The following is a 288358-nucleotide window of genomic DNA, read 5'->3' as shown; positions in this document are numbered from 1 at the left end:
GAAAGTACTGTACGTTAAATATCCAAACTTTTTCTTGTAACTGTCTTTATGTGGCTCTTCTGAGATTAAAAAAATAATAAATTTGGTAAAAGTGGCTCCAGGCAAAAAAGGTTGCCGACCCCTGGCCTAAGGTGTGTCGTCTCCACAGCAAGTATGTGTCCTAATAATATCTATCTTAGCGACTAGGATAGTGAAATGATTTCACTAGCTAGTGTTAATTTTGTCACCTATTTTTAATTTAGTCTTAGTCTTAGTCTTGTGACGAAATGTCCTTTTTAGTCTTTGTCATATTTAGTCATTCAAATATCATTTTTGTTAGTCAAGTTTTAGTCGACTAAAAGTCTCGTAATTTTAGTCTAGTTTTAGTCAAAAGAAAACTAAAGGTATCTTAGTCAGTTTTAGTCAACACATTTTAGTCCTTTTTTTATAACAAATTATTTCTGATTACCATTTGAGTCAAATAGTGTTTCACACATCTCAATTTTCCAACAATATTGTGTGTCCACAGGGCTACTCGTCTGTTATAATTACTCATTCTGATTTTTTGTCTGTCAGTATGTTCACATGCACAGGTAAGTTGAGCTACAGTTATAGCTCGGCTGGGATTTGACCATAGACAGTAAAAGATTTGACTGGACCACTGTCATATTAAGAGACCGGTGTTTCTCAAAGTGTGGTCCGGGGATCACTGGTGGTCCATAAAGTTATCCCAAGTAGTCCATGAGCAGGCGTGGTAAAATATAATATAGATGAGTTGTTTGCAATATTGAACCAACTTGTATGTAAAAACAGTTCTGCAACACTGTCTATGTAAGATATGCCAGTTTAAATCATACAGGATGAATCCACACAATAAGCAAAGTGCAAAGACAATAAGCAAGGTGGTTCAGTGAGTAGGCCTATTGTGTAGACTAATTATAGGCTACTGTTGAAGTAGGTCTAATCTTTTTTTTTTTTTTTTAGCTAGGGTTAGTTAAGGGTCCTGAAACTGAAAAAGTTTGAGAAACACTGTCATAGGCCAAAGTATTAATGTTTTACTCCGCCTAAGCTAGATGGCGATATCGTAAACACAACACATTCCCCAAACAGACTCTCCATCTTAGCCATAGCTAACTTGCTAGCGAACTTTCCATATTAGCTTACTTGCTAGCAAACTTTGCATCATCAGTCTAACTAGTTAAATAGTTGACATTACATAATGAACATTTTCGTATGGACATTCTGGGGGATATTAATTTGTATGAGAGAAGCTTCAACTTCTGGGTATGTAGCATTGTGGTATAAAGCTTAGGTAGTTAGCTTGCTAACTCTGGCAGAAATCTCCAGTGTTCTTGTTCCATGTAGTTTCGTGTTGCAGCCACAGGGTTGCAGCAACAGCACGTAGACTAGCCTACAGGAAAGCTGTTGCATATGAACTCATTCGGAATATTTTGAAAACGTAACAGCTAGATATTCTGTCTTCTCATTTTGTAGACGAAAATGAACAGAGATTTTATCTTAGTTTTTAATTTATGCAAAACATTTTAGTCTCGTCTTTTTTCGTCAACAATAATGCATCTTAAGATAGTCTTAGTCAGTGTTTCAGGACATTACTGCCGTCTCGTCATTGTCTCGTCTTAGTCATGAAAAAAAAAGGTCGTTGACGAACATATTTCCTCTCATCTCGTCTGACGAAATTAACACTATCACTAGCTATACATTTATTAATTTTGCAAAACTGTAAAACACAATTAAAGTTTCTTTCAGCTTATCCATGCTTTTTTTGAACGTGTAAATCGCATAGAATATGTAGGCCTAAATAGACCGTAGGCCTACACACTTGATCGCTATCACATAGCTGAAACAACGCTACGGTTCTTACAGTAACTGACTCACGTTCACGTTGATCTCTATAACTGTTAATTTTTAGTAGCCTATATTCGAACCTATCCATAACCCTTTTTTGCTATTTGACTCATCATTTCACATACAAAAATATAAATAATGTCAGACAGCGAATTAGTAATTATTTAAATATATATATAATATTTTTAAAAAATCTATCTCCTGCCAGCAGGGGGTGCTGCAGCACCCTCAGCACCCCCCTTCCCGCGCCCTTGTTAAGAGCGTGTCTCCGTCGTTCTATCGGGAAACTGGGCCCTGGCACCCAAAATGGAACCTCTAATTGAACCTCTGGAGTCTCTGCACGTGAGCACCGACATTTAGGTCAATAGACAACAACAGAGGATTTTAGGACATTAAAAAAATATTTCTTCTCATCCCATTTTTGTTTTGTTTGCAGTCTCGAGATGGTCATATACTTATAAAAATAATAATTTGTGTTTCGTGTAACTGACGAGCAAAAATTTAGGAGTACTCAGAGCCTTTGGTACTATGAACCTATCAAAAACTCGTATTAGAGGGATATTCCACCATTTGGGGAAATACACTCGTTTTCCACCTCCCCTTGAGTTAAACAAATGAGTTTTACCTTTCCCCAGTTCATCCAGCCGTTCTCTGAGTCTGACAGTAACACTTTTAGCTCCAGCTCATTGAATCAGATTAGACCGTTAGCTTATAGGAGAGATGCTAACGGTCTAATCTGATTCAATGAGCTGGAGCTAAAAGTGCTACTGTCAGACTCAGAGAACGGCTGTATGAACTGGGGAAATATAAAACTCAATTGTTTAACTCAAGGGGAGGTGGAAAACAAGTTTATTTCCCCAAATGGTGGAATATCCCTTTAACGTCACCTGACATCTGACGTGGGCCCACCGTCTAATTCTATGTTCGATTGCAATAGATTCCATACTTTTTTTAATATGCCCACTGTTTTGTATGATTGCAATAAAGTAGCTGCAGTGTGTGTGTGTGTGTGTGTGTGTGACAGCTGGCTGGATTTGAGGAGCTGCAGCTCCACTGGACTAATTTCCTGAAAAGGGCTCGGAGATCAGAGAGATGCTCTCATCTTGCCCACACAAAAGGACAAGGGACAAGACTCCCTTCCCTATCTCATTCTCTCTCTCACACACACACACACACCCTCTAGCTCTGTATTCCCCCCAGCCCTTTGGGTTGGTGGGAGAGTGGAGTCTGGTCAGAGGCAGAATGGCTTCCAGATGTAAGAGGGTGACTTTGAGATGTGGCGGCCTGAGGGTTTCAGGGGTGTCCTCCTCTGTCCTTTCTGACATCCGAGTCCCACCAAAATCAAATGAAGTCTCTTGGAGTTCCTAAAATCCCAGAACCACACAGCGCAATGACCCCTGAGCCATGTGACATGCCTTTGTCTGTCCTGTTCTTTCTTTTGTCCTGTCTTATATGTTGTGTTATGTCTTATATGTTGTGTTGTTTCTTATATGTCACTATGCCTATAAATGTGTTTTTTGCACAGAAAATAAATAGCCTACTGTCATACTGTCAGTTTATTGGCTACAGTGCAGTGAAGAGTTTGGAGAGTGAAGTTATGATAGGGCAACTTTGAGGTTTATGAAAATAATTTACAAACCAGAACATGGGCCATGTCGTGCTCTCACGACAATCACGCCGTTAACTTTCTAGAGGTTAACATCTCTAAGTTTGCCTTCAAGCAAGCAAAACTATTATTTGAAGACATCTGTTTCGTTGGAAGGACAAGGGGGTAGCAACAGGGCAACACAGAGACAGGCCCGATGGCAGGGCTAATGTTATGAGAGTATTAAAATATGGGATATTCTACGGCAGTGGTTCTCAACCATTTTTAAGCAAACGCCCCCCTGACCTTACTTTGATCCCTCTGGCCCCAAACACACACACACACACACACAATTAAAAAAAAACAACAAAAAAAACTACACCCCTGGGTAGGCTATAGGCCACTCACACTCATGGTATATTGCTTAAATAAAAAAACGAGCCCATTTCTGTGCTGTTTTGGTTTCTTCTGGAATTATAAGAAAATGTCCCTATGAGCCTATTTTATTATTAAGCAGATTTAGCCCACTGTTAGAAGCAATAGGAGACTGGTTGGGTAAAAAAAAAAAACATGTAAAAATTGATGTAATTTGCATTGTACTGTCGGCACTTTTTCTTGCTATCCGCCATGTTTGTTTGTGTTGTTTTATTAAACATGAAGACGTCACAGTGAATTGTGTACATTTTTATTGGTTATTGAACTGTTAAGCCGCAAATTTGGGTTATGTTTATCGGCGTTACTATAGAGATGACGATAGCTGGGGCTGGGGGACATGAGTCCGGGCGTGTGCAGGCCCGAACTGCACTGTATGACCACTGAGCATAGATAAACAGTAAAATGTAGCTTGGAATGAAATTATGAACGAAAATAGCCTATTTATTTCAGATAGCCTATTTTTGCACCAAAAATATGTGAAAACCATGAAAGTTTAAAAAAAAAAAAAAAAAAAAAAAAAAAAAAAGCGCTCCCCGTTGAGAAACCCTATTCTACGGGAAAATATTAAAACGGCAAGACAGCTGGGGGAGGGGGGGTCATGCAACTTTTGACTGAAGCACTCAAAATCCCTCCGGTGGCCCCTTCAATAAATAAGGAACAGTCCCTTACTTACATGCAGGGGCGGCCAGAGGGGTGGCTCGGGGTAGCACAGGCCACACTTGAAATTCGATTGGCCACCCCAGGTGCCACCCCAAAATCCTAGTCTATGGTTGGCCATTATGACGGTCTAAGGTGGGACCTTTCTTGATGCACTTGCAGCGCTAGTTTGAAGTGTCAGACAGACGTCGGAAAGTGGCAAACACCCTTGCCATTATAAATGACTTATTGTTTTTAGCATGTGAGTTTAGGCCTACAGGCTATTGCTTGTACTAACACGGCAAAGATATCTATTTACCTATCGCATCTGCCAGTGCCTATTTATCTAATCACACACACAAGTTGCGTCTGTTGAATCACATCATCCTAGACTAATTTTTCTACCTGCTTATTTTACCTAGCCTACCCAGCCAACATTTGCCAGGTCATTAAGTGTTAAAAATTAACTGGGGGCCTAAAAGCGTTTAATGATAATACTGTCCTAATCAAGGTTTGAAAATCGAGGTTCTGAGCGACCTTGATGCCCCTTTCAATATTCTTTGCATCCGACTAATAGCGATTTTCATTTAACCTATGGCCTGTCAAAATAATCTTAGCATTCACAGCGCAAATTAATTTAGTCTTTTACGCAGTGGAGAAAGTGACAGCGCACGGCAAGAAAGAAAGAGCGTCCAAATTCTTCTCTGTTGAACTACCGTACTCACGAAGTAGCCTTCATCACACAGACATTACATGTATCGCATCACATGAAATAACTTTTTCTCAGCTTTTAAACGCTGTTAGCCACTAGTTGCTGTGGTAAACGCTTCGCGAGAAAAGTAACTTTAATTTAATCATATTATTATACAGTTCTGCGCCCATCTCCCTACCCAATCATCTCGGTGGAATGCTTTGCAAACTCTTCCCATATACAAACAATACATACAAAGCATATCAGAATAAACAGCGGACCTTACCCAACACAAAGGTGTAAAGCATCCCCCTGTACAGATAGCCATTCCAGAGTAATCCGGTTTTGAATTTGCAGCAAATTTCTACATGTCTCCAACCTTGGGCTTTACATTTCATAGCAGGCTAATTAAAACATAAATGTTAAATAGCCTAGATATTCGTAAATATTAAAATCAGATGATTTACAGTTCTGTGTAATATGTCATGTTTCATGATTTTGTCATGTTTCGTACAGTGATGCAGGTCTACTGTACTGTTCATCAAGCTCACTCATAAACACTCGTCGCATAGGCTAGGCTACAGGTAGCGATATGAATTCTGGTGACCAGGCCCGTCGCTAGAAGGCAAGCAAACCAAGCAATTGCTTGGGGCCCCGAGCTGGCCAGGGGCCCCAAGACAACGACTGGTTAAGAATAAAATGCAACGACAAACTGTGAGTGCCCCTTTGATAGTCAATGCAGTAAAGTGCAACGACACTGTTACCAGCAATACCGGGATCCCCCTCAAGGGGGCCCATCTCAGTAGTCGCTGACAGCAGCCAGCCAGCCAGGTTTGTGATCTCTGCTGCCGGCAAAATATAAAACCTAAAAAAGTCCGGAAGCCAGAAGAGAAAGGAAGAGGATGACAAGAAAAAACAAGATAGTGGTAAGTGATAAATTACACTGGATAAAATAGCTGTACTTGTCTTGTACAAATAGTGTAATGTCGCAGCATGAAGGCTAGCCTAGCAAAAAATGTTTATGTTAACTAGCTGCCTGACGCCCCATGCTGCTTGTAACAAACTAGAACAGTTAGCGCAACTTTTTTTTTGTATTTTTTGTATTTAATGACATAACATTGCTATAGCTTTGTAATAGGTTTTGATGAAAGTGGCATAGCTTCTCTGCTATACTAACTATTCGACCGTGATAATCTATTTACCAAATGGGGGTTAGGAAAACCACACGATAAATTCTGTGCATCAAAGCAGACTGGAACATTCATGTCTAGTAGTATTCATGCATGCCAGACGTTTACTGTATATAAAGCACCAGATGCGTCTGTCTAATTCTCCCTCAAGGTGCTTTGCTTAAATTTCTCAGCCCTCAGGCTCTTCCTAAGGATACCTCCACTGATGAAGATGGCCTGAAAGGTTAATCTTATGTGTGTGTGTGTACTTGTATTTATGTTGGATTTTTAAATTGCTATACAACCTGCACTCTTTATAGTTTGAACAATGCATCCTTTTTCTGCATAAGATGGCAGTGTTTTATTTTCTCACTTTGTGAGAACTGAAAAATGTTAATGTGAGTGTGTGTGTGTGTGTGTGTTTAAGTATGTTGAATTTAGTTATTGTGCACTTTTTTAAATGTATATTGGATTTTATGGTTGTGAGAGAGAGGCTTTGCAACCCCCAACTCACATTTAAGGGATGGGCGTGTCCAGAAAACTCCAGTGGTTGAAGGGTTGGCAGACAACAAATAGCTCTCGAGATTTAAGTGATAAAGGTGCAGGTTTATTTACAGTGCGCAGGTGCAATATATGAAATAACAAACAAACAAAAATACTTTGAAAAATAAAACAAAACCGGCCATCATAGGCGTTCCAAACTCACTGTATACAGCCTCACAGCAAGCTGACGCAGTACTCTGCCATTTCAAACAACTTTCCATTCCACTCTCTCTTTCTCCCTTAAATAGGCCTACCAATCAAAAGTGAATTGGTAGAGCTCACTATCCAACAGGGTGTAATACATGAGGTCTGACTATGGACCTTTTCCATACAGATACATAACCTATGACATAACACATAATTTTACCATACAAAGTACATAACGCCAAACAACCCACTTTCCACTGTCCCGGGACAGCGAATAAGGAACTGGCTCCAATGCGGTTCGTGTTTCCCCAGGGGACCAGTATTCGGACGCACCCAACAGAAAGTCGGCCAACAAGATGTGTGAGTGTTGTGTATGTTTCAAAAGTGAGTTTATTGCTACTACGGAATGAACAATGGAGCTGAATCAGTGGGTACCTCACTTTGCACGCTTTGTATGTTGATAAATAAATGTAGTAGACTGAACTGACATGCATTGTGGTTGTTTTAAATGTAATGTTTGTAGCGGTCGCTAGCACGCTAGGCTTTGAAACGCGGTTAGGTGTATGTGATGCACGTCGGGAACTGTATGCGTTTATCAGTGTAAATGCTATGTGGGAGCTGCGTGTAGGGAATTAAGGCTCACTAACGGTGAGACCCGTGAAAGCGAGACCTTCGCTTTTCACATTTCCTCCCCCCTCGGAAGGCTCGTCACTAGGGTGACGAGACAGGAAGTCTGCAACAGGGTTCTGTTTCCCTGCCCTGTACTGAACCTGAAATCTGAATGGCTGCATGGACAAAAACCATCGGGTTATGCGTGCATTTGAGTCTTTCATTTTTCCCAACCACTGCAATGCCCTATGGTCAGTTTCAAGTATAAAGTCTCTACCCAACAGGTAATCCTTAAAAGTGTCCAAGGCCCATTTCACTGCCAGGCACTCCAGCTCCACCACAGAGTACCTGGTCTCACGGGGAAAGAGCTTACGGCTTATGTAAGCCACAGGCTTTTGCTGCTCCGCCTCCCCTGTAGAAGAACTGCCCCCAGTCCGACTCCAGAGGCATCCGTCTGCACAGGAAACTGTCTCTCAAAGTCCGGACTCTGCAGCACGGGCTCACTGAGCAATGTCCTTTTTAAGTCCTGGAAAGCCCGTTCATGCACCTCCTCCCAACGGACCTGTACCGCACCCGCCTTCCGGGTCAGATCGGTGAGAGGTGCTGCTCGGGTAGCAAAGTTCGGGATGAACCTCCGGTACCACCCGGCAAGCCCCAAGAACGACCTTATGTCCTTTTTGGTCTGGGGTCGCGGACAGTCCCGGACAGCTTCGACCTTATCCTTTTGAGGCCTTATCACCCCACCTCCAAGAATGTGTCCAAGATACCTGACCTCCTGTTGAGCCAGGGCACATTTTTTTGGCTGGATTGTCAGCCCTGCATTGTGAATGCGCCGCAGCACCTCTGCCAAATGTTCCAGGTGCTCCTGCCAGGTGGCGCTATACACGACTATGTCGTCCAGATATGCCGCTGCAAAGGTACCAGTGCCCTCCAAGACCCGGTCCATTAGTCTTTGGAAGGTGGCGGGCGCCCCCTGCAGGCCAAAAAGCATAACCTTAAACTGGTACAGGCCTTGTGGGGTACGGAAGGCAGTGTATGGCTTAGCTCCCTCAGCCAACGGGACCTGCCAATAACCCTTACAAAGGTCCAAGGTAGAGATGAAGTGAGCCCTTCCAAGGCGCTCTATGAGGTCCTCAAGCCTCGGCATTGGGTATGCATCAAAATTTGACTGAGCATTGACCTGCCTGAAGTCAATGCAAAACCGAATGCTCCCATCTTTCTTTGGCACTAGGACTACTGGGCTGCTCCACCCACTGTAGGAGCGCTCAATGACCCCAAGCTGCTTCATCACCTCCAACTCCTCCTGGAGTGCAGGCAACAAAGCTCAGGGATTCTGTACATCCTCTGTCTCACCGGCCGGGAGTCTTTCAAGAGGATGTCATGCTCCACCACCGAGGTACACCCCGGCTGCTCTGAAAACAGGCCCTCAGGCATGATGGCCTGCAATTCCAACACCTGCTCAGCAGTCAGGTGTGAGAGGTCCAACTCAGTGGCGGCGACACCCGAAGGGAAAAACTGCTCCGGAGTTTCCTCCTCCTCCACCACTGCTTGCACCATCAGCTGGTGGCTGAGCGGCAACTCCCGTTCATGCCACTCCTTGAGGAGATTGACGTGGAAGGCTTTGTTTGTCTTCCGCCTCTCTGGCATCTTCAACTCGTAGGTCACCGGCCCCAGCTGACGTGTAATCCGATAGGGCCCCTGCCATCGGGCCAGAAGCTTGTTCTCCGACGTTGGCAAAAGCAAAAGAACCTGCTGTCCTGTCTTGAAGGTCCTCTGCCTTGCTGACTTGTCGTACCAGCGAGCTTGGGTCTGCTGGGCCTGCTGCATGTTCTCCTCCACAAGACTTGCCATCTCCTCCATTTTGTCCCGCATTCTGAGGACATAGGTGAGCAAGCTGTGGGTCTTGGCAGGCCTTGGCCTCACCCAGGCCTCCCCGGTAAATCCAGAGGGCCCCTCACCTGGCCTCGCACAAGAGTTCAAAGGGCGAGAACCCAGTAGAGGCTTGGGGCACCTCCCTGTAGGCGAAGAGGAGGTCTGGAAGCCATTGGTCCCAGTCTTTGCCGTTGGCTGCAACAAATTTCCTCAGCATACTCTTCAACGTCCGGTTATACCTCTCCACCAGCCCATCAGTCTGAGGGTGGTAGGGAGTGGTCCGTATTCCCCTTATCCCCAGTAAACTGTACACTTGTCTGAGTGTTTTGGATTGGAATGCCGTGCCCTGGTCTGTGATGATCTCCTCTGGATGAACCAGGATGAATCTGTGACCTGACTGCGTTCTCTCCAAGGGCCCTACTATGTCCATCACTATTCGGCTGAATGGAATTCCAATAATGGGAAGTGATTGCAGAGGGGAAGGCTTAACCTTATGGCTGCTGGTTAGCTGACAGGTGGGACACGATTTACAGTACTTTTGTACCTCACTGTATAGCCCTGGCCAATAGAACCGCCCAGCTATTCTCTCCAGGGTTTTAACATTACCCAAGTGTCCTGCCCATGGGATATCATGGCCTAAGGCCAGCACATTGTCTCTGAGACCTTTTGGGACTACCAGCTGCTCAACACCGCCCCCTTCAGGTTGGTGGTACAATAGGCCCTCCCGGATAAAATAGTGCTCCCCGGATAAAGCTGTGGCTAGACCTGTCTTCTTGCCCTCTACCTCAGTCACTTTACTGAAAGGCTCAGTTAAAGACTCATCATCTTTCTGCAGGTCACCAAAGTTACTGGGAAGCTCTGACCAGTCTTTTCCTGTAACCTCTGGGACTGGCCCCTGCTCTCCCATCTGCTGCACTGTTCCCTGCAGTTTTTCTTGTCGCCTCTGTCTGCGACTCTTATGCATCTTGGCACACTCAGGGGGGCTAATGTCAGCAAGGCTATATGGCATGTCTAGTAGAGTGGTACTTTCAGGGGTCTTCTCTGCCTCAGCCTGTGCTTGGGACCGTGTTACCACCATGCTAACTGGCTTTGAGGAATGCACCAGCTCCGGTAGTATCAGCACATCCTGTCCCAACACTACAGGATGGCTTAACCCCTTCACCACACCATCCGTTAGACAATAGGCCTGTCCTCTGACCTCAAGATAAATCTCTGCCACAGGATACACATGCTCGTCTCCATTGACACAGCAAACCCTTAGTTGCCCATTCCCCAGCTCATCTGACCTCTCTATCAGATGAGGCTGAACTAAGGTCTGTGTGCTGCCTGTGTCTAGGAGTGCCACTGTAGCTTGGCCATTCACCCTAACGGGGGTAGTTTGGACTCTTCCCACATACTGTCCAGCTTCCTTACCAGGTCTAGGTACACTGCACATGCTTGCTCCCTTGGCTTTTCGGATGGGGCAGTCCCTAATCATGTGCCCTGCCTGATTACAGAAGTGACATATGACACTGGCTCTATTTAGGGGGATTGTATGTGCTGGGGCCTGTCTAGGCTGTGAAGTGGAGGGAGCGGGGTAGGTTTGCCTAGGATGTGTGGTAGAGGGGAAAATGTAGGTCTGTGTGTCAGGTGTCCTACCCTGCCCAAAACCCTTAGGACCAACTCCCCCACTGAATCCCCCAGACTTACCTCCGGCTGCAGGCCGGCTGAAGCTCTGGAACCAGAAGGTCTTTGGTCCTCGACGAGCACCCTGGAATGCCTCCACCAGCTCTGCAGCTTTCTGGCCTGTAGTCGGGTTGTGCTCCTTCACCCAAACACGCACCTCCGGAACCAGGGAACGCAGGTACTGCTCCAGGATGAAGACTTCTCCTATCTCCTCCACAGTCTTCCCTGCTGGTTTAATCCACTTTCGGTAGAGGTCCTTCAGGCGGTTGTATAACTTCCTAGGGGTCTCCCCTGGTCGGACTTCGGGATCTCGGAACCGTTGCCTGTAGATCTCCTCGTTGATCTCATACTTTGCTAGTATGGCCTCCTTAACATTATCATAGTCCATGGCCTCTACCATGTCCATAGCCACATAAGCAGCCCGAGCCTGCCCTGTGAGATAAGGCACCAGGTACACGGCCCAGTCAGCTCTCGGCCACCTGTAGGCCATGGCCAGTCTCTCAAAGGTGGTGAGATATTGTTCAATGTCATCTCCTTCCTCTAGCCTAGGCACTGCTGCCCTGGTCCAAGCTGCTGGAGTCGGTGCGGCTGGGTCGGGTGCTGGATACTGTGGGGCTGCTGGAGGTGCCGCTGGAATCTGTGGATCTGCTGGTGGGAACCAAGCATTGTCTGGCACCGGCTGCCTATGTCCATCATCGTCGCCCCTCCGTTCAGCCTCCAGCTCGTCTCTAAAGCTGTTCAGCTGGACTTGGACACTCCGCCACCTCTGCTCCTTCTTGAAGGCCTCGCGCTCCTGGGTCTGTAGGGACTTTGTGATGAGCTTATACAAAGAACCTAGGTCAAACGCCTCTGGACCTCCTTCTGCTCCCTTCCCAGCTCCTGGCTCTCCTCCTTCGGTTCCGTCCTCACCATCATCACCGGATGGCTTCTCTTGCAGGCCCTCCTGGGCCAGCCGTCTGAACGACATTGCCTGCCTCGTCAGGTATCGTCTCTGGACTCCCTTCTTCTTCAGCTTCCCGGAGGGCGCCACGATCCCACCGCTGCCACCAATTGTGAGAGAGAGGCTTTGCAACCCCCAACTTACATTTAAGGGATGGGCGTGTCCAGAAAACTCCAGTGGTTGAAGGGTTGGCAGACAACAAATAGCTCTCGAGATTTAAGTGATAAAGGTGCAGGTTTATTTACAGTGCGCAGGTGCAATATATGAAATAACAAACAAACAAAATACTTTGAAAAAGAAACAAACCGCCATCATAGGCGTTCCAAACTCACTGTATACAGCCTCACAGCAAGCTGACGCAGTACTCTGCCATTTTAAACAACTTCCCATTCCACTCTCTCTCTCCCTTAACCCTCTAGGCGCCACAGTCGACTATAGTCGACAAGATGCGGTACTGAATAAAACGGCCGATTTAGTCAAATAGGGTGTCATATTTCGCTTCGACTTCCACTCCACTAGATGGCAGACATGTCATACGCCATCCCCGAAGTCGAAAAAGGGCACGCTTTAAACAAAACTTTCGAGCTACAGCGCATTGAATCAGTGCGTGAAATACCGGAGCTAGTGTGCGGTGAGCCACTTTGTCAGAGCGATATTGTCAACGCCAGCGAAGTATTTGCATTAGATTATCGCCTAATGGCATGAAAAAAGTTTACCTGAAATGAAGTGTTGGGTCTTCTATTCAAGGACCCTGATTTTGAAGGGGAATATCTGCCTTCAGAAAAATGACGGTGATTCGTTTAGTGAGGGCTTCAGATCGTCCCCTGCCTTGCAATGATGCAGCTGGACAAAGTGAGAGTTTACTCCATAGTTTAGCTTACACCAAGCACAAACGTTGAATCGCTTTGCCCAATGTCACTGGTGGGAATAATGTTTCACGGGTTCGGAGTGTTCATCGGAAGTTAGCAGGGTGATAGTGGTGTGGCTTAACCCAGGCTGGAGGTAGCATAATGTCCATAGCGCTAGCTTCTGTCTTATGAACGTGTGCCTCTCCACAATCAAGGGCGACAGTAACGTGGTGGAGCCTTTGTCTAATGCCACTGGGTATGTTAGACGAGGTCGGTGCTCATAGGACAGTTAGGGGGGAACGAGTGGCAGTGTGGGAGTCGAATGAAATGACAGTAGGCCTAGTCCGAAGCCAAGCGCATTCTCCCACTGGCGCCACAGGAGGCAGATCTGGCCATGCTGCTCGCATGGTGGAGGTGGTGACACGCTCTCTCCTCTCCTCTCCCACACACACACACACACACATTAGGTCATGCATAGTCTATCACAAGATGATGGGAATGCCGGCCCTGTATGGATAGGGATATTCATTATCATTATCTCTACAGCAAAAGGCCTGCTACATAAAAAAAAAATGTCAGCCATTTATTAATGATTTACACTGTTGATTTGCTATCTACTTCCCTGATCATTTAAAAAACAAAAAACAAAAAACAAAAAAACATCAACAAAAACAACAAAAAGAAAAAAAATACTAACATTGTCTCTTGTCTTGTCTCGTCATCTCACTCCTGATCTGTGCCTTTGCCGTGGCAAATGAGCTTTGAACAAACAGGTCTTGTCTACTTGTGTTTGTGTGTCATCTGAATAATGTATATATGTGCCCCATACATGGAATCAGAGTGCCTACTGTATGTAGTAAATGGAAAATCTCTACAGCAAAAGGCCAGTCTACCGCTACATGCATTTGGTTTGTTTCTGCCATTTCTTAGTAATGATTTACACAGTTTGTTCACTACTTACTATTTACCTGAGCATTCAGTATTGTGCAATATAGCATACAGAAGGTGAGGGACATTTTGGGGGGAAAGAAGTGGTGCATTTTATCATTCAAACATGCGACTTTTCTCTACATAAACTTTGGGTCATCCTTAATATTTCTCTAATTTACAGAAAGTCTCTATCTCTTATCACTTTTAAGATATAGCCTTTTGAAATGAAGATGTCAAAATTGATCAATCAAAAGTGAATTGGTAGAGCTCACTATCCAACAGGGTGTAATACATGAGGTATGACTATGGACCTTTTCCATACAGATACATAACCTATGGCATAACATAATTTTACCATACAAAGTACATAAATGGCCACACATATACTTTACATACAGACAGGGACTTTACATGCAACAATCAACAAATAATAACAAACTAATTAAACACACGCCAACTCACCACCCCCGCGCCAAACAACCCACTTTCCACTGTCCTGGGACAGTGAATAAGGAACTGGCTCCAATGGTTCGTGTTTCCCCAGGGGACCAGTATTCGGACGCACCCAACAGAAAGTTGGCCAACAAGATGCGTGAGTGTTGTGTATGTTTCAAAAGTGAGTTTATTGCTACTACGTACGGTAGGCTTTGAAACACCGCGGGTCGGTGTATGTGATGCACGTCGGTATGCATTTATCAGTGTAAATGCTATGTGGGAGCTGCGTGTAGGGAATTAAGGCTCACTAACGGTGAGACCCGTGAAAGCGAGACCTTCGCTTTTCACAATGGTACAGTGATGTTTTTGCAAATGTTAAAAATGTTCAAAACTAATGCACAGTATATATATTATAGAGCCTTAGGGTCTGTAGCATTATGAATGTAACATTATGTTTAGATTAAGGTTAGTCTTTAATTGGTGTTTTTTTCATTCATGTTTAATACAAAAGTATTTTAACCATTTAGTTGAGAGGTGTTTGTTGATTTTGGATAACTTTGTTATAGCTCTTTGCCAGCTCAGACAAAAAAGCAGGTCAAATTATTTTAACAGCTACAAAAATAGATGGCCATATAATATAATAGAATATATTTTAAGTCCCCATGATGGAATTTGTTTTAGCACAGCATAACCCATTGATAGACAACTTAGATTGAATATGTTTGTTTATTATTTTATTCAAATACAAAGACATTTTATGTGAGAGTATGGTTTTTGCCCTTCAATTGATGAGTAGGCATGGTGTTTGGTGCATGGTTTTCCTAATGTATTTGTGCTAATTTAACATCTTGAGCCTGTTTCTGTTTGTCTGGATGTTTTGCCTCATGCCACCCTGGAATTGATCAGTGCCCCACTAGGGCCACCCTTGTTAAAAATGTCTAGAATCGCCACTGCTTACAGGAAGTAGCATTAATCAATATGAGGGGCACAGGGGGATAAATGTTGTCCCCCCCTGGTGATGAAAATAATTAAGCAGAGGGGAGGATATCAAGACCAGAGGGGGGGGGCTAAATCCCCCCCACCCCCCCGACAAATCGCACCCTGCATGCACTAGTCACACACCAGTCAAACACTGACCTCACACACACCTGCAAAAGAGCAGCTCTGAGTGGTCAGGCATGAGGCCTGCTGAAGATACTCACCTCACACACCTGCAAAAAAGACACTGTGAGTGGTTAGGCCTGAAGCATGCGGAAGATACACGTGATTAAGTGTTCAATGCAAACTCAGAATGACTCCTTTAACAACAACAAACAAAATCCATTGTTAAGCTAAAATGCATAATAATGAAGGCCATCATGTGCCTGTGGGAGAGGACTCTGAGATAAGCTCTGGGGTAGTCTATACAGACTTTTTTCTCTCTCTGAGACCATGGGAGAGGTGTGTGGCGTGCTTATGAGAGGCTGGCGTCTGCATCAATATTTGCAAGTCACTTTACTTTTTCAGCAGACTGTCAACTATACATCTTAATCTGAGTGCTCTTAAAAAGGCCGCTTTTCAACCAGAAACATGATTGCACTTATAAATTCAATTCAATGGAGGAAAAAAAACATTCTTGAGCACAAAAGCTGCTTTTTGATGAAACGTCTTATGCGATGACAGCAGGACCAGTAGGGTGATACAATTAATGGTGATTTTCTCCATTGAGATATGAGAGACAGAATAGACACTGATTTTTTACGGTGCATTCAAGATCAGAGAGAGAGAGGAAAAGCAGAGCTCTACCGGGGTCCAACCATTGGTCTGGAGCTTTTTGATCCTGCAAACTGAAAAGGGATTGCTGGGTCTGCCCCCACTTACTTACAGTAAGAGCTCTGATAAGGGCTTATTTAAGCAATAAGCCCCTAGAGGCCGTAGGTTACACTGAATTTACAACAGCTAAGGGGCGTTGTTAGGCACGCTAGCGGTGGCTTTATATTTTTGAGGCTATATTTTGAGGGTTGATTTTAAGGGGGAAATAGCACTTCCTCTTGCTCCCTAAAGTAATGGGACATCCTAGCCCTACACGTGTACGCGCAAAAACGAGGTTTAGGGCAAAAATCTAGGGGTAGGGGAGGTATTGGGACGGGCCCATGGTGAAATTTACAACGGCATCGAACACAATTCAGCCAATCACAATCAAGGACCGGAACTATCAGTTTTAGAAATTACTCCTCAACCACTGTGTCCCTCCAAGGAACATTGTCTGGCTCTGCCACCACTACAAACATGGCAATCCAGACTATTTTCTGTTCCCTGATGATGGAATCACCTACCAAGTGCCACCAGCGCAGAGATGTCCCTCTCTATCTTCAAGAATCTTGTGAAGACCCAAATCCTCTGAAAGTACGTCCTCTCCTAACACATCTAACAACCCTAACACACCTAACATGCTCTTACCATGCGCTTACCATGCACTTACCATGCACTTACCATGTACTTACCATGGGCTTACCATGCACTTCCTTTCTGCCTTCGCTCTACTTCATTCTACCTCTTTCTCCTTCTACCCCTATCTCCCTTTACGACACACTAGTTTTTTAAACTCTGCTTCTCTCATCCTTGGGCAATCTCATGGTGTTTGTGGAGTAGTATTTATTGTTACCTAAGGTCTCATGATGTTTGTAGAGTAGTATATTGTTTCCTGTAGGTCTCATGGTGTTTATGGAGTAGTATTTATTGTTACCTAATGTGGTAGGGCTGACTCAAGGTGCCGGCATGCAGATCCAGGTGCACACACCCTTTCAGGGGTGGTAACATTATACGTAGCTTCCAGAGGTGGAAAGTATTTATTTTGTGGAGTAGTATTTATTGTTACATAAGGTCTCATGGTGTTTGTGGAGTAGTATTTATTGTTACATAAGGTCTCATGGTGTTTGTGGAGTAGTATTTATTGTTACCTAAGGTCTCATGGTGTTTGTGGAGTAGTATTTATTGTTACCTATGGTCTCATGATGTTTGTAGAGTAGTATTTATTGTTTCAAGGACTCCTTTGCAGTGTAGCTTGAATGTTAATCTGCATTTTGTAAATCGCTTTGGATTAAAGATCTGCTTTTTGATGACACATCTTAATGGAGGAGTGGAGGACTGCATGTGATCTTAATAGAGGAGAGGAGGACTGCATATGGTGACAGCAGGACAATTAGTGTGATCAAGTTAATGCTGATTTTCTCAGAGATGAAAGAGAGAAGAGAGAGGCCGAGTCTCAGACGGACTATGAAATGACCAGCCGTTTCAGACATTATGTGCGCCTTAACATGGTTTTGTCAGACTGTACATGGATGAAAGCGCATTTTGCCTGCCACAGGAACACAGAATGGTCAATCTCACTTTTCCTGCTCATGCATTTGCATTTGTGGGAAGGCCAAGAGCAAAGTGGTATTACACAAACATTTTGGGAGGGGAAGTGTTAATAGTGATTGATTAAGTATCCTGGCATGTGTATGAAAGCCCACATCTATTCGGGATTAGTGTGTGTTTCACCTCACTCACTGTGTGTTCACTGTGTGCTGAGTGTGTTTCACTAATTCACGGATTGGGATAAATGCAGAGACCAAATTTTCCTCACGGGATCAAAAGAGTATATATACTTATAGTTATACTTTTACTAAATGTTCTTGTATATATATATGTATATATATATATATACTTACTGTATACTTTTACTGAGTGCCTTCAAGAGAGAGAAAGAGAGAGACAGACAGAGAGAGAAGGTAGCGAAAGACTGGAGAGTTTTACAGACAACAGTTTAGACCCTACAGGGGTCCACAGATTGGAATAAAGCCTTTTAACCTTGAGACCTGAACCTGCATGCTGGAGACTGTAAGCCTGTCAAGTTTTAATGTGTGTAAGCCTTTCACCAGCTTGCATCATTATTACCACATGAACCATAATGATAGCATTAGTGGATATGAAAGCCTATAAGTCAAACACAGCTATTTGTCAGATTCTATGGTGTTCTAGTGGTTCATCTGTGTAGGTGGTCACAGGCATTATAGTTTATTCTGTACACTTAATGTGCTGTTTGAACCCAGACTCCATGCTTCTCACATTGTAAAGGCTTACTGTAGGTGTGCCACCAGAGTGATACGCATACTGCTTCCCTCTCACACACACTGTTAATCATTTTTATTATGTACCATTCTTATCAATATTTTACAGACTACACCAGAACATGGTGGCTCAGACTGCAGTGACCCCCCCCGCACCCTTTGGGTGGATTAAGATAAAATATGTCTTTTAATACTGCATGATGTCTGACCTTTAAGGAGCTGATGGAGCTCATTACACCCTGCCCTCAGTGGACCTAAGCACTGTGAGCTCTGGCCTATTCGCCATGGTGATGCGGTGACACACCCGTCGGCATGGTGACACACCCGGCTGCCACAGTCCTCTACACCCTCAGGGCTGAGCACGGGCTCTTCCTCTGGTTCGGTCACTTCTTTCTGTCATTCCATGTGTGTGTGTGTGTGTGTGTGTGTGTGTGTGTGTGTGAGAGACAGAGGAGGAGTAAAAAGAAAAACTCCAGAAAGATTCATTTCAAGTCAAACTTCCGATTAAATAACGCAGAAGGAAAGAGTCACTTTGAACATTTACATACTGACATTTTAACGTGACATTTCACTCTCGGTCAGGATCATCCACCAGCACAAAACTTGATGGAAACAGTCTGAATGCTACACAATCAGCTGCCTGACAAATGGGATGAATAGTTGCTCACAGATAGCAGGCGTCTCTGGGCCAGAACCTGACCACATCCGGGCCACATATGGCCCCAGTCTGGCTTAGATCCGGTGGACTTCAGAGTGTAATACATTCTGGGCAGGATTTCACCCTTTTTAATTTTTTCAACTTCTGCCGCCTGTCTGAGTAGCAGCCTGGTCTGGGGCTTTCTCAAAGTTGACTGGGCTTTTGGTGAATATGCAATCAGTGTATGTGGGCAAGTCTGGATTAGGGGAGACATCTGAAATGGCAACATTTAAATGAGAATAGAATACTGCACAAGTAGAGAGAGAGAGAGAGAGAGAGAGAGAGAAGGGTATCCTAGGCTTAAGATGAGTCTTCATTAAAACAGAACATTTCAAATTCAAAACAGTTGACAGAGACACAGACAAGTCAGAGAAGGAAAGTTTCAAATTGTGAAGTACTTTTGCCAAGTATAGGCTATATCATGAGTTTTAAAAACACGTATTGCACACTAAGATATTATATCATATAGTGAGAGTTGGTGAATGTTTCACATAGTAAACTGAAAGTTTGTCAAGCTCATCTGGACTAAAGATAAGCTTCCAAAAATAATGAATATTCTTTTTAGATTATGAAGTCTTGAAGTGCTGAACGTGTGGGAAAGCATTGGAAACATTTATCCCCAACCAAATAAGGAAACATATTCCCAACCACACAAAGTTAATCAAACACACACACACGCACGCACACACACACACACACACACACTCACACACACACACACACACACACACACACACATTGCAATTTGATCATGTGCATCTCGAGCTTAATGTCACCAACTAGAGATTACATTAGACACCTTTATATACATATGGGATAGATATCTGCTTCATAATGGGATAATGGCCGCCGAGGACACCTTGAAGGCAGTTATCCTGCTTATCACCCAGTTGCAGAGGTGACAAATATTCTTATTGGATTATATGAAGTCTTGAAGTGCTGAATGTGCATGAAAGCAGAGGTGTAAAAGGTGCAGAGGTGTAAAAGTCCGGCTTCAGAAAGCTAAACTCCAGCTACATTTTTGTTTGAACCATTCTTTTAATCAGCTGATTCTAATTAGCACAACTCTTAAGCCAGGTAAGATCAGCTAGCTAGATTAGTGAAATTACCTTTGTTAAGTGCACAGGTAGAACCAATACATGGCAGGACTTTTACATTCTGAAGCTGGACTTTTACATCTCTGCCCGGTTGCCACTATAGGCAATAGTCATGCCTTTATTAGCACGCAAAGAAAACAAGCGGCTCCGTTTAAAAAGAAGCCAAATTGTTCAGTTTGTTGTACAACTTTCTTTGGCCCTAACAGCGATAGCATGGACAGTTAGCTTGTTTACAGTTGTTGCGAAGCCTGCTTCATCCTACTATGGTTGTTATAGTTACCATTCATAAACATTGATATGAAAAGGTGACTAAACTTTGTTTTACCAGATCTACTTCATAGGTGTCCCATTATTCAGAATTAATAGCCACCCCACCAGCCAATCAGAAAAGAGTCTCCGGGTGATAATAGAACTTATCCCCCGGAGAGAAGAAATACTCTTTTCTGATTGGCTGGCGGGGTGGCTATTAATTCTGAATAACACCTGAAGTAGATCTGGAACCCTTTTCATATCAATGATTATGAATGGTAACTATAACAACCATAGTAGGACGCGGCACGTCGGGGAGTTCTTTGCCCCTCGCCCTCGTACAAAACATAGGAATGAGCTTCTCCGTCACAATAGTCCTTTGTTGTGAGAACATCAGAGAGAGAGGTCCTCTGATAAGCTGCCATTTGGCCCTTTGGTCAGACTTTGAAAGTCTAGATTTGATCATCTTCAGAGTGCATTCCGCCTATCAACCTTCTGCAGCCACCACTCCCACAGGCACAAACAGAAACATGCATAACCATGACATCTGCCACATCACAATGAAACATGCATGACCATGACAACACTCCCTTCACAAAGGCAGTTAGAGAAAGAAAGAAAGAAAAAAAGAAAGAGTGATTTAAGAGAGAGTTAAATATCTACCCATGCAAACGTGTGAGTGAGTGGCCAATCATGGATCCATTCCACTCTGTCTGGTAGCTGCCGCGTGTTCTGTCTGGAGGTGATGAGACTTCTGATTAATCTCCTACCCCTGGGGTAATAACACGGGGAAGTGTTATTGGAGTGGAAGGGGGAAAAGATGAGGTAAAAGCAGAAAGAGAGAGAAACAGAAAGGGAAGTTATGGCTCCAGGATCTGGAGATGGGGGAACACTGCAGGTAGGGGAGAAGGGGAGAGGAAGGTGAGCTAGGCAGGGTGGAGACGGAGACGGGGGCTTTAGATATCACCTGCAGGAGAGCAACAACAGGAAAGGAATCGCCTGCAACAAAGATGTCCGCCTCCCCCTTTGTGTACCCATACAGATGTAAATGACTGTGTGTGTTTGTGTGTCTGTGTGCATCTGTGTGTGTGTACCTGTTCGCGTGTGTGTGTGTGTGTGTGTGTGTGTGTGTGTGTGTGTGCTGAAGGTGGGGTGAGTAGGTGGATCGGTACAAGGCAGAGGCACCTGTAGTCAGAGATAACCTGCGCAGCCCTTTGAAGTCCCCTGCCGTGATTGGACACTTCGGTAGATGGGTTCCCTGGTGGCCACATTAACGTGGAGTGATTGCCCCTTTATGAGGTCAGTGCCTCTGAGGCAACACGGTGTCTCATATTTCATGCCATGGAGATGAGGCGGCTTGTCAATCTCACCGTCATTACCCAATCAGCGGGAGGGTAAACACGCCACGCTGAATCTGTCCTCACCTCTGTACACACCAGCACACACACACACACAGGAAAACATACACACACATACACACACACATATACACATACACAGACACACACAGACACACAGACACAGGAACACACCCCACACACACACACACACACACATTTTCACATGCAGGAACTTTTTTCATATCAATTTAAAGTTTGATATGCAGCTAGAAGGGCACTTGTAGAGTGAAAACCTCAATGCCAAATGCTGTATCTCACAGAGTTAGCCAGTTCTCTTTTTGTGTGGCAGCCGCTGACAATCGGACAGGGCTCCTCCTACGCCCATGCTCACTATTGGAATAATAATAATAATATTAATAATAATAATAATAATAGTAAGCTTTATTTGTATAGCAACTCTCAAACACAGAATGCAGCTCAAGGCGCTTTACATTTGGATTATATAATAATAATAAATAAAAATACTAATACAAAAAACAAACAAACAAAATGATGAAAACATCAGAGATTTAGAATTAAGTAAAAATGAGAATTTATAAGATGGAGATAGAAACGACAACACACAGCTTCTTTGCTTTGCTTGTGGAGCACTTTGGGCACAATTAAAAGATTAGCATTGGAAGATAAGTATCCTTATAAGATATAGCTTTTAATATCTTATAAGGAGACTTATCTTCCAATGCTAATCTTTTAATTGCAGTGCAAGCTGCAGTGGCCGGTTGCACAAAGCACCTTAAGTTAAGTTTTTCCTTTAAAATCTGATTTAAGGGTCCCTTAAATAAAAACGCTTGCACAAACAAGCGTTTAAGTTTTCTCCTTAAGGTTTCCTTAACATTTCCCCTTAAGTATTTAAGGTTTTGTCCTTATCTTGTAAGAAATCCCTTAAACTGTTGCACAAACGACCTTAGTAGTCTAACTAAGGGGAAAAACCTAAGGGACATCTGACTCTACCTTAACAATATTTAATAACAATAATAGAATTGATGCTGATAAATGAAGTTTATTAACTACTTTTGACAATTCAAAATAAAACCTCTCTGTTAATACGCTTCCTCTGTCAAATAGGCCTATCAGAAACATGCCGTATTATTATTGTGTGGTTTATGTAGACTAACGTTAATGTGGATGTCTTGTTAGCCTATGAGCTTCGGTTCGGTTCGCTAGGCAAAACATTGGTGCACTGATGACAGTCAGGATCATCTCTAACTTGCCAACTAGTATTGTTCAGTTCATGTATATAACATGCTTTACTTGCTACCTGGATAATTTCTGTGAATATTATTAAGGTAAGATGAATGATAAGATCATTAAGCTTTACTGTGTTCGGTGGGTTAACTAACGGCATCGCGGCAAAGGCAGTTAGCTGTTGGCTACAGCTGTTGAACAATCTCCGTGGAAACTATAGAATGTTCGTGCTGGAAAATCCCGTTCAGTGTAAATCCCTTAACGTTTCTCCTTAACTAAAGAAACATTTTAAGGTATTCTGTGCAACACCCTTAAGTAAATCCCTTACCTATGGAGAAATTAAGTCTTAAGGGTCATACTTAAGGGAAAAAACGTAAGGTGCTTTGTGCTACACCTCCTCCTCCGCCCATGCTACACCTCCCATGATACACCTCCTCCTCCGCCCATGCTATACCTCCCATGCTACACCTCCTCCTCCGCCATGCTACACCTCCCATGATACACCTCCTCCTACGCCCATGCTATACCTCCTACTCTGCCCGTGCTACACCTCCCATCAGGTTTCATGAGCATCGGGCCAGTTTTTGTGCAATCCTGCACACAGACAAGACAGTGTCCACAGTGAAAACAACTTTGTTGGTGGAGGCAGTAATAAAGGAAATGGGAGCATCACAGTAACTTTCTCCAAGCCGAGCCAGTCATCAGTAGACCTATGAAGAGAAAAACAGAGAAAGAGAGAGCAGGAGAGATGATGTTAGTAAGTGGGAGATGTAATTCCATCTGTTGCCAATTATTTATGCTCTTATTGCGTGCAGCATAAATTTATCAGAGCGCATTCTGAGGGCTTTCATGTAAGTGTCGTTGACAGAGTATCTTGACAGAGCGGGGCGTGTTTGTGAAGGTGCACTGTGACAGCTCAGGGAGTGAGTCTCGTCAGGAGGCAGAATACCTCTCCACAAGCCCAGCTGTGTGGGTGGGGAAGGGAGGCCAAATAACACTCACTTAGGTAATTAGGCCTGTCATATTTAACACTTTCTCTTCCTTCCATGACAACGTGGAAGTGTGTGTGTGTGTGTGTGTGTGAAGACACCCACATTTGTGAACATTTTGTACAAGGGTTTTGTACAATGTTTTGTACAAGGGTTTGTGTCTGGGAACCGTGTGTATGTGTGTAGGTGTTTCAGAGCAGTGGCTGATTGATCTGTTCTCACAGAGGGAGATGGCCCAGTGGGAGGCTACACTCCACCAACCACACATGTGTAAAAAGTACCTTACAAAATACAAAATGTTTCATAAAATGTTTTACAAAACACACCCCCAGTGTTTCCCATACATTGACTAATCTGTGGCGGGGCGCCACGAAATAAAAATCGGCCGCCAGAGATTAATATTCTGTTTAATTTAATTTAATTTAAATTAAATATAAGGTCAAATCCTTGCACTGCCATTGAGCTGCGCTTTTTACACACGCAGCCTTTCCTTGCTCCGCCCCGCTCTCTCTCGTAGCCCGCTGCAACTCCTCTGCATGTGTATTTAACAAAATGTTCACGATTGTTGAAGGATTGTTGTTGCCACATAAGCATTGCATAGAAGACGGCTAAATTGCTATTAAATCCGCTTAGCATCGTGACCATGCTGCGCAAATTTGTTCAAAACTGCTGCATTGAAGTGAACTCTGCTAAGGTCTTATCACAACATAGTAGGCTACATTGTCCCCCGTTGTCCAAGTCAGCTACCGCCACAAATTGAATCCAATTCTGTGGGAAACACTGCACCCCTCAACTATAACAGCATCATTTTTAATTCTACAGTTCCATTTTGCCTAGTAATCTTAAAGGTGCTATAAGCGATGTAGTGTGGTTTCTAATCTATAACATTTTTTGTCACATACAGCTAACATCACCTCACCATCCGCTAGCTGCCTGCCCCGAATACACTGTAAAAAACATGCTCTCCTCCTCCAGCCTAGCAGCCTAGGCTCCAAAAATGGCCACAAAACAACTTGGGCCAACCTTGCCCATAAAAACTGTTCCTGCAAATCACCGATGAGATGCGTGTTTGGGAGAGTTTCAATTGCACAGGGGGGAGGGAGGAGCAAGCTAGCTCTGTTTTGTTTGAACGTCAATAGAAGTGACGTTACACTGCATCGCTTATAGCACCTGTAATTCTCCTCCCATGCTATTCATGCAGTGGACTGAGTTTATTCAGGCAGTTTCCACATGTTCCTCACAATGTGATACAGGCAGGGACATTCCACTGAAACACTACAAAGGACGCAATGAAGGACACAATTGTGCAAAATAGAAAATAACATGTCAGGAAAAAACACACTTGGTTTCTGCTAATTTAGTATTCAGCACTAACTAGATGTTCACCTCCACACCTCTGCACTTCTCCAAATGCACTCTCATTAGGGGTGGGGGATGGTTGAGAGGGGATGGCAGAATTGGCAGTGTTTTTTTTGTCATTTCACTAAAAAACAGAGTGAGGCTATGCATGTCTGTGAGCATCTTTCAAGAGTATGTGTTTGTGTGTGTATGCTCTTGCGTGTAAGATTCCTTAAATCAAAATTGATTTGACTATTTAAACCTACATGGATGTGCAGGTGTCGTGGAGCAGTCTGAGAATCATGCCCACATCCACGGCTGAAGTGCCCTTGAGCAAGGCACCTAACCCCTCACTGCTCCCCGAGTGCCGCTGTAGCAGGCAACTCACTGCTCTGGGTTAGTGTGTGCTTCACCTCACTGTGTGTTCACTGTGTGCTGTGTGTGTTTCGCTAATTCACGGATGGGATAAATGCAGAGACTAAATTTCCCTCACGGGATCAAAAGAGTATCTAAAAGAAAATAAAAGGGAAAAAATCCTCTGTTATGAGTCTGTGTTGCTTTGGATAAAAGCATCACATAAATACCAGTCAAGTTTAACTTTAACTTTAAATCAAACTGTGAGTGCAAGAATCACTCAGCCTAGGAGAACATTGGGATGGATTTGGGAGCTGGTGCAGTACCTCTGCCCCTGCCCTCGGTTATACTCTGTGTTCTGGTCAATGGCTTGTGATACTGATCTGAAAATAACAGCACATGGCTGTGGCCGCCCTTGCACCGAGTCAGTGAGTGCAGTCTGTACCCATGTTCCAATTGTCCATCCTTATCTCTTTTCCATTTGAATCGATGCAATTCACAAGGCCGTGATAGGCAGTGCAATACAAGCTATGATTCACCAGTGAAACGTCTGGGGCCAAAACAGATCTAAGCCTGATATGATGTTCCTTTATGCCCCTTGTCCACCATCTAACTCACTTAACAAAATGACATGGGTTGTCCATTTTAACACTAGTAACTTTATAACTCAAAAGTTACCCTACCAGAACGCCAGGATAATTCAGTTTAAGTCGCTGTTTTCAGGATTGCAGCTTGTAAATCATTTGCTTCAGTAAAGCGGGTGTATGTGTGAATCATAGGGCATAAATTGGGCCGTTCATGTCATGAGATACGGGGAAGGAACATGCCAAACCTATCAGCTCTGTAGGTCGGCCTATGCTGTGCACAGTGAGGGCCTTTCTCTATCCTCTCTGTCTTTTTAATCGGTATGTCTGATAACACTGCTTACCCTTACACATACACTCATATATTGTGTACTCTTTGTATCGATATGTCTACTAAACACCGCTTACATACACTTACATATTTTCCAATCTCCGGAAGGTCATGATTTTGAAGAAGCTTCATGGATACTCGTATTGCATCCCGCCCTTTTTGGTGACTCTTTGGATCATTTCAAATGTCACAAAGAAAAAGTGAAAGGTTCTTTTTTTCTTAATTAATTCCTAATTATTTTTTTTCCCTCTGACAGCAAGTTAAAGTAAATAATAAAGAGAGTAAAAGAATGCAATAACCCGAGTGTTGACTTCTCACACTGACACATCCATTTTTCATCCACTGCTGGCCATCATAGAGACTCTCTCTATCTCTTGCTGTTCTCTATGATTGACACGTGGCAGAGCTGCCATCATAGTCACCGTTATAATCACCACCATCACTCACTACCCTCTTTGGTCTTCTTCATCACGGAGACTCCATCTTCCTCTCAGGACCTGTCCTGGTGTTAAGCGCTGAGCAGGAGGAGTGACATGTGGCAGCCCTGTCATCACAGAGAGGCGCTGAGCGGGAGGAGTGGAACGCCACGCCCACCGCTGCTGTGTCACAGATCTCACTTGACTCTCAGCCCCTCTTCTCTTCTCTTCTCTTGTCTTCTGGGATTAGAGAGGCTATTCCTCACACATTAAAAGGTCCCTCGTCTCGACCCACATGCGCATCAGTGGCATGGCACCATGCGGCAAAATGCAGGACACTGAGGCCGATATCAGCATTCACCAAGCGACGTGTCATTATGGCTTCAAATTTAATCTTCGGACACAGTCGTCGTTAAACCATGGCTATGGCGTAGATTAAATTATTCTGAGGAAGTTGATACACTTGGTGTGCTTCACGAATAGCAATAACGGACTTTTAAATGTTAAGAGCCAAGATAAGGGAGCAAACATTAATCTCTCCTTAGTCGTCGCCTGGCATTAAGGATTTCTTGACTTTTTAAGTATGCATGAAGGAGCATCATCCCATAACGAATTCAGATGACTTTGTAACATATGACATATTCCTAATGACTGCATGACAGAGCGCCTATCACTCTGTGTGTCTCTAGCCTAATAGTGCAGATGCTGCTACTGAGAAGTGGGAGTGAAATTAAAAAAGGATGCTTTGGTTTGGAACATACAGGTAAATGAGCCATGTCATAACAACTTTCAGGTGCCAATCCAGTCTTTGCACCAATGCTACATTCTTGAATATGCTTTTCATTGTGTAAATACAAAGAAGCGCAGTAAAACTCACCACTAATTAAATGGTCTTTTTAAATACCTTTAAGCCTAACTCTATCTCTAACCCATGGTGTATGTAATTATAAAGTATTAGTGCAATGTATAGACAACCCCAAGTCAGATAAAAAAGTTGGGATGTTGTGCAAATAAAAACAGAATGTGAAAATCTACAAATCTCAAAAACCCATATTTAGCTGCAAAAAGAACGTAGACATACAAAATGAACATATAAAATGTTGAAAATGACAAATTTGACTATTTCATGGAAAATATATGTCCATTTTGAATTTGATGCCAGCAATGTTTCAAAACAAGTTGGGACAGGAGTATATTTACCACTGTGCGGCTTCACCTCTTCATTTAACAAAATTCTGTAAATGTTTAGGAACTGAGGAGACCAGTTGCTAGAGTTCTGAGAATGAAATGTTGTACCATTCCTGTCCGATATAGGTTCAGTTGCTCAACAGTATGGGGTTTGTTTGTCATTCCATTATGAACCTAATTTGACAGGTCTGGACTGTGCACAGGCTATTTTAGCACCTGGACTCTTCCTCTATTATGGATAAATACTATTTAAATATGTGCAGAATTCATTTTGCCATTTTTTTCCTGAAATATTCAAGGTCTTCCCTGGAAAACACATTGCCTGGATGGCAGTATAAGTTGCTCTAACCCTGTATACATCATTCAGAATTGATTGTGCTTTGCCAGATGTGCAAGATGCCCATGCTGTAGGCACTAATGCACCTCCACACCATCATAGATGTTGGGTTTCGAACTGAGCACTAAAACAAGTTGGATAGGTTGGATACTTGGATAGACCCTCTCCTCTTTAGCCCAGATGAGTGCATGATTTCCAAAAAGAATTGCAAATTTCGATTGGTCTAACCACAGGACCTTTTTCCACTTTTCCGTCCATTTTAAACAAGCTCCGGCCCAGATAAGACAGTGGTATTTTCTGTATCATGTCTAAATAAAATGTTTCAAAATATATAAAGAGTTTGGTTCCAAAACGCTATATCCGCCATTTTAATGAATTTTCATCAATCATTTTTTAAAATTTGGTTTCCAAGTAATTTCAGTAGAAATGTTATTGGGTATTGTTATTTAAACTCTTAAACTTAAACTTAAACCGTTTTGGAAGCAAACTCTTCATATATTTTCCATGAAATAGTCAAATTTGTCATTTTCAACATTTGATACATATATGTTGCCTGTGTCCTTTTTGCAGAGTTTACGAGATTTGCAGATTATTACATTTTGGTTTTATTCGCATTTTACACAACATCCCAAATGGTTTATATATACACGTATATGGTGGTGCTTTTTCAATCGTGTTTTCCTATGTCTTAGCACAATCTTTTCAGAAGAGCATCACATCTTGAGGTAAGTGTCTCACGTTTGTTGCATCGTGAAAGGAGGTGAAACCTTTTTGATTTGACCAACACTGGTTCCGACCAGCCATTATAGTCCATTATGCTTCTGAAAGTCAATTGATTTGAAAAAGGCCACCTGTCCTCTGTCCATCTTACAAATTATAGGCTGACAGCTCTAAAGCCGCAGTGTGCTTACAGTGAAGAGGGTGACACATAGACAAAAGAACAGCACACACACACACACCGACATCCACATCAACTGAAACTCTCTCTCTCTCTCACTCACTCACACACACACACAAACACAAACACACACACACAGTGATATCCACAAACTGAAACTTTATCTCTCTTACTCTCTCTCTCACACACACACTGACTGGTCAAATTATGGTGAATATAAGCGTTGGTCATATTTTACTTTTTTGTAAGAGACTGGGTTAACAAAGCTAGCCTACTGTGAAGTTTCCAGGTTATTTAAAAGGTATCACGCTAGCATAACGTTAGTTAGCTCACCGTCAATCTTATATCAAAGCCAAGGAACTTTTCAGTTAAAAGTTAGCATTCGCCCCCACCATCACTAAGTTAATTTGAAGTTCGTGTTGTCAATACAGGTAAATATATAACCGCTGGTCAAGTTTTAACTTGCCGTTTGCACGAAGGTTTTTTTTTTTAAATGTGTTAACGTCTCCTATTTTTTTTAATTTATTTTTTAAGGATATCAAGAAAGAAGTTGTGGACTGGATGAAGCTGGATGATGGACTCTTCTAATCAGGATTTCTGGAGCACCAAAAAAAAATATGTGGATGTGCATGAGTATCCAGAGAAGCTTATTTGATCGATTGGATGCCTATTTTGTGTTTATTTATATGTGAAAACTGTATTTTTTCCTGCGTTGCCTCAAGGCAACACTGTGCAGTTAGTCCAAATTTATTCCGGCCATATAATGCATTGGTATGTATAAGTCTGGAGATGTTTATGTATGGTTAAATGACCATAATCAATGTTTTTTTAATTAAAATTCCAATGTATTATATTATGCAATGTAAATATTAATATTATTAATATAAATATTAATATTATTAATAAAAATATTAATATTATCAATATAAATATTAATATTTAATAATGTGTTAATATTTAATAAATAATAATGACAGTGATGACAGTGAGCTTGAGAGTGACAGTGAGGACGACCAGGAGGAATTCGTCAATGAGTCAGGTTTAAGGGACACTTTTTAACTCAGGGGTCAGTAAGGGGTCATTTGGAAAAGTGTGTTTGTGTGTGTGTGTGTGTGCACACGTGTGTGCGCATGGGCGTGCGTGTGTGTGTGCTTGTGTATGGGTGTCTGTGCATGTATATGGGTAAGTGCAGAATTGTGTGTTTCTAATATGTACTTCCTTTTCTTTTGTTCAGAAGAAAATCAGCCTCAATACGAGTCGAAAAGGGGCGATGCAGGGTACCAGGGTGTATCTGAAAAGGGCGATGCAGGGTACCAGGGTGTAATGGTACACCAAAAGCTATGTGTCGGAAATGCAATGTCCATCTATGCTTTACTACCAATCGCAACTGCTTCCTGAAGTTCCACACAGAATAAACAAGTCAGATCTCTGAATCAGGTGCGTAAGATACTTAAAAAGTTCAGGGGTCAATTGTATGTTCATATACTGTACGTATGTGTGTATAAAAGCAAATATAACTGTTTGTATCAATGTAAGTGGTTAAAATTATGTTTCCTTATTCCTCTGTTAAGGAAATAGATATATTATAGATTTATTATGGCTATTTTTAATGTTGGCCAGTTGTTCTCTAATAGTCAATATGTTTGTAATGTGTTATTTGTTCACTGGATTGATTAAAATTGTTAAAAAAATTAATAACATTGTGTAGTTTCCTTGTTTGACTAATATTACTTATTCTAGAAAACCTTGACATTTCTTTACCTTTAACACAGTGTTGCCTCAAAGCAATATACCAATATCTGATTAGGGGGGGTGGGGGGTCAAATTTTATTGTTGATCTATTATCAGGGACCCCAAAGCTCCCCTAAAATAGGGTGTAAATTTGTTTTCTCCCAAAAACAAAAAGTCATGCAGTAGAGGGTTATTATTTCAAATTACCTTGTTTTGACTTGTTTCTTTTGTCTGTCATGGTGATGATTGTAGGTGCTGCAGGACTTCCAGCTACTGTTTGGAGAAGATATTTCCTCTCAATTTATGGAAGTGGGGAATTTTTCTGAAGCCAGAAATCATCGAAGGATCCAAGAACCTCACCAAGACACCCATGTTGGACTCTTGATTCCCAGACACCACTTTATGATACACCAAAGTCCTTTAGGCAAGTCCCTTCACTCTGCGGCCATATTGCAACGCATTTTGGGCCCTTATCGGGCATCTATTTCGGGCAGAACTGCGCGTGTGCAAGGCTTCACAACACCGACCTCGCTCCAGCGGCGAGATCACAACACATGATTGGTACCGTGTATTCACAACACATCACATGATTGCCACGGTGTATTCACATGTCGTCTTTTGGCCACGGAAGGTGCTGAGATGTGGATACACTACCCCAGAGCACTGTAGACAATCACACAATTACGCCAGTCCAGTACGTATACATGTTTTTATATTTTGCCAGAACTTCCTGATGTTTAGACATGATTGTTACAATCATGAATGGATTTTTTTTTAAATAATGAGGAACAAATGTAATGCCTTTAGTATATTGCTTTTTATGAATGTCAGCTGTATTGTTTCAAACTAGATTGTGGATTTTATCCAAACATTGTAATGCTTTTTTGATACTGTCTTGACAGGTTTGAAATAAAATATGTTGAACCGTGAATTGTTGTCTAAATCTATTGGTGTAAAATTATTTCTAAATGAGTTAATATTGTTTTGTAGTCATAGGTATTATATGTTATTTTGGTGAGCGTACAAACCTGTTGCATAATTTATGCATAAGAGTAAGTTGTACTCTCAAAATCTGTATTTCTTTATATTTTGGATATAAATATTATCTTTAAAGTGGTACTTTTTACTTTATCAGGTGCTGAAAGGACACTGAATCAGAGTTTTCATTTTATTATTTCAATGTTGCAGAAGTTACTATTACAGGTGTTGAAGTTACTCAAAGTAGTGTCAAATGATGCCTCTGAAAGAGTGCATTTGAACACTTGTGGTGTTAGAAATTTAACTCTGTGATAGTGTTAATATTTTAACTCTGGTGTCCAGTGTTGGAGAGAGTGTTGGGAGAACACTGAACACTTGGACCCATATATACACCGAAACGGGTGTAAAATGTACTCCTATAGAGTAGGGTGGGTAAAAAATTTGGGGTAAAAATTTTTTTTGGGAAATGTTCAACTCTCACCCCCTAAATGTGTTAGGATATCAATAAAAACACACTGTGCAAAATTTTGAATTGTTCCTACAATATCTAGAGGTAGCTCAAGGCCTTATATTTCCGGAATCGCAAATTTTTGCAGACATTGTACCATTTAAGAACGCACAACAAAATAAAATGCAATATTATTTGTTGGTCAGACTATAATAAGGAGAATAGCAATAATAAACTATGTCAATTAAACCAATAGCCTAATGAAATAAATAATGAAAATGAGGGGGGGAAGCAATAATAAACAATAATGTCCATTCAATCAATAATATAAAAACAATAACATGGTAAGACTACATTAAAGAAAATATCAATAGTAAACAACAATGTCAAAATAATCAACAGCCTAATGGAAATAAAACAATATTTTACAAACCATAACTCATAAGAAGCGCTTAATGAACTAAGTGCATGTTGAACAGATATGCCTTTAGACCCCTCTTAAATGACCCAAAACTATCACTGGGCAACTCATTCCACCAACATGGAACCACTGAGGAAAAGTCTTGAATTTGACCTAGCATTTATGACTAGTCGACACAACAGGCACTCATCAGAAGACCGCAGTGGGCGGTTGGGGATGTATATCTTGATGATTGAATTAAAATAACAAGGAGCAGATCCAGTCAGTGTCCAAGGCCAAAGGCCAAAGCGAGGGATTTAAATTGTATCATCATATTGTAGAGTTGTACACCCGGGACGTCCTTTTTCTCTTTGGGCCAGAGAAAAGTCTCCATCTTCTGGATTCTTGAGAAGAATGAGTGCATCTTGATGTGCAATATCAAACAGGTCTCCCAACTGGTCTATGAAGGCCTCTAAATTGCACTGCTGAGTCTCAGAAGTTCTCTTGGCATTTTTCCTCAGCTTCTGCCACTTGTAGTGTTTCCAGTTGTTTTATGGCATGTTGGGGACGAACGGGAATCCTAGCCTTGTCCTAGAATACCAAGACTTCTTTGATCACCGCTGTTGTACTTTCATGAAGTTTTTTTTCAATGTTTTATGGTGATATTACAACAAACATAAAACCTGCTTCTTGAAGGGTAACTTTGTTCCAGTTATTTCAGTCTCTTCTGATCCAAGTAACCATAGAGCGGATTTGCTTCATGTTGCTTCAGCCATTGTCTCAGTGTATATTGTCTATTGTGCTTCATTCACATTGATGCCTTGATAGACATATCACAACTAAAACAGGAGTTGCTATGAATTGCTCACAACAGCATATTATTGGGAAATACCGGAATCAGCAGATGAGATCAGCAAATCAGCATTGCAAATTTGCATGGACAATATGGAATTCCCATTTTAATGTGGTCACCAATTATCAATACACATCGTCATTGACTGCATGGTCAAATAAGTCCATTGCTGCCATAAGCATATATTATTAAACAATTATACATGCTAGCACAATGTATCACATAATACGCAAATAATCCTGAATATGCACACAGCACAGTATGTGTTAAACTTCAAAGGTCTTGAGCAACCTCTAAATATTGATTAATATTGATACAATTTTGCCCAATTATTTTTTTATATATAGTAGGGTGGTGCCGTTTAAGTAGTATACTATAGACTATACTACTTAAACGGCACCGAAAATCAAAAAATCCAGTGGAAACTAGATGGCAGAAGTGTGTAGGCCAATCTGCCCAGCAGCTTTTTCTACTTTGTTACCTACAGCAGCGGTCCCCAACCACCGGGCCTAGCCTGACATGAGTTAAAAAAAAAAAAAAAAAAATGCAAACCAAATAAACTCAATTTCATTCACAATAATGTCAAGTTTTTACATGGCATAGGCCTATATGCAGTTGTTTGATTGCACGCATGTTTGCATTTCGCAAGGTCTTTTTTCTTACGTCTGTCTGTCCCGCCTTCAACACTATATATTCCCTTCAGCATTGCGTCAGCTCACTTCACTTGATCAGTTCTTCGCAAACGGTAGTGTCACACGAAGTTAGCTAAACTGCTAGAATGAGCAACAAAAAACAACAATCTTTAGAGCATTTCTTTGGAAGGGGTAGTGGGGAAAAAAGACCCACTGATGATGGTAGTGAGCCAGATACCTCAAAGAAAAAGAAAGGGTCATTCAATAGGAAATATGGCGAGTCATATTTAAAATACTCGTGACTCGCATGCACCAAGTCCTTTATGTGTGGTATGTGGCGATAAGTTGTCAAACGAAGCAATGAAACCATCAAAGCTAATTCGACATCTAGAGTCTAAGCATCCTACACTGAAAGACAAACCCCTTGAGTTCTTTAAGCGTAAGAAACGCGAGCAAGAAGGACAAAAACTAGTGCTTAAAGCAACCACATCGGTGAACGTGGCTGCGCTAAAAGCCTCATACTTAGTGGCTAGTCGGATTGCTAAAGCTAAGAAGCCGTTTACTATTGGGGAAGAGTTAATTCTGCCTGCTGCTAAATGCATGTGGAATGAACTCCTTGGGGAGGCTGCAGCTAAAAAAATAGCTCGGGTACCGCTTTCTGCAAGCACTGTCCATTGACGAATTGATGATATATCAGAGGATATTGAGGCACAGTTGTTAGAGAGGGTGAATGGGTCACCGTGGTACGCTATCCAAGTTGATGAGTCAACTGATGTTGAAAATAAGGCAATGCTGCTGGTGTTTGTCCGGTACATATTTGAGGAGGATGTTCAGGAGGATTTGTTGTGTGTGCTGTCACTTCCAACGAACACCACAGCTGCAGAACTGCTCCGGGCTTTGGATGGTTATGTGTCTGGAAAATTAGACTGGTCTTTTTGTATTGCCGTATGCACTGATGGGGCTGCAGCCATGACCGGACGGCTGTCCGGTTTCACTGCAAGGGTTAGAGAGGTTGCCCCTGACTGCGAGCCCACACACTGTATCATTCATAGGGAAATGCTGGCTAGCCGAAAACTGTCGCCCGAGTTGAATGGGGTATTAACTGATGTAGTTAAAATGATCAACAACATTAAAGCACACGCACTCAACTCTCGCTTATTTGAGCAGCTCTGTGAAGAAATGGATGCAGAGCACAAACACCTTCTCTTGCACACAGAGGTCAGATGGCTGTCAAGGGGCAGGCCACTGGCCAGAGTGTTTGAGTTGCGAGAGCCGCTACAGAGATTTCTTACAGAAAAAAAAGTCACCGTTAGCTGCACATTTTAGTGATGAGAACTGGGTGTCAAAACTCGCTTACCTGTGTGACATATTCGGGTTGCTTAATGACCTCAACCTGTCACTCCAGGGGAGAATGACGACTGTCTTTAAACTGGCAGATAAAGTCGCCACATTTAAAGCCAAGCTTGATTTGTGGGGACGATGAGTGGACCGGGGTGTATTTGATATGTTGCAAACAGTAGTGGGGGTTTTGGGAGAGACTGAGGCAGGGCCCTTTCCCTCACCTTGTTGCGCTTTCAAATGAGTTTGAGCGTTACTTCCCATCCTCCAAAGATCCACGGCAAACCAATGAGTGGGTCCGCAACCCATTTGTCAATATCCCGAATAGTCCTAACATGTCAGCGCAGGAGGAAGAGCAGTTGATCAAAATTGCAAATGACGGTGGTCTTAAAAGTGTGTTTGAGCAAACCTCTCTGGCGGGTTTTTGGATTAAAACCAAAGCAGAATATCCAGAGATAGCCGTAAAAGCGCTGAAAACGTTGCTACCATTTCCCACCACGCACCTATCTTTGAGGCCGGTTTTTCGCAATGACTGCAACTAAGACCAAATTGCGCAATCGACTGGACATTTCGAACACACTGAGGGTGTCACTGTCTTCCATTACCCCCAGATGGAACCTTGCAGGGAAACAAGCACAGGGCTCCCACTAATTATTCGTAATGCACGTTTAGTTCCCATGTTTTGTTCCCATGTTCCCAGGGCGAACCGGACCCCGACGCGCAGCGGAGGGGTCTTGTTCCACCCTGAAGGGACCTATCTCCCGACAATGACCGGCGTTCTATACATGTCACATGGCTAGCATAGTTAGCATGCTAATTAGCATAGTTAGCATAACTGTTAAAAATGATTAGCTAAGTCACATGGTTAGCATAGTTAGCATGTTAGTTAGCATAGTTAACATAACTGCTAACAATGATTAGCTAGGTTAACTAAGTCACATGGTTAACATAGTTAGCATGTTAAAATTGTTAGCATGCTAGTTAACATAGTTAGCATAACTACTAAAAATGATAGGGAAAGTCACATAGTTAACATAGTTAGCGTGTTAGCATATTAACATAACTGCTAACTGTTTCAAAATAAAAGTCTCCACTACAATAATTCCCTATTAAATAATTTAACCATTTAAACTATCCAACTATTCCAACTGTCAGTTATCATCAACTATGCCTCTAGCCTACTATATTAAACCACCACCTACCTAACCTGACCCTAGCCAGATGAATGTCGTTCCGCTTAGCTCCGCCTAGCTTCACTCACATCCATCTGGGACCTCTTCCATTGAGAGTGATTTCTCCAACCAACTTTATGGTTTAGCCAATCAGGGGCCTTGGGGCGGAGTTTCATAGATGTGACATAAGCGTAGAAGCGACTGTGAGTCTGTTATTAAGCGTCCACGGGTTGGCTTCGATGTGAGTGGTTGAAGTAGCACGTCAATAGATGACGGACAAGTGGCTTATTCAATCATATGCAAGCATTTTTTGATTAGGCCCAGCCTTCTGAAGCAACACTTCAATGGATCGGTTCCAGATGGATGAGTGGAGCTAGGCGGAGCGAAATTCATCTGGCTACTGCCAGGTTACCACCTACCTAGCAACCATTGAAATTAAGGATGTATGTCAGTTTCCATAGCAACCAAGATGATTATACTAGCAAACCACTGTAGTAACTCTTTTATTTCTGATAGTAGCCACCATGAACACCCTAGCAACAACCTAGCAACGACTTCAAGTACCCTAGCAACAGCCTAGCAACCACATTCACAGTTAAAACCTAGCAACCAGCATAGCAACCACCATAACTACTCTAGCAACAGTCAGTTGTCATTAACTTTGACTCCCGTCAACTGTTTCCTCTCCCCACAACTGTTTCAAAATAAAAGTCTTCACTGCTATAATCCCCTATTAAATTATTTAACCATTTAAACTAGCCAACGTTTTAACTGTTCAACTATTCCAACCAGGGGGTCAAGAGCGTGCAGATTAGCTTTGGCATGTTAGCATACGCCATTTTCAAATATGGCGCTGCATGGAGCATTTGGAACCAGCTCCATGCACGAAAATCCATGTTGGGCACGAGCTCTCATTGCTCTCGTACATGTTGGTGGGCGGGTACCTATCCGGCGGCTACAGCCAAACATTATTCAGTGTGTATTTCTTGAGGAGCCTATGAGAAGACGTGCATATTATGGTTGTTTATCAAAGTCAAAGTCAAAGTCAAAGTCAGCTTTATTGTCAATTTCTTCACATGTTCCAGACATACAAAGAGATCGAAATTACGTTTCTCACTATCCCACGGTGAAGACAAGACATATTTTACCAATTTAGGTCCACAGACAAACATAACATTCAAGTAAACAAAAAAGTAAGTAAATAAGTAAATAAGAGGGCACATATAATAATGAAAAAATAAGAGCAGCAAAATGTGGTTGAAATTGTGCATAGACAGTCAATAAAAATACTAGTGCAAATTCAGGCCAATAAAAGGCTTGGGTAGTTCTGTTTGACCTAAGTAAGAAGAAAGTGGCATAGTGGTGCAATTTATGTAAGAGCAGCAGAAGTGTTGTGTTTCAGGACAACAACACCAGTTGTAAAGTGTACAAGTGTGCAAGTGGAGTAGTGCAGGCGGCCATTTTGGGTCCAATGTCCAGGATGTTATGTAGCTGAGGGTGGAGGGGGGGAGAGGAGGGAGAGAGTTCAGCATCCCACGGCTTGGTGTATGAAGCTGTTGGTGAGTCTGGTAGTGCGGGGGCTTGGGCTTCTGTACCTCTTCCCAGAGGGCAGTAGATCAAACAGATTGTGGCCCGGGTGACTTGCATCACTCACAATTTTGGTCGCCTTTAGCGGGTGAGGTGGGTGGTGTAAATGTCCTTCAGGGAGGGGAGTGAAGCACCAATAATCCTTCCAGCTGTGTTCACTATGCGCTGCAGGGCTTTCCTGTTGTATTCAGTGCAGCTTCCGCCCCACACAGCGATACAGCTGGAGAGGATGCTCTCGATGGTGCCTCGGTAGAATGTGGTCATGATGGCTGGTGGAGCACTTGCTCGCCTGAGTTTCAAGAGGAAGTACAGGCGGGCGCTGAGCTCTCTTAGCCAGTGATGCAGTGTTGGTGGTCCAGGAGAGGTCTTCACTGATGTGCACCCCAGGAATTTGGTGCTGCTCGCTCTCTCCACCACAGCACCGTCGATGGTCAGTGGCAGGTGTTGGGTGTGACCTCTCCGGAAGTCAACAACAATCTCTTTGGTCTTGCTGACGCTCAGCAGGAGGTTGTTGTCCCTGCACCACGTGGTCAGATGGTCGACCTCCAACCTGTATTGAGTCTCGCCCCTTGGTGATGAGACCCACCAGAGTTGTGTCGTCAGCAAATTTCACTATGTGATTGTTGCTGTAGGTTGCAGTGCAGTCATCGTCAGCAGGGTGAAGAGCAGCGGACTGAGCACGCAGCCTTGGGGGCCCCTGTGCTCAGTGTGATGCTGCTTGAGGTATTGTTGCCAACACGCACTACTTGGGGCCTCTGACAGAGGAAGTCCAGTAGCCAGTTGCAGAGGTAGGTACTGAGTCCCAGTTTGTCAAGTTTGCAGATGAGTTGTTGTGGTATTATGGTGTTGAATGCAGAACTGAAGTCTATAAACAGCAATCTCACATATGAGTCTCTTTTTTCCAGGTGGGTGAGGGCTGGGTGGAGGGCAGAGCAGATTGCATCCTCTGTAGACCGCTTGGCTCGGTATGCAAACTGGAAGGGGTCCAGGGTGGGGGAGAATGGCTTTGATATGTGACATGACAAGCCGCTCAAAGCACTTCATGATGATGGGTGTCAGTGCCACAGGGCGGTAGTCATTGAAGCAGGATGGAGCAGTTTTCTTTGGCACAGGTATGATGGGTGGCAGCTTTGAAACATGATGGGGACGATGGCTTGCTTCAGTGAAGTGTTAAAGATGTCTGTGAAGACATCCTTAAGCTCCCCTGCACAGTCCTTCAGCGTCACGACCTGGGATGTTGTCTGGACCTGTTGCCTTCACGGTGTTGATGGCAGCAAGTGTCCTCTTCACGCTGTCGGCAGAGAGGCACAGGGGCTGCTCATGTAGAGGGGGATGGGTCTTCTGTGGGCAGGTGCTGTTTTTGTGCTTCAAAAAGCGAGCAAAGAAGCGGTTCAGGTTGTTGAGCAGAGGGATGTTGCTCTCACAGCTCTGTGGCGCTGGCTTGTAGTCCGTGAGGGGGCCTGAATGCCCTGCCATAGGCTTTGTGCGCTCCTGCTGTCTTTGAAGTGGGTGGTTATCTTGTGAGTGTATTCCTTTTTGCTTCCTTGATGCCACGGGACAGGTTGGCTCTCGCTGTTTTCATGCCAGCTTCATCCCCAGCTCTGTAGGCTTTGTCTCTGGCCCTCAGCAGCCTGAGGACATCCCCTGTCAGCCATGGCTTCCAGTTAGCCCGAGTGATGATGTCTTTTGTGTGGGTCACATCATCGATGCACTTGGTGATGTAAGAGGTTACAGTGTCTGTATACTCCTCTATGTCTGTCCGGTTGTTGTAAGTGGCTGCCTGCTTAAACATTTCCCAGTCTGTTGTGTCAAAGCAGTCTTGAAGAGCATCGGAGGCTCCCTCAGGCCACACTTTTACCTGCTTACAAACCGGTTTGTTCGCTTTTACCCTTTGTCTGTATGCGGGCATTAGCATAACAGTGATATGGTCTGAAAGTCCAATGTGGGGGAGGGGGGTGGCTTTGTATGCTCCTTTGTGTGCAGTGTAGACCAGGTCCAGGATGTTATCTCCTCTTGTTGGAAAAATCAACATGCTGGTGTAGCTTTGGAAGTACAGTTTTGAGATCAGCATGGTTAAAATCTCCAGTGAAGATGGTGAAACCGTCTGGGTGTGCCGTCTGTTGTTCACTGACAGCCTGGTACAGTTCACTAAGAGCCGCGTTCTTATCGCTGTTGTTGTTGGTAGGCGGGATGTATACTGCGACTAGCAGAATCGCAGTAATTTCCCTTGGCAGGTAAAAAGGACGGCACTTTATGATCATAAACTCTGCCAGTGGTGAGCAGTGTTTGCATACTACTACAGTGTCCCGGCACCATTAGTCACGGATGTAAACACAGATTCCTCCTCCTCGTGATTTACCTCCCTTTACAATGGCCCTGTCTGCTCGATAGCATGCTAGCTGCTCCAGTTGTACAGCAGAGTCCGGAATGTTGTCATTTAACCAAGTCTCAGTGAAGACGAGCACACAGCAGTTACTTACTGTCCGGTTCGTTGATCTCAGCAGTCGGATGTGATCCATTTTGTTGTCCAGTGATCGTACATTTGCCAGGAGAATGGATGGTATTGCTGGGCGAAGTTGGGCTAGCCGCTAGCCTGGCCCCGACGCCTCAGCGCTTGCCCCTCTTCTGCTTCCTCGCACACCGCTTCCGGCGCTTTCTTTCCGGGAGGAGTAGCAGGCGAGTCGGTGTTGTTGCAGGCGAGAGTAGTCCGAAGTTCCTTTAAGCGTCTCTGTTGCAAAGTCCAGAACGCTGCAAAACTTGCTTTTGCAGATGTCAATTAAAACTGCCTGCTGTACTTGTAGTACGACGTAGTAAGGCGAGGCGAACCACGTAAAACTTTCGGACAAACACTTTTAAGCGAACAAAACACCGTCTGGTTGGGACAGAGAGAGGTAAACTATGTATTAATGCGCGCGCCATCTTGGATTCATCATATGACATCCATCATATGACAAATAAAGATAAAGTTTGTCCCGAACAAACATAGCCTAAACATGATTATTAGAATTCTATGGCAGGTGTTCAGGCCACCTGGATCAACTGCCAGTCTCAGGCTTTAAGCATACAAACTGGCCCTATTAAGACTACACATCCTGTTCAACTGCTTCCTCTGCCAAAAACTGTTTCAAAATAAAAGTCCTCACTACAATATTTCACTGTTAAACAATTTAACCCTTTAAACTACTGAACTTTTTAACTTTTCAGCCATTGTAATTGTTACTTGTCATCAACTATGACTCCTACCCACTGTAGCTAGTTAGCATGGTTAGCATGTTAACATTGCTAACATTGTTAGCATTGTTAGCAAAACTGCTAAAAATTATTAGCTAAGTTAGCTAAGTAACATGGTTAGCATAGTTAGCATGCTAGTTAGCATTTTTAGCAAAACTGCTAAAATGATTAGCTAAGTAACATGGTTAGCATAGTTAGCATGCTAGCATGCTAGTTAGCATAACTGCTCAAAATGATTAGCTAAGTTAGCTAAGTAACATGGTTAACATAGTTAGCATGCTAGTTAGCATTTTTAGCAAAACTGCTAAAAATGATTAGCTAAGTTAGCTAAGTAACATGGTTAGCATAGTTAGCATGCTAGCTTGCTAGTTAGCATAACTGCTAAAAATGAAAACATTAGCTAAGTTAAGTAACTTAGTTAACAATATTATCTTTGATAACATAGTTAGCATAACTGCTAGCAAACATTAGAGCCATTCCAACTGTCAGTTATCGTCAATTATCTACCTAAATAATTTAATCATTTAAATTATCCACCTATTTAACCGTTCAATCATTCCAACTATATTAAACCTTATCTACCAAGCAAATCATTTAACTATATAAACTATCCACCTATTTAACTGTTCAGTCATTCCAACTATATTAAACCTCATCTACCTAGCAACCAATATAGTTTGTTTTTACTCTGTATGATATTTTACATCATATTTTTTGGATTTTCATGCACTGTATTTCCTTCAGGAAATGCTTTTCTAGTTATTATTACAGTGCATGAAAATGCACTGTACTGTTCTTCCTAGGCTTCTTATTCTTCCTTCTAACGCAGTTAATGCAGCTTCAACCGTTTAACGTAGAAACTTCATTCAAACTTTGTCACGTAGATCTTACTTAGGACACCCGGACAATGTATTTTTCAACTTTGTAACTTTTATACTTTTTAAACTATTAATTAAAAACTACTCAAAATTTCCCCATAGACTTAACATGGGCTGATGACATCACAATAGAGCCGTTAAGCAATTAGAATCCTATGCCAGGTGGTCAGGCCACCTGGATCAACTGCCAGTCTCAGGCTTTAACTCTTTCCCGACAGGGCCAAAATAGGCCAAAAATGACTCCTTTGATATTTCATTCTGCTGTGGGTGACCTAAGCATATCTCAAAGGAACTATCCATTTTCTCTTGAAGCCAGATAGTTAGGCTACACAAATATATATATGTTTGACATGACAATTATGTATTATTTATATATGCTAATTAGCATAAATCAGCATAACATTTGCATATTCCGGCCACATTTTTTGAGTTTGTGAAGCTCTACAGCTTCAACACAACATGTTATAAAAAAGTGAAATAGCAGAAAGTTGCATTTACCTGTTGGCTAAATAAATACCAAGTTTGGTAGCAATTGGGTGAAAGGAACTCTAAATAACTAATTTTGAAAATATGTATACAGACGAGCCTAAATAACCATTATATAGTTTTATTATCAAAATTAGTTGCAATATCAATACAATCACATTTGTATCAAAAAATAACTTACAATTTCATCTCATACATATTATTTTGGTTAATAATCATGTTTTTTTTTGGTCAATGTGTAATAATCATGTTTTTTTTTTGGTCAATGTGTAATAATCATGTTAACACAGTTTAGATTGTTAAAACAGATGAACAGTCAAAATGACCCAACAGAGTCAGTGTTGCTGAAAATTACCCAACAGATTCAGATACCTCCCACACAGAGTTACACTACAGATTTGGCCCCTACCATCTCACAACACACATATGTACTGTTAAAAACAGATGAACAGTTGCAGTGACCCAACAGATTCAGTGTTGGTAGTCCTTGCTATGAAAAATCGCAAAACAGTTCCTTTCCCTTGTCAGATGAAGATACCTCCCACACTGAGGTGCACTGCAGTAAGAGTACACCTGCTTTTGCCCCCTGCCCTCTCTGTAACACACCACACAGTTTTGTTTTATGTCATTAGAAAACATGGGCATATGTACTGTCTCATATTGATCCGGAGGGGGGAAGGGGTGCTGTACTTATAAGAAGGGGGCTCATCATACTCCACTAAACCACAGAGTTGCCGTACTAGCTCCTCTCTAAAGTCCACTAGACTGTACTTTGAACATCTCTGTAACTCCTCAATGTTAGGATGATCGGTCTGCTGCTGTTTGAAGAGCAAGTAACTGTTTACCACAGCAATGTCAATTATATGGAAGAATAGGGTCTTCCACCAACGTGTACATTTACGCAGAACATTATGTGTTGCTAGAATCTGATCTGACCGATCGACACCATTCATGTACATGTTATACCTTTTTATTGCCTGTGGTTGTGCCACAGTTATAGCTGCCCACTTGTCATTTGTCTTTGATTTCCTTTGTACTTCCAAAACATTGTTGGCATGGTCTATTGTCGTTAGAAGAGACACAACTTTATTGTCCTTCCACTGAAGTGTAAGAACAGGACCATCCCTTTCCCAGCGCATAGCTCCTCGAGACACTCTCTGACCCCACTTTTTTCCATTTGTCAGACATTTAGGAAACCCTTTTCTTCTGTCATTGACAGTTCCAGTGCTTGGCACACCCAGAGCAAATAAGTCCTTCACAAGTTGAAATGATGTGTAGAAATTATCAAAATAAAGGAAATATCCTTGGTTAATAAAAGGTTGAATCAGTTTCATTACAACATCATACCCAAGTCCATGTTGACTAATCTCTACCTCTGCTGCTTTTCCGATGTAAATATCAAAGTCTAACGTGTACCCATTACAGCTATCTGCTAAAACCCATAATTTTATTCCCCATTTAGTTGGTTTGTCTTTGATGTATTGCCTTATACCTGAACGGTGCCTGGATTTAACCATTCTTTCATCAATTGCAAGATTTTTACTAGGCTGATACAAACTGAGACATCTGCATTTAAAATCATTGACAAAAGAATGTACTTTTCTGAGCTTATTGCCAGGTGTTTCAGTGTTTGGATCCACAATGTGTAGCAAAGCCATAAGGGCCTTGAAGCGTGTTCGTTGCATCATACTCCGTGCCCAAAGGCCATGATACAAAGATTTGATACTCCAGTATTTCACACTATCTGAGGTAACTCTTACCAGACCAAAATAAATTAGTAATCCAATGAGTCTGTACATTTCCTCAGGGGTTGTCTCTTGCCAGCTGCCACCAGGGCCTGTGTAGGTGTGGTGTGATCCCCCCACAATGTGAGTGTACGCATATGCATATTTATGTGTGTGCAGATGTCCACAACCATTTTCAGAGTGAAAAACAACTTAAAATATTCTACAGCAGTGGTCATCAAATGTCTGAGGTGAAATCCCCCGATATGAGCACCAGGCTGGGAGTGAAAGGAGGCAGAAGATTTCTGACATCAGGGTCATTGTAAGTCTGAGTTCTGACCCAGACCAGCTTCAAGAGCGCCACAAGCCCTTTGTCCACGTCCACGCATACCTCCATGTCCTCGTCCGCGCATACCTCCATGTCCTCATCCGCGCATACCTCCACGTCCTCGTCCACGCACACCGCCACGTCCCCTCCACGTCCTCGCCCAGCAGGAGCTTCCTGACGAAATTAATTTTCAGTTGTAGCATCACCAATCATTGTCACAGTCTCACTATCATCAGGGTCACCGGAAGGATCTTCATCTTCAGCACTAGAAGGGTCTTCATCACTACACCAGAAAAAAAAAATGATGGTTATAACATGTCTGCAATAACAAAAAGCTGTAATCTTATCATAATGTAGTCAAGCATTTCATCAGTGTCTGAGTTGCTGTAACCAGCTCTCAGAAGCAAACAAACAGATAACGTACATGTTTATTGTGCCAAAGAAAATAAGACAGCTAGAGCAATGCAGTATTATCATTATTATTACTATTATTATTATTATTATTATTATTATTATTATCATTATCATCATCATCTTGAGAAAGATTTGCGGGTTCACCTCACCAACATGACTAGTGTTCGTTTTGCTTTAGCTCAGAGCTGATGTTTGTGAGCTAGGTGTAGCCTACATCCCCACACAAATCTACACGTTTCTCGTTGTTCATGTAGTGCATTCAAACACACGTCCTAATATATTTGCAGATAAATATTATGTTTGTTGGGAAATATCTGAGGTTTCAAGATGCTTATCAAAGACAAAATGAGGACAAACTTCGTTTTACGTTACAGACACAACTGAAGTTCTTTCTAGCTCTGAGCTGAGCTGAGAGTTTTGCGCGATAGGTCTACTTACAGATATGGTATTTACGTACATGGTAATGGTATCTCGCTGTCTAGGTTCATAAGCACGAAGACACAAGTTCACATTTATTTCATAATGAATAATTTGTTTGTTGTGAACTATTTGCAGTTTCAAAATGACTAGCGAACAAGCTGTTTTCACTTGTCGAGACGGCTCACGTTCGTTTCACTTCACACACGTTCTAGCAAAAAACTTTCTCATGAAGATGTGTCGTAGCTGGCGTTTCATTTCACTCACCTTGATTGCTCCAAAAGTTGATGATCAAGATCACTTTCTTCATCACTTGACATCCCCAGATGTGCATTTCCTTCATCATCGTCGTCCGAGGCATATATTTCGCATTTAACCTGTTGTACGTCATTACTACCACTGAACCTCGGTTAAGCTTGTTATTACCATATATTGAGATATAAATGATCGGGCGCTTGACAACCAATCACAAAATATAAAATCTAACCAATAGCAAAAATTCAACACATATCCAAGGAAAACCCATTTAATTGATTGGCTTAGACACTCATTGACATACAAACACGTTTTCGCGGGGTTTCAGTGATGAAAAATGATAATTTTATTCATTTTCGTCATCAGTAGTATGTACTGATTTCTCTATGGGCTGTCGGGAAAGAGTACAAACTGGCTGCTATTAAGACTACACATCCTGTTCAACTGCTTCCTCTACCAAAAACTGCATGCTAGTTAGCATAACTACTAAAAATAAAAACATTAGCTAAGTTAACTAAGTTAAGTAACTTGGTTTACATTATTATCTTTGTTAACATAGTTAGCATAACTGCTAGCAAACATTAGAGCCATTCCAACTGTCAGTTATCGTCAACTATCTACCTAAATAATTTAACCATTTAAATTATCCACCTATTCAACTGTTCAGTCATTCCAAATATATTAAACCTTATCTACCAAGCAAATAATTTAACCATATAAACTATCCACCTATTTAACTGTTCAGTCATTCCAACTATATTAAACCTCATCTACCTAGCAACCAATATAGTTTGTTTTTACTCTGCATATTTTACATAATATTTTTTTGCATTTTCATGCACTGTATTTCCTTTAGGAAATGCTTTTCTAGTTACAGTGCATGAAAATTCACTGTTCTGTTATCCGAAGTCTTATTATTATTATTATTATTATTATTATTATTATTATTACAGTGCATGAAAATGCACTGTTCTGTTATCTGAAGTCTTCTTCTTATTACAGTGCATGAAAATGCCCTGTTCTGTTATCCGAAGTCTTCTTCTTCTTCTTCTTCTTCTTCCCACCAAATTTCTGCGTCTAATTCAGCTTTAACCGTTTAACGTAGAAACTTCGTTCAAACTTTGTAACGTAGGTCTTGAAAAGGACACGTGGGGAATGTATTTTTCACTTTTGTAAACTTTATACTTTTTGAGATATTAATAAAAAACAAGCTTATTTTTCCCCATAGACTTTGCATTAGCACTATGACATCACAATGGACTATTTAACTTGATTTGCACCTGTCTCAACTTCCAGCTGCTCACTATTAGGACCCATCAAAGGGCCAGTTAAACTGATTGCACCTGTATCAACTGCTTTCTGCTTAACTAGGCCAACTCTCTCTGTGTCTCTCCATTCTACAAGGATATAAGGCACATTCCATCCAACTTTCTATCCATTCATCCACTTCAAACCATTCACTCATCCCCCCATTAAACTATCCATCAACATCCATTAAACAATCTGCCTATCAACATCCATTCAATTTCTGTCTATCAACATCCATTACACTATCTGCATTCAACTTTTAAACTATATACTCTGTCTCAGGCTTCTGGCTCTCTTAAGACTACTATTTCCTCTGCCCACAACTGTTTCAAAATAAATGTCCTCACTACAATAATTCACTATTAAATAATTTAACTATTTAAATTACTCAACTATTTGACTGTTAAGCCATTTCAACTTTCAGTTGTTATCAACTATGACTCCTGCCAACTGTTTCCAAATAAAAGTTTGTTTGGCATTTTATGTTAATATACAGTATGTTTATATTTTCATGCACTGGTAATTTCCTCGAAATTACATGTTCTAGTTATTATTATTATTATTATGGGTGAGGGGTGGTGGTTGTGTTCTGACTGAGGAACCTTATGGGTGAGGGATGGTGGTGGTGTTCTTATGGTGTTCCTTTTAAAGGATAATAGGATCAGCTAAATGCATGAATTCATTTTTTTAAAAGCATCTTTGAACATTTAAATTGAGCTTTATAAGTCTTCTACAGTGGATCAAACAGCAAGTTTCCCATTATGAGTTGGGTGGTTCACACCAGAGGAGACGGCGGTGCATGAGTGGGAGGTTTGTGCAACTTGCAACGTGAAAAAGAAGTGTTGCTTAGAGGAAAATCATGTACCCAAGGAAATCCTCTTTGTGTCCGTGGACACACGGCTGCATTGTACCGACCCACTAGGCTATGCTTCAGAATTTGGAGTGTTGCCATGCTGTGTTGCACTGAAATTAGGGTCCCCAAGAGTTATACAAAAAAACATAACTGTGTTAAGAATGCTGGTCTTCAAATTCCACATTAAAGCTTAAGATTATACACACACAGACACACACAACACCACCAGGCTCGTTTGTGGTGGGTTAACATGCAGGAGACCACACCTGGATAAAGAGTTAACACAGAGATATTTATTAAAGTAAATATGTACTGAAACATGAGGTGCAGTCAGAATAAATATGAGATGATGAGAAAATAAAGTGTAGTGTAAATCAGAGTCATGTGCAGAAACCAAACAAAAGACAAAAGTACCGCATGCTCTGATGGAGAGAGAGGGAACGACTGTGCAGCCACCAGGTAGCCCTTTACAGGGCTCCAGACTAACTTTTTGCACTGGTTGCACTGGTGCGCCTAACTTTTTTTCTTAGGTGCACCAGCACAAAAGTTAGGTGCACCCAAATTTTCAACCACATCGCATTTAACACCGCAGCAGGTTCACTTTTTTCCCTTAATTACTGTCCTATATAGGTTGTCCTATGACTTATGATTTACAGTTCTACAAGAAAAGTAACTTAATGAAGTGTTGGTGCTTTAAGTGCTTCACTGAGCTGAAATTTAAACTTAAAACATCTCAAGATGAATTAAATAAAAATAACAGTGAGTAAATTAACAGTGCACATCTTTTAAGGGCTTCAAACTGCACATCTCATGGCTCAATATCATACTAATCTTCATGATCTTTAGGCCTTGACTAAACCAGCTCACCATACATCTTCCATAGAAATGTATTTGAGCACAATTTAAAGAGATGTTCCAAGTAGCCTGGGGGATTTTTATGTGGTTTTGCAATGATGATTGCAATAATCATTTGACAGCCCTACAATGCAATTTACTTTTTAATTTTAGTATTTTAAAATTTTCAATAAGAACATCACTATGGTTAATGCAGTGATGAAATGGTAGGCCTATTATTATAGGCTATTGCAATGACTTGCCATGCTTGATCTAAATGTGTCCATTCAATTCACCGTACACTATGACCACAGTTATACATGCAGGAAATATTCGGGCTTTAAATGTAGCAGCGATATTCGGTTTGCGCCAAATACCGGATTAAATTGATTGATGCCATCAGAATGAGTTTACACAAACTTCGCAAAAAAGCGAATATTGCTGTTGAAAACCGGGTTACTCCCTGCATGTAACTGCGGTCAATGACACACTCCTTTTCGGCGATATCTGTATCTCTGTCGTTCAGGAAGGCCTTATATGCATTGTTCGCAATTTTAAGACGTCTTTTCATCTGCAATGACTCCTATAAATTTGGCGCAAGTGGCATTCCTGTACGTCGGGTTTACGTTCAAACTATTTTTCTGGTGAATAATTACTTCGGACTGAACTTGATGATAAATTTGATCCTCATCTCAGGCTCGTCTGATCGGTTTGCTGCTGCCAGCCACCGAAAGGCAGTGGGGAGAGGGGACATTTATCTCGGCCTATGTGACCACACTGTAATGCAACTACATCCACTCTGTTTATCTGACGGGTCTCTGACCTCTCTCTCTCTCTCTCTCTGTAGCACACGCATTTTCAAATTTACACACAGGCACTGGGCCACGGCCAATCAGAGGGGAGGTCCCGCCCTTCACTATCTGTGATTTGTTTAAACCACGATATTGGCCAAATATGTGTCTGTTATTGAACCAAAGGTAGAGTTTCAATGCGGACACTTTTTCCTCTCTCTGTATATAGCTGGTCGCACCGGTGCGACCTCCGATTTTTTTTAGTCGCACTTTTGAAAAATTAGGTTGCATATGCGACCAAATTGCATGGATTCCAGTTGCTGCTACTGGAAGAAACTGGAATCCATGCATTTCCACTGAATTATTTTTGGAATCTGATCCCTTATCATACCTGTTCATTCTTACTCGTTGCTCGACTTATCGTGACTAAATTCAAGATGGCTGCAAACGCTAAACTTCGTGAAGATACTGTCTGTATAAATCGTCTTGTAAGTAAACTACCAGTGCTTTTTCAAAGTTCTCAATGTCTCGTTTTAGTGTAAATGTCAGGGCCCTCGGAAGTCTACCAATGAAGTGTGGAGATACATTGAGCCTCGTAAATGGGTGTAAAACAGTGATTTATTTGCATGGCTAGCCCGATGCCGAAGCACCACTATTGAAAAAGCTGTTGGTAGCATCGGCTAACTAGCGCCAGATTTTGGAGTGCAGAGGACAAGCCGAGATGGGCTATGAGACATACGTTCACACTCGGTATCATGTTTCAATACACTTTAGGTCAATATCACACCGGAATTCTCCTTTAACAGCTGCAAGAAATAGAAGTCATGGTCTTTATGTTCTGGTATGTAAATTATTTTCATAAAACTTCAAGTTGCCCTATAACTTTACTCTCCAAACTCTTTACTGCACTGTAGGCAATTAACTGACAGTATGATAGGCTATTTATTTTCTGTAGGCTACTGAACGCAAATCAGCAGGAGAGAGAATGCACGTAGCCTACGCAGCGTGTAGCGCAATGTGTAGGCTATTTGGTTACCAACTAACACTGTTAGCCAATTCACTAACTTAAGACTTCAGTGCCATCATGTAGGCTACAACGTTTTTTTACACAACAAATACAGAAAGGATGGAGGCAGCAAAAGTAGAGGAGTCATTTTAGATGGGGCAAGAACAAGGTGAATTTGTATGCTTGTCAAAACGTAGTCCTACCCTGCATTAGAGGAGCTGGTCATCATACCAAGCACACTCGCTGTTTAAAGTCATACACCACGGTAAACTAAAATGTTACAAAGGTGGCAAAAATAATATAGGGTATTATTAGCCATGACATTACTAGGCTATAAATCATTCGTTAATTATTTTTATTTTTTTTGGGGTTTACAAACTTATTCAAAATCATCCCCCCTTCTGGTTTTTACACAAATCGCACCCTGCGTCCAGCCACGCAATTAGGATGATGGGGTACACCTGCCCACTAGGCTCGACCCCTAAAAGATAGACATGAGAGCTAAGCAGACAGGCACAGGCAGGGTCATAACAACACACACACACACACACACACACACTCTGTGTAAAAGCACGTGGCAGATTTCAGTGCTGTGCAATGTGGTCCTCTTGGCGATTCCTGATGAACAACAGTTTGAGCTGGAGCTGAAAGCAGCAGCATTCTAATCTGAACAATGAAGCCAACCCAGAAACAGATAAGGGAACAGAGGAGGGGAAACAGAGGAGGAAACAGAGGAGGAAACAGGAGGGGAAACAGAGGAGAAAACAGGAGGAAACAGAGGAGGAGGAAACGGGATTAGACGAGAAACAGAGGAGGGGAAAACGGGATTAAACGAGGTCTCCTCCCTCCTCATTTCACACCCATAGAGAGGGAGGAGGGGGGGAGGGTTCACGCTCCCAAGGTCTAGGCCTCCTCCGTGACAGGACTGCCGCAGCAGCACAAAAGCCACAGAGAGGGAGAGAGAGAAACAGACAGAAAGACAGAAAGAAAGAGGGAGAAAGTCAAATTTGATCTATTTTTCTCACCCACATGACAAAACCATAGAAAAACATTTCCATTCCATTTCCACACTGACACAATACGTTTTCTGCATGCGGGTACTGTGCTGTGCACTGAAGCAGCACTGTGAGGTTGATGAGTCATGTCTAACAAATAACAAATAAAACTAGAAAAATGTAATTTCGAGGAAATTACCAGTGCATGAAAATATAAACATACTGTATATTAACATAAAATGCCAAACAAACTTTTATTTGGAAACATTTGGCAGGAGTCATAGTTGATAACAACTGACAGTTGAAATGGCTGAACAGTTAATTATTTGAGTAGTTTAAATAGTTAAATTATTTAATAGTGAATTATTGTTGTGAGGACATTTATTTTGAAAGATAGATAGATAGATAGATGATAGATAGATACTTTATTGATCCTCAAGGGGAAATTCAACCTAATTTTTCAAAAGTGCGACTAAAAAAAATCGGAGGTCGCACCGGTTCGACCAGCTATTCGAGAGAGGAAAAAGTGTCCGCATTGAAACTCTACCTTTGGTAGAGTATATAGTTTAAAAGTTAAATGTAGATAGTGTAATGGATGTTGATAGACAGAAAGTTGAATGGATGTTGATAGGCAGATTGTTTAATGGATGTTGATGGGATAGTTTAATGGGTAGATGAGTGAATGGTTTGAAGAGGATGAATGGATAGAAAGTTGGATGGAATGTGCCTTATATCTTTGTAGAATGGAGATACACAGAGAGAGTTGGCCTAATTGAGCAGAAAGCAGTTGATACAGGTGCAATCAGTTTAACTAGCTTTTTGATGGGACCTAGTTGAGCAGCTGGAAGTTGATACAGGTGCAAATCAAGTTAATTAGCCCAAAGTCTATGGGGAAAAATAAGCTTGCTTTTTATTAATATCTCAAAAAGTATAAAGTTTACAAAAGTGAAAAATACATTCCTCAAGTCTCCTTTTCAAGACCTACGTTACAAAGTTTGAACGAAGTTTCTACGTTAAACGGTTGAAGCTGAATTAGACGCAGAAATTTGGTGGGAAGATAAGAAGAAGAAGAAGAAGAAGAAGAAGAAGAAGAAGAAGACTTCGGATAACAGAACAGTGCATTTTCAATATCTATTTAGTCATTGCAATGACCCTTTACACTTGTAACGAGATTGTTGGTTGTTAGTTTTGTGGTTTGTCAGTGCAAATGCATTGACATTTTAACACAACATGTGCCTTCTATGGATTTGTAAGCCTATGTGCAGTAGAGTGTGTGTGTGTGTGTGTGTGTGGGGGGGGGGGGGGTCAAACCGAACTAGTCCCTAATATCTCTTCTGAATGGCCAATTTAGCTGAGAGATAGAGACTCTGATCTGAAAGTTTGGAGTTTTTTTTTTTTTCCACAGGTGGTACCTTTCGCCTCCTCAAGTTTCAGCTGGCATATCTCACTGACGTGAAGCTGCCCATCTGGACCTGTCTAGGGGCTTGGCCTGGAGAAAAAAAAGAGAGACAGCCTGTGCCCCGGCACCTCTCCAACCGCCGAGTGAAACGTGTCCAATCCCCCTCCTGTTTCATCCTCTGACAAAACTACTGACAGCACGGCCACTCAGAGCGCCCCGATTCGCCGTGTGCCTCGCTCAAGTCCAGAGTCCTGCCGGCCGACAGCTGCTAGTGGCCGTCAGATGACAAGAGACGGCAGACGACATAAGAGGAAATAGAGAGAGGGGGAGAGAGAGGAGAGAGAAACAAAAGAGAAGAGTAAGATAGAGAGAAGAGAGAAGGGATATAAATGTAAAACAAGAGAGAGAGAGGGGCCTTTAGATGAGAACCCCAGTCTAATCAAAACAGCATCTGGAGGTACTCTGTGTGTGTGTGTACTGATGGCACTTTTGAGGGGAATCACTCCACCTCTCAGAATTAGAGGTGCATGAATAAACACACACAGGTGATTGAAACTCACTCTCTCACTCCTTTCATCCCCAAAACACACACACACACACACACACACACACATAGGCTAACCAGGCTAACGAGTTTTGACTAAAAACGGTAAAATCGAACTTTCTCAAAACACATCCGAATGACATGATTTTGATGTCAACTCAACGTATGTACTCCCAATCATCCGTAAATTGATCTAAAGTGCATTTTACTCCGGATAATTCCTTTAACAGCGTCCCCTCTTCTTCTTCTTTCGGGTTAATGGCGGGTTACACCTACAAGCGCATACCGCCACCTACAGATCAACATATTGCCAATGCAGGTTATGGTGTCTCAGCAACAATAAATAAAAGGAGAAAGGAGAGGGGGGAAAAAAAGAGAGAGAGGAAATAATAATCAGAAGAGATATTCATATTCTTGCATATAGCCCTGCACTCTTGAGGAACCTGTTTAGTTCCGCTGGCCTTACTCCAGATCCCAGAACTGCGGCTAGATTAAAGCCTGAGCATCCAGCTCTCTGTAGTTGATCTTTCCACTGCTCCCTGTGACACTGGTACCTAGGGCAAACAAGCAATACATGTTGCACTGTCTCCTCTTAGTCTGGACACCACAAACAGTATCCTGTCTCTGCTCTACCAACCCTACACTGGGTGCTGTTCAGCAGTATCCCCAATTCTGAGCTTGGCAATGACGACTTCATCCCTCCTGCATCCTCTCACTTCAGCTTCTCTCCCAACCTCTTTGTGGATGTTATACATGTGCCTTCCTTTGGGACTTGTGCTCCACTGGGTCTGCCACTGCTTTGTCAGGGCCCTCCTAATAGAACCTTTTACCTCCCCCCTCCCAAGCTTAATATTGACCTGTGGATCCGGTCTCTCTAGGGCCTTTTTGGCTAGGCCATCCGCCTTTTCATTGCCCCACATGAGCTGGAATCCACAAGAAACACACAGAGCCGCCTCTCTGCTCCAGCCTATATAGGCATAAGTACACTTAATTTAGTAGATCCATTCTACAGGATATATAGGACTGTTTGCTACCCAACACTGCTGCAGAGTCAGTGCAAATTAGCACCTTGTCTTGCCCTGTCTCTTCAATCCACTCTAGCGTTTTTATGATGGCAATGATTTCAGCCTCCAGGAGGCACTAACACCCATCCCCTTTACCACCATGGCAGCTGCAGTTTTCCCAGATACAGGGTCCTTTGATCCATCTGTATAAACCTGGACATGTCTTGCATATGTGTTCAAAATATATATGTATCATGAGGCCCTCCTTCCACAGCATGTCATAGGCCTTCTCGATGTCAAAGAAGACAGCCACTAGGACCTCTTTCATTGCTAAGGCTTTCTTAATGTCTGTCTCTAGTCTGACCATGGCATCCAGAGTAGACCTCCCCTTCCTAAACCCACTCTGGCATCCTGCAAACAGCCCCTTGCTTTCCATAAAGTATGTTAACCTATTGACCAGCACTCTCTCCATCAGCTTACACATATTGCCTTTGAAGGGTCTTTCCCTGGCTTGGATATTGGGATGACTAGGGAATGCTTCCACACAGCTGGCACCTTTCCTTCTGACCATATTCTATTGAATACTTCCACTACTTTGTTAAGCACTACATCAGATACATGCTTCAACATTATGTAGCACACTTCACCCTGACCTGGTGCAGTATTGGTGGTATTAATGAGGGCACTTTTAAGCTCAAATAATGTGATATCACCATCCATAACACTGCCGCACTCTGTTTGCCTGTCACATACATTTCCCCACTCTCTCAGGGTTGTTTGTCTCCGTTCTGCCCACTGTTCACCCAAATTGCCTGAGCTATGCGCCTTAGCAAATGCTGTCTTTAACATCTCTGCCTTGTCCTTTGCCAAGCTTGCCACACTATCTCCCTCAAGCAAAACAGGAATAGATCCCCTCTAAATACCCCCATCATCTTTTTAACCATACCCCACACCTGTTCTATCTGGACATATGTCCCAAGTTCACTACAATACTCCCTCCAACATTTCTTTTTCATCCTTAATTACCTTTCTAGCCTTTGCCCTTGCTCTCTGATATTGCACCACTTTCTCAGGGGTGAGCGTCATTCGCAACACCCTAAATGTTTTAATGTGTGCTTAGATTGCCTCAGTACACTCCTTGGTCCACCATGGTGCTATTTTCCTTCTACCTCTCCCTTGGGATCTGGGGACTGCAGCTGCAGTTGCATCTAAAAACATATCAGACAGACTCCTTGCCATGACATCAACCTCTCCTGTGATCTGTACCTGGCCCACTCTGGCTTCACAGACTCCTTGCCATGACATCGACCTCTCCTGTGATCTGTACCTGGCCCACTCTGGCTTCACAGACTTTATTGAACAATTCCCAATTTGCCTCTTTCCACTGCCACTTCCCTGGCCCCCAATTCACCTCTCTGCTTACCTCCACAGCTATTTTGCAAGTTAAAGGGAAATGATCACTTCCTATGGTGGAATGCTCCAATATATCCCACTCACTTAACCCAGCTAATGTACTAGACACACACGTGAGATCCAGTGCTGATAGTGCTCCAGTTCTAACATTCACTCTGGTGCCTCGCCCATCATTTAGGCATATAAGTGACTCGTTGTCCATGAACTCCTCTACAACTTCACCATTCCTATTAGTGACATCACAACCCCACAACGAGTTATGTGCATTGAAATTCCCACACCACACCACCCTTTTACCCTCTCTCTGTACCACTCTTTCCAGATACTCCACTGTTAGGTCATTACAGGGGTTGTAGAAATTAACTATTATAACACTATCCCCTCTTGTCCACCACATTTCCACAGCCACACACTCACTATCCTCCCTCACTATTAGTTCCCTATATGGCAGACCCTCTTTTACAAAAGTGCAACACCCACCCCCATGCCCTTCCCTCCTATCTTTCCGTACTGACGTGTAACCAAGAACTACAAACTGTAAGTGAGAGACTAACCATGTCTCCTGTATGCATAAAACATCGGGTAAAACAGGTAATTTATATACAAACTTCTTAAATTCCTGCCCATTCGCCACTAGACTTCTAGCGTTCCACTGTAATATGGTTAGCGGGATTCCTGCCATCCTTCAGGCTGTGACGGTTCACCATTTCCCCCTGCTAGCCTTTTCATCACCTCATCCACAGGCAAACTAGCCATGTCCAAATGTTCCCTTGCAGCTTGCAATATTATCTTGATGCGATCTGTACGCGTGGTTGCCTGGGCAGAGCAGTTGATAACTTTAATTATGAAAACTAGAAAATCTATCTTGTCTATCTGCATTGTAGGCCTATCCACACCTACTGGGGAATCAACCCTGCCTTGTCCTCCTCCCTGCATTGATGCTTCTTCCTGACTTATCCTCTGACTGGTTGCAGGCCCCTTTGCTTTGACCTGTTTAACAGCCTCTGCATAAGACACCTGGTTAACTGACCTGTATCTTTGTACCTCCTTCTCCTCCTGCTGTTTAACACAACCTTGAAATGCTGCGCTATGAGCCCCACCACAATTACAACATCTAGGCTGCACTCCCTCCCCACACTGTCCATAGTCATGATCTCCTCCGCATCTGCAGCATCTCCTTGCCCCTGCCGCAACATGCCCCAGCCTCTGGCACTTAAAGCACCTCAGAGGTGCTGGCACATAAGGCCTGACTGGGTAGCAAACATATCCAATCATTACCCGTTTAGGGACCTGCAGTTCATTAAAATGCAGCAAGATTGTTGCACTTGGAACCTTTTTCCCTTCCTTGGTAGTGTGAAACCGAGTTGCCTTCACTAGTGTCCCTCCCTCCATACAAGTTCTCACTACCTCTTCAGAAAAATTCATGGGGACACCAGAAATGACTCCTCTTATTCCATCTCTTACCCCCACCTCCACATTCCACATCCTCCTTCCCTAGTTTACTCAAGCGTAAGGCCTTCTGTTTTTGCTGGCTAGACTTGCAAAACACTATGACCTTATTGTTGCTAATATACCTCGCTGATACCACCTCTCCAACAGCTTCTCTAATCAATTTAGTTAAACGCATTGGATTGGAAATGTCATGTTTAGAGATATCCACATTGAATTTCATCAGCACTTTGAACTCGTCTTCCTCAATTCTTCTACCTTTACTAGCTGGGCTTTCGCCACCACCACCACCACCACCACCACCACCACTTCCCCTTCTCTTTCTTGCCCCTCTTCGCCCACTTGGACCCTGAGATTCCTCCTCCATATCACTTTCAACATTTCCTGTAGAGCCTGGCATATTGCGATCAAATGAAAGAAAAGCAAAAGTGCCGGCCAGCCGACAGCCGTCGGACCGACACCCTCGCTCTACCAAAACAAACAAATAGCTTCCAAAGCAAACAAAAAGCGCTCACTGACACAAACTTCCCACTCCAGCTGAGACTACTCCCGACTACTCTCCAGCGTCCCCTCTTCTTCTCTTCTTCCCACTCCACCCCAACAAAACAAAACTCAAATCATTAATTGGTTGTCAGCGCCACCCTGCTGATTGGCAGAAACCCACAAAATGGAAAGGTTCATATAATACATTATTTTCACAATAACCTGTATTTTAACTAAGCTTATCACAAATGTATTTTTAAACTTTATAAACTAACACATGAATTTCAGGAATTAAGGAGGGCCCTACACCATTCTCTCTCTACTCATCCCGTCCTTGTGTCTTGTTCTATAACTCCAAATTAAAGACTTAGGCAACTTATTAAAGACAACTGTACAACTTCTGTACAGATATACATATACAGTCCACACATCCTATTGGTTCTTCATAAACATATAAGATTGGTTGCATATCTGGTAAACACAAACTATGAGCTTTTTTTTGTAATGGATCTGTCTATTTTGATATGTGAAGCTACAAAGGTAATCTCCTAATGACTCTGCTCAAAGCCAATCAAAATCCGGGTCAGCAGTCTAGCTCATTTAGGATGTATCATAGTAATTAGTTTCATATCTGAGCTATAGCTGTGCTTAATATGAGGGGGGAGGGGGTGTATGTAGCTGTGCTTAATATTAGGGGTGTGTGTGTGTGTGTGTGTGTGTGTGTGTGTAGCTGTGCTTAATATGAGAGCATATGCATTGAGAATAAATACCTAAGGATGTTCTGTCTCACAGCTTTTTTGAATCTGTTCTTCACATTTCTTTCATTTAATTACTTTACTATGTTGCTTCATTATTTCCATTTTTTGTGTCTTTTGTCTCATTTTCATAATGAGTGCTCAGTAATTAGATAGATAGATACTTTATCTAATTACTGAGCACTCATTATGGAAATGAGACAAAAGACACAAAAAATTAATTAATGTGTCACTGTTGTTATTCTATCATTGCAGGACAGTATCAAAATGCTTTATAAAACTAAAACAAACATGTCCTAAACATGTTATATCTACTAATGATAGCATAATAACTACATCATGATATGATTATGTCATGGTTACGGTTGCCTCATGATACTAGATTGAAATAAATGGTTACCTCAAGGACATAATTATCACAATCTGAAGCTATCTGACAGAACCCTGTTTGCTTGCTTAAAAGGCTGTGAGTAAGCATTTATACCCTCTTTTATGAGAGTCTGATAAAATCATTTGGTAATTCAGAGCCAGAACATTTCGGAGTTATCAGAGAACATTTGGTGAGAGCAGGCAGACTAAGCCATGAAATAAAACACCAATTTTCCTTTTCATAAAACTCAAGTGCTCTGCGTTTCATCTTTCCCTCTGTTTACACCCTCCCATCTCAACTCCTATGTTTGCTTTTCCCTTGAGCAACAACAATGTCCACTCTTTCATTTAAAAGCTCTCTGCAGTGCCATCAGCCGAGAGGGAGGTAGTATTTATCTCAGTAGGAATTGTAAAACTCCCTCCAAGGTGACAGTGTGGTGATTACACATCTCACTTCCTCTCTCCTCCAGAGATAATGCCAAATAGATGGCTCCAGGTAACATGGCCCCACTCTCCTAAAATTGCTGCTCATTTTCATTTCACTGAGATACTAGTCTGGCTTCTCTCAATGCGTTTACGTTTCCCTAAGCCACCAGGATGGCGATGTGTGTGTATGTGTGTGTGTGTTCTCTCAATGCGTTTCCGTTTCCCTAGCATAGTGGTTAAGGAGCTGGGCTAGCATGCAGTAGTGTGTGTGTGTGTGTGGTGATAGCATAGCTGGGCTAGCATGCAGTACACTGAAAAGTTGTGACTTCAATGCATCTTATGCACGGAAGGCTCTTCAGCCAGCTCATGTATGTCCGGTGAGGCGGCAGCTGTGTTGTAACAGCATGTTCTGTTATATTCTGCTCCTTCCATGTTCACTCCGACACTGAATATCTTGTTAATGCCCAAAAGGGCAACTCTTTATAAAATTTTTAGACACACTGAAATCCATCGTGACATGCTCATTCTCTAGGTGCAACACCCAACCTGGTCCATGTAGGTACGTCATTTACCATTAACAACAGCCGCTACAACACACCTGACTCTCGACTGGAAATAAATAAGCTGATTAAAGAGCCTTCAGTGCATTAACTGAAATCCCAGCTTGCACTGTTGTGCCCTTGAGCAAGGTACTTAACTCCTGTATTTTGCACTCTGCCGCATGGCGTAAAACTCGTTTTCCACCCGCGCAAAGTTTAATTCGGTATTTTGCACATTTATTTTTTAAACAATGCGCCCAGGGGTGTGGCAATTAACAACCTAGGGAGGGGCTTGGCGCATTGTCTAAAAATCGCTATTTTACACCTGGTCAGAAGTCTATGGCGAGTTTATATTATTTTAAGAGCGCATTGTCAACAGTCATATTGGCAGGTGCACCTTCTATCATTCATGAACGCACACCAGCGCACGTCCATGCTAAACATTACAAATTGCACGATTACAATGGGAAACATAATTAGAACTAGATGTACCGCATAGCAGTACAAAATATGACCGCCACTCAGTCCTGTACATCCGTTCCGCGAAAAGAAATAACACTTCAATTTGTCTCCATATTTTACTCCATCCCCCACTCTTGAAACTTTTGTGTAGGCCTATGCTTGTTTGGCATGCCTGAGTGTGTGTGTGCGGCTGCACAGAAAGTAGCCTACTGGTGCTGAAAAGGTGAATAGATTGTAGAATAGCCAAAGAAGATGTAGCATTGTTATAAAACCTTTAAAATCTCTAAACATTCACAAGTAGGGCAGTTCATCACAGTTCATTCATTGCAACTGGATTGATGAAAGGTCACTTACACCTGTAGGCTACATTGTATTTGGGAAAAGCAAAAGGTATCAGCATAATGTTATTTATTTATTTATTTATTTATTTATTTATTTATTTATTTATAAACAAAAACATCTCTGTCAGTTCCATGCCGTTTTCAACAGCTATCAAAAACAAAGGTCATTTTTGGATGGATGGATTTTTTGTGAATGTTTCTTCTTCTACATAAGATTTTAGTCATCTTTAGTTCATGTGATACTTTATTGTCAATGCACAAATGAAGTAACAGTAGTCTGAAACGTTATTGTTAATGCACAAATTAAGCAACAGTAGTCTGAAACGAAATGCTGTTTTACATCTAACCAGTGGTGCAAATAACTGACATGTCCAAATGGGCCTTGATGAAATGCATCGCTAGACTGTTCATACACATTTTAACGGGCCAAAGTTGAAGAGCTGTTGTCCGTTATTGTTCGTGCAAATATAGGCTGATTCATGTTCCCTTGCATTGTGTAACTGAGGTCCATGTCTATTCTGGCTTTCACCAGACCAAGCTCAATCTTTTAAGAAATCAAAAAATAAATAGCGGGCAGATCAGGCTGGGTTCACCCAGCCTAGTCCATAGGCACCCGATATTGTTTAATTTTCCGATTGAGATATCCACGCTCTGGCTATTCTAAATGCAAAAATGCATCAGGGAGTTATGACAAAACTGTTACTAACAAACTAGATCCTAATAGAAAGCTGTTAGCTTCCCTAAGCTACAGGTAGACTTATAAGGTAGGCCTATTTACAACATAAATTGTCAATAGGCTATGCTGGCGACACAAATAAAATCTCCTTTGGAAACCAATGGCTCACGTCTTACAGTATCAAGCGGACTTAAACTGCCATATCCTGGCGAAAAGTTGTAATAAAATTCACGCAGCTCCATGAGTCAAGGAAAGCGCGAATGAAGTAGCCACTTCTAAATGGGACCCACTACACAGTAGCTTAAAGGAATTATCAGTAGTAAAATGCACTTTAGATCAATTTACGGATGATTGGGAGTACATACGTTGAGTTGACATCCAAATCATGTAATTCGGATGTGTTTTGAGAAAGTTCGATGTTACCGTTTTTATTCAAAGCTCGTTAGCGTGGAAGTGAGAAGGGCATATTATTTCGCCGCTACAAAACGCTATTTTTATACCTCTTCTACAGTTCCAAACAACATTGCACTTACGTGGTAGTGAGTAGAGGGTCCCTAAAGCCAAACCGAAGTATCCCCGAGGTCTTTATGTGGTCGGATAGACAGTCCAGAATGAATTTCATCAAGCCAGTACCTTTCCGAAATGTTGCCATCTTTGCTGCCATCTTTAGGGGAAAGTCCGTGAGGGAGTCGATTGCCAAGTGAGCTCTGGAAATTCACAATTTAGATTGCCGTTTAAAAAAAAAAAAAAAAACATAGTCCAGTATTTCTTTTGAAATTGAAATGAAGTTGTATGGACTGGACTACGTTTTTTTTTTTTTTAAACGACGTGGTCTGGAAACCAAACGTTCATTTTCTCGTATTTGATAAAAATGCCCAGATCCGTTTATTGGGTGCCACGGATGTCTATCAAATGCGCCTGTGCATAGCTCATCATCGCCTTGCTTTCCCCTGTTCTGTGATTGGTTCCCTATCTCAGGCGAAAATTTGCTCCATGGTCTCCAGGCTGCCTTAGCAGCGTGAATCAAATCGCGCGCAAGGCAGCATGGGAACACCCAGGCTACTCTCACACCCTGCACGCACTTAAAACAAAATAAACAGGCGTCTCAGGCATGCATGTATAGGCAAAACTGTATCAGACCGGTGTAACGTTGGTAAATCTTCCATTGCACAGAATGATTTTTGTAGCACGTGCAACAAATGACAGTCAAAAGATACAATTACAGTGCTGCTATCAATTTGCTTGGTATAACCGCATTTATAGTTTTCTACAAATGCAATCAATCAAATTGGCCTCCATCACTCAACCAACGCTAACGGTAACATTACCTAGGTCCTTATTGATATTATAAGATTAACGCATTCCTGCAGTAAAACCAAGCATGTCCGATAAACATCCTCAGATTTATTTCGGCTTCAAGAAGAAATGGGAATTACATTTTATGTGAACATCGTCCTATCCTTATTAGACGTTCTCTGCGGTAAACTACAGGTCCTTGTAGGAAGCGTCCATTGTTTTTTCCAACCTACTTTTAACTTCCAACAAAATTACGTCTCACTGCAACGATGCGCCATCTAGTGGACAAACGCCTACTTATCGCCAATACTGGAAATGCAGCCATGATGATGATGAATATTTATTTTGGCTTTCTTTTAATTCTACTGAATTTGTAATTATGTATCGGCCGTTCTAATACCGATAGTATGTGGGTGCCTGTGTGTGTGTGCATGTGTATATGTGTGCACCGCCATCTACAGGCCAATGAGTGTACAGTCACTAAATGTACACATAACCTAATTTTTTTTAGACCCCCCATGGATGAAATTCTACGAAACGTGGCATACCCCCAGAGAATGCCAGGTCAATGACGAGTGGCCCCCGGGGACGAAACAAATTTTTTCTGTAAAAGTCTAATGGGGCTACATACCCACCAAATTTAATGTGCCCCGGTGGTTCGGTGTCCCGGGTATCGTTGACCAAACATTCAGGAAGTAGATGAGGAAAAAAAAAAAAAAAAAAAAACTTTGACAATCCCTATATCATAATAAAGATATTACGAAATACTGTACATCTCATGATGAGTAGTTATTCACCATCATTTGCAAATTGGTAATGACAGTTAAAAGTGATTAGGGGAGAGGCGAGAGACACGTATGGAGCACAGCTGAAGACGCACTGTCACGAGATATAAGCAACTCCTCTGCAGGATAAATGTTGTTTTATTCAGTCATTTGAGCAATATTAGGACTGACACCTTGGTGAAGTTAGTTTCACTTTGCCAATGAGTTCAAATAATAGATGAGTGCAAATGTGTGAAGGCTATGCTAGGTTTTAGTAAAGCATGGTTTAGGAATGACTATTCCATACGGTCTCGCAAGCAGCCTCCTTCAAATGCGCCGTTGAATGCCAAAATACCGTTGCATTTATTTGACATATCACGCTTTTCGCCGCTAAAAGGAATGACAGATGTCATTCTCATTGGTTTAAATGATGTTACTCCACAAACACACCCATATGACTGATTAAAAAACCTAGGAACACCTTGTTGTGCCATGCGCTCCCCGTTTGATAGCGAAACCCCTCCCAATGTGAATTGGACATCCTACTAAATTTGAATAAACTTTTGACGAGTGACGTTGCGCTTTAGAATGTCATGATGGGGCCCCAAGTTGCTCCGTTCCGAACTTTTTCTGCCCACACAGGCAGTACAAGGCGATCTAACAGAACTCAACAGACAGCTTGAAATGTTTCATACTGTTTACTTTTTCTCGATACCCTGCACCATATTTTTAACTAGTGATGCTGTGTGAAATACTACTACAAATGACAACCCTTCATCATAGTTTTTGCATATTTCACACTGTGCCCTGAATAGGCCTTCTTTAGATATGCAATCAGTCATTAATTTAACATTCCTTACAGATAATGTCATGGCAATCATTGATTTGGCTCTTAATGAATGCGGTCTCCTGCCAGCTAACAACTAATATACCCCCTGCCTATCTGCCTCAAGAAATATGAATTGTCAACATCTTAAATTCCGTATTGTGAGGTCAGGGTTGTGTACCCATGGCCTCCCCTGACCCTCAAACTTCAGATATTAAATGCTGTCCTACACCCGCTCACTTGGATTTGAATTTCTCAATCAATATACAGTATTTCTCATTCAGTTGTATTTTGCCAACAAGTAGAGGTCCAAAACTTGATAAGTTCCCAGCTTGTTAACAGTGTTAAACTGGATCATTGTTTCCATGTGAGCTGTGTCTGACTGCATTGCCCGGGTCAGTCAGGGGGGAATGGAATGGCCTTTGGGTTTTGGGCTCGGCGACACTCGAACCGTCTAATTAAACTAATTTCATGTGATGTCTGAGTAGAGCGTCGACACGCTGACATTTCACTTCTCCGTGGCCTGTCTGAACGCATGTGTGACGGGATGTGTGGAGGCAGAAGAGCAGCAACGGCTGGGGGGAGGAAGATAAAGCTCAGGCGGCGCAGCCAACTCGCAGCCGCTGGAGATGACTCGAGAGAGACACACACACACACACACACACACACACACACACACACAGCAGGGACACTTCAGCTGATGAAACCCCCAGGATAAACACAGGGCAATACACACTTTCAAAATTGAATAAGACAACGTACACTTTCACAACAATATGCTGGTAGATAGGCACGTTCAGAAACATAAGATTGTTGATTGAACTTGCCACTTGAAGGTAATAAACAGTGTAATAAGCTCAGGAAGGACAGCATGCCACCATGTAGAAACACCCCCTGTGACCGACACACAGTGTGAGTGCACAGCCTCAGTCTATGGAGATGATGAAAAGCCAGCACTAGTGGCATTGGCAAATCTGTCACCATACACACTACAGCATTCTATTCACCATACACACTACAGCACTATATTCACCATACACACTACAGCACTATACTCACCATACACACTACAGCACTATACTCACCATACACACTACAGCACTATATTTACCATCACATTATCTCACCAAACAACAGGACCCCTTCAGGGCTCTGAACAAATGTTTTGGCATCCACTACAAAAGAAGAGAGGTGTACCAGGGCAAAACAAACCATATCTGTGGGCTGTTCTAGGGTATGAGGGGCAGCTCGGGGGTATGAGGGCAAGATTGGATTTTCATTCCTCCCGGGAACAGGTTTTTGTCTGACCTGAAACCATCTCCCAATCCTCCCAAATGCTCCCAAAGCATTTCTAACCTGTCTCCTCCTCACCTCATCTGAATACATTCTGATCCAGTGCACATAGTCAGATTCAGCTGTTCTTTCGGTGTGCGCTCAGAAATGCTCTGGTGCTCACACACCGTCCCCATGCTTTGTAAACAGGACTTAGTGGCTCGGGCAAAGCTATATAGTATTCCGACCAGTCAGCACCTTGCTTTCCATTGGCTGTCTAGTTCAAATATCAACCTATATAAAACATTACTCTTGCAGAAGGGTACCAGAGAGGAGGAGGAGTGAGGAGGCCATTTCCGTTTGACAACTTGCATACTCATGCAAAATCTTTGTTGGCTCTACCTTGAAATCACAGCTCTAATTTCAAAGGGTCTCCTATGAGTGTTGAGGTGGAACTGGTTTCTAAAATGGGATTATCCACAATAAGCCCTCAGCCCTCATGGATGGACACATGGCAGTGCCTGAGACCCAACTGTTGTTTAATTAGTCAGAGTTTAGGGGAGAGGCAGCCTCGTCAGCAGTTGACCAGTATAGTACCTCTGCGGTATCAGAGCAGCGGACTGTCTCACCAGGATTTGTGAGTGCTTAATGCCGTGGAGTCCACAAGCTTCACTGTAAACCTCTGCCCACTCAGTGCATCAAACATGAGTTTTGTGATAAGCCAGGAAGGTAAAGAAACATGATATGTGTCTCATGATAAGCCAGGAAGGTAAAGACATAAATAAGCATATGCACTCATTAGGTAGCATTCCCTCTGTTTTCCAAAGGTGCAGACTCAGAAACTATGTTTCATTTTGCGTTCTTCTGCATTTCCACTTGCTGTAGTGAATGCAGAAAGTACATCCATACCAACAGTTATGGCACTATAGTGCAATGATAGCATCTGCATTGTGTAATCGTGTAAGTTATGGCACTATAGCGCATTGATAGCGTCTGCATAATGCATTGTGTACTTGTGTAAGTTATGGCACAATAGCGCATTGAAAGCGCCTGTATTGTGTACCCGTGTAAGTCAGAACGTTGGGTGTGAAACACTAGACACGTCATGTGGTCCCCATTTGGGTGGGGAGGGACCCAACTTCTTTTTTCAATGGTAGTCAGATGATGTTGCGCTGACATAGCAATCATCAGTTCCTGATGATCACAATTACCATATGGTAAGTCAATAGTAGTGTATTATATCTCAATGTACTGACGGGAATAAGTACTGGGAATAAGAGACAATCTGGCCCTGGTACAACCCAGATCTGGCCTCACAACACCACTGCGCCCAGTCCACAGTGCATCATGAGTGGTACGATAAGCCGAGAAGTGGAGGAGTGGATGAGCACATGCTCTCTTTAAATGAATATTCACTCTGCTTTTCCACTGTAGCAGATGCCCAGATCAGCTCTGGCTGCAACGCTGTTGAGTTAGCTCTTATCTACAGGAGGTGGCAGAGACGCTAATGTTTAAATCCCTTTAATGGTACTCGTCCTGGCCAGTGCAGGCAGGCTCTTCATCCTCACAGGGAGATATGTATGACTGGTGTGACATTCAGTTCAAAGACAGACCCGTCCCTGAAAGCCATCCTGATATGAAGCCGTTCTCCAAGAAATATGCAGGGGTTGACAAAATACATTGAATTTCCTCATTTGGGAAAGGGGTCATTTCCAATTCCATTAAGTTAACGAGAGCATCATCTGTTTGCATATGAACTGCTGCCAGTGATTGTTTATTTAGTGACTTTGGCTTTAGTCTTATCTTATGATGTGTGGCAATGTTTACCAACTCCTCCATTAGTTGGCTTATCTTAAAAGAGAAAAATTATAAACAAGGATCGTTTTGACAGGAAGAATCCAATACTGCTTCATTCAGTCATTACCAGACCAATAGCAACATTGCCTCCTTTTTTTAAAGGAGCGAAAAAGCCAGTGCTGTTGCTGTTGCATTTTAGAGTGCTGATGTTTCAAAGTTTTTCCTTCCTGCCTGTTTCCGAGCAACTCATCCCTTCGTCCGCCTGGGGTGAACCTTGCCCTGGACGGTGGCCTGTCCTTCTCCAGGCCCCCAGGTCCAAACCTCACCACCATGCAACTGCTGCCCAGATACTTCCTCAAATCCTCAACACAAAGCCTACGTCGGTAGCTATTCATGTGTTATTGTGCTTTACCTTTACCCCGAGCCTGACGTTGTCATTTGCAAATTCTAGTCTGGCCACAATGGAACAAGTCCAGGCCAAAAGGGGGGGGGGGGGTTCACCTCTCTTGTTGAAAACATCAACAGATGATGAGGATATACATGCTAAATACGGGTAAACATATTCTGATTCTCAGATGGTTCACTCTCTGGCTAACATTATCTGTCCACTGTCATGGTCTGCCATCCTAATTGATGGCTATAGTCAGTGATGATTCCCCACTGAGGTTTATGTTCATGGCTCACATGTTTCTGAGTGACATACTGGTAGCTTTAAAGGAGTCCAAGTCTGCAATAACAAGCTTTTATATTTTTACTTACATATCCTTCATATCCAAGTACATTGAAAGCCTGTGTCAGATTTCTCACCGAAAGATAAATGTCACGTTATCATAAAATACCTGTAGGGCCTTTCGGGAAATTGATCTTAAACTGATATCCTACAAAAATATCATGACAGGAAATTGTGTCATCAAAATCAAAATCAAATAATCCACACACACACACAATGCACTCTATCTTTGTAATGAATCCATGTATAAGTATGTGACCTTTTACTTACAGTACTTGAGACCGCAGAGAAAAGCTGACATTTACACACACACACACACACACACACACACACACACACACACACACACACACACACACACACACACACACACACACACACACACACACATACACACACACACACACTCATTGCTCTTTCTCCCTCTTTCTATTCTATCTATCTGTCTGTCTCATACACACTTGTTCTGGGGCAGCCATGGCCTACTGGTTAGCGCTTTGGACTTGTAACCGGAGGGTTGCCGGTTCGAATCCCAACCAGTAGGCATGGCTGAAGTGCCCTTGAGCAAGGCACCTAACCCCTCACTGCTCCCCGAGTGCCGCTGTTGTTGCAGGCAGCTCACTGCGCCGGGATTAGTGTGTGCTTCACCTCACTGTGTGTTCACTGTGTGCTGAGTGTGTTTCACTAATTCACGGTTTGGGATAAATGCAGAGACCAAATTTCCTCACGGGATCAAAAGAGTATACTTACTTAAACTCTCTCACACACCCACACATGCACAGACACACGCATTATTTTATCTATGTTATCTATCATTAACCTTCAATTAAATATTGTTAACCCTCAATGCTTCCCGAGTCTTTCTGCTAGAAAAAATAAAAAAATGAAAATTAAGTTCTGTATGATAAAAAAAGTCTGGGTAACACTTTACGGTAAGGGTACATGAATTATCATATATCTTATGAATCATCCGGAATTTACATAAGTTCAAAGTCTCTCATGACATGATCTCATGCATGAACAACTAAAGTATTAGTTATAGTGGGTACATCATTATGATTTATGATTTCTTAAGCATGATCATCATGAATCATGAATTAATTAATGAATAAATTCATGATGATTCATGTACCCTTACCGTAAAGTGTTACCAAAGTCTGTATGATGTCTGCTTTGCTTTACAAGACATAATATGAGCAAAATACGCCGTCAATCATGTGGCCGAGGATTTATGCTTTGGATCTACGATTGGTCGACCAATCACAGCCTCTGTATGTGAATTCAATACTTGATGGTCTTTTGGGCCCCCACCGTCGATTTCAAGGCAGCGCTGCTACCGTCAAATTCAAGGCAGCACTGCCATACCTAACCCCAACCCTAACCTTTGCCTAACCCTATGCCTTCCAGGTCTTGAAGTCGACAGTGGGGGCTAGAAGACCATATGTCGATTTCAAACTGCAGTCCTTTATGACCATCATGAGGGTACTGAACCAATCCTGAGTCCTTGGGGATGGGACAATTCTTAATAACTATGCAGAGAAGTGTGCTAAAGTCCACTGCAGCAGCCAGTTAGCAATGTGTGGAGGGGTGGGGCCAGATAGAGCCCAATTCCCGACATAGGGAAGAAGAGTACAGTGGCATTTAGCCATTTTAAGGCCATCTGGGGATGTTTTCACACAAAAAACATCAACTTGTAAATGTATACTTTAGGGGAAAGAAGATTTATGGGTGTAATGAACTGCTGGAGTCCTTTAATAGAAAAAAACTATCAAAGTTTAGCAAGTTCCCACTGAGAGAACTTTCTCTAGCCTTCTTCCTCCTTCCCCTAATTGGTTTTAATGGAAGGCTCCCTTTGATGTGCTGATTGCGAGTACACAGTGTAGCCGTCCTGTTTATGATTGTGTTAATGCCGTGCATGAAAGACTGCTCTTTCGCACCGTTTTGGGGGCCGAGCACGAGTGGCTGCTCAGAATCGATAAGGAGCGCTCTCGTGTCCCGTCTCGTGTCCCGTCTCGTGTCCCGGAGAGAATTCAATGGTGAGGCTGCTCAGACCAAACCACGGCGCAACGCACACAGACAGAGCTGATTTCCCTGCGGACATCTGCATGCTGGGTATGCGGCCCTATTGACAGAGATGTCTCACAAACTGCACGACAGCTCAATTTGCAATCAATCAGTGTAGCCTCCCACTCTGGCGGGCGCTCACGGAGATGGCTCCCTGGGCCAGTACAGTGGTCTCCGCGACTTCATCCAACATGATAATGAGAGCCCCAGAGAAGCAGGGAGTAAGCTTGAGGTACCAACAGTCTCTGAGGGATGAGCCTCTCCTTCTCTCTCTCTCTCTCTCACACACACACACTCACACACACACTCACACCTGTGTCTGTAGACTCAGCTGCTACATGAACTGTACTGTGTGAATGTGTAAGTGGCACTGATATCTCAGGAGAGGATTGAAGAACTCATCATTCGCCAGCAACTTATCATACAAATACACCAGGGCCGGATCTCCCTATACGCATACTAAGCAAGTTGCATAGGGCCCCACAAGTTAATGAAGCCCCCTAACCCATCTCCCCTTGACACAAGCCAGCTTTAGGTATACAGTTGTAGCAACAGTGTCTCATACATTATGAAGATGAAACTGAATTACCCTTCAGGGCGTGAGAAACGGAAGAATAAACTTCACAAGAATGATCAGTGGGAATAGCAGTCGGGTAAACTTGTGGTCGTTCCTCAACACATAATCTGAGTATAGTAACGTTAAGTTGATCTGTTTATTTGCATCTCTCCAGCGTGTGTTGCTGGCCTAGCCTACCTGACACGGCAGGGAATCCTCTAATCTGTCTGTGGCTTGCTTGCCAGCCTTTCCTAGAGTACTTTGTCAGAGTACTTTGCAAAAGTTGTGAAATACAACCGCATATTCCATTTTATTGAATAACCACATCTTTAAATGTTTTCATATTAATGTCTGCTTGAGATGAAAGTAGCAGTTTTTCAGCAGAAACATGCAAGGATCTTTCTAAACTAATCGATGATTTTACTCTTCCCATACATTTTTAAAACAAGTCAATGGCTTTACAATTTTTCAGTCAAGCTTTATTGGTTTAGATACAACTGAACGTATGCAAAATATAGCCTAATGGATTAACTTTGATTTGCGGTGCTGACTGGACTACAGATGCACACAGTAGGCTAAATTAGGCCTGTATGAAGTATTAAAATGATAGTTTAAATAGTCTACGTTTGAAAAAGGGATGAAGGGAATCAGGGGGAGCCAGTCCAGTAGCCTGTGCCTTTGGCAAATAGCCTACTACAGACGCAGGCAAAGAACAGTTAGCCTCAGCCAGTAATAATAATAATAATAATAAGCTTTATTTGTATAGCACATTTCATACATGGAATGCAGTTCAAAGTGCTTTACATTTAGAGAATTTAAATAGAGAGAAAAGAAAGAGAAGAAAAAGAAATGTAATAATACAAACAAACAAACAAACAAACAAACAAGCAAATCAGTAAATAAAACTACAACACAACAACACAATTAATGCAGTAAAAATAGGAATACCCTGTAAATAGCAGCATTAAAAAGCATCATTAAAACGTGAATTGATGTGAATAAATACACAGTAACAAGGAAAACGTGAGTTAAATAAAAACTCTCATATACTGTACATGTATGTTTTCAGGTCTCTTTTAAATATGTTTACAGATATGTAGGCTACAGCAAGCATCAAAAAAATATATTTGGTCACTTGTATTGGGAGCACGGGCTGTGAGGTGCCACTGTAAAAAACTTTTCAAAGGGCCCCTCAGAGGGCAGGATTTTGCTAAGGGCCCCATGGATGTCTCAACCGGCACTAAAACGTGCAGTCTATGGTTTTGTTAGATGGTTGTTGATCTTTGAGCTCAAAAGGCAAATAAATGACACACATACTTCCAAAGTAATGTGTTAATTACTGATCCATGATTGTTTCCTATCTGGGAGAGATTTCAGTCATGTTTATGCCCTATGCATAGCTCTGAAGCTGCTCTTATCAGTCTATTGATGACAGAGTCTATTGATGACAGCTGATTCTGGAGAGCTGTTTTGTTCCTAGATTTTACTGTTCCGTTTGATATACCATTGATCATGCTATTTTAATTAGCGGACTAAGAAAATATGCTCTGAACTGGTTCAGATCCTATTTTCTTCATCAATAGGTTATTTTATTTCCTATAACTCAGCTAGTACTTGCTGTGCAAGGCTTAATTCTTCAGGAGTCTGATAGCTGTCACTGTCACATTTTTAACGCTTGATTGTTTGAAAAACTGGGCAAACTGGGTAGTTTTACTTTCAGAGTAGAGTCAGGTAGATCACTTTCAGCTCTTCATCACTAATAAATTACACCCCAACAAATCAGGCAATAGTATGGATAGGAAAGTAGCTTAAAAAGACCAATGCCTGCTAATACTTTAAGCTCTCCTCATGAAGTTTCATTTCCTTTCATGTTAGCTTCACTCATTAGCACTTATTGGAAAAGAGTCATATATACTAATGATTTCTGTATGGGTTCTGCTCCTGCCTTTGGATGTTGCTGTAGGACAGACCCTCTTTCTTTGGGGGCTAATGGATTTCCCTGATTGGACCGCTGAGCTGAGCTGTGCTCCAGTCTGCTCTTACCCCGGCTCTGTCGCTCCGCTCCGTGTTGCTCCACACTCCTTGCCCCCCGGGGTGAGCGGGCATTACTACTCTGCTCAGAGCAGCGCATCAAAGGCCTGAAAGTGTTCATTCGGGTAATTAGACCTCGTCTTTATCCCTTTCTGCCATTGTTTCCTTCTGTGTGTTTGCAAGACAGAGAGAGAGAGGGAGAGTTTGGTGATGAGAGCAGCATCCTCGTTTCTGAATAAAGTCTGTGAGAAAACACAACAGAGATAATCACAACAAACAGACTTTCTGTAATGTTTGCACTGGTCCATCTCTCTTAAGAAACATAATCTTCTTTTCTGGAAGCCAAAATGAAATTTCTGTGTATGGTCCAATAAACAAATATGGTTCAATAAGCAAATGCCTCAATAGTACCACCCGGCTGCCGTCCAGGTTTTGTACTGCTAGGCATACTTATTCAGGGATTATCCACAGTTTGGCCAGCAGACTCAGGCCACGTCTGGGCCAGACTCCAGAAGTCAACCACTGCCTTAAACAAACACACACCCCAGCCTTGTCACACTCCACACAACTGTTAAAATGCCATTTTTCAGGTCCTCCACAGCTCTAGTAGCGACTACACATATTCACTATGCACTAAGTATTTGTCTGGTGGATGTTGAAGGATTGTGTTGTGCTGTATTCCTTGTAGCAATTCAATGTTAAAACAATAAAAATGGTTTTGACAGTTGCTTGTGTGCAACCGATTTGCCAAGTCACTGCCCAATACGCCACAGCAGCAAGATGATTCCAATGTATGTGCCTGACCATACACACTCAGCACCAAGTAAAGACAAACTGAGATTAATTCCAGCGGCAGACTACCCAGACTACCCTCTGCTGCTATCTAGGATCCTAACCAGTGGCAGACCAATCTCTGCTGCTATCTGGGATCCTAGCTAGTAGCAGACCAATCTCTGCTGCTATCTGGGATCCTAGCTAGTAGCAGACCAATCTCTGCTGCTATCTGGGATCCTAGCCAGTGGCAGACCAATCTCTGCTGCTATCTGGGATCCTAGCCAGTGGCAGACCAACCTCAGCTGCTATCTGGGAGACTGATTCACCTCAAGGAAAACACACAATGTTTCTAGATGATGTAAGGACACTTTGAAGATCAGTGGCATGGTTGTGTTCATTCATCAAGGGACGGGGTTGTTACAAAGGGGACAGGGGTTGCTACAAAACAAGTAATTGTCTATAACTGTGCCTGTAAAATGCACCTACTGTATTAGTAAAACATTTGGGCCCTATGACAGATAAGATAAAAATAAAATATACTTTAATGTCCCCCAGGGGGGGAATTTGTCTTGGGCTGCAGTCACTGCGTCACACACTTACAACATACCACATAAAATATACACAGAGTATAGACAATACAAACATACCTCACTGCATCATCCACAACAGACACAATCACAAAAAACACAAAAAGTGCACAACACAGTGGGGGTAACAGTGTACAAGTAGGTAACACAGTCGAATGAGTTTGGCATGGTACACATAGCCCGACAATGATCAACACAAGATATGCGTAATGGATAAATCTTGCCATGTTGACTTCACGTTCCCACAGCGCAGCAAACATTCACAAACGTACAAATGCAAACAAACATACAAAACGACAATGGTAGAGTGCCTGGGTCGCAAGCAGAGCAGAGAGAGACAGACAATAATTCTGCCCCTCCCCCTACGACAATATAGGGTATATAAGGGTCCCTGTCAGTGCTGGGCCCTTACAATCATCCTAATTGCATAGTTTGAAAAAAACGTGCTCACATAATTGCACACTTCAAACAGTTTAGTTCTCTATGAGACATCTGACCTGACTGGATCTTTAGTAATTTTGAATTAAGAAATGCTAGTGCCTTTGACCCACCTCTAAGTATTTAATACTAATATACTTAATACACTAATACTTACATTTACTGTGCATGACCCAACAACCTACTTCCACCCTTCATACCAAGGGTTGTTATCGAGATGCATGGTGAATATTTCTGAATATCTTTCCATGTCTCTTATGCACCACTTTTCCAGTTGCCTTTCATAAGCCCACAGCCTACATGGAGAGCTGTAGATCTTCATCAGAAAAAGCCAAATGTGTTCAAATTACTGTTGACTTTATTCAGTAGCCAAAGCAGTGCTTCTCTGTGTGTGTGAGAGAGTTTGAGAGGGGGCGAGAGTTAAATGTCATTGCCCCTTTGGTATTGGCTGTGCATGTATTTCTAATGAGTTTTCAAATTCAAAATGACATCCTCTAACCTTCAACTTGCATGCACAAAAACATGTCCCTTCCAGCTGTGGAGAATGAATGTCCTTCCCTCCCTCTCTTTCAGCGTTCATCCAATACATTTCACATTAAGAGCTCATTAGGAACTCAGATCAGAGTCTCTTGCATAGACAATAACAATCAGAGCGTAACAGGGACATGCCACTGGTCTGAATGAACAAGTGGGACAAGTGTCTTATTCCATTCAAACATATGTACAGTGTATATGACTGTACGCACTGCCATTAACCTTGATGCGGTAAGCAGCAGACACGTGTAACATTATAATTGCAAATGATCTGTGGCTGTGCTGAGGTGTAGGAATCGCAGCAGAGCTGGTGTGCTGATAGCTCCTGAAGCCTGGCACAACTAGCGGGAAGGATGATTGGGTTGAGATTAAACACTTTCATCTTTTCTAACAGCTAGTCCTTCCATTTGCAAATGTGCTGTCCTTGCATCGTGTCAGTTCTGATTGATTGTCCCCCTTTGATGTATGGACATGCATGTGTGAACATGCTCTTATCATACAAAAACTACCACCCAAGGAGACAGCCTCCCTCAGCCAAAACGCATACAAAATACCCCAAATGATGACATGCATCAGTCTGCAGCTGAGAGCTCTATCTGTATTTTTTAGTCAGAACATGAATCTGGCCCTAGACGAGGTGTCTTACTGGTCTCAGGGCAAGCTAAGACGCCATGGTTAACTAAATACATACTGTACCAGTAACATCGAGTTGCTGTCCTCCAAAACGAGACACAAACATCTGGGCATCTCAAAGGTCGAAAACACAACAATGTGAGTATGCATGCACATAAATGAGTTAGAAGCAACTTGTTTTCTCCTCCCTGGATAATGGGCTACATTTATGCAGGGCTTTCACTCAGAGGATTTGAACATAAAAGGCTCCTACTTTAAAATAAATGCACAAACACAGAGAGACATGTACACAGAAACACTTGCACACACACACACACACACACACACACACACACACACACACACACACACACACACACACACACACACACACACACACACACCTACCTAGACACAGGGCACTTCAGGAAACCAGGAGTGGAAAAAGCACTGCCTGCCACAATATGGCTACTAAAAAACTGGATGCTCAAACAGACTAGGTCAAGGCCAAAGGACTGTGGTTAGAGGGTGTACATGTACATACGTGTGGTACATCAGTGCCTTATATGTTTAATTTGCACCTTTTTGCTGCTGATAATTCAAAAGTAATATACTAATTTAAGATAACAAAATGTGTTAATGTTTTGTGTTTCATATTTCTCTTGTCTTTAAGTTCACTTTAAAAGACAAAAAAATGCAGCCCATGGATCAGCCGCCCCACAAGAAACCCTGGATCCTCAAAGACCCCCAACCCAAGGACCGGTTACCCCACAAGATCCCCCAACCCAAGGACCAGCCACCCCACAACGAGCCCTGGACCCTCAAAGACCCCCAACCCAAGTGTAGCAGGGTAAGCAGGTCCTGCTCTCTGTTGTCTGTCTCTCACTGATTACCATGATTGACAGACCCGCCCAGTCATTAGCCTTTCACTGATATATTGGCAGGCAGGTGCTTCCCGTGAGAGCACTCCTGCCTTTTCCCCTTCCGGGGACCTGATCATGGTGTTGCAGTGAAATGCACTGGTTTGGCTGACTGGTTGGCGTCCTGATGGGCTGCTGTACAGCCAAGTGGCGTCAAGTTATCGCTGTTTTGTGCTAAGGAGTTGCTGCTACTGGGCGACGTGATTTGTTCAGTTTGGACAGGGCTGGTCCCTCATAGGATTTTATTCTGTGTGGCTTGAAGAGACGGCACATTTGATCGTTGAAGAAGATTGGCCACCTGGTGCATTGCCTGCCATCACCAACGGGCTGCTGTTTTGTCTCTGGATGTTTATTTTCTTTTGTGCAACCGTTGTATTTTGTGTTATTTGTTTGTCCCAGTTCAGTACCACTAGAAACAGGGGGCCTTGATGGGTGGTTAAAGTCTTTAGTTTCCCTGGTTTCACCTGGTGTGCCTGACGTGAATTTTCGTCACTTGTTGCAGTGTGAGTTGTGTTGAAGTGTCATAACTTGTTTGCAGTGCAGTGTAAATTGTGTGCACGATAGCTCTGTCTCTCTCCCTCTGCTGTTCCACCAGTGATCAAGCCCCTGTTCTGTCTGTTGTTTTTATGTCAAATCCTGTAGCTCCATTTGTATAATAAATAGATATATTTTCTAAAAACACGTCTCTACCCAGCATGTGTCGAACCTGTGTTGCCAATTAGCAAGGGTGTGTGTGTGTGTGAATTGGTGACTTGTTTCCTAGTGGTGACAAATACCCTAGGTGGCGTAGTCTGCTACTACTTTCCCCTCTTGAATCTGCCACACAAGGACCAGTTACCCCACAAAGGGTAACTTCCAAACAAATCACAGAATTTCTCTCATGGAATGAACTCCTTGATTCTAACCAGTCTGGTTTTAATGCCACTCCACCAAAATGGCTCTGGTGTCTGTGACAGAAGCTTTGAAATATGCCAGAGCAACAGCTCAGACCTCAGTTCTCATCTTGGTTGACCTATCAGCTGCTTTTGACACTCGATGGTGTTTGCCCCCACCGTCGACTTCAAGGCACTAACCTGGAATATGACATTGGGGGCTTAAAACACCATTGTGCACTTTTGACACAGTCAACCATCGCATCCTACTATCCATACTCTCAAGCATTACAGGCAAAGCGCACTCCTGGTTTGAATCCTACCTCACCGGGCGTTCGTTTAATGTGTCATTGCTAGGACATATGTCCGCATCTTACTGCCTTGCCACAGGGGTGCCCCAAGGCTTAGGACCCCATCATCCACACACGGATTCTCATATCACTGTTACGCAGATGATACATAACTATATCTATATTTCCTGCCTGACTGTCTGCCTACAGTCTCGGACTCGGAATCTCAGACTCTCTCACTGACATATCCGCTTGGATGAAAGAACACCACCTCCAACTAAACCTCTTTAAGACTGAACTATTGGTCTTCCCAGCCAAACAAACTATACATCACAACATCAACATCAAAACTGACACCTTCTCTCTCTTCTCTGACCATGTTGCCTCTAACCCAATTGTGCCAGTTCACACTATTCAATATAGGGACAATCAGACCCATAACCCAACTCGCCACCCAGTTCCTAGTACAGACCATGGTTATCGCTACAGATGGTCCAGAATGCTGCAGCCCGTCTTGGCTTCAATCAACAAAAAAGGGCACGTTACCCCACTGTTCATCGAGCGCTCCACTGGTTACTATTAGCCAGCACATGAAATTCAGTATCTAAGTCTAAGTATCTAAGTATTCAGTATCTAAGTCATTAATGTTTGCATACAAAGTGTACACCAGTACATATTTACACTTCTAATAATAATAGGGCTGTCAAAATTAACACGTTAATTGCCGCGATTAATTTTGAAATACATAACGTGTCAAGCGTAATAATCCATTCACTTACCAATTTCTCTGCTGCAGCTCAAACTTGTTACTGGAAGTGGACCTACGGGGACTATTATTAGGTGTGCGATATCATTGTGCTGCTGCGCCCATACGTTCGCAACATTCCTTGATTATTATGCCGGAATGAGAGTATTCCATGTCAAATCAGCCTAGAATATCGCCACATTCATTTTCCGTTAGTCTTATTACATTTTCTAACTTGAGAAGAGACAAGTGTTAAATAGGAAAATTACCGGAAAACTTTTAAGCGTGATGCTAGCGGGCGAGATGCTAATGGTCTAATCCGATTCAATGAGCTATGCTAGGCTGAAGCTAAAAGTGGTATCGCCAGACTCAGAGAATGGCTTGGATGAACTGGAGAAAGGTAAAAATCAATTGTTTAACTCGAGTAGAGGAGGAAAATGAGCGTAATTCCCCAAATGGTGGAATATTCCTTTAATTGAGAACACGTCTCCAGCTAGCTTGTCATTGTTGATAATTGATATCTCCTTTTCTAATATATTAAACTTATAAAAGGAAATCATGAAGGCAACAAAAACGAGGTTAGAGGAGATTGCAGAGTTATCCGGTTCCACTACTGGCCAGTTATAAACTGGCTGCACTCACTGTGAAAATGGACAAGAATATGAAGAGTTGTCTTTGCCTTTATGTAATGGAACTGGTGAGTCCATTTGTTTACATGAAGCACATTATATTCCGATTGAAACACATTCCACTCAGCTAGCTAGGTGGCTACTGGCTACAAGGCTCATAACTCACTTTTAATTGCAAACAGAAAATGTCTAGCTAGCATTATGTCATTTACATGCTTCTATTTCCAAAAGAAATGAAAGATGTTTACACCAACTTAATATCATGCTTATCATTGTTAAAGCTGCAGTTGGCAAGTCTGACAGATTGAGGGGACTTAGCCAAAATTTTGAATGTTTACAACTCTCATGCCCCTCCCCCACTACCACCAAGCACCCTCTCATCGAGTTTGTGCTTGTCAGTGCGCACCAGACTGCACCAAAACAAATAACAGGCTCTAGGTGGAGGTAGAAGTGTTTTTTTTTTTCTTCTAAAACCGGCTGATTTATGTTGTTCTGTTGGAGCATAGTCTCGGTTTCAGTGAATATGATCAAAAAATTCTTGCCAACTGCAGCGTTAATATTGTGCTATACATGTGGCACAAACAATGTTAGAGTATACGACTAGCCATAGGCTATATCTGAATGGAGCTGGTAAAAGTGTGAACACAATGCACTTAAAGTGACAGTGCACCATTTATAAATGAGTTAAACTGCATCAAAATAGTAGTATTCCTTAAGAAATTAATATTTTAAAACAAAATTACTGTCATTATTATAATTTAAATAATATAAAAGTGTTTTACTTTTACCTTTAATTTTGTGATTTATGTTGTATTCAATATGCCCGTTAAGAAGTTTAAGTCTTTAGGGAGAAAATATACCTTTAATCGTGATTAATCTAGATTAATTCAATTCAAACTAGATGTACCGCATAGCGGTACAAAATATGACCGCCGCTCAGTCCTGTACATCCGTTCCGCGAAAATAAATCACACTTCAATTTGTCTCCATATTTTACTCCATCCCCCACTCTTGAAACTTTTGTGTATGCTTGTTTGGCATGCCTGAGTGTGTGTGTCTTGGCTGCACAGAAAGTACCCTACTGGTGCTGAAAAGGTGAATAGATTGTAGAATAGCCAAAGAAGATGTAGAATTGTTATAAAACCTTTAAAATCTCTAAACAATCACAAGTAGGGCAGTTCATCACAGTTCATCCATTGCAACTGGATTGATGAAAGGTCACTTACACCTGTAGGCTACATTGTATTTGGGAAAAGCAAAAGGTATCAGCATAATGTTATTTATTTATTTATAAACAAAAACATCTCTGTCAGTTCCATGCCGTTTTCAACAGCTATCAAAACAAAGGTCATTTTGGATGGATGGATTTTTGTGAATGTTTCTTCTTCTACATAAGATTTTAGTCATCTTTAGTTCATGTAATACTTTATTGTCAATGCACAAATGAAGTAACAGTAGTCTGAAACGTTATTGTTAATGCACAAATTAAGTAACAGTAGCCTAGTCTGAAACGAAATGCTGTTTTTACATCTAACCAGTGGTGCAAATAACTGACATGTCCAAATGGGCCTTGATGAAATGCGTCGCTAGACTGTTCATACATTTTAACGGGCCAAAGTTGAAAAGCTTTTGTCCGTTATTGTTAGTGCAAATATAGGCTGATTCATGTTCCCTTGCATTGTTTAACTGAGGTCCATGGCTAGTCTGGCTTTCATCAGACCAAGCTCAATCTTTTAAGAAATCAAAAATAAATAGCGGGCAGATCAGGCTGGGTTCACCCAGCCTAGTCCATAGGCACCGATATTGTTTAATTTTCCGATTGAGATATACACGCTCTGGCTATTCTAAATGCAAAATGCATCAGGGAGTTATGACAAAACGGGTAACTAACAAACTAGATCCTAATAGAAAGTTGTTAGCTTCCCTAAGCTACAGGTAGGATTATAAAAGGTAGGCCTATTGACAACATAAATTGTCAATAGGCTATGCTGGCGACACAAATAAAATCTCCTTTGAAAACCAATGGCTTACGCCTTTACAGTATCAAGCGGACTTAAACTGTCAAATCGTGGGCGAAAAGTTGTAATAACATTCACGCAGCTCCATGAGTCAAGGAAAGCGAAATGAAGTAGCCACTTCTAAATGGGACCCACTACACAGTAGCTTAAGGTGTTTTGCTAAAGCAGCCATAATGAAATGAAGGTGTCATTGTTTGGATACTTCACACACACGCGTGCTTTTAATTTCACAGACTACAACTACCAAGCTGTAATCAAAGCACATCGATTCCCCTCTCACACCCTGCACGCACTTAAAACAAAATAAACAGGCGCCTCAGTCTCAATGCATGTATAGGCAAAACTGTATCAGACCGGTGTAACGTTGGTAAATCTTCCATTGCACAGAATGATTTTGTAGCACGTGCAATAAATGACAGTCGAAGATACAAACAGTGCTGCTATCAATTTGTTTGGTATAACCGCATTTATAGTTTTCTACAAATGCAATCAATCAAATGCCTCCATCACTCAACCAACGCTTAACGGTAACATTACCTAGGTCCTTATTGATATTACAAGATTAACGTATCTGCAGTAAAAACCAAGCATGTCCGAAAACATCCTTAGATTTATTTCGCTTCAAGAAGAAATGGGAATTACACTTCATGTGAACATCGTCCCTATCCTTATTAGATGTTAAGCTGCGGTAAATTACAGTCCTTGTATGAAGGCCCATTGTTTTTCCAACCCACTTTTAACTTCCAACAAAATTACGCCTCACTGCAACGATGCCATCTAGTGGACAAACGACTACTTCTCAGCCAATACTGAAAATGCAGCCATGATGATGATGATGAATATTTATTTTGGCTTTTCTTTTTAATCCTACTGATTTTCATTTTTTTACCGGGGCAAATCACAAATGAGTGATTATGAGCCAGGTTGATGTGGGCCCTTGAGACCAACATACCATAAAAGATTCACAGAGAACTGTGTCTGCCCTACCCTCCTTTCGGGGTCCAGTCCAGCGGGGGCTGCAGATGAAAAACGAAAAAATGACGGTTCCATGCTATCCATGTGGGGTACATGCTCACCAAGTTTTGTGTACCCCGGTCTTTCAGTGTCCCGAATCCTTGTTGGTGTAATGTCACTAAATGTACACATAAATTATTTTATTGTAAGGCCCCCCATGAACGAAAGTACACAAAAAACTTGGCATGCATTCAGAGGGTGTCATAATGATCCTACTCTTTAATTTCGTGCAGTTTTGACCTTGTCAGCCAGAGATATTGAGATGAAAACACCTCATTTTTGCTTTTTAATTTTTAACTAGGTGGCGCTATACATGAAATAAGTGGTAATGGGATGGGTTGACATGCCCCCCTTAAGACCAACATACAAAAAAAAAGGTGGACCTCCTAGGCCCTACGGTTCTCGAGATATTCACAGAAAACTGTCTCCGCCACCTACAGGCCAGTTGGTGTATAGTAACATAAATTAATTTATTGTGTGGCCCCCATGAACGGAAATCCACAAAACTTGGCGTGCATACATAGGGTGTCATAATGATCCTACACTTCCAATTTTGTGCAGTTTTGACTATGTTAGGGTCACAGATACCTTCAATTACACCACCTCATTTTACTTTTTTGTGTTTAACTAGGTGGCGCTTATACATGAAATGAGTGGTTATGGAATGGGTTGACATGGCCCCTTGAGATCAACATACAAAAAAAAATGGTCCTCCTAAACCCTACGGTTTTCGAGATATTCACAGAAAACTGTGTCTGCCCTACCCTCCTTCGGGGTCCAATTCAGCGGAGGGGCTACAGATCAAAACGAAAACGATGGTTCCATGCTATCCATGTGGGGTTACATGTCCACCAAGTTTAGGTGTACCCGGGCTTTCAGTGTCCCGGGAATCATTGACGGAAATTTGGGCATGCGAAAAAGAAAAAAAAAAAAAAAAAAAATGACTAAACCTATATGACCGCTGCCACAGCGGGCGGTCATAAATATGAGATTAATAAATTATTTTTTAATCGTTTGACAGCCCTAAATAATAATAATAATAATAATAATAATAATAATAATATATTAATTAATTCTTTTTTATAGCACTTTTGAAGACCCTCAAAGAAACTTCACAGTTTTTACAAAGGTACATGGACAAGGTTACATAAACAGATAAAAAAAAATTATATTTTTATAGGGAAAAGTTGTAGTTTTGTAGAACATTCATCAGGACCTGTTATTTGGCTCACTATTTTACTCTCTCTTCTTCTTTCCCTGCCTTCTTTGAAAGGCCCCTCTGCCTGTCCTCTCCTAACTCTTCTACTCTCATACACAAAACCCACTGCAGTCCCGACTCCCTTTGACTAACATGGTTATCTTGTCTGGAGCTATTATCTATAAGTCAGCTGTAATATCTCTAGATAGCTGAATTAACATTAGACTTCCCTCTTACATCTGCCCCTAAGACTGCCCACAGCCATTTTGATAAAGTTACACAGAGTGGCAGTGATGGAGGCAGAGGTTAGAGGATCAGGAGGGAGGAGACAAAAAGGAAAGAGAAGGTGAGATAAAGTGCAAAACAACACTTAGGTAAAGGGAGTAAAAGGAGCAAGATAAATACCAAATAGGATAGAGAGGGAGAGAGAGAGATGACTTGTGGAGCTAGTTACAGCTAAACATCAATCACTACTAGCCAGAAAACTCTCCATTATCTCCTAGCTAGATTGCTGCTGGTGGCACTCAAGTGCAAACACTCCCTGCTCCACTTTCTACACCCTGCAGACTCTGACGAGTTGAGATTTCTCTTATTCTACTCTCTGTGGGGTTGTGCTGCGTTTCATAATCTTCAATCATAATCAAGAACCGGAACTATCCTAAATAATGTAATGACAGATATAGGAAGAAATAGTGGCAGGCCAGATAGTTGATCGAGCTGGTTGCTAGTTGTGTGTGCGTCATGACTGTCACAGTGACATTTCCAGGTCACCAATTTTCTGTTTTTATAAAAAATATTTTCGGACATTTCCCCCTTTATATGAGTCTGATATTGCTCCATTGGGATGTAATTATGGGGCATGTTTCAACCGATACGGGGGGGGGGGGGGGGGGGGGGTGGGGGGTGCACTCTATTGGATAGACCTAACCAATCAGAGCAATGAAATAGCTTACCTTGAGCTGTAGGAAGAACACACGAACCATCCTTCTCCACAAATGCCTTAACATTGTTTTCTGGTCTTTTTTAAAAGTTATTGTGCTGCCAATATCTTGTACAACACCCGATAGTGAAATCTAAGACAACGAAATACGTAGCAGGGTAGGCTATTTCCCCTCCTTCTGGGGAAGGGTATCGCAAACCCCTCGAGCAAAAAGGTGGCCAATCAGAGAATAATCGTATGCATTTTTCCATATGGAGTTTTAGAAGTAATCTGTCTAGCTTCTAGCCACAGCATTTTTGTTGCAATAAAATCAACCAAAATCAAGTTGCTCAGATGATGTGATAGATGAGGCACTGTTGCTCACCTGTCCATCATCGTAAAACCCAATTTGATTGGTCCAAACAACTCTGGTTCGAGCATAGTTGCTCTACAACGAAGCAATGCCAGACCGAACTTCCCAACCTCAAATGTTGTGGGCTGGGCTAAGTTCGGCTGGCATCCAGGCTACAAATTCAGTCAATTTTGTCCCAATAACACTCTCTTAACATTGTGGGGGGGACTGCATATTGTTCTAAATCTGATTGACAGATTCAAATAAAGAATTAATGAAATGTCTATGAACAGACATTTGTCTATTTTTATGTGTCTTATCTCTGTATGTGTCTGAGCATTTGTCTGTATGTGTGCATGTGAGTTTTTTTTTTTTTATCTCTGCAGACATACGTGTGTGTTCAGTCGCACAGAGCAGATCCAATCAAAGTGAGTATGAGGCTGGCCTGCTGTTTGCTCTTGTGAGGCGAGCGGGCTGCGTCCTGACAGCCTCCATCAGCGGGCAGATGAGGGGAGAGTGGAGAGGGCCGGTCTGCTCGGCCCTGGCAGTCCAACAGCCAACCTTATTATTACCAACCTGTCAAAAGAAAATACACTGCTCACAAAGGCTGCCTTTCACATCACATCTCGCCCGACTCCTCTGACTCCAGCCTTAATCTTTTCCTTTCCCTGCTTTGTGTCTACTCTATGATCCTGTCCATCTTTCTCCGACCGTGCCGGTGGTGTTCACATTTTGATTGGGATCCAGGACACCGTCAAAGACGAGGTAAACATCAAAGAGCAGGAACCTGGAACTGTACAGAGAGACAGAGGGGCCACATGTCTCAGAGTCGCCGTGTCTGTTAGAGTAAGGAGGCAAGAGACATACAGAAGGAAGTGAAGAACAGAATGCAAACATGTTGCACTATTTTTTTGTTGTTGTTGTCAAATTCAGCCATTTGTTTGTTTTTCATGATCATTACCCAGTGCCTCTTGATCCCCAGTCTCTGCTAATAATGGAACATCTCGAACATCTATTGGGCAACAAAAGCTCCAGGAGCAGGGAATTCTGGGTAAAAGGACCTGGCACTGCTGTGTTCAAGAGACTGAGATCACAGGCTACTGTAGGTACCGCACAGTCTCTCCAGTATTGCAGACAGGAGTATCTTTTATATATACAGCGGGGAAAATAAATATTGAACACGTCAACATTTTTTTCAGTATACTTCCAGTGAGGCTATTTGCATGAATTTTTCACCAGACATTAATATTAACTTAGGTAATCCACACATATAAAAAATCCAAACATTAATGTTCATAAGTAGAGTTATGAGTAAAAAAGTGGAATGCCACAGGAAAAAAGTATTGAACATGCCTACTGAAATTTCTTAAATACTTTGTGGAAAACCCTTTATTTGTAATGAGAGCTTCAAGGCATTTTCCTCTATGACCTAAACTAATCAGTCGCCAGTATTCAGGTGTGATTTTGGCCCATTCTTTTTAAAACAGATAGTCTTTTAATATTGAAGATTCCAGGGTCCCTCTTGTAAATCCTGATCTATAGGTAACTTCCAAAACTGTTCAATTGGATTTAAGTCAGGGCCTGAATTTCCTTTCTCTGAAACCAATTGAGAGTTTCCTTTGCTGAATGCTTTGGATCATTGTCCTGCTGGAAGGTCTAGCCATGTCTCATCCTCATTGTTCTGGTGGATGGCAAGATTCTCCCAGAAAAAATGGCTCCATTCATCATTTCTTCAACTGTATGAAGTCTGCCAGTACCATTAGATGAAAAACAGCCCCACACCTCCAAACTTCACTGTTGGTATGGTATTTTTAGGGTGATGCACAGTGCCATTTCTCCTCCAAATATGGTGTGTAGCATGACATCCAAAGAGTTAAATTTTGCTCTCACCTGACCAGAATACATTCTCTTAGTATTTCATAGGCTTGTCCAAATGTTGTGTAGCAAACTTTCAATGAGCTTCGACATGTTTTTCTTCAGTAATAGAGTCATGTGGGGTGAGCGTGCATAGAGGCCATGGCGGTGGAGTGCATTACCTATGATTTTCTCTGTAACAATTGAACCTGCTGCCTCCAAGTCTTTCTGGAGTGGTCCTTGGCTCTTAGGCTACATTTTTGACTATCCTTCGGACTTCCTGGTCAGAAATCTTGTGAGGAGATCCTGTGCATGGCCGATTGATGATGCAGTGATGTTCCTTCCACTTGCAGATAATGGCTACAATACTGCTTACTAGATGATTCTGAAGTTTTGAAATGCATCTGTAACCAGTTCCATTGATATGTTTTGCAACAATAATGTTGCAAAGGTCTTGGAAGAGCTCTTTGCTTTTACCCATCATGACATGTTTCTGGTCTGACAACTTGGTAACGAAAAACCTTTTTGTAGCTCATCAATATGTACTAACCCAGCTTACATTAATTTGCACAGATAGGAGGGATAATTACACTCTAACTATGTATAGATTCCAGCTCGTTCCTTGCCATTCCTTGCCTTTGTGTACTGTTTTTTCTTAGTGTGTTCAATACTTTTCCCTGTGCCATTCCACTTTTTTACTCATAACTCTACTTAGGGACATTAATGTTTGGATATTTTAATATGTGTGGATTACCTAAGTTAATACTAATGTCTGTAGAACATTTTTTGCGAATAGCCTCTCTGGAAGTATACTTACTGAGAAGAATGTTGACGTGTTCAATACTTATTTTCTCCGCTGTATTTTTTGGGGGTTTTCTTTTATGCCTTTAATCTGATAGGAGAGTGACAGGAAGCCAATGGGAGCGAAATATGGGGTGGGATCGGGAAATGCCCCAATGGGAGAGAGATATGGGGTGGGATCGGGAAATGTCCTGGGTCAGACTCAAACCTGGGTCCCCGGGGGCACGTGTACCTGAATGTGGTACGGGCACCATAGCCAGTTGCACCTCCGGCAGAAAGGCATATTTTAATCTAGACATAGGTGAGTCCACAAGTCATGTGGCTCAGAGAGATATTATTCTCACTAGTTGACATCCTCTCAGATCAGCTCAGAGCTTACTCCTTGTGCCTCACTAGTAGACATCCTCTCAGATCAGCTCAGAGCTTACTCCTTGAGCCTCACTAGTAGACATCCTCTCAGATCATGAATAAAATATATATCTATGTATCTATCTCTATATATCTACAGTATCGATCTATCTAGTAGACATCCTCTCAGATCATGAATAAAATATATATTTATCTATCTATCTCTATCTATCTACAGTATCGATCTATCTAGTAGACATCCTCTCAGATCATGAATAAAATATATATTTATCTATCTATCTCTATCTATCTACAGTATCGATCTATCTCTCAGATTAGCTCAGGGCTGACTCATGCAGGAGTGGACTTTTATGTAGACTGAATGTCAACGACTGAAGAGCAATAAGACACAGCCGACAGCCACAGTTTGTACTGAACACTGACTGAGATGTTTCTTGGAGATCATTTTGATTTGCATCATTTCACTGTGAAGTGGCCAAGAGTACTTGGTCAACAAGTGTCAATTTATTTATTTTTTAGAATCACATTTCTATGAAAATGAAAGCAGTAGATGTTGAAACAGAAATGCAGAGCCCTCCGCATTTATTGGTGTCTGGTAAAGATGAGTGAAAAGACATTGAAAATATGTTTCTCTTGGTTTCATAAATAAAACAATGAGGAAAATCGCAAACTTCTAAGAAGAAAAACATCCTAAAAAATAAGCATATTTTTTAAACCAAAACACAAGTGACACTATTATTTGTCATTTGTCACTGTATTTAATTATCGGGTACAGCCACCCTCTGATAAGAATAGCTCTTAAGGCCCATTCACACCAAAAACGATAACGATAACTATAAATAAATATCGTTCTCGTTAATATGAATGACGACGTTCACACATAAACTATAACGATAACGACATGAAGAACGATATCGTTGGGGATCACTTTCAGAGCGATTTTCACAACTATAAAATGCTAATAGCCAATCAGAACCCATCGAATTTTAGCCCTCACATTTATTAACAAAAAATATGGCGAAAATCAAACTTTTTAAGGCTACTGGCAGTATTTTCTGATTTACGAGAGATATCCATAAGAGATATCCATAATTTCCTGTGTAAAATACTTTTCATCTAATCTGTCAACACAATAAAAACATAATTTTGAACCTGGCTTTATCCAATGTTCAGATTTTGTTTTTCTAAAGTTTATGCAAATTAGCACAGATAAGTACATCATGCATCATAACATTTTCATATTAATGTAGTAATCAACTGGTGAAGTTTCATATTAATATCTGCTAGTTATATTTTTAGCCTTTTCACCTGTAGTACAATATATCACGCCTTATATTTAGCACATTGAAAAAGAAAGGGTTAATATTGAGAATTGCCCAAGGGATATCACCAGGGATCCAGGTTCACCTAATCATGGCATTTGGCTGCTGGACTATAATGACAGCTATGACAGTTCACCAGTAGATTGATGTATGGTTTGAAACATTGGATTTTGTTAATGTACCTGCTTAGTCTAGCTTTGAATCACCTGGCAATACATAACTGTCACAGCATACTGCGTCTAAGATGTTTGCTGTCTCAAACAGAACCAGTTTCATACAGTATATCATCATATGGCATGTCTGGAATATATTTAATGTGCATGCACTGTGCTGCGGATTCTACATTCTACAGTGAGATTAAAGATAGTGTCATAATATGGTGCGCTACTATAAGTACATTTCTGCTGAGAAAATGCCGGAGGTTTGACTAAGGAATAAGTACACCCACGTCTGCTTTATTTAATCTCATAAACATCTTATTATCCTCACTTAGAAAGCCCCTAATTCTTTATACGTCCATAAATCAATAAACATCTCAATCTTATGTATTACCAGCGTCAAACTAGACTCCCTGGGTGGTTAAGACCAAGGAGACCATTATCACATCCTTGCTGAGGGGTTGTTATCACATTGCTCTGATTTAAACTGACCCAGTGCCTTAATGCTCTTTACCAGAGCCTTTCCTATGAGACCCCATGGATCAGTCCCCTTATGTGCTGAGCTTTTTCTCTTGTTTTCCTGGAATGAGGGTGTTAAAGCCACGTAAAGGCCAGCATAGCACTGCTGAGGTCTTCCTTGACTCTCAGAATGGCTTAGCACTGCAACTATATATCTTGTCTCATATAGTCCAGGCTCAGGTCCCACACCTGTAGGCAACCACCAAAGAGAGCGATGAGGGGCAAATTTGAGCAGGATTTTATCTACTCAGAAAATTAATTTAAACAGTATCTGAAGGTGTGGTATTTGTATACTGATGATATATGTTATATATAGAAAGGAAGGAGTATTTGGCAGCTTTCAATGATTATGCCAACACTAGACTGACTTCCATTAAATTTACCCTGAACTCTGACGATAAAGTTATGGCCTTTTTGGATGTATTAAACAATTGGACAGTTCCGTTACACACTGAGATTTGTTTTGTTTTTTTCTTACCGACAGTACTCAGTGACCTCGAGAAACTGAGATACTATATGTGAAAAATCGGCGGAATTCTTCTTTAAGCAGTATGGTAACTGGTTGATTATGGGATTGTATGTATGGGTGTATGTAACATTCATTCACTTGAGCACCCTGAAAAAGGAACTGAAATGTGTCTGTGCAATAAAAAAGATGGATATGCAAAGTGCAGTTACAGTATATAATCGCATCAACGTTTTAAAAACAGGAAAAGAGAGTAAGGCTGTCTCCTTTGACTCACTGATTTGTTCACAGTCAAACTCTGGCACATGTTTGGAGACTAGATAATCAGGGGCCGTATTCACAAAGACTTTTAAGGCTAACCTTAGCTCCTAACTGGCAAATAAAGATAATGGACGGTAAATTTAGGACTTTTTGTCGAGAAGTCGAGAGGACTCCTAACTTATTAAGACCTATTTGCAAATAATCCTAAACTGCTTTTTGTGGCATTTCACGTCACGTCATGTATGCGGTTACAGAAGCTCTCAATCGCGAGGAAACAATTGGGCATTGTCAAGTCAAGTCAACTTTACTTATATAGTGCATTTCATACACAGAGGAGCAGACCCAAGAGACCCAATTCTATAGCAGGTCCAGCTGGCAGAATCAAGAGACCCAATTCTACCGCAGGTCCAACTGGCATGAGTCTCAGGGTGCAGGGGTGGCAAAGCAGGCCTTCTGTGCTCAAACAAACAAAACACACACACACACACACACACACACAGAGAGAGACTGGTCTAAATATGCATGGGCTGTGCTTCTAAATTATTTCTGGACAATTCGAGTTTTGTAGGTTATAGGTTATGGCTCTGTTTGTGTGTGTGTGAACAGCATGTGTGTGTGTGTATGTGTGTATGCATTGCCATTCCAAATAAGTATATTAGATTGCCCACATCCTCTCCAGAGCATGTTGACATAGTGGGAAGGCTAACACATCAGCCAGTGGTGCTGTGTCTGGTTCTGGTAATTTCCGCATCACTCAGCGCACTCCCTGCACTTGCAATTACACGTTGTAAATAGTGTGCATAAATGACAGTCTGGCAGATTGGCTGTATATCGATTTTCCAGGCCAGCCGTTGCTCTGTGGTGTCCATAAAGCACACTGAATAGTAGAGGTGGGACTGGCTTGGGGTAAAGCTGCCACACTGCCAGTGCAGTCTCTCTCACTCTTGGTGGGGGTTCCTGCTGTGCATGTGGAAGCTCAAAGAGCTCCGCATGCTCTCAACCTGTACCTGTTCGGCATGCCTGAATTAGGCTCTCTGCACACGGCTCTCTGCGCCGACATGAGCACGGCACACTCCACTTTCGACATTCGATTGCACTATTGGTTAGATGTTAAACTGCATTTCGTTGTACTGGTTGTCCTTACTTGTGCAGTGCAGTGACAATAAAGTTGAATCTAATCTAATCTAATCTAATCTAATCTAATCTAATCTAATCATTGTTTTCAAGACAACAACCAACACCGTATTTGCCTTTCGCCGCCGCATAGATTGCGATTCAGTTCTATTTTGTCGGTACGCCGCTCAGTAAAATCCACTATCCACTACTTGTCAGTTAAAAATGATAAGTGAAATGACAGTGCACTCGTGTCGGACTATGTGGACCACTTTAGGCCATCGCTGGGGACTGCCAATGAGTAAAATGCCTTGTGTTTAGCGAATCATAGGCACCATAACTCCATTGAGTCTGATGAACTACGCTTGGTGCAGGGAGACACTGAAGGCACATCGTGTGTACAGCTGAGGGAACTCAGGAAGACTAGACTGTGGATACCTGCTCCACTGGACTCAGTAAAATAGTTACTTCACACCTCTAAAGTATGCTGGGTTTTTTTTTTCCCCCACTCCTTCTCTCCCTCGCCCCCTCTCTGACCTCTCAAACTTCCTGTGTAGTTTCTCCAGACCTCATTTCCCAGTGTGGCCAGGCTTGATTGGATTTCTACACCTCCCCTGTGAGCAGGAAGTCAGATCATACCCCTCGATGCATCACTGTGACAGGTTGCCAGGTTGGTCCCTTGCTCCTCTGTTGCTATTAGCCACCCTTACTTTGAAAACACACCTTATTCTTGGCACTTGCTTGACATGATGGTGGCCCCTTAATCGTCATTAATAGTCCACACAATGTCTGGGTCCATTTTTTGACCCATTTGTTTACCTTGTATCTAACTAATTCATTCTTACAGAATGGGAGTTTGTATATTTATGGTTGTTGTTATTATTCGATAAACTTTTATATAGCTAATAGTAATATTTTGTATTTTATTTATTTAGGCTATATTATTTTACTTTTAACTGCTCATTTTAATGTTAACTCATTGAATGCCAAGCTGTTTTCGGGAGCTTTGTCCTAGAGTGCCAGCAATCTAGACCATTGTTGATGATTTTTGTACAGCCACAGCATATTCTGTGTTATAGCTATGAACACATACAATAGCTCGATTAAAAGGTGAGACTTGGTGAGAGCTCTCGGTGGGTGCAAACCGTGTATTTCTACACGCCTCTGTTCCTGAGAAATCCCAAGCTAAACAGTGGCTAGTTTTCATCAAAATCGCTGTTTTTTTCTAGAAATGGAGATATAACGTCTTCCATGAAATATGAAGTGTTGCCTGTTACTTGTGTAAACTTTCCGGGAAGTGATCAGCGAGACCTGGCGAGACTGCCACCTAGTGATAGACACACGAAAATGGCCTGGTTTTGACCTGACGTGAATGCGTCACTGATTCGACCCAAAGCGGCAACCGAGTTATGATAAAATGTCCAGATAAAATGTCCAGATTGTGCGTTTTCATGAGTTTCACGATCGTATTACGTTTTTGGCACTCAATGAGTTAATGTAGTATTTATTGATGTCATTGTAAGTCACTTTTTGGACAAATAATAAAAAGTGTCAGCAAAGAACTATAAACCTATATCTATATATTATTTAGACTATTGGACTGATTTTAAAAGTGTAAAGTCTAAACCTAAATATATCCATATCTATATTACATCAACAGGACACTCACATTAGTTTATCCACGGCTGAAACACAGATTCCCACACAGTGCTCACTGAATATAGACACAGTAATATTCCTACACACTGCTCACTGAATATAGACGATGCATGTAACAGGATACTACAGTATAACAGTGGTGATTATATTTCTTCATGATCCGCCAGCAGTCCATTTTGTGTGCACACTGAAAACCAACAGTGTGTGTCTACTTAACAGGTGGCATCATTTCACACCCACACCAGGCTTTTATGAAACTCGTCCCTGTCCACTCCCAATGTTGCCAAGTCCGCTTATTATATCGTGAAGTCCCTTGAAAGTAGTTGTAGTCGTGGGTGGGCTCCAATCGCTTCTACACACTTGTGTTAGGCTTGCTTCAGAGACCCAGTTGCTAGTTTTGGAAAGGCCAGACAATGGACCTTTTTCACCGCAGCCATTTTTGACATGGAATATATGGCAGGCCCAGGATATCTTCCTCTCCATTTTTAGAAAGGTCAATGGAGCACTGAAGGAACACTAGGCATTTCTCAAACTCATGGATCCTTTAAAGCTGCTTTTTCAACGAATCGAACCGAAGCACCGTTCCAATGTCAAGTATCCATCAAGTTCTACCAAGTACTAAGTCCTTCAGAATTTTGAGAATGTATGTGTGTGTCTTCCGCATGCGTGGAACACCCACAATAATGCGCACACATTTATAGAGGATTTAAAAACTGTGCTAAACTGCCTTGTTTAGCACAGTTTTTAAATCCTCTATAAATGTTCACTATGTAAATGAAATGTAAACATTGTCTTATAGGAATATGGTGCGCGTGGAAACAGAATTGGAATATGGTGTGGATGGAAACAGAATATGAATATGGTGTGGATGGAAACAGAATTGGAATATGGTTTGCATGGAAACATAACAGGAATATGGTTTGCATGGAAACAGAACAGGAATATGGTTTGCATGAAAACAGAACAGGAATATGGTTTGCATGGAAACAGAACAGGAATATGGAGTGCAAGGAAACAGAACAGGAATATGGTGTGCATGGCAACATAGTCAAGTTTCCTCCAGGATTGCTTACGCTATCTTAAACTGGGGTTTCCTCTGGTTATTACCAGTGGATTATTGCACTCCTTTCCTTGATGGGTCCCACACTGCTTCTGACAGCCCTATGAATTAATAATCAAACGTCTTTGAGATACAAATATTTCTTTGTGCAAGCATTCCTCATCTTCCAAATGGATCAAAATCATGCCACTTTCCAGATGAATCTTTTTTTTTATCTCACTGGAGAGTTAGAAATGTCCTACTGACTCACAAATTGCTAAAATATTTATAATAATTTTTGGCAAGTGGCAAAACACACTACAAGATAAAGTCATATAAACTGAGCAGAACAAAGTGAGCAAATCAAGCACAACTCCATAGAGCCAGTGGGTCGACAGGATATCTGTTTCTCTGGCTTTTGAGAGAGGTTCAGTCTAGTCCATAGTCTGGGCCTGGGATGCTAACTGAACTCTGCTCTCAAAGAAGACACACAGTTTAACACTGAGATGTTCACAGGAGTGTGTAGCTTGCACTGCACTGTAGTGTGTGTGTGTGTGTGTGTGTGTGTGTGTGTGTGTTTACTCTAAGGTGTTTGGCTGTAACAGCACAACTGTGGCCCTGATAGTGATGGGTTGTAAGGCTGGGGAATCATTTAAAGGAAGACATCTGTGAGAGTGAAATTGCCTGCAGGCTTATGGCAAGAACAAAATGTGGGACAGAAGGCTATGCAGGCTATGCAGCACTGTGTGGTTTATATTGGCAACATTTTCCACAGGAACTCGTATCACAACAATACCACACTCCACCAGTAATATACCCTGGTGGCATGAATGTAATATAACTGTAATATACGTAAATAATTGACTTGACTTGACTCCAACAATACCATATTGCTGTGAAACATACTGTATGGGGTCTAAAATCATGCTAAATGAGATTTGTTTGGGTGGAATTCATGTATGGAGGAGAGGTCAAGGACATTTGCATTTGAGCATATTTTTGCTCTCTCTTTCTCTTTCACGCAATTCAATTCAATTCAAAAATGCTTTATCCTTGGAACATTTCAGGAACATTATTTCCAAAACTCAATTATATGTACACGTAAGAGGTTAAAAATAAATGTTTAACAGAGTTGTAAAATTAACATATAAGAGGACATAAAAGTAGACATAGAAGACATAGAACAACAATTCTAATAAGAAAAACAAATACACAACATTGTTGGTGGTTGTGGCCTCACTGGCTGCCCTTCCTGTTTCATGTTAGAGAGAGGTAACTATTGTTTTTATATTGTTCACGTCACTGTTTGCATGGGTCATGACTAAAACACTTACGTTAATATCAAACATTGTCTGGCATTCTCTAATAGACTCGGACTGACTTAAAATACCCTATCTAATAGTACTAAACTATCTAATAATTAGCTAGCTCTGGCAACAGTGCACAAAGGTCACACTGACATTCTTACACTGAAAAGTGCACTTTGTCGATCAGTAAAGATCCTCTGATCTGTCATCAGCCAAATCTCTACCCAGCTGAGCCCCCCCCCCCCCCCCCACACACACACACACACACACACCACTACTTCCCCAGGCCAATCCTCCTCCTCACTTCACTACATCTCCCATGCTAGGGAATTGAGATAACAGAGGGAAAAGTTGAAACCAGGACATACTGTAGGACTGGTCCATGTGAGATCGGGTGTGAGTGAGTGGCTCATTTCACGGCCGCTTGTAGGTATGTGGCACAGAAGAAAATAAATCTGGTGTACCGCTGGGCAGCGAAGCCCATGTGCCAGCCAAGCTCCACACCAGCCGCTGTCACAGTTGATCAAGGTGTGTGTGTGTGTTTTCTTGGAAAAAGTATGTTTTCTTTAGTTGAAACTGCATGTGTCTGCGTATGCTGATTTTCTCAGTATCAGTATTCCTCAGAGTTTATGTGTTTGTTTATGTCTGTTGCTGTTTGTATATGTGTGTGTTTGTTTGTTTGTTTGTTTGTTTGGTTGGTTGTGTGTACACATGTACCCTTACAAGCAAGTAAGTGGCCATGCTGTTCTTCCTGCTGATAGGCCAAATGATTGCTGACTTCAATTATGTTTCTCTCTCTCTCTCTCTCTCTCTCTCACACACACACACACACACACACACACACACACACACACACACACACTTGTCATCGTTGGGGGAAGGATGTCTGTGCGTTCAGTCTTCCTGTTTTGAGGGTGAAAATACTAATAAAGTAATCAAAGTAGGTCAGCTGGTTCAGAGAGACTGACATTCTGTCCACATGTCACACACACACACACACACACACACACACACACACACACACACACACACACACACACACACACACACACACACACACACACACACACGACATTCAGGCATACAAAGATGTGTATACATACACACACATATAGACATAGGGAAACAATCAATCATACACAGACCCGTCAACAACCTATACACACACAAACATGCTTAAAGGGAAATATCTATTTGCACAAAGCCAGACACACACAGCAATAAGCAGTATGCTGGATAGACTAGTTTTGTCTGTCCCTATTTCAGCTCAGGGGGAGACAGTTTCATCAGCTTTTCACTGATTGCATTGTCCTGACTAGTGTCAAAAAGCACATGAATAAATAAATATGAACTTGGCTAGCAATGAATGCTGAATCTTTGGCAAGACTTCAAGCCATCAACCATGATGGACTGTATAACAGTGGTAAGCAGATCATCATGTGGAACGAGTGTTGAGAAGGTCCTCTTATCCATGATGGACTAACAGTGGTAAGCAGATCATGTGGAACGAGTGTTGATGTGTATCCATCTTTGTGAACATGGTGCTAATCACAGTCACATAACTATCTAAGGTGCACCACCAAAAGTCAGAAACGTGCCTGATGATGATGTTTGGATGAACACTGAATCATTTTGCATCTCATGTCGTATCTCTAAAGTTAATTATTAGCTAATTATTCAACATAGCTATTTATCTAAAGCAAAGGCGCGGCTAAATTAAACTATTCAAGCATATTTTAGGTAATTGGGCGCTGGATGAAACTATGAAGAGAAGAATAGTCAGCATACACACACACACACACACACACATGCACACACACTTATATGAGATGCCGCAGTCAAATGAATGGCTGAGAGTTCAGAGAGAGCCATTCAAAATAATTGGACAGCTAAAATTACATCATTGAGTATTACATTGTTCATGTGATGGCTCTTTTCTTTTAATGGACAATTAGATGCCAGGACACACAGTGACTCAATAAGAAAGTAATTTTGCAGAACTTCCAATCATTTCAGAAAAAAATACATTTTTTTTCTGTTGAGAAATTTGTAGTGAGCTTTCATTCTGTTTTAAATGTCAAGAAGCCATATATTTTGCAATGAGCTAGTATTTTGTCGTCGAGCGGTTCCTTCCTGTGCCTGATGCGTCAACTCTAATCTTTTTCCTTAAATATTGATTTATGAGGTTACAGGAAGAGGCTAATGGTGTGTATGATGAATGATGATAGTTACCCTGAGTAAAACGCCAAAGTTACGCCTGAGTAAAATTTCAGAATCCAATCCAGAGGTGTCAATGTGAGTGCTGTGTGGCAGCTTCACAATCTCATTTCCACCTCCATAGCATTTGTTCTCCCCACCACCCCTAGCACTTGCTTTGTCTTTCTATTTAGGGAAACCAAAGGAAGCTCTCTTTGTAGTATGTGTTTTGCTGAATTAACTTCTGAAACACCATGGTAACGTTATAGGAATAGAAAAGTCTGTGTCTACCTTGTAAAAGAGGCTTTATTTTCATGTCAGCATAACTGTGAATATTTCAACAAGCAAAATATATGGCAACAGCAACTTTTTAAGCGATTTCCCTCCCTTAATGTAGGCATGACGTTAGCTTTGTGGGCGGGATTTTGGACAAGACAGGGGGGCTATCAGCCTGATAATGGGGAAAGAAACATGTTTTTGTGCTTGAAGACCGGCCATTATCACAGGCTTGAATAAAGCCTTGGCTCGGCCTGGTTCGGTAGTCGGTCTCTGGCTTTTCATAGAGAACCACTACTCACTTAGGCACCACGAGGGATTTCAGGACCAAGGACAGAGGCATTGTCTGGCATTCTCTAATAGATAGACATTTATTGATTCTTTCGGAAATTCTTCTTGCACCATACAGCTCATCAGATACTGTAGACAGACTACAACAGGACCAATAAGCCCTCCCACACCCCACACAACAACAATACACAACACCAAGTATCTCTTGATTTTGGTACCAGCACTACAAGTGAGGTTTTCCAGGCCTTTGAAATGTAATGTGTCAAGTGAGATTTGAATGAGTAACAGCAGGCTCAGTCCTGTGAGGTTAATTTCACTCTCTTCACCACTGCACATATGTGGTTCATGCAATTTATTTTCATGGTCTCTTATTAAAATGTCTTAGTTTCATAACATTCTGCAATACAACTGAGGATAGGAGTCTGACATTATGTCACAAATGAAAAGATTTTACAAATATCCCATGATTGGGAACCAAGCAGAATGTGATTTATAAATGCCATAAGATTTGAAAGTATGTAAAGTATACACTGTGTATTTTGATGTATTTTCAAATAGAATACTTGATAGGATCTACTTCCTACCTAGACCCTTGCCAATACCATTGTCATGGACAATTTCCTACATTCATAACTCTGAATGCTGCACACCTTACTACTCCCCTGATTGTGAGCTGATTGTGGACATTATTCAAAGACTGGAGAGATGAACGGAGAGCATTTATTTTGTGTCGTGTGACAGCTCCAAATAACTTACAAAAGGACACAGTTTTGCAACCCAAGGGTCTGCTTCTATAGTGATTTTTGTCTCTTACACAGATGTATTGATTAGAAGACATAATGGTTTTGGGCCATTTTGTGTTTCCTCTCAATGACTGTTCCATCTGTTCTTTAAGGTGTCATTACCTTCCACCTTTAGCTAGCCAGTGATGACAATTGCAGTCTGCAGTCTGCCTTGCAGTCTGTTAAAGAAATGTGTGTAACTTCTCAAAAAATGGATATACCAATTTTAGCCCTCTGTTGGTCATTACAGGTTGTCTCATCATGTCTCAGAAAACAATATACAGTATATATGCAGAAAAGAAATGATTTATGCTAATTAAATACTATTAAATTCTCATTTTTTAAACATCCATTCCAGTAACCTCTTTGAGTAACTAGTGGGATCATCAGTACTGGTCTCAGTGGTAAATTTACAGCTATTAATTGCAACTCTTATAAGCATCTGTGTTTCACCTTTGTACTGTTATAAAAACACTCTTCCTTGTGGAATATTACTATAAAACTATATTATCTGATATTTAGACAAACTCAAGTTAATTACATTTGCATTTATTCATTTAGCAGACACTGTTGTCCAAAGTGACTTTTTATATCAACTATATTAATAGTTTACATTGGATTACATTGTCCCCGGAGCAACTTGGGCTTAAGTCAAGTCAAGTCAAGTATTTATTTTTGCCATTTGCTCAGGTACAATGTACAGGCGCATTGGAATGCTTGTGCAGATCACTCAGTCATGTATAAAAAGACAGAACACTCATTCTCATTCACTCAATTAAAAATACACTACTAAAAAGCAATACAATTAATACAATTAATAAATACAAAGTGCACTAGTGCCAGCTTGTCCCCCTAGGGATTACACAGCAAGATGAGGTAGGTGTGTGAGTGAGTGTGTGCGTGTGGGACAGGGTATTCTAAACCAGATACAATGTCCTTAGCCTTAGTCTGGTGGCTGCTGGGTAGAAGCTATTGTGAAAACGTGTTGTATTTGACCTTATGCTCTCTGGTCTGTGATTAAGTGCCTTGCTCAAGGGCACAACGGTGGAAGCTGGGAATTGAACCCACAGCTTTCAGAGTATTGCACACTACACACACACATTATTAATAGCACATGGCAAAGGCAACTCAAAGTGCTTTACATAAGCCACTAAAAGTTAATTTTCAATTTTAAAAAGCTAAGTCAAAAACAGTTAAATATTTTTTAATAAAGCTAAAAACCATATTAGTGTGATGCAGAACATTTTTTTTAATTTTCAGAATCTTCGGAATAAATCAGCATCAGACGTCAGAATTCTCAGCATTTGTTTGGTAAGAGAAAATGTGTAAGGCCCCTGGTCCATTAAGGCGGGGATCACACTGGGAATAACGAAGCGGCAGCAGTCGGCGTAATGCAACGCTCAGACAATAATAAGTTCTATCTCGTTCCTTAGTAACACAAACAGTTTGCTTAAACTGACAATTGAATATGCTCGCGTTGCGCTTTGCACCTGCGTCTGCGCTTTGCACTCAGTTTGTTCAACGCTAGCGTTAAGCTAGCGCTGCAACCGATCCCCTGTCTAACCATAGAAAACAATAGGAAACGTGTATATTACAATTGAGTGCCTAACAGGGAAGCTACATAAGGCGTGCAACTGAAGCGTTCTGTTCACGACACGTAAAAATCATTTTAGAAGACTGGTCTATTTTTTGTTTTGCACCGCATCATGTCTGGTAGCTACTACCATTGATTATAGTGGAAGCTAATTGTTGCAGCAGACGCAACGTGAATAGACGCTTCAGTTATGCACCCGGTGTAGCTTCCCTCCATACCCTCTCCATTACACCATAACCCTCAAAGACACACACCATACCCCCTGCCCCACCATACACACACACCATTTCTTTACCCCCGCCCCAAACACACACACCCAGATAGCAAAATCAGATTGGCAGATAGTGGACCGCTGGTGGTATGCCGCCGGTGGCGTGCCACTTGTGGTCCCCTGTTGGTCCACCATCTCTTTAAATTTAACTTTAGACACAGCACTCAAAAAATCCTCCATAGAAATACATGGGGCTAGTTCGTAACGCCAATGTGGCCGTTGTCTACACATATCCCACCCCTTCCTCGGCAAAACGTCGACATGTGAATACATTAAGCCAATCATGTGGTGTGTTGTGAAGTAATTGTGCCAATCATGTGTTCCGAACTCACCGCTGGAGCAAGATTTATGAAGGTATATTGGGTGCAAAAGTGGCGAGCACATTTAACTGCAGATTTTGCATGTGCACACTAAAGTCATAAATGTGTAACAGTAAAGTTGAAGTTGTACATATTTTTTTTTATATCTTGTTAACACAAAATAGGGCTACGGGTTCACAAATCCTTTTTACAGGTACACATATCCTATCCTGTGAGTCACAACTTTCAAGAGTCATGCACTCGACACTTTTGCTCCAATCGTTGCAGTGCAGTTGGTGCGAAACACATTTGCACATCCGTGTTTCATAATCTGAGAACATGTACAACATTCGTGCATTTGTAAACCCAAATGTGAACTAATGCATTCGAAGTTGTGCATCTGTGAAATAATTTCTCATTAATAAAATTCTACAGATTGCTTTGATTTTCTTGCACGACTACAAGTCAATTGATACAAGTGCTCGAATCTGCTTCTACGAGTGACGATACTTTTGCTCCTGGCTAGGTGATATCATAGGAGCAAAAAGATTTGTATGTGTGCACGTCGAGCGAATCGATCGAGAAAACAAGGCGGCCGGATCTGGATCCTGGATCGCTACCATTACCGACTACCATTGCCTGCTCATAAGGTAAGTGACATGAAAATAATGAAGAAGGTTATCTTGTTTGTTGGTTTACATTATCATGACAGCTATGTTTAGCATCTCATGTGGGAATAACTGGTGTGAAACTGGGGGAAGTTTGCAAACAGAGTTGCCCAGTTATGGGCTTGTCGTCACTTTTGTCCTCATTCAAATGGGTGTACGTCATTTTGTATAAACTGTAATGGCGACGATTAATCTGTCTGATTAAGATTGACAATTTATATATAATTTACATAATCTATAAGGTTTGGTTGGGGTGGTATGTTGTGTCATTATATTTTAATTTGTTTTACCATTTATTTTCTGCGATTCTAACTGAACAAACTGATAGTCAGTCAATGTTCCAACCAATTGGATTTTGTTGTTGAGTGGCATGGTGTATCTTGGGCAGTTCAGTGGTTTCTGTGTTGCTATCTTAGCACGCTAGTAAACCATAGGCAGAAAATGGGATTCCTGCTAGCATGGTAGCTAGCTTTGTATGCTAAGCTAAGTGAAAAAACGAACGAACAAATCATATTGCTTTTTACGAAACAAAATGTTAATGTCTGTATATGAAACAGTAGGAATTACCAAAAAATTCCCAATAATTTCCTTTAATTCCATGAAAGTTTCCAATTTGGAATATTTCCAAAATTCCCCAATTTAACTTCCCATGGATCCCAGATACAACCCCTCCCCCACACACTCTATTACCCCCACACACACACACACAATTAATATACCTTTACTACTATTTATTTTATTCTTTAAAGTTGAGCTGGCTCTTGAACACAAGAAATATCATTACTGATAAATATTTTATGAGTGCATGACAATAGACTTGAACTTCAGCCTCCTGCATTTGTGATAGGGCGGTGGGGGCGGTGGTAGTGTAGTGGTTAAGGAGCTGGGTTAGCGTGCAGTAGCCTGAAAGTTGTCGGTTCAATTAACGGCTTCCACCGTCGTGCCCTTGAGCAAGGCACTTTACCCCAAGTTGCTCCGGGGACAATGTGATCCCTTGTAATATAGCTGACATATGTAAGTCACTTTGGTCAAGAAGTGTCTGCTAAATGTAATGTAATGTAATGTAATGTAATGATAGCATGCCTGCTTCCAATACCTGAGGTTGAATTCAGTGTAAGAATGTGGTTGTCCACAAAATGTAGGTTACTGGTGCCATAGATATTACTGATACCATGTCCTAGCTTATGACCAGAGCGGTTAACTTTGTGAATAGGATCTGGGCAGCTCCATTGGGGATTGTTTCCCGTTATTGCATTCAAATGGGTGTAGACTTTGATTTAATTTTGAAACGTTTGGATAAGCCCTGATTCTCCAGTAGCAAAGAGTGTGTCTACAGTTAGTAGGCTAAATGAAAAGGAAATTGGAGTAGTCATTCGTGTCAGTCAATATGACAAGAATAGGCTGGATAAATAATTTGCAGGATCAAAAAAATGGAAACAAAAAGTATCCACTGTAACCTCTCTTGCCTCCTTGAATACTAACGCTTGCTATAGTCCAAAAATAATTCCCTCTGCCATCCGATCCTCTCAGCAATGGAAAGCTTGTTTTCAAGGTCAGTGCCACGCTCACTTGTTTCAGTGTACTGTTGCCAGATCATCATTCGACAAACACAACAGAGGACATTTCTGAGTCTGGATTCAACATGTTAACCTTTAGGTTTGATTTAATTGATTCTTTTGATAGTGAGCCATGGAAGCAGCAGCTATGTAAAAACGAAAAATGTGTCAGAAAAGTTTGCATTTTCCTCGATGTGCTGTCACTGCGCGCGCATCACTGGCAAAGGCTCCCTCTGCCTACCACGCGACTCATTCACACACTCCCGTGTTACGGTCGCGTGTGGCCGCCTTGCTCGTAACTAGGTTTAACCACTGATACTGGCGTCCAGCTCGCTCATACACCACGCATATTCATACAAGGAAACTTGGCGAATATATCTCCCCTTGTATTCGGGTTCTGTGTTTTGGAGACGTAAAAAGAATCCGTTTTTGTGATTAACACTTCTTTCACATTGGACTGTACAGAAGAGGCAGATCGGTTCTTTGTACGTCTTACAATTTTTGAGGAGGTTTACTAGGCTATTGGGCATTACCATGCAGGTTGGCATCATCAGTGTCATGATTTACTGCACCTATGGTAAGTTCTGAAAAAAGGCTAGGCTGCGTGTTTAAATGTAGTAGGTGATTAGGGATTGTTAATTGACTGGGTTTCTCGTAACTGACAACAGAGCATTTTTTTACTGAGTGTTAGGTGATTAGGAATTGTTAATTGACTGGGTTTCTCGTAACTGACAACAGAGCATTTTTTTACTGAGTGTTGGCTGTAATTTCATAAAGTAGCCCGAAGTTTTAGGCACACATGAGATTGCCGGTCAGTTCATTAAACTGTAGCCTCTGCGTCTACTTGCGGAACAGAAACCCTCGTTTATTTTTTTGAAAATCGTAATAGGCTACTACATTATTTTCAATAAAGCTTCTTCAGCACAATCAAGATAATAGGCGGAGCATAGGCGGGAAATGTGTTCATGTGCGGGGATGCCCAAAATCTTGAGCTAGGTTAGAAGTAGGACTCTTCGCTGAGGAATTGTCCTGTGAACTAAACAGATATTACGTCCCCTTAGAAGTATTGGGTTCTATCTACGTTCTGAGTAGTTCTGAGATATTGAGCTTCAAAGTTTTAGAATTCCATAGAGTTATACTGCTAAGTGGAACAAACCTCTTCAGATATTATGTCCAAAAATGCATACAACTACAAGAAACACTTCACCTCATCTTCTTAAGGTGTCACAGAATAAGAATATGTCAATAACTCAATTTTGACAAAAATGTCAGATAGAACCGTATAATTCTGTCTCCTTAATAGGCTACAAAGGTGGTAAAATGAAAATATGCCAATGGTCGAGCAATGCATAGTCTACCTGTTGTTCGCTCGATTCACAGGCGCCAGGTCATTGCCAGATTTGTCGAAGGGAAGTGCCTTTCTGCGCATAGTCGATATTTAGGCCTAATGTCTCCTACATCGGCACTCAGGTGAATTGTTTGGCAGTGTCACAAGGATGGAATGTTGCAGATAAGAAAAAACTAGGCTAGCCTACCAATTTAGTATGCCTAAATCTCAATTGCCTGGTTACGAAACAGTAGCACATTTGTCAGATGAAATTATGAAATAAAACAACTGGACGCGCACAGAATTATCTTTTTCATGTCGTACAAAACTAGAGAGAACAGATAATTCCTTTGTGGTTCCCTTTGGGTTTACTGAAGAAAAGACGAGGGGAAAGTCTACATTTAAATTCAATAATAGGCTATTCAATATTGGATTTATATTGTTTATTACTGTCAATCTTGTCATTTTAATGTGTAAGCATTATGACAAACTTCTCTTACTCATTGTGTGTGTGTGTGTGTGTGTTTGCCTATTGTGTGACAGAGAGAGAGAGACTGTGTGAGGGTGAGAGAGACTATGGTCTGTCTGCATTGTTACATATTTGAGATGAGATGTGATAGTATCAGGGCTGGCAGATCCTATATCGAGTGTCGGAATGGAGATGACAGGTCCCTAAGGATCTCAGGAAATCATCATGTTGCGGAATTCTGTTTTGAACATAACATGTAGTTGAAGTCTGGTGTCAGTTCATGTGTTGAGAGAACCATACAAACTCAAATGTGTGTACAAAACACCATCTTTGCCCCTCCACAACAAATAGTGCTGTGGCTGTACAAACAATTTGCTTTTTCAAAACCTGATATAACTTAAAGACTGACCTTTTTGGAAAACAGTCCTTCAGCATTCTGGGTTCAGCAACATTGCTGGAAATCTCACTCAAAATGATAGGTCCATCTGTCATCAAAGGAGTTCAGAAACGTTTTTTCATCTTCCTTCGGTAACAAACCTACTGTATCTCATCAGGTGACTCTACCTTAAAAGAGAACGGGCCTTAACCATTTTCATCAGGAGATGATTTGACCATGACCATGCCTGGGAATACTGGCAACCGTAACTCTCACAAATTATTTAGAATCTCCCACTTGTAGCTCCTAGTCTTGTGTCCTTTGTGATTGGGTGAAAGGGTGATAAACGCCCAAAGAATCAGTGAATCAGTTGCTGTATTATGAATCGGTTTCATGGGGAGTTCCATCCATCTTTCAGGCACATAGCCTACCAGATGTCAGATGCTTAGTGTAATCATGTCCCTCTTTGTGTGTGTGTGTGCTTGTGTCCTTCACCCTGTAGTGGTGCTGGGTGCATCCAATGTGTCGGAGGAGCAGGCTCAGTGTCCGCTGGGTTACTTCCCCTGTGGCAACCTCACCGTGTGCCTTCCTCAGCTGCTGCACTGTAACGGCGTGGATGACTGTGGGAACCAGGCAGACGAAGAGAACTGTGGTGAGTCATCCTCCCCCCTCCTGTTTTTTCTCTCCCTTTCTCTCTCTCTCTTTCTCTCTCTTTCCATTTATCTCTCTTTCTCTTGTTATCTCTCTCTCTCTCTGTCTATCTCTCTTTTTATCTCTCTCCCATTAATTTCTCTATCTCTCTCTCTTGATATCTCTCCTTTCATTCATTTCTCTCTCTCTCTCTTGATTACACACACACACACACACACACACACACACACACACACACACACACACACGGCACACACTCTTTCTTTCTATATATCTAACATACACACATAAACCATTCACATGTATAGATCTCTGTATACTACATAAAGAAATACACACACACACACACACACACACACACACACACACACACACACACACACAGCACCTCTCAGTTTAAACAGTGTCCATTATTATTGGGGTAGAAGCTGTCAATTCCACTCCACTTTTCTTGCTGCTGCTACTTTAATGGTGATTACAGCTGCCTCATCTTGTCTGTTTTTCTCTCTGGAGAAATTTGTGGACCAATTATGCATACACACACACACACACACACACACACACACACACACACACAGTGCCACTGTTTGGACTGGGGGGTTGAGCTCATTTTGCTTTCCCTGTGTCAAGAGTCTCAGAGGACAGGATTGTCCCGTGACCAATTAGCGGCATCTTTCAATGAATACATGCATCCCCTCAAAAACTCATCTTCAGCCAACTGTCTCAAAGCAGCACAGGCTTTGGCAGATTAAGAGGGTATGTGTGTGGGGGTAGAGGGGTGGGAGTATTTCAGGCCCAGATGTAACACACATCTGTCCCCTCTTTGAAGCACCTGCTAAGAGTGTACTCTGCAAAGGATTGATATACAGGCAGGCTGAATGCCTCTTACCCATGTCCCTCTTGTCCTCTGAGAGAGTTTATCTGACTGTGCTTAAGGCTCACTTATGTCAACACACGTTGTAAAGGATACACCATACAGACATACATGTCAGGGTGTGCATAATCACATGTGTGTGTGTGTGTGTGTGTGTGTGTGTCTGTGTGTGTGTGTTTTGTGTTTTATTGTGTGGGCTTGCATGCTGTGTGTGTGTGTGTGTGTGTGTGTGTGTGTGTGTGTGTGTGTGTGTGTGAATGTGTTTGTTTTCGTGTTTCAAATGACAAACCTCTCAGTGAACACAGCTATAGAGAGATTTTCACACCAGAACTATCAGACACTGCTCTCCCAGTGACCTTTCATTTCGAGAGGTCATTTCAGGGACCTTTGCTCTTATCCTTGAGCTGCACAGCTTCCTGCTTCTTTGATTCCTTCTTCAGCAGAGCGACACACTGCCTGTCTAACTTCGATGGCCAGCTGGATGATTTAGATGCGAGGCAACAGACCGGGTATCCTCCCCCAGAAGAGAGAGAGAGCAAGAGAGAGAGAGAGAGAATACATTAATTGTGGGAATGGAGATGATGGTCCTAAAAGGAGCTACTTTTGGGGTGAAGATCCTCGAGAGATGAACACCCCCACAATTACTCTCACACATCTCCACCACATTGACTCTCAGGATATCATGTTGTGCCGAAACTCCTCAGAATTCAGTTGAAATATTACTGTACTGGTAGTCTAGTGTCAGTTCATGTGTTGAGAGGACTGCACAAGCACAAAGGTGTGTGTAAAGCCCTATCCATTCCCTTTGGATATTGTATATAGCTTAGTGCTTAGAGCATACTTTGGATACTATATATTGTGTATTGTATATAGCTTAGTGCTTAGAGCATACTTTGGATACTGTATATTGTGTATTGTGTATATAGCTTAGTGCTTAGAGCATACTTTTATCACACTTTCATTATTTATATTTATTTAATATTGTATCCCCCTCCATTTCTCTTCCTGTGCTTCTGATGCAATCACTGGACATCAGAAAGCCACCACAGTCGATAATAACACCCTGAAAAAATAACTCTGGGGTGAAAGCAGCTCTGATAGGTTATTGTCCTTCAGCCTGGGTGTCCTATAAACATAAAAAAAAAATGTGTTTGATCTGAGAGCCCAGTGCTTGTCTGAAAGAGCAAGACATTATAGAATTAACTGCCACTGCAAAAGTAACAGAACAAGCAGGACAAAAACAAAGACAGATATACTTATTCCATCCTTCAGTCCCTGAAGCAGCCGTAGTCCCTGAGGAAATGTCAGAAGTCATAGTCAATTAATGTGAAATAGACCAGTCAAAACAAGTTGGCAAATTTGTAAATGGAAGAATAATCAGCTGAGTCACTTTGTTTGATTATTTGCCACAGGTGCTCAGCAAATGTGAAAACATATTTATTATTGAAACTGTGACCAGATTCAATAGACCAGTCAAAACAAGTTTACACATTTATATACAAAGAATAATCAGCCGAGTGTCAGTGTGTTACTCGGCAGTGGCCAATCAACAACCAAGCCTATTTACCATCAAAAACAAAATCACTAACAAATCAACCTTTGTGGCTATCTCACCACATTATTAAAAGTGAAGCTATAGTATAATACATTTATTAATTAAATATTTATTAATATTTATATGACTACAACATTTCGTGTGGTAGGAGAGAAGAGGTCATGAGACTTGGTCAATGTTTTTTGAGTGGTCGCCAGACAACCACTAAGTACCACTGCACTAGCAGGATTGGATCTGGAGCCTTTTTCAGTGGATGTTTGTCTAGTCAGGGCAAGATCTGTCTCTCAGTCTGTGGATAGTGGAGGTGGTTTCTCAGTCTGTGGATAGTGGAGGTGCTGTCTCAGTCTGTGGATAGTGGAGGTGGTTTCTCAGTCTGTGGATAGTGGAGGTGCTGTCTGTGGATAGTGGAGGTGCTGTCTCAGTCTGTGGATAGTGGAGGTGCTGTCTGTGGATAGTGGAGGTGCTGTCTCAGTCTGTGGATAGTGGAGGTGCTGTCTCAGTCTGTGGATAGTGGAGGTGCTGTCTGTGGATAGTGGAGGTGCTGTCTCAGTCTGTGGATAGTGGAGGTGCTGTCTGTGGATAGTGGAGGTGCTGTCTCAGTCTGTGGATAGTGGAGGTGCTGTCTGTGGATAGTGGAGGTGCTGTCTCAGTCTGTGGATAGTGGAGGTGGTTTCTCAGTCTGTGGATAGTGGAGGTGCTGTCTCAGTCTGTGGATAGTGGAGGTGCTGTCTGTGGATAGTGGAGGTGCTTTCTCAGTCTGTGGATAGTGGAGGTAATTTACAGCAGTGTTTCTCAAACTTTTTTTCTGGGGACCCACTTTTTAAAAATGACAGACTATCGCGACCCAACTCGTGACTGTGGTAGTTAACAAACTAGATCAGTGGTTTTCAAACTTTTTCTTTCATTCCCCACTTTGATCAAGGGGGCATTCTCGAGCCCCACCTGTCCCTCATCGCTCTGAGAAAGTGGTAGGTCAAGCTTAAAATTGTCAAATTTATTGAAATAATGACAAGTTCTAAATATATCCTCTTCAACAGAGTTAAAATCAGCTGGTGCTGCAGATATAATAATAAATAAATACATAACACACATATTTCTTTTTTCCAGCAACATATTAGGAAGCATAGGCCATTTTACAGCATTGTATAATATATTCAATGAAATACCAACATGCTGCTAAATGGATCCATAATCCAGAGCACTGCTGGCTGGGAAATATTTTTGAAATAAACTTTGCAGGGATGTGATGTAGGCCTACTGTTTAATACAAGAGATCACAAGAGTGACTCCCAATCAGACGTTTCAGTGATTTCGCTCAGACATGTCAAAGGCATAATACTGTCGCGATCGAGGCGCCTGTCCCATACTCAAGTGTTTTTGGTGAATGCAGTAATCTTATTTGCTAGGTGAGGTAGGTGCTTGTCTTTGCCTTGTAACTGGACATTTAACTCATGTATCGCTAAGATATATCAAATATATCACTAAGATAGGCCAGCTTCGTCAAGAAATGTTCATTAGTGAACGTGCTTGCAGATTCAAACATGCGCTCTTCCTCCAAGAAGAGGAGACTCGGAGCTCAAATACGCGCAACTTTTAGTTGGTGTCTAATTTGGGGGCCTGTGGGATTCGCATGTTAATTTTTGGAGAGTATTATATCTTTGTTCTAGGGGTTCTTAAGAGTAAAAAAAAATATGTCTCCATTTTTTTTTGAAGGTTTTAAAGGACCCAAATCAAAGGTCAAATTCAGAAAAGGTCAAATTTGGTGTTTTGTCCATAAACCTCACATTGCTGGTATTATAGCATAGGGTTTGGTGCCAAAAAGCAAAGATATTCTACAAGGTAGTGTGCAAAAGTGGGCCACATAAACAATACAACATTACAAAACATTTTTAGGCTGATGATTGATCTCTTTAACAAGAAATTGTGCCTAAAATTCTCGAAATTGTCCCCTTAAAAAATAATACTTCAATATCAATACTATCAATTCATGCCTATTGGTGTGCTTGAGTGTAGGCCTAGCCTGCTCTGTCAGTTCTTGTCTACACCCATTCAGAGCACAAAGTGCAGAGATCTCTGTTAAATCAAATTTAATAGACTTTTACATAGTATCAGCTGAAGTCTGTAAGGCCTTCCGTAGCCTATGTAAGTGTGAAGAAAAGAAAGGGTAAAGGATCAGATAGACAAACAGACAGGTGTGTGTGTGTGTGTGTGTGTGTGTAAGAGAGAGCAAGATAGAAAACAGAATGAAATGTAGGCCTACCTGCAAACAATGTAAGAGGCCTATGCTGACTGCATCAGTGCTCAAAGTATTCTAAAAGTGTATCAATTAATTGTTAATAACTAACTAACTTCTATTCAAGTCATATTTCTGGCACTTTCTGGGATAATTATTTCTATTTTTTATTCACTCATTCAAATGTTCATACAAATTCACAAAGTTCTCATCAGGTGAGTGAAAGTGGTCATTTCAGATGTTTTTGCCAGCACTTCATAAAACTCTCATAGTTTGAGAACTTCAAATTATATGTAGGACATTGCTTGTTCACAACTAGAGCTGTGTAAAGACACAGAATTCAGAGTTCACACATTTTGAATAAAATACACTTTTGGGACTCCCTGCTAATACTTTTGGGAATGCTATTTTTTATTAGTATTATTTCATTTGAGCTACATTTTACACTGATATGGCATGGTTGCAATATGAACACAGCTAACAATGGTATAAATTGCAGTAGCTATGATTAAATGTAATGGAATATTCAACTAAGGTAGACTGCTGTTGTTCACAGCACTAAGCTATTTATGGTTACTAATATACTCCGAGTCTCTGGCCCTCTCTTAGAGCCAGGCATAGTGAGCTGGCCCTCGGAGGAAAAAGTTTGGGGGCCACTAATCTAGAGGGACTTTGTACACTTGTTCAGCAGCAGCTGCTGCCAGCATAGATAAGTGCTTCTTCTGTCAGAAGCAGACAAAAGAGTGTCTTCAGGAGGTGTCCTCTATATCCAGGCAACCAACCAAGAACTATAAGTAATATTTTGAAGTCAATGACTTTTAACAGGTAGCCAGTGTAAAGATGCTAGGATGGGGGAAATATGTTCATATTTTTTTTGTGTGTGAGCAGCTTTTGTGTGTGTGAGCAGCTGCACATGAATAAGCTGTAAGCTCTTTAGACAGGTATTATTACAGCCAGCATAATAGCATTGCAATAGCATTGCAATAGTCTATCCTTGAGATGACAAAACATTAATTTCTCGGCATCTGGTAAGGATAATGACTTCCTTATCTTTGAAATGTTCCTTAAATGGTAAAATTAAGTTTTGGTGATCTGTTTTATGTGATTACTTAGTGCTAGGTCCTGGTCAATTATAACTCCCAGGTTTTTAACACTTGTGGATGAGGTCAGTGGAAGATCACTATATGTAGCCTGTTATGTGGATAGGATAACCCTCATCTTTTTGGAACCTAAAACCATGACTTCTGTTTTATCTGAGTTCAAAAGCAGGAAATTATTCGTCATCCATGTCTTTATATCTCTTATACATGTGTCAAGTTTAAGTTAGGCTAATGGGGTTAATTCATCAGGTTTCATGGAGAGGTATAGTTATGTATCATCTGCTAAACAACAGGGGCCCCAGTACTGAGCCTTGAGACACTTTTACCATAATCTGGATAGGTGGTTTATTATGGACCTGTACAAATTGTTGACGGTTAGGAAGGTATGATCTAAACCAAGCGAGTGCTGAGTCTTTGATGCCTATCAAATTTTCAAGCCTCAAGTAGTATGTCATGGTCTATGGTGTCTATGGTGTTTTTGGAGGGAGGGCTTAATAACAGATGTCTTAAACAACTGTGGTACATGCCCTGATAGAATTATTTATAATCGAGAACAAAACATTATCCAGGAAGGGGAGACCAGTCTTAAGAAGGTGAGTACAAATATGGTTTAGTAGACTAGTTGTAGATTTTGATGAGGAAATTGTGGAGGTGAGATCTAATATGTTGTGTATATGTAACTGAATTAAATGTTGTTTGAGGTCTCCTCTGTGATTATGTGATTTTGCTATCTTTCAGCAATGGAGTATGGGTATTTGGTGAAACTGATTGGTTATTGATCTTATCTCTAATTGTTTGACATACAATCATAATACTGACATACAATCAAACTGTTGAAAATAAGAAAATAACTGTTTTGTGAACTTTATTCAACATAGCCAGTGATTAAGGTGAAATTTATGGCGTTAATTATAGTGAAATATACAATTTCACAAAAAATAGGGTTAAAACAGGTAAAAAAAATGGAGACATACTTTTTCTCCATGTTCAATGACCTCTAAAGACAGTCCAACCACTTTCCAAAAATTAACATTTCAATCCCACAGAAACCACATAGGCCCCCTGACTATTTACCTCGGGAAAGCCACCTTGCCTTGCTGTGAAACAGTACAGCCTTTTGGTCAGCTTCCATCTCTTTGCAAAGTGCGGAGAATAGCAACGTTCAACATCTCATGTAGGTCGGGACTAACTAAGCTGCCTTGACACGAGCGCTTCCCTGTGAATAACAAAGTGCGTCCATTGCGCATCGGGTGCTACCTGGGCCCAGGCTACAGATAAAAAAATAAATAAAAAACTCCTGTTTTTCATGTCAGTTCGCGCCCCACCTGGCATGTCTCCGTCACGACCCACAGTTTGAGAAACGCTGGTTTACAGGAAGTTATTCATCTAGGAAACCAAATCAGGTTTAAACCTGATATCATAAATACCATTATTTGCCATTATTTATTAATACCATTATCAACACACACACACACACACACACACACTCATTCACACATCCATGTGCGTGCTAGGTGAAGACAGAGGACATGACTACACACACACACACACATAGGGCTTGTGCTGTGTGGAGCATTGCTGAACACCTATGTTAATACTACACCTTGGCACTCCTGTTGTGTGTTGTTAATGGGTTTGACTTTAATTAAAGCAGCATGCAGAGTTTCCCACTGTGGTAGCCTACTTCATGTACATCATAATAGCCTAATAATTATAGACTTACTTTCTGGGGATGTGCCATATCGTGTCGTATAAGGTATACCGGGATAATTCTTCTTTATTGTAAGAATTTGTCACAATATTGATGATATTATGGTATGACAATATTGTTCCTTTGCTGTGTGTGCATTGTGCATATTTTAGTACATGAGAGTAATACTTGAACAGACTGCTGGGAGGTGCTGTGTTATGTAGAAGAATCTAGAGTCTAGCGTGCCTTTGCGTGGAAACTGTTATAATTATCTATTTAGATATATGGCAATGTGATGGGTTAACTTTTGATATTACAATTAAATACTGATACTTAAGCATTATAGTACATTAATATTTTCACTAATGCATCATTAGGTAATATACAGATTATTTAGGTATGATTTTTACGCAGTGGCGTAGTCAGAATTTTCCAACAGGGTGGGCTTTTGAGAAGTAGGAAGAAGTGGGCCACTATTGTTCACATTCAAATTTCTGCCAATCATCCATTGTTGAGAAGGTGCGCGTGCTATTAGTCAGGGTCCGGAGGATTCTCCCCGTCGTTTGCCTGACTGACGTGAACATTGTCTAGGCCTACCTGCAATAGGCAATCACTTCACTACTTGATAATACCCCTCATGAAGAAATATCACGTCAACAATGAAGTGAACTTATGAAATTATGCGGATGGGTTATGCAGATCATCCCCCTCATTTCTCCAGTGGCTCAGTGTCACTTGCACAGATGTGCGCACACATTGAATAAGCACTCACATCACTACCCCACAATTGTAGGCTGTGACTCTTTATTTGATCACACTAAATCAAGAAATATTTTCTAATCTGAAAAACGTTAAGTTTATTTTTCTTTCAGCAAACGACTTGTGACTTTTGTGTCTGTAACAGTGAAAATGAAGGAAGCTTTAAAGGAGGTGAATGATGGGGAAGGACACAATACTGTGTATGTTGTCAACCTCAGCTCATTTTCTTCATTAATCCGCTCGTTGCACACTCTAAAAATCACCAAACAAATTTGCCCTAGTAATCAAAATAGCTTCAAGCGCGTCCTTTGTTTGAACCCATAGCACTTGTCTATAAATTTAGGACCTGCTGTGTTGTATGTATGTGGCAGATTTGCTCAAAAACAACACTCTGCCAACGTGTGGACCTTGAGCCACTGCAACAAAGACTCCTGTCCTGGGCAGCACACTATCATCTCCTCGCAGTCACTGCTCACATCAGAGCTCTGAGGCCCCGAGGTATCTGTTGGCTTTAAAGGAGTCAACTGTGAGTGACTAGCTTAGTGGGCAGTCGTCAGCACAACACAAACATTTGTTTGGACAGATGAGCTGAGGGCACTCTCTCTCCACTGTGCCCACCTAAGGAAAGGGACATTGGTGTGGCCATGTGAAGCCGCCTTAGAAAAGGGACATTGGTGTGGTCACGTGAAGCCGCCTCAGGAAAGGGACATTGGTGTGGCCATGTGGAGCCGCCTGAGGCGGCAACATCACAGAGGTGGAGGGACGGAAGACCACATCTGTTCCGACACTGATCTGAGGCCACAAAAGAGGGAGGCAAGAGGTTGAATTTGAAATAAAAGGGTTTTTTGTGTGTTTTAATTTAACTAAATTACTAACAAAGACATGTGAGATCAAAGGCAGTTATCATTATCAAAAGTGCAAGAATGTTGTGTGGAGTGAAATGTGGTGGGTGCTGTGTTGTTTGTGTCAAAGTCCAAGGTAATGGCCCTCCATCACAAGAGGAAGAGGCCCTGATGAGACACTGGAGCAGATAAACAGCTATAAATCAGAAAGGTCAGAAAAGAAGTGGAAGGCCTAGTGAACTGTAACATTAAGACTACTGGAGAGAGGGATCCAGGACTGACTGGCCTTGAATAAAAGACTTGACTCACAGTTGTCATTGGATACAGATCTTAAAAAGGATGTATTGTTTATACGGAAATTAAAGTTATAAAACAAACAAACTCCTGAAAATATACAATTGCCTACAGTAATCTGCAGCATCCTCAACATATCAATCTGGCATGAGAGGCTTGAGTAATTAGCAGAGGATTGATTGATTTAGTCATCCCCAATGGGAAATTGTAGTTTACAGCAGCTAGCACAAGTTTTAAAGGCACCCTTAACAGTTTTTTGACCTTAACATAACATTGTCAATCATTGTTACGGCAGTGGGCAAGAATGACTTTCTGTTGTGGTCCTTATTACTGTGGACTGGAAGGAGCCTCCAGCGGAAACACTCAAGGGGTCGTTTCTAGAAAAGTTAGCAACGACGTTGCTCAACCACCATGGTACGACGCAACTTGCGACTAAACAACGACACTTTTACACCTGTTTCCAGAAAGCATCGTACCTGTGTCGCAGTTCGCTACCTCCGACGTTCGAACACCATAGTTCCAACAATGTTGTTGATGATGCAGCGATACATATCATTGGTGGAAACAGTGGCAACGTGTAATACCCCACCCCCTAGAAATGTTCCGTCACGGCCTATGTCGACATGTTTCTAATCTAAACCGAGTGATTAATGCTGGTATTGTCATTGGCATCAGCCAAAACCTAAACCTATTGCAAGCATATAAAACAGTTAACTTAAGCAGACAAATATCTGTGTCGGAAAAAAATGTATAGCCTGGACAAATATCTGGGTATCCCATAGGTTATCAACTGTCTCGTGGCTTAACGACTTATTATCCCAACGTTGTAGGTTCGATGTTCTTATGATGTGAGATTGTCCTCTTGCTTCTCGCTACCTGCAGATGAACTAGTGTGACACGTAGATTCAATTGTTTTTGACTGATGTCTTGTACCTATGGTCTCTCGATGTAGAGTAAGTATATACATAAATATGTATGGTCAAAACCTATTGTTGTGTCTCGTAGGCCTACTCTTACTCAGAGGTGAAAAGAAGAGATAGGATCACGAACTCCGGTGAGTCGTGAGTGCACTGACGCTGCCGTTAAGCCAATTTAGACAATTAAAAACAAATGCAATACCCAGACATTCGTCCAGGCTATATATTTTTTCCAACATAGATATTTAACACAAATAATGACACATATTGGTCGGCTTCAGTAAAATGTTTTATATACTTGCAATAGGTTTAGGTTTTTGCAGATGACGATGACAATGCCAGCATTAATCACTCGGTTTAGATTAGAAAAATGTCAACATAGGCCGTGGCAGAGAATTTCTAGGGGGTCGCTGCATCATCAACAACGTTGTTGGAACTACAGTGTTCGAACGTCGGAGGTAGCGAATTGCGACACAGGTACGATGCTTTCTGGAAACAGGTGAAACAATGTCGTTGTTTGGTCGCAAGTTGCGTCGTACCATGGTGGTTGAGCAACGTCGTTGCTAACTTTTCTAGAAACGACCCCCTGAGCAGTTTGTAACACAGTTTGTGCAACAACAGTTTGTGCAACATCGTTCTCTCAACAATCAACTATAGGGGCTCCTGCATGGTTTTTTGGTGTCACTGAGATTTGGCCATCTAATGTACAGTAGTAACACTGAAGAACTTTATAGAGATCCCTTCTGTACACAGACACACCTGAGCATTGCACTGATCCAGCTATGTCGGATTGTTCACATGGTATTAAAGACCACTTCTGGTGAAAGTCAAGTTTTTAACCTTGTTAACCGTATGTCCGTATGATGACATTTTACAATACATACAGTTTCATGAGCAGAACAAGCCGTCACTTTCATGGCAGAGGATTTCTGCTTTGGATCTTTGTTTCTGCCAACTGGAGGTGGGAGAATTCTTCATAAAAACAAGCTATCTACTGTGTCCACTGCAGCAACCAGTAGCAGGGAACAGTATGTGAGGCCAGATAGTGTAACGCTATGTCTAGGCCATTTTAAGACAATTTTGTTTTTATAAAACAACTTCTGAATATATACTTTAGTGGATGAGATTTAGTGGTGTAATGAACTGCTGGAGTGTGTCTAAATTAGCTAAATGATTTTACCTAGAATTTAAATTAGCTTTAGGTAATTCAGTTGTGTCTGAGTCGACTCTTCTAAACCATGATACAGATTAACCCAGAGGCACCATCCACTCGACATGTGTGGATTATAGACTGCCTAGTACAAGAGTGGTTACAGTGACATTTTATAACACAACTCACACATTCATGTAGCTTTGAATCAACGAAAAGTAAATGGACCAGTTAATTATATCAAATCAAGTGTGCCAAAAAATCTTCACTCTTGGTTTTTAAGTAGGTTAAATATTTTTAAAAAGACGATTTTGGGATATTAGATCACTGATTTGGCCTTTTCGTTAATATTGCAGGTGCTGTATCTGTGTGTGTGTGCACATATGTGTGTGTGTGTGTGTTGTTTTTGTTATAGTGCCTGCCCACTGCTGTAAGTGCAGTGCAGCTTGGGAAAAAGGGATGAAATCCAATTTCCGGGACCAGCTCAACATCCTTGCACTTATCTCGTCCTTATCAGAATCCTCACTGTCAACAAGCACTCAAATGTGTGCTCATAAACTCCTAACTCAATACTTTTGTAGGGTATGGCAAACTTTTTCTTCATTCATTCAACTACTTTTTCTTCATTCATTTTCAACTCATGCCTCTCAACCCATGCCTCTCCCTACTTTCTAGTGAATCTTTTAGGGACATTAATTACAGTTATCTCGGTGGCCATCTTCTATTTTTAAGATGCCTTTAAGATTTTATGCCTCATCAGGCCATACCAGGCCATCAGCTTTAAAATGGGCCTTGTCAACCACCTTTGTGATAAGAAGTGACAGTAGATGTCTTTTTAAAAAATCTCTCTTCATTTTTCTTTCTACTTTGTGTGGTTAATGATCCTTAGTCATTCCTTATCCATCTTATCCACCATTTTTGGGGAATATATATCCTCTCTAATTTAATGAACACAGGAAAATATTTATTGAAAATATACTGAAATGCTACTGTAGATCATTTTGTTGTGCCATAGTAGTTTTATATGCTGATGTTATCAACTCCTCATTTGTAAAATAAATGAGCTATCTGTGAATTTTAAAATAAATGAGCTATCTGTCAATGTTAAAATAAATGAGCTATCTGTCAATGTTAAACAGATACATATGGCAGCATGCTTCACACAGGCTGCACAGATAAGAGAGAAACAGCTGCGGTCTCTCTTAATGCTCTTCGATCCCTGTGTGTGTGTGTGTGTGTCATCGCTGGAGGAGAGGAAGAGATGGGTGATTTATAATTTAAGCCACTGTTCCCTCATCTGCTGCAATGTGTGTGTGTGTGTGTGTGTGTGTAGGTGTTTTGGAGTGTGTGTTCAGTGCCATTGGAGATGTGTGAACCCAGCACCATCCCTCATCTTTGTCTGGCGGTTTCAGGTTAAATCTTTCTATCTCTCCTGAGCTCTTTTTTGGACTGGCTCTCCATCTCTGCCTTCTGTCCCCCTCTTCCTCTCTTTCATATTTGCCTCCCTCTCCTTCTCTCTCTCTCTCATACTCTCTCTCTCTTTCTCTCTGTATATAGATAGATGATAGATCGATAGATAGATACTTTATTGATCCCCTTGGGGAAATTCAAGGGTCTCAGTAGCATACAGACATCACACACAACATGCACTTACAGCAGAAATGGTAAACATAAGTATAGCATAAGTATAAACTATAACTAAACTCCACTGTACAATAAAGACAGTACAAGATAAGAAAACTAACAAAACTAAATACTAAATACACTATATAAATTAAATTAAGAAAGTCCAATGTGCTTGAGGGTGATCAAGCATAAGACGCTTGTAGTGACAGGGCCGGGACTGGTAATGTGCTAAAGGGAGTGAGTGTCATGGTGAAGGTGCAAAAAGTAGTCCAACCATAGTCCTTTAGTTATGTGTGCATGGCAAGGTGCTCAAGAGAGTGAGTGTCATGGTGAAGGTGCAAAAAGTAGTCCAACATTAGTCCAACAGTGCAACAGTGCAAGAGTAAGGTCTAGAGACCAGCATAAATAATATGGACAAATAGGAGAGTAAAGTATAATGTAGACAAGGTAGAGTACAAAACTATTTCAGTGCAAGAACAGGTTGAGGTAATAGGGTTAGCCATTCATTCGACCAGTATTGTAGCAGAAGCCTGAAGCATGAAAAACAGTGTAGCAGTAAAACAGTAGTGAAAAACATTAGGCTGTGTACATTAGTAAAACAGTAGTTAAACAGTAGTAAAGCAGTAGGGGGCAGTCGGTACTCAAACATGGAGAGGGTGGAGAGGCAGACGGACTAAGCAGAGAAGTCTATCTCTCCTCTTCCCTTTAGTGAGGCATTGAACAGTTCAATGGCCCTAGGAACAAATGACTTCCTTAGCCTTTCAGTTGTGTATGGCAGTGAGCGAATTCTCCAGCTGATCAAGCTCTTTTGCTTTTTGATAGTGCTGTAGAGTGGATGACATTCATTGTCCAAGATGTTGATCAGTTTGTTTAGGGTCCTTTTGTCAGATATTGAAGTGATGCACTCCAGTTCAGCTCCCTTTCAGAGCCAGCCTTCCTTACCAGCCTGTCAAGTCGCCCAGCATCCTTCTTCTTTGTGCTTCCTCCCCAGCATACCACTGCATAGAAGAGAAGAACATCCTGAGGAGCTTGCTGCACACATTGAAGGACCGCAGCCTCCTCAGGAAGTACAGCCTGCTCTGTCCTTTCTTGTAGAGTGCATCAGTGTTGGCTGACCAGTCCAGTTTATTGTCCAGGTGGAGACCCAGATACTTGTAGGTGCTTACCACCTCCACATTGACCCCATCAATGGAGACTGGTAGCAGAGCGGGCTTAGACCTGCGGAAATCCACCACCATCTCCTTGGTCTTTGAAGTGTTGAGTTGAAGGTGATTGAGTTTGCACCACTGCACAAAGTCCTCCACCAGGCTCCTGTACTCCTCCTCTTGCTCGTCCCTGATACACCCCACAATTGCAGTATCATCAGAAAACTTCTGCATATGGCATGACTCGGTGTTGTAGCAGAAGTCAGATGTGTACAGGATGAACAGGACTGGAAAGAGCACAGTTCCCTGTGGCGCTCCGATGCTGCTGATCACAGTGTCAGAGAGGCAGTTCTTCAGTCTGACGAACTGTGGTCGCTCGGTCAGGTAATTTGTAATCCAGTTTACCAGGTGAGCGTCCACACCCATCTGCAAGAGCTTGTCTCCCAGTCTGAGGTGTTGGATGGTGTTAAAAGCACTTGAGAAATCAAAGAACATGATTCTCACAGCACTTTTCCCCTTGTCTAGGTGAGAATGTGTCCTGTGTAAAACAGCAGTCCCCAACCACCGGGCCGCAGGACATTCCTAACCGGGCCATAGCCTACGAAAAAATGCTTGCGAACTAAACTAAATTTAATTCGCAATAATGTCACGTTTTGCATGGCATAGGTCTATATGCAGTTGTTTGATTGCACGCATGTTTGCATTTTGCAAGGTCTATTTTCTTCGTCTGTCTGTCCCGCCTTAAACACTTTTACATATTGCCTTCAGCGCTTTCGCCCTCAGGTCAGCTCACTTCACTTGATCAGTTCTTGGCGAACGGTAGTGTCACACCTAAGTTAGCTAAACTGCTAGAATGAGCAACAAAAACAAGCATCTTTAGCAGGTCACTGGCCAGAGTGTTTGAGTTCGCGAGAGCCGCTGCAGAGATTTCTTACAGAAAAAAAGTCACCGTTAGCTGCACATTTTAGTGATGAGGACTGGGTGTCAAAACTCGCTTACCTGTGTGACATATTCGGGTTGCTTAATGACCTCAACCTGTCACTCCAGGGGAGAATGACGACTGTCTTTAAACTGGCAGATAAAGTCGCTGCATTTAAAGCAAGCTTGATTTGTGGGGACGACGAGTGGACCGGGGTGTATTTGATATGTTCCAAACAGTAGTGGGGTTTTGGGAGAGACTGAGGCAGGGCCCTTTCTCTACGCCTGGTGCGTCTTGATCACCTTGTTGCGCTTTCAAATGAGTTTGGCGTTACTTCCCATCCTCCAAAGATCCACGGCAAACCAATGAGTGGGTCCATAACCCATTTGTCAATATCCCGAATAGTCCTAACTTGTCAGCGCAGGGAGGAAGAGCAGTTGATCGAAATTGCAAATGACGGTGGTCTTAAGAGTGTGTATAAGGAAACCTCTCTGGCGGGTTTTGGATCAAAACCAAAGCAGAATATCCCGAGATAGCCGTAAAAGCTGAAAACGTTTCCCACCACGTATCTATGCGAGGCGGGTTTTTCGGCAATGACTGCAACTAAGACCAAATTAGCGCATCGACTGGACATTTTAAACACACTGAGGGTGTCACTGTCTTCCATCACCCCCAGATGGAAGCTTCTTGTTGCAGGAAACAAGCAGGGCTCACACTGATTATATTAAGTAATGCACGTTTAGTTCCCATGTTTTGTTCCCATATTTTGTTAAGCATGTTCACACTTTAGCTTCAAGTTGTTCAATATTCATAGTTCATATTGTTCAATTTTCACTTCTTCAAGTTCACGTTTTTCACAAGAGATCGTTACCTTCACTGTTCATACATAACTGGAGCTAGTTCTTTTCAAGTAATGCATGCACAACACATATGGAACATGGAACCCCCGATCCACCCCGCCGGTCCGTGAAAAAAAAATTAGGAATCAAATCGGTCCATGGTACATAAAAGGTTGGGGACCCCTGGTGTAAAAGATAAGTGATGCCATCGTCCACGCCCACTTTCTCCTGGTATGCAAACTGTAACGGGTCTAGTGCATGGCGTACCTGGGGTCGGAGCATACCTAAGACCAGTCGCTCCATTGTTTTCATCACATGTGGCCTGAAGTCATTAAGCATACCTAAGACCAGTCGCTCCATTGTTTTCATCACATGTGGCCTGAAGTCATTAAGCTCACTGGGGTGTGGTTTCTTGGGGACGGGGGTGAGACATGATGTCTTCCACAGTGTTGGAACTTGTCCGAGACGTAGACTCCAGTTGAAGATGTGCTTCAGTGGCTCCCCCAGTTCAGCAGCACAGGCCTTGAGCAGCCTTGGACACAGTCTGTCAGGCCTGGCTGCCTTCCGAGGATGAAGTTTTTTTAAAAGATAACTTACTTGATCAGGATGAGGGGAGTGGAGGGTGAGGAGGAGGAGGGGTGCTTCTGAGAGGGTTGTCGTGTGGCTAGAGACTGATGGCCGTTGGCTGAAGCCATTGTTGCCGCACTACTCGTGGTCACCATGTGGGGGAGAGGTGCGATAGCCTGATCAACAGTGATGATGGAGGGGGGGGAGGGGGGGAGGGGGGGGGGCAGCATCTGGGGTCTGTGTGTCTGATGAACGTATGTCTGTATATGAAGTGCAGGTGTGACAGTAAATGGAGCTGTCCAATCCATTTACTGTAGCATGATCATAATTACTAGGGGTGTGAATCTCTCATGGAAAAGACGATACGATTCGCATCTGGACACATGGGCACGATTCGATACAAGAAAAGATACATGTTTATAAAAAACGATTCAGCACGATTCGATGCGATGCGATTCGATGCAGTTCAAGAATGAAAAGCATTCTGAAAGATTTTTTATAATTTGCTCAAGGTGCACATCATTTTATATTATCAATTATCATGGTCACGGTTGTCTATTAGGCAACAAAATGTGTGAATATGATTATCTAAATTGAGGTTTGTTTCATATACTGTATTGAAATGAAAAAAAGAATAGTCTACATTTCAGTCAAGCACAGCAGCCAAATACAACATAAAAATACATTTATAGACTTTACAGATTTTATAGAGTTATATCTGATTGTTTTCATGGAGCTGTAGCCTTGTTGAGGTAAGACCAATAAAACAGTGCTTAAGACACTCTTGGCCTTTTCTCATATAGGCCTAGCCTACCCTACAAGAATAAAATAGGCCTACAAATCAATGAACTCTCTGGGCTTATTTTGTTCCAACAGTAGACCTAATGCAGAAACCTAAAATGCCACAAGTCTGAGTGAATATGAACAAAATCATTGGCTAATAATTTATTCATCGTTTTAGCAGCAAGGGCCAAATTATTATTTAACATTAAGGAAATCCCTTCATCAAAGGTAAGGCTACTCTACAGACTATCGTTGCTGTTTAGGAATGCTATAAGTGCTTAATTTCTCTGGATTTCAAAAACAAAAGCCGACCCGAGTGCAAGTTGTCACATGGTTAAGTTGCAATAGATGTATGGGTAATGAGGTCATTTGACAACTTTGGGCAATGAATGTAACCAAAAACGAACTGCATTACCCACAATTCTGTGCCACGTATAGTTTCAAAACCGGAAGTGGGATGAACGCGCTGCTTGGAACGTAAATGAGTCTGAGCTAGCAGAAAAGGTTGTGCACCGATTCATAACAAGTAAATCGATATAACGACCGGTTCATTTCAGTTTTTTTCCGATACGGGGCTTCACGTATCGATGTAGCCGTATCTTACACGTTAAAAACGGATACCGATACGTATCGGTTAATCTTTACACCCCTAATAATTACCCTTGTTTTAAGATTGTCAGGAAAGCTATGAGACTTACTAATAGATAAAATTTGGAGGCCTTAGACACATTTACTGTTATTGTGACTGAGTATTATTTCCAAAAAGCAGCCTATTCTTCACTTTTGGAATGAAATTAAAGTGCTCTTTATTCCATCAGGCATAATTTTGTGCTAATATATTTCAGAAGTTCTTAAAGGCGCTCTAAGCGATCTTGGGTAATGTCACTTCTGTTGACATTCAAACAAAACAGAGCTAGCTCGCTACTCCCTCCAACAACTCCCTTCCGTTCAATAGAAACTCTCCTAAACGTGCATCTCGTCGATGATTTGCTGGAACAGTATGTTATGTTTTTAAGGTCCAGGTTGGATCAAGTTGTTTCCAAGTTGTTCACAGAGACCGTGTTTTTTACAGCGTATTCAGGCCACAGGCAGCTAGTGGATGGTGAGTTGATGTTTGTGACAAAAAAATGTTTTAGCTGAGAAACCGCGTAACATTGCTTAGAGCACCTTTAACTAATATTAAGAAGCATGGTATGAAGTGTACTGTGGCTGTTTTGGCCAGTGTCAGAGATTACCAAGGAGTTACAGTGCAGACATGACTGTAAAATATGTATTCAGCTAGTCACAGGAATGGAAAGGAATGTAGTAGACCAAAAAGTGGAATTTCTTGCCTGATTTGCTGGTATTGTTGGCAGAGACAAGAATATAGTGTGCACCAAAAGGCCTGTTATCAGAGCCCCATGAGGACTCTGGCTCATTGTCCAGTGTGGTTCTGAGCTTCCAGTAAATGCCTCAGACTATGTTAGACAGAGATGTCGCTGGCATGCGGCGTTCTGTTTCGTTGGGATGTCTGGCATCTGCTCTGTTTCTTATCCATCTGGATGACTGGTTTGCGAGCACCCTGTCATCTTTCCCCAAATGTGCTCTGGCTGTTGACTGGAGGAAAGCGCTCCCTAACTCAGACACGTGCAACCACCCTCCTGGCTTTGAGGTATGCTGCAGTGGTACTGTCTGCCAGGACAGCAGTGATCCCAAGCACACACTGAAGTTAGGCCAGGCCTGCTTTGAATACATGCAAGAGGGAGAAATGCAAACTTACTTGGTTTTCCTGCTGAAGGCCATTCAACATATTTGAGATTATTAACGGAAGACGTACCAGGAATGCTGTGACAGCATATGCTCATTTCAAAGCAGTTCGTATTGATTAGATATGTATGCAGAATCTGGAATAAAATTATGTTTTTGCTTTGTTAACACCAACAAGCTGTTTTCACTTGCTTTACTGAAAAAAAGAAAGAAAAAAATGTGGCTTAGCTCTGCCATCTCTTCCGCCTAGAAAAAAAGCATCTGAAATACAAAGCCATGTTGGTAAAGGACCCCACTCACATTAATTCTAGTAGAAGTGTATGTAGGTGGATATTTTGGCCTGAGTCTGAAGATTTATATTGATCTTACATTTATATTGTAGCTGAGGTGTGCAGTGAGGTGTGACTTGTTCAGCTGAAGACCTTCTATGACTTCTAGCTGATTGCCCAACATTGATGTGCAGTATATTACAGAGGGCCCTGCATCACCTCCACTTGTTTGGGTTTTTTACATTTTTAGCTCGCTTGCTCGCTCTGTCTTTATCTCTCTTCCACACACACACACACACACACACACACACACACAGTGAAAAAAAGATGTGCAAAAAAAATGCAATCAACATATCTTCTATGTTCCCCCTGTATGGTGCAGGTAATTGTGTTGTGTTGATTAGTTTTAATGAACTGCTAAAACACAATTTATGAAACCTTGCTCCATTTTCTTTTTAAAAAATGTACTTATACCCGAGAACTATGTTTTGAACAATATGTTTTCTTTTTTTTTGGTATATTTACTGACTGCTTGATACTGTATATAATTTTGATCGCTTTGTTTATGATTTGATAGGAGTGCTTGGTTTTGATCACAGGTAAAACTGTTTTGAGGCAAAAGTTTGATTTTGCAAGAGGAGTCAGGTTTTGTAAAAAGTGCTTGAAGATGAGGTTTTTCTATTTAATGTTTTAAGAAAATGGAGCAAGGTTTCAGAAATTGTGTTTTAGCAATTGAGAAAAACTGTAATCGTTGCCACTTATGTTTACCAGTATGGATTACATGTGAATTAGAGTGCAGAATGTGTTTTGAGAATGAGAATGAGTTAAGAGTTTTTTTCTGAAAAGTGTAAGTGAGACCTGCAAATTGTTTAAGGTATTGACAACAGACTAAACAATTGTCTAAATTAATTCAGGCAACTGAGAACTTTGTTCAGCCAATGGGTTTTAGTGTTTTAGCAATTGAGAAAAACTGTAAGTAATATGACACGAGTGGGAGTGGGGATGGTAAAGGATTCGCGCGGCTGTAATTTGAGTGTCATATTGCACACGAGTGTCATATTGCTTTTATACAACAGTTCTGTTATCAACTAATTTAATTTTAAGATACCAAATTGTAATTTATTACAGTATATTTTTGATCGTTCATCCTCCGCCCACACAAATAGTTGTAATCTTTAGCCTTTTTGTTTACCGTCTCCAAGCAACGTGACACCATTCGAGACGTGCATTGCTTGAAAGTGAACTCGAAAATAAATATCCAAAATGGCGGAGCCAACTCGACCATGGCAGTAGATCAAATAAGTTCAGCGTTTTTGCCCTCATATTTTGTAATACCTAGCGAGAAACTATCACTATTAAATCTAAAAACCCAGATTTTGTGACCAAAAATTACGTCTGAGCTCATTTACGACCGATCTGCCAGCCACCTACTTTGCGTTTTTCTCACTCCAAGGTGACGTTATGAAATAGTTTCTCTCTCGCTATGAATGAATGGAATGTTTATGTTGGCAATTCAATGCAATATGCTGAGTGATAACTAGTGACCTAGGATCGCCACTCGTGATGACTCATAGAATGCCTCTCGTCCAACCAAAAAATACAACCCAAACAGAAAAAGTTGGGACGTTTTGTAAAATGCAAATAAAACAGAATGTGATAATATACAAATCTCTTAAACCCATATTTAGCAGAAAAAAGGACATCGCAACCATATCAAATGTTGAAAATTAATATTTGGACTTTTTTGGAAAATTGTGAATTTGATGCCAACAACATGTTTCCATAAAAGTTGGGACAGGAGCATGTTTACCACTGCTGCTTCAATTAATTAATTAATCTTCCTTTAACAAAATTATGTAAATGTTTAGGAACTGAGGAGACCATTTGCTAAAGTTTTGAGAAATAAATGTTGTCCCATTATTGCCCAATACAGGATTTCAGTTGTTCAACAGTATGGGCTATTCTTAGTCATGGTTTTCATTCCATTATGCACCTAATTTAAGAAAATTTGGACTGCAGACAGGTCATTTTAGCACCTGGACTCTTCCTCTATAGAGAAATAGCCTACTATTTAAATTAGGGCTGGGCAATAAAACGATAGCGATATGTTTCACAATAGACATGTAATCGATATCAATAAAAAATGCGTTTGAGATTTAGAATTAAGCAATATAGCATGAGTGAGAGTGGGATTGGTCATGGATATTCCCACGGGTGTTGTTCGGCCGTAGCCAGTGGCGAGTGGCGCAGGCAACAACAGCCGTCAGAATATCCATGACCGATCACGAGATATATATATATATATATAGATATATATATATATATATATATATATATATATATATGTATGTATGTGCTATATGCTATATATGCACGATAGCTTTTATACAACAATTCTACCACAAACTAAATAATCTGAAAACACCCCATTATTGTTTAAAAATGTTAATTTCTACATCGTTCTTACGCATCAAAAAATAGTTCCCTTTTCAATAGACAGCATCTTGGTTGCTAGGTAACCAACATTCCAGATCCCTCGTTACAGGTCTTTGTGGTTTACGTGTCTTCTTGAAAGAAATGTTGAAAGTTGGGCTGAAATCACATTCATATCTAGCTTTGCTGCATACTGTACATGTTACAAGGACACTGGGCCATGTCATGCAAGAGACATGGTACTGCAAAAAAACGGAAACATAGCCTACATTGCAGAACCACTGAATAAATGTTACACTACTGTGCACAGCCTGACGTGATGATGCTAGCACGATAGCAGCGGTTAGCTAACTATGCTAACGTTAGTTATCTACAAGTCTTCTCCAAGTGACAATCATGGTTATGGTTATGGATTTGGCAGACGCCTTTCTCCAAAGCGACACATAAATACAAAACAACATAATATTTAAAATTGAACAGGGAACAGATTAGAATGTTAGTCAAATATAATAAGGGGAATAGTAATAATAAAGAACAATATCAATTCAATCAATAGCCTAATAAAAATAAGCAATGAAAATGAGGGGAAAGGCAATAATAAAACAATAATGTCCATTCAATCAATAATATAAAAACAATGACATGGTAAGACTACATTAAGGAGAATATCAATAATAAACAATAATGTCAAATTAATTAACAGCCTAATGAAAATAAAACAATATTATACAAACCATAACACATAAGCGCTTAAAAAGTACATGTTGAATAGGAATGTCTTTAGACCCCTCTTAAACGACCCAAAACTGCCACATATTATAATCAATACTACTAATAATAATGATTACCACATATTATAATCAATACTAATAATAATTACAATCATATTATACACAATGCTGGCAATGCTGAGAACAATTAGCATCCTTGTTTATCTTACTTCCATTGAGTTGACTGTAACTTAATCCACAGATCTGGTGAAGCACTGTTTCATTATGGATTGCTAAAGAGTAACCCATTGCTTAACATAGTGGAGAGCTGGGATGAGAACATTGTGTCAAATCTTCACATTGTATCGCGGAGTGATTTATTATTAGCTGTGCAAAGTCTGAGTCGAAATGTCCAGGGATATTCCAACTCATGGAACGTCTCTCGGCCAATCAAATAAATAGTTCCAAGGCCCCAGCTGTGGCACAACTGGCTGGGTCACCTGCACCGTACGCCAGCGACCCGGGTTCGTTTCCCCATTCGCTTTCTGTCACTCTCCACTGTCCTATCAGTAAAGGCATCAAAAGCCCAAAAAATATCTAAAAAAAAAATAAAAAAATAGTTCCATAGAACCCAATTGTTGTATAACATTCGATAACTAGAAAATGTAATTCCAGGGAATTACCATTGCATGTAAATGCAAAAAAGCTGCTGTTTATAACATATTACTTACAGTATAATTATTCAGATTACATAGACTTACAGTATTCTTGAAAACCACTTACTTGGTTAGATGTTAGCTTAGAGTATATGACAGCCAGTAAAAATAAATTGTTAATTCAATATTGATCAACATTCTTTGTTTTAATACAGTAGAATGATACTCAGAATACACTAATGAACACTTAACAACCAATGTACGCTTGGTCAAAAAAAATCACAGTTGTTGAAACCAATTTTAAAGTTACCCAATAATGATTAGGGAGAAACCAGATGTCTACTGAATTTGCATTCTTACAGAACTTGATAATGCCAATCATATTATCCTCAGTGGTAATTCTGAACTGGCAGTAAGAGCTAGAGGTCTCAGTTAATTGTAATAGGTCACATTTGATGGTGATATAGACTGAAGAATAAGATTCAGCCCTTCAGATGATCAGTTTTAAACAGAACTTAGGTTAGAATCTTAATTTTCACACAGCTCAGGTCTAAAAACAGAGGTCTAACAGCACCACTAAGTTTCATAGATGTCACAGCACAGGTATGATTCAAATGTATGCATGCTTCATATAGTTGTCCATAGGCATAGTCCTCCTGTCACAAAATAATACTCAGAATGTCTCAGTGTAGATCTCAGATCTACGTCTCGGTATAGTTCAAGGGTATGTGCAGATATGTTGAGATATGGTCACATGTTTTTAAGGAATGAATGTAAGTGTTAATGTCAGCGATATATGGTTGGCAGGATGTGCACACAGACAGGTACACGTAATGTAATACACGGTCACCACCACACTGGTCTGGAACCTAAAAGACAAAAGCAAACAAGTTAGAGTTATACCAAAAACAAGGAATGTGAACAATTGTTCAATACAACTTAGATATTTTAAGTGAGATTGTTGCACCATAAATCTGTAATGGTAGTTAAATATACTAGCCTATAGTATTTCATTGCAAGCAAAGCAACATTTTGTGTTTTATTCATTTCTGTTTAAGGATAGTTGATAGCCAAACAGTTTAAAGTAAACAGCTTAGAACACTTTGTAGGCAAAGGGTGTGTTGTTGCTGTTGATAATCATAAATTGAGTCTTAAGGATGGACCATTCTGATATTAAATATCTTGATAACCAACTACACTATAGCTTATACAGCTTGCTAGGTCTGTCATCCACATGTTTTCTACAGATAACGATGTAGGCCTACTCTAGGATGTACAACTGGGAAGCTTGATTCGTGTGCCAGGCTATGCTTTAATTTATAGGCCAGAATAATGCAGAAATGAGTAACGTTAGCCTAGGCCAACTAAACATACTCTGTAGCCTATGTTGACAACACAAACGTTATACCTCAACTTCTGTAGTGTGTTTTAACAATACTTTAGTTATATGGTCCGTTTCCAAACAGTATGGCTTTCATCAGGTCCCTTCCCACAGGTGTATTTAACCCTAACGTTAGAACTACCGAATTTGGCTACTTGTGACCTATCATTTCATACATAGTCTATAGTAGAATGCTACATAACATAGGCCTAATGTTTGACGATGACCTAAATGAGTCAAATACCAAAAATCGGACCACTTACCTTGTCTGTAATTAGAGAAATGTGCCTCTGAAGGAGAGTTTACGAGCAAGTAGCACGGCAGGCGATAAGACGTTCAGAACAGATTCACAGCTCCAGCTCCAGTGGTAGAAAGCGGTTGATTGTTTGCAGCTGCAGGTCACGTCATAATGCTAAAAGTTGCCGCCACGGCAGTCAATGTTAACTCTATGGGAGTTTATTGCTCTTTTATCGTAAATATCTCAAAAAGTATAACGTTCACAAATGTAAAAATTACATTGTACAATTGTCCGTTTCAAGACCTTTGTAGGAGTGTTTGAATGACGTCAAACGGTTCAGTGGTTTTAGTGTCATTAAACGTCAAATTTGGTCGGAAGAAGAATAATAAAAATAGACAACTAGAAAATATAATTCCAGGGAATTACCATTGCATGTAAATGCAAAAAAACGCTGTGTATAACATTACTTACAGTGTGATTATTCAGATTACATTACTTTACATTACTTACAGTATGATTATTCAGATTACAACAGTATTCTTGAAAACCACTTACAGTACTTGGTTAGATGTTAGCTTAGAGTATGAGACAGTCAGTACAAATAAATTGTTAATTCAACATTGATCAACATTCTTTGTTTTAATACAGTACTGCAGAAACAACAGCAGAATGATACTCAGAACACACTAATGAACACTTAACAACCAATGCAAGCTTGAAGACAAAAAACTAAGTTCAAATTCATTTTAAAGTTCAAAACCAATAATGTTCAAAACCAATAATGATCAGGGAGAAACCAGATGTCTACTGAATTTGCATTCTTACAAAACTTCTCTTATCTATCTATTTATCAGTTTTAATTCTGAACTGGCAGCAACAGCTAAAGGCCTCAGTTAATGGTATTAGGTGTCATGAGCTCTCTCTCTGCCTGGTAACACGCGCTGATTGAAGTCTGATGACCTCCACCTGTTCCTGCTCTGCTCTGCCTCACCCTCGTTTACCTACCAGCTGCACTGCATTCACCACTCATCATGCCCTGTATATAAAGCCTTGCTTTTCAGTCCACACTTGTCAGATCGTCTGCAACCAGCACCAGTTACCTGTCTGTTTTGGAAAACGCCTCTGACTCTTTGCCTGTGATCCCGGACCCGCTCGACTACTTCTGTGTTCTCCAGCCCCGGTAATCTTGACCTGCCTTCCGTCCCTCTTCTACGAATACCGCCTAGTCCTTGACTGTACTGCTGCTTCGTTTCAATTGCTGTTGTGTGTGTGTTCCCCCAGGACTTCCCGGATCATCCAGCTCCTGCCATGGCTGTTAGGCACTGGGGAACACACACCGCAGACTCTTGGAACTCCTGTACCCCCCCCCGGAACCCCTGAAACCCCCTTAACCCCCAACCCTTAAATAAACTTTTGAACGTGACTCTTTTGTGGTCCTCGTCCTGTTTGGTGTCTGACATTAGGTCAAATTTGATGGTGATATCACTGTAGAATAAAAGTCAGCCCTTCAGATGATCAGTTTTAGACAGAACTTAGGTTAGAATCTTATTTTTCACACAGCACAGCTCAGGCCTAACAGCACAGCTAAGTTTCATAGATGTCACAGGACAGGTTCAAAGATATGAATGGTTGACAAATATGATTCACACAGGTATACATGTTCCATATAGTTAGTGAGTAGTCCTCACACAACAATATAGTTCTCAGAATGTCTCAGTGTAGATCTCAGATAAGTCTCAGTATGGTTAAATGGTATGTGCACAGATATGTTGAGATATGGTCACATGTTTGTAAGAATGTATGTTAGTAGGTATGTTGCTAGCAACATTGTCAGAGATGTATGGTTGACAGGCACACATGTAATGTCATACACGGTCATCACCACTGGTCTGGTCTGGTAGCTAAAAGGCAAAAGCAAACAAGTTTAACAGTTAGACCAAAACAAGGAATGTCTGCAATTGTACAATTGTTCAATACAACTAAGGTATTTAAGTGAAGTTGTTACATAACATTAGGCTGACGCATTATAACGTAACGGCTAACATGGTAAACAGTTTAAGCTTTTTAAACAGTTCTCAACAATTCTAGGACAATTAAATTCTAGGACAATTTAAAAAAAAAGGTAGAGTAGGCCTACAATACAATTGATGCACCATCAAGCTACTGGCAGTTAAATACTGGCCTATAATATTAAATTGCAAACAAAGCAGAATTCTGTGTTTTATTGTTTTCAGTTTTAGTATAGGTGATAGCTAATCATATTTTTTAAATATAAAACGTAAACAGCTTAGAAAACTTTGCAGGCAAAGGGTTTGTTGTTGCTGTTGATAATCATATGAGTAAGGAAGGATCATTCTAATAAGTATCTTGATAACCAACTATAACTTGAACAGCTTGCTAGGTCTGTCAGCCACATTTTTTCCTACAGATTAGATGTAGGTTACTACAACTGGAAAACTTGATTCATCTGCCAGGGTACACCTTAATTTATAGACCAGAACAATGCAGAAATGAGTAGGCCAAGTATACATTGTAGCCTATGTTGACAACACAAACGTTATAGCTCAGTTTCTGTAGTGTGTTTTAACAAGACTTTAGTCGTATGGTCCATTTCCTAACGGCTTTCATATGGTCCCTTTCCACAGGAGTATTAATAAAGCACCAATGCATTCATAATCTAGGTGCTTGGTTGTATACACCTGTGGAAAGGGACCTGATGAACCCATCAATAGACGAACTATAGCATACCGTTTACTTAGGCTATATAAGAATCAGGAGTGTAGAATGAAAACGTAGCCTGGCCTATTTGATACACAAACAAGCGGTGTACAACGTTAAACATTTGGTAAAATAAACACAGGAGCATATTTGTTAGCTTTAACTAAAATGTGAACGGTAAGCTATAACGTTATGACCATTAGGGGTGGGCGATATGGAAAAAAAAAAATATCTCGATATTTTTTGTGATTTTGACGATAACGATAATTAGTCGATATCCTTTAAAAAATGTTTTTGTTAAAGGTAAAGTTACTTTACAGCTCATTATTTATGAATAGCATCATTACAATAATAAACAATAACCTAACCTGTGACTTTTTAACCAAATCAACCAATGCATTGTCACTCTGACACATTTCCAATTCTGCCCCCACTTGGGTGTGGCAATGACATGGTCTAGCCAGCTACATTAGAGAAGATGAATAGGCCTAACAGTTTCCCAAGAGAAAGTCTGAAGCTGAAGTTTCTTTCAAACCTTTACATAAGATTCACTGTAAAACTAAGCAGACCAACAGAGTACATATCAGTTATTTCCTTCTATGTTTTGTTGAAGAGCACTCATGTAGGCTAGCATTCCAAGTTATAGAATAGAAACTAATGTGTTAGCTTATGGCTAATGTATATGAGGAATCCAGGAATGGAGATGCTAACGGTTAGCATAATCGGTAAACGTAAATATTTAGAGCGAACTTCAGTCAATTTACAACTGACTATTAAAATACTCAAAGGCTAATGTTTTCTCTCCATATAATACCGTGTAGGAAAAAATGTGACTGTCTCATCAATGCTACTTGAACATACACCTCCCGCATACACTCCTGCATACACCTCCTGGAAATGTATGAGTCCTCAATGCGTGATTTCGAGTGTTTTTTCCCCATAAGTAATTTAAATACTCGATAATGTCAAATTGCACATCGTTAAAACAACAATCACAATATTATCTCAGACGATATATATCGCCCACCCCTAATGACCATCAACAAGTAACGTTTTTCATGCCATGAATGAAACCCATGATGAGTTTCATCAGGTCCCTTCACACAGTAGCCTAGGCTATAATCAAGCACCATGCAGTCTGCATTCATAATCTATTCTAGGTGCTTGATTCTATACACCTGTGGAAAGTGACCAGTGTTGGGAACGTTACTTTAAAAAAGTAATTAGTTATAGTTACTCACTACTTGTTCCAAAAAGTAACTGAGTTAGTAACTGAATTACTCTATGATAAGAGTAACTCGTTACCAGGGAAAGTAACTATTTGCGTTACTGTTAAAAAAAAAAAGTTGCTATATGTCAAAGAATTTGGATTTTTTGAGCAGTTCTGAGCAGCTAGTTGAAATGAGTAGAACAGACAGGTGTTTGTAGGCTACATAACTTTCGATATTTATTAGATATATAGATAGATAGATAGATAGATAGATAGATAGATAGATAGATAGATAGATGGATACTTTATTGATCCTCAAGGGGAAATTCAAGATATTGCACATCGACAGACCTACGGTTGACTTCAGCCTGTGTCATAGGTTTTTGTTGTGAGGCAGAAAGATCTAGCTTTTGCTGCTTGGAGGACTTTGCTCCGAGTCCTTCTTTGCTAGTGGATGGCAAGCTATCATCTGTGGTGGAGGTATCAGTGTTTTTGGCCACTAGCTTTAGATCTGTGTGTGAAATGCTTCATTAAATTAGAGTTGCTTACAACGGATGTCGACAAAGTCTTCGCTCCTGGACATAATGTACACATTACATGCACGTTCTTGCCTTGATGAATTTGAAGTAGTGCTTATATCTCCACCTTGAAAATGGCAACTTTTCGGATTCCTCCTGACCTCTCTGCTGTTTCGTCGAATCTCTATTTTAGCTGTTGCGTGTGTGTGTGGCACGTGTGCTGGCAAGTGTGTAAAAACGCTGGCTCTGATTGGCTATCATGAAACATGACTCTGCCTTAGCCAATCATAATTGCTTACGTCGTTATTAACCCACCTCCTTACTAGCTGTGATCCAGGGTGCGTTCGGATTACACAGTTTATTCAATCAATGCATAGTAACACACCGCATTTAACGTCCAGTAACGTTAACGCCGTTGTAATGACGAGAAAAGTAATTTGTTAGATTACCCCGTTAGTGAAAAAATAACTTCATTACCTAACGCCATTCTTTTGATTGGCGTTATTCCAAACACTGAAAGTGACCTGATGTTGAATAGAACCAGAGGCTAGTATCTGTAGGCCTACTTCTCTGGTTTACGTTAACGTTCTACTTAAAGCGCTGCTGATTAGTAGGCCTAATGAACGAATGTGACGTTAGTGCATTACGTTTGATTGTCGTTAGCTATCGAAACCTACAGCTAATCGGCCACTGTAAAGTTGACGACATATTAACGTTGATTAACAGTGGGTTTCCTTACATAATAGCCTACATATTAACGTAGGAAGGTGCTTACGTCAACTATTTCACTAACGTTAACGTTATCTAACGTTATAACGTTAAATAATGTTTAGTTATTGATGACCCATCATTTCATACATATAACGCTAACATTACATCACAGTGGTAGCTCACGTTCAGCTTTTGATTGCTTTCAGCTGCAGAGGTCACGTCATAATGCCGCCAAGGCGGTCAATGTTAACTCAATGGGAATTTATTGCTCTTTTATCGTAAATATCTCAAAAAGTATAAAGTTCACAAATGTAAAAATTTGGGGCAGAAGATGCTTGGTGGCCGTCCACAACATTATAAACTTAACCTAAATAGTTGGCTGCTGTAAGCTACAATCGGATTGTTTTGTATACCCCTGTTGTCTCAATGATAATAACATCTCATTTCAGACTATATTTCAAAGTTTGCCGTTCATTTGCATTATTAATATAACATCGTATTTTGTCATTTTTGGCGCAGACATGCATTCCGTTAGGAATATTGAACATATTTAACATTCTCTAACCATCGTGATTTTGAATGAAAAACTCATTTTATTCTTGTGCTCTTTTGTATTGCTCTATGCTGTTCTATGGTGCTTTCTGCCTCTTGGTTGCGCACGCATGTTTTTGTGACGTTGCATAGAAATCTACTGTATGTATAGTCCATTGCATTTACATGCAATGCAATAATAAGAAGAACAGTGATAATAGTCCATTGCATTTACATGCAATGTAATAAAAAAACAACACCTCCCCACCTTGTACTTTGCGTTGCCCATAAATAAATAGGCTAAATATATCTTGCATTGTAGCTAGTATGTGCAACTCTACCAGAGTAGACGATAGAAGTAGGCCTACCTCAACACAGACTCAATGAGTCCTTGCCCCGTGCACTCTCTCTCTCTCTCTCTCTCTCCCTCTCAATCTGTGCATCCCTCCTCAGCATGCGCATGTAATCCAAACATTCACAATCGTGCAAGACGACTGGCTAAATTGCTATTAAATCCGGTTAGCATCATTAGCAGCTGCACTTAATTTGTTCAAAACTGTTGCATTCAAATTGTGATACAGTTTTCAGCCATATCGGCCAGCCCTAATTTAAATATGTGCAGAATTTATTTTGGCATTGTTTTCCTGAAATATTCAAGGTCTTCCCTGGAATAGACATTCCCTGGATGGCAGTAAGTATATGTTGCTCAAAATCTGTATACATCATTCAGAATTAATTGTGCTTTGCCAAATGTACACAATGCTCATGCTGTAGGCACTAATGCTCCTCCACACCGTCGTAGATGTTGGGTTTGGAACTGAGCACTTGGATACTTGGATAGGCCTTCTCCTCTTTAGCCCAGATGAGTCCATGATTTCCAAAAATAATGGCAAATTTTGATCTAACCACAGGACCTTTTTCCATGTTACGTCAGTCCATTCAAAACAAGCTCAGGCCCAGAAGACGGTGTCATTTTCTGTATCATGTCTCAATACAATTTTGGCTGTTTGGCTGGTTTTGGCAGTTACAATTTTGGCTGCAGTTTTTGAATTGAGTATCAAACTGTGCATATAGACAATGGTTATCAGAGGTTTTCCTGAGGCCATACAATAGCAGGTCTGGAAATAGGTCTGGGGTTAATGCAGTACCATCTGAGGTCCAAAAGATCACAGCCATCCAATTTGTTTTTCAGCTCTTTCCCAAGTTTGTCATTTTCAGCATTTGATATGTTGTCTGTGTCCTTTTTGCAACTAAATATGAGTTTTATAGATTTGCAGATTATTACATTATGTTTTTATTCACATTTTACACAACGTCCCAACTTTTTCTGTTTTGGGGTTGTAATAAATAGCTTGACCGGACCTAACTGTTGTATAATTTGCTGTATGTAGAAACTGTTTATTACCGGAGAAGAAGCATATTTCTGCTGCTCTCTCTATCAATAGATGCTAATACAGAGCCCTTTGCTGGCAGCCAATCCCAGGTGGCTTTGAAGAAGGAGTTGTTGTGCTGATTGAATCCACCCCCCTCCAACCCTCCACCCATGCAGTTAAGGTGCAGGGGATAAAGGGACTCATCTTTTCTCATCTTTTCTAATTCCCCGCTGTTGAAAGTCTTCGCTCCTGGACATAATGTACACATTACATGCACGTTCTTGCCTTGATGAATTTGAAGTAGTGCTTATATCTCCACCTTGAAAATGGCAACTTTTCGGATTCCTCCTGACCTCTCTGCTGTTTAAAATTCCGAATCTCTATTTTAGCTGTTGGGTGTGTGTGGCACGTGCTGCTGGCAAGTGTGTAAAAAAACGCTGGCTCTGATTGGCTATCATGAAACATGACTCTGCCTTAGCCAATCATAATTGCTTACGTCGTTATTAACCCACCTCCTTACTAGCTGTGATCCAGGGTGCGTTCGGATTACACAGTTTATTCAATCAATGCATAGTAACACACCGCATTTAACGTCCAGTAACGTTAACGCCGTTGTAATGACGAGAAAAGTAATTTGTTAGATTACCCCGTTAGTGAAAAAATAACTTCATTACCTAACGCCATTCTTTTGATTGGCGTTATTCCAAACACTGAAAGTGACCTGATGTTGAATAGAACCAGAGGCTAGTATCTGTAGGCCTACTTCTCTGGTTTACGTTAACGTTCTACTTAAAGCGCTGCTGATTAGTAGGCCTAATGAACGAATGTGACGTTAGTGCATTACGTTTGATTGTCGTTAGCTATCGAAACCTACAGCTAATCGGCCACTGTAAAGTTGACGACATATTAACGTTGATTAACAGTGGGTTTCCTTACATAATAGCCTACATATTAACGTAGGAAGGTGCTTACGTCAACTATTTCACTAACGTTAACGTTATCTAACGTTATAACGTTAAATAATGTTTAGTTATTGATGACCCATCATTTCATACATATAACGCTAACATTACATCACAGTGGTAGCTCACGTTCAGCTTTTGATTGCTTTCAGCTGCAGAGGTCACGTCATAATGCCGCCAAGGCGGTCAATGTTAACTCAATGGGAATTTATTGCTCTTTTATCGTAAATATCTCAAAAAGTATAAAGTTCACAAATGTAAAAATTTGGGGCAGAAGATGCTTGGTGGCCGTCCACAACATTATAAACTTAACCTAAATAGTTGGCTGCTGTAAGCTACAATCGGATTGTTTTGTATACCCCTGTTGTCTCAATGATAATAACATCTCATTTCAGACTATATTTCAAAGTTTGCCGTTCATTTGCATTATTAATATAACATCGTATTTTGTCATTTTTGGCGCAGACATGCATTCCGTTAGGAATATTGAACATATTTAACATTCTCTAACCATCGTGATTTTGAATGAAAAACTCATTTTATTCTTGTGCTCTTTTGTATTGCTCTATGCTGTTCTATGGTGCTTTCTGCCTCTTGGTTTAGCGACGCATGTTTTGTGGCGTTGCATAGAAATCTACTGTATGTATAGTCCATTGCATTTACATGCAATGCAATAATAAGAAGAACAGTGATAATAGTCCATTGCATTTACATGCAATGTAATAAAAGCAACACCTCCCGCCTTACTGTACGTTGCCCATAAATAAATAGGCTAAATATATCTTGCATTGTAGCTAGTATGTGCAACTCTACCAGAGTAGACGATAGAAGTAGGCCTACCTCAACACAGACTCAATGAGTCCTTGCCCCGTGCACTCTCTCTCTCTCTCTCTCTCTCCCTCTCAATCTGTGCATCCCTCCTCAGCATGCGCATGTAATCCAAACATTCACAATCGTGCAAGACGACTGGCTAAATTGCTATTAAATCCGGTTAGCATCATTAGCACGCTGCACGAATTTGTTCAAAACTGTTGCATTCAAATTGTGATACAGTTTTCAGCCATATCGGCCAGCCCTAATTTAAATATGTGCAGAATTTATTTTGGCATTGTTTTCCTGAAATATTCAAGGTCTTCCCTGGAATAGACATTCCCTGGATGGCAGTAAGTATATGTTGCTCAAAATCTGTATACATCATTCAGAATTAATTGTGCTTTGCCAAATGTACACAATGCTCATGCTGTAGGCACTAATGCTCCTCCACACCGTCGTAGATGTTGGGTTTGGAACTGAGCACTTGGATACTTGGATAGGCCTTCTCCTCTTTAGCCCAGATGAGTCCATGATTTCCAAAAATAATGGCAAATTTTGATCTAACCACAGGACCTTTTTCCATGTTACGTCAGTCCATTCAAAACAAGCTCAGGCCCAGAAGACGGTGTCATTTTCTGTATCATGTCTCAATACAATTTTGGCTGTTTGGCTGGTTTTGGCAGTTACAATTTTGGCTGCAGTTTTTGAATTGAGTATCAAACTGTGCATATAGACAATGGTTATCAGAGGTTTTCCTGAGGCCATACAATAGCAGGTCTGGAAATAGGTCTGGGGTTAATGCAGTACCATCTGAGGTCCAAAAGATCACAGCCATCCAATTTGTTTTTCAGCTCTTTCCCAAGTTTGTCATTTTCAGCATTTGATATGTTGTCTGTGTCCTTTTTGCAACTAAATATGAGTTTTATAGATTTGCAGATTATTACATTATGTTTTTATTCACATTTTACACAACGTCCCAACTTTTTCTGTTTTGGGGTTGTAATAAATAGCTTGACCGGACCTAACTGTTGTATAATTTGCTGTATGTAGAAACTGTTTATTACCGGAGAAGAAGCATATTTCTGCTGCTCTCTCTATCAATAGATGCTAATACAGAGCCCTTTGCTGGCAGCCAATCCCAGGTGGCTTTGAAGAAGGAGTTGTTGTGCTGATTGAATCCACCCCCCTCCAACCCTCCACCCATGCAGTTAAGGTGCAGGGGATAAAGGGACTCATCTTTTCTCATCTTTTCTAATTCCCCGCTGTTGCAACCGCCAGTCTCTGTCTGGCTTTAAGTGGATGTTGAATAACCTCCTCACTTCTGGGCTGTTTTCTTTTGTCAGGCCTGTCTCTTTCAGTCGAGATGACTGGGCGTTAAAGCAGTGGGAAGCCATCGAGGCTCGTCCAGGGGAGGGATCCAGCTACAGTGGGGGGAACAGCAAAAAATATCATTATAGCTAATATGAATGAAGACATCCACACATAAACTATAACAATAACAACATGAAGAACAGTATAGTTGGGGATCACTTTCAGAGCAATTTTGAGAACGATAAAAAGCTGACAGTCAATCAGAATCCATCAAAATTTTAGCCATCACATTCATCAACACAAGGAGAGACTTTCTTTATCATTGGTCAGTGTGAACGCTTTTATCTTTATAGTTATTTGTTCCTGGTGTGAACCGCCCTTAAGACAGATGGTTGGAGGTTGGTTCAGATCGATGATGTTATTCAAGAGTGACTTCCTATTGGTTAAGATCTCGTGCACTCCTTTCAGGGATGGATTACTGCACGGGCCTACCGGGCCCAAGGGGTCAGGGGGCCCTGAAGCCCAAGCCTTTGCATGGAATCATTGCCTCAATATCAACAAATCAGGATGTAGGCTATGAATCTGATTGAATTTAGTATTGGCCAAAATGCACCAGAATACAGGAGATCACATCAAACAAATTAAAAAAATTCTGGGGGAGGACCTCCAAAACCCCCCTCCCACATATACGACAATTAGTGGGGGCCCCTTAATACATCTGGGCCCAGGGGCCCGAAAGTTCATAATCCGCCCATGGCTCCTTTAGGTTATTTTCACATTGGTGGTAGTTAGTGAAGTTCCCCCTTCACTGTAAAACGCTTGGGTGTCTTGATAAAGTGCTATATAAATGCACATTGTTGTTATTGTTGTTGTAAGTGCTGTGGGTGTCTTCATAAAGTGCTATAAAAATGCACGTTGTTGTTGTTTACCATACGTTTGTTATCCAACCCACTTTTTGTCTCACCACGATATTCTGAGTGATGAAGACACAGGAGAGGTGCTACGTGCAAGGCATCCTGAGAATCATATTAGGGCTGAAACGATTCATCGAGTTAACTCGATTACAAAAATTACTCGAGGCAAAAACCCTGCCTCGAAGCCTCGTTAAATTCCTATGATGCGCACTATACGCGCAGGGATCTGATTGTTCCACACGGACCGTTGTTCAGGAAGCACACCACTAGCGTGAATGAATTGATACATTCTGAATTTAGCTGGCGATGGCGATGGAGTCAAGATATCCATAAATGGCAGAGAATGTCTAAAGTTTTCAAGTAAAGTTTTGGGATCATTACATACTCAAAAAGGAAAAGAACAAGCATCTGAACCTAAATATCGACTCCATGCTGTTTCACCAAGCGTCAAAAAAAAGTAGGCTAGGCTATTTAACAATCTATCTAGCCTAGGGTTTCTCAACGGGGGTGGTACCGCCCCCCTGGGGGGCGTTCATACAACCTAGGGAACGTGAGAGGTTTTTTTTGTTTTGTTACATTTTAAACTTCCATGGTTTTCACATATTTTTGGTGCAAAAATAGGCTACCTGAAATAAATAGGCTATTTTCATTCATGGGTTTCTAACCCCTCTACTGTCCCAGCTACATTTTACTGTCTATGCTCTGTGGTCATACAGTGCAGTTCGGGCCTGCACACGCCCGGACTCATGTCCCCAGCCCCGCTCGCTGTTGTTCTGCAGCTGCTCTCACGCGCAGAATCTGTTTTGTGATTGGTTGGATTGTTGCGATGTGCATATGTTGTTCACGTGATGTGCACTTGATTTTTGTCCATGATAAAAATGACACATCTTGTTGCCTACATTTAATGTTCCTATTGATTTAAAAAAAAAAATCATTACAACCAATGCTGATGTGGTAGTGTTTTTTACCCAACCAGTCTCCTATTGCTTCTAACAGTGGGCTAAATCTGCTTAATAATAAACTAGGCTCATAGGGACATTTTCTTATAATTCCAGAAGAAACCAAAACAGCACAGAAATGGGCTCGTTTTTTTATTTAAGCAATATAGCATGAGTGTGAGTGGCCTATAGCCTACTCGGGGGTGTAGTTTTTTTTTTAATTGTGTGGGGGGGGGGGCGCCAGAGGATCAAAGTAAGGTAAGGGGGGCATTTGCTCAAAAAAGGTTGAGAACCACTGTTCTAGCCTATCTATCATCTATCTACGTAGCCTATAGCCTACATTGATGTTGGCTGACATACTGTATTTGTAGCGATGTCGTGATGGCTTGTTTAGCTTTGATGTTTTTAAGTAAGTAAACTTAGTCACGTTCAATTGCAAGACAGTATGCCTAAAAAAGAACCCCTCACACACATGCATGCACCCTCATCTTTCCTCACGCACCGCACGCGTGCACACACACACACACACACACAGGTTGCTAAGTTACCATAGGAAATAGGCTCACCCCAGAAATTATTTTTTAGTAGCCTAATGATAAAATTATTTGTTAGTAGCCTAATGGTAGGCTATGTTTTAGTAGCCTAATGGTAAAATTATTTGTTAGTAGCCTAATGGTAAATGCTGCAGGTGTAGAAATCTACATAAAACAGATATTTATGTTGATGTCAGGTCTAGATTACAGCATGAAACTTGTAGGCGATAATACATTAAATTGCTTTCCCTCTTCTCCCTCCCAGCACTTCACAACATAGTATGGACAGCTTTGTTCGCCCAGCTAAGTCATGCACAAGAGGCTGCAATTTTACAGAGAGCATTTTGAACATTATTTAATTGATGGCACTGGCACTTAAAAACGCTAAATGGGTAAATTGCAATAAATGGGCTTAGTTTTGTTAACCTGGCAATAGCCAGATGAATTTCGCTCCGCCTAGCTCCACTCATCCATCTGGAACCGATCCATTGAAGTGTTGCTTCAGAAGGCTGGGCCTAATCAAAAAATGCTTGCATATGATTGAATAAGCCACTTGTCCGTCATCTATTGACGTGCTACTTCAACCACTCACATCGAAGCCAACCCGTGACGCTAATAACAGACTCACAGTCGCTTCTACGCTATGTCACATCTATGAAACTCCCGCCCTGCGTCCTGATTGGCTAAACCATAAAGTTGGTTGGAGAAATCACTCTCAATGGAAGAGGTCCCAGATGGATGTGAGTGAAGCTAGGCGGAGCTAAGCGGAACGACATTCATCTGGCTAGGGTCAGGTTATAGTTTTGTAGCCTAATCTTGGAGTTAGAATAAATACCTCTGTGCCAATTGCTTGATCATTTTACAGCCATGTCATTTTCGTAATGCATTATGTGTTTTGGTTGTTTAAAAAGCAAAAATTTTTTTTATCTGATTAATCGATCGATAAAGTGCTAGATTAATCGATTACAAAAAGAATCGATAGCTGCAGCCCTAAATCATATTGCTTAGTATTGAACAACTATCAGAGGAAGGAGACAGAAAGTTTGACAATGGAATCTTGCAATCAGACTATCTTTGTGTTAATGTGTGTAGGGGTGGAGAATTATATGATATTTTTACATTATTTAAGCCTTTTACTCTATATATTCTTTGCATGTGGATAAACTGATACTGTACATTTATCAGGGCATAAGCACTATCTGACTTTCTCTGGGACATACTGTATCTTTGATATATGATAGACCGTATGTGCACTAAGTACATTATTCACAGTTTGCGTATGTTTGTTTTGTGCTATCGTGCTCATCTTTTGTACTATTGTGGACATCAGAGAACAAACAAAGAGTAGAGACTTGGATAAACTCAGCTATGAGGTGAGCAGACCCTGATGGCCTAGTGGCTCAGGCTATGAGGTGAGCAGACCCTGATGGCCTAGTGGCTCAGGCTATGAGGTGAGCAGACCCTGATGGCCTAGTGGCTTAGGCTATGAAAACTGAAATCACGTCCCACACAAGCTCTGTGCCCTGAGTTTAAACCACGGCTATTATCATGCCTATAACACATTTACGAGAGTCCCCAGCCTGGAAGCAATTTGTTTAATGGTCAGTGGTGTTTTATTTGATTATTTTATAAGTGGACAAGGAAGGGATCTATCTGCATTGTCTCAGTCCAGCTGTTAATGGGTACTGCCTTTCAGCTGGGGTTAATCTGCATGAGACTGTGTGTGTGTGTGTGTGTGTGTGTGTGTGTATGTGTCTCTGCATATGTTGTTGTTTGCGGTATGCGTATGTCCTTTGCACTAATAATCCAATCACCATACGGCAATTTATTTTTGTTATCAGTGAGCTTTGGTGCGACTGTACCAAACCCAATGATCTGTTCTGGCAGTGTGATGTGATAGAGCTAAATTCATTTCTGAAAAGATACGTTTGATATGAAATAGCGTCTAGAGAACAGACCATCGGGACCGTCTGAAGGAGGTTGACGGAGTTAATTAAGCAGTGGCTGAGATGACTTGGTGTAATTAAATCATAATTAAGAGGAAGTCTCTCTGTGCAGGGCTGCTGTTGACTGTGGCTGGTTATGTGTCTGATGCCCTGCACTCCAATGTGATACAGACATCTAGGAAAATTGTGTCTTGTTCGGAGAGAGTAGCATGGTGAGGACATCATACAGAACCGTGTCTCAGAGTCCTCAGAGTCCAATACGGCCCCCGCCCATACCCGCAAAGTTCAGCACCAGATCTGACCCGTCACCTGTGATAATATCAAAATTAAATCCGCACCGGCCTAGACCTGTTGATATTTGGCCCATTACCCGACCCATGCCCGTGCTAAATCACACACAAGCTAAAATAATTCCAATTTATGTGCTTTATTTTTATCTCACACCTCTCAACATCACAATAGGCTCTCTATTGGCTAATGAAACAGGCGAAGGGCGCTTTCTTTCGCACTATTGGAGCATGTAGGGCTACAAAAATAGCATAATACAAACATTTAACTGTCCCCTGTCAACTTTCGTTTTATTTGAGTATTTCGCATTCAATCTAAATCTTAAGCTAATGAACAATATAGGCTAAAGTGCGCTTTCTTTTGCGTGATTCAAGTAGCCTACCATACACAAATAGACCTATTAATGTTACAAAAAAAAAAATATTACAAGAAAAAATACAGCCTGAGCCTGTTGATCACAAACAATAGGTAGCCTATATGTAGGCCTATGCCTATGCTGGCAACGCTCCGGTACGCTACGAGATGCGTAGAGACGCTACGAAACGTCTTTATGGATCTCTCTGTAGATTTATATATGTTAGATATACATGTAGTTTAATTTGTCATAGCATTTGTCATATATTTATTTATTTAGCTAGTTTAATTGGTCAGTGTGCACTATCTTGGGGTGCTTGAACACCGCCCCAAAAAACAGCAACACAGTTGGGTCAGTGAGCACCAATCTGTGTTTGTTGGTGTTTTTGTTGGTGTTTGTTAGTTGGCTGAAATTGAACTTTTTAAAGTCAGGCTTTTCGAATAGGCCTACTGTCTAAGCAGTGTGGAGCTCGCAGTTGTTTTTCTGAACATTCTAAAGACTGCAACCAACAGAGGTGCGTTCAGATTCACAAACAATAGGGGAACTTTTGCAGACAGGTTTCTGTTTGCCTTGAAGTTTGTCAAACGTTTGTGAACATTCACTCATAAAAATGCTTGATTTGGAGCACAAGGATGAGTTGTTGGAGCTGTATTCCTAGACTGTGTAAAGCCATAAATCACAACGTTCTTATATCTAAATTCCCCAACTTCAACCTTTCGTCTAATACACTTGCTTGAATATCATCATACCTATCCAACAGAATACAGTGTGTGAAAATCAAATATGTGTGCTTTAGCAATTTGAAGTGCACAATGGGTGTGTAAGGATCTGTGTTAGGCCCACTTCTTTTTAGTCTCTACATCAAAGACCTTCCACAGTACTGTCATGGAGTAGAGGTACAACTATACTGTATGCCGACAACACTGTTCTATACACACATGCTACATCAGCTCTGCTATCAGCTGAGAAACTAGCTGTGCCCTGGATGGAGTGGTTGAGTGGCTAGACCAATCTTGCCTTAATTTAAATGTAAGCAAAAAGGCATGTTATTTTCCAAAACCAAGCTTCACACACCAGATTTAATCATCTGCATTAAAGGGTGAACAAATTGAGACTGTCACTGAATTTAAATATCTTGGTGTTGTATTACACTCAAATCTCAACTTCAAAAAACACATTAAGAAAATGATGAAAACTATTGAATACAACATGGCAAATTTTAGACAGATCTTCTCTTTCCATAGAGGCTGCAACAATATTTCTCCATGCCCTCATTTTAGAGTGTTTTCAAATTTGTGTACAGTTTACAAAATTTGAAAAGCCTTGGCTCCTATCTGTTTGTGCAAGTTTGTCTCTTACTGTGTTTGTGTGTGTGTGTGTGTACCTGTGATACGAAATGTAATATATTGCTATTTGTTACTTGTTTTTTACTTATTGAGTGATGTTTGATTTTTTTAAATGTATTTGTATTTGTCCTTCCTGTGGGTCTGCAGATGTAACTTAGCCTAAGGCTAGCTCTGGTGCAATGCATCAAATGGTTACATTTATGTTTTAATTGCACATTGTCCCTTACAAATAAAATTGAAATTGAAGGAGGAGTTTTGTCTTGGTAGCTGGCCATGGTCCTGGGATGCCGATAGCAGAGATTGTGTAATGTATGTGCGTTGACACTATGGATAAGGATCCGAGCGTGGTAAACAAAATCGGATATTTCAGGTAGTAAAAGCCAAACTAGATTTTGTTCAAATCTACACACTTATGGCTACTGAAAAATGTAAGGTTAATTTAGCAAATGTTATTTTGAAGTATTAAAAAACATCATTGTTTTAGAATTTTCGAGCAAAATGGTTGGTCACGTTTTCGATAGAAGATAAAATAAAAAATATATACTAAATAAAACTAAATCAAATATACACATAGTGTGCTTAAGGATGAATAAGCATGAGGCACTTGCACTGACAAGGAAGGGACTGAGCCTGTGATTCTGTATACATGGTAAGGTGCTCTATGAGAGTGAGTGTCATGGTGATGGTGCAAATAAGTAAGTGCGACAGTGCAAGAATAAAGTCTAGAGACCAGCATAAAATAAATATGGACATATAAGAGAATAATGTAGACAAAGTAATATAAAAAACTATATCAGTGCAAGAATAGGTTGAAGTAATAGGGTTACAGCCATTGGTCAAGTTAAGTATTACCAGTATTAAGTACGGCCACAATCCAGGCTGTGGGAGGGAGGGAAGGGTTATGCAAATGTGCTAATATAGCCTGTAAACAGTGTAGCAGTAAAAACAGTAGGCCAGTGGACAGTCAGTACACAAGCATGGAGAAGGTGAAGAGGCAGACAGACTATGCAGAGAAGTATATCTCTCCTTCCCTTTAGTGAAGCATCAGAAGTGCTGTCAATGGTATTTTTTGAATGTGTCATTGGATATAAGTCAGACTTTATATGAAAATGCATAGTGATTTACTGCAGGCTCAGAGGTGTACTTCCTTTCAACACATTTATCTATATTATGATGAAAATCTTTATTGACTGTTCAGCTCCTAACCTCCCAACAGCTCAGTTCTTCTCTCACTAGTAATAGAGTGCAAAGGATGGTCTCATTACCACAGTGAGATGAGACTGAATGAAGAAAACTAATTATGAGAGTGTGTGTGTTTTTATGTTCGTAAAGGTTGAGCAGAAGGCTTTTCTAGGTCTGACAAGCAGTTGAGTTCTGATTAAAAGTTTGCAAATGAGATGCAAGACGCAGCACAACGGAACACACACGCCGCGCATCTGGTGTAGACGAGGTGTCAGATTCTCTGCATTTTAAAACAAAAATGAAATGGTGTAGATGTAGCCTAAGGAGACACCCTGCAAGCCAAACAAAACAGACAAATCACAAAGTCACGACCACTCAAATGTATTTAATTATTTTATTTCCATTTGCAACAAGTTATGGCACTATGGCTTTGTTCTGGGACCTTTTTTGGTCGCCTATTAGGTTTTTTGTGACAAAATTAAATAAATAAATGAAATATGAAATCAATAAATGAAATATGAAATAAATAATTAAACGTTGAAATAAATAAAAGATGAAATAGATAAATAAAAAGTTAAATAAATAAATAAAAAAAATGTGAAATAAAAAAATAAAAGATTAAATGTAAAAACCATATATACATTGACATTTACATTCCATATGCACGGTCATGCAATGTGATATTCCCACGGCTGTTGTTGCCTGCGCCACTCGGCCTCCGGCCTCGTGGCAACGGCCGAACAACACCCGTGGGAATATCCATGACCAATCCCACGATCACGAGTGCTATATTGCTTAATTATTTCATAGCACGTTAGCAGCGGTTAGCTAGTTATGCTAACGTTAGTTATCTACAAGTCTCCTCCAAGTGACAATCATATTATACACAATGCTGGCAATGCTGAGAACAATTAGCATCCTCGTTTATCTTACTTACATTGAGTTGACTGTGTGGCTTAATCCACAGATGTGGTGAAGCACTGTTTCGTTATGGTTTGCTAAGGAGTAACCCATTGCTTGAAATGGTGGAGGCATTGTATCGCGGAGTGATTTATTATTAGCTGTGCAAAGTCTGAGTTGAAATGTCCAGGGATATTCCAACTCATGGAACGTCTCTCGGCCAATCAGAAACAAATAAATAGTTCCATAGAACCGAATTGTTGTATAAATAAATACGTCAGTCACCCATCAAGGCGGGACCTAACCACTGATTGCTGCCTGAAATAACACGAAGTGATCCAGCTCTGAGTCAGACTGTACTGGCTTGCTACCTGTGAACCACACTGGACCACAAGGACATAACTCAGACTTGTATCATAACTCACGAAACATACAACAACAAGGATTTAATTCTAAATTCATACTTTTGGGAAGATATCAGGCGTGAAAGCGTTCTGTCATTTGATGGGTCTGTTTGCTGTGTCTGAGGGTTGATAGACATGCTATGTGCACATCTAGAGCTAGCGCTAATAGTTAGCACAAGCCTTAGCTAGTTATAGACATCTACAGAAAGCGAACTTCTATCGATGGCAAACGACTTTGCTATTGCTTCTATTTATAGTAGGGTGCCCAGATGTCCCAGTTAACTTCACTTGAGCTGAATTCACCTCATTTGTTATATGATACATAAACAATAAAGCTTGAGATGCCCATGCCATGAACTCTTATTATGTGTCAGTGCCAGCTTGCTACATTGCCCAAGCTGTGTCCACAACTTTCCAGAGACTTTTTAGTTCTCAATATGAGGGTATAACTCAGCAGCCGACAAGGATTTTTGACAGCACTAGATGTTTTACGTCCTGGTAACGCACAGCCAGTCATGCTCACAATTTTTTTTTTTTTCAGGCAGCAACCAATCAGCGGCTAGGTCCCGCCTTGATGGGTGACTGACGTATTTATTTATTTCATGGCACATTGCAAGACCGTGCATATGGAATGTAAATGTCAATGTCAATGTATATATGGTTTTTACACTTAATATTTTATTTATTTATGTATTTGAATTTTTTTTATTTATTTAACTATAACTATTTATTTATTTATTTCATATTTCATTTATTTATTTCAACTTTTAATTATTTATTTCATATTTCATTTATTGATTTCATATTTCATTTATTTATTTAATTTTGGCACAAAAAACATTCCATACCTCCCTGCTCTTCCGTGGGCAAACATGAAAAGCATACGGCAGGATGAGCAGAAAAGAACCAAAAACACTTCATTCATGCATTTATATTCAGTAGGTTTAATTACTTTCACGGGCCTTCCTAAAAAGACCAACAGCTTTAGGTGATACAAAATGTAGCAGCTAGGGTTCTCATGGAAACAAGACTCTCCACTGGCTTCCAATAAGTCACAGAACTGACTTTAACACACTACTGCTTGTTTATAAATCAGTAAATGGAACAGGACCTAATAACCTATCAGACATGCTTCAGCAGTGCACACCCTCCAGACTCATCAGTTCACAGGAGAAATACTTGTTAGTAAAACTCATCAACAATCAATGTGAATCTATGTGCAATCAGAATCAATGTGCACAGGTCATTGAATACCTCTCAACTCACACACTCTCTTTCCACACTACACATCTAACCACATCTAACGTCCTGAATTTGCACGACAGTTCACACTGCCTTAGGCTTACTCCCTGGCTTTTCTGTTAGCTAGAGTCTATTTAAAGGCAGGTGTAAAGACAGTCCACTGGTATGCAGTGAAATTATAAATGAATGAGCTGTACAAAAATGTCTTAGTAGAACTTGCACAGAAGCTGACATTTGACTCTTACACAAAAACTGACCTGATGCTGTCTGACATGGGTGGAAAGCCTCCGGGAGGTTGAGCCATAGCCAGTGGCATAGTGGTGTCTTCAATATGAAAGTCCTATGTAATGTCAAGGCTTCAAACCCTTTGAAATATCGTGTGTGTGTGTGTGTGTGTGTATGAAAAACACCAGCTGAATGATCTGTGTGTGTTTGCATAGTAGCAAGCAAATCTAATTGGAAATCTGTAATGGATCATTTGAATGGTGCTTTGCTACTGTTTTGTCAATATATCTGTGATTTGTATGCAAATGTTGTCTTTTTCCTTTTATAATATAAGTAATTTCAATTAGGTTAATGACTTGGATAATTGCGAAGAGTTGCAAATTCAACTACATTTTGTGCTACCTCTATGGTGTATTTTGTTTGGTCCTTGATTAGAATATAATGTATGCTGTTTTGGACAAAATCATCTGCTAAGGAATTTAAATATAAACATAAACAAACGTGACATCATGCACAATCACTGACTACTCCTTTAAATGATTGTAGTCTGAGTTTTTTTTTTTTAACAGCAATAACTAAATCAGCTGTTTACCATCTCAAAACATACCCAGACCTAGAGGCCTTATGTGAAAAACTCATTCAGACAAAAAACTAATTTAGAAAAACTCAGTCATGCCCTACTCTGCAGCAGGGTTTATTATCACAGTCGTCTTTTCACAAGCTTTCCTAAAAACACCATTAAACAGCTCCAGCTTGGACAACATGCACTCCCAGCTTTTCTGTTCTGTTCTCTGCTCATTATTTGTGAAACACTTTGGATTAACAATGTGAATTCACTGAATGGAAAGAGCATGAAAGAGTCTGAATGGCCAGGTCACATTTATTACTGAGGTACATGGAGTGAATGAACAGTATTAGAATAATACATTATATTATATACTGTAGGTGAACACATGAGAATCTATGTTATTACAAATAACATAGATTAACAAATATACAATGTAAATTGGAAAAAAAACCTTGTATGTCCTAGTTGTATTTGTCTTTGTATATTTTAAGAATGAAGAATATGATGAATATTTATGAATAATGAACAGAATAATGTATTCATATTTGAAGCTTTCATTGTCATAAACAATGCACATAGTATAAAGTAGTCAGACTCTCCAGAGGATGAATGTGTTGTTTTCTTGTCATTTAACAGGGGCCCTTTGTGAAGGATTATCTTGCTATCACTAACTATGTCCCCATGCACACCATATTCTGATTAAGTACCATGTTCTGGTTATAGGAGTATTCAGAATAAGATGTTTCCATGTGTAGCAGAAACGGAATATTCCCGTTTGCATGGTAATCAGCATATGCTGGATAAAGCAGCAACGTGCAGTACAAGTTCTATCTGCGTCATGAGTCTCAACACATTCTGTCCCTGAATTTCATTGATGACTGCTAAATAGGGGAATTTGGCCAGATTAGAGCAGCTTGTGTTTTGCGTTTTAGCCTTATAATAGGCCACTTTGAGGGATTTCCACCGATTCTTCATCTCTCAGCAGTGCGTGCAAAGTTTCACCCATTGATAAATTCCATCTTGACATTTAAACTTTCAGGTTTTAATACATAAATTGGTCTCATCTTCACTCTAGACTCTTTTTGCTATTTGCCTAGTGTCAGGGCATCAAACCAATCTACCAAAATTCCTTGCATGGACATTGTTGCGTTTTGTGTCCACTCTGGTGTATACGGGGCTCCCGTAACACAGTAGAGATCGCTACTCCTGTAGGTGTGGGTGCGCTCGTCTTCGGACTGTGAGGATTTCACAGGGTAAAAGAGGAGGTGTGCGTTTTGTGACTACTCTGGTGTCCAAAGGGATTCCATTTAACACAGTTGAGATCGCTACTCCTGTTGGTGTTCGTCTTCGGACTGTGATAATATCACAGGGTAAAAGAGGAAGTATCTTTCAGTGTGTGTGTCTGGTGCGAGGGCCCCTTTTCGACGGGTTTAGGCTGTACAAGAGGATTGACTGTACAAGAGGATTGACTTGATGGAGAGGCTCTCCCTATCTGAATCAAAATCCCTAATTTGGGTTTTAGGGGCTAAGGAAAATAGACCACTTCAGAGTCTCTCTCTATCGCTTAGTCGCTATTCCCTGTTCCCTTCGACTTGTACTTCAAAATGTGGTTAACTTCATTAAAAGAGGAAGAAATTCAGAGCTGTATTTGCCATAGTTGTTTGTCATCAAAATCTGAGAGAGGGTAAAAACTCACTACAGACATTCGTCTGTCTGTCTGGATCGGAGGGAAGATCAACTACCCTATTATTTTGGGAGCTTTGTCAAATTGAAATTAAGGTTTTTTTTAAATGACAGTTCTTGTAACATATAAGAACTTCAATTGACCACAACGGATCTATAATAATTTAGATTCTATCCATAAACACACTTGTATTTATGAGACAGATTTCCGTATCCTCGCTTGGGTGTGTGATGTGCATTTAGACCACAACGGGTCCTAGACTTTAGCTTCTCAAACAATTTGACGCGCCAAATAAATTTGCTAACAAAGCCTTTTTGGTTTTTTGTCTGCCCTGGAGCATAGGATTTCCCTTCCCAAATGCCTGGCTGAGTTCGCTACTCCTGTGTATGTCAGTGCAGTATGTTTTTTGCCCATATACAGTGTCTTAGAATGTAGCCCTCAAACGGACGCCCTACTTACCTGGAGCGAAGTCAAGTCTTTGGAGCAGGAGGCCCGGGTTCTCAGCAACACAGGAGAGGCAGAAAAATACGAAAAAAAAACGCTAGACGGTCTTATTACAAACTCCTAATCAAAGGTTAGGAGTTTGTAATAGGTTAGGTTAGGATTTGGACTTTTATTAAATACAAACAAAAAATACAAGGAATGAAAACTGTCTAAGTCTAAAGGCTAAATGCTCGGTCCAAAGAAAAATGAAAAGGAAAAAGAAGAACCAAGAACCCTGAACAAGGGGCCGTTCTCTTTTTATACCCCTCTCAGTCAGGCAGAACATGTCCAAGTTTGGTGTTATGTCTTACCATGAAATATTGGTTCTGCTTTTTTGTTTTGCTCAGTTGCCAACAGTAACAGTTTCTTACAACTGGCACATTATGTTCTTACATTCTGTCTTTACATTTTGTCTAATGTAAAGCATAACACACTTTAATTCTAACACAAACTTTTTATATCTAAGCAAACACATTTTATGTAAATATTAGCAAAACACTAAGTTTTATAAGCCAACTTTCTTATATGTTCAAGAAAAACACTCTCTACATGTAAGCAAAATCATAACAGGTTATTCTAGCAAAAACAATTTATGTTTTTAATTAAGAAAACACACTCCAATTCTAAGCTTCTAAGATTTTTTAAACATTATAAGTCTAACTTGTTTCACACTGGTTGTCTATCATTATCTTGCCGCATTTGCACATTTTTATTTGTTTTAGAGCAAGCTGGATTTAAGCAGTTATATGACTAAAAGTCTTTTAATAGTAAATTATGATTCAGATTATTAATTATCACATTTTCATATTGTAAAGTCACGCTACAACATGCACAGATGGAATTTAATATTCCAAAAGGGGCATTTTCCTGATGAATGTGTTTACATGTCACAATATTCCGGTTAAAAGGGTAAAAAGTAATGAGAATTAGGCTACCGGTATTTACAACGGCAAAGTAAAATATAAATATATTGCGACTCTCGGGGGAGCTCTAGAGTCGCCAAAAATACCTGGAACTGATTGCTTTAGAGTCTATAATGTTGGTTTGGCTTGTCATTGATTCACTCATCTGCCACAATTTGAATGGAAATATTTTTTAAATATGTTCATAGCAAAAATGGATGCATGCGATTCATTTTGATTAATTAATCACAGAGTATGTAATTAATTAGCTTATTTTTTTAATCACTTGACAGCCCTAGTTATACTGTAATCTATCTTTTGCCACTTGTCTGCAATATAACAATGCCAACCGAGACATGGAATGGTGATGATGTCTTCATACTATGAGAGTATTCCTTGCTTCCTTGCACCTGGGTTACAGTTTTACATCATGATGCGAAAGAATGAAGAATGAATGGTATAGCCATGTGCAAGCAGCAGGTGCTGGCAGTTACATTTGTGAGTCAGTATTTCAGGTCACTTAGCGCAACAAACAACAGGACCTGTGTTACACATGACCACTAGCATGCACAATGGCAGCAGTGACCTCCAAGTTTACTAGAATCAATCTGTATCAATCAGCGACAGAGACCACTGGAATGCTTCAGCAAGCCTATGGCATTGTATAAATGAACCGGGCGAGGTGTTTTGAGTTGCATCAGTACTCCAAGAAGGGTAGAATATGCTTGAGCATGCTTGTGAGTTGTGCATTGTTAATTCATTCCTCAGGGTCAGACTGCCAACACTGAGGTTTGCTGTCATGTTTTGAGGTGGCTGTGGGAAAACATTAATCACACCTGACTTGAAATGTGCCACCGTTGGCAATTTAGTGCTCCATCACGACGTGCGAACTCACAGCATATAGAAAATGTGCACATTTTTGACCCACACTATCAAATAAATAAAAAAAAAACCTCTCTCCACACTCCCTTTTCTTACTACAGTAAATGTGTAATGGCTCCAAAATGCTGGACAAAATGACTACTTCCAAGGAAATGGTGGCCGAAATTAAGTCAATTAATACATTTCTCTTTTTTTGCAGTCTTGTATCATGTATCATTTTGCAACATTCATGCTAGTACATGGCCCCAACCTCTACTTTGTCCCTGAGGTGCGATACAGGTTAAGTTTAGCGCCCCACGTTGAGGACATTAATCTTGATCACAAGAAGTTGTCTGGCCTGTCACTCCGTTCCAGCTCCAGCCTGGCAGTATATGCCCAAATGGGTTTAAAATAGCAGACAAGCGCACACACAAACAGGCCAAACAAACATGAACACTGGACTAAATGTGATTGTCTAAATGGAAAAATTGTGGAATGTTAACAAGACAATTGAATCTAAACTTTTGTTTCTAATGTTCACCTCTGTTTGAATGCAGCTCAGATGTCTTAGGAGGAGAGCAGGACAGACTCTGGCTCGCTCTGAGGAAATTGAGGTCTTGACTGCATTTGCAGGGAGAGAATGCCACTCTAGGATATGGAATACTTTTGATCTTCAGTGCAAGAGGCACTGAAACAGATCAAATCTCATTCTTTCTCTCTTATCTGTCTCTACTCTCCTCTCTTTCTCTTACTTTCTGTTGCTCTCTGTTTCAGATTTCGTAAGTCTCTTCTTTTTCTATCTCTCTTTTCCATGTTGTAATTGCAGACAGCAGTGTTCAGCTGTAGTCAAACGATTTATTCGTTTGGCTGTTCCATGAGCGGAAATACCTTACCTTGCGTAACTATGCTTGGACTCTGGCCCGCTAGTGCTCATTCCACAGTTAATATACTAATATTATTGATATGGAATTTTACAGGGCCAGAATAATTTTACATCATTCTGGCCCGCTCACTCCGCATTTGATATACTTCTATTGATATGGAATTTTGCAGCATCACCATTCCATGAATTTAAAGCAAGAGAGCAGAATGTCAGAACCATGCATCTGACAGTCTTCGAATGTCTACAACTCTACATGGACCAAATGCAGTCTTTCCAGGATTTTGAAACAACTTACAACTATTAATGTAAATTTAACCAATACCAGCAACGTGCCTAATGATAAAGATAACAAAAGGAGGAACATTTCACAACTAATTAGATTAACTCGCACCATGATTGGGTATGAAAAGAGCATCTCAGAAAGTGTGGAGTTATTCATCACTCTGTGTAAACATGTGTGGGCAAATTATTATTTTTTCTGAGAAATTTCATCAACAACTACTGGTGAGAAAATAATTGGTGAATTATTGTATAATTGTACTTCTGCTGATTTCTCTTCTTGAAAGATTATGCTGCTTTGTGAAAAATAAACAACAAATGTTTTGTTAGCTTTTTTGTAATTCTTCATGCTCAGAACAGTGTAATTTTGATCTCAAGATCAGTTACCCTCCATTTTTACATTTAAACAAAAAATTCAATGGCCTCTCTGACTTTACTTGGCTGTAGAGGACAGTATTTGTTGTGTGGTATTGTCTTAGATTGAAACTGTAGGTTGGAACAGTTTTGAAGGGAAGAGAGAATGTGTCAGCAAAACCAAAATAAATGGGGGGAAAAAACACTTCAGATTCAGGTAATCTGTAGTAAAAGGATATCTCAATGGCTGTGATGACCTGCAGCACTCAGCCTTGGGCTGAGGCCAAAAACAGCCATGGGGATATGCTTTATCAACCCTAAGAACACCTAAATCATATTGTTTTGTACAACAGCTCAACTACTGACATCTCCACGGCTGTGATTCAGCCATAAACCAAGTGCAGCTGATGATCACAGCCATCAGGATATCCCCTACCAACTCCACTCAACACTCGTGCCATTTGGGATATCCCTTACCAACTCCACTCAACACTCGTGCCATCAGGATATCCCTTACCAACTCCACTCAACACTCTTGCCATTCAGAATATCACTTACCAACTCCACTCAACACTCGTGCCATTCAGGATATCCCTTACCAACTCCACTCAACACTCGTGCCATTCAGGATATCCCTTACCAACTCCACTTAACACTCGTGCCATTCAGGATATCCCTTACCAACTCCACTCAACACTCTTGCCATTCGGGATATCCCTTACCAACTCCACTCAACACTGGCCATTGGGATATCCTGTACCAACTCAACTCAACACTCTTGCCATCGGGATATCCCTCATTTTTGTTTTTCTCCTGCTGTAATTTCTGCTTTTACCTGTTCACTGTCTTGAGAACATGTTCTGTGGATGAGCATTGTGCGGATATGCTCAATTACTGCTGTCTAGACAACAAAAGCTGTTGCCATCCTGTCAAGTGAATCCTGAAAAGCTTCCTTGTTGTCTGCCACAGATTGCTCATGAAAGTCCACTGTCCAGTGAATGCATTTGTAATATCTGTATTTTACTTTGTCTGACAGGAGACAACAATGGATGGCCACACTTATTTGACAAGTACTTTGGGATGCCCAACAATGACGTAGGAACCAAATCCAATGCATGCTGTAAGTATGTCTGTTTTTCAGCAATACACTGAATTGCTAGATTGCAGTAAGGTACAGAGGTGGAAAGGATCTTATATAACATATGCAGCTTGTCATTCCTCATGGTTAGAGAAGCTTTAAAAGCCATCTGGTCTATGTAGAGTGTCCTTCAGGTTTCAGTCCCTAGGTTGACTGTGTGAAAAGAACCATAGACATACATGTACACACATACACACACATGCACACACACACCATCTCTTGCCTGTCTAAGGTGGTAAAACACATGCAGGTGTTAGCCTGTACCCTGGTCCTTTGTTCCTGTATTATATAAAAAACACAAACATGTTCAAAATAAAACACCTCTAAGGTTTAACAACCTTTTTTTAGAATTTGAAAGTAATTTTATGAAGAGTGCATCTGCAGGGAGGGGTTGATATGGTGTGCAAGGGCCACAGGAACATAAGATCACATTAAGTGTGATAGATCAGGTCAAACGATTTATTATGCATTTCTCACACATTCCATGATTGGATATATTCACTCTCTTGCAGTCAACCCCCTTCACACACAATAATGTGTAACTTTGTAGTTTTTAAATAGCCATGCCTCATAGAATGTAATGCTGCTTTCCACATTGTTCATTAGAAAATACTTACAGTAAACTGTCATATTGAAAACATGACAAAGCAGACTATCTTGTTCATAAACAATGGCGTAAGGACTTTTAAATTGCACTGTCAGTTTCATTGGCATAAATACTTGCTTTTGAGACATAGGCTAAGCATTTTGGGAAAAGTACTCACTTTTGCAAGTAATACTCTATATGGAGCTGTTTGCACTAATTGTTTTGAGAAACACAACTAACTGTTGTGCAAACGTTAATGATGATTCAAGAAAGGCACCATAACGACAACCTAATGTCGTCTTCCAGGCATCATGGAAGGCACTAGAGTTAGGCATGGGTTAGGGTTAAGGTTAGGGTTAGGTGCCTTGAAGTCAACTGCCACAGCGCTGCCTTGAAGATGACGGTGGGAGCTTAAAACACCACCAAGCATTTTACCCTGACCATTGTAAACATCTATACTTCTGATTGACATGTTACTAATGTCTGTTTTAAAAAACCTGGTTTTATAACAGTCCTGTGGAGAGCCTTGTACCTAGTTTAAGTTCATCATAAGGTACAGAGGTGCACATTAAGAATGCATGGCTTCTGTCAGGGCATGGTGTTTGGTGTGGGTACGTTTTTTCCCTTCATTCTCATCTCCATTTGATCTCACTTCCAATCATTATGTCTTGCCCTGACATCACACATAAAGAACAACACATCTTCAGTTCTTCAGGTGTGGCTGAAGGTGATGTTTTCTCCATCAGGTACACTCAGCATCACTCAGACGCCTGACAGTGCTAACTCAGCCTCAGCGTCCTATAACAGATGAGATGTCAGGGAACTGGGCTTTCACGGAAACATCCAGAAAATCAATACTGTCAGGGCAATGTTGTCACATTATAAACAATGAAAGCAGGAGCAACAGTAATAAAAAATAAACAGCTTATAATTACAATAAGCAGATTGGATTACCCCCCCCCCCCCCAACACACACACACACACACACATCCATACAGACATGCATACTTGCACAGGAATGTGTTTATGACACTAGGGGTGGGTTGCACCAACAAGGATTAAATTAATCTTGGTTTAGGCCTAATCAAGGATTTGTAAATCTAAGTTTAAATTTAATTTGAGCTATGTTGCACCACTTAATTTTAAGCATGAATTAACAAATCCACGATTACAACCTTAAAGGGGTGATAGAATGATTATGTAGGGTATTTCATGCTGTTCCTTAAGGTTTCCGAATAGAGTGTGTAACATTGGTTGGGCTGAAAATGGCCCTTGTGCTGTTCTATGCGCCCTAAGGCAAGCCTTGGAAATAGGCCCTAGAATGAACGAGAGGTTTTCTCCCTTTTATGGTATGCTCATGAATATTTAGATGAACTGCGTGCTGATTGGTTGGTTTATAACGAGCGAAGCTCCAGAGCAAAGACGGCAACATGGCCAACACCATTTGCTGAAACAGCGAAGGTGGAATACGGAGACATACAGTAGGTGTTGAACAGCATATTTGAGCCTGAATCAGAGGAAGAATCTGAAATAGAGGAGCAACCAGTCGCCCATAGATTGGAAATGACTACTTCAGAGTGGTAAGTTTTGTCATTTACTTGAGTTTGCCACACGTAGCCCAGTTAGCTAGCTGTAATACTAGTGCAATACTCGCATGTTAGTGTCGTAGACTAAGCTAAATATTGTATTAGGTTTTTAGCGTTGTAAGCAACATAAGTTATTAATTTGCACACAAACAAATGTTTTACAACTTGTACCCTTGTGCAATTGCCAGTCCAGGCTATGCTGTAGTGAAAGGAGTGCTGCTTGCAAGGAAAGTACTCATTTTAGTCAGTAAGTCTATTCTCCTGCTGAATAGGTCATCTGATTAGGAGTTACATACATTATTGTAGTGGTAATATGCGATCTTACAACAGGACGTCCAGTTAGCTGGGCAGGAGCTCTGTGCAGTTCGTAGGCTATATGGCTGAAGTGAACCGAGTAGCCTACTGCTCGCGTCAATGAAAATATTACGTTTGTGTCAGTAGGTCTAATGTACTCTTGTAACTACTATCCTGCTGATTAAGTCATCTGATTATCGAGATGTTTACCTTCTTTCCATGTAGTAATATGTGATCTTACAACGGGACATCCAGTTAGCTGGGCAGGAGCTCTGTGCAGTTTGTAGCCTATGGCTAAAGTGAAACGAGGTCAACGAAAATATTACTAGGCCTACTTTGTGTCAATTCAAAAACACTTTATTTATCCCCAAGGGGCAATTTACATAGTACCATGGAGTAGAGTACAATAATCAAAAATCCTATAAATATCACTGTTTAAAATACAGTAGGTACAGTCAGTAGGTCTAATGTAATCTTGTAACTATCCTGCTGACATCTGATTGAGATTATTACCTTCTTTCCATGTAGTAGCCTAATATGTGTTCTTACAACTCTAGTAATTAGTACTGGAGACATTTGCTACTTTGTGCTACCTGCTCATTCAAAATTACGAAATAACAGCAGGGAAATTATGTTTGTTTTTACAGGTTATTAAAAGAATGACCCAGGTTCCTGAGGAGCTGACCTGAATGACCATCATGGCTTTGCTCCGTTGTGCCTCTATATTCTTTGCAAAATGCAATGCATATTTACAGAGCTGACCGTGGCCGTTTGAGAATCAGAGGGATGGAAAGGTGAGGACAATCTGATACAAGTGTTAGCAGTTACAGTATATAAATAAAATATTTTTAACCAATACACATTCATTATTGGTTCAGCATATTGCAAAAACACAGTTTGATCAACATCACAAAATGATAAACTTTTTTTTTTTCCAACAATCGTCCAGTGATACTCATGTATCCCCTTGTGTGTGGTGCTACGCATATGGAGGGAGCTTCCAGATACTTCAGGGCAGTACATTGGATTCAGACCCCTTTTTGACTGAACCGTGACACATGTTCAGCAACAGCATCCTCCATGGAAGGTCTGTCAAGCTGAGCACACAAGTCCTGTGGCACAGGAATCCGCTGGACGGCATCCCAATGAACAGGGTCTTTGATGATCTCGAAGAGGACAAGAAAGAGGACTTATATTGGATACTGTAATACAGTGCATTGTAGGCTGTATACGTACTGTACAATAAACAAATTGTATGGCCCTGAACATTGTACTTTGTTTACAGTACTGATGATGATTTCGACACCAGTAGCATCAGGTCTAAGACAGCCTAATGTGTGTGAATCTATAAGTTCTTTTTAGTGCCTATACTGTTGCACATTTTGATTTGTTGTTTGTAATAAAATATATATTTTATTAAACTTACAAATTGTTTGTCTGTACATAGTTTCTCCTTGGCTCTCTTCCGTTGTGGGGACTCCGCATTCTCATTGAAGTGCATGGCTGCAAGATAAAACCTAAACCAAACAACAGAAATGTTGTAACACAAGTGAAAGTCACTTTTGCATGCACACACCAAGCTGTTAACTCACAACAAAAGCATTTGCTAATATTCTAAGCCCCGCACTTGGAGCATCTGTTTGGCATGCTGCGTTTGTCATGTTGCCGTTCTTGTAATGTTTTAAAATAAGAACGTGCAAATAAATCCATTGTCTCTAAACACGGTTTTCAACATATCGACTAGATATCATTTGAATTGATAACGTGAAGTTGTTTCCACTTCTGACGTCAAAAACGTATGTGTTATATGGGTATGGGTTATATTACGGCTTAGCAACCAAACTATCGTGTTATTCAGCTTCAGTTAGCTATCTTGCTGAGAACATAACCTGTCAAGAGATCTTGACAAACATGCATAGTAAAATGTAGGTTAACATGACAACACAGGTATTATCCGAAGGACACACAGGAAAATTAAATAGCCTTGCCAATTAACTAAATCACACATTATACTTGCTAGATACACGTTAGCATGGCTAATAACTAGTGATGTGCCCAATGAAGCGAGGCTTCGGAGCTTGTGTCGAGCAGAAAGGGGCGTGCCAGATGAAGTCCCGGTTCGAGGCTTGTGTCGTTTCCATAAAAATCACGTGACTGATGACAAACGAGGCCTCGGTTTGTGAGTGTGACGTCTGAAGCTTTGTTTGGGACACACACCCACGTGACTGCTTCGGAATCTGATTCAAAGGCTTTGAATTGCGCGAACCAGGGCACCCGCTCTAGTGTCGGAATGAGTTGTGTTGTATTGCAAGAGTCAGGCGAAATTTGTGGGTAGCCCTGTTTTATATTGGATGCTTTCTCTGTTTGTAAATTTACGTTCTTTTCTTTCTGGAAAATGTCCATAATCCATAATATCATGCACATAGAAATAAAGAAGAAATAGCCTAGGCCTAGCCTAAAGCTTTGCCATTTAGAACAATGACGTTAAAACGTGTCTGCGTTGCAATCTTGTCTCAACTTCAATCATGTAATTTAAAAGCAATACAGGCTAATAATTTATATGTGGCCTAACAATAATGGCTGACATAATATTTTCCTTTTATTGAAAGTTTGATTCATGAAACGTCAAACTATGTCAGGCCATGTAGGGTTTGGTTTAATTAGGCGCCTGGTCGTTTCCTTTTCACTCTCGTCCATAGCGTGTTGAGGTTGATAATACTTCGTCCTGGTTCAGAAGCTAGTAGTGTCTACTGCGGTCGTTAAGTGGATGGGAGACCGATTGGATCATTGACTGGGATAACACATGATTTTTACGCCTCCACGGAAACACCAATCTTCACGTGATAACGAGTGACGGGATTATGTTGCCTAATCGTATTTTATTGTATTGAATTGAGACAAACAGAAATGCAAATTTCTTGCAACACTTTTAATGTAATGAATGAGAACATTTCAAAGCTTTGTTATTGTGTTAAACGTTGTAGGCATTCTTTTCACTAGTCCGTGGCTGCGATAATTTATGCAAACCACCAGATGTCGCTGTGTTTTCCTTGTCTTCCATGTTTCAAAGCTTCGGCACATTACTCGGCACATTAGGGAAATGTGCCGAGTAGCGCTCGAGGCTTCATTTACCCATCACTACTAATAACTGCTTAGCGACAAAATAATACTTACAGCATGTGGTTGTGATGACCTTACGGTCGGAACAGCCCCTCGTTTCAGTAACAGCAGCATAGCAAATCCTGCTTAACTGTCCAAGGTTTTGAAAACTGCCTTCGGTGAAATGTTTTGCAAATTAATAACGGAGTGTCGAACTTTGCAGGGATCTTTTGGTAGAAAAACATTATCCATGCCCCTCGAACTTTTGAATCCTTAGGAAGACTATGGAAAGACTCAGCTTTCTTTGTAGCCTAAGTTTCAGCCTGGAACACTGCATTTACGACCGTGGCTCATTTTCGAAATCCTTGAAGAACTGTCTGCTTTATAATTCCTGTGGAAGGAAACGAGCAGGCAGCTAAACTAGTGTTTGTCTCATCTTCGCTCTCCATTCGCGTTCCTGGGCTCAGAGCACCCGTGGGCTGGTCTGTATGTAAATTTTGAGGCGTGACAAATGTACAGGCCAGAGCCAAATAAGGTACCACCTGCGAGTTTGCGTAAACTTGCAGCTTCGTTGGGATTCACCCGTTTTATGGCGGGAGTTTAGAATTGTGAGATTTGCATAGGAAGGAGGTGTTGGTGGGGTTTTGAAGTTCTCTGTATGTCCATTTCACCCACTGAACTATCGCTATTCATCTATGACAAAGTAAACTCGGTTTTGCATTCTATGACCCCTTTAACCTGCGATTAAAACCTTGATCGGTGATTATAGTCCGCCATGATGGATCAGTGTACATAAGCGAGCGACAATTTTAGGCTATTCTCTTAAATCATACGCCTACTTTTGTAAACTGTCTCATAGAAAGTAGCAAGCAAACGCCTGCGAAGCCAAAGATAGCATACATTTTAAATATTTTAAACGTTCTATTGACTAACGTTAATGCCTGTCCTAAGGAAAATGTCACAGCGAGTACGGAGCTGAAATTTTACAACTCACGAAAAACACTTATTATACCAATTAATGGAACAACACGCAAAAATAATTGAAGACAAACGAACGGATAATTACACTCTGACAAAAAGGCATGGGTCGAGCTCTGCACAAGTTTCAATGGCTCTGTGGGAATCAAGGACAAGCGTGATGTGAACCATAGATATAGAACACTAGATGTCTCGTCTGCTTCGCTGGCCAACGGAGTCGAACGTCCGCACATGGCGGCCATCTTGCTACAGGCAGCTCACTCCCCATAACATTGAGTTGGTAGGGGTAAATGTACTTTTTAAATAACCATAACTTGCTCAATTTTCAACCATTTTTTAAATGGATTGGTTCGTTATAAACTTCAGAGATATAGTTATGACACTGCATACTTATGAATAATCATGTTATGTCCTGAAAAATAGAATAATGTTCTAAAATATGTAGATTACAATACATGTTGAAATCCACACCCTGTACACCATGCATTTATAACACTGCATACTTGTGAATAATTGAGGCCTTGAGACAAATAACCATACAATACATATTTCCAATTTTGAATAAATATATTTTTAGTGGAGCTAAACATAAGTGAAGTTTACCCACCTCTGAAATTTCAGAAATAGTTTACCCACCTCTCAATAAATCTAATGCACCTCAGGCAGGCAGCCAGATCAAGAAAATGACAGCTCTGAAGAGACGCCACTTAATGTTTAGTTTGGAGGAGACAGGCTTTACACTGAATCGCAACCCAGTTTTCCGATGTCAGTGACACTAGTTTTATAGCTTTTATTCTACTGTCCGTAATAATATAGCGATCATATTCTCCACCGCTCGCATGCGGGAAAAATTAAGACAGTAATTAAACAGTGGGCTAGCTGCTAGATACATTAGCTAAATCCGCCCAACTTCCAATAGCTCCTCAGTCACCTCATTTGGGTCTTCTTTTTGTGTGAAGTAAAACCCAAACACTCCACGGACTACAGTCCACATTGACCGACAAGATTGATAGATTAGCACTAACATTGCTATGATTGAACTAGATAGTCAGCAGCTAAGATCTTTTGGGACAACCATCAGTCAAACGGTCATTGATTCATTCCTATTAAAAAGCCTTGTGTCAACAACAATATATTAATACTATTGTCATAGCCCCGCTGTTCCTGTGTAACATAACCTGTATTGAACATACTTCCACTAAGTAACTAACGATTATCCTAAAAATAAATCATAATAATGAGCTAATATCTTACTGGTGAAAGGTAATCCCACGGGTTCTCACTTCCAGACAACGTTGATTAGCGCATCCATAGGCTGCACAAAAGTCTGGCATCTTCACAAGTCAGCAATTTCCTGTAGAAATCATGATGTAAGATGTTTTTAACAAACCAACCCGAAAATAAACACCATGAGCAACTTATTATGCTTTCAAGTTATATTGAAAAGAAAGACCAATTCTGCCTCCCATCGATGTAAAATGATTAGGTGCTAGGTAGTAGCCTAGCCATGATACACAACAAAGCTGCACGATTAAGTCGTTTTTTGAAGAGAAAAGCTGCGATTTCAACATGTTCAAGCATCCAGGATTATAACCACGTTAATAACGTTTTTAAGAAACCAAACTGTTTGTAAATCCATCAAAATGTCAGCGAGATAAGAGTATTTATGTTTGTGCAGATCACGGACCTTACCTCAGTTTGCCTCAGGTTCCACAGATTCTGACAGAAAGCTTGACTGTAGTAAGATGGCCGACCTCTGCGGACGTTCTAGACGCTGCCGTAAGGTATGATGTGAACAATAAAAAGCCTGCTGGAAAAACCTGAAAGCAAAGGCGAAAAAAGATGCTGCCAAGGAAAGAAGGGACACTTTTCTCACCGGAGGAGGCCCCCCATCTGGAGAAATGGATGTGTTGTCAGCAAAGATAGTCCAGGTGATTCCACAGCAAATAACCCCCTTGCCAAATCCCTTTGAAGACGATGCCATTGCTGATCAGCCAGTGCTAGCAACATCCAGCTTCAAAGGTGAGTCGCCGAGCTTGTTCACACAACTATGTAACGCTATTATTATCATATAATAATTGTAGGCTAATGCTACCGTTTTAGCTGGCGTTAGCTGTAGTCTTACATAGCTAGCAAAATAACGTTATGTTTAATGTGTGTGCCTAACGTTAACGATGTAGCCTAATTTAACGTTAGGTAACGGTTTGGCTACGCAAATGTAACGTTAGACCTAACTGTAACTTTGACTAGGCTAGGCTAGTTAAGTGTAACAATGTTTCATCTGTGTCGCCACCTGACGTTACATCTAACAGTAGGCTACAGCTAACGTTTTCTTCATTTATTGTGCCGTACCAAACTGTTTCAAACGTGTTTGTATTTCAGAACTCAATGATGGAGATACAATGCCGGCCCTCTCTGCTCTTGCCATCATGACAACGTATCTGCGAGGGACCAACCCTGTCCCCGAAACCAGTCTGTTCAGATCCAATCAGCCCCTCAAACAGCAATAGGCATAAGAAAGACTTAACTGAATATCATTTTGAAGTATTGAAATTGGAGAAAGAGAAAAATATGATTCAAATTAAAAATGCAATATTGCAGAGAGAAGTGCTTATTTTACTGAAAGAAGTACTGCAGCTTCAAAAAGATACACACAAGACAGGTTTACAACCTATGGAGATGCTTTTCAATGAAGTGTAGGCCTACTGTATGTATATCAATTGAGAATGTGTTATTTTATTTATTTATCTGACCTGTTTAAAATAATTAAAACATTTTCATTGATTGAACAGTTCTAATTACTCTGTGAATTTCAATATACTACACTTCTGTTCTTATATTAATTGCAGTGAAATGAAGGCAACCATATCAGAGCATATTTTTGAATAGAATAGAATAATGTAAACAGAAAGAATGTAAACAGATTCCTGTAAAAACGATAGATGTCTGCATGTCAGGTTATGTGGTGGCTTGGCTGCAAAGGTTTGTAAGAGGCGGGTAGGCTGCATAGGTGGCTACATGAGTGCTGAATCCCATGACCTAAACAAAGAAAACACACAAGAACATAAAGGATGTTAACACTGTACTACTATTGCATTATACTGCTTGAATATGCACAGGATTATTTTAAGATTATATATATGTTATATGAACATAGATGTATTATAAACCTGATCATACACACCTTAACTATGCAGTGAAATGGTTATCTATCAAGGTTCTTCGAACAGCATTTCCATTTGCTGTGGCATGCTCCTCTTGGCCATGTACACGGTCCTCATGGGGATCCTCTTCAGCCTCCTCTGGCAGCTCATCTCCAACTCTCTTTCCGAAATTGTACAGCACTGCTACTGCCACAATGACTTTTAATGTTGTCTCTAGCTTTGTTCGAAGTCCATTATGTAAGCAAGGAAACCTTTGTTTCCAAACTCCAAACTCTCTCCACAAGACCTCTTGCTTCAATGTGGCTGGCATTGTATCGTCTCTCTGCTGGTGTTTGAGGGTTTAAAAGAGGCGTCATCAAGTAGGTGCGACAGGGATATCCGTTGTCACCTACTAGGTGGCCTTGAAATGCATTTGACATGATATGTACATGATTTTTTTATTTAATCTTATGACAGATTCCTTGTTGAAACGGTACCTCTTTGAAAATTCCTCATCATCATAAAACTCCATTGGGTTGAGACGGTCTCTAATTTTCCTTCGTGGGACTCGATTTTCTTCAAACCATCTGATATATGCAGCCATTTCAGAAATGTAATGTAAACCACCAGAGTTTAAAGCATTTGAGCAACAAGGTTAAAATTAATCCAGGTTTATATGAGGCTTCTTAATAGGACTAGTTGTTTAATATCCCTAATATTCAGCACATCAATTGACCGTCGCTGGAGATATCCTCTTGGGTGGGGTGAGATTTGGCAGTGATCACGTGGTGCCACCAGCACGCCACATCATCAGTTGTTTGCCCCACACATCATTGGGTGTTTTGGCCACTTATAACAAGACACCCTCTGCAGAGGTTGGCCCACCACAGCATGATCAGCCCCGGGTGTGTGGCACACGGTGGCACCACGCGGTCACTTGGCAGCCCATATTGCATCCTTACGTTTCAGCCACAGCCAGTGACTGCTCCGTTCTGCTGCAGTGGCAAGTTCTTTAATTGCCTTCCGTTGGGCCTGTCCTCTGATCCCTACTTCCTTCAGGAGCCTTGTGGTGGACCTGGCTACAAAGCCTCTACAGCCGACCTCAACTGGCCACACCTTCACATTTCAGCCCCGCCCCTCTGCTTCAGCTGCTAAGTTGGCATATCGCAGTCTCTTCCGTTCAAATGCCTCATTGATGGCATCTTCCCATGGGACCAGGCCTATCGCTAGAAGGCAATCAAACCAAGCAATTGCTTGGGGCCCCAAGACTTAACGACTGGTTAAGAATAAAATGCAACGACAAACTGTGAGCGTCCCTTAATAGTCAATGCAGTAAAGTGCAACAAAACTGTTACCGGCAATACTGGGATCCCCCTCAAGGGGGCCCCTCTCAGTAGTCGCTGACAGCAGCCAGCCAGCCAGGTTCGTGATCTCTGCTGCCGGGAAAATATAAAACCTCGGCAGTCATAATGAAGCGGAGTTTTGCGTCCGGAAGCCAGAAAAGAAAGAAGAGAAAGGAAGAGGATGACAAGAAAAAACAAGATAGTGGTAAGTGATAAATTACACTGGATAAAATAGCTCTACTTGTCTTGTACAAATGGTGTAATGTTGCAGCAGGAAGGTTAGCCTAGCAAAAAATGTTTATGTTAACTACCTGCCTGACGGCCCATGCTGCTTGTAACAAACTAGAACAGTTAGCACAACTTTTTTTTCCGAATGGACGGAATATGGTTACATGCTGTAATATGTTTAATAACGGGATAAGGAAGATGCAGATCTGTTACAGAATCACTGTTTATCGTATTTAAAGACATAACATTGCTATAGCTTTGTAATAAGGTTTTGATGAAAGTGGCATAGCTTCTCTGCTATACTAACTATTCGACCGTGATAATCTATTTACCAAATGGGGTTTAGGAAAACCACACGATAAATTCTGTGCATCAAAGCAGACTGGAACATTCATGCCTAGCAGTATTCATGCACACCAGCTGTTTACTGTCTTTAAAGCACCAGGTGCGTCTGTCTAATTCTCAAACAGCAGAATGCTTAAATGCTACGTTGAGCTACAAGTAGGCCTAGTTCAATGTATAACATTAGCTTGGGACAGGGTTACCACACGTTCTGGTTTTCCCGGGATTGTTCTCTTTTATGAATGTCTGTCCCGGAAAATTGATAATCTTTTTCCGGGACACCAAATGTTTGTGTGTGTGTTTTTGCAAATGTTCAAATGATCAAAATGTTCAAAACTAATGCACAGTATATATATGCAACAGCAGTATTTGCACTGTCAACATTTTTTATTTATATAAAGTGTGGGTGAACTTAAACTGTATGGCTATGCTGTGGTTCCTGTATGCTTTGCGTGCGGTGGTGGGGGGCTCCATGTCCATTTTGCTTGGGGCCCCCAAATTCCTTGAAACGGCCCTGCATGGGACGGTCAGCTCAACAATGAAGACACGCTGGCAGGATTTGGACCAGAGGACCAGGTCTGGGCGCAGGTTGGTCGCAGCAATTTCGGGTGGGTCCACAAGCTGCGTTCAGTGGGCCTGGATCCGGAGGAGATGACTTGGTCCCTCTTTTCTCCCCTTCCCGAACGAAAGTTGTTTTCCGTGGGATTGTAGTCAGGGCGTTTTGAGACATGGCATTGGTGGTCACCCTCCTGTTCTCCAGTTCGGCAGACAAGCACTTCAACACCTGGTTGTTGCGCCAGGTGTATCTTCCCTGTGTTAGGCTGGTCTTGCAACCCACCAAGATGTGTTTGAGGGTTGCCGGGGCTGCACACTGGAGACAGGCTGGGTCCTGTCCATACCAGACATGTAGGTTGGTTGGAGAGGGCAGGACATCATATGTGGCTCTAATGATGAAACTTCTGTTGTCTGTCTGTTGTCTGTTGGACTCCATGCTCCACAGATCGCTCCATGTGATTTTCCTCCTCTCCACGTCTTCCCACTTCATCCAGCGGCCTTGCTGAGCTTGGGAGACTGCTGTGGCACACCTAGCTGCTTCCTCCTGGTGGCGCACTTCCTCCACCACCATGTGCCGTCGCTCAGCTGGAGTAGCCTTTTGCCAGGTTGTTGTTGTTGCTTCCAAACCAAGGCCACCTCTGCCATGTTGGACATGTCCCACTATATCCCGGGGCTGCAGCCCAAACTGAAAACACCACAGTTTCAGCTTTCCAGGCAGAGCTGTGCTGTTGATCTGCTTGAGGCCATTGATGGTATCTTGCTTGAGTTGCTCCAAGCCAAAATTAAAAGGATGGTTTAAATGTAATCTTGATTACCTTTAAACTAGATTTAAAGGAGAATTCCGGTGTGATATTGACCTAAAGTGTATTGAAAAATGATACAGAGTGTGAACGTATGTCTCATAGCCCATCTCGGCTTGTCCCCTGCACTCCAAAATCTGGCGCTAGTTAGCCGATGCTACCAACAGCTTTTAAAGTTACTTCCCATCCGATAGTGGTGCTTCAGCATCGGGCTAGCCATGCAAATAAATCACTGTTTTACACCCATTTACGAGGGTGTAAAACGTTCACACTCGGTATCATTTTTTTTTCTTCCAGTAGCAGCAACTGGAATCCATGCATTTCCACTAAATTATTTTTGGAATCTGATCCCTTATCATACCTGTTCATTCTTACTCGTTGCTCGACTTATCGTGACTAAATTCAAGATGGCTGCAAACGCTAAACTTCGTGAAGATACTGTCTGTATAAATCGTCTTGTAAGTAAACTACCAGTGCTTTTTCAAAGTTATTAATTCACAAGGTGCTATTAATTTAATGACGGCATCACCTTTGATGGACATTTATTTCCTTTCGTCTATATTTGACGATGAGGGATTAACATGAATGTCTATCTGACGGACCCCCACGTCGGAAAACAACGCAGAAGGTACACCTTTCTCGTTGGAATCTGACGCCAAGAACCCTTGACCATGCGTCAGACCTTTGGCGAGTAGGGAGTGAGACTGTGTTACTTAAAACCACCGTCATTTGCAATTTCGATCAATTGCTCTTCCTCCTGCGCTGACAAGTTAGGACTATTCGGGTTATTGACAAATGGGTTGCGGACCCACTCATTGGTTTGCCGTGGATCTTTGGAGGATGGGAAGTAACGCTCAAACTCATTTGAAAGCGCAACAAGGTGATTGCGCACCAGCTGCGAGAGAAAGGGCCCTGCCTCAGTCTCTCCCAAAACCCCCACTACAGTTTGGAACATATCAAATACACCCCGGTCCACTCGTCGTCCCCACAAATCAAGCTTGGCTTTAAATGCAGCGACTTTATCTGCCAGTTTAAAGACAGTCGTCATTCTCCCCTGGAGTGACAGGTTGAGGTCATTAAGCAACCCGAATATGTCACACAGGTAAGTTAGTTTTGACACCCAGTCCTCATCACTAAAATGTGCAGCTAACTGTGACTTTTTTTCTGTAAGAAATCTCTGCAGCGGCTTTCGCAACTAAAACACTCTGGCCAGTGACCTGCTAAAGATGCTTGTTTTTTGTTGCTCATTCTAGCAGTTTAGCTAACTTCGTGTGACACTACCGTTCGCCAAGAACTGATCAAGTGAAGTGAGCTGACCTGAGGCTGCGCAGCGCTGAAGGCAATATGTAAAGTGTTGAAGGCGGGACAGACAGACGTAAGAAAATAGACCTTGCAAAATGCAAACATGCGTGCAATCAAACAACTGCATATAGGCCTATGTCATGTAAAAATGTGACATTATTGCGAATTAAAGGGGAACTTGGCAACTATTTCAACGTAATAAACCCGTTTAGAAATCATTTGGATGGTTAAATGACCTGTTCCGGTGAAAATGGTGACTTTCCCCGCTGCGCCTAGCGTCCCCAGGCGGGGAAACATTGAGACTACCGTCCCGGAAAGAGAAGTGAGAAACAAGAAACTCGTTTTAAATCGTGTTTCTTACCTTGTAACATCCACATAGTTCTGCCAAACTTATGCTAACAGTTCGCTAGCTTGTAAACAAATCCATGTGCTTTATCATTACCTTTTCACACAGTTTGAAATAGCATAATGTGCAATTTCTCCAGCAGAGGGGGAAATCCTGCCAAGTTTCCCTTTAAATTGAGTTTAGTTTGCATGCATTTTTTTTTAAACTCATGTCGTAGGCTACGGCCCGGTTAGGAATGTCCCGCCCCGGTGGTTGGGGACCGCTGATCTAGAAGATTAAAAAGTAAAATTGCACAAATACAGTTTTATGTGTTTAGGGGACCACTTAAGAAAGCACAAAGGACTTCCACATCACTCTCCATGCGAGATGTCAGAAAAACATTATTCCATCTGACCTCCCCATGTTCAACAGGTTTGCAAGTGACAAGTCTCACACAATGAGAAGACACACTGTTTGATAGCACCTTGTGAATTGAGGACTTTTAGTCTTTATAATTATAAAGTTTTTCCTTGTCTGACCTATGATGGATTGTCCGGATTGTCCGGATGACAGCCTGGACAAGCCTGGACAACCATCTCCACTAAAACTCAGGCCCCTTTAATTCAATCAGAGACTATTAAGATGTTCCTCACGCTGACAGAACTGACACTCTAGAAGCAGAAGGAGGTAGCAGAAAGCCTGTAATTAAGGCAACTGTACTTTTAGCACACACAGAAAGAGATAGAGAGAGATGAGGGGAGGCAAAAGGAGAGAGAAAAAGAGAGAGAAAGAGAGAGAGGGAGACAGAGAGAGAAAGAGGGAGGAGGGGAGACAAAGTCAAAGACAGGTTGTTTTGTCAGTCAGTGGAACTGCAACATATCGCTCCACTTTATGACAGCTGCAGCAGAGGCGACCTACTGCTGCGAAACACCACACACTGCAGAGATGGGAAAAAATGCTCTGAAGCTCACACGGAGAGTCCCTCCAAACATCTTCAGCTGTCACATTACTTACTGACAAAAGACATGGACAAACTCAAACAGTCAGCTGCTGATTTGTTTTTTTATTATTGAATTAAGTATGTTATTTTTTTTTTATTTATAAGTATGTTATTTCCCAGAAAAGCCAAAGTTTGTCAAAGTTTGTCATGTTCTTCAGTGTACAAATTCCGTATCGGCTTGCCTGTTCAGGTGTTTTCTGAGTTCACAATATGGATATATTGTGCCTGAGACTGACATTTAGCATGGGGTTATTTCACATGGAGCTCTAAGTGAAATTGGCTGTACAAAGGACAACTGCTTATTGCACAGTTAATGATGGACAGTGTTAATTCTTCAGTGTTAACAATGAAGGGTATTAATATTATTAGTAATGAAGAATGATAGTAATGAAGTAATTAGTAATGATTAGTAATGAAGAATGACAGCAGTAAGTAGTTGTAATCAAGGGCATATGTTTGCATAGATAGATAGATAGATAGATAAAAATTATTTATTGTCATCCAAGAATTGGTGGTATTTTTTTGTTACAGAGGTAGCTCAATCCAATAGAAGAAAAAAAACATCATACATTTAGTACTGTTCTGTAATCTGATTGCTGAGGGGAAGAAGCTGTTTTTGAAACGAGTGGGTTCAGTTCTTATGGACCTGTAACGTCTTCCAGAGGGGAGAAGCTGGAACAAGTGATGGTTTAGATGAGAGGGATCTTTGATTACTCCAGAAGCACAGTTTAAGGTCCGCTCAGAGTACATAGAGTAAACTGGTGGTAGGTCACAACCAATTATGTTGGAGGCTTTGGTGACAACCTTCTCTAATTTCTTTTTGATGCGGCTGTCTGAACTCCCTTACCAAACAGTGATGGATGAAGTAATGATGCTGTCGATGATGGCTTTGTAGAAATGCATCAACAGATGTTTGCTTACATGAAACTTCTTCAGTTGCTTAAGGAAGTAGAGTTTTTGTTGAGCATATGGACCATACCAATACCATACCATCCCTACCAATATTTTGGAATGATGAAATTGTCCCTAGCAATATTTTAGCGAACTCATTCATATTGTTTTTGTTGTTAAGTCATATTCATTTTGACATGTCCTCAAAAGGTAGCCTTCAATTAAAATGTAGGGTCTGGGCACTCACCGTTCGCAGTGCTCAGTCCGAGGGGCGGGATAATCGGTTGCCTTTTAAATTCCCTCTGCATGCAATAGGACAGCTATGAGTCCCATGCGTTTTCCCACCAGCGGAGCTAGTTGGCTAGTTAAAACTTTTGCCAACTTAAAAAAAAGCTTAACTCGTGTCAGACTGTTTACCAACAGCAACATCCATCTTCTTTGTTTTCAAGTAGCAGGGAATTCAAGCCAAACCGTTGCAACTCTGCCATCAATCATTATGTTAAGCCCGCCTAACGACTTTACATGATTTGATTGGCCTGATAGAAGTTTAATTTTTCGAGCTCACAAGCCAATGGAGAGTTGCTAGACTAGCCCTGGCTAGGGTGCGTCTAGATTTCTAGGCTACTCAAAAGGTGTAGATCTCCAGGAAAACCAGTTTAGACAAACTATCATTTGATTGGCTGAAATTGAAGGGAATTCATCTGTTGCTCACATGAATGTGTCAAATAGTGTACTTGTTGATGGTTGCTGAGACCAAATACGCTACTTGTTGATGGTTGCTGCTGATAGTACAGAGGAAGTTGGCTTATCGTTGGATAGCGTGGCTGATAGTACAGAGGAAGTCGGCTTATCGTTGGATAGCGTGGCTGATAGTACAGATGAAGTTGGCTTATCGTTAGATAGAGTGGCTGATAGTACAGAGGAAGTTGGCTTATCGTTGGATAGCATGGCTGATAGTACAGAGGAAGTTGGCTTATCGTTGGATAGAGTGGCTGATAGTACAGAGGAAGTTGGCTTATCGCGTGGCTGATAGAGGAAGTTGGTTTATCGTTGGATAGCGTGGCTGATAGTACAGAGGAAGTTGGCTTATCGTTGGATAGCATGTCTGATAGGAAGTTGGCTTATCGCGTGGCTGATAGAGGAAGCTGGCTTATCGTTGGATAGAGTGGCTGATGGTACAGAGGAAGTTGGCTTATCGTGGGATAGAGTGGCTGCTCATATTATTGTGGTTACAGTCAGCGTTTGTCCTTCTCAGCTAGCTGCATGCAGCTCACACAAATTATATGATCATTTGCTAATCTATCTGGTTTTGGCTAATAATGTTCATCTGCTTGTGATGTTTTGATTTGTCTGGCTGAGCCAATTGTGCAGCTCACACACATTAATGGCCCGTGGCTCTATGACAATATGACAATTTGCAAATCTATCTGGGTTTAGTTGGGTTTGTCTGGCTGAGCAGAGCTGTCATTGTGTTCATTTTACTGCAGGAGATAAGTGAAACACTCATCGAGAAAATAGCCAGCGGCATCTTTTGGCAGAGACATTAATTGGAAATATCAGCAACACTTTTAAACTGTTATTACATACCTGTCACAAAGAGCCACACCAGGGCTGGATCTCCACCAGTGGAGTGGACAAGTCAATCATTAGCAGGGCCAAAGGTTCACTTTAGGCCAGGAGCGGTTTTGTTAAACGCTTTACAAAGCGGGCTTTCAGCTACATCACCCCCATGCTGTGGAATTCCCTGCCAGACAACATCAGACACTGTGACTCAATTACTGAGTTTAAAACATATCTCTTCAAGACCTTTTTTGTTTGTGAAGTGACCTTGGGTGTAATGAAAGGTGCTTTAAATAAAATGTATTATTATTATTATTATTATTATTATTATTATTATTATTATTATTATTTATATCACAACACAGAACTCCTGTATTGTCCAATGGGGGGGAGGGGGTCTGTTGCTTGCATCAGGTCCTGTGGCAGACACTCTTGTCCATGTGAGCAGGGTAGTTGCATCTGAGCATGCGTTTGACAAAACAGCTCCTGGCCTAAAGTGAACCTTTGGCCCTGCTTTTGTCGCCATGAGACCCTTACTGTGACAAGTGATAACAGTGATGTGCTCTGGCAAAGAAAAGTGTGTGGCTGCAGATACAAACAAAGGGTGAGGAGAGGGTTAGACGAGAGAAAAGCTGGATGTCACCATGGATTCTAGAAGCCTCTTTTTAAAAGCATTTTCTTCGTTTCTTCACCCATCTGTATTTTATCTTATCTTATCTTTTATCCACTCCAGTCATCATGAAGTCAACTTAATAAGCTAAAGAGACATCTCAACCACACATTAGATGTATTGTAAAGTTGCACTTTGCTGTGTGTATAGTGACAACTCTATGATGACTGATAAACAGGTCGGAGGAAAGTATCTATTTTTTCCCATGATGTCTCCCTTGTCTTTTTTTCAACTGTTTTTTTTTACCTTCTACTCCTTTTTTACCTTTTTTTCCTTAGTATACTGTATCCTAGGACTCGTTCCTATGTCTTAGGGATATTCTGTGTTTGTAAAGAGAATGCCATAACCTGTTGTATTTGTGTTTTGAATGGTTTTATTGAAATAAAATAAAAACTTGATCGCAAGAAAAATGTATCACATGGATTGCAGCAACTTTCAATGATTAATTGCACCGTTGCAATTTGTCTCTACTACTGTCTGTTGTTTTGTGGCAAATCTTCTGTGTAGGGCTTTGGGTAGATGTTCTTCTTTCCACATTTCTATACACACACACACACACAAACACACTCTTTCCTCATCTCTACATGTGTCCAACCATATCCTCTCATTTCCTTTCGATGGCAGGTTCTCAGGCAGTGCGATATTTCACAGCATTCTCCTGTTCAGTCATCCGTAAGAAAGGTCGCCAGACATGTCTGTTCACATTGATTACTCAATATCGCTGCCTTGAGTTTCCCTCTGTGCACGTCTTGTTTGTCACTTCTGTTGGAGGAATGTTCATTTATCAACAGACTTTCAGAAATAGAACTTGGATGAGGTCTTTTTTTATCTGGGCTATAGATTATGTCTTTTTTATTGCTTTCTGACTGAAGTTTCCAAGTTGGGAAAAGTTATTTTGTTGTATGAATCTAGTCTTTAGTGTTGCTCTCTTCAGAAACGTCAACTGATCAGAAGAGGGGAGGTGCTGGAGCAGCTAAACTGATCAGAAAAGGGGAGGTGATGGTGCAGCTAAACTGATCAGAAGAGGGGAGGTGCTGGAGCAACTGAGGGATCCTTTTGGGCCTTGTTTGGGTTGATTTCATCAAAATGTTGAGGTCCTTAACAGGCATGAACTGGCCATCGGGCGTACCGGTGGGCCGAAGCACATTTTTGGGCCGGGGCTGTCATGATTTGATAATAATAATAAAAATATTCACCGCGACGGTATTTGAGACACGAAACGCGGCCCATTGGTTGATTTTCTTGACGGACATTGAGCTAGTCCTATGACATATCTCAGCCCTCCCCCTCCCCTCCCAGGGTTATCAAATTTTGCCATTTGAGCTGTCTGACCGCGGAGAGAAGTGAGTTTCCCTCTGTGAAATTGTGAAAATGGATAGTAGGCCTAATAAACCACAAAAGCGCAAGGGGGGCACACAGAAGCTGCGAGACAAAGTGGACGCAGCAAAATGTGTCAAAATCACAGAAATGTTCACCCCAAGGTCGACTGTTACAGCAGGTGCAGGGCCGTCGACATCGAGTGCACAGCCTGAAGGAGTGGAACACAGCTTTGATGTGTAGTGTATTAACACAGAGGAAGGCGAAGTACAGGTGGATTCGGAGGAGGAGGAGAGAGACGTTACGTTTGATGTGCAGTGTAGTGACAGAGGAAGGAGAAGTACCGGTGGATTCGGAGGAGGTGGACAGAGACGTTACGGAGGAGGAGACGTTACCCAGCAGGGACAAATTGAGGAAGAGGTCAGAATAGCTACTGTAAATGTTAGCAGAATGAAGAGGGACGTTTCATGAAGGGAGGGCTGTTGTGTGTGTGTGTGTGTGGAGGGCTGGGTGGGTGTCCACCTGCTCCTCCGCTTTTGATTGACATGCATTTGAGCGTTTCTCTGCAACATGCATCAGTAGCAAAGAAGCCATCTGCATTTTACATTGCGCTATTTGATTGTCGTCGACGCGGAGAGGAGAAAAATTAAATAAGTTATCCACAACAAATCAACGAGTGGTCGGCCTCAGAACGCACTCAACTTTTTAAGATCTGAAGTCAGTCATGATTGGTCGAAATTGTTGTCAATCTTGACGCAGTACAACAAGCAAACCTATCACATTTCTGTGCGCATACAGGCAGGTACACACACGTACAGTATGCCTAGGCTACACATGCACGCACTCAGAAAGACACTAGAATGACACAGCAATTATGATAGCCTGTAACAATGAAAATGTTTTGGGATGTGTGTATCTTCACTTAATAGTATCTGGGGAGATTGTAGGCTAAAAGTGTGTAAATGCTCAACATATATATAATTACAGGACTCATTTTATTCAGTCAGACTTAAAACATGCATAATAATAGTAGCCTATAGAGTTTTGTGCACAACCTCGTCCTTGCTGGTTTGGAGGTGGTCACCAGTGGGTGTGTGTGTGTATTTTAATAGCCTTTGTTTTCAAATAATGCTATGAGTAGACTCGGTGTCCAACTTACAGTGTTATTTTAGCTTGCCATAAAGTTATAGTTTGCAGGTGTTATAGCTTACAGTTATTATTATCATGTAATATTAGTGAAACATTGCTTTCCCGAAATGGATGATAAATGTGCGCATATATCCTCTGGTCTGTCGTGTGCCTCAGCATATCGTATAAATAATCATGGTGGGCCGCCATGGCCAAAAATGCCTGGGCCATTTTTTGGTCCCAGTCCAGCCCTGGTCCTTAACCACAAGCTGTGAGTCACAATAAACAGTGTGTCCTTGCATGCTGATGTATGCTACAGTGCTGGATGCTGAAGTGGCTCAACTTGACTTTTTTCTTCGCTATTTGAGACTTGACAGCTCAGTGAGGCCTTTTCCTCGGCAAATATCAAAGCCACAGCTTATTGATTTTAGAAATATACATAACATATTCAACACCACAGAAAGTATTAATCACAGCCCCTCATTTGTCACTCCTAACTAACGTTTTTCAGGGATACATTCAGTCTTGGTTACAAATGCCTTACAGACTTCCAAACCAGATAACCGATGGCTGTAGGTAGACTGTATGCTTGGTTACACAGTCAGCATGGTGAAACATTTATAGAATACTAATGGTGAATATAGAATAGAATACTAATGGTGAATATAGAATAGAATACTAATGGAGTATAGAATAGAATACTAATGATGAATATAGAATAGAATACTAATGGTGAGTATAGAATAGAATACTAATGGTGAGTATAGAATAGAATACTAATGGTGAATATAGAATGAAATACTAATTGTTTCCTGCTGTATTCTCTCTCACCCTCTGTGAGATGTATTTTAAGACACACACAGACACACACAGACACTTTGTGTGTGTGTCCTCACACACTTCACAGCCGTGACTCACCTGCCACTGCACAGTCAAGGCCAAGTAAGGACATCACACTAGAGACTATCATTCTGATGATAACCCCCACCAGCCCCACTGTGAAGCCCTACGATTCTTATGAATATTCTTACAGTAATCATGGTTTCCCGTGAAACAAAGCGTGTTTGGATATCCAAGGGTGCCTTGACTTTAATTGCCCCTTAATCTGCTGGTAAGTGTTAATCAATGCCTAAACCTGCCCCAAATTAATGCACTAATCTTCTTAAAATGCCTTAATAAATAAACTCATTAAAACTGTATGTTGCCTGTTGCATGATCCACCCCACAACCTTTGAGCCAGTGGCACAAGCTGCAGGTGGCACAGCCGGTTTGAGAGTCTCTCACAGGTCTACAAATCTGTAGGCCAACCACAGGTCTACAAATCTGCAGGTCTCCAAATCTGCTGTGCCCCAGTAAATAATCTCAGGTTTTTAGCTAGCTTCTGTAGCCTATTTGGTAGTGGATTATTTTTAGATTGATGATCAAGCAGCAGGACACAAGTGGGATTGGTGTTGCTAAAGGATATTGTCATGGCTGTAAAATTACAGATTGCAACACAGATTAACCCATAGCAAAAGGAAAGACTCGCACCTCGTGCTTAAACCACAGTGCACTTCTGAGCGCTGCAGTTGGTGAGCACATGTAATGACACTATCTCTCCTGCTCTCTAGTAAAACAGTCCAAAGACCAACATTACAGGCTAGTGTTTATGGTTATGCAGGAATGAGTTAATCAAGTTATTATTATTATTTCGAACACCGTTGACCCCGTATAGATGGACATCAGAAAATGCAAAGACAGGAAGGCAATAATGACGTTTGAGACAGATTTGCCCTTGTATTATATCAGTGAAGTTAAATTTACTCAGCTGGTTATCATCTCAGTAGAATGGATCTGTTGGCCATGGCACAAATAAAAACATCAATACTGCATATGTATACTGTATTACTATATAATGAGTTATTAAAAACAAACAATTAGTGGTATTAACAATTAAACATTTGCTTAATGGACCCTGACATTGGGCAATGAGCAAAGTGAACTAAAGCTTTGCTCATGCATGAACTACTGTAAATCTATCAAGTGGTCTGTAGTAGCATGACACTAACCCACTAATGCTTGCACATAAGAAATGATTTTGCCAGGTTATGAAATTAGCTTCAGCTCAGCTTCCCCTTGCTAATCAGTGAGCCTGAGATACAATATGTGATGCTGACAGCATGCAGATTGTCTTGACATCTGATCATGGGGTAAGATCACGCATGTTTGCCTGCAGCTGTTTCAAGTTCTAGGTTGAAGTGGTTCTGATGCAGCACCATAAAACAGCACACGTCACCTGTCGCCCCCATCTACACACCTAGAGAGAGACACATATGCACCTGAACAACACCTGCCCACACACAGGGTACAGACCTGCAGGGGCTGCAGACAATTAAAATGCATTTCATTATTAAATGATAATGTTACATTAATTTACTGGGTTTTATAGGTTATGGAAAGAAATTATACTGTAATATACTATAATAATAATACTTTAAGAAATTATACTGTAAGCCTCATGCATCAAAAATGGCTAGAAGTATAAGTATGTGTGAGGTGTGTGTGTGTGTGTGTACTGTTCTTACTTATTCTGACAGTGTTATTCTTCTCCAGTGCTGGGGCTTGTCCCCGACCAGTGCCTGTGTAGAGACCTGGAGCTTGACTGCGACGGGGCCAACTTTAAAGACGTGCCCAGTGTGTCTGTGAACATCACCATGATGTGAGTTTCTCTTTAAAGACGTGCCCAGTGTGTCTGTGAACGTCACCATGATGTGAGTTTCTCTTTAAAGACGTGCCCAGTGTGTCTGTGAACGTCACCATGATGTGAGTTTCTCTTTAAAGACGTGCCCAGTGTGTCTGTGAACATCCCCATGATGTGAGTTTCTCTTTAAAGACGTGCCCAGTGTGTCTGTGAACGTCACCATGATGTGAATTTCTCTTTAAAGACGTGCCCAGTGTGTCTGTGAACGTCACCATGATGTGAATTTCTCTTTAAAGACGTGCCCAGTGTGTCTGTGAACATCCCCATGATGTGAGTTTCTCTGCCACTGCTGTCTCCGCACTCTCCACCGTCCTGCTGTCCAGCTCTGCTGCTGTCTCCCTGCTTCGGTTTCCTGTTCCGTCTCTGTCCCCCAGTCCCATTTCCTGTAGTTGTCAACGTCACTTTGCTGTTGAGCACTTGACATGATTGAGCTCTCTGCTTGGGTGGCTCATATGAAATATACTGATATCACACACACACACATACCACATCAAACCACAGCAGATGTCACATAAATATAATCACCCTTTAGATAATCCATATTGTGTGTGTCTTTCCTATCTGGCATTTGAGTTGAAGGTTAGTATGCAAACAGCCTGGTATGTGGTCGTCAAAGACACATTCAGTGATGGTTCAAGCATGTCAGTACAGCTGTTTTAAGTGATACGCTGTCTGATGTAAAATGTCTGCTATCCTCCAGAAGCAGACATACAGTATTACTTGAATCACTAATATTAGGCTACTATTAGTTTAGGCTCGTTGACAAGGCAGCCATTAGAAAAGCAATAAAGCAACCAAATTCGCGGAAGTAGAAAAGTAGCAGACAGAAACTGGGAGGTCTTTGAAATCATGCTGGTGGAAAGCAGTTTTTTTCTTGTCTGTTTTTTATTAAAGGCCTGCCGTGTATGTACAGAACAGTGTGTGAGTATCAGATATCTTGTCAAAGTCATCTCAGTGCTTGACTGCAGAGACGTCCTGCAGAGGCTTGTTTGTGTCGTTGGGGAATATGCGGATGTATCAGACACGTAGAGATGACATCCATTATGACACCAAGGTGATGCTGAGATGAGCCGTGCACTGCCTTGCTCTCCATTTTTTTTATCAGAGTGAAATTTTATAATTCTCCAACCCAGCAAGGTTACACAGATGCTCACCATACACTTATCTCATAACACATGATGGAAGATACCTGTCAAACCAGCTCACACACACAAATAAACTCATATACGTGCCACCACGCTTAAATACATGAACACACAAACGCATATGCGCACACACACACATACACACACACACTCACACACACACACACACACAGACACACAGACACACAGACACTTTAGCTGCTTTTGTTTGCTGATATATTCTCTCTCTCCTCACTGCTGTAGGTCACTGCAGCGGAACCGGCTGCGGAAATTGAATGCGGATATATTCTTCAAGTACCAGAACCTGCAGAAACTGTAAGACCCTCTGCTCTTCCAAATCTTCCAAACTAAAGAGACATCATTTGCGGGCATGTACTGTAGTTATCTTGGCAAGAATGGCAGCAAAAGTGGAAATTTGCCATGAGTGGCGAAAGTCAGCAAAGTTTCCATGTGGGGTATGTGTGTGTTGTCGTCTGAGCTTGCTGATAGGCCTGTGTTCCAGCACGGCGAGGCTCTGTAATGTGTTTAGAGTCCATCTGTTGTTGTCAAGATTAAGAAAGGTGCCCAACTGTGGCTGAAGTATTATGGGAACACTTCCATCTCACTGTGAGCCCTTATGGAGCCCACACTGGTATGTTAATTAAAAAAGGGAAGATATCCCTTGCTGATTTGAAAGTGATTTGCCACATGTCTCAAAGCTTGCAGGAGAGACACAGTACTACATAGCAGCTTGGACATGCGGTTAAAATTAATTTCCTGTGCGGGCAGGAAGTACTGCATCCACTTCATATCTGCATAGGATGGGAACAGGTTGAAGATAATCTAGTGAATACAGAAGTGCATGTGACTCTTCTCTACTTCTCCCATGATTAATACATGTGTTTGACAGTGATATAATCTCATTAGCATGCTAGATGCTACACCATGTACTTTAGTATGCATGCACATACTGTATGGAGGCAGATGAGGGCAAGGGGAATCCAGAGTGAATAAGTGGCCCCACGCTTGTTGACGTACTCAGCAGTGAGACATTCCCTATCTGCACGGGAGTTAACAGGATGCATTTGTCTCTTGGCCACAGACTGCAGGAGCAGAGGGGGCATAGGGGCCAGGGGAGGGCTGTATCGAGGGGCAGGGGAGGGCAGGCCCAGATCACACAGGTAGAGAGTGCATGCCACAAGCAATACATTTAGACAGGTTATCTCACATGAGCTGTGGTTTGTGTGTGTGTGTGGGGGGTCATCCTTGAGTATTCTGGGCTGTCAGGGAAGATGCCATGGAGATTGAAGGGCTTTGTTTTCAGAAGGGGAAGAATTCTCTGCTGATTTGCTGAAAACTTTCTTTCTCTGTCTGTTTCTTTGTCTCTTTGTCTCTTCTCTATCCCACATTACACTCTTCTGGCAAGTCCCTGTCTGTTCTGTCCCTTTTACTCACTCTCCTGCTCTCCATCTGTGGCTCTCTTTGTCTCTCTCTCCATCTCTCCCTCCCCCTCCCTCTCTTTCTTTCTCTCCATCTCTCTCTCTCCCCTCCCTCTCTCCCTCCTTCTCTCTCTCTCTCTCTCTCCATCTCTGCTCTACTTCAGAAGTAACACACTCCCAGATACACATGTTGTGTTTTGACGAGTGTTTTCGGTTCCTCTCATGGTGCCTTATGTTGGTGTGTGTACAGATGTGTGGAGTGGAGACAAGTTGTAGACCTGTCTGTTTCTCCTCCTGTTTTATTTGGTTGTGTTGTTTACAGGTATCTTCAGCACAACCTGATCCGTGTGGTGAGCCCGAACGCTTTCCGTGGCCTGTACAATCTGACCAGACTGTGAGTCGATTCTGCTGCCCCCCATTATCTTCATCTTCCCCACCGTCACCTTCCTCATTCTCAGTAAGCCCCTAATCGATGACTGTTCAAAGAGACCACATATCCTGTGGGGGGCTTTATGTTTGTTCCTTTGGATTATTAAACCAAGTAGCCTAGCAACAACTTATTGCTCAATTCATCAGCTAAATGAAGACAAACAAAGGACATGAACCCAGTGCATTTCTTTTCCCTGGAAGTCCACTGCTCATCTACATACTCCATTAATTATCTCCCTGCACTTTGTCTTGTGTGTGTGTCTCTGTGTGTGTGTGTACAGTATGTATATGTGTTACTCCTGGAAGGCTTACACACATACACATATATCTCTCTATATCTTTATCACTCTCTTGCTCTCGCTCTCTCTCTCCCTCTCTCTCTTTATCTCTCTGTCTTTGTGTGTGTCTTCTCTCGCTCTCTCTCTCTCTGTGTGTGTGTGTGTGTGCACGTTACTGAGAGCTCCTGCAGGGCTGATGAGAAATAATGAGATGTGATGGTGGTCTGAAGGACATGTGACATGCTTTACTGAGTGAATGTGTGTCACAAATGAGTGTCTATGTATGACTGAATACATGGATGCTTATGGAAGTAGGAATGAGTGTTTGTAATCATGGGTAACTGGGTAGACTTCTGCGTTGTGTTGATTATTAATAAAGATAACCCAAAACGAGCATGGGATACTGCTGAAGTTTTATTCTGCACACACGCACAGCAAAGCATACAGTACAGGGTGAGTTCGCCAATAGCTCCTCTCTCCATAAAGATATTAGACAGGCAAAATAAAAATGCATGTAAAGTGAAGAATAATAACAAAACACACCTGCACACACGCACAGCAAAGCATACAGTACAGGGTGAGTTTGCCAATAGCTCCTGAAAAAGTTCACACATATAACTATGTATATTGCAAGTGCTAATGTGCTATCCCAGCTACCTAGCTAAACTACTGTACATCGCTGTAGGGCTATTTTTGGCATGTGGCTAGACGGAGGTATGTATGTAAACAATGCATTTAAAAAGTAAATTCACAAAAAATAACTCACAAATAATATATATTAACTGAATACAAACAATATAAAGTGAAGCAATCTTATGGATGACAATGTTTAATAGAAATATTTATAAGATTGCTTATGAGGCTGCAATCAGTCAACCTACCTCTCTCCATAAAGATATTAGACAGGAAAGAGAAAGGGGGGATAACCTAGATCTATTGTGCAATTATGTGATTCATACAGTAAGTATAATGTCTAACCTGTTACACTCACCCCTTCAGAATTGCACAAAGATCTGCAAACATCCATCAGGTATACAGGCCATTAGAACTAAAACCTTCCAGCATAAAAAACTGCCTACCCCATCAGGCTAAAAGAATACAGAGGTTGATCAAGTCTCAGAATTCTGTATAGGAAACAGGGATGCCGTATACACCCCTTAGACTAAGGCCTACAGACTATACCACAACGGAGAAGCACAAAAGTAATGCACACTTAAAACTAAAACCCATAACAACCCATTAAACCAGGTCAATAAACAGGGTTAGAAAACAATACTCAAACATGGATGACATGTCCCTCAGGGACATCATCACTAAGAACAGATTGAAGCTGAACCATAGATTCAATCAACCTACACACAGGCCTTATAACCCGACCAAATCTAGAAGTGTGAGGTGAATGTGGTGCATGTGTGGTGTGTGAAATAGGAATGTGTGGCTGTGTAGATGAACTAATGTGAATGTGACTAGAAGCATCAGTCAGACCATGCTCAGGAGGGGAGTCAGAGGGAGACTGGACCAAGCCAGGATCATCAGTCAGGTCTTCTGTAGACCCTGCAGTGACATCTGAGTGATGCTGTGAGACCGATGATGAAGTACGGGCTCCACTATCTGCATCAAGAGAAGAGATAGCTTCATCCAAGGGATGGACAGACACTGTATCGCTGAGAACTGCAGGCACAGAGTGAGGCTCATTCTCAACAGAATCAGCATCTGCCTCGCCACCTTCCATGGAGCTTCCATCTAGCCTCTCACTCAGAGGGAGAAAATTGACCTCCAGCAGCAGGTTACAATGCACCACTTTCTCATTTCCAAGGTCATCATGAATCCTGTAAACGTAGAGCACTGGCTTGGCAGCAATGACTGTGTACATGGTGTCTCCCCACCTGTCTGCTAGCTTACGCTTTCCGCGGCAGCCCTTGTTCGCCACCAGCACTCGGTCTCCTATCGACAATGGCTGACCTTTGGCCTTCTTGTTGTACTGACTTGACTGGTGTTTCTGTTCTGACTCTGTGTGTTTTTGGGCAACTGACATGGCAGACCTTTAGAGATTCCACAAAGGAGTCATAGTCACACACTGTGTTGTCCAGCAAAACACTACGGAACATCAAGTCCACCGGCAGCCTTGGAAAACGGCCAAACATGAGATAAAAAGGAGGAAAACCAGTAGTCTCATGGGCCGTGCCGTTGTAAACAAACGTCATCGTCTGGACCATCTAATGCCACTTGTGCTTCTGTCTAGGAGGCAAGGAGCGAAGCATGCCACCCAGAGTCCTGTTGAACATTTCAGTTCCACCATTCCCCATAGGATGAAGGGAGTGGTGTGAGACTTTGAAACACCAGCAAGGCGAAGAAGCTCCGCAATCAGCTCGCTTTCAAAGCTTGTTCCCTGATCAGAATGGATACGCTTGGGGAAACCGTAGACACAAAAAAACTTGTCCCACAACATCTTGTGTTGGCACTTTTCTTGCTGTCTGGTCCCGACAGGGAAACGCTTGGGCGAGCTTTGTGAAATGGTCTGTGATTACAAGAACATCCACAGACTTGTTGTGATCCTGTTGTGATTTCAATTTTCTTTATTAAGGGATAACCCCTTGAGATGACACATCTCGTTTTCGAGGGGGTCCCAAAAACACCAAACACATATATTACACACGCATACATCCACACCAAAGCTCTTCATCACTACAAGCTACAAAGCAGTCCACCCTCTCTAACCTAATAGATTTATGTTGGTAAAAAACAGAAATTAAATTTGTAATACATTAAAAATAAAAAAATACAAATTTTATATTTTAATACAAAAATACAAATAAAGGACACAGGAGAAAACCAATTGAAAACCAAAACCAATTGATTTTTTTTTTTAATAAGTCAACCACCAGGAAAGCATGTGCATTGGTCACATGATTGCAAAAAGTTTAATAGGGATGACTTAAAAAGTGGAAAAGATGAAATAGATCTTAATGAGCTGGGTAGACTATTCCAGTCAGAAGGAGCTTTAAATGTGAAGGCACGCCTCCCTATTTCTTTAGATATACTTGGAACAGAAAAAAACAAATGATCAAGATGTATAAGCCCATAAGTAGACCTATATGGATTTAAATAATTTTGTAAATAAAGATATTCAGTTGCTGATACATGTGACAATGGTGGGTAAGGTATGGACATCTCAACACAAATCGACAGAGGCTGTTGAAGACAACATTTAAAGATTTCAGATGTGATTCTGTTGTATTCATATACACAATGTCTGCATAGTCAAGGATGGGAAATAAAAGCTGTGTTACAATTCGTAATCTGATCTGTTGAGTGAAACAATTTATAGAGCGATACAAGAGTCTAAGGTTGAAATTAATTTTCTTCACAACAGAGTAGGGCTGTCACTTTACGTTTGAAAATCGATTGCACAAGGGAATCGATTTTAACCAAATATGTTCACTATTAATTTCAAACGAATTAAACAAATAAAAAGGATAGATGTAACAAAATTTACAAACAAGAATATAAAATAATTCCGAAGTGCAGTAAGCATTGCGAAAGCTAAAAAGAAAATTCCCACCAATTTTAACCAATTTTACGCACCAGAAACAGCTGTTTCAATCAGCTGCTGTGCTGCTGGTGTTTTGCCAAAAAATGGAGGACAACGTGATCGACCTGTGCGACAGGAGAGAGACGAGTGATAGGCCCTAATAACTTGAGGAGTTCGATGTGGAGTTCTACGTAGGCAAAATTTGTTTGACATTTCTAATCGGAAACAGACACAGTTACGTTGAAGCCTGTAGCAGTACTACAGGCACGAAACTTCACGCCAATAAATCATCAGAAATCTTGCTGGCTTGCGTCTACAAGCGCCCTCTTTACGTTCGTCCTAATGCCTGTTAGTTGTTTGTGGATTGGCCTATATTTGCCGTTGAAAATGGAAACGTCTTTAGACATGGAAAATCAAATTTTACAATCGATTCAATGAACACTTATGTCTCAAAAATCGAACAGCATTTTTTCACAAAAGTGACATCCCTACAACAGAGTCAATATGTGACTAGAAGGAGAGATTTGCGTCAAGCAGTAGGCCCAAATATTTAAATTCTTCCACATTCTCCATAAGTGTATCATATAAAAACCATATTGACAGAGTGTGATCTTGATTGTAACGGGTTGACCTATTGTCAAAAAACATACTGTAAGACTTAGCTTTATTAAGTATGAGCCCATTATCTGCGAACCACTTTTGAATGTTGTCAAAATCTGATTGCAATGAAGAGTTGATCAAATTAATATCACATTTAGCAGAATAAATAACAGTGTCATCAGCATACAGCAAGATATTACAGTTGGAGCATATTTTTGGAAGGTCATTAATAAATATATAGAACAAAAGAGGGCCTAGGCATGAACCTTGTGGAACCCCCTTTTCCATGACGGTGTACTGGGAAAGACAGCCATTGAAAACCACACATTGACGCCTAAAATGAAGATATGAATTAAACCAAAAGAGTGACTGCTTACACAGACCAATGCTATGCAATTTATCAAGAAGTAGGTGTTACTCTAGCATACTTCCACATAGCTGGAACTTCAGACATAGATATAGATACATTGAATAAATAACATAGTGGAAATGCCAGGATGTGAGAGGCAATCTTAATAAACTTGATCTCCAATTTCTCCAATGGGGCTCTGGCAGCTGGCTCAGGTGTCTTACTCAACACACACCTCCCACACTTCTTAACATAGTCACAGACCTCCCTCTCCATGTCATACCAGAAGAACCTTTGGCGGGCCAGGTGGAGTGTGCGCGCCTGACCCTGATGGCCAGCGAGGTCATGGATCCCCGTCAGAGCTTTAGACTTCAGCGCTGCAAATCTTTTGTGGTTTGTCAGAGGGTCCTTACAGAATCTATACAGGACACCATTCTGGAGGACCAGTTTGTCCCAGTGCCTCAGCAGCTGTAGAGTAGACTGGCTTTCTCGGCAACACTCACGGAAAGATGGTCTTCGTTTCCTTTCCACATAAGGTATAACGGCTGCGATGGACGTGTCTCGATGCTGGTGGGACTGCAGGTCCTGCAAAGACATAGCGGGCAAAGCAGGCTGGCCAACAGGAACAGTGCTTGTGGCTGGCTGATGAAGCGGAAAACATCCTGGAAGAGAACATCTCCAACATCCTTCACACACCCAAGCAGGTCTCTGTATGGTTCTGAAAGCAGCTTGACAAAGGGGTCTCTGCTCAGAGCATCGGCAACAATGTTCAACTTTCCTGGAATATGCTTGATCTTGAAATTATATGGAGCCAACTTTGCAACCCAGTGCTGTTCACAGGCGTCCAGCTTGGGCTTTGTCATGATGTATGTGAGTGGATTGTTATCAGTCCACACTGTGAACTGGCTGCCCTTCAGCCAATGGCTGAACTTATCACACACCGCCCACTGAAGCGCCAAAAACTCTAGTCTGTGTGCTGGGTAGTTGGCTTGGCTTTGGCTGAGTGACTTACTTGCAAACACCACTGGCCTCGCTCTGTCATCACCATCCTGGACTTGTGAGAGAACAGCTCCCAGGCCATCCAGAGACGCATCAGTGGAGAGAATGAAAGGCTTATTAAAGTCTGGATGGGCAAGGATCACACAGTTGACCAAAGCAGCCTTCAACTCTGCAAAACCCCTATCACAAGCTGCCATCCAGTCTTGCGGAGTCAACTGGCGAAAAGTGCCACCTCTCCCACCTTTCGCTGTTCTGCCTCTACGCTTAGAGCCTGCAGTCAAACAAAACAGAGGCTTTGCAATGGAGGAACAGTTTGGAATGAAATGCTGGTAGTATAGGACCATCCTATATCCTTTTCTGGGACTGAAACTTCACAGCCCTCTATATAAGTATAAGTATATATACTCTTTTGATCCCGTGAGGGAAATTTGGTCTCTGCATTTAACCCAATCCGTGAATTAGTGAAACACACACAGCACACAGTGAAGTGAAGCACACACTAATCCCGGCACAGTGAGCTGCCTGCAACAACAGCGGCGCTCAGGGAGCAGTGAGGGGTTAGGTGCCTTGCTCAAGGGCACTTCAGCTGTGGCCCACTGGTCCAGAGTGCTAAGCAGTGGGCCACGGCTGCCACAAGTCAATATCAGTCAAACCAGCATCCTTCATTGCCTGAACCAGATCAGTGTGCATACTACTGGACAACACTGGGTTAGTGGCAACATCCTGGGTTTGACACAGTCCTTGTGCAATGTTCAAGCCCTCCATTGCCAGACACGGGAACACATCGGCTATCTTAGCATTGCGCCGCAGAGTGATAGGACCCAGTGTTGGATTAAAAACCTTCATCGGGACCCAGCGATCTCCCCACATAGCTGTGACAAGCTTTCCCACAATAATGTGCTTTGGAGCTGAGCGGGCAGAAGTAGGCTCAACAATGATGGTGCTACCAGGGGACACATGGACATCACTGGGTAGCCTACCCCACACCAGGTGTTCTTGCTTTGGAAGAAGTGTAACACTATGCACCAGCTTCACTGTTCCGACTTTGTCCTGCTCACCTGGGCCCTCCCACCGTGACACACAGCTCAGTAGCTCCATGAAGCGCTCACATTCAGGGTCACTGCTTTTGGAGGAAATTAGTTCCCAGTATTCTTTCTTATTTCTCATGTTTTGTAGAACAGACTTGATCACGTTAGTACCAATTATGAAGTCATCTCTCTGCCCAGCAATAACTAGAGTGGGTACAATAAAGATCATAGAAGCACTTCGGATACGTTGTTAAGCCACCACAACCCACAATCATCACATTCCCAGGGATTAACTGAGCACTGGGCAGCACACCAGAAACCTGAAGTCTCTTCTCTGCCTCTTCACTAAGTGTACAAGACATGGAGCCAGAATCTAACATTCCTCTCAAAGTGACCTTGCCACTCACCAACACAGGTGCATAAAACAGCTCACTTGACCCTTCAAGTCTCTGCGAGCCAATGAGAATCTGCACCTGTCCTGCTTGCAAAAGTCGACTGTAGTTACTGTAGATGGAAAGCAGATCTTGTTCTCTCATGAGGGCTTCTGTACCACCACACACACTTGCCCTCTCACAGCGTGGGGCATCTAGTTTAACGGAGTGTGGCTGGCCTGTGCAGATGCTGCCGCCGGATGAGAGGCACTCGGGCAATCATGTTTGAAATGACCTGGTTGAAAGCAGTGAGGACAGAGTTTCAGTAGCCTGCAATGGCTAAAGGTGGAATGGTCAGTGCTGCTGCATACTCTGCATGCAGAAGACATTAAAGGCTGAGAGGACCGTTGGCGCTGTTGAGGCTGAGATGACGTGAGAGTGACTGGGGAGCAGAGCACAGTGTGATGACTTTATTCAGCATACTTACCACCTCACGCATACCTGGCTCTTCCTCTGAACGGACTGCAGTCAACGGCACAGTTGCGGGTGACTGTACAGGATGGTTCATCTCTGCCTGCGTGCTGCTGAATGAGCGGTTGAACTGTGCCACAGGGCCCAAACTGTGAACAAGAGGAGAGAGCTGACTCATTGAAGCTCCGCGTCTCAGATCTCGCTGATGATCATCTAAGCGCTCCTGCACTCCATCTCCCAGCTGGTTTATATTTGAAAGACATAGCCAGGTGAGGGTCTGGGCAGTGAGTAACAAACACCATCACAACTTCAGCACTCACATCCTCAACACATCTACCCTGCCTGCGGAGACATTCATCGGCAACATCTATAGCCTTGTTTAGTCACACCCAGTAGTCCAGTGCACTCTCACCTTTTTTTGGAAGTGTGCTATAAAAGTCCGCCATGGGCATGCCAGAGTATGGGAGTTCACTAAAGTTCTGATTCAGTATATCAAAAACAGCTGCAGGATGGCTACAGGGGTTAATTTCTGGGTTGCTACGTAGTGAAACCTTTACAATGTCCCTGGCTTTTCCCATCAGTCTGCTTGCTATCACATCATACATTTCAGCAGTACTATATTTACGTCGGCGAATGTAAGCCTGCATCAAATCTTCCCATTCATGGACAGTGCATGTGTCAGTACGGTCACCTCTGAAGAATGGGAGTGGTTTAATATCTGATTGGACAACCACGTTCAGCCTTGAGGCATCCAGGCAGCCCTCTGAACAGGTCTGTGGAGTATGTGCTGGGTCTGAATGAATGGTAGGTATAGAGTGATGCATTTTATTATTAATGCCATGTGCTTGCTCTGCATGTCTATTGGTAGGATAGCCAACTGAATTTGTCACCCATTCTGGTGAGCTTCTAACAATGCGGGTAATGGGGGTGGAACTTGCTACTGAATCATTCAAAACCATATGTAACTTGTGATGTAATATCACTAACTGAGAAGCATTGGCTTATTATTTCAAATGAAAATGCAGTAGAAAACCAGGCAAAATAAAATCAGTTAGATAATTAATTTCAATAGTAAAATATAAGTAATATCTCAAAAGGAAAATACTAGTGCAGGCTGAGCAATGTTTAGAATGCACAATACTAATCTAATCTTATGTCAATGACTCACGCACAGACCAGCCTATAAATTCGGCCACACACGTCACTGAACAGGAGTCGCGTTGGAGGAGGCTTTCATGCAGGAGGTACTGTACAGTAGCTAGCGGCTGTCGCTAACGGCGGCTGCTGTGGTAGTAACTTCAACAGCTTCAACAGCCCACGGTGATCTAGCGAGCGCAGATCAGATGAACCAAGGGTCACGGCACCTTTGTAACTGGGTAGACCCAAAACGAGCACGGGATACTGCTGAAGTTTTATTCTGCACACACGCACAGCAAAGCATACAGTACAGGGTGAGTTCGCCAATAGCTCCTCTCTCCATAAAGATATTAGACAGGCAAAATAAAAATGCATGTAAAGTGAAGAATAATAACAAAACATACCTGCACACACGCACAGCAAAGCATAAAGTACAGGGTGAGTTCGCCAATAGCTGCTGAAAAAGTTCACACATATAACTGTATATTGCAGGTGCTAATGTGCTATCCCAGCTACTTAGCTAAACTACTGTACATCGCTGTAGGGCTATTTTTGGCATGTGGCTAGACGGAGGTGTGTATGTAAACAATGCATTTAAAAAGAAAGTAAGTCACAAAAAATAACTCACAAATAATATATATTAACTGAATACAAACAATATAAAGTGAAGCAATCTTATGGATGACAATGTTTAATAGAAATATTTATAAGATTGCTTATGAGGCTGCAATCAGTCAACCTACCTCTCTCCATAAAGATATTACCGGTAGACAGGAAAGAGGAAGGGGGAGACGGGGGTCAAGACCAAGGGGGAGAGGAGGGGCTACCATGGGCGGATTATGAACTTTCAGGCCCCTGGGCCCAGATGTATTAAGGGCCCCCCACTAATTGTTGCTTATGTAGGAGGGGGGGTTTGGGGGTCCTCCCCCAGAACATTTTTAATTTGTTTAATGTGATTTCCTGTATTCGGGGGCATTTTGGGGATGGCCAATACTAAATTCAATCAGATTCATAGCCTACATCCTGATTTGTTGATATTGAGGCAATGATTCCATGCAAAGGCTTGGGCTTCGGGGCCCCCTGACCTCTTGGGCCCCTGGGCCTGGGCCCGGTAGGCCCGTGCAGTAATCCATCCCTGGGGGCTACTAGAGACCCTCAATACCAGTGTGTAATAAATTAATACATTTTATTTAGAGCGCCTTTCATGTCACCCAAGGTCACTTCACAAATAAACAAAACAAAAAGGTTGTAAAATTATAGTCATCTCAAAAAAAATAATTAAAAGTAAAAATAAAAAAAGTAAAAATCTAGTCAGTCAGTCCATAAGCCATCTTGAAGAGATATGTTTTTTTTGTGCTTTTAAAGTCAGTAATTGAGTCACAATGTCTCATGTAGTCTGGCAGTGAATTCCACAGCTTGGGGCTATGTAGCTGAAAGCCCTCTCTCCCTGGGTGCTGAGGTTCACATTAGGGACATGCAGTAGGCCTGCTGAGGAGGATCTCAGTGGCGGGCAGGAGTGTAGACTTCTAGGAGGTCAGTGAGGTAGGTGGGGTATAATTGTGTAGGGCCTTGTATGCCAGGAGTAGGACTTTGAAATGTATTCTGTAGGCAACTGGAAGCCAGTGCAGTTGCATCAGTAATGGTGTTACATGACTAGTGGATTTGGAGCCTATAATAATCCTTGCTGCAGAATTCTGAATTAGTTGGAGCCGATGGAGTAGCTTGTTAGGGATTCGGACAAGATGGAATTACAGTAGTCAAGGCGATGTCACATGCAGCATTTACAAGGACTTCTGCACTCTGCTGGGTGGCTGGCGAAGCAGGTGCAATGTTCCTTAGATGGAAAAAAGCACTTAGAGACATACTGTTTATGTGCGCACTAAATGAAAGTGTGTTGTCCAGTATGACACCAAGGCTCTTGACCTGGTTGGAGCAAGGGATGGTGCTGCCATCTATACAAAGGGTGAAAGGTTCCATCTTAGCAAGAGCTGATTTGGAGCCAACCACTAAGAGCTCAGTCTTACTGCTATTCAGCTTCAGGTAGTTTTGTGTCATCCACAAGTTTATGTCATGCAGGCAGGCAGTAATTGCAGCTGGAGGAAGAGTGGCAGTAGGTTTTGTAGATAAGTAAAGCTGGGTGTCGTCAGCATAGCAGTGAAATTGAACACCATGTTGCCTGAGGATAGTGCCAAGTGGGAGGAGGTAGATAATAAACAACAGAGGGCCCAACGCAGACCCCTGGGGTACCCCTCTTGTCACAACACTGCTCTCAGACTTGCAACTCTGTATTTGTACAAACTGTGTCCTTCCAGAGAGATAGGAGGTGAACCACTGGTGAACGCTGCCCCGCACTCCGATATTGGCTAAACGTTCCAGGAGAAGATGGTGGGAGATGGTGTCAAAGGCTGCACTGAGATCAAGGAGAATCAGAATGGAAATAAGTCCATCATCGGCTGCACAGAGGAGGTCATTAGTAATCTTAATCATGGCCGTTTCAGTACTGTGCATAGGGCGAAATCCAGACTGGAATGGCTCGAAGAGGTCATTGTCCTTCAGGTGATCCTGGAGTTGAGTTGCCACTATCTTCTCAAGAACTTTGGAGAGAAAAGGCAAGTTGGAAATAGGCCTGTAATTGTTGAAGTTGTCAGAATCCAATCCAAGTTTTTTCAGTGTTGGTCTGACAATAGCAGTTTTAAAGGATGGTGGTACAGTGCCAGAGAGAAGAGAGGTGTGAAATATTGATGTAATCATCGGAGCAATAGATGGCAGGCAGCTCTTAACCAGGCTTGTTGGAAGAGGGTCCAGCTGACAGGTGGAGGAATTGCACTTTTTGATGAGGCCACAGATGGTACTTTCGGCAGGGAGACTGAATTCACGGAGTTCATTGATGGAAGGTGAGCCCAGAGTGCTCAGTGAGTATGATTGTTTCAACTGAGTAATGGAACATTCTAATTGTTGGTGGATTGCCTCAATTTTGGTATTGAAAAAAAGTTCAGGAAGGCGGAGCAGCGTTCATCAGAGAGTTCCTGGTGGGAGATGTTATCAGGTGGCTTAAGGAGACCATTAACAGTAGAAAAGAGAGCCCTGGTGTTTCCTTGTCCTTCACTGATTATCTTTGCATAGTATGATGTTTTTGCAACACAGAGTGCGTTTTTATACTGATGCAGGTGTTCAGAATACATGTCTTTGTGTACATTAAGACCAGTCTTTTTTGACAGCCGCTCCAGGCGTCGGCCCAAGGATTTCATATGCCGAAGTTCAGGTGTAAACCAAGGAGAGAGTGCACAAATGAAACAGTTCGCGTCTTCATAGGAGCAAGTCTGTCAAGTGCTGTAGACATGCAGGCATTATAGTGGTCAACTAAATCCCCCAATGAAGTATTAAAAGCAGGGGAGGGATAAGTGGCAATTAGAGAAGTGAGTTCCTCTGGGTCCACCTTTTTAATGTTGCGATATGACATCACACGCTGAACCTTGGACTTCATGAAATTGAATAGATTTAAACTGTAACTAGATAACCTAGATTTACAGTATTGTGCAATTATGTGATTCATACAGTAAGTATAATGTTTAACCTTTTACATAAGGTATGTGAGAACAGAAGAATGTAGGAAGGATGGCTTTTAGAAAATTGTAATTTTGCAGTTGGCACTGTTCTTTGAGTAGCCCAAACGTTTCCTGTACATCTGTCTTTTACAGATACTTTGACTTTGATTTCTGGCATGCTGTGTGCAATTTTATTTGTTTTCTGTGTGGTATTTTTACTTTCAGATATTTAAGCTACAACAAGATTTCTGTTCTGATGCCTGCAGTGTTTCAGGACCTTCATAACCTGGAGTGGCTGTAAGTTTCCCTTGGTGTCCTTCATCTAATACAGACTACATGATAATCAGAGGCAGCTCTATCACACACACAGTGGAAATCATATGCATGGCGCTTCCTTGCCTTATTTACAGTCTCAGTGCTGGAGAGTGCTGCGTTGCTGTACCTATCATCCTGAGGTAATTAGCATGTGTTTGTGTCTGTAGGATTCTGGAGAACAACCGTATCCAGGACGTCTCATCCGCCACCTTCCTTGGCCTGCACTCACTGGTGCTGCTGTGAGTTTTCTCTGCTAACCCCACAAGATTAGCGCACTGGCCCTCCTCATGGGCCTGACTTCACACTGTTTAGAGGCCACTGACAACATTGTGTGTGTTTGTTTATGTGTTTACTCTTCAACAGGGTTTTGTTGAACAATAATCTGTCACAGCTGGATGACATTTGCCAAGAGATGCCCAGACTCAATTGGCTGTGAGTTCTGTATAAAACATTCTCACTACTGTTAGCCTCCTTAATGTTAGCATCATTACTGTTAGCCTCATTAAGGTTAGCATCATTACTGTTAGCCTCATTAATGTTAACATCATACTGTTAGCCTCATTAATATTAGCATCAGTAGTGTTAGCCTCATTCCTTTTAGTCTCATTAAAGAAAATATCAGAAGATCAGAAACTGTTGTTAGGAAAAAGGCGGTCATTATCTTGACAATAGTTGATTTAGTTTCTGTGTTAGGAGAAGGTTGCCAAATGTAATTAATGAATGATAGATTACAAGCAAAGCAAAAAAAAACAAATTTAGGCCAATGTTGCAGGATCTGTATGCCTCTCTGTCTGTCGGTTTCATTTGCCCCACTTTCACACCCCTCTCTTTCTCCCTCCCTCGTTCCCTCTCTCTCCTAGATTATGTCTGTGTGTGTGTTTGTTATAACTGCCGCGAAACTCACTTTCTCCTTGTCTCATTTCCCGCTTGCAGGGACCTGGAGGGCAATCAGATTGAGCGTGTGGGAAATGTGACCTTCCGTTCCTGCAGCATGCTGACTGTCCTGTGAGTTATCCTGTTGGGCTATTGTGTTTCTCTTTCCCTTCTTTCTGCTCCCAAACTCTTCATTCTGATTTAAATGAGCTCTAGATGGGATCACACTGTCTGGCACTGCTAGTGCCTGTTTAAGCAGCAGATTTCCCGTCATTTGCTATAGTTCGGGTAATGGACCAACTCACACTTTTAGCATTAAGCTAATGACATGGGAGTAGAGCATTAACTCTAGTTGAACTAGGTTCAACCCTCATAATGAAATGTGACGCTGGTCAATGCCAGTTTACAGTTTTTTCTCAGTCGCTGTGGTGCATTTCTGAAATCATCATTAACATTTGCACAACTCTTAGTGCATTTCTCAAAACAATTAGAGCAAACTGTATTGCTTAATCGATTACCTGTAAAAGCGTGTAACTTGCTCAAAATGCTTTGTTTATGTCTCAAAATCAAGTATTTATCAATGAAAGTGTAAGTGCAATCAAAATGACAAGTCCTTAAACCATTTTTATGTCACGATAGTCAAACTCTTTTGTCTTGTTGTCAATATGACAGTTTACTGTAAGTATTCTACAATGAACAATGTACAAGGCATCTACGTGGCATATTTTCTACTGTATGTGGCATAGCTATTTCAAAACTACAAAGTTGCACATTATTGTTTGTGGAAGGGGGTTGATTGCAAGAGAGTGGATATGTTTCAAAGTTTTTCTGTTGAGAGACATTGTGACCGTATGAGTAAAGAAAACAGGCTTTTACAGCAATGTGCAGATGAAAAATGACCAATATACAGTAAAACACCCCTTGGTCAGACCTGTCTGTCACATATGTACTGTACCGGTCTATACAGTATGTTAAACAGACTATGACAACTAGTTATGACAGCTAGTTCAACACATTTGCAAGTACAGTAATGACACAAGCAATGAAATAAGGCCAATGTGTTTTATGGGGTAGGACTATTTAGCATGGAACCAGTATAGGGCATTTTGACCAACATGACATTAGCAATTGAAAATGTAAAAAACAGCAGACAAAATCAGTTGCATGGACGTACTAAAACACTGGTGTTTGTTCAAGATGGGGAAAAACTGCTTTAATGATGTGCACAATTGCTGAGATTATATGTTTGAACAAACAGTTTTGAGAAGTATTCCAACTGAACCAAAACAACTGAGAAAAACTGTAATTCACAGGGCCTATGTTCCCCAGCTTTATAAAGCACATGATCATGGTCCCTGGGAGCATAGGGCCCTGGGAACATAGGACATTGGGACTAGGACCTTGGGAACATAGGTATGCTCCTGTTAGGAAGTTAATAATGCTACTGTAATGACAAATGTTAGCTACCAGAAAAAAATTGTCCTCAACATCAGGATATTGAGGCTGAATTAGGTAGATAACGTACATTGGACAGTCAGGACATCATTCCTTGAAACCATTGTGTTCAGAAACAAGCTGGACCCCATCTGAACTTAAAATGCATACGTTAAAGTGCCCATATTATGACTATTTTTCAACCAGTTAAAATAGGTCTAGGAGTTCCAGAAAACATGTTTCTGAAGTTGTTTGCTGGAAATAGCTTGTAGGAAAAGATTCTTACCTACCTCTATTACACTCTTTTTCAGTCCCTGTCAAAGTGTGCTGTTTCTGCTGCTCATTACATATTAATGAGCTGCTGCTGACTTACCCACGCCCCATTACATTAACCAGGGTCATTCGTGCCAAATCAACAAATGCCTCCAGCCTAGCCTGACCATCTTGGCTTTGCTTCATACTTTATGTCAATAATGCAAAATATTAGCCCAACAACTACTGTGCAAAGGTTTAAGCTTGTATCTACATTATTTTCTGAGATATGTAGGCTTAAAAAACAGTTGAACTCGTAGGCTTGGTGTGGAGAGGTGGGGTGTTGATTATGCAACGTCTGAAACACGCCAATTCAAAATCCCCTAACATCTACTACATCTTCGTTTTACATAGTATAGCCCGTAGCTAACACTTAGCCTACCATAATCTCTATGTAAAACGGTTAGCTTGCTAGCTAGCTATCTAACAGTGGAACTTCAGTAGCCTACAACATAAGCTTAGCTATCTCACCTAGTTGTAGGAAATATGTAAGTGATGGAATTAGAATGAATCCCATGAACAAACAAATAACTCTTACACCAACCTTATTTTGTGCCTTTTATTCACGTTTGTTCAACGATTTAGGAAGTATAAATCGTTTTCCCTGCCCACTTAGATGCAGCTCCATAGGTTTCCATTATATTCACGTAACGTAATTGCCCTAAAAGGAAGTGGTGGGTGGGAATATTGAAATGTTTTGGCTTGTGACGTCAAAAGCCTTGCCGATTTTGACCAGCTCACCCTGGAGGCTGAAGGCAGGATACATCCAGAAACCCTTATCTCACTCAAAACAGCATGGGTGTTTTTTTTTTTCAAGTTTGTATGCGTGTGGAAGCACCAGAGACACACAATAACACATCAAATCCCAGAAAAAGTGATTTTTTCATAAAATGGGCACTTTAAGTGTAACTGATAGCAATTTTCCCCACTGACTCAATGGTATGCTACTAGCATGCTCTCCCCCACTGACTCAATGGTATACTACTAGCATGCTCTCCCCCTTGTGAGACAAGCAAAGGGGCAGTAACCTAGATGTCAAACAAATATAATCAGCAGTACACATATGTAATAAATGATGACGATAAGTAAATGTGTGTGTGTGTGTGTGTGTGTGTGTGTGTGTGTGTGTGTATGTGTGTACATGTTTAAACAAGTTTAAACACACTCACACAAAACCCACAAGAAACTATGCACACACACACACACGCACACACATAATACTTGCACAATACCTGAGACAACATGACCGCTAAGGTGCCATATTATCAACTACATCATCTATTGAATATAAGCATGACAGCTGAGTTGGAATATCTATCATATCAACAACCTAATTTAAAAGTGTTTTTTTTTTGAGAACCCTAGCTGCTGCATTTTGTATCACCTGAAGCTGTTTGATAGTTTTTTTTAAGAAGGCCTGTGACAAGCCCATTGCAATAAACAACCCTGCTGGAGATAAATGCAAGAGTGAGTTTTTCTAAATCATGTTTTGACATCAGCCCTCTAAGTTTGGCAATAGTTTTGAGGTGGTAAAAAGCTGATTTAGTTATCACTTTCATGTGGCTGTTGACATTTAGATCACTGTCAATTAATACACCAAGATTTTTAACAGTATCCTTTGCTTTTAATCCTTTTGTGTCAAGGAGAGTGGCAACCCTAAGTCTTTCCTCCATTTTATGAAATATAATTACACAGTTCAGCAAACATGGGAGAGAGAGGCATGTTGAGTTCAGATGCTGTGTTCAGCACACACAGGAGAGAGGCATGTTGAGTTCAGATGCTGTGTTCAGCTGCTACAGGAGAGAGGCATGTTGAGTTCAGAGGCTGTGTTCAGCTGCCACAGCAGACACAGGAGAGAGAGGCATGTTGAGTTCAGATGCTGTGTTCAGCACACACAGGAGAGAGAGGCATGTTGAGTTCAGATGCTGTGTTCAGCTGCTACAGGAGAGAGGCGTGTTGAGTTCAGATGCTGTGTTCAGCTGCCACAGCAGACACAGGAGAGAGAGGCGTGTTGAGTTCAGATGCTGTGTTCAGCAAACACAGGAGAGAGGCATGTTGAGGTCAGATGCTGTGTTCAGCTGCCACAGCAGACACAGGAGAGAGAGGCGTGTTGAGTTCAGATGCTGTGTTCAGCAAACACAGGAGAGAGGCATGTTGAGTTCAGATACTGTGTTCAGCACACACAGGAGTAAGGCATGTTGATTTCAGATGCTGTGTTCAGCTGCCACAGGAGAGAGAGGCGTGTTGAGTTCAGATGCTGTGTTCAGCTGCCACAGCAGACATAGGAGAGAGAGGTGCGTTCAGTTCAGGTGCTGTGTTAAGTTGAGCCATCTCCATGTCATCTGCATTCTTCTGCTGCCCTTCCCTGCTCTGACATCCAGAGGTTTGCTCTCCTCTTCTGCTCTTCAGCTTTAACCAGATCACAACAGTGACCAGCCCCAACAGCACACAGCCCATCAGTGGAGCGTACAGTCTGTAGAAAGTAGAGTGCACCCCAAATGGATCCAAGGTCATAAGGCGGATTGTTCCCTCGGAACATACCTAGAGTGAATTCACCCCTCCATGGACTCTCCATGTGTACAGCCCGCTGTCCTCTGCTGTGAGGTTGGATATGGATATGTTCAGAGAGTCAGACACCTTCACTCTGTGTCGCAGAACCTGCGACATGGGCACGGATCCATTTTTAGAGTCTAGAAAAAGAACCTTGGGTTCCAGAGCTTTCTGATGGTACCACTGTATTCCCTCCACATATGCAAACTTCAAGTGTGGGGTAACTTCCAGACGGACACTTTCACCACGAGAAAGCGCCACATCCAAGGGAGAGACTTTGGTGCAAACGTAGAGGATCACTGTCTTTACTGGGTCACTTCCTTCACATTCGTACCCTCCAGAGTGTTGTTGTGACACAGAAGGAATGATGAGAGAGTAGTCCCCAGTCTGGCTGCCGTTTAGCATGTGCATCACTTCCTGTTGGTGGGTCTGGTTAATTCTGAGCCAGACATCCCCAATGGGAGTCCAATTCTCCAGTGGACTTTGCTGGGAAGATCTCCTTTTGAAACGCAAGGGAGAGTAAGGCTCTCCTCTTTAAAAGCGAAGACATCTTTTACATGTATGTCCAGACTCCTGTAGCTGAAATGTTGGCATTGACCCCCCTCTCCACACCGTACACAGGAACTCACAGTAGCGCACAGAGTCTGTTTCCATAACCCTAGACAGAGTGACCAGAGAGCGTTTGAGATCCACCTGCAGTCTGCCCCTCAGATCGTCCACGAGTGGCTCAACTGAGGAGTTGGTGTCCAGGGTGAGCATGGTCTTCTTGGACCTCTTGTCAGATCGATACAGCCGTAGGCTCCTCCTGTTCCCTAGATCAGAATCCAACCTACAGAGTGTAACATTGTTATCATACGTTACTTTCTCCCAAGACAGGACTTCTTCTTCACCTTCTGCACATACGTTGAAAGGGTTGAGAGGGCTTGAGTGAGCGCCAGCGATGAAAACCAGCAGGAGAAATCCACTTACGCATGCGGCGCTCTCCATTCTGAGTTCTGTGTTGCCGTTGATGTTTAGTCAGCTTGTGTCATCTAATTCTACCAGGCAAACTGTAAGAGCTCTGACAGACCCCACGTGTTCTTCTCTATAACGTGTGTGTGTGTGTGTGTGTGTGTGTGTGTGTGTGTGCATGCTAGTTCTGAAGCCTTCACTGTATCTATCTATCAGAGCTAACACAGAGATGGAACTGACAGATAGTACTCTGCACTTACCCATAAATATATCAGATTGTTTTCTTTTCTGATTAAGCTGATAGTGAAAAAAAACATTACATTAATTTACAGTTTGTGACAATTGCTTCCATACTAAAAATGAATGTTTTTGTGTGCTTGAAAAACTTCAAAAACAGTGAGGGAATGACTTGTTGATGTTGACTTCCAGTTTAGATTCTGAATGTGAAGCTGATGTTTATCATGTATGGTTTGTCTCCATGGAGACAAATTCGCATGACTGTCAATAGGGGAGTTATCAGGGTTGAGGTCAAGATAGGCAAAACGTTGCAAAGCGTAAGATTACGCAAGCTCTTTTTTAAAGAAGGACATGTTTTGCTTTCTTTGGGAGCCTGATGAAACCTACGCAAAAAGATTAATTCTCTTTCTCAACTTCTTCATCAACTTTTCATTCCTATCTATATTTCTTCTGAAAATGACGTGAGATGGATATGCTGCACTCACTGACTTTGTTTCCGTTATGCCCTGAAAAAGGCATGCATGATGCTACATGTGAGCATTTTAAATATGTCCATTTCGGACATGTCCACTCAAGACTTTTTCATTTAACCTTGGTATAGAGACTTTCCCTTCCTCTTTTGACCCACACACATATGTTCACACACGCAAACACGCACACTCACACATACTGTACACAGACACACACACACACACACAAATACTATACATACACACACAATTTCTACTATACATACACACAACATCCTGGAGAACATGACAGCTGAGATGCCATACTGTATTAATCATATCAACTACATCATTTAGAGTATCGCATATAAGCAAGACAGCTGAGTTGACATATTAATCATATCAACTACATCACTTGTAATATTGTGTATAAGCATCACAGCTAAGATATATCACATCAGCAGCCTAATTTAAAAGTGGCATAAGTGGAACATTTAACTGTATCTTCTGAAGCTTACTCAGACAGAGAGAAAGACCTCAGATGCTGTGTTCAGCAGACACAGGAGAGAAAAGCGTGTTGAGTTCAGATGCTGTGTTCAGCAGACACAAGAAACAGAAGCGTGTTGAGTTCAGATGCTGTGTTCAGCAGCTACAGCTGACACAGGAGAGAGAAGCATGTTTAGTTCAGGTGCTGAGTTCAGCCATCTTCACGTCATCATAGGTCTTTTCCCCCACTCTGCTGACCTTCTCTGCTCTGACGTCCAGAGATCTGCTCTCCTCTTCTGCTCTTAAGTTTGAACCAGATTGCAGCAGTGACCAGCCCCAGCACCACACAGCGTATTAATGTTGTGTACACTCTGTAGAAAAGAGAGTGCACCCCAAACGGATCCCTGTACACAAGGCGGATCTCTCCCTCATAACAAACCTTACCTGGGTTCTCCTTTCTCTACCAAAAGACTCTTCACGTGTACAGTCCACTGTCCTCTGCTGTGAGATTGGATATGATCAGAGAGTGATTTGTACGTATATTGGATACAGTCACTCTACCCCTCAGATTCTCAGGCAAAAGTGCATATGGGAGGAAGTCTAGAATCCTGTGGTTCTAGTTCTTTGTGACGGTACCAGTGGAGCCTATTATCCAAACCTCCAGAGGCATTCACACCTTCAGTAATATCTAGAAGAACACAGATAGATAGATAGATAGATACTTTATTGATCCCCAAGGAGAAATTCAAGAACAAATTCACCGTGAGAAAAAATCACAACCAAGCGGGAGAATTTGTAGCAAACATAGAAGTCAATGCCATGTATTAGGCCTCACTCCAGACACTCATACTGTACACTCCAGGGTGTTGTGGTGACGCATGGTTGTGGTGTGCATTTTCTGAGGGTGGCTCTGAATAATGGTGAGCCAGACTGTCCCATTTGCCATTCTCTCTCCAATGTGCTTGGCTGGAGAACTCTTCATTTGAAATGTGGAAGAGACACATTCTCCTTCTCATAAGCAAAGGCATTCCTTCTATGTACGAAAAGACTAATCTGGTTATAACTTTGGCATTGAGCTCCTCTCCATACTGTGCAACAGTATTTACTTATGTCAGTGTGTCTAATCCCAGAGAGTGTGACCAAAGAGATTTGAGGGCAACGTGCAGTCTGCCCCAAAACCCTCCCAGGACTGGCTGCAGTGAGGAGTTGGTGTCTAGGACCAGAACAGCACAATTGTCATACCAGTGACATTGGTACGGCTGTAGGCTGTTCCCATTCCCCAGGGTAGAATCACACAGTATAGCACCTTCATCATAAAGAGAGGTATTGGTGAATAGTGAAATGAATATGTTATCTTCATTTCACTATTCACCAATACCTCTCTTTGTCATATTGTCCACAGACTTTGAGACAAAAGCTTCTGTGTTCTGTGATGTTTCCTTCACTCCAGCCTTCAGCCTTGTAGTCTCCACTCTGGGACCGTACTTCTCAGGGCAATCAAAACTGTTGCTCCCCATTGGTGGAACGCACTACCAGTTCCCACCAGAGCAGGGGCGTCTCTCTCTACCTTCAAATAACTGAAGACCCAGCTCTTGAGAGAGTACCTCCTCTTCTAGCACTACCAACAGCTAGACATGCTAATTCTAGCACTTACCACCTGTCTACAACTGACACTTGACTCTGTGGAAGTAGCAATTACTGCTGTACTAACTTGTCCATGTTGCACTGTACCTTGATTGTTTCGGTTACACTTTACTTGACAGTATCGACATAAGAGTGACATGACAATGTCATGAATGTGTCATAAACAAGTCATAAACGGTTATGACATAACGCTCCTGTTATTAAGTGACATTCGGTTTTTGTCATAACAAGTTAGGATTAGGATTAGGTTTAGGATTAGGGTTAGGGTTAGGGTAAGGGTTAGGGTTCATGTGTCATGACAGTGTCATATGTTCATGACAGTGTCATGTCACTCTTATGTCGATACTGTCAAGTGAAGTGTTACCATTGTTTCCCTTTTTGTAAGCCGCTTTGATTAAAAAGTGTCGGCTAGGTGTATTGTAATATTCTAGGAGATTGTGAGAGCTCTGTCAGGCTTATTCTATCTTTTCTACTAGAACTGACACTTGTGTTGGTGTGTGCCTGTGTGTTCCGGTGCCTTCTATCAGATCTAGAGAGTAGAGATCAAACTGATTGTTTGAACTTTAAACTCACCCAGTTGTTTTCTTTGATGTCCTCATTTGGAGGCAGGGTCACACACACACACAAACACACACACCCACTCACACACACACAAACTTTTTGTCTACAATTGAGCTGTGTCTGTGTGTGTTACTTTTTTCTAATCTCCATTTAAATGTTTGTGTCAAGTCAATTCCCTTTCCTATCACACCTCTCAATGAATATCAATGAACTGGCTGCATCAGTTGGAATGGGGTTTCGGACCCTAATTGAGCAGTGTTCAAGGATGCAATCTAATAGGGGAAAACACAGACACTCTTAACACCACCAGTCACCTATATATGGAATGGAAGGTCATGTTATTGTTGTGGAAGTATAGACGTGGTGCAAACCTCTTCTAAAAAGTCATGTCAAATATTAAACAAGCTTAATGGTTATTTATTGGTTATTTTTTTATTTATTTTTTTTATTCTCAGAATAATGTTTGTGTGTGTGTGTATGTGTTTTCATGTGTCTCTTACAGTGTGTTGCAGCGGAACAAAATTAATCATCTTCATGACCAGGCTTTTTCTCCTCTTCACAAACTTGGCGAGCTGTGAGTTGGATTCTCTCTGAAATCTCACTCCCTTTCTCTGAAGCATTCTATAACACAAAAACACATTTGCATTTTATTTTTTGAGAATTTTGACCTTATTATTATTAGCCCACACCCCTGCTCCAACTAGAAATGAATGTATCTCTATAGCAAGTCTTTCAGCGATAACAAAAATGCCATTACCTGAAGCAGATCAAAGGGGGATAAAATACCATTTTCTGAAAGAAAATGTCTGGAGAGTACCCTGACAGAGCTGCAATTCAAAGGACTTACATAGAACTTAATCTATTTCTGTCAGTAAATGGTTTGTGTTCTTTGCAGGGATCTGTCCAATAACCGCATCACAGATTTCCCGCCTCATCTCTTTGTTGACCTGGTAGATTTGCTTCAGTTGTAAGTGTACCTCCTTTATCTCTGCTCTGGAGATTGGCTTCTTTGTCTCATTGTCTTGATTTTTTTAATATAATACCCAGAAGCCTTTAATCTTACTAATTGAATATGGAATTGTGGTGATTGTGACATGACATCATATTAATTATGTTGTTATCTGTGCAGGAATATATCCTACAACCCCATTCTTGACCTGGAGGTGGATCATTTCGACAACCTGCATAAACTGAAATCATTGTGAGCACCTTTTACAATTTCTGAGAATGCTGCTTTTGGCTACACCACAAAAGTGGCACCAAATCCTGACTTGTCATTTCTATGTGAGGGAATCGCAGAGATTGTGAATCTCTGAAGATAAAGATTTCACACAAGCTTGGTTTTGGATCCATATGCTTGTGCTACGAGTTTGAATTTGCAGTCAAGCATCTGCTGAGACACATATAGTTAAGAAATCATTTATAATCATATAAATATAATCACCTGATGTCACAGTTAGTCACATTGGGATGATGTCCATATTCACAATTCTATTGTAAACATACACACACATGAAAACCTCATGATACTAAGAAAGATCTTGATGTTGATGTTTGAAAGTATGGATTCCTGAATGTGTGTTCTGATCATAGTCTGATTGAAACAGAGAAGACAGAGTGGTTAGTTTAGAAAATGTGCCTTATTGAACGTGCTCCTCTGAGTCAGATGAAGTGGGCCACGATGGTGACAATGTCCCATTTTAGGGCACACATCAAAGCATTACCCTGAGAAAGAGTCTGTGTGGAAGTAATTGTTTGTGCTCTGAAGGGAAAGGAAAGCAAAGAGAGAGAGGGAGCATTAACGGAAGAGGGGCCGCGATATGAAAGGCCCGTACTGTGCGCTGCTCTTGGAATGATGCTGTTTTCTTTCCTGCAGGGTCATCGAGGGAATCGAGATTGGGAACATCCAGAGACGCATGTTTGAGCCCCTCAGGAATCTCACACACATGTAGGTCTCCTCACTGCTCTGTTCATCTCTGTATGTCTATGTAAACTACATAAGTAAGTGAGCTGAACAGGTTTAAGATGGCAGTAATATTTGAAACCCATTAAATTAGAAAAATGTTTGAAGCTTTGCATGCTTTAAACCTATTTATTTCTGTATCAGTGAAGCCAAGCTCTATTTGAATCAAGGTTTGGTTCGTATCATACATTCTTTTACTCTAGCATGATGGATATACTCCCCTGGATACTGTTGTTAAATGACAGAGCACACCTTGACATTTGCATTAAGATTAAATATTTCACTGCAACCTTATGTAAAATAGGGACTTGGGGAATTTTAATAGGGAATTTTGATAGCAAAGTTCATGTTTAATTGCTATGACGAAAACCCTCTTTTAGGAAACAGCTAGAACGTGTCCTCTTCTCTGCTGCTAATGGGACCTGTTCTCTGTTGTTCCTAAAATGTGTTCCGTACTCCTCTCTTCTCTTCAGCTACTTCAAGAAGTTTCAGTACTGCGGCTACGCTCCACACGTGCGCAGCTGTAAGCCCAACACCGATGGCATCTCCTCGCTAGAAGACATGCTGGCCAACATCGTGCTCCGTGTCTTTGTATGGGTTGTCTCGGCAACCACATGCTTCGGCAACGTCTTTGTAATCTGTATGCGATCCTACATCCGCTCGGAGAACAAGCTCCACGCCATGTGTATCATCTCACTCTGCTGTAAGTACCACACATGTTGAGATTTGTACAGAGCTTTGAGCTCTCAACAGTAATCCCTGTTTAATTGCCCATGATTTCCACCAGATTGTGCTACCAGATGATAAATGCCCTTTGCAGTTCGTGGTCAGGTCGACCTAAAAAAAATGTTTGTGTCTAGTTTATTTGCGTTTATATTTGTATTTATATTTGTATTTATGTGTGTGTGTGTGTGTGTGTGTGTGTGTGCACGCACGCATGTGTGTCTGTGTGTGGGTGTGTGGGTGTGCACCCTTTTTATATGGACATCAATAGAAACAGTGTTTTGAACTCAGAAGTATCTTTTGTAATTTCAACTCTCTTGACTGAAAAAATTCACTTCTGGCCTGGCCGTGCTCCCATTGGTCCCCCAGCCCACACACACATGCACACACACCATCTTCCCCTCAGATCACTCCACTCCTGTTGTCCCTGTAGGTTCCCGTTGTCTCATGTGCTCCTTGGACGCCCCCGTAGTCCCCCCCAAAAGTCCTCTCATGTTTCCGCCTGACCCGCTCTGGCCCCACGAGGAGCATCAGCATCTGTGCTCACCGCCTCTGTCTTTTGTGTGGGGTCGTCTTCCCTGGTTACTGAGCCGTCCCTAACGAGAGCTGCCAGTAAAATGTGCTTTGATATATTTCATGGATCTGCGGACTTCAAAGAGGCCAGCATGGTGTGATATATGTAGAAGCACATTTGCTGCTCTGTTGAGACATACAGTATGTACATGTAGTGTAGGGACCGTTACCCAGATCTGAGGCCTGTGTAAACGCTAATGCATCCCCTTTTGATGTTGCTATGTGATGCCTAAGCGAGATGTCAAAATGGATTTCCCACTGATTGGTTTAGCTTTAGATGAATCAAACTCAACTGTGCTAATCTCACATGTGGCTAGGCTGTCAGGAGGCTTCAAGCACGCTGAGAAATATCAAGGTCCACAGATCCCAACTTTGATGGGGAGGGGGGGGGTCTCGTCTCCTGTCACTAAGGACTGAGACACATTAGCTGGTCCTCTGACAGCGCTCTCAGCTCAGTATCCACTAGATTAGTTCTGATTGAGAGCTGTCTGCGTGCTCTCAGCTCAGTGTCCACTAGATCAGTTCAGTTCTGATTGAGAGCTGTCTGGTGTGAAGGCCTATTAACCCTTAGAACCCGATTGACGCAAAGTGCGTCAAAAACACACACCCTTTCTTCTCTGTTACATTGCTCCGCGACTTGTTGCAGCGAGATGAAACCTTTATTGCATGACAGAGAAGAAGTGAGGCTTTCCAAAGAGACTACGCACTTGTCTGTACGATCAAGTATGAAAATTAAAAAAAATCATTAAATTAAATCAAATTGCATCATATTTACAGTCTATACTTCTCTGCGTTCACTCGCGCACCCATTACTCTCGTTTGAATTACTCGCAAACCCGTGATAGCATAGATATGGCAAGCATATCAGATGAAAGAGGAGACACAGGGCTATCCATTGGTACCATGGATATCGATCCTTCTGGCTTATAAAAACAGACGAAGTGACTGCAAAATATTAATGTCATATACACAAACCAACGCTGCACACCCATTACTCTCGTTTGAATTACTCGCGGACCCGTGATCGGATAGATATGCCACGCATGTCAGATGAAAGAGGAGACACAGAGCTATCATTTGATACCAAGTACATCCTTCTGGGTTATAAAACAGACGAAGTGACAGCAAAATAATAACTTCATATAGCTGGACTTACCCCACGTTTTTGTCTGTTTTTGTGGTAAAGCATGTTTATAATCCAACGCTATCGTGTGTTTCTCTATGGCAAAGCATGTTCATAATCCGGTTTTGAGATCCTAGCAAATTCCTGCATGGCACCCAATTCAAGGCTGACATTGCATCCCAATTTGTTCAACAAAGAAACACCTTTTTTGCCTTTACTTTGTTCATGGCAATGCAGTAAAAAGTTGAGAATCATTATGAGTGCATACACCACACATGCTAACACGCAAACTTGGGTCAAGTCAGGTCAGATCAGTTCGTGTCACAGGTATTGAGCGCAAAAAGGTCATTTTTCATCACTAAATAAAAAATGGCATTTATTTCTGTAAATCACACACCACATATTTCTGTAAATTGCTCAGCCCCAGAGTATCCCACCAACATGGTAATTATATTGCCCGATTCAGGACAGTCTGCCCTACACACACATGAAATGCATGTAGAGCTATGAGCTTGCTGTGGTGAGATGCATGTCAAAATATAAGAATTTTTATAATACACTTTTTATATTTTAATTCTTTAAAAATCTAAATAAAATCAATGCTAGTACTAATACATGAAATGATGATGAGATCTGGATAGCCTAGACTCTGCTGAAAAAAATAATATATAATATGTGTGTGTGGCACTTACAATGACCAGAATAAATCCTTATGAATAAAGGTAGTGAAAATGCCCTAAAAACAGCTTAGGGTTCTAAGGGTTAAGACCTAAGTCAGACTTATTACCCATCATTCTGCTTAGAGATCACTTGGGGTCACCTAAAGAAAAGCAGTCCAGATTGTGTAATCTATTAACGTTTTTCATGTGACGTATTCTAGGTTCTATAGCTTTGTTTACATGCACCTGGTAGTCAAGAAACAAGTTGAACCCATTGAACATCGTTGTCTGCAGCTTCCTCTCAGTAGGCTACATCTCTGTATTTCAGCAATGTCAACATTTCAGGCATCAATAAAGGTGATGATGAAACGTTATCCCATTGTTCAATATTTCATAGCCTGTCACAGGAACGTTATTTCGCTAAAATCGCCCTGATTTGGTGCATTGATCTTTATTGATAACGTTATGGGAGAACCTGCATGTAGCCTATGGTAGCCTAACTTTTTTTCTCTGTTCAAAACTCGGTTTACACGAAGACGATAGACTTTCTTAGAAGCTGTGAAATTTGGCCAGAAAGGAACATGTCTTCCCTCTGAAAGTTGACACAAAATCAAACAATATTTGATCATTTAACTTGAACTGAACAGCGACAGGTTTTGGTAGGCATGTAGACTCAGCAGACGTTAAAACGGTAGCCTACATAGCCAGCGTCAGTCAGCATCATGTAACATTAATGTCGTTAAAGTCATGAATCCTGTAACATATTATAACATATAACAGCGATGACTCATTCAAAGACGATCTGCATGGATATATAACCACCCAGAAAAACTCAGAATGTGAGTGATAAAGTTTAATTAATTATTAATTGTATGAAACTTTTTTACTAGTTAATTGCAGCATCGGCTATATTAGGCTGTTATGCTAGCTCAGCCTTTAAATATGCTGTTATTTTAGTCATGTGGACTTGATTAAACGGGTAAAGATAATTCATAAACTGCTTATTTCTTACATAACTGAAGCAGTAGCCTAGGTTCAACAGTGGTGTTTGAGGTTGCTGTGTTAAGTTCAGCTCAAAAATCTGTTTATTTTGTCATACGGGAGTTAGCCTAACTGAGCTGAAGGCTATTACTCTGACGAGCCAGTGCACCGTTCACAGTGCTCAGTCCGAGGGGCGGGATAATCAGTTGTCTTTCAAATTCCCTCTGCACGCAATAGGACAGCGGCAGCGCTATGAGTCCCATGCGTTTCCCACCAGCGGAGCTAGTTGGCTAGTTCAAACGTTTGCCAACTTAATAAAAGCTTAACTTCGTGTCACACTGTTAAGCCAACAGCAACATCCATCTTATTTGTTTTCAAGTAGCAGGGAATTCAAGCCAAACCGTTGCAACTCTGCCATCAATTATTATGTTAAGCCCACCTAACGACTCTATACACGATTTCATTGGCCTGATTAAGTTTCGATTTCAGGAGCTCACAAGCCAACGGAGAGTTGCTAGACTAGCCCTGGCAGCAAATGTAATTTGCTGCCGCTAGGGGCGCGTCTAGATTTCTAGGCTAGTAGGCTATAGCACATAAGCCTATTCTGTTTTCATTTATTTTGTGATAATCAAATGACACTCATGATCTTGAAATAGAAGGACAGAAGATAGGTGATTGATGTCCTACAAGCACAAATTTCACGAGACAAATTAGAACAAACTGTTCCGGTAAAAATAATCTTGCCATGTTTAAAATGCTGCACTTTTTCCCTTCATAGCCTATCTCTGGCAATTTATTTTTGGACGACTGTAGATAGTTGTATAGGTCCTAGGCTACACCATTAGGCCATCTTGAGAATATGCTAATAGACTTCACAGCTGCTAACGATCATCCTCCACAACCACGAGGATAAGTAGGCTAAACGGTCGTTCATTGCCTTTTTGCTTCTTATTGTAAAACCAACTGTTAGGGCCTACACAAGTGGTCGGCATCCCGGTCAATATTTGATATTAAAATTTCAATTTTGAAGCTATTTGTAACCATGTGTAGCCTATGCAACCCGACTGTTGTAGGCTTGCCTACCACTCCCTGTGTCTTGCCTACCATTCTTGCCTACCACTCTAGTCGTAAACAAATGGTCACATGACATTATGACGTAGGTGCAAAACCTTAATAGACCTATTTAGAGCCATATAGACCCTTTCAAGAGAGTTCCATTATCAGCATCATAGTTGGCTCCACAAGACTTCCTTTTTAACATTCCATATGTTATCTTAATGCAGCGGAAGTAGATTGGGGCCCAAATAGAATGTTCAAGCATTGTTTTTGTTTACCTTGTTAAAAGGGTCTATAATGTGAGTGATAAAGTTTTTTATTTTTCATTAATTGTATGAAACTTTTTATTAGTTATCCATTGCAACATCGGCTGTTATGCTAGCTCAGCCTTTAAATATGCTGTTATTTTGGTCATGTGGACTTGATTAAACGGGTAAAGATAATTAATAAACTGCTTATTTCTTACATGACTGAAGCAGTAGCCTAGGTTCAACAGTGGTGTTTGAGGTTGCTGTGTTAGGTTGTTGTGTGATCGCTAAACAATTCATAGGATCAAATCAGTTTATTAGCCTAACTGACCTGTAGGCTATAGCACATAAGCTTAACCCTATTCAAAGATCGTAATTCTTGATTTCGCTTGCAAACTGACGGTTTTATGCGTTTACTAAACAAAGATTATGGAAATTAAACACCACTTTTCCATCAAAAAGCTTGTTGTAAAAGGCATAACTTGTTAGATTTAAGAACTAGGTTCGCTAGCTCTGTGTGTTATGAGCAAAGAATCTTTGGTTATGAGTCCCATAGAACAACACTGCCATCTACTGGATTAGAAAGTGTCAGCAGGCTACTTGTGGATCTGGGTGGCTTCTCTGCGCAAAGTTTGTCTCAAAAATACGTGATCCACAAATGCTGATCCACAAATGCGAAAATGAAAACTGTGTGTGCTGGTGATCCACAAAATGCAAAATTTCACAAAGGCAATTTTCAGTTTTACAAATGCCATTTCATTTACAAATACACATCTACAATTGTGAAAAACAATTTACAAGTTACATATATGATTTTTTTATTTGTGGATGTCAAAACACGAATGCAAGTCAAGAAATATTTGTGGATGTCGCCATCTACTGGATTGCGATTTCTGTGTGCCGGTGAATTAAAGTAGGCCTATTTACGTGTGGATTTGTGTGACTTTCATGTGAAGAACGTCTCAAAAACACGTAACTTTGGAAAGCGAAGAATGCATGTGCTGGTGATCCACAAATGCAGAATCACATTTCACAAATAAAATTTTCGGTTTTACAAATGGCATTTTATTTACAAATGCACATCTATATTTGTAAAAATCAATATACGAGTTACAAATACGATTTTTTTATTTGTAGATATCAAAACACACATGCAAATCAAGAAATATTTGTGGATCCCCCTCTGCGCATATACAAATATTATTGAGACAAATTTAGCTCCATACATGATAACTTGAAATAGAAGGACAGAAGATAGGTGATTGATGTCCACAAGCACGAATTTCACGAGACAAATTAGAACAAACTGTTCCGGTAAAAATATTCTTGCCATGTTTAAAATGCTGCACTTTTTCGCTTCATAGCCTATCTCTGGCAATTCATTTTTGGATGACTGTAGATAGTTGTATTTTAGCCTACATCTTCGTAGACAGTAGGCTACACCATTAGGCCATCTTGAGAATAAAAGACTTCACAGAATCAACCATGAGGATAGGTAGCCTAGGCTAAACGGTCGTTCGTCGTCTTTTTGCTTCTTATTGTAAAACCAACTGTTAGGGCCTACACATGGTCGGCATCCCGGAAGCTATTTGTAACTATGTGTAGCCTATGCAACCCGACTGTTGTAGGCTTGCCTACCAGTCTGCAGTGCCTTGCCTACCATTCTTGCCTACCACTCTAGTTGTAAACAAACGGTGACGTAACATTAGAACGGAGGTGCAAAACCTTAATAGACCAGCCAGGGTCATGCTATTGATACGCTTGTTCCACTTACAGACCTATAAACCAGTCTGTGTGCCTATTACAAATCAACCTATAATCGACCTGTTGATCAGCACGTGTCATGCTTAGCCTGTGCGTCAGATGACACCGCGTCCACAAAGTGCTCCTTTGTGCCCCTGCAGGTGCTGACGGGCTCATGGGCGTGTACCTGTTCATGATCGGTGCGTACGACCTGAAGTTCCGCGGCGAGTACAACCGGCATGCGCAGGCGTGGATGGACAGCGCGGCATGCCAGGTGGTGGGCTCTCTGGCCATGCTGTCCACGGAGGTGAGTGTGCTGCTGCTCACCTACCTGACGCTGGAGAAGTACATCTGCATTGTGTACCCGTTCCGCTACCTGACGCCTGGCCGCCGCCGGACCGTCACCATTTTGGTGGCCATCTGGGCGCTGGGCTTCATCATCGCCTTCTTGCCGCTTGTCTGCAAAGGGGTCTTCCGGAACTTCTACGGGACCAACGGCGTGTGCTTCCCCTTGCACTCGGAGCAGCGGGAGACGGAGGGTGCCCAGATCTATTCCATCGTCATCTTCCTCGGTACGGTGGCCTGGAGGGGACAAGAGGGGGGCTCACTGCTAGCGGATTGTCTTTTGTTTAGTTCACTTCAACATGCATCTTTTATTTTGTTTGAGTTATATATTAACTTGTCAAAGCAGGCCAGTTCCTGTTCTTCTTCCCCTTCTTATCAAATAAAAGTATTGAACAGGAGAAAAAGGTTGTGGGGTGATGCTGAGATAGAAGTATTGAACAGAAGAATAAACTTGTTTTGGTGATGTTGAGCCAGTGTTGTGTGAGTTTAAGTTTGACTGATTGTGAGCCTGATGCAGAGCCACTATGAATTTGTGTTAGTGTAAATTGTGTTTTACCCCCCTATCCACAGGGCTGAATCTGGCAGCGTTCCTCATCATAGTCCTCTCCTATGGCAGCATGTTCTACAACATCCAGAGAACCGGCACGCAGACCACCAAGTACACCAACCACATCAAGAAAGAGCTGACCATTGCCAAGCGCTTCTTCTCCATTGTCATCACAGACTCGCTCTGCTGGATCCCCATCTTCATCCTGAAGATCTTATCCCTCATGCAGGTGGAGATTCCAGGTGAGCCAGACAGCACTGACCACTAGACAGCACTGTCCACCAACAGCACTGACCACTATACAGCACTGACCATTAGACAGCACTGACCAAATGCAGCACTGATCGACTGCAGCACTGACCACTAGACATCACTGACCACTAGACAACACTGACCACTAGAAAGCACTGTCCACCTAGAGCACTGACCACTATACAGCACTGGCCACTAGACAGCACTGACCACCTGCAGCACTGACCCAGTGTTTCCCATACATTGACTAATCTGTGGCGGGGCGCCACAAAATAAAAATCGGCCGCCACAGATGAATATTCTATGTTTAATTTCATTTCATTTAAATTAAATATAAGGTCAAATCCTTGCATTGGCATTGAGCTGCGCTTTTTACGCACACAGCCTTTCCTTGCCCCGCCCTGCTCTCTCTCGTAGCCCGCTGCCCTACTCCTCTGCATGTGCATTTAACAAAATATTCACGATTGTTGAAGGATTGTTGTTGCCACATAGAAGCATTGCATAGAAGACGTCTGGCTAAATTGCTACTAAATCCGCTTAGCATTGTGACCATGCTGCGCAAATTTGTTCAAAACTGCTACATTGAAGTGAACTCTGCTAAGGTCTTATCACAACATAGTAGGCTACATTGAAGAGACTAAACTAAGTTAAGTTATGAAATCAAGCAGTATCTCAAAGCTAACGTTAGAATACTGTTTGGATGTCGAATTTAGCATGCTTAGCCTACTTACAGCTGCTTGTCAGCTGCTAGTAATCAGTACTGGTTTTACCCCCCATCCGACGCCCCAGACAGCACTGACCACCAGCGTCTCTCCACGGGGCCAAATCAGGGCCAGAACAAGGCTAAACAAAGGTCGAATTACAGTAGGACCCAAATGGGACCAAACCAGAACCATGTCTGACTTCTGTTAGAATGAGTCTGCTATGCCTGACTTAGCTTTAAACACACGTGGAAAAGACGGATTGACCTGCTCATCGTGATGCACAGCACACTGCTGAAAGAGACGGAGTGATGTGGAAGAGACTGGAGCGGGAACTTTTCATTGCAGGTGGCATTAGGAGAAGCCTGTTTCTACACCATGTTCTGAAACTCTACTCTAGAGAAATATCAGGGTTTTTATGAGTGCATTGCAGTGTGAATGCTTGTTGATAGACACACGGCTGCTGGACATCTGAATTTCCCCTGTGGGGAGGAATAAAGTATCTATCTATCAACCAGCAAATGAGCAGATACAAGACAAATCTGATTTTGAGTCATTTTAGGACATACAGCTTTCAGAGTTTAAATGTTTGAAAAGTGAGGAAGTGAAGTGAGAATTTCAATATAATTCACATGAGATTCCTCTGCGATGCAGAGCCAGTAATGATGACAGATCTGCAGAATATTAACTCCTGTGAAAGTGTTGATGCGGGGACATTACCATACAATTCCCACAGTGAAAAATTGTGATCCATCAGTTTCTGTTAGATCTGTTAAATGTAGTGGTCTGTTTAATATCCATTTGCTTTGGGCATCTGCATTATAGCCCTGTGCCAAGTTAATTTTCTCGTATTTGAAACATGGTTTACGAATGCCCAGAGCCGTTTATTGGGCGCTACGAATATCAAATGCGTCTGTACGTAGCTCATAACCGCTTCGGTGTGTCGTCATTGTGACCCACTAGTGATCTTGTGACACTTGCTCTGCTGCAGCCGGGCTTCTCCCGCATACACCTCCTGGGAATGTATGAGTCTTCAATGCTGATTTCGAGTGTTTTTCCCCCATAAGTAAATTTAAATACTCGATAATGTCAATTTGCACATCGTTAAAACAACAATCACGATATTATCGCAGACGATATATATCGCCCACCCCTAATATTGACTAGTAGTGGCTAGTGGCTAGTTTGTAGTGTAAAACCTGTGAAAACCTTGATGTGATATGAAGGCAGCTAACTCTCAAATCTATCCACACACACAAACACACTCTCTCTTTCTCTCTCTTTCTTTCTCTCTCTCTCTCTATATATATATATACAGTATACAGTACACACTCTATATACTGAAGGAGAGGATTGAATTAGAGAGGAGAGGATGGAATGAGAAAGGAGAGGATTGAAGGAGAGAGGAGAGGAAAGTATAGGAGGAGAGAGGAGAGGATGGGACAATAAAAGAGAGGACATAATATGAGGGAGGAAGTGGAAAGGAGAGAAAAGAAAAAGGAGAAGAGAAGAGAGGACAGGAGGAGTAGCTGACCCTCCACACCTGAGGAGCCTTCCTCATTCTACACACGTCTTGCTAGGACTATCATGCTGGCAGTGTCCACTGGGGCTGGGCTCAGAGGCAAAGACCACAGGCTTTGCAAATGTCAGCCAGTCAAGGGATGACTTTGCTGTTTGACTCACCGCCTCATAAATGCACAGTCTAGAGCAGAGGCCTCGTGTCAATGTGTTGTTGAGGATTTTAGAGTTCTGTAATAAGCTGAGCCAAGCTTTTGCCATAATAGGATTAGTTCAACCCCTCAACACATGCTCTAAAAAGATGAAATGTGGCAACCACACCGTCATTTAACTTCCTCTTTTCTCTCTGTTTTGTCCTCTCTCTCTTTCACTCCCGTCTCTTCTTTTGTCCTCTCTTCACCATCTTTACTTTCCTCTCTACTTTCCATCTTCTCGTCTCCTTGTTTGCCCTCCACACCTCCTCACCTACCTACCCCTTTCCTCTCCTCTTTAACCCTCCCATCCTACTCTGTCCTCACCTGACTTGTTCTCTTCTCTCATCTCCCCTTCTCCTATCCTCTCTCCTCCCTTTTCTCTTCTCTCCTTTCCACCACCTCCCTCATATTATGGCATTTCTTTTCTTATCCCATCCTCTTCCCTTTCATCTCTCCTTCTATCCTCTCCTCTCTCCTTTTACTCTCTCCCTCTCTCCTTCTATCCTCTCCTCTCTCCTTCTATCCTCTCCTCTCTCGTTTTACTCTCTCCCTCTCTCCTTCTATCCTCTCCTCTCTCCTTCTATCCTTTCCCTCTCTCCTTATATTCTCTCCTCTCTCCTTACATCCTCTCCCTCTCTCCTTCTTTCCTCTCTCCCTCTCTCCTATCCCTTTCTCCCTCCTCCGTCAGGCTCCATTAGTTCGTGGGTAGTGATCTTCATCCTGCCCATCAACAGCGCGCTGAACCCCATCCTCTACACACTGACCACACGGCCCTTTAAGGAGACGCTGGTCCAGGTCTGGGCCAACTACAAGCAGCGGCGCCCCCTGCTGGGCAACCGGCCCACGCACCTGCGCTCCTTCACCTGGCTGGAGATCGTGCCTCTGCAGGAGGGGAGCCAGGCCACCACCATGATGCTCACCTCGCCGGACTTCCTGCCACCGCAGCCCCCTGACGCGCCCTGCGCCTCGGCAACGTCCCAGCTGCTCCGTGAGGCCGGCGCCACCGAGACGTGAGACATCGGTGTGTTCACCACACTGCCCCGTACTGCCCCCAGACCTCCATACAACTCTGCTACCTAGTTCATCTCCAGCACCACTGCGCGTCTGGTAGTCATCTGCTGTTTCCACAGACTTCATTAGGCATATGTTATAGCCGTATGTTTGTTGATGTTCACATTGCATGTTTACGTTCGGAGACAGGGTATTAAAGAATCCACACGTGTGTGGAGTAAAGGACTTTGATGATTGATGCACATCCAAAGGCACTCAGTACCACTGATTTTACTGTGCTTGTTTTTTCCCCTCAAGTGGACGACTGGGAGTTATGTAAGAAGAGTGGAGAACTGGAATTGGTTGTTTTGAACAACAGCATCAAAGCGTAAAACCTGCCTCAAGACTGGAACACGGTCAAGCCGTTCCTCTGCCCAGTAGCCATCATGTGTCCATCTGTGTCCAGCTCTCTGTGGCGTTACTCAGTGTGTGTGTGCCACTGAGGTGTTGTGCTGGAGAACAGGCTTCCAGTCCAGGTGAGCAGCTGACCCTGCAGTAGCTCAGACCCCAATCTGGACTGACCTCTGTCCTGCTGGAGTCCTGCTGTGCGTTACCTTGATTTTGTCACAAACAACTTGTGAACACACAAATAGTGGGTGGACGAAGTTCTCGGTGAACATACATACTTGGTCAGTGGACAAAGGCTTACTGTTTGACGTGAACAAAAAGATACTCAGCTTTAAAAGTTTAAAGAAAAAGAGTTTCGCCACAAACGTTCATCCCTGTTTGCCTGTTTAACTCTGCAAACACCACCCTCCCATCCAGCACGGCATGGCCCACTCTTACTAGGTCCAGTGGCGCCATAGCCACCTCTTACTAGGTCCAGTGGCGCAATAGCCCACTCTTATAGGTCCAGTGACGCCATAGCCACCTCTTACTAGGTCCAGTGGCGCAATAGCCCACTCTTATAGGTCCAGTGACGCCATAGCCACCTCTTACTAGGTCCAGTGGCCCCATAGCCCACTCGTATAGGTCCAGTGACGCCATAGCCACCTCTTACTAGGTCCAGTGGCGCCATAGCCCACTCTTATAGGTCCAGTGACGCCATAGCCACCTCTTACTAGGTCCAGCGGTGCCATGGACCACTCTTACTAGGTCCAGCGGCACCATAGCCCACTCTTACTAGGTCCAGGCCAGATCTGACCCACAGTCAGCTGATACCTGGGAACCAAATCACTGTGATAAAGATTATTTATGACAGGTTTTATGCCTGTGTGTGTGTTTGGTGTGTGTGTGTGTGGGAGGATGATGTTGTGTTTGTGTGTGTGTGAATATGTGTGTGTGTGAGGAAGTAAGGGTGTACAATTGCCAGTTGCAGGGTTGAGCTATGCTTATTTAACTGTGCTGATTTGGAGTCACACTTTTGATGATGTGCAGTGGCTCATAGTGACTCAGACTTGAAAGCAGTTTGGGATACAGCACACCATGGTTTCAGTCATAGAACACAAGCCCACACACAGACACACACAGACAGACACACACACACACACACACACACACACACACACACACACAAACTTTGGTATAAGAACAAATCAGTTTCAGTCATGGTTGGGATATCTTGACACTGGAATCTTTTCTCTCACACACTCTCCTCTCTCTTCTCTCTCTCTCTCTCTCTCTCTCTCTCTCTCTCTCTCTCACACACACACACACACACACACACACACACACACACACACACACAAAGAAGAGGAAAACGTTAAAGTTCCCCAACACATCCTTTGACATCCTATGACAGTTTGCTGTCCTTTCTGTGTCACATTTATGCTTGGGAGCTCTCTCTGTCTGTCTGTCTGTCTGTGTCTTCTGAGGTCATTTGTTCTCAAACGTGGTCCTCCTTGCTCTCATACACAACCAAATGTGTTGTTTGTCATTCAGCAGTCCTCTTGCGCAGCTGTAAAAAACATTTACCTTAAATCTTTATGTCATAAGTTATATATTTAGTAGCACAATATTTGTTGTCTTTACTTGAACATGATAATTGATGTTTTTGTAATTATCAATGTTTGTGAAGAATATCATGAACATTAGCAATGGTGAGATCTAAACCTAGAACAGGGTGACATAATTGCAGTTCATAAGGCAGAGATGAAAGAATAAATTGATTCAGTCAGTCAACACGCTGTGTTCTGCTGGTATCTCCTCAATCCTCCTGTTCCAATTTATTTTTGTCTGAAAATAACTGAAAATACACATTGTCATATTGAGACTAATAAGAGTCAGATATATGCACACAAACCTTGCCAAGACTATATTTTTGCAGTGAGAGTTTTATCCATGCCTCTAGCGTGGCCCATGCAGTAAGGTTGTTCTCTTTGATTCAGTGGTTACACTGTGTACATAATAAAAGCTTTTTTGGGAAAAAAAAGAAAAAAGGTCTGAGTGTTCTGGCTGAGTGTTCTCAACAAATGAGTAGGTATGTGTTAAGAACTAAGAGATTCATGAATAGGTTAATTCTTACCTCAACCTTACCGTGCAGGTGATACAACAGTTAGAATACCAGCACAACCTTAGGAAACTGAAAAGCTCCTGATTACATTTTCCCTTTCTGTAGGATAAATATTGAATATTGAATGAACTGTACATGTTTTTGTCTGTTTATTTATTCAATGCAAACAAAAATAAATCCCTCATCAGCTGCTGGAGTCACTATAAAAAACATACACACTGGGAATTTGCAGGGTTGTGTCTTGTGACTCCATCTTAGAACTGTATACTCCAATGTACTCACCTGTTTTAAGAAGTCCAGTATTCCAGTAATGACTACCACAACCAGAGCCCAGGATCTATCTCTATCTATCTATCTATCTATCTATCTATCTATCTATCTATCTACCTGTCTATCTGTCTTTTGTTGAAGGTTGTTCATTCAGCTGTTTTATTTTCTTCGAAAAAAGACAAATCACAGATGTGCCTCAAAACAATTTTTATTTAACAGATGAACATTCTGGTTTCTGGCAAATTTGTTAAAGCATGTTTATTTTTCAGATGTAGAGGGGAAACAAATATGGATTCAATCCTGAGGGGAAAGAATATGAAATCACAAACCTAAAATAATCATAATTAATGTAGCACTTTGTTGTACCTCATCTGTCTTGTGTGACAGCTTGAATTCTCTGAGGCAGACTTCTCTCATGTAGAACAGTATCTTTCATCAATCAGGTTTCAACTTTGTCAAAGTTAACAGATCAGCTTCACAGGACGGTACCTTGTCATGCACCACGTCCTTCAGTTTCCACCATAAAGTTTCAATGGGATTGAGATCCAGACAATTGGCTGGCCAAAGCCATGCCATTGACTTGATGGGCTGTATTTTGCAGCCTGGCGCATGGCGTAAAACTCGTTTTCCACCCGGTGCAAAGTTTAATTCCTTATTTTGCACGTTTATTTTTTAAACAATGCGCCCAGGGGTGTGGCAATTAACAATTTAGGGAGTGGCCTGGCGCATTGTCTAAAAATCGCTATTGTACACCTCGTCAGAAGTCTATGGCGAGTTGTTTATATGTTATTTTAAGAGAGCTAAATTGATACTGTAATGTGTAACAATCTGTGTAATCTATATGTATTTAGAACTAGGCCTACTGCCAACATCGAGCAATATTCTGTTTCACCTTGTAGTGGCGCTCAACCTTAATTCAGCCCTTGGGAGCGCGTAGCAGGAAAGATGCTTAAGCCTTGAATTTCCCCTTGGGGATTAATAAAGTATCTATCTATCTATCTATCTGTCTATCTGTCTATCTATCTATCTATCTATCTGTCTATCTATCTATCTATCTATCTATCTGTCTATCTGTCTATCTATCTATCTATCTGTCTATCTATCTATCTATCTATCTGTCTATCTGTCTATCTATCTATCTATCTGTCTATCTATCTATCTATCTATCTATCTATCTATCTATCTATCTATCTATCTGTCTATCTGTCTATCTATAGCCAGTGGCAGAATGCACGTAAGGTATACATACTGTACAGTAAGAAACTCCCAGATTTTGGAGTAGCTCCTCCCAAAGCACGTAACTGGCTTCATGGTGCGTAAATGACAGACTTAAGTGAAGGGCAGAATGTCCACAGGCTGAAAAGCACTTAGTTGTGCACTTTTTTTTGACTTGCACACCCTTGAGAATTTGCCCCTTCATGCACATTTTGTGTCCATCAATCGAAAGAAGTTTTGTTGGTCATTTTCCAGGATGATAATGTATCTTACCATAGAGCAAAGACCTTTAAAACCTTTCTTCAGTAAAGACATATCAAGTCAATGGCATGGCCAGCAAACAGTCTGGATCTCAATCCCATTTTAACTTTATGGTGGAAACTGAAGGACGTGGTGCATGACAAGGCACCGCCCTGTGAAACTGATCTGTCAACTGCGATAATGTTGAAGAAGAATACTGTTCTGAGTGAGTTACTCAAGCTGTCATAAAAGGCAGAGGAGGTGCAGCAAAAGTACTAACTATGATTATTTTAGGTTTGCGATTCAATATTTTTTTCCCTCAGGATTGAGTGATTCCATATTTTTTTTCCTCTACATGATCTGCAAATTAAATTTCCTTTAATTACTACAATTTGTGTTCATTTGTTTGGAGCTATGTTTCACAAAGCCAAAATGTTCATCTGTTAAATTAAAATAGTTTAGAAGCACATTTGTGATTTGTATTTTTTCGAAGAAAAATCTTTTGATCTATCTATCTATCTATCTTTCGATCTATCCATCCACCCACCCCTCTATGTCATATGGGGATGGGGATATAGGAACTCTGTGAGAAGACGTGGAATATCAGGTAATTGTTTTGCACATGGGAATAGGTGGCACACAGCACACAAACACACACAGGTAACAGAAACTGATGGTGAAAATGTACCAACGTGACAAACCCGAAGCGTACTTACCATGCTCTACCCTCTCTTCTCTCCTCGACATCCTTCATCTCCCTCTCTTCCCTCATCTTCCTCCTCTATCCTTCATTGTCTTCTCCTCCCTCCTCTACCTCCCTCATATCCCTCTCTTCCCTCCTCTACCTCTCTCATATCCCTCTCTTCCCTCCTCTCCCTCTCCTTCCTCCTCTACCTCCCTCATCTCCCTCTTCTCTCCTCTACCTCTCTCATATCCCTCTCTTCCCTCCTCTCCCTCTCTTCCCTCCTCTTCCTCCCTCCTCTACCTCTCTCATATCCCTCTCTTCTCTCCTTTACCTCCCTCATCTCCCTCTCCTCCCTCTACCTCCTCCTTCTACCACTTTCTCCTCCTACCACACACTGACTAGTACTTGTAATGTGTAGGCACTCCTATCCTCTAATTGTATCGACAGATGCAATAGTAATTCCTAGCTAATGTCTCCTCTTTAGCTTGAATGTTATTCTCTTGCTGTAAGTCGCTTTGGATAAAAGTGTCTGCTAAATGAATACATGTAAATGTAAAGGGGTCCTGGGGTCGGTAAACCAGTGAGGTCACACCAGCTCCTTTAACAATGTGACTTAAGAAGAAAGTTTAGGGCCAGAAAAGTAAAAGATTGATGTTATATTAACAACCCTGCCTTGTGTGTAGCTACTGTATTTTACGGTAAGAGCTTAATTATTAATTTCCAACGGCAACAGGTGAGGCTTGACAGAAAAGGTTTGATAACCACTACATTTCAGAGAATGAGAAAAAAATGGATCTCTAGCTCCTCCTTGTGGCTGTGGGTCATATATATTTTAGGCCAAGATCATGGTCTGACAGGGGGTCAGCTCATGGATTTCAACCTGGATACTTCCTGTGAGCAGTTCATTTCTTGAGATTCAAAAATTTATTTCAAGCATCACAAACAGTATCGTCCTGACTTGTGTGTACTAGTGTACGTGACTCCTGAGACAGAGTATCAGTTTATCACTTGTCAAACACTCCAGGGGAAATGTGACTGCTACATTTCAGACCAATGTTGTTTCCAATGTTTCCCTTTGTTAGAATTCAATAATTATTACATGACAAAAAAATTCAACAACTTCGAATGAAAGATCTTAAATTCCCAAACATGCAAAAGTGAAGCAGACCCAGCATGCATATGAATTTGAACAATCTGCAGTGCAGGCACTCGAGACCTCTGGCAAGCGCTACGGGTCGACAAAGAGACTTCTGGAACGGTGGAGGGGGACCTCTGAAAATAAATATTCATAGTTGACATGGTTTGTGTCATTTCTGGATTGTAAGATTTGCTATAGAAAGTACCAACAAATCTAAAGTTGAAGTTAAAAGTCTGAATTTTAAAGTCTTGTGTAATCAACTTGTACAATTAGATTGATTTATTGATTGATTGATTTGTTTATTCAAGTGTCAAACACCATGGTGCCCAGCCCTCATGGGCTTATTAGACTCTGCAGTAATAATTTCACAATTATCTTCAGATAACCACGTGATGTAACACAAAACCCAACATAACATATCCTCCTGGGAACCAAGAAAAAAAAGTGAGTGTCCAACAATTTCTTTTTTGTTTTCTTTCTATTTAGGATTAAAAAAACATCTTACAATTTATTTATTTTTTTAATTTTTTTTTATTTTAAATTTTATAGCATGTCCCCTGTGGTGGACAAAAGGACCGTTTTAGTATGAAAAGGTAGCCATGAAAATAGACAAAAATGGCCAAATTATGCTTTTAGTGGTATTAAATTAAGGGCAAACCAAATATAAGGGAAAAGGTTATTCATCCTTCTAGACTACTTTATTAGGTATGTAAATAACTTAACTTCTTTCAAAATTAATCAAATGATTCCTGACATTTTCATTAACAAGACCATATATTGCCATCATAATGAATGCTTAATAAGAAGACACTATTTGACACATTCTAGAACTTATGTCCGCTACAGAGGACATAGGTCTATGGATTCGGTCTCAGGAGGATAACTAAAACACTAAAAATACAGCCTTGTAGCCTACACAAGAAATAGAGATGGCTTGTCATATGGGATACAAAATACTTTGCCGCAGATACCAGGCCTTTTCTATAAATTGTGCCAAGGCAAAAACATAATTTTCAAATTAGAACTGTGTTTGTATATTTTGCTTGGTGAATGTAGCCTAATGTGTACACATTTCTACCGTAGGTTTGTATACAGTATGCTCATATATTTCCTCATTCATTTAATGTACATTTTAAATAGTTAAATTTTTTGTTATGGTTACAATAATTTCATATTCATATACTTCATAAATTACACAGATGATAACTCTCACAAATTCTGCTCACAAATTCCATTTTCGGATAGAGACTACTAAAGTAGAAATTGATTATGATTTAATAAATATTGTTTATAAGCCCATAGGCTATACCACAACCAAGAATGTAAACAGTCATTCCATCAGTTAAAATCGGTAGCATGTTTCATAATAACTGAAGTACCTTCCTACAAAATCATGTTGTGTCCTGGTATTATAATGTAAAGGTCAAACATCATGCAAAACTTTTGCCAATGAGAAAAGTTTGTCAGTGGTAGGATGTCCTGCAGAAAAGGCGTTGTCTTCAGACTCCAATAAAGCTGTCTGGAATAATTTCTCAAAACTACTTTCAATACTTTTAACTACTTTCAATACTTGCAATATATTTATCTTCCACTACTGTAGGTGGCGGTAAAGCCTCCAACTATAGCCAAGACCTGCATCGGAATGTCGAATCGTGTGTAATGCCAGTGTCAATATAATTACGTCTGCCTGCTTCTCGGTTGTAATACTCCATAATACGCCATTAAATTCACTTAAAGCAGTGTAAATTATGCGGAATTTCTGTTAAATGGAAATGTTCATTTTGTTTTTGTTTTTGTACCAGAGGGTCGATTTCACAGCAGGAAATGACCAACTCTCAGAATCTGAAGGAACTGAAACCAAACACAACTCGTCATTTTACTTGAATCTACTCAGCAAGAGATTCCAGCACACGTACGCCAGTCTGGAAGAGTATACACAAGTCAGACTCAATTTCGAAGTAAGCCGGATTTAAAATAATGATTTAGCCTTAACATTTGCATTTTATCTAACCAAACAATCTAATGTCTCGGCAGAGTTTAGGGGCTGCTACCATGCTTCATTCTTTTCCCGGATAACACATTTTAGAGAGAGCCTATATTTAGACATTTTGATGTGTCTATTAGTGCATGCTCATCGAAGTGTACAGTAGCCTATTTTTTCTTTTTTTTTTTTTTTTTTTTACTATGGCTAAATCTGGCTGACATCTCCATCCTCTCTCCCTTGCAGAACTCTCTCAAGAGGCACACATTTTTGAACACAAAGCCTAGGGAAGCCAGCAACAGCTCGGCCAGATATGGTGTGAATCAGTTCTCGCATTTATCTCCGCATCAGTTCAGAGGTAACAGGCATAGTGTCATGTGATGCAGCGTCCCTTGAATATTCCCCTCCACTTTATATATCAGGCTCCGGACATGGACACTTGTAAAAGTTTTCAAACTTTCAAACATTTTGAGTTTTACATCCTGGTTAAATAAAGGTTAAAGCCTCCTCCTCCTCCTCCTTGTGGTACTACTACTAATATTGTCTGCCTCTCATCTCTCTGTTCAACTCCCCTTCTCCCCTCAAGACCTGTACTTGCGAGCCAAGGCTGAGGTTGTCCCTCCCTTTAACATCAGCAGTCTGAATCACAGCAGCCATGTGGCCAGAGAGCTGCCTGCCCGCTTCGACTGGCGTGACGAGGGGAAAGTGGGGCCGGTGCAGAACCAGGGAACGGTAAGCCTCAGCTCTCCTTATCTACTGACCCTGTCTATTGACCCTGTCTGTGGTGGACTCCAGGCCACCTCATTTGTCATTTGTTTCTGTAGTAACACGTACACCTCCATGATATTACTGTAGTGCTGTTTAAAACATCCTGGTTGTGCGTATTCAGGTTCAGGCTTTTCTTAATATACTGCACTGCTGTGACAATCATGCTAAATCACATATGACATTAGCTGTACCCTGGAATGAGCATGTGTAATGTCCTGTGTGCCCCTGCCTCTGTGTTGATCAACTGCAGTGCGGGGGCTGTTGGGCCTTCAGCATCGTCGGGGCGACCGAGTCGGTCAGAGCCAAAGATGGCCATCCCCTTGAGGAGCTAAGTGTCCAACAGGTCATCGATTGCTCGTACAAGGACCAGGGCTGTGATGGGGGCTCCCCAGTCCGAGCCCTCGCCTGGCTGAAGGAGGTACCGGTCCAGTCAGCTTTTCCTATCATCTCCTTGTAGAACAGCAGTGCCACATACAATAAATTGTATTTAAAAGTTCTTGATAAATTCAGAAATAATGCTTAATTTAGGACTATGCAATATACAAAAAGTTATTTGCACACACTTTATAAACCACATTACATTATTTTGACATACATAACAACCATACCTGACACAGACATGCATGTTCACTAGGGCAGTGTTTCTCAAACTTTTTCAGACCAAGGACCACTTAACCAATAAATAGAAACCTCACGGACCACCTAGCAAAAAAATAAAAAACAGTAGACCTACTTCAACAGTATATTACACAATAGACATATCACTGAACAACCTTGCTTATTGTCTTGGCACCTTGCTTATTGTGTCAGAGGACTCATATGATTTAAACTGGCGTAGCTTACACAGTGTTGCAGAACTGTTTGGATTTACATATAAGTTGGTTTAATATTGCAAACAACTCATCTACAGTATATTATATTTTACCACGTCGGCCCGCGGACCACACTTTGAGAAACACTGCACTAGGGAATAGCTTAATTAAATATAGGCGTTTGTCTAGTCCACATTGGGGGTGGTTTTGTTATCAAACGTTATCAAACGTCGGGCGGATGGTGCAACAATGCGGTTCCTATGTCTCTTAATCAGTCATGGGTGTGTTTTGGGTGTAACATCATTTAAACCAATGAGAAAGACATTCCCTTTAACAGCAAGCAGCGCAACTTCAAACCGCGCACCGGTATTTTGATAACCAGCGGCGCATTTGAAGGAATCTGTTTGCATGCGAGACCGTATGGAACAGGTATTCCACTAAAGCATACTTTACTAAAACCTAGCAGAGTATAGCCTATACACGCATCTGCACTCATCTATCATTGGCAAAGTGAAACTAACTTCACCATGGTGTCATAGTCAACGACAAAACAGTTATTCACAGTTAATTACTTGACTAAATAGGTGACCATCGAAAATATAGCCTGAAAAAAGCAACACCCCAATAATGTTCGAATGACCTAAGGACCTAGGACATTTATCCTGCAGAGGAGTTGCTGCTTACATCTCGTGACAGTGCGTCTTCAGCTGTGCTTCATATGTGCTTTTTGCTATAGACCAGGTTTTCTTGGTCAGTGGCGTAATGCTTTTTAGATAGTGTAAGATAGAGATTTTTAGATAATGCGCCAGACCACACCTTAGGTTGTTTGCCACACCCCTGAGTGCATTGTTCAATAAAAGAGATGGGCATGGTGCAAAACTCAAGTGTAAAATAGGAATAAACTTCTCATAATTAAAGAATTAAACCTCTCATACTGTCAGTGCACTATAATGGACTGAGCATGTCTTGTGGTTATTAATGTAGAGTGTGTGTGTGTGTGTGTGTGTGTGTGTGTGTGTGTGTGTGTGTGTGTGTGTGTGTGTGTGTGTGTGTGTGTGTTTGTCTCTTCAAAGACCCAGGAGAAGCTGGTGAAGAAGCTTGACTACCCTTATAAAGGAGAGTCTGGATTGTGCCATTTCTTTGCCCAGTCCCACAGTGGTGTGGCAGTGAACGGTTTCAAGGCACAGGACCTCAGGTATGGTCCAGCAAGAGGGCACTGCTGCTATCAGAAAGAAATTGATGTGTCATGGTGTTCATGATTAATGTTTAGTTTATGAACTCTGTCTTCACCTCTCTCTCCTCTTCCCTGTGTGTGTGTGTAACTGAATGCACACACACATACACGCACAGAGAGAGAGAGAGAGAAAAATAGAGAGAGAGAGAGCGAGAGAGAGAGAGAGCTCTGTGATGATGTTGAAACTCAAGGTCAGTCTGATTGGGGTGAGTGTGTACCGAGTTGTTCAGGACACAGAGGTGGGAGACACATAGGGCACTGCCCTCAGACCTGCCTATGTACAGACCAAAGGTTCTGTGCAGGTGTGTGTGTGTGTGGGCTGTTGGCGAAGTACCCATCTCTCTGGGCTTAAACCAAGCAATAACACAGGTCCATGGGTGGAAGGTGCTAGTCTGAAAGATTGTGTGTGTTTGTGTGTGTGTGTGTGTGTGTGTGTGTGTGTGTGTGTGTGTGTGTGTGTGTGTGTGTGTTTCAGTGATGAGGAAGACCTCATGAAGCAGTGGCTGGTGGACTACGGGCCTCTGGTGGTCACGGTAGATGCGATGAGCTGGCAAGACTATCTGGGCGGAGTCATCCAGCATCACTGCTCCAGCCGCAGTGCCAACCATGCAGTACAGGTCACTGGATACGACACCACAGGTGTGTACACACACACACACACACACACACACATGGACAATACATGAGCTCTGAATGGAAATACAGGTACGTGTTCATCAACAGGTGTCATTAATCATCCCCACAAGACACAACTACTGAGAGTGCACACCTGCATAGGACCATTCAAACACACATCAACATCTGAAAGGTTGAAATACGAAATGCCAACTTGCTAGAGCCAAACGTCAATGCATTTACTGTATTCCTCTCATAGAAATAGTGTGTAAAATGTGTTTTATGCTCTGTGTGTCCCAGGCGATGTGCCGTACTGGATTGTGCGTAACTCCTGGGGCACTTCCTGGGGCGTGGATGGTTATGTGCACATCAGGATCGGCGGCAACCTATGTGGTGAGTAAGGCTGTCGCGTCCTCTGACCCAAAGGTCAACTCGGGGTCACCTACATACCGCCAGCGACACACGTGTCTGTCTGTCTGTTTGTATGTCTGTGTGTGTGTGAGAAGCGCAAGTCAAGGCTGCCCAATCAATACCCCACTTTACAGTTCCACGTATGATTATTTCAACATGTTGACTTTCCTACTACAGTACACACACACACACATACACACGCACACGCACATGCACACAGAGAGTGGATAGACGCCTTCGGAGGCCGTGATATAACCACCCTTATGAGAATCAGAAGATGAATTTCATGTAGAATGTTATTTAGTGTTGAGCCAGTGTTTAGATTGAGCACTGATCATGGATCTCTAACAATGCCTCTTCATCCAACTGATGTGTATGTTGTTAGACACATGTTATTTATCTGCAGTGGTGTTTCCTCTTCATCCAACTGTTGTGTATGTTGTTAGATACGTGTTGGGGCAGCCATGGCCTACTGATTACAGTAGCGCTTCGGACTTGTAACCGGAACCCCGACCAGTAGGAATGGATGAAGTGCCCTTGAGCAAGGCACCTAACCCCTCACTGCTCCCCGAGCGCTGCTGTAGCAGGCAGCTCACTGCGTTGGGATTAGTGTGTGCTTTACAAAGTACAAAGATACAAAGTCTGCTTTATTGTCAATTTCAAAGAGATCGAAATTACGTTTCCCACTATCCCACCGTGGAGACAAGACATATTTTACTCTTTTTACCTCACTGTGTGTTCACTGTGTGCTGAGTGTGTTTCGCTAATTCACGGATTATTTGGGATGAATGCAGAGACCAAATTTCCCTCACGGGATCAAAAGAGTATATATACTTATACTACAGTATATATATTTATCTGCAGTGGTATTTCCTTTCTGTCTGTGTGAATGACTCCTCTGTTCTCTGATCTGTGTGTTGTTTCTCAGGTATCGCGGACACCGTGGCGGCTGTGTTTGTGTGAGGGGTTGTGTGTGTGAGATAGTGGTCCAAAGGGATAGTTAACCACCAAACTGTGTTTGTGTGAGGGGTTGTGTGTGTGAGATAGTGGTCCAAAGGGATAGTGAACCATCAAACTTGGCACTTCATCAAAGGGATCAAATGTCACTGTACTCCGCCTGGTATGAAGCACTTGAAGTTCATTTTTGGCATATTTAATGGGTTAAGGGGGAACAGCACCAGCACATGATGAAGGGAGGTCTACAGGATTATGTCTCTGTGTGGCAGTATGTCTTAATAAACCATCATCCTTGGTGAGGAAAGTGGGTAAAGATGATACAGTTTTCATAATTTCTTAGACAATGTCAAAAGTTACAGAATAGTTTTATAAAACAGTTTTATTTTTGTACTTTAACAACATTTTGAGAAGTGAGACTGTTCTCTTTTATATTTTTTTTATATCAAATCCCAGATAATATCAGAACAATAAAATGTCATATCCAACATTGCAGTCTGGACTTCTTCAATACATGTACTTCACAGAGGACCCAGAAGAGTCATGATTTTAATAGTCACAACAGCAATATTTCTTATAAAAAGCACCTAATGATTATCATGACAGTGCAAATCAGAGCGCGTGTCACTATTAATAATCACATTTCTATGAACAGACATTGATCAATCATTGGCATTAGAAACACTGCACATCTATCAACACTATGTACATGCTCTGATGAAGGCTTTGCGGAAGAAACGTTAAATGGCCGGAAAAAAACTGGTAAAATAGAGATTAGTATAGTTTTCTGAAGTATTTTGTGTGTTACCTCATAACCTTTGGGCATTTAGTTTGGACTATTATGTACATACATCACTTTGCTGTTTTAAATGGTCGGCCCTCACAGTGAGCAGCATCAACATAAATGTGAAGAGCATCATTATGGTAAAGGAAGGTCATAAATGCAAAGAGCATCATTATGGTAAAGGAAGGTCATAAATGCAAAGAGCATCATTATGGTAAAGGAAGGTTGTTGACCTGCAGGCCTGCTTCTTGATCCACACACCATAGCTCAGCAAACACATCAAGATGGTTTACTCTTAACTGCACTCTGATTACTTTTCCACAGTCCATGGTATGTCCCCCTCCCCCGCCCCCCTCCCTTTACCTGTCGCTCTTTCTCTTTGACCTTGACCCATGATCATTTCTCCTGTCTGATTCATCCTTCTCTCTCCTCCCTCTTTCTCTTCTCTCTCTCTCTCTGGCTTCACTGCATTCTGTCCTCTCTTGCCCGAGACCTCTCTTCCGCTCTCTCTAGTCGGAGTCATCACTAACACTGCTGCAGTACGAGCTGTCACAGCAGGTGTCGGCGGTGAAGAGGAAGGGGTGCTCCGTGGGGTTGAGCTTGGGCACCCAGTGGCGTGGCACCAGGAAGGTGGCCAGGTTAAACAGGTCCACAAACACCTTGTAGCGGTCACTGATGAGAACAACACAACAACAAACACCTTGTAACGGTCACTGATGAGAACAACACAACAACAAAGCTCTTTTAAATCCAAATGAGCCATATCATGCCAGGGTCTGGCTCTCATTTTATTAGCAATATGTTCTGTCATGATCACAGGATCAAGTTGTTTCAGTCACACACACACTTAATATCTTTTTTTGTGGAACTATCACCACATAAAGTATGTTCTGTGAAGCATGATGTATTATTGGATCCTGCAGCTCTGTGCGGGATATGGTTATATATAATACCTCCATGGTACTGGCCAATTGGGATGAAAACTATTGTTTGTGTTTTATTCATGCCTAGCATAAGCAATGGCTATATGATGGGTGATGTATGCAGGATGGACATTTTGACAAGGTAGAGCTCACCTAACGGTGGAACGCAGGTAGTGGTATCCTGAAGAGCCACCGGTTCCGGCCTTGCTGCCAATCATCCGATGGACCATGCACACATGGTTGTCTAGGGGATGGGAGGATTCACAGTCACTCAGTTTGTTTGTGATGCATAATTACATGAACAGCATAAGGAACTGAGTAAAAATGGAACCATTTTAGACTGTATAGATAGGTTCTCTCACTACAATGCCAAATTAATGTTCTTGTCAAACTCAGGTAAGACACCTACATCTCCATTTGGTCATGAGGGTGTCGATGTCCATTAGTGATGTCAGCAGCTGGAAGGGTACCTGGAAGCGAGGCTCCTCTCTGACAGGACACACAACAGGTGAGTGGTGAGCAGGTGAACACTGAACAGGTGAATTGAAGCAACACATTATACGTGAGACGATGGGGATCAGACGAGAGGACGGCTGATGAGAACTGTGGGAGGTGAGTGGACAGGTGGAAAGTGGAGAAACATCTCACCTGTAGAAGTAGATCATGAGAGCTCCCTGCAAAGCTTTATATGACAGCCGTCTCTCACCTGAAGAGTGCACAAACACAGAAGACTGTTGAAAGCATTGCTATTGGCTCTAGATGTTTTATTTGGATAACAGAGAAGACTGTCGAAAGCATTGATGATGGCTCTAGATTTCATATTTGGATAGTGGAGAAGACTGTTGAAAGCATTGATGATGGCTCTAGATTTCTTATTTGGATGGTCAGGGGTGGAATGTGTGTATGGTGCCAGGGTTACTAGTGTTTAGCACATTTAAACAAACAACAAATTAAAAACAACAACAGAGATTTAATTTGATTTAAAGTGAATTAGATTGATTGTATATGTCAACAAGACATTGAGGGATGTTCAACTCTTACTGTGTAAATAGCTAAACTGTCACAGGCCTGGTGCATATATTTGCATGTCCTTGAAACTGTGTTTGTGTGTGTGATCATCATCCTCACCTTTACTCATGAGGTGGTCATGTCGTTTCTCATCAAACAGGGACTCTAGCACTTCTCTCTGCTTGGTGAACTCGGCCATCTGTTCATCCTTGTCCTCCGACTCTGGCTTCGTCTGTCCAACAACACAACACTTGAGCTGGCTGCATGGTAACCTGCCCACTCTCAGGGCAAGATTACATAATATGGCACTGATTCCATAGTCCTTAAGTCTGATTACACAGTCTGATTAAATACATGATTGTAACTCACATAATTAATTAACGAATGAACATACAATATAATTGCATGAATGAATGAATTAATTAATTAATTAATTAATGGATATGCCAAATGCTACTGCAGATCACTGTTGTCAGCATCAGTATGGATTTGAGTCCATGGTCGCCACAAATGTCTGTGCAGAGCTGGGGGGTATTCCAAGTACGAGGTTTAGTGACAAACCTGGGTTAGTTAACACAGAGTAGGTGGTAAACCTCCTAATAGAAGAGCTGTATGACTTCATTCTCCTAACAAAACAGTACCATAGGGCTCTGGTTGTAGGAGGTTTACCACTTACTCTGAGTTGTTACCCAGGTTTATCACTAAACCACGCACTTGGAATACCCCCCTGGTATATGAGTCAGGAGATGATAACGATGACAAACCTCTAGTTTCTCTCTCTCCCTCTTCAGTCCCACAGCAATGTTGGCCTCCAGTTTTCCCCAGAAGTTGAATCCGTTCTCCTCCAAGCCGGGGGTGCGTTCCAACCATTTCTGCAGCACACAAACAACAGGTAATAAGTTAATAGACCATAATAATAATAATAATAATAATAATAATAATAATATGATAATAATGATATACATACACCATAATAAAACACATCATGTTTGTCTATCAGTATATCCATATTATCACTGCAACATGCAAAATAAACATGAGGAAGCAATATTAACACAGGATACTCTATGGCTTGTTGGTGTGGAAAATGTATGTTGTCATGGTAAATTTAAGCTCACTAGCATATGTAGGGTCAGGTGTTCTAGAAACTGCAGGTGTCTTGTGTCATGTGTTTGTTCTCTGTTTACAGTGTCATGCCATTGTATAAATGACACCCAAGTGCACAAAACTCGCCCTGAAGCCTCCCAGGTGATGTGTGTGTTGGTGATGTCCAGGTGATGTGTGTGTGTTGGTGATGCCTACGTGATGTGTGTGGTGTCCAGGTGATGTGTGTGTTGGTGATGTCCAGGTGATGTGTGTGGTGCCCAGGTGATGTGTGTGTGTTGGTGATGCCCAGGTGATGTGTGTGTGTTGGTGGTGTCCAGGTGATGTGTGTGTTGGTGGTGTCCAGGTGATGTGTGTGGTGTCCAGGTGCTGTGTGTGGTGTCCAGGTGATGTGTGTGTGTGTTGGTGGTGTCCAGGTGATGTGTGTGGTGTCCAGGTGATGTGTGTGTGTGTTGGTGGTGTCCAGGTGATGTGTGTGTGGTGTCCAGGTGCTGTGTGTGTGTTGGTGGTGTCCAGGTGATGTGTGTGGTGTCCAGGTGATGTGTGTGGTGTCCAGGTGCTGTGTTCGTGTTGGTGGTGTCCAGGTGATGTGTGTGGTGTCCAGGTGATGTGTGTGGTGTCCAGGTGCTGTGTGTGTGTTGGTGGTGTCCAGGTGCTGTGTGTGGTGTCCAGATGCTGTGTGTGGTGTCCAGGTGATGCCCAGGTGATGTGTGTGTTGGTGGTGTCCAGGTGCTGTGTGTGGTGTCCAGGTGATGTGTGTGTGTTGGTGGTGTCCAGGTGATGTGTGTGGTGTCCAGGTGCTGTGTGTGGTGTCCAGGTGCTGTGTGTGGTGCCCAGGTGCTGTGTGTGGTGTCCAGGTGCACACCTCCACCAGCTGCAGCAGTGTGGGCTCCTCCTCAGAGCTGAGCAGCAGCTTGCTGTCCTCCCCGCGGAAGTTGTCCCTGTAGTGGCGGCGGTTGTAGGGAACCCGCTGGTTATCTGGAACGCCGATCTTGTTCTCCAGGAGACGGAACTGCAAGCTCTGAAAGCCAGAGGCTGGGGACAGGTACTCCCTGGTTTAGAACACACACACACACACACACACCCATACATAGAAACAATCCAACATAAGTACCAATATGTCACAAAAGCATGCACCTAAATATATGTTTGCATATTCAAATTTTAGTATGTGTCAAAAACTAGATGTACCGCAGAGCGGTACAAAATATGTCCGCCGCCCAGTCCAGCATATTTTTCCCACAAAAATAAATCACGCTGAAAGGCATAAATGATTCTAACTGTCTCACTAAATTGCATTATCCACACTCAATTCTCACTCAATTCTCTGGTATCTGCTAGACAACAAGTACCAAAACATGATTAGTTCATAGATTTCACATGTAAAATTCATTTTATACAACGCCACCCCCATCTTGCCTGTTCATAATTCTGAGAAATTCTTGAATTGTGTGCATGTGTGCGTGTACATGTTTATGTTTATGTTTATGTGTGTGGGTGTGTGTGTGTGTGTGTGTGTGTGGGTGTGTGTGTGTGTGTGTGTGTGCGTGCTTGTGTGTGTGGCTGCGTATGTGCCTGTGTTTGTGCATGTGCATGCATGCGTACATATGTCTACTGTGTGAGTATGTGTCATACGTATGATTACTGTGAATGTATGTGTGTGCGTGTGTATCTGTTTATGCACATGTGTGCATATGGAATGGGTTAGCATGACCCCTGGAGGCAAACATACGGAAAAAATTGGTCATCCTAGGCCCTACGGTTCTCAAGATATTCACAGAAAACTCTGTAGGTGTATGGTCACTAAATGTACACATAAATTATTTTATTGTAAGGCCCCCCATGAACAAAAGTTCACGAAACTTGGCATGCATTCGGAGGGTGTCATAATGATCCTACACTTTCAATTTCGTGTAGTTTTGATCATGTCAGCCAGAGATATTGTGATGAAAATACCTAATTTTTTGCTTTTTAATTTTTAACTAGGTGGCTCTATACATAAAATAAGTGGTAATGGGATGGGTTGACATGGCCCCTTTAGACCAACGTACAAAAAAAAGGTGGTCCTCCTAGGCCCTACGGTTCTCGAGATATTCACAGAAAACTGTCTCCGGCCACCTACAGGCCTGTTGGTGTATAGTAACATAAATTAATTTATTGTGTGGCCCCCCATGAACGGAATTCCACGAAACTTGGCGTGCATTCAGAGGGTGTCATAATGATCCTACACTTCCAATTTCGTGCAGTTTTGACTATTAGGTCACAGATACCTGCGATTACAACACCTCATTTTTACTTTTTTGTGTTTAACTAGGTGGTGCTATACATGAAATGAGTAGTTATGGAATGGGTTGACATAGCCCCTTGAGATCAACATACAAAAAAAAAATGGTCCTCTGAAACCCTACGGTTCTCAAGATATTCACAGAAAAATGTGTCTGCCCTACCCTGCTTTCGGGGGATCCAGTCCAGCGGGGGGGGCTACAGATCAAAACGATGGTTCTATGCTATCCATGTGGGGTTACATGCCCACCAAGTTTCGTGTACCCCGGTCTTTCAGTGTCCCGGGAATCCTTGACGGAAATTTGGCCATGTGAAAAAGAAAAAAAAAATCTGACTAAACCTATATGACCGCCGCTTCGCTGCGCGGCGGTCATAATAACAACACAGTCACAAAAGGTTTCATAATTTACATGAAAAAAATTAAATATTATCATCTGCTGACCTGAAGTCAAAGAAGTCCAAAGCAGTCATAGTCTCCAGAACAGCAAATTGGTCGACCAGGAGTCTGAAGATCATGACAATCCTGTGGGTGCGTGTGGTCACTTTCAGCATGTTGCGCTCATCTCGCACCTGGGGTCAAGACATGCGTTAGGACACCCACAAAAACATCCCATTTCTTAACTCAGAGGAATGACTGTTAAGAGTCCACTGTTATCCACTATATACGTAAAACAGCATTGGTAAAGAAATGTTGAGTATTATTTATTTTATATTGTGTATTGAGTATATTCTATTTATTTTGAAAAACAAATCATGCTTCTTGCTGTTTAGGCTCTAGTGATAGTTAAGGCCATTTGTATATGAATATTGGTCCAAAGTAGCTATCCCAATGCACACACACACACACACACACACACACACACACCTAAAGAGACTTACATGGCCACTAATGAAGATATCCCTCACTGAGTCCAGCTCCCATAAGATCTGCTTAAACCACAGCTCATATGCTGCACACAGGACGGAGAAAATATGCAGTTACCAATGACCCCTTAAAGCGACCCTCCCAGAACCTGTTTTCCCTTGGTCGAACCCTGGTCGAGTAGCAGCAGGCGTAATGGAACCAACTTAGTATCTCGTAAATTACCCCACTAATAATGCTCTGAATGGTATGAAACTTCTACAGTCGTACAACTATGTTCTTTACTCATAAAAAGAGGCATTGAAAAGTTTGTAAGTACACCAGGAGTTTATTTAAATAACACTTGATGCCTGATGGATGCTACTATCTGCTACTACCTACCGCTGCATCGATGTTACTTCCGTGATTTGAACATGATGACCCTTAAATATGATGACCCTTAAATATAATGATGCCTAAACATGATAACCAATGGTATTAAATGGTTCCTGTTGAGTGTTGATGAGTACACATATTGTGAATGTGGATAATATGTGTAATTGAATGTTAAAAGTTAAACTCTATTTCTGAAATTTCAGAGGTGGATAAATTGTGTTTACTTGCTTATAGCCTCCACTACATCCCTGATTACAAATAAGATGGAGAACCTGCATGGACTCATGGCTAGATGGAGAGCTGCATGCATCGGCCCAGACAGGATATGGACACTGATGGAGAACTGCATGCATTGGTCCAGACAGGATATTTACCTTGGTGCGTAACGATGAACAAATGTTCATCGTGAATCTTGTTTCCTTTCAGCTCACTCTGGAGAGTTTGTGCAGTGACGATCTTATCCAGCTGGACACAGAACAGTGGCACACCATTAGTTCTATATTAGGTGAGTTTGTTTAGTTAAAGCCATTGAAAACAGAAATCCCTCTCATACTGTCAGTACACTATAATGGACTGAGCATGTCTTGTGGTTATTAATGTAGATTGTGTGTGTGTGTGTGTGTGTGTGTGTGTGTGTGTGTGTGTGTGTGTGTGTGTGTGTGTCGAGAGAAAGAGAGTGTGTGTGTGTGTGTGCGAGAGAGAGAGAGTCTGTGTGTGTGTGTGTGTGTGGGGGGATGTACCTGCAGGTAGTCTCCGTAGATGATCCCTCCTTTGCTGGCCTTGTTGGTCCCATCCTGAGAGTCATCCCTCTCGCCCTCGTCCTTCTGCTGCTGTCGGCTCTGAAACAGACTGAAGGCACAGCCGGTACACACACACACACACACATGCAAACATGCACACACGTACACACACAAACAGACACACACACACACACACACACACACACACACACACACACACACACACACACACACACACACACACACAGACACACACACACACACACACACACACACACACACACAGCTTTGTGTCAGTGAGTGTGTAAGTGTCTGTGTCATTAAAAACAGGTAGGAGTAGTCTTCACAGTACTCACACGTCTCTCTTCTGGAAGTATGGACATCCACTCATGGTTCTGCCAGACGGTACACACAATGGCACACACTGCTCTCTCTCTCTCTCTTTCTCTTTGTATTCCCCCTCTCTTGCACTTACTCTCACTCTTAATCACTCTTTCTCTCTCACTCTCCGTTTCCTTCTGCCTCTCTTTCTCTCTCTCTTTCTCTCACTCTATCCCCCTCTCTCTCAGTCTCTCAGTGTCTATCTGCTACTCTCTGTATCCCTTTCACACAGATGAACTCTCGCCACTTATCCTTGAGTGCTCAGACGTGTGGGAGAACGGCAGCCTCTGTGTGCACAGATCTTTATAGGTTTCCCCTTTTCTGACCACCAGCCAATCATATCTTGTCATCACTGTCCACATCCCTATTGGCCACCGCTCTGCCTCTGTGATGCGTATAAACACAGAATTTGTACCTGTCCACCTGTGACGGCCGGATCATCTGAAGCCATGCCAAGAGAGTTAGCTTTGCCAATGAATCAGACCATAAGACCTACAGTATATTCACATTTCAAAAACATTTTAAAGCAGGGTTTCAACACTGTAGCTTGAGTCATGTACAGTAAATATGAGATTCATTAGATTTTGTGGTACCATGTACCATGCACTTATCAAAATGTATACAACTTTGACTTAGTATTTGTATAAACGTGACTTGATACTCTGAAGAACCTTTGCCTCATTACAGTTTTTTTTCAATCGCTAACAAGCGCGCTTACCCATACTCCAGATACTTTTTCTAAACTCTTAACACAGACTCACACCTACAAAACGCAACTGGCCAAATGGATAATTTTCTTCTCAAAAACACATTTTGTTAAATATACTACTAACACATCTTTCTCTGCACACACTGGAAATCTGACTCAAAATGAAATTATTCTGTCAAAGAATAAGACTTGTTTTCCTTTCACAAGGTACATGCAGTCAATCAAATTACACCACAGGTTCCAAAATACTGGCTATTGTTGACATTACAAAAACTGCATAGACTTTTGTGTTTCAGTTTTACCGGTATTTGCATGCAATTGTTACACTAAGTTTCTTGGTTGGGAACTGTATGTCCACATGTTATGTTCACATTCAAAAGCATTCCAGTAAAAAGCAAATCATTGTTTTTCCTTTACTGGTTGCTACAGGAGGTACAATAGAAATACTGTTTACAGTATGAAAGAACATTGATTACATGGTCAATGATAGTGTCACAAATTTCACCACTGACAACAGTTCCTGCAGCCAAATGGAATGCCACCACCACGCATTCTTACACCTCTACCTTGCCCTCTTCTTGGGCCTGCTCTTCTCCCTGGCCCTGCTCCTGCACCTCTCACTGCACCTCTCACTGGGCCTGCTCTTCTCCCTGGGCCCCTTGCTCTTCCTCTTCCTCGTCCAGACATTACAGTGTTTGTCTTTTTCTGTTTCTGTTTTTACTCCTCAAAGTCCTCCTTTTACCGTGTCAGTGTAATAGAACAAAATAACCCCTGCCACTGAGTCTAAGCCAGACTGGAATCAGCTGTGGTTGGCCCAATTTACCAAACATAAATCAGTTGTGTGTTAATTATTGAATTGTTTTTTATTATCAGCTGAGATATATTGTTTTTGAACTGATATCATTGCAGAAGCAGAGGTTTTTATACTGTATCTAAGGTTTGGCATAATGTTTTTACTATTGTGGGATGTTGTGTGTTAACATTCGTAAATACTGCAACAACAATCCATAATTTTGTTGGGAGGTATAGCTTGTCTGTTAAGAAAATGTAAGCGTTGTGGAAATGTGTTCACTGACTGCATATCGTGTGAAAACGACATGAAATGTGTGAATGGTATGGCCAAAAAAGACCGATGTTGTATTACTAAATTGTATTTAGAGTTTTGAAAATGTGACAACTGGTTGGACAAACACAGGTTAGCGACTGAAAAAAACTGTAAACCAAAGATCAATAATGTCCCAACATGAGTACTCCTGGAAGTTTACATAATATTTGGCTGCAGAAATGATGTATAGAGCCAAATGACCCAGAGGACAAAAATAAAGTGACCAAACAGCTAAGCTGTCTTTAATCTGAACATAAAAATAGCTCATACAATGCGATGAACCAAATACCCCACTAATTACACTCATTTGGTGTAACCTTTTGGAGTTTGGAGAGGACACTACACAGGCGAGTATCTCAAATGAACTGATAATATTAAAATTCTAGTCTGTCCTTGAAAATGCGGACTGTTCAGAACAGATCATGTCCACATGTCTGGTTAGAAGTTAGTAGAATGATGAAAGTGGCCAAATCTCTGTCTTCACTCAATGCTCCCTCAGATTCACTCCTGAATGGATTGGTCCCTCATGAAGTTCAAATGAGCAACACAAACGCTGTAAGGCAATGTGATCTTCATAAACCTACAGCTACCCACTCTAGTTCAAATAGGGCAGTTCTCAACGACGCATTGAGATTTGCACACAATATGCAAAGACAGACAAACCCAACATAGTTCCCATATGGAGCTAAAACTGAAGGCCCTTTATCTTCTGTCTGAGAGTGCAGGCAGACTGCTGGGCTGTGGATCAATATGAAGGTATTTATCTATTGGTTAATATTTACAGATGAGTGCAGACAGGATGATGTGTAGCATGTGGGGTGTATGTGCATGTGATGTATGTTTAGGCAGTGCAGGTGAGGCACTGAGTGAGATGAGTGCTGGATCCCAGATGTTGGTATGTACTGACAGTAAACACAAACAACCAGCAATCATTTGTAAGCATGCATGTGATTTATGTAATCAGTTGTAAACATGCATGTGATTTGTAATAATTTGTAAACATGCATGTAATTTGTATGTAATAATTTGTAAACAGGCATGTGATTTGTATGTAATAATTTGTAAACATGCATGTGATTTGTATGTAATCATTTGTAAACATGTATGTGATTTTTTCTGCCTATACATGCAGAGCGTGTGTGTTCATAAGTTGAGACCACAGCGACAGGTTTGTGCACGTCCACTCACATAGTTGACTGAGCAGCGTGTAGGCATATATCTGTAGCCTAGACAACAACTGTTTCCGTAATGAAAGATGCAGATGCTAAGTCAATTAATACTTTTAAGGAGTTTGGCTATAAGCAGAGCACAACATATAGGTTTTGTTTGATAGGTTGTGTTGTGTTTGTCTTGGTCAGGAGGTCTGACGTTTGTTTTGCCTTTCAGCAGTGTCTGGGGGCCACTGGAGTGTCTCTTACTTCCCACATAGTATCTGAGCTTTAGCAGTTGCATGGTTGTGTGGTGAAACAAGTTCCATAGCAAACAACTTTTATTTTGTAATATGGTTCCATAAACAGCTTAATTGAACCATGTCACACTTTTAAAATGCATAAGCCTGTTGTTCGCTTTGGATGCAATTACTCGCATACACTGAGCAAAAGCAGCACCATTGTATTAATGTCTGTGGAAACCAGCTGATTCTCAGAGGCACAGTGACTTTCCAGTTCACTCCAGGTCACTGGGATCAATATTCCTTTGGTTGGGCGGTCAGGTTAATATTGTGAAGGGAAGGTGAGCATATTTCTTGCCCTTCTTCACGTCTTCATTTCACAACATTCTGTAAATGTTTAGAAACTGAGGAGACCATTTGCTAGTGTTTTGAGAATGAAATGTTCAGTTGCTCAACAGTATGGGGTTATCTTAATCATATTTTTCCATGATGCACCTAATTTGACAGGTCCGGACTGCAGACAGGCCATTTTAGCACCTGGACTCTTCCTTTATAGGAATATGTGCAGAATTTATTTTGGCATTATCTTCTTGAAATAATCAAGGTCTTTCTCGAAAAAGATATTGCCTGGGTGGACTTTACCTCAGTCCATTTTAAACCAGCTCAGGCCCAGATAAGATCACCTTTAAATACAATTTATTCTTTTGCATGGCAAGGTTTACACTAGCATTTGTGAGTATCAAACTGTGTGCATAGTCAATGGTTATCCGAGGTTTACCTAAGTAATCAAATTCAAAACGATCATATATTTTCCATGAAATAGTCATACAAGTAATTTTTAACATTTTATGTTGTCTACGTCCTTTTTGCGGTTAGATATGAATTTACATGATTTGCATATATAGTGCTGCTTGAAAGTTTGTGAACCCTCAGACAACATGGTCAGAGTATTTTACAAAAAAATCTAAATAACTTATTTAATGCACATCCAAACCCCAATTTGTAAAGCTGACCTTCCAAATAATAGACAGAATCAAAGATAGTTATATCTATTTTCATTATATATAACAAAAGTGTGACATTTCCAAAAGTATGTAAACCCATCTAGTTAATTTCTTGTAGCATCTCCTTTGCAACCACTACTTCAACCAAACGTCTTCTGTACCCATTAACCATCATCTCACATCTGGTTCTGCGGATTTTCGCATACTCCTCCTCGCAGAACTCAGCCAGTTAAGAGAGATTGAAAGGTCAACTGGCATGTACTACCCGCTTCAGGTCTAGCCAAAACATTTCTACTGAATTGAGGTCAGGACTTTGACTAGGCCAATCTAGAGTGTGAATTCTCCATTCCTCAGTCCTTTTGCTTGAATGCTTGGGTCATTGTCCTATTGTAAAATATATTTCCTCCTAGCTTCATCTCCCTGACTGACATGGGGTTCAGATCAAAAATTGGAAGTTTGGTTCCAAAACGCTATATCAATTTTAATGGATTTTCAGAAATCATTTTTTTTAAATGTTGTTTTCTAAGTAATTTCAGTATAACAGTAAATTGGGTTATTGTTATTTGATTTATCTTTACTCAATCCATACTGTACATTGAGTACATTAGACAGACATGAAGCACAAGAGCAGAGGGCATGAAGGATCATCTTGCCTGCAACACAGACTGTTCTTCTCATCATTTCTTCATTTCATCGAACAGATAAACGTGAGATCTCACAAACATACAAGGTGTCCTGAGCTCCAGAATCCCATGCATCATCTGAGAGTGGTAGTAAAATGTACTTGTTCCAGTTGATAGTGTAATGTGAGACAAGGGAGAATCTGCTGATGATATTGAACGTTTCTTGAAGTGATACTCATGGGTTCTGTAGATAAAGTAAAAGATCATCTGCATATAAACTGATTTTGTGTTGTATGTTGGCTACCTGAGTTCCTTTGATTATGGTGTTTTGTCGTATTGCTGCTGTAAGAGGTTCAATGAAAATGAGGGAAGGCAAGAGTGGGCATCCCTGTCTGGTGCCCTGATGCGGTGCGAAACTCTGTGAAGTGATTCCGTTAGTGGTGATTTTGGCCCTGGGTGATGTGTACAGTATTTTAATCCAGTGGATGAACGACTCTAAAACTAAACTTGTGAAGTGTATTGAATAAAAATGACCAGTTTACCTTATCAAAAGCTTTTTCTGCATCAAGTGAAATGATGATGGTTTTCTGTTGTCTTTCTTGTGATACAGTATATTGAATAGGTTAAAAAGTCTGCGGAGGTTATCTGTGGCGTGTATATTTTTATGAAGCCTGTCTGATCTGGATGAATGAGTGTGGGGGTGACTATTTCTATTCTGGTTGCTAGTGCTTCGGTGATAATTTTCAAGTCAGTATTCAATAGTGAGAGAGGTCGGTAGCTAGAAGGGTGAGATGGATCTTTTTTGGGTTTTAGCAGTAATGTCATGGCTGCTGTATTCATGTGTGTGGGTATGGTGGAGGGTGTTTTAATTTCTATAATTACTCTGTTGATAGTGGTGATAATATGTCCCAAAAGTGTCGGTAGAATTCAGCTGGTAATCCATCTGGTCCAGGAAATGTATTGCTAGGAATTTTATTGAGTTCTTTGGTAAGTTCATTAAGGCTAAGGGGTGCGTCTAGAATGTTTGTTTGTTCTGCAGTTAATTTTGGCAATGTCATACAGTTCAAGGTATCGATTTCTGATTGGGTAGGTTGGTGAGTGGGGGAATAGAGGTTGCTGTAGAAATTCCGAAATATGTTATTTATATCCTGTGGGTTTTGATTAATGTTTCCTGTGGAGTCCAAGATGGCTGGCATGATTGATTTTTCTTAAAATAAGAAGATCATGATAAAACAACAGAAAACTCCAAACTGCTCAAGGGGTTCACATACTTTCAAGCAGAGAGAGAGAGAGACTCCTCTGTATATCCAACAGAGGGCGCCAGAAGTTACCAAATGAGAAAGAGGCCGTGTGGCGCTCTGCCACTCACTCCAGTGGCCGCCCCATGCCCAGTGGCTCTGGCAAGAGCCACTCTGTACGCTCACTCGTGTGGAGAGCCCTGCTAATCCAGAGGAGAGAGTGAACATGTCATGAATAGGGAAACCGTGCAACAGCCAACCAGCCAACATAATAGCCATTCTAGAGATTACAAACATGGAGTTACCATGACGATGGTGGACTCCTAATGGGCATGGTGGCATGTTCATCATATTTGGTCTACAGTGGGGACCTCTCATTCTCTAACTGATGCTGTGCATAATAAAATATTATATCTACATATTATACTTTATAATGTAATATATTACTGTGTGTATCTATACATATGTATGTGTGTGTGTGTATATATATATAAATATAGTGGAGTTAGAAAGTGAGAAACATACACCCCAAGCAAGCTAGCATTGTAATTCCTCTCTCCTCAAAAAGGTGTTTTAATGTAGGCCATGCAGCCCATTTATTCTTACTGGTTTGGTCCTGCAGCTCAGCGTGTCATACCAAGACTGTTGCGATCAGACACTTGCCAACTATCTCAAATGTGAGTTATGTGCCGGTGAGTGGAAGTTGGGAAACTGGGAGTGGACGAGGATGGGAAATACGGGTGTGGTAGCCCGTCACTGTCAATGATGAAGCTTTTCCTGAAATTGGATAACGTCCCCATTCCATTATGAACCACTGATCTTTGGCCTAGCAATAATGGATTTATTTAAATGGTTTGTGCATTGATTTCTCATGTATATTTCATTGAGATCTGTGTTCAGTGCTATTTTTTCATAAACACTTAAATAAATAAAATAAATAATATTTAGTATATTCCTGCAAGCCACTCACTAGTTCCACAATAAGCATCTCCTCACTCGCTGTGTTGATTGAGGCCCATCGCTCATCCTTCTCGTGCTACTCAGTATGCCTCTTTGAAGTCAGTGTAGAGGTGTGTGTTCAATGACTGCTTCGCTGATGGTTCTTTCACTGTGTTCACACGTTCAGTGGAAATGTCTATCTGTGCAATATTGTCTTATGAGTGCCTGGTAATGTGGTGCTGTTCAGTTTTGATCAGGAATGGGATGCGAAAAGCGTGTCTGGTGGCATACCACCACATACAAAAGAGTCTTATCATTTTCTACATTGGGCTATGTGTAACCTGCTTTACTGTATATGGACAGCTAAGAGAAGTGAAGACATGTCAGCTGGTCAGTGGAAGGTGTGCCTGGGTTATTCCAAAGCTATGAAGGCATCTGTTTTGTTTCAGTCCATTGATGGGATTATTCTCCACAACTGTGTGTATCAGCAATTGTTGTTGCTAGTCCGAGAGATGCATAAGTGCACACACACAGTAGAGCCTATCCAATCCTTAATTCCACAGGGACATAACCCGCCCGGCCCTGGATCTGGGAGAAATCAATTTGACAAGTGAAAGTCAGGACATAAAGAATCGGTTTCTATTCTGTGTGAATAAAGCTCTGTAGAGTAAAAGACAGCAGCTTTCTGCAGCACATATCAGAAATGCTTCTCATGGCTGGTAACTATCGTTCTCTGTCTGAGATGCGGCCGGTTCTTGCCTGTACGTAGCAGCTCATTAGGGTCATGTCTGGGCTGAGTCTGTTGTAAGGCATCTGTCAGCTGAGTGGTCTTGGCGTGGCACGTCTCTGTTAAATTTATTCTGCTAGGCGCCTTGGCGGGGATGTCCAGCCCTGACCACTGTTTGACCAGAGATCACGCCAGCCACGTCCGATAACATCTGATTAGGCTTATCTGATCCACACATTCCTGTCTTTCAGTGGGTCATTAGCCAGAACAGGTGGTTGGTTGAAATGAGCCTGTGGCTGTGGAGTGGATTTCTGTGTCCTGCATCATGTTCCCCTCAACTGGTCATTCATCACTGTCACCAGCAGAGGGAGCTAGTAGCTCAGTGGTTCGCATCATCACCACTAGAAACATGGCCCTCCATATATATAAGTGTGCTGGGAATATTAGGGAGAGAAATGCAGGGGATGTTTAGCTTTGATGTTCTTGTGATTTCTACATAGCTCTGAGGACTAGGATCTGAGGATTAGCAGGTCCTTATATAAATAATCAACTTAATTAATGGTGGAGTTAGTGATATACAGTGGACCAGAGTTGTTCATCTTTGCACACCATAAGATACAGTATGTGCATGGTCTCCCTTATGTTTTCTCCACCAAGCATTCCTCATATGCAGCAGGATTAAAAGTCGGAAAAGTCGGAACTTATGCATTGATCTGAGCTAGAATTACTGATTCTAGCTTTAGTCACATTTTAAACACAGAAAACAGACTGACAATGAAAAAATCATATTTTGGTTGCTGTTTAACTCCAAAACAACACACTGTCAAGAAAAGTGTGTGACTACTTATTAAAGATGTACTTTGTTTTTCTGTATGGCTGACATCAAAGAATCGTTGGTTTCATGCCTCTCCTTAACACTAAGCCACCAGTCACTCCTCACTCATTTAAACTTTTCTGACTCCACCCCTACCTCCCAACCCACACACACAAACCCCACCTACACACACACACACACACACACCACACATATGCCCCCCTCCGCCCCCAACTCCAAACATCTCCTTATTAAATATGAATTTTGGACTCTCTTCTCTCATCCATAGCGATCAGAATGCCCGCCATAAAAGAATGCCGACTGTGAGAGCCGTAATGAGAGCAAGGCATGCGTGTGCGTAGAGCGGAAGATGAGAAGGGCAAGGAGGTCATGACATATTCAGAGTCTACTCTCATTCAGTATTCATGACCTCACACATCTCATGCATAAACATGAGTCAGCTGGGTTAAATCTGACTCCAGGCTTCTGCTGCCTTTCAACAGGACCACTCCAGTCCAGCAAGATGCTTCTGAATGTATGAGCATTTTCTAGACCCAATGTCTGATGAAGGCCTAACGTCCGAAACATCACATTAATTTAATTATTTATTGGGAGCTATTGGTGTAGCGGACTTTCTTCATGCATTCAGTATTGCCCTTTTCGTCCAGCACCCAACTTGTTAACATTTGGATGTGCATGCTTTATTGTTACTTTCACATTTTCAAGACCCACCTTGAGTAGGCTGTTGACCATTGTTGTATCGCTCATAATCGTATGTCCGGAGTAGCCAATGCTGGGTCTGGCCTATTGGCCACACTGGCCTATTTACATTGTAGGGCTGCAAGGCTTCACACTAAATCCAAGTAGGACACATTTGTCCCTTTTCCTCTTCTTACACAGAAACACAGTCTCTCCATCTCCACACAGCACACCCCGTCTGTCGTGTGGAATGGGATTTCCATTTTATTACGCGCCCGTGCAAGGAATACTGGGTTAATCAGGAGGGCAGTCTCTGGCCACAGGAAGGCCCTCAGGGGGATGACCGCAGCGCTTAACATTCGTGTAAACACTGAACATCAACATGCACTAACAATGTGCACAAACACAATGTACATACAACGCACAATGGATGTGAATTAATTTGCTTGTCAGTGTGATTGTGTTTCTCATTGCCCACGGAGGCCCCGCACTGGACATGACAGATTCCCCTGACACAGAGTTTAGAGTCTGGAGGTGAACAAGATTGACATTTTAGAGAATGTGTACATGTCTACGGTAGTTTATCCACATATTACAGTACCTGTCTGGTAAATACACAGAACACACTCCACTCTCCCTTCTGTTTTGCTATTTAGCATTTCAATATTTTTCATGTTTGTTTTATTTTCTTCTTTGGAGAAATCCATTACCCTAGGTGGAGGTATGTTAGCAGGGTAGAAAAACTATCTATCCAGATCCAGAAAGAAATCCAATGAAGAGAGCCACAAACCCTGGTGCTCAGCGGGGGTCGCTTTAGACTGAAAAGATACGGAAGTCAAGCAATAATAGAATTAGATGATGATTGAATCATTTGCCTGACAGAATAATTGAGGCATTGTTCTCTGTTCCAAACACACACTCTGGAATTACCCTTAATATTCCAACACACTGTGGTTTCTCACACACTGGAGACAAACATTTGTGAAAATTCAATTCCCCTTCACATCTGGGGCATTAATAATTCAGGGTAAACAGCTCGAAGCTAAATTGTTGTTATTTTGTTTCTTGTGTAGTCATGTGAAACTGGGGGAAAATCACTTTTTCATAGATCATTGATTTAGCAAAATTAATCAAATTAAAAACGTGAGTTCCGACATGTTGAATTGTAGAATAAATGTGCAATGCGGAGGGTTTGACTGTTTCACTTTTTATTGATAAAGTATAAATACTTAACATAAAATGACTGCCACTGTGACCATTATGTGATGAAGAATTCTATTTAATTCTTAGACAAGCACTGCTAGATTTCCATTCCCATTATCGTCTTTGCTAAGGAGCTTGCTTCTTCTTCATCAATCGAACGCTGAACCGTGTCAATATCACTGTCAGTTGACAGAATATTTAGTGATTCAGGAACATATGTTCGTTTGGTCCTCATAAACCCAAGACTAAATAAAACACTAGTAACTGTTGTTGTGTTTATTGTAGATGGTGGTAGTGGTTGTATTTTTTTTTTTCCACGGTAGACTTATGGTTGGGAATCTATTTCACCTGGATCTCAACGCTTTAGAAACACACATTTACAAAGCAGATACAAAGTGACAATTTCATACAATTCATACTCTCAGATACAGACTAAAGTTTTTTTTTTTTATGCCTTCCAACTCTGTTACACTCAGATGGGAGTGATACTGTAAGTCTTTTGCTCATGCCCATGTATGTTTCTGATATTTTCAAATGACTACTATGCTTATACAAACTAACTAAACAAATGGACAAACAAATAAATAGACAAATAAATAGACAAGATAGAATCTATCTTATAAAATATTTTCACTGTACATTAGTTTGCTTGTGACGGTGGTGACTCAGGCTTATGGAGTTGTGCTGTTGAGACGCTTGCCTTAGTAAGGCTTCATACAATTACAGAGTATACATTGTGGCTCAACGCACAGCGTTGCTCAATATTTGCTGACTTGCACGTCCCTTCGTGTAAAAATGATCTCCAAAGTGTTGTGCTGCATGTCACACCAGCCATCTTTACACAGGACGAACCTAATCACGACTATTTGCTGTTCCCACCGTTACCGTGTTATTGCACCCAATTTACAGCAGGGGTCATTAGTCCTAGGTCCACTTGGCACCCCCTAATCTCCCCTCCAGCTAGAAAGTCTTGCTCACATGTTAGCAGTCTGATTTCAAAGCAGAACTGTGCTCGACAGTTCTCGAAAGCAGAGAAATGGTCCACTTCTCTCTGCTCTTGCCACGTCAGCGGACTGTTTTTGTCCGTTGCTGTAACTAGAACAAAACTCACAGCATCCTCTGCTTTCAGCGATCATGTGTTACCTCAGGGTTGAAGTCTCAGGTGGTGTTGTCTAGAGAAAGCGGAAGGGGTTCTGTATGTTACCTCTTTCCCAACTCGTTTTGCCGGAGGAACTGGATGTTGTTGGTGCTGTCGGCTAGCTCTGGGTGCTGCTCCACAGAGAGGACATAGTAGCCGTCGTACCCCGGGACCTTGCCCCCGCTCAGCAGCTGCCTCTTCTCGCCCTCGGTCCACAGGCGGGCGCCTTCCTCTCCGTCCCGCACCCTCTGCTGCTCCCGGGCCCATGCGCTCACCAGCGCCCTCTGGCGGGCCAGCTCCAGGATGCGCTCGCGCTCCTCGTCCTGCGTGGTGCCGTAGCGCAAGTGCAGCGCCAGCCCGCCGCTCCGCAGCTCCACGTCCACCAGGCGGCGCGTGCGGCCGCCCGACGCCACGGCCGTCGACTGCCACACGGTCACGTTGACGCCGTTCTCCAGCGACCGTTTGCCACTGGTGAGCTGCAGCACGGCCAGGTCGGTGTCCGCCGAGCCCGGCTTCACAAAGTGGTGCGTGTCGCAGCCGTCCAGCATGTAGTGCAGGTCCTGCAGGTAGATGGCGCCGTTGAGCACGGTGGCCAGCTGGACACAATCCTCGCTGGTGGTACTGAGTGTGCGTGTCACCACGGCTCGGCCTCGGCTAACGGCCAACATGACACCGCGGCCGATTAGCGATGCGCTCGGGGCGAACCACAGCCATGGCCTCTCTGTGTGCGGGGCCGGTCCAAACTGGATCTCAGGCAGGCGCTTGAATGAGAGGAAGGCCTCAGCTTGCCTGGACACGTCCTGCTGCATCCCAAAGATAGGCTGTGAAGAACAGGACATGACTGTGTTAAGCATTCATTAGGATGCTCCCACATGTCCCTCTAAGAGATATTACACAGAGGTCTGCTCTTTTCAGAAAGCTTTTCATTTTCTGCTGACAAGAGTTTATGAATTATCAAAGTGCTTCTTCGCCTATTTCCTTCACATTAAAATACTATCTGATAACATGATTTAACTTCTCTTTTTGATTTTTTTCCAAGTTTGATTTTAATATGCATATCTGTATTGCTCTACAAGTAGTTTCATACTGTATTCTACAACATGTTAATGTAATAGCCATCATCATGCTATGCTAACTTAGAACATATAAATCAAGCAGGACACTGTGGGATACTAACTGGGAGGTCGTCCCAAAGCTGGCTCGTCATTAGTTCATATGACGGATTGTTGATGTCAAACTTGGGGGCAGGAAAACCAGGTATGGTGTTGTGCAGGTGAAAGCCAAAGGTTACCAGCCAGGTGTTTACATCTGAAATAAAGATGCAATGATGAATACATTAATGAGAAATAAAAATCCGGTTCATGAATATTAAACAAATGGATCATTATGCATCATAATCAGAACCGAATTTGGTTTGACTCGGATAGTCAGAGACCCACAGATTATCTATGGACCCTTTCAAGAGAGTTCCATTATCAGCATCATAGTTGGCCCCACAAGACTTCCGTTTTAACATTCCATATGTTATCTTAAAGGTGCAATTTGTAGGATTGTTACCGAACGTTCTGTTGGCCAAAATCAAAACACTGGTGAACGTTCTCAAGACTACCAGACGCGAGCCTCTTCTGGGTTGCCAGATGTAATGAAGACTTAGCTAATGTTAGTTGACCTGCAGCTGCTTTAACGTTTCTCCAACCATAACCCAGCTACACATTACGGAAACAGTGAAAACAAAAAATACCTCTCTAACCAACGTAACATATTTAGCTGAAGTTAGCGATGCAGATGATGTTTAGCATAGGCTACCTGTTGTGGAGAAATATGGCCAGCTCTGGCCAGACTTGATATTCTTCGTTTGATCTAAGACGTCCATCATCTCAGGAAGCTCCTCCGATGTCCACTTAATTTGTTTCTTGTTTTAATTTTGGAAATTTGCCTGCCTCTTGTAGGCTGTTCATGACTACAACTGACAGCTGTTGACAGTTGGCCTTTTGCTAATTTGGCAACCCAAATAGGAGGACGCTAGCCCATTATTAATATCGCTATTCTAGAATTAATCGTTCAAAACATAAACGAAAATTCCAAGAGATTCCGCCCAGTAACTGATTTTTTTTCATGGGTTTTACGGGGTTTCACGGGTTAGAGTAATGTTGTCAAATAAGCCATTACTTCAATTCATCGTGTTTCCTCACTCTCTGACAACATATGGTGATCATTTTTAGAATGGTTACAGTTTATTTTCCATTATTTCCTACATACTGGACCTTTAATGCAGAGGAAGTAGATTGGGGCCCAAATAGAACGTTCAAGCATTGTTTTTGTTTTTATTGTTGAAAGGGTCCATAGATGCTCACATTATCAACAATCTAATTGTTGAAACTCTTACATGCAACTACAATTTATGGTTGAGGTTAGAGGCTGGATTTGGTTAAGGTGATGTTTGGTAATTGTTCAACAAAAGATGTACATACTGAACTTGAATCTTTATGATCGTGTTAAGGCTCTGTGGGCATCATTAAAGAGTTAAACTCTTTAGTTATTTCCATCAAATAGAATTGAGTTATATGTTGTTTAAGTTCACATATGGGGAAATGCTGTCATACCTGTGACATACTCCCGCACATTGTGACCTTTACTAATGGGGTCGTTGTTCCGGAACATGTACAGGTTGAAAGGCCGGGGGTCCTTCCCCAAGTCTTTGAAAGCAGTGGGACAAGGGGTGGTCCAGCGGCCTGCCATGATGTCAAAGTCTCGCTCGCCGAAGTGGACCAGCTTGGTGAGGGGGTCGTACAGGCCGCCATGGAAACCCAGTGGGAGTGGCAGGTCGGGGTTGGAGTCCAGGTGCACCTCGCCGTAGGCCGTGTACTGCACCTGCTTCAGGAGGAGGCCCTCGCTGCTGAAGACGGCCAGCGGCGTGCCCGTGTTGTCGCAAGCGATGTAGAACTCTTTCCCGCTGCTCATCTCCATGGCGAACAGGTGTCCCTGCAGGTCGTAGTAGAGCGAGGTGATCTCCAGGCTCGTGTGGTTGTACACGTGTGTGATGCGGCTCGGGTAGGTCAGGTCAGCGTAGAAATACTGCAGGTGCCGACCGAGGCTGCTCTTGGAGGAGACGCGTCGGCCGAGGCCGTCGTAGCGGTAACGGACGCTCCAGCCCAGCGACTTGCTGTAGACGCGCTCCAGGAGGCCCTTGGAGTTGTACTCGAAGACGTCGGAGCCTCGCTGGCGCAGGAAGCCGTCCTCGTCCAGCTGGTACTGAAGGTCACCCAGGCGCGTGATGTGGTCACGGAGGTCGTAGCGGAGAGGAGTCAGTCGGGGGCTGTTGCCGGGGTTCATCAGGTGCAGGTTCCCGTTCAGGTCGTAGCTGTAGCGCCACGACACCCGGTCGTTCAGAGACGCCACCTGCAGCTGGCCGTCCACGTCGTACTCGAAGGTGTACTTGGTGGAGTTGGCGTACGGCCCGATCTTCATCTCCTTCTTCATGACTCGGCCCGCGGCGTCGTACTGGAAGGCGATCCAATACATGACCGTCCGGAACACCTCGTACTGTATCTCTTTGATCCGCCCGTGGCCATCGAAGTGCTTGCTGTAGGTCATGACCGAGGTGGAAATGATCTGGTTAATGTCGTAGTAGATCACCCCGAACTTGCCAAATTGTTCCAGCTTTCCAGAGATGTCGTCATACTGGTAGAGGTCAATCGGAAGTGGCGTCTCGTTGATGACTCCTTGGACACTGGCCACCCGGAGGCTCCCATCGTAGGCGTAGTCGAAGCGCGCGTTCACCATGCCGTCCTCGTTGAAGCGGTAAATCTGCCGGTCCACTAGCGCCCCCAGCTGTCTGTAGCGGATAGTGCAGATGAACGCCTCGTTCTGCAGGTTTATGGTTTTCAACACACCGACCGTCTCATCGAAAGTGAAGGTGACTTTCGTGCTGTCGTACAGAACCTCCGACAGTTTGTTCTGCCACCGGTACCGGTACAAGATCCGCCGGCCCGTTCCGTGATGGGCCACTCGTAAGAGGAGTCCGTCCTCCCGGTAGTCGATGGCGACGGAGGCGTTGCTCTCGGGCGGGTGATAGAGGTTGCTGTAGTACCCGAGAGAGCGGACCGTGTGCATGGTGTAGCGCGCCAGACTGGGCATGGTGACACCGGACAGGAGTCCGTGGGAGTCGTACTCAAACACATACTGCCTCTGGCTGGCCAAGAGCAGCACCACGGCCTGCCATGAAACAGAAAGGACGTCAGTAGGACAAGATGTGTCCTGATTCATAACATCTCTAATGAACACTAATGTGGTTTATTGCTACTGAGAATTCCCTGGATAGATAAACCTCACTTTTATATTCAGCTACCACGGATTGCCAAGATACACCATTACAATTCATACAGTCATGCTTTTGTTATAGAACTGGTCAGTTATCACCTGCTCCATGTAGGTGTAGGTCCAGGTCTTGCCATCGGGGAACTCTCTAGTGACGAGCCGACCCTGGTTGTCGTACTCCACTCGCTCTGCCTCAGATCCCCACTGGAGGGCGCTGATGAGCCCGCCGCTGGTGCGGGTGATGTTGACGGGCAGCAGTTTACTGCTGGGCGTCCACAGCATGGGCTGACCGGCCGCGTCGTACAGAATCTTCAGCAGGAATTTGCGGTGGTCATCATAGATCCTCTCCGTCCGCAGTAGGCGGTCATAGTCCACTGACAGAATGTTACGGCCATTCACCTGTTGTCATGGACGATGATAGTAATGTTGTTATTGTGCATTAGGAGAAATGGTCCCAAACTCACTGAGGAAATGATTACTAATCAAGTACAGTTGGGGCTAAATTTGTTGGGACCTTTTGTTGGGACCTTTTATTTTACGTAGATATTCTAAAATGGCCCGGAGAGAGTTGTTGGTACCCCGAAAAAGAAGATAAAATTATAAATTATTGGATTATAGTGTTGTTTAATGTTAATTATATTAAAGATCTATTTGATCTTGTATTCAGTTATTCAACCAATTTAAAGCAACACCAAAGAGTTTTTTGTACCTTAAAATAATGTTTCCAAAATTGTTTCCGTGGTTCATCAACTCGTAACAGGGTGAACGGCACTTCTGCATTTGCTTCGCGGCCCTCTATTGGCTGTAACCGCACTATATAAGTTTGCCAGATCGGGTAGCGGGTTTGTAGTTCGATGGAATGAGACATAAGAAACTACAAATTTGACTTGCATGACTCTAAAAGACTTTTCGAGAAAATATTTGACATGTGGCAGAAGCTATGAGACAACTGGATGGCATACTAATAAGTAAAGGTTACCATCATCTATGCCAATTCCATTTTCATTTGTTTTATTATGTGATGTATGCTGTTGAATGAAGAGTCAAAATTGAAGTCAATTTGCATTAAACATGGAATAAACAATTATGAATGCTGATTACTTTAGTCAGTTTCAATTTTTTTTAAAGAAAAAATGAGTGTTTTTCTTTCTTCATGGAAAGATACCAACAATTTCAGTCACAACTGTAATAATTACACTAATAATGACAGAGAGATGCATAAGAAACAAAACAGGTTTTGTAGTGTATATAGCTTGTGCAATTGCATGTGTATCTATGACGGAACAAAAGGCAAGAGTAACTCTATGTAGATGGGTGCTGCTTCCTCTAAAGCTCTGGAGCTGATGAAATAGATTAACTGTGGCTTTCAAGAACTTCATTAGGCTGAAAGTCACCCTGGCGTTGCTTCAAGGTCTTAAATCTTGCAGCTGAAACTTTTATTCAGGTACTTGTGAAAAGAGTGTGGAAAACATGTTAGCTGAAATAGACCATATGCAGTATGTTAGATATGAGATATCTAGCTTTATAGTAGATTTGTTTATGTATGTATTTAGCTGACCCTTTTATCCAGCAGATTTTATCCTGCCAATAGCAGGGCTAGTCTTCCTGGAGCAACATGGCTCAAGGGTATAACGTGACAACTGGGAATGGAACCCATGACTCGTCCAGTTCCTTAGTCACTATTTGTCAGCCATGCTGGAGGGTCTGTTCAGACCACAGGGGCTGATTATGAAAGTGTATGGATGTGGTCCATAGTTAGAGAATGTGTGTGTGTGTGTGTGTGTGTGTGTGTGTGTGTGTGTGTGTGTGTGTGTGTGTGTGTGTGTGTGTGTGTACGTGGTATGTGTGTGCATGCGTGCGTCGTCGCATGCGTGTGTGTGTGTGTGTGTGTGTGTGTGTGTGTGTGTGTGTGTGTGTGTGTGTGTGTGTGTGTGTGTGTATGTGTGTGTATGTGCGTGTGCGCGCGCGCGTGTGTGTGTGTGTGCGTGCGTGTGTGTGTATATGTGAGAGAGAGAGGGTGTGTTGGTATGTGTGTAGCTCCAGAAATCATGACTTGAGCAAGAGATAGAAAAGGGAAAGTATGTGTTTAAAAACATTTAAAAACTGACCCGTAGTTTTCGTCCAAACACTGTGACCTTTGCCCTCGACTGTTCCTTCCGGAAACGCCACTCCACCAGATTCTGCCCACTCTCGCTGGGCAGCGTCATGTTCCGGCGTGCCACAATTGGACAGGACGGGCCGGCCAATATGTGGGGCTCGGTCTGATAGTGGGAGTCCATGCCGTTGGCGTAGAGGATCCTCAGGGATCGGTCATAGCCCAGCACGTAGCTGTTCCTCAGCTGGTCTGCAGGACATTAGAGAAGACACTCGTTCACCACAGGGAACAGCTACTGGACAATACTATGCTGGCATCCAGACAGAAACAAAAAGAGTTAGTGTAGACTTATTCAATATTGTCTTTGTGCACCGTGTATGTTCATTTAAAGCTTCAAGGCAACCAAAATGCTTATGTTTTTTTTGTGTTTTTTTTTCAGGAGAATAATGCATACTTGAATTCAAAAGAACATTTGAGGCAGTAACAACAGTAGCACTGGCTTTCTTCCCAAACATTAAATGAGTGGTTTTATATGTATAATTTATACACTAGGGATGTTTTTAAAAAAATAAAAATAAAATGTACTTTCAGCGCCAACAACAGCAATATCAACAACAAAATAAGCAACCAAACAAACATGCTCACAAAAAAGTTTGATTTTGATTTAAAGACTAAGAGACATTAAAGGGTTGCTCATACTGAGACAGTGTTACACTGCCTGAATAGGTGTGTGTGTGTGTGTGTGTGTGTGTGTATGTATGTGTGTGTGTGTGTGTGTGTGTGTGTGTGTGTGTGTGTGTGTGTGTGTGGGTGTGTGTTTCTGGGCCTACCCTGAGACAAAGTGAAAACTGTGGATAAAGTGAAAACTGCCTGAATAGGTGTGTGTGTGTGTGTGTGTGTGTGTGTGTGTGTGTCTGGACCTACCCTGAGACAAAGTGAAAACTGCCTGAATGGACGTGTGGTTGGCGGCGATGCTGGCATCGTCCTCCTGGCCAGAGGTTGTCAAGGTGACAGTGAAATCTGTCTCCATGTCGCCACGGAGATTAGTGACAACACCGGAGGGAAAAGTAACGTTGTAGAGCTTTCCATCCACATCATACCTGCACAGGACAACACGTGTGTTACACTGGACCACAAAACACTCAGCACTTTAATTGTCCTGTCAGCTATATTGACTTTATGTGTGGCCCAATACAAACACCATGGAATCATGGAACAAAGAACTAAGAGGTGAGATGTTAGCTGTAGTTTGCTGTAGTTTACTTGACCTGCACTCCATTTTTAGGGGTCCATTTTTAAGTGGGCATTTCAAACCAAAGTGGTCCATCGCAACACATAGCACTTACTCATAGAATGTGGTCCAGCCGTTGGCGATGGTCTTAGTGGCCAAGAGGCCACTGTCGCCATGGTATGTGAACTGGACGAGCTCGTGCCCCTGTGCTGTGAGGGACTTCAGATGGTCCTTTGCGTCCACAGCCATCCAGATCACCTGGTTGTCGGGGGCGATGAGCCGGACGGGCACTTGGCCGGCGTCACGTCTGATGCGGAGCGTGTTGCCGTGGCAGTCGGTCACTCCGCTGAGGCCGCCCTCGTTGTCGTAGGTGAAGTTGTACTTGTAGTCGCCCATGACGAGGTTGAGCGTGTGGCGGTGTGTCCCGTTGGCGCTGAACAGATAGAGTTCTTCCGACTCGGGAGACGCCACCTCGTACAGGCCGGCGGCGTTGACCGGCGGGCGGGTCTGCCCGATGGCTCTGATCCGGATGTTTCCAAGGTCGGCCACGTACAGGGTACCGTCGGGCGCAGCCACGATGGACGACGGCCCGTTGAGCCGCGCGTCCTTGGCGTAGCCGTCGCCGGTCAGGTAGCAGTCGCAGTTCACGTCATTCCGGCAGTCGCACTCGGACGGCGCCCCGGCCAGGTGGGTGATCTCGCCGTCGGCCGACACGCGTTGGATGCGGCTCATCTTCTTCTCGTCAGTCTCGGCGATGAAGAGCTCACCGGCGTAGGACACAGCGATGGCACTCGGGCTGTCCAGGGCCGTGTGGCTGGCCAGCTGGATCTCCGTGGGCCGCTGGCTCTGGAGGGGTCCTGGGCAGTGCAGCGGCCGCCCCGCCACCACGCTGGTCTGACCGCCCTCGAACACACGCAGCACCAAGTTCCCATCCAGCACGTACAGGGAGTTATCCACGGGGTTGATGGCCAGGTCAGTAGGCCACTCTAACACAACCTGGAACATGATGAGAGGAGATAAATAAACACGCAAAACACACATGCACATCACACACACACACATACAGTACATAGTCATTCATGTATAGACACACATACATACTTAAATGTAAATACACTCACACACACACACACACACACACACACACACACACACACACACACACAGTACATAGTCATTCATGCATACACACTCATATGTACATAAATGCAAATACACTCTCACAAACACACACACCTACAGTACATAGTTATTCATGCATACACACACATACATACTTTAATGTAAACACACACATACACACACACACACACACACACACACTCATACACAGAAGGCCATTTTTCAGCTCAACAGGGTCTGTGGAGGACACGACTTCATTTCCTGAAGAGTGATTAATGGGGGAGGAGAGACTGGGTGTGTGAGGGCATGTGTGTTTGCGTCAGAGAGGAAAGGAGTGTGTGTGTGTGTGTGTTTGTGTGTGTGTGTGTGAGTGTATGTGTGTGTGTGTGTGTGTGTGTGTGTGTGTGTGTGTGTGTGTGTGTGTGTGTGTGATAAGGGCTTTGTCCCCATCACAGGTGCCTGGGTGAAATGTCACTTAGTCTTCTCCTTGTGTTTCAGCGGTGCTTAATTGCTGTCTGTCCCCTCAGGATAATGTTTGGGCAAAAAAGAGGAATGGGCTGGATCACCTTAAGTACACCAATTCCATTTACTGCCTCTCTATAAATTAGACGGCCGGACATCTTTATACACCCACTAATTCCACTACTTTGATAGACAAAGTCATCGAACACAGGATGACACAGCACAAAACGTAGTCTAGCTTGGGTGGTATGGAAGACACAGAGTTGTGTGTTAGGTGAGTAATAAATGTGTTATAATATCGGAGAATAATATTGTGGGAGTACAACAGAGGCTGATTACCTGTCAGCTAATGGGACAGTGAAATTAAATTTGGTAAATGTCCAAAACAAAATAAAAAGCCATTTCTGTCAAGGTAATAATAAGTCAATCACTTGTCCAGTTGCTGTCATGTCATAGTAGAGAGGAGTGTCCAGTGTGTCTGGCAGGGGTCACATTCTGAAGCTGAGTCATGTCACTGCTCTGTCCTGATCTGATTGTGATTCTGATTCTTTTTCAGAACACTAGTGGTCAGTCACCTGATGGACGTCCATTGCAGCATCACACGCCAGTGGTCGAGAAGAAGCAAGGTCGTTGGATCCCATTACCGTGGAGATGACCCCTGTCTTGTCCACTTTCCGTATCACTGTTCCGTCGACAAAATAGATCAATCCGTCCTTGTCCACAACGATGCCTGCCCAGACAGATGGGAGAAATATAGATCACACCTCCATCACCCTCCACACATGCACACTTGGGCCTGAACACCAAGCTGAGTCGGAGAGGGCCTGTTGGAGTTGTCTTTCCAACTGTTAATTAGGATGAGCTAATGGCTAACCTGTTTGACAAGGCGATTTATGTTATTTTTGGTGCAATTAATAACTATGATAAACTTACTGTTTATTTGGGCTAGTTCTTGTTTGTTCAGTGCTAGGGTTTATTAGTTTATCTAACGTTACATGACAATGCAACCCATGCTAATTAGGTGAATTAGCCTGAATAAGTAAATATATGCATAGTATATGCATAGGTAAGCTACATGATAGAGGAGGTCAAACAGCTTTATCAGCTGGCAAGACTCCCATTTCTATTTGAAATGATGGGCTCTAACATTGACAAAGTACAGTTTAGATGTGTCATTTTGTTGGTCTTCTGGTTGTCTTTGGTTACTGCTCTTCTTAGGATTTGGGTTTGGGCAGTATTATGCAGCCTGAGCCCCAACGCAGACACACACTCAAACTCAAGCACATACAGTACTAAAGCACACACACACACACATACACACACACACACACACACACACACACACACACACACACACACACACACACACACAGACACCCTGGCTGGATGTGGTGAAAAGGAGACGATGGGTACATGTGTCAAGGTTGGCTTCACATTATTCAGGTCACTGCAGAGAGCATCACACTCAATTATTCACATGCACTGAATTATTTCTCAGGCCAAAGTGGAAGTGGCTGTAGCTGGAGACATCAACCTCTCAACTCCTCCTCTTCCTCTCATCCATCCATCACTCTCTCTTCCCACACACACACTATCCCGCTTTTTCTCACGCCATCTCCCTCACTAACTTTCCTTCCATAACTTCCTGTCTCTCTCTCTCTCTCTCTCTCTCCTCTCTGTCTCCCTTCTTTCTCTCTCTCTACCTCTCCTATATATTTCTGTCCCTCCCTCTCTCCTCTCTCCTGACTGTATCCCTTTTTAATTTGCTCTGTATCTCCCCACACTGTGTGCCTTCAGCTTAGTTTGTTGATAAAAGACAAAAGCGAGAGATATCTCGCGAGAGATAGAGAGATATCTTACGTAAATAAACTCTGTGTGTGTATGTGTGTGTGCCCGTGTGCGATGTGTCTGTAGATTTGTATATTGCATGTTGTGTGTGTGTGTGTGTGTGTGTGTGTGCGCATGGGGGTGAGGGTGTTTATGTGTGTGTATGTTAGTGATAAGTGTACCCTCTTGTGTGTCAACACTCTCTGTGTGAGTTGATCCACGGCAGATCTGAGTGGATGTGCGTGTGCGTGCGTGCGTGCGTGCGTGTGTGTATGTGTGTGTGTGTGTGCGTGCGTGTGTGTGCGTGTTTGTGCGTGTGTGTGTGTCCATGGGGGTGAGGGTGTTTATGTGTGAGTGGATATGCTGATGACGGAGAGCGCTGCACTTAGTCCTTGACTCACTGTACCCACTTCTGCCTTGTCTGAGCAGCCAATATGAGCTGGGTGGAGGCAGAGTACTTTTCCATCTTTGTCTTTCATGAAGGATCTCTGTGAGGACGACATCAGGAGAGATCGCGTGGTGTCACTCAAACTTTTCTTTAAGGCTTCACACACTGAGGCCTTTAAAAATATGAAAGCTGTGTTGTGTATTTTTGGCCCTGCAGATATAGAGGAACTAGTATCGTGAATGTAGACTGAGGACAATGGGCTGGACTCGAGATATGCCCGTGCAGTGAAATCTGGGCCATTTTATTTGTAACAGTCTGCCGGACATCATGACAGGCTTCATCAGCCCGAGACGCCGGCATGCTTCATCAATCTGCTGTCGAGGAGACGTTGCCATGGCTGCGCTGGGACTAAGCTCCGACTGCCCCCAAACACTGTCACAAATCTCAAATCACTGGACCCCAGTTGACTTCCACACAAGAGCGGGAGGAATGAAAATCAGATGTGATGACAGGACTCACTTTTCTTTTTTTCCCTTTTTTAATCGCAAAACCTCAACAAATCATCACCCTGTAGCATCCAGGCTAGGCTCCATCAAATAACCGCTGCGCTAAATCACCCAGGCCGTGTGACAAGGACAGGAGTGAGTCCCCCCACCATTGGGGCTGACACAGAACTATATGACTTTGGCAGAAGGCTACTAGCCTCTTCAACGTCCACTGCTCTAAATCTCAGGGTACAGTTAACTTTCTCCTCCTGTGAGGGTTAAAGGGCTGATGTACTGTCATATAAAGCAGGATGATCAAACTACACATGAGAGGATAAGAGGAAAAGGATGAGAGAGAGAGGGAGAGAGAGATACCTTTTTGTAATGCCCCATGGGCTTTTTTTAAAGGGCAGGAAGGCTCTTGAGGCCTCTTCCTCGCTCTCTCTCTCTCCATCTCTCTTTCTCCCTCGCTCTCTCTCTCTCCATCTCTCTCTCTTTGATGCAGGTCCGGCACTGTGATATTTTTCCAAGTATCACACTTTATCAAATGCCAGATATCAATCTTTTATCATTCAGCTTTATGTGATATCTGCAATGCATATTGAGCGCCTTCTGGACTCTTGCCTCCCACTGACCGCAGATGAAAGGGAAGTGAGAGGCAGCTGAAGGAAGTGGTGCTTTGGGTGCCCCCACCTTTGGGTCCGGCCAGCGAGGCCTCGGTCGCCTGTCCTCCATCCCCGCAGTGGGCCTCGTCGAAGGGCAGACAGTGCTCCCCTGTGCCCACCACCACCTCCACATTCTGCTGGGGCTCAACGCTGCTCCCCAGGGCCCGGGGCCTGTAGATGCGGCGCGAGTTGGTGTCCGAGACGTACAGCTGCCCTGTCACCGGATCAGTGGCCAGGTAGTACCGGTGGGCAGGGTTGTTGCTGTGTAGAAAAGAGAGAGAGAGAGAGAGAGAGAGAGAGAGAGAGAGAGAGAGAGAGACAGAGGTCAGATAGGTGAATAGAAGAAATAAGAAAGAGAGACAGGTCGGCAGGCAGACAGACATGCAGGCAGACAGACAGACAGGCAGTGAGAGAGCAATTCACAGAGAACCTACTGTAAGAGACGGACTATACAATGATGAATGAGAGTGACAGGTGGGGGGATAGAGAGAGAGAGAGTCAGAAGTAACAGATGGACAGATTGGTTAGGATAGAGGGAGGACAGGGAAGGAAATCATGCAGCAAAAGATGAAGTGATCTGCTAAAAAAGCAAAGAGATGAGACGACAATGAGCTTTAGTGAGAAGGAGAGCTGACCAGTGAAAGAGTAGAGAGGGAGACAGATGTGTTTGCTGATGCCTCAAGACGGCTTGAGTGCGGAGAACCAAATTGGCTCTGACGGATGAAATAACTGAGTGATGATTGGAATATTCATATGATTATCAAGGTGCTGAGATTCAGCAGGACTTTTTCCCTTGGACTATGTTTGAGAGAGTGTGTGTGTGTTTGTGTGTGTGTGTGTGTGTGTGTGTGTGTGTGTGTACTGTATGTGGGAGAGGAGATGGGAGGAGGAGTGCATTGTATCTGAAATCAAGCCAAATGAGTTCTGACTGGAACGTATTGAAAGAGGAGATGATGACAGATCTCGGAATGCGGCAAATCATTCCCTTCATGATCGGTCCCGAAGGGTCGGCAACGCCAAATGAACGAGTATTTGGAAAAGATGGAGGGATGAGGGATATGCAGATCCCTCCTGTAGCTTTTCGTCTGCTTCCCTTTACCTCCATCCTTTCATTCTTTCTCCTCTGTTTTTATCTCTCTTGAGGATTCTTTTTTCTCTCTTCCTCCTCTGGTTTCCTCTTCTTTGTTTCCTACCTTCTCTACAGCCTCTCTTTCCCTCTTTATCTCTCTCTTTCCCTCTCTCCCTGCAGCCTCTCTCTCTCCCTCTCCCCCTCTCTCTCTCTCCCACTCTTTTCCTCCATCTCTTTCCCTCTCTCTCTCCCTTTCTCCCTGCAGCCTCTCTCTCTCCCTCTCCCCCTCTCTCTCTTCTCTCTCCCTCTCTTTTCCTCCATCTCGTTCTCTCCCTCTCTCTCTCTCTCTCTGGCTGTCTTCTGTGAGTGTGTTACATCAGGCAGGGATGTCCATTAAAGCTGCATCTGGGCAGCAGAGGGAGAGGGAGAGCTGACACATGTCTCTTTCAGACACACACACACACACACACACACACACACACACACACACACACACTAGTACAGAAACAGAGGCCCGCAGAGACATGACATAGAGAGAGAGAGGGAGGGGAGAGGAGAGAGGGAAGGAGAGAGAAAGAGGAAGCGGAGATAGAGAGAGAAATGTGCGTGGGAAAAAACATATCTCTATATGGAAATGGAGAAAAAAAATATCTATACTTCTGATGTTTTGTTCGTCTGTGAATGTTCATGCTGAATAATTGATTCGAAGCGGTGAGTTGTCACTGAAACTGAACACAACACGACGGTCTCATAGATGATTGGCAGACCATCACCCTAAAAAGTAACATCTGCTGGAACATGGACCGATTTCACAGTTTCATTGCAGTCGTTTTCCTCTGCTTGTTCCCGTTCCCCAGAGAAAGCCAGAGTGCTCCATACACAGGCCTCTGTGCATGACATGACTAGAGGAGCTGCATCCCCATGCCCCCATGTAGTAACCCCATAGCACGCCCCCATGTAGTAACCCCATAGCCCGCCCCCATGTACTGTAGTAACCCTATAGCCCGCCCCCATGTGTTAATCTCATAGCTGAAGACATTTTGCAAGACACTTTAGTTAATAGTTGGTAAATTACGGCACTGTAAACCTTAATCTCAGAGCAGGAGAGGGTGGCTCCACTCATACTGTGCATGCCAGCACTTACCTGTGCCTGAAGTCTTTGTTCCTGGAAGTGAGGATTTGTCAGGTGGAGCAGGTGGAGAACAAGTAGACCCCGACGGGCGGAGGGGCGGGGTAAATTACAGACAGGGGAGAAAGTAAAGTATGAGAACATCACAGGTGTTTCATAAGGAAATGAATGCTTTGAGGGATCAGCTTTGCCAGGTGATATTTCTCTGTCCTGAGTGCAGCAGCAGGATGAGGGCACACGCTCTCTTTTCCAAGGGAATCTGTGCCTTTGTATCAAAGGCTTATTCTCTGGCTATCTGTGTTGTAATGAATTATTGATCAAGCGCGCGCTAATGAAAGAAGATAAATATCACCTCGGAGAAATGGTTTGTGATTTTGAAGCTGGAACAAGGACTAGAGGATTCATTGGGAAACTGGACCAGAGGTTGGTCATTATCAGGGGTGAAAACACTAGACCACAGGGTTGTCATTATCAAGGGTGAAAAGATCAATGCATTCGCTATAAACATATAATTACAACTACAATAGTGTACTAAATGACTGTATTTATCCCTCTTTTTCAGCTGTTTTCAATATGTTTTGTTTCTTAACTCCACATTTATTCATCCTTTCATACTTCCATTTATCCGTCATTCAACTACTTATCCTCGTTGTTCTGCCACTCACTGGAATGCTCCTACAAGTGGACTTGCGGTTATTTCCCTTTAATCTCTCTTCTGTGTGCAAGTGCTGCTATTCCTGACCCATGACATCATCATGCATTGAACCACTCCTCCACCCACAAACTCCCCCATTCCACACATCTCCCCATCTACTGCACATCACTCACGTATGCTGCCATTTACCCATCATCCTTCTCCTCCCTGAACATCCGCACATCAACCCACCCACGCCACTTCCTGCATGTCTCCTGCCATCAAACCATTTCCTCTCTCCTCCCTCATCTGAAGCCTTGATGCATGCTGATGCTCACAGACATATCTCTGCTAGTTCTGTCTCCATCGTTTGCACTTCACTTGGACTATCTGGCCGCAGAGACTTAACAGATGGTGTGTTAACATTCCAATTCACTATGTAAAATTGTTGTTGAACAATTACTGTTCATTTTAACCAAACCCTACCCTTAACCATAAGTAAGGGATAATGTATAGAACGCCGGTCCTTATTGGGAAAATAAATCCCGACAGGGCAAACCGGACCCCGAAGCGCAGCGGAGGGGTCTTGTTCCGCCCTGAAGGGACTTCTTTTCCCAATAATGACCGGCGTTCTATACATTATCCCGCTTATTACACGGCTACTTGCCAAAACAAAATAATAAACTCCCCACGATATTACTTTAACCTACATAGCCTAGCCTATTTGTACCGTTCATCGTGGCATTTGCTGAAACAAATAGTTCGCAACAACACAGGCTGTACTTGAATCAAACATTCTTTAGAACACAGCTGATCAACCGTCTGCCTTCACTTTTGAATGGAGTTCCAGTCCTTGCGTAGTAATATGAAATACCTGCACAAACTCCGTTGCCATCGACAGAGGTCCTTTCCTCGGAAATAATGACCGCTAGAACTGAGAAATCCCATTCAAGTCAATGGAGCGTTCTACTTGCCTTGTGAAGAGCCGTGTAATAAATTATAGTTAACAGAGCGTCAACCGATAGTGTGTTTATCATATAAAGGCGCTCTAAGGGATGCTGGGTAACATCACTTCTGTTGACGTTCAAACAAAACAGAAAGCTAGCTCGCTACTTCCTCCCCCTCCCTCCCGTGCAATTGAAACTCGCGCATCTCGTCAGTCATTTGCTGGAACAGTTTGTTATGTTTTTACGGGCAAGGTTTGCCCAAGTTGTTTTGTGGCTGTTTTTGGAGCCTGGGTTGTCCACAGAGATTGCGTTTCTTTTTTTTTTACAGTGCATTCAGGACACAGGCAGCTAGCAGATGGTGAGGTGATGTTTGCTGTAAGTGACAAAAATGTTTTAGTCTAAAAAACATCACTTAGAGCACCTTTAAGAATCTGTATCTAGTCTGTGGGCGGACATCTTGGTGCTCTCATCATAATAACAAATTAATAGCATATCTACTATAACAAACCATGAATACTACATACAAACACATGGATGAATCATTCTATGTCAGAAACACATTATTATTTTAACTTTTTATCATTATTAAAATTATTATTATTATTGTTGTTATTGTTATTATTGTTGTTGGTGGTGCTGTCTCACCTGAGCTCCATGATGCTGCTGACGTTCCTCGAGGGGTAGATGCGCCTGATGTAGTTGAAGTCCCCAACATAGAGGCTGCCATCCAGGCCCCATGCCAGCGCCACGGGGGCAAGAAGCTTGTTGCCCTCTGCCTGCCCATTACAGCTAGGGCAGGAGATGCTGCGCCGCCGCCCGTTGCCCATCACCGTGGCGATGATGGGGGGCAGGAGAGAGAGCAGGCGCTGCTCTCCGCTGCCCTTGAAGAGGATGCCTGTGGACATATTCAGTCATCGTGAACAGGGGGCTGCAAAATCACTGGAAACACCTGACAATGCAGCTCGACTGTCAAGGGCACTTCATATGGTCACATCTGCACACAGGAAATAGGAAAAGATCATTCTCTTGTGCATGCGCTGTTTGTTAATTTCCACTGTTTTATTTAGTGCAACATTTCTTTTCAATTGAATATTTCTTACAAATGTAATGTCATCCAGATCTGGAGCCAGTCCGCACCAGAATAATAACTAGGTCTGTGCCAGCTGTGGTCAATTTGCAATACAAAAAAACGACTCACACAAACTGTTCACGATTGAACATCCATTATTGCTATTGTTGAAGATTAAACATTAATTAACATTCATTACTGCTATTGATCTAAAAGAGATGGAAGATTTCCAAGGGGTTGGGGGGTTGGTGTTTGTCCATTTCTTTAACAGGGCAAGAACCCCCCCCCCCCCCCCACCCCTGGCTTCAGCCCTGTGTTCCAGCAGCAAGCGTCAAAACCTACATCTGAGGTGGAGTTAGTCCTCCTGCATGGGCAAAGACATCCACGCAGCAAGTACAGTATGTGCATGCCTGCCCAACACAGAAATCGATGGGCAGGATCACAAAAATCTTTACATTTTGTCAAAAAAATGTGGAAAAAAAGAAAACAGATTTAGATGGATTAAAGATTTAAGTGCTGAATACGAAGATGAGTTTAAATGCTGCACAGAACATCAAAGGCCCGGTCTCAGCGTTACCTGTGAAGTGGCAGAGATGACGTCAGACAGTGCTTTGATCACTCTCACCCCCACCCTCACGTCCCGTTAAGCGGCCAGTGTGTGCGAGGAGTCAGCACAGATAAATATTTCAGCCACTTCCACATTTGACTTGTTTCTTCAAAGAAAGAGAGAAGTCAAAGAGCAACTTCAAAGGGTCGTACTGAGCTAACACACATGAATCATTCATATCCAGCAACATGTAAGAATTCCAAAGCCTGCCCTGGCCTATTAATCACTTCATTGACTCTGCTGCAACCAGCTGTCTGATTGGCTGGATGTCAACCATGCTGCACTTGATTCTGCCACGTGATTGGCTAAGGGCCATTGCCAGCTTTTTGAGTGTGCAATCTCATTGGCTGACTGCCTGAACCTCCTACTGCTCTGCATAGTGTCCACATGTCTCACTTCACCATGTTATTATTCACTGCTTCCTCCCCTTGGCATTTAATTTACAGAAATTCACAAACACCCCTCCACTTTCAGCACTTCATGCATTTGTGTGTGTGTGTGTGTGTGTGTGTGTGTGTGCGTGTGCGTGTGTACAGTGGGCGTTGCTTTCAAATGGCCACTTCAGTCGCGCATTACGTGGCGTGAAGCTGCGTGAAACTTTAGTACCACTTTCAGCCTCTGTGCGTCGCTCTGCCACTGTACATCGCTCTGTCAGTAGCCTGCCTGTCGCCCCTTCTGAAAAAGCAGGAGGCTACCGTTAAACATAATTGTTGCCGAGAGGAATCCCAGACTACGAATTCAATAACAAAATAAATCATGCATAATTAAACATTACCTCGATTTAGGCTACTTGGGTATGGCTTAAGGCTTGACTACACGGTGGTAACGAAATAACTCTTCAGAATAAATGTGTAGCCTTGGGTAGGCTTCTGCAGAAAACAAATGTTGTTGGCGATTTAATATCTAGCGACTATCTAGCGACGTTTTTAACAGGCTACGCTATAGAGGCTTAGACAACTATGACCCACGTTTTGGTTTCGTAAATTAATTTGCCCTACTTCTTGACTGCAATGTAGTCAATTGACTGCTTGACATGCATGGGCGTAGATTTAGGGTGGGACGCTAAGGACTAGTCCTAATCAATATTTTAAGATGACAATATTGTCCCCACCAATATTTTAGCGAGCTTTGTGCTGCTGATCATTCCGACAGTACAGTACAAGAAACGTCGTCATATGATTTGCTGAAAATCAGCTGACACGCAGGCTACACGCACGGAGAGTGTCAAAGCACAGGCTACTTTGCACTGGCAGTCAAGCGAGCGGTGCCAACGACAACGGTAAGTTAGGGCTGTCTGTATAGGCCTACATAGCCTACCCCATAAAAGGCCAGAGTAAAACATTTGATATTCCCTTTGCCCTTCAGCATGTACATGTTTGCCCCTTTTTGTGGTTTGTTGATCAGCTATAAAATATGAAGCTTTTTCATTATGCAGTCTAGGCAAAATAACGCCATACAAACTGGTAACTGGTGACCAGGCTTTCAAATTCGGATTTTACTGTGTAAAATAGCATTAGCTGTTAGGATATTAGCCAGAATATTGTCACAGCTTAACCTAGCTTCTGTAATCTTTCAACCAAAGTTAGGAGTCATGTTGAATAAGGGTGTGCCGCATGGACAGTCGCATAGGCTATAGCACAGATAGGCCTACAGTAGAAGTCACCATCACTGACTGTTAGGCTAATTGGGCTACCAATCTTGCAGTCGCAATAAACAATGGATCCGAGACATTTTCCTGTTCCTATATTCTGTTTATGTAGGCTAATGTATTTGTGAATGTGGCCTGCACAATGCAAAGAAATAAAAGATAAACTGGTGCATTTCCATACTCATAGAAATCAACATTGTGAGACACTTATCTCTTCTATGATCTCATCCCAAAAAGATTTTCTTTGACTTGTTAGTTTTTTTAATCTAATGACATAGCAAACATGATAAATTGAATCCACATATCCTTGCACTTGAGAAACTATGTTTCACGCCAATTGCGTTCACGTTCCTCTTAAGTGACAGGCACTAAATTAGATTTACACACCACAAATGTGATGATATTAAAGACAAGTGTAGCCAAGTAATTTAAATATCAATATGATGTATTCAAATGACTAAATATGTTAAGCTATTAGTAATTATGCAGATCACAAAATACTATAAATAATTAAGTTTATAGTTTATATGAATTCCAAAATATGAAAAAGAAACCTATGACAACCATCACTTTCTATGTGTGTGTGTGTGTGTGTGTGTGGAGGGTCAATCAAATTTTATGATTGCCACTGATGTGAATGATCACGAATTACAAATCACACAAACCAAATCAAATTTTAAAAAAATTGCAAAAGTATCGAAATCGAGATTCTTCACTTGTTATTGGTATTGAAACAATAATGTTGGAATCGTGACAACAGTCAGATAACAGATGTGTCCCCACCAGAGACCAAACCTACGCCCTTGTTGACATGTCATGTTTTATTTTTCTGTACAATAAACAAATACATCTGCATTATGCCGCAGAATTACATTCATATTTGGCTGACTTCTGCAGACGCGACGCGCAAAAAAAAAAACACTGCCACTTCCCTCCCCATATTCCACTGATCACACATCAGACATCAGGGGTGCGTTTCCCAAAAGCTAACTACGTTGCAACTAAGATGGTTGAAACTATGCAAGTACGACAAAACTGTTTCCCAAACGATAGTTTGAACTATGGTGGTGGAACTTACATAGTCCAATGCATCATTACACTACGTTAGTGTTTCCCAAAACCATAGTAGCAACGAACGTTCGCAACCACTATCGTAAAGTTGTGTAGTTACAGCTACACCTCTCGACCTGTGGTAGAATGCTAGTAGAAGCATAGTTCCGGGGATCTTCATGTCAAAGATGTCACTGACGCCAGTTATTTGTTTGCAAATTAATAATTAATAAATAATAATATTTAGGTTTCTAATTGAAATTTACACTTCTAACCACCATACATCCATATTTTAAAATGCCCAAGTTCACTTCCAAGTTGTTTCCCTTGGGAAAGAAGAGAGACCTGCATAGTCATTTGTTCCTGCCTGATTACTTTGTGCCATTGACTAATTGATTGAGGGGATGGTTCAAATGAAGATGTGGTCAGTTGGGATTTTCAGCTGGTCCAGTCAAGGCCTCTCCCACCTCCTGTTACAAATCTTCCATTAGTCAAGATGAATGGGACCCTGTGCACTGCATCTAAGAGCACATGACCTTCAGAGCAAACCAATCACCACACATTTCTCTGGCAGCCTTTTTAAAACCCTCTCTGAAGGGAAGACCCTGATCTTCCCAGATAGGACACCAGCGCACAGACAAAAGACATTCTGTGGCTGCCACAGCCATAATGGAGTAACCAAGCTACCTTGGTGATTGGTTATATCCCCTATCAAGCTTTGTGGTGATGAACAAAAAAGAAGACATATATAAACATCAAGGTGTTTCTTTATGTAAGCTTGGGCTTTGGCACTCGGCTCTGAGTACTCTGGCATGCGACAGCCTGTTGACTAGAGAGCCCTTGACTGTAGCCAGAGGTATTCTAAATAACTAAATGCTTTTTCATCCGCAGGTGTAGCAATCAAACGCTGCATTCTTGAGGCATTGATGTGTTAGGTGAGAGTCATTTCAAAGAGAAGGGAGGTGTGGGGGAGGGGGCAGAGCCAAATCCATATCCTTCTTAGACACACCGTAATCATTACGTAGTCATTTGGTGTTTACACTGAAACAAACATAAGCAGAACAATGCTCCATTGCCTGCTTTCGAAAACTTGCTACTGTAGCATCCCAGAACCAGACACATGACTTGTAACATAGCATCTGGCTTGATCAAAAGTGCTAACACCTTACACTAGTTGGCTAGCCACCAGGGTGCAACTACAGAAATGTAATATCTGTATGGGCCAAAACAGAGTAATTTTCTCCCATTACCTCACTGACAACTGATAGTCCTATAGCTCAACATGATCACAACCTCTTGTGGATTCTGATTTTGGGTCCAAAAGACCCCTGAACACTCCAGACACACATAATATAATGTGTCACTGCTCATCATGGCAGATGTGTGTGTCCTGCCAACAAAGTCTAGCTCCATTTTGTTTAGATTCGACACGACCTTGTCAAGCCAAGCCATGTCTGCCTCTTCCACACACGTGGTTGTAGCTCTGTGACTCTGTGATTTGCTCTAAAAGGGAAACGTAGAGACGGAGCTAGAGACAGGCTGAGTTAATCCATTATTCCGTTCCCCTTTATGCATATACATGTGCACATAAACATGAGGATTTGTTGCCTTTCGACAAAAGAAAGAACTTTGAGACAGGAGAGGGAGAAGGGAGAGGTCTCCAAATCTACTAACATCTGAACAAACACGCTTTTAGTCTTCTACTGAACAACTTCTAGCCAGCTTACTGCGACATAGAGAGCAGTGATGGAAACGCTCCCATTTGTGTAGCCTTCCAAAGCCCTTCCAAAATGCTTTTGTGCGAGGGGAGAACACACACTATCACACAAAACATGGCAAAGGAATTTCAATTCATGTTCGGCACACAAGGCGGGTGAAGTTGTTCACGCACTGAAGTGTGAGTCTACAATGGGAACGTAATAGATTCGCCCCAACATATCTACATAGTGTTGGCTCCTCACAGCAAGGGGCGGGGGGTTATAAAACTGTGATAACACACGTCAAACACTGCCGACGGAACAAAGCTCTCAAAGGTGCGGGGCTGCGAGGAGAACTTAGGCAGAAGGATGCTCTTCTCTCGCTTGTCAGGTGTGTGTGTGTGTGTATGTGTATGTGTATGTGTGTGTGTATGTGTGTGTGTGTGTGTGTGTGTGTGTGTGTGTGTGTGTGTGGAGGTGTGCCTCCATGAGTCTACGAGATGCAAGGCGCAAAAGAGAAGGAAAAAAGAGAGAAAAGACATTACACGTTTTCATTCTCGCTTTCTGTCTGTGATCTTTTAGTGGGAAATTCATGACAGATTTGGTTCAGATAAACAACGGCTCGGTGTTCAATGTTTAATGAAAAAGGCAGCTCCAACACTTCTCTGGAAATAAACAGTGGAAACGCCTTTCAGCAGCTGTTGACTTTCCGTCTCTGATGTCAGGAAAAGCTGAACTCCAACGAGCATGAGCAGGAAGGGTGAAAAACTGCACTTCCTCCTCTTGTGAAAGTATAATTGATTATTGACACTGATGCCAGGTGTAGCGATCCCTTCAGCCGATTCATCCATCTTAACCCTGTTATACTTTGAACTTCCAAAGACCATGCTGTCATGACTTATCATGCTGATGCAGGTTCTATCACACCACTAACTATGATATAATGTTAAACAACTGTTGACCAAATAAGATACCATCTACATAATAAATAATTATTAAGTGCAGTTTGCTTCATTAACATTAGTCCACATTATAGGATGTACTCGGACTTAAGGATCTGTCCTGGACCCAGTGGACCTAAAGATACACTATGCAAGATTTTCACCTTAATATAACCTTTATGAAGCCAATTTGATGGTAAACGAACTTGTAATAGGCGAATCGTTCACCTAGCATAGCTATACAGCATAGATGTAGCAAGTCGCTACCAAGAAAACTAGCCATGTAACTTCAAGAACGATGGCCCAACAAATCTCACAAGAATCGTGAAATATTATCTTGTCAGTAGATATAGCTCTTTGGAGATAGTTTTGCCTGTTGTTAATCCTCCACCTTCACAACAAGTTTGCTATTTACAACAGCAGAGTAAAATATAAATATATCATGACTCTAGAGGGAGCTCTACAGTCATCTGTCTTGGACCCAGCGGAGCTCTATGTGCTCTGATGTTAATCATAGTCTGTATGGAGAGGCTCAGGACTGGAGAGGGAGGGGGAGGAGAGGGATGGAGAGAGAGAGAGCTAAAGAAGAGTTAAAGTGAGGGAAACAGGGAGGGAGAGGAGTTGGGGTTGAAAGGAGGGAGGGAGGGAGAGGTGGCGAAGGTTGAAGGGAGAGAGGGAGTGAGATGGGTCGGAGGAGGGAGGATAGGAGTTGTGGCTGGAGATGAAAGCATCCAAAATGGCTGCCATCAGCGGGCCCTAAGCCAGTGGGATGAGGGGGCTTAACGCCTCACAGAGAGAGGGGTTAGGAACAGAGGGGTGTGAGTGCAGCATTCAGCACTATCTCTCTACATACACTTCTCTATCTCACTCTCTCTCTATCTCTCTCCATACACTCCTCTCTCTCTCTCTCTCTCTCTCTCTCTCTCTCTATACACTCCTCTCTATATAAGTATAAGTATATATACTCTTTTGAACCCGTGAGGGAAATTTGGTCTCTGCATTTATCCCAATCCACAAATTAGTGAAACACACTCAGCACACAGTGAACACACAGTGAGGTGAAGGACACACTAATCCCAGCGCAGTGAGCTGCCTGCAATAACAGCGGCGCTCGGGGAGCAGTGAGGGGTTAGGTGCCTTGCTCAAGGGCACTTCAGCCGTGCCTACTGGTCGGGGTTCAAACCGGCAACCCTCCGGTTACAAGTCCGAAGCACTAACCAGTAGGCCACGGCTGCCCCATATCTCTCTCTTTATCTCTCTCTGATCACCACCTTCTCTCTATACACTCCTCTCTCTACACAACTCTCTCTCTAGATACTCTGCTCTCTTGGAACTTCCTCTCTCCACTCTCTGTCTCTCTCTCTCTCTCTGAACTCCTCCTCTCCTGCTCTCTCTCTCTCTCTCTCTCTCCCTCATTGTCTCAGAACACTTCTCTAAAGAATTCTAAACCCAACAACAAGACACCAAGTGGAATAAATCTGGTATTCAATCTGCTTGGCGCCGTGACACACAGCATCTTTCACCACCTCCTCGTTCTCCCAAAATAAACTCCTTCCCCTCGCTGCCATGGATCACCATGCTGTGTCTATACGAGTTGTATGAGTGGGTGATTTAAATGAGATTCCATTCTGAGCCATCCCATCTGGCATTGTGCTTAGATTAGAGGCGCTCTGCTCTACTGACTCTTCTGCTGGAGAGGGGGACGTTGTGTCCTGGATGACTCAATTTCTCAGGGTCACCGACGGGTCGCCGACTCACTGACATGGTGTTGTAAGTATGGCAAATCTGCATATCAACTGATTCTGCCATTAATATGAGTGATCGCCCCTTCAAAGTTCTCCACTATTATCTATGAGTGGGACAATGAGTCATATTTCATGGTCAGGCAGTTGTGCATTGTGATAGCCCAATCTGATGGAGGACGTCCACTTGGCCTGCCGTGCTCGCTGTGATGACTGAGAGGACTCAAGGGCACTCTCTTGCGCCCCCACAACCTGTGAGTTGTGAATACCTCACACAGCCCAATTCGACGCTGCCAGGTTGATATCGAGTCAATGGGATTAGGAAAAATATATGTAGAATATGGGATTCATGCATACTTAAAGGTGCAGTTAGCAAAGTTACATTTGTTTGTGTTTATGTTTATATTTAAATTTATTATCAGACATTTTTGTCAAATACAACATACAGTACATCATATTTTAACCAAGGGCCACAGAAACACACCAGAGAGGTGGCTAACCCCTCCCTTCAGTATTCCCAGAGAAACTCCACGCATGGTTTCATTTTTGTTTGTGGGACAGACTGCCCCCACTCAGAGTTTTTACTCACAGAATGGGCAGCTAGTGGTCGTAAGGAGATGATTGCTGAATGTGACAAAAATCTTATGGGCTTCAAATTGTGACTGTATCGACAATCACCGACTGTACCTTTAACACAGCCTAATACAGGGATGAAAGGTTACTCCAACACACACACACATACAGTACACACACACTCAAATATACAGGTAGTGTTCAATACAAAAATATTCCTGAGCCTACCTGATCAACACACAAACAGACAGACAGGGTTCACAAATGCATCCTCGTCATACCCGTTAATATATATGTACGAATAAACATGTGTGTGGAGTTGAATAAGCACGTGTGTGGAGTTGGATAAACACGTGTGTGGAGTTGAATAAACACAAGTGTGGAGTTGGATAAACACGTGTGTGGAGTTGAAGAAGGTGTTGTTGTTTGAATCTTACCATTGGCCACATCCAGAGCATGATGCTTGTCCAGTGTCCAGCCCCCCATGTGGGAGGGGTCGAGCTGGTATCCCTGCAGTGCGATACTCCTCTTCTCCCACAGAACCACACTCAGGCACGCTTCATACTCAAAGCCCACGGACACTGCAGGACCAAACACAGCAAACCCTGATGATTACACACTGAGCCCATACTGACACCACAGAACCAAAAACTAATGATTATTTTTATTTATTTATCTATTTTTTTATTTATTATCACACACAAACACAAACACTCTCTCTCTCTCTCTCTCTCTCTCTCACACACACACACACACACACACACACACACACACACACAGAGTAATGCTCATCACGCATTATCAATGATTCTCATTCAATGGCAATCGGAGAATAACAAAACAAACACTAATGATTATCTTTATTTATTTATCTATTATTTATTTATTATCACACACAAACACAAACACTCTCTCTCTCTCATCAGGCATTATCAATGATTCTCACTCATTAACCCTATCGGAGAATAACAAAACAAACACTAACAATGGTCACACTCAAACACACCCACCCTGCTGAAACAAACACTAACAATAGTCACACTCAAACACTAACACTGCAGTCAAACACAATAGACTTCCTGCTAACTACCTCTCAGACCTGACTGATAAAAAAAACACAACCTGACACTTAAGAACACAGCAACGCAGCGTGTCACAAGATACACTAATAATGGCCATGCTCAAAACACAAACAAGCATAATAAATTGGAATGATTAGGCATCTCATTCAAACCAGAGCCTTTCTCAAGACTAGCGGAGGAAGTAGAATGAAAAAAGAAAAATAAATGTTGGTTCATTTCACCCAATTTCAATTTCGAGATTTCAAGTGCATTGATTCCACTCATTTTTATTTGTTTTCACACTCAAACTTGAGTCATATTTTAAACCATAAAAAATGACAATATGCAGCAAGAAGTAGAATGTCGTAAAAGTCACGTTGTGGACATCCTGTATTTATATGCGTATTGAAATGGAGACATGGTGCAGAAACAACGCGATCAACAATTTCACACTCCCGTGTAGATTACTATAAAATCTGCAGAAAGCTCCCAGGGCCCAAGATTCAAAATAAATAACATCAAAGAACAGGAAATTAGTGGGACAAATGATCAACAACGCTTTTGTAACGTCAACCTGCCTATCCTCAATAAATAAGACACAAAGAGAGAAAATAAATAAACTTCACATGATGTAAATTCAGCAATGGAGCCCCTCCCTCTCTTCAGCAATCCAGCCAAATAATGAAACCTTTCATCAGTGACAACCTGCAGGTGTGGGATGACCTTCAAACCCAGCAGCTGGAAGAGCTCTGCAATATATTTATTTATTTTGCTTTCATGCCAAGTACACAAGAGCACACCATAACCACAGGGTTATGTGCCACTGCATTGCCTTACTGAGGATAATACAACACTGCTACAATACAACAGTGTTCCTTAGATTGTAACTCATAGTAAACCTGATGCTAGTGCACTGGTTTATCAAACCATATTACGCTAAAATGACATAGACACCACCGTTTCATTGTGGTCCCATAAGCCTTTGCAAAAACACTGAGATAATCATGCAGCTATCAGTGTTTCTAAATGTTTTCACATGGGCCTTCTTACTGTGAGTCATGATCAGAGACCAGTAGAATTTTGGAGCTGGGTTGAACCTTACGTTATGCTTTGAGAAGAACCATGCTTTGTTCCCACTATGAGTGTGGTTAGGTGTTAGGTATTGAACCATGCTTTGTTCCCACTATGAGTGTGATTGTCTTCCATTAACACAGATGTTGTAATATTAAGCACAACATCTGAATGCCTACTCTCAGCACATGCCTCCACCTGTATAACATAATGATGATAATTTGTAACCCAAAAGAGAAATGCTGCATTCATTTGAGACATTTAATTTATGTGCAATGGGTTATTTTTTTTTTTTTCAGTGCGTTGGTTTTCATTTTGATTTGAATAGAATGTAGACATTAATCTACAACATCTTAGTGCTTCTATCTAAGCAGAGTGCACTTGAAAGAGAACTTTGTATAAAGAGATCATTTCTTTAAAGTTATTATTAAAGGAAAACAAATCCTCCACCAAAGCTCACAGCTGTTTGTGTTTGTTTGTTTGTTTGATGGTGTTTTATTTCCTAGCCTTTCACATCCTTTCATCTTCAAACATCCTGCAACAACAGCCAACATTTCGGCCCAATCCTCCTGACGCCACAAGCTGCCGCTTGGCACTGAGTGTGCGGAGTGTTTTCCACAGGACAAGTGGAGCTCCAATCCACCGTGTCGCAGTACCAGAGAGCCAGTTTAGGATGCTTACAGATGCTGCCGTTTGCAATTCAATTCTATTCAAATTCAGTCAAATTCAAATCAATATAGTTTAACTCAATTATATTCTAGTCAATTGAATCTAGAGTGCTTCAGTACGGTTTGGTTCTATGCCATTATGCTCAATTTTATTTGAAGTAGGACAAGGTTTTCAACCGCTGGTACCACATAAGTACTATGATGGTTTTGTAAATCACTTGGATTTTTGATTTTTGTCCCCCATACACCAATCACACAGTTCCCTCACATACAGTACACATCCTGTGCACTGCTACTTATAGTTATTTTACAGTAGCCTGTGCACATCCAGGTTCAAGCACCCACAGGGTCATGGGTCTTCAATGCTAAGCCGTGATCCTTTCCCGATCCCATCTCTCTCACTCTCTCCCACTAGTTTCTTGTTACTTTCAAATGTCATTTGTGCATTAAGCCGCGTAATTTATGGTGGAGCAGCACTAACGTCACTGACATTTGTTTGACTGACGGTTCGTAACCCTCTCCCGTTTGAGTCTGTGTCGTTTTGGAAAATAAACAGGCGTGCTAAATATTCAGTCAAACTGAACTTTAACTTTAAAGCCAAAAAGCCTTAAAATCTATTTTAGAAAGAGCAGAGGGCAGATGGGGCAGACACTCACCTACAGCTTGGCCCAGGCCGTAGACCTTCTGGCCGTAGGCGTCGGTCTTATCCCAGAGCAGTGTGTAGGAGAGGTGGGGCACGGCAGGAAACCACTTCTGGAGCATCCTGCCCTCCACGGACAGCCTCAGGTGCACCTTGGACAGACCGAAGGGCACGGCCGCAGGGGTCAACGTCACCTTCAGCACAGGCCTGTAGCCAGATGCCCGAGAGCTCAGGTACACCAGCTTAAGCTCACTCCCAGGAAAATGAGTCTGCTCATGCAGGACCTGATGTGAGGATGAAAACAAATAAAGAAAGCAAGGCAAGGCAAGGCAAGGCAAGGCAAGGTATATAGTACTTATTCAAAGACTGCAGGCAGTGTTTTAAATTAGCAAAAAAGTTAATCCTCAGTTGCAGTGAATGGGTAATATATGTGAATATTAGCAACAGAAATCAGTAGGTAAAATCTGTGTCTCTCAAAAACTGATGTTAGTGGATAATGTCTAATGAGGGTGCCAAACATAAGGCCCGGGGGCCAGATCAGGCCCGCCAGCAGGTTTCATATGCCCCCCAAGATGTCTTGGGTAGGAAGGGAAAATTAGAAAGAAAAGATATTCACATCCAGCTGTCTTCAACAATTTATGTGATAAATTGATTAAACCTAGCACTACAAACCATCCTCAGGAAGGAAGAGGCCAAAAAACTGACATGGAAGTAGGGTGTTTCAAGAGAGAAAGAGCAAGTAAATGACTTGTACTTGTTTGCTCATGAGTGGGTATTGTAAAGGAGTATATCATTTAACAACACTCTGATACCAATGCAGAGAAATAAAAATGACCATGACAATGACGACCCCCATGAGGTCTCATTCCAACAAATCCGGCCCACTGCCTAATATGAGTTTGACACCCGTCTAATGCATTAACAAGCATGTTATAAACATGCTATTACAAAAAATAATCATATCATTAGCCATTATGACAATCAGTGATAATACAATGATTGCTAAGATTTCTGTACAATAAGTTCATCACAATCATACAGTAACACCAGACATGATGCTCTGTTATCACCATCAGTCACAGGGTAACCTGACAGTTTCAAATAACTGATGATTGACTTTCCAAACACCTTCTATGAGGAAAATGGTTCATACTGTATAATTGGTTAATGGCATTATTAATGGTGTTACTACAAAAAATATAAAGCAAATTTCAACCTGCCACCTCATGGACTAAGATAATGAGGCACGTCTTCCGTGTCACACTAATAAGCCACTTAAAATACTTATGGCCACATTCATTTCATTGGCCCGTTCCGTAACACTGAGAAAGACAGGGTGTAATAAAATAAGTGGCCATTTGTTGTTTTTTTGGGGAACTCAAAATGGGTTTGAACGAAAGCTTCTGCATGTAGTTGCAAATGTTTAGAAAACCCAGAGTTGGCTTCCGAGTCTGCCATCTGTGATGTTGTTTGTGTGACATCATCACTTATAGACCAATTAGAGGAGGACTGAAGCCAGAGCTGCCACCGTGTGAAAACAGATATTGCTGAGGGGAGGGCAGCCATTTTGGCTCCTTCCCAGTGAAACACACGTGAGGCACACAGAACACCTCCTTTAGAGCAGCTCCATGCTTACACATTTACCACTTTTTGAGGTATGTTTTTATCAGGCAACTAGTTTTGGCATCATCTCCAAACGTATTTTAAAGTTATATATGGTATATGGTGAAAGCCAGATAAATGATAGATTCTCATGTTTTTATCAGGCAACTAGTTTTGGCATCATCTCCAAATTAATTTTAATGCTGTGTATGATCATATATGCAAATTCCGACCGGCCACCCAGGATATATTATGCCCTGTAGAGTTCACCCAGGATATGCCCTGTACAGTTCACCCAGGATATGCCCTATTGAGTTCACCCAGGATATGCCCTGTACAGTTCACCCAGGATATGCCCTGTACAGTTCACCCAGGATATGCCCTATATAAGCTTTATTTGTATTGGATATGTAAGGAATAACGGCGCCGAGGTGTCCTGTCATACGGAATTAATGGACGAGGGCGAGGGGCAAAAAACTCCCCGACGCGCAGCCGCGTCCTACTATCGTTGTTATAGTTACCATTCATAAGCATTGATATGGAACGGCGATTAAACCTTTTTTTACCAGATCTACTTCATAGGTGTCCCGTTATTCAGAATTAAAAGCCACCCCGCCAGCCAATCAGAAAAGAGTATTTCTTCTCTCCGGGTGATAAGTAAGGAATAACGGCCGCCGAGGTGTCCTGTTATACGGAATTAATGGACGAGGGCGAGGGGCAAAGAACTCCCCGACGCGCAGCGGAGAAGCTCACTAGATCAGCTTGTTGTACAACTTTCGTTGGCCCTATAACAGCGATAGCATGGACAGTTAGCTTGTTTACAGTTGATACCATTGTTGTGAAGCCTGCCTCCCGGCTCTCGGGCGGAGGCAACTCCCCTCCACTGTGCGTCAGGGCCTCGTCCATTAATTCCGTATAACAGGACACCTCGGTAGTTCATATAGGATCATACATAGTTCATCCAGGATATGCCCCATACAGTTCTGTGTTCCTATGGAACACACTGCCAAAATGAAGGAAAACATTTCACAGCATGTTGTTGCTGACCACATCTCCAAAAGACATGTTAGCAAGTTTCTAGTACTGCCAACAAGAGGTGTTTGCAAGGTTTTGCATGTCTTTTAGGTAGTCAGCTCATTAGTCTTACAGCAAAACTCTAAAGTGCTGCTATGAGGAAGGAGGTGGCTAGGCTAAGAATGTGCTCTTTAAGGAAGGGTGGGTGGCTAGGCTAAGGATGTACCGGTACCTGTGTGTTACAATACCATAGCCATGATGTGAGGCAATGAACAACCCTTTGAATGCAGTATCTGATTATACCTTAAAATGGAGATGGGAAAGCCTGCTTCACAATTTGAAAGAAAGAACCCCCATGCATCCATCCACTGAATAACCCAATAGATTCTAATTAGCACAACTCTTAGGTAGAAAAACTCATTTTTGAAAACACCTGTTTTAAGTGCAAAGGTACAACTAAAACATGGCTAGGACTTTGGCTTTCGGGACTTTCCACCTCTGCCTTAAAGTGACCGATGAAGGCCAAACATACAGTCTTAGTGCTGGGTTAGTAAGTACTTCTACGTCACCTACCTGAGTCTCAGGTACAACAGGGCTGGCTTCAGGGGAGGAGCTAAAGAACACCGAGAGGGGAGTGGCAGTGAGGCGGGGGCGGGGCCTCTCTAGTCCACTCAGGTTGCAGGAGGGCGTGTCTTTGGTGTTGTGGTGCATCACGAGTGGCTGCATCACATGGAACACGTTCCAGGGCACCCAGACGGAGAGCTGGACGGCGGCGTATGGAGCGCGCTCGAAGCTCAGCACCAGCGAAGCACCGCCATTGGCCAGCAAGTCGAACCTGGTGATGACATCAGAGTTTTTCCACTTAGTCGAGGCGCCACAGGCATATCAGAAGACAGATAAACTACTTTAACTCTGCCCAGACAGCCTTTGTAAACAAAACAGAACAACACACTCTGTGAGAGACAGACACAGGGCTTTTGTGTGCCTGTGAGGAGCCAATTGATCCACCCCATTTAGGAGGAGAGATGAGGGAGTTCATGGAGGCTCTCTGGCCTTCAAAGCCTGCTTTTGTTCTTACTTACTTTAAAGCAACACAGTATGTCAGCTTCAGTAAAAAAATAAAATGGGCTGGGACTCTATATATATTAGAGAATAAAAATATACAATTTTCCTCCACATTTCTTGAGCTGGTGGTTTAATTGGCAGTGGTATGCAGAGGGGTAGTCGCTGAGTTGGAAATGAAGGGCGGCTCTTTGAAGTGCTGTTCTATATATTCCACTACACTGAACTCAGCTCCCACAGGCTGCTGCATGCTACACCGCCTGGTGACACACACACACACACACACACACACACACACACACACACACACACACACACACACACACACACACATATACAGACAGACAGATACACACACACACGCACACACACACACATATACAGACAGACAGATACACACACACACACACACACACACACATATACAGACAGACAGATACACACACACACACACACACACACACACACACACACACACACACACACACATATATATATACAATATACAGACAGACAGATACACACACACACACACACACACACTCATACACACACACATATACAGACAGACAGATACACACACACACACACACACACACACACACACACACACACACACACACACACACACACACACACACACACACACACAGACAAATTCAAGAACTCAGTGACACACACAACACACATATATGCACACACACAAACAGTTTCACAACATCAGGGACATACACCTTGCACATAAACACACACACACACACACACACACACACATCCCTGCTGTCTCTGGCCTGAGACCGTATCCTTTGGCAGTGTCCAGTCTCCAGTCTGGGCATCAGTGACACATGGTTGCAGTCA

The 288358-nt window shown here is 42.0% G+C and overlaps 4 protein-coding genes and 2 long non-coding RNA genes across 13 annotated transcripts in view; 2 read left to right on the top strand and 4 right to left on the bottom strand.

The window, feature by feature from the left end:
* The first annotated feature begins 104346 nt into the window (after nt 1-104346).
* rxfp1 (relaxin family peptide receptor 1) lies at nt 104347-224298 on the top strand. Of its 5 annotated transcripts, none has more exons than XR_007195703.1 (19): nt 104347-104639; nt 106737-106886; nt 159082-159165; nt 182923-183028; nt 184459-184530; nt 185956-186027; nt 198598-198669; nt 198855-198926; nt 199051-199119; nt 199621-199692; nt 208687-208758; nt 209080-209151; nt 209314-209385; nt 210061-210132; nt 210621-210850; nt 217415-217825; nt 218169-218387; nt 221499-222649; nt 222833-224298. XR_007195703.1 is itself a non-coding variant. In XM_048263369.1 (19 exons), the coding sequence occupies exons 1-18, from the start codon at nt 104597-104599 to the stop codon at nt 221822-221824; spliced, it is 2286 nt and encodes a 761-aa protein (XP_048119326.1). In that variant the 5' UTR covers nt 104347-104596; the 3' UTR covers nt 221825-221831; nt 222119-224298. The 5 variants fall into 5 exon arrangements, 3 of the variants coding, with proteins under 3 accessions (XP_048119326.1, XP_048119325.1, XP_048119327.1); XR_007195702.1 differs by having other exon boundaries at nt 221499-222680; nt 222742-224298; XM_048263369.1 differs by having other exon boundaries at nt 221499-221831; nt 222119-224298.
* On the bottom strand, nt 133131-154954 carry LOC125307404. Its single transcript, XR_007195704.1, has 3 exons — nt 154743-154954; nt 141767-141868; nt 133131-133512 (listed from the first exon to the last, which is right to left on the bottom strand). It is a non-coding gene; the product is annotated as an uncharacterized LOC125307404 (long non-coding RNA).
* LOC125307405 lies at nt 162725-167468 on the bottom strand. The gene is made up of 4 exons (XR_007195706.1): nt 167419-167468; nt 166981-167080; nt 163076-163166; nt 162725-162815 (listed from the first exon to the last, which is right to left on the bottom strand). It is a non-coding gene; the product is annotated as an uncharacterized LOC125307405 (long non-coding RNA).
* A 5202-nt stretch (nt 224299-229500) lies between the features above and the next one.
* On the top strand, nt 229501-235004 carry ctso (cathepsin O). The gene is made up of 8 exons (XM_048263802.1): nt 229501-229818; nt 230088-230199; nt 230428-230573; nt 230860-231027; nt 232495-232616; nt 233131-233294; nt 233571-233663; nt 234610-235004. The coding sequence occupies exons 1-8, from the start codon at nt 229627-229629 to the stop codon at nt 234642-234644; spliced, it is 1032 nt and encodes a 343-aa protein (XP_048119759.1). The 5' UTR covers nt 229501-229626; the 3' UTR covers nt 234645-235004.
* Nucleotides 235005-235148: 144 nt separating this feature from the next.
* On the bottom strand, nt 235149-243205 carry tdo2a (tryptophan 2,3-dioxygenase a). The gene is made up of 12 exons (XM_048263801.1): nt 243071-243205; nt 242715-242823; nt 242349-242439; nt 241617-241687; nt 241180-241307; nt 239320-239506; nt 238115-238222; nt 237471-237582; nt 236991-237048; nt 236752-236831; nt 236496-236586; nt 235149-236091 (listed from the first exon to the last, which is right to left on the bottom strand). Exons 1-12 carry the CDS (start codon nt 243103-243105, stop codon nt 235929-235931), a joined length of 1233 nt encoding a protein of 410 aa, XP_048119758.1. The 5' UTR covers nt 243106-243205; the 3' UTR covers nt 235149-235928.
* A 10329-nt stretch (nt 243206-253534) lies between these two features.
* si:dkey-237h12.3 (teneurin-3) overlaps nt 253535-288358 on the bottom strand; it is a 168716-nt gene continuing 133892 nt past the window's right edge. For all 4 annotated transcript variants that reach the window (XM_048262480.1, XM_048262481.1, XM_048262482.1 and 1 more), the window contains 14 exons: nt 287012-287273; nt 283839-284106; nt 280820-280963; nt 271701-271950; nt 269490-269510; nt 267305-267537; nt 264487-264641; nt 262443-263323; nt 262021-262196; nt 261110-261345; nt 259104-259400; nt 257288-258899; nt 255862-255992; nt 253535-255505 (listed from right to left, as the gene is read on the bottom strand). In XM_048262480.1, the coding sequence (XP_048118437.1) occupies nt 254747-255505; nt 255862-255992; nt 257288-258899; nt 259104-259400; nt 261110-261345; nt 262021-262196; nt 262443-263323; nt 264487-264641; nt 267305-267537; nt 269490-269510; nt 271701-271950; nt 280820-280963; nt 283839-284106; nt 287012-287273 (5425 nt within the window). In that variant the 3' untranslated portion in view covers nt 253535-254746. The remainder of the gene's footprint in view (nt 255506-255861; nt 255993-257287; nt 258900-259103; nt 259401-261109; nt 261346-262020; nt 262197-262442; nt 263324-264486; nt 264642-267304; nt 267538-269489; nt 269511-271700; nt 271951-280819; nt 280964-283838; nt 284107-287011; nt 287274-288358) is intronic.

Source organism: Alosa alosa, chromosome 14 (genome assembly GCF_017589495.1).
Source record: "Alosa alosa isolate M-15738 ecotype Scorff River chromosome 14, AALO_Geno_1.1, whole genome shotgun sequence".
NCBI lineage: Eukaryota > Metazoa > Chordata > Actinopteri > Clupeiformes > Clupeidae > Alosa > Alosa alosa.
Note: the sequence above shows the minus strand (reverse complement) of the source record. Positions and strands in the feature narration are given on the sequence as shown.

What these genes read in the sequence shown, in the direction of transcription:
- rxfp1 (XM_048263369.1), top strand. Translation starts at nt 104,597, where the DNA reads ATGCAGGTTGGCATCATCAGTGTCATGATTTACTGCACCTATG. An exon ending in AACCAAATCCAATGCATGCT is followed by an intron (nt 159,166 to 182,922) that starts GTAAGTATGTCT and finishes ATTCTTCTCCAG; the next exon opens with TGCTGGGGCTTGTCCCCGAC. An exon ending in CTCAGGAATCTCACACACAT is followed by an intron (nt 210,133 to 210,620) that starts GTAGGTCTCCTC and finishes TCTTCTCTTCAG; the next exon opens with CTACTTCAAGAAGTTTCAGT.
- tdo2a (XM_048263801.1), bottom strand. Translation starts at nt 243,105, where the DNA reads ATGAGTGGATGTCCATACTTCCAGAAGAGAGACGT. An exon ending in TACTTCCAGAAGAGAGACGT is followed by an intron (nt 242,824 to 243,070) that starts GTGAGTACTGTG and finishes CTGTGCCTTCAG; the next exon opens with TCTGTTTCAGAGCCGACAGC. An exon ending in ATATCTTCATTAGTGGCCAT is followed by an intron (nt 241,308 to 241,616) that starts GTAAGTCTCTTT and finishes TCTTGACCCCAG; the next exon opens with GTGCGAGATGAGCGCAACAT.
- ctso (XM_048263802.1), top strand. Translation starts at nt 229,627, where the DNA reads ATGGAAATGTTCATTTTGTTTTTGTTTTTGTACCAGAGGGTCGATTTC. An exon ending in AAGTCAGACTCAATTTCGAA is followed by an intron (nt 229,819 to 230,087) that starts GTAAGCCGGATT and finishes TCTCCCTTGCAG; the next exon opens with AACTCTCTCAAGAGGCACAC. An exon ending in CCCTCGCCTGGCTGAAGGAG is followed by an intron (nt 231,028 to 232,494) that starts GTACCGGTCCAG and finishes GTCTCTTCAAAG; the next exon opens with ACCCAGGAGAAGCTGGTGAA.